The sequence below is a fragment of the Peromyscus californicus genome, unplaced genomic scaffold, assembly GCF_007827085.1.
Source record: "Peromyscus californicus insignis strain IS unplaced genomic scaffold, ASM782708v3 Scaffold_7__1_contigs__length_154581171, whole genome shotgun sequence".
In the NCBI taxonomy this organism is placed as follows: domain Eukaryota; kingdom Metazoa; phylum Chordata; class Mammalia; order Rodentia; family Cricetidae; genus Peromyscus; species Peromyscus californicus.
Genome location: NW_026294595.1, coordinates 134,683,794 through 134,972,151, shown reverse-complemented (window position 1 = coordinate 134,972,151; position 288,358 = coordinate 134,683,794). Strand labels below are relative to the sequence as shown.

Genomic DNA, 288,358 nt, shown 5'->3' with positions numbered 1-288,358 from the left:
GAGAAACTGCAGACAGACGTACTGTTGTCACATCTGGCTAGCTGGAGACACAGCTGCAGTTGGCCACCCACTCTTTTTGCACCTGTGGGGGAAGGGATCACTTCCTTTATGGTGCGAACATTTTTGTCTGTAGTGGGGAAGAAGACATTTAGGTCATGTTCTCAGAGATGGCAGGCAGGGCTGTAGAAAAGGGGGAAGATAGCTTCTTAAATCTGGATAGGTTAACACAGAGGTGGAAGGGATCTCATTCCAGCTCCTCACACTAGCCTTGGTTCATGAGCCAAAGCCCAAATCCCTCTCAATCCCAGTTGCCCTACTGCTGGGGTTAGGGAACCCAATTCCCCAGATGGCACTGAGCCAGAAAATTAGCAATGATCAATGAAAGGGGAAGGCTGATGAAATACAAGCAGAGTCTCAATTATGCTCTAAATGAGCAAGGCAATGTTAAGGTTCCCGTAGAGGAGGGGCTGGGGTCTGGAGGAAGGGAAAAAAAACGATTACGTGGAAGGATTCAGTGCCCCAGTCTGGACTTAGGCATTGATTTCCTATTCCAGCTTCATGGATGAACCATAAAACCCTGTAGAGGGTGTATCCTCCACCGCACCCCCCCATGCTGCTTCATCATCTGCATAGTGAGAATGTAAGTTCCCCTACTCTCCTTTTTCTGTCCAGCAATAATATCAGTTCCTGGGTGGGTTGGAGGGAACAAAATCTGTGTGTCTGGTATTGCACTGGGGACCCCAACTTGCCAGTTTCTGGTTTCAGGGCACAGGGTGAGACTGTGAGAACTATGGTCAAGCTCTTAGAAAATTACAAGAGTAATTTGTTTTGCTGAAAAGAAGGGATTAAAAAAATGTTTCTGTGAGATCTCAGGGAATTTTTTTTTAAAGAAAAGCAAACTTTTTTAAACTGCTAAAAAGCAAAGTAATTGATGCTCAATTTTGTGATTTGCCCTAAAAAATGCAATCATTGAGACAGCCTGTATCAGTCATTTAGAATAGAAACCAAATGTTTTCTTCCATATATATCCATAACGTTAAGACTTATCTCCCATCTGGCAAAACCTCTCTATGTAGAAATGCTCAGAGTGGAACTGCATTCATAAGTAGCCATCAAGTGAAATTTACTATTTATGTGCTTTCGATGGTCTGTGGAAACCCAGTTGCATGCCAGCCTGTATCAATACACGTCTCTACCTGCAGTGTTTTAGGGCAGATTAGCTGAGGAGAGCCATTATAGGATGAAAGAAGAGGGCATGCTGGGAGGAAAATGAAATCAAACATTCACCCATGCAAACACTTCCTTCCTGGATACTATTTAGATTTTAATTTCTCCTTCCACCTCCCTCCCCAATATAAAACAAAATACAGACATTGGTGTTGTTTGGAGATAGCCCACATCTGCATGGCAAGGAGACAATTCTCTAAAGTGCAGCTCTCAGTGGGGTATTTATTTAATTCTTATTGGTTTTGGACCACAGACTATAATGAGTAGAGATATGGAAAGGTGCAGGAGATGCCAGTTGGAAGTCTTTACCTTTTTGAACATGAAAATACAAAAAGGTCATGCATGTATTTAGGTTTTAGTGAAAATTCAATAACTCCAGCTTCAGACACCTTGCTGCAGAACACTAATAAAAGCGGAAAGCTAATAAAGGGTCCCAATTTGAGCTTCCTAGAGCTGAAAGCTGACGACATCGTTCCAGGCTCAACTGTCCCTGTGTTGCTGAATGCTCTGGTATGTTTTAGCATATGAGCCAATAGAGGATGAAGTTGATTCCAGTGAATCTTCTGTAGCATGTGAGTCCCTGAGCCTATAAATATTAAACAGGCCTTGCTTAAATGGAATTCAATGAAGGGACCGTGGGGATGCTTGGAGTCCCTGCTAGCAAATGGCCTGATATTGTCAGAGTCAAATACAAGAAGGACCTTCCCCAGTGCAGACCATCTTTTGTTGGGCATTTTTGTCATTCATCAGGGCAGGGTCAATGGGGATCCCTTCAAAGAGCCAGCTGGTGAGTCAAAGGGCCAACAGTCTCTAGGGCCAATGGGTGGCGAGAAGATATAGGATGAAGGAGGGGGCTTGGTGTCAACTTAGAGATTCCTCGGGTTATCTAACGGCATCTTATCTTCAGCAGACCCTGGTACACCCTCCCACATTCCTACCCTCTCTTATTGACAAGTGTACTGTTTTCATCTAACTGGTAAATCTAAGATCAAAATCAGAGACATGCATGGACTTGCTGGCCTTAGTCCAGCTGGATTGTATGTGACCGATGGCCCCAGCTCCAGGAGGACACCAGAATCTGAAGATAGAAGTCGAGGATGGGGCTCGGTCGAGTGACTTGCTTTGTTCCTGGACTTGACCACATTTGCAGAAAGCTACTGTGAATCTTCTTCAAATCACCACTTGGCCTCTCTGCTGAGAGAGACCTGATGCTGTAAGGATGAGCTAGCTGCATCTGCAGAAGGCGGCCTGAAGGCCATCAGTGACAGAAGGTCAGTCTGGTCATCTTTGGGTAAGAGATTCTCACTGTACCAGCCCTGCCTGAGGTCAGAAATTTCATCAGAGCACCTGAAATTATGACTTAGTGCTGCCATGATTCTAGACCTGGTGTGTGGCATATTACATGCCATGTCACTGGTTAGCATGTCAATTCCAAGAAAGGGTGCATTTTATTCCTATTTCACAAATGAAAAGAGAAGCTACCCCTGAAGTGTGTAATTCCAAGTCTCCCCGAATTTAAGTGTATTGCTTGTGTGTGTGTGTGTGTGTGTGTGTGTGTGTGTGTGTGTGTGTGTGTGTGTGTGTGTTTGATACATGTGTGGAGCTCAGAGGATGACACTTGGGAGTTGGTTCTCTCCTGCCACCTTGTGTGACCCAAGGCTCAAATTCAGGTCCTTAGGCCTATGCACAAGTGCTGCTACTCACTAAACTATCTCACTGACCCGAGAGATATTCTCTCTCTCTTTTCTTTCTTCTTGCTTTCTCTTTCTTCGGGGTCTCACGAAGCCCAGGCTGGTCTCACACTTACTAGGTAGCCAAGGAAAGTCTTGAACTTTGAATCCTCTAGCTTCTACCTATCAAGTGCTTATGTACCCATTGAGATGTACACAGGTAGGGTCAGGCAGCCTGATCCTAGGAGGGGTCTCTGCACTCACCTCTTCCTTCCAGCGCACTCATGGGACCCCAGGCTCTGCTCTGGGCCACGTTTGCCTGGCTGAGTCCCTTCTCCTGTCTGTGGACTCCTAGACCTCTCACCCAGCAGAGCTGGCCTGCCAATGATAAATACCATTTAATTACAGAACAAGCTTCTCTGCCATTTCTCTCAGCATGGCTTCTATTGGTGAAGATTAAACTTCGTTCCGATACCACTGAATTACCTTTTTAAACCTATTATTTCAATGTGATTAACTTCACTTCCTTTCATTTAGCTGTAAGCAAAATCTTGTTTACAAGGCAAAAATAGTCTCTGCCTTAATATCGGCAATAATAATACAAACGAACATTGCAAGAAAATAATTTATGTGAAAAACAGGGGGAAATGGCATTGATACATGAGGCTCCTCTTCAATTAATAAAAAGGAGGAAATATTTAAAAACAATTTATCAAAGAAATATATACAGTTCATACATCATACATTTGCAAAGAATGTAGGAATATTCATTCCACAAATAGCCACATGACCCTAGGATTTGAATTCTTTTGTGTGTGATGGAATCCAAGTTGTGGTTAAAATCTGAAGCCGAGTTCGGTTAATGAAGTGCCAGGGCAGATGAAGCTCCTGACAGAAAAAGAGGCTTGGGTTGCAAGGTACCAGTGGCCTGCCCTTCTTTTTAAACCTGGCCAAAATGCACCTGAGGTTTGTAGAGAAATTTTGTGTTACTGAGAGTCTGACTGAACAGTAAACAGTGTAGAATAATCTTATGTGTATGGCGTGCATGTGTGTGTGTGCTGTGTATATGTGTGTTGTGTGTGTGTGTTTGTATATGCGTGCATGAATATGTTGTGTGTTTGTATGTGTGTATGTGCATGTTTGTATGTATGTATATATGTGTGTATGCTGCATGTGTGTATGTGTTGTGTATGTATGTATGTGTGTATGTGGTGTGTGTGTGTGTGTATGGTGTATGTGGTGTGTGTGGGGGGGCACACATGCATATGGAAGTCAGAGGGCAACAGGTATTCCTCATTCCTCAGGGGCCATCTGCTTTGTTTCGTTATTGGTGCAGGACCTTTCACGGGTCTGGGTCTTGCCAATAAAGGCTAGGCTGGCTGGTCCAAGGGCCCCAGAAATCTCCTTGTCTCCACTTTCCCAGTATTAGGCTTCCTAGCACCCACCACCATGCTGGGCTTTTTCTGTGTGGATTCTGAGGACTGAACTCAGGTCCTTATATTTGCGAAGCAAGTGCTTTACTGACTGAGCTACCCAGCTCACAGAGTTTTTTTTAAAGGCACACTTCTACCATTTCTTTCACTTCTCTTCTTTTCAAGATTAATTCCAAGGTATAAAAAAAAATACAAGAGAAAAAAATGCTTGGTGATTTTTTTTTTTTAAAGTGTGTGTATGTGTGCGAGTGTGTTTAAGCAAACTCTGGCATATTGTTTCCTGTAAGTTGTCAAAGCCGGGTGGCCGCTGGGAAGTGGTGGCATCTGTCATGCAGTTATGCAGATCCCCTCCTGTTGGGGCTAGGGTTTGGAGAGGGGACACATGGCTGTGTGTTGGCAAAATACACACCGTATGCTGCCATCCGCATTTCTCCCTAATTTATTTTTACCATTTTCTTTTATGGCCTTCCTTGAGATGCACTTCCCGGAGAGTTCCTTTCCAGGGCATTGCAGAGAAATTAGCATTTGCATCATATTTAACAGTTTACAGAGAGTTTCTCCACCCACACAGAAAACAATGTGCTTTTACAAGGAAAACATCAATATCAAGTGAATATTTCCACATATGGTGTCCGTGTTTCGCTGATGTCTAAGCTCTTTGATGGCTTAAGAGGAAAAATGGAGCGTTAGCAAAAGGCTTTTCCAGCCCAAGTCCCCCGATACCTTGTCCAGCCCACGGTGCTGGGGACACTGCAGGAAGGAGCTAGCCAGATGGACAGATCCAGGGCCACAGCTTTCTCCTCATCTGCTCTGACTTCTTGTTGCTTGCCCTCAGCCCTCATTACTTTATCAGCTTCTCCTTTCTCTGCCTGTTTGATTGACTGTACTTATTCAGTAGCCCCTTTAATAGTGGCCCATGGTCTGACCTAGGCAATGGCTTGAAGAAGCAGGAGAATACCATGTAGTTGTTCAGGGCATATAGAAAGCACCCATATATGCACAACCTCCTTAATTCATATAGGTTGTGGACATGGGGCATCATGCTGAACCCCCAGTTATGGGGGCCCATAGGAGCCAAGGGAATTGGCAGTGGACTTCCATGTGGAGGCTAGCCTCACCCTCTCTGTGCTGATGGAGCCTCTCTTCCCCCCATCTGATTCTACCCAGAAGCGGTCAAGCCCTGCTTGTCAGGAACACCTGTATTCTCTCTCAGTCTATCCTCAAGACATGTGCTGTAGAAGAGTAAAAGGAGCCAGAAGCAAGTTTGCCATTTGACATAGAAATTTGCTTGACTATAGTTTGGGTGCCCTCAGAGAGGGCAGGGCACTGCCAAGAACTGCACCCCACTTCCTACTACAGAAGAAGGCTTTGTCAGAGGGTGGTTGAGGGATGGGGGGATGAGGACAGGGGTGAGGGGTGGGAGGAGATGAGGAGCAGCATAGCAGCAGTGGACAGAGTAATCATTCCCTGAGGACAGGAGTCCACCTTCTGTTACAGCTACCGCTGGGGATGTGCCAGGATGCCCTCCAGTGGGCACCAGGAATTGTAACCCCAGAGAGTACAGTCTTCTTCCAGGGTGGGGGCAGAGGCTCCGCCAGGCAGGGGAAGTGCCAGAAAGCATCGGAGCAGGTTGACAGATGTGTTTCCAGCATCTGCCTCGCTCCTGGTGCTCGGCAGATGGGGTGCGGAGACCAGGCATCTGAAAAATCTGGATCCATTTCAAACCGTTCCGTTTTCCGGGCTCTAAACACAGCATTTCCGGAGGGCAGCCACGAAGCCAGCAGCTCCAGGGTCCTCCCAGCTGGAGAATGTTCTACCAAGCCTTACTTTGTTGATGGGGAGGTGTGGAGGCAAGCAACTACCCCTGGCCTGTGAAATTCCTCTCCCCTGCACCTGACCTTCATTTCCCCTCTGATGCCTTTAGCTACACCACTTGTCAGGCGGGGCTGTCAACCTGCAGGCTGACTTGGCCTTCTAGAACAACATGATGCAATACAGTAGACACCAGCCAGAGGTACAGAGCAAGTGTGAGGATTTTACAATGTGGTTAACTCCAACTATAGATATGATATACTATATTTTTTAAAATGTGAAATACTTGAATTATATGTTTATATTGATTATGTAGTGAAATGATATTCTGGATTTATTGGGTTAAATTAAATATATTATCAAGTTAAGTTTTGCTTTTTAAAAAAAATGTGGTTACTAGAAAATTTTAAATTGATATACAGGGCTTGCATTCCATTGCTTGTCTGTGTGTGTGTGTGTGTGTGTGTGTGTGTGTGTGTGTGTGTGTATGCTGTATACATAAGTCTGCAGGTATGTGCTCCTATGTATATTCATTCAGAGGCCTTTGGGTGTCTTCCCCTATCACTCTCTGCTTTATTGTCTTGAGACAGGATCTCTCACTGACCTGGAAGCTCACTGTTTGGTAGCTGGTCAGCTCTTAGAATCTCCCTGCCCCTGCCCACTCCCCAATGTTAGGGTTAAAAGCATATACAGCCATACTCAGCTTTTACATGAATGCTCGGAATCTGACCTCAGTCCCATGCTTGCAAAGCAAATGCTCTTGTCCGTTGACCCAGCTCCCAGGCTTTCATCCCATTTCTTTCTTTTTAATTTTTACAAGTTATATATCTACATATTTAAAGATTTACTTATTTTTATTATATGTGTATGAGTGTTTGCCTGCACTTACATGTGTGTATGGTGTCCACAGAGGCCAGAGCAGGACACTGGATCCCCTGGAGCTGTAGTTACAGGGGGCTGTGGGCCACCTGATATGGGTGCTGGGATAGAATGTGGTCCCCTGAAAGAGCAGAATGTACTCTTAACCTCTGAGCCATCCCCTCAGCCCCTGGGGTTTGTGTATGTGAGCATTTGATGCTATGCCTGCCTCAGCTACCAGCCTGCTTTCTCTGGGTCCTTCCCACTGCTGCGCCTCCTCAACCATGGAGGGCTGAAATCCTCCAAAACTGTGAGCTCAAATAATCGTTTCCTCCTATAAGTTTTTCTTCCAGGTATTTTTGCTGCACGGTGGAGAAAAGCAGCCATTTCACTTCTCTATCTAGATGGGTTTCCAGGTTCTAAGCAGGAGCCCCACAAGTTGGAGAAACATTGGGAAGCAGGCTAGGCAGAGGAGCATTTGGCGGCAGTCAGCTCCAACCCAAGTCATCTTCAGCCTGCTACCAAATTTTTAGCTGTGGGCAGTGGGAGATCTCTCTTGAGCTAGTGGGGCAGTATGAATGGAAAGCTGTCTTTTTTGTTGTTTATTTTTGAGATTGTACTCAGATTACACCATTTATCCCTTCCCTTTCCTCACTCTAAGCCTTCCCATGTACCCCTCCCTGCTCTCCTTCCAATTCACAGCCTCTTTTTTTAAAATCAATTGTTACTACCTACATTTGTATATTTGTATATGCACATATATTCCTAAATATAACCTGTTGTGTAAGGCTATCTTTAGCCTAAACCCATCCTGGAAGATGGACCTATGCTTTTACTTCCAGGTGCATTTGGATTCCCTAAGAGCTCCCAGCCCATCTTCCATGGTGGGATCCACCTCGGGGCAGGGTATAGATGAGGATGCACTAAGAATATATTCTTCCCTGCATTGACTTGCTATGTATTGTGCACCTGCCACATGTCAGGTATCGTGCTGAGCACTGGCAGCACAGTCACAGAGGCCAAGTCAGAGCTCCTTCTAGCAAGAGAGAGACATGCCGATCAAGGTCTCCTTGCAAGCTTTAGGAGCTACTTGATCAAGAATGTCAGCAGCTGATCACATGTCTGGTGGAGGAGGATCAAGGGTCAGGGAAGGGGCATCGGTTACTTTTGAATGGCTGTGACCAAATACCCAACAGATACAACTTAAGAGGGGAAAGGTTTGTTTGGGTTCATGGTTTTGGTTCTAGTCTGTTGTGGTGAGAAAGGCATGGCATTGAAATCATAAAGCTGCAGTGCTCGCACTATGAAGCAGAACTAGGCACAAGCCTAACATTTTTAAAAATTTTATTTTATTTTACATGCACTGGTGATTTGCTTGCATTCATGTCTGTGTGAGGGCGTCAGATCCCCTGGAACTGGAGTCATGGGCAGTTGTGTGCTGCCATGTGGGTACCGGGAATTGAACCTGGGTCCTGGGCAGCCAATGCTCTTAACCACTGGGCCATCCCTCTAGGCACATGGCATAACTTTTAAAGACCTACTCCTAGCCACCTGCTCCAGCCAGCCAGGACCTACAAGCTGAAAGAAAGCTAGCCTTCTGAAACAGTGTCACCATCTGGAGACCTAGTGTTCAAAACGTGTGGTTATAGGGGACATTTCAGATTCAATTCAGACTAGCAGAGGCTTTTCTACAGAATGGAACTTGATGCGGGTATTGCCATAGTTCTGAAAGATTTGCTTGTCTTCCTGTCCTGTGCTCTTTAAAGAATGGGGTCAAAGTCCTTAGGAGAGGGTCTTGAGGGTCAGGTGAGACCAGAAACCATTTATGAGCGTGGCCTTTGGCAGAATGGTCTGGAAAGAAATTGTAATGAGAAAAGGGAATTCAGAAAAGCATCACATTTCTGGCATTACGTCTCAGTAGTAAGACTAGGCCCCAGCTGGAGCAGGTACTGGGGTGGAATTTACAGTGGGTTGAGGTGAGAGGTTCAGGACTGAGGTGATGAGGAGTGATAACATCTGGTTCTTGGGAAAGGCTCTTCCTGTGGCATAGCAACCTCACGGATCTTTGCAGAGACATAGATTGCACACTTGGTATTTTGACGGTTCTCATGTTTTATTGGATCTCAAAAAAAAAAATTCCAACAAGAGTTATGCCTGATGGGGTGCTCAGTGTCAGAAAGATTTCTGAGCCAAGAGACCCAGTTCCAGCCCTGACTTTACCCTGTGGCTTACTGTGTGACCTCAGAGGGACTCCCATCCCTCCTTGGAATGTAACCTCCTCATCTGTAAAATAAGGGGCCGGACTGTGTGACCTCTAAGTCCATGTGCACATCTTGGGGTCCTGGACTCCAGTAGTCAATGATGTGCTTGGCTGAGCTGTTCCTAGCTGGAGCTGAGAGGTTGGGGTTCAAGCCTGTTATGGAACTGCCACTCAGCGGTGCCACTGATGGCATTCATTTCTTCTCTCCCCACGAGGCACAAAGAACTTAATGAATGACTCTGACAATGGCCTCTGGCCCCGGGGGTAGAAGTTGGGCCTGGACACAAATGGAGCTCACTCTTTAGAGCTCTGGACCACAGACTTTCAATGACTCCATCCTAACACTTTCTCTCCTGGGCATGCTTTGGCCGAGCACACTAGAACAGTGGGCTGACAGAGTGAGTTCGTTATTTTCAAAGTGGTGCAAATACAGATTCTGGGGTGCTCAGTGGTGAGTGAGAATCCTGTAACCACTTGAGCAACTCTGAGTAGAACTATGAACCTCAGTTTCTTCATCCATAAAATGGAGAATAGTGTGTGTGTGTGTGTGTGTGTGTGTGTGTGTGTGTGTGTGTGTGTGTGTATGTGTGTGTGTATGTAGTCAATATCTCCCTCTAACCTGCTCTACTTTGTTGCCATTATTTCTTGAGACAGGGTGTCTATTTGAACCTGTAGCTCACTATTCTGCCCAGGCTGACTGGCCAATAAATCCCTGGGATCCACCTTTTCCACCCCTTAGCACAGGCATTACAGATGTGTGCCACTAGGCATAGCACTTTTACATGGGTGCTGGGGATCTGAACTCCGTCCTCACGTTTTCACAGCAATCATTTTACCCATTGAGCTGTCTCCTTAGCCCAGAAATGGGGAAATTAAAGTCACCCTCACCAGATTATTAAGAGAGGAAAATGTTATATTGTAGCTGGAGAGTTTTCTCTCTGGGTTCCATCAAACCCTGGCAGTCCAACAGCCCACTTATAAAATAAACACAGACACTTATATTATTTAAACTGTTTGGCCTAATGGCTCAGGCTTCTAGCTATCTAGTTCTTACATCTTAAATTAATCCATTTCTATAAATCTATACCTTGCCACGTGGCTCGTGGCTTACCGGCGTCTTCACATGCTGCTTGTCATGGCAGCGGCTGGCAGTGTCTCTCTGACTCAGCCTTCCACTTCCCAGAATTCTCCTCTCTCCTTGTCCCACATATACTTCCTGCCTGGCCACTGGCCAATCAGTGTTTTATTTATTGACCAATCAGAGCAATTTGACATACAGACCATCCCACAGCATTATATTTTATGTAAGTATTTAAAATTTAAAGCTATTATCTACATTATTGTAAAATAAAAATAGATATCCCTACATATAAAAATTATCTCATATGCTAATATTAATCAATGCACCCTTTATTTGCTGACCCCTTTAACTTACAAAACATCTTTGTGTGCTCATGGCCTCATTTTATTCTCATGGGGATCTGCGAGGAAGATATGGTTATGGCTGTGTTCCATCTGCCAATGACACAGAAAGAGGAACTGGAATGGAATGCTTAGAGTCACAGTCACCCAGAGGGACTTCATTCCTGATCTACAGCCTGTAAGTGGGAGTTTCCTACTGTCTTACGCTTTCAGCTGGGCACAGAGCTCTAGCACCATGTCTGTTGGGCAGCTCTTGGGATAGCTGGTGTCCCTTCACTGATACATGTTAGCCAGCTGGACCTATGGCCCTTTTGGGAGAAGTTTGGAAGTCGGTGTGTACCCATTTCTTTTTACGTGACCAGGAGATTTAGTTGAGAGTAACTCCACGAGAGTCTCCCTAGCCAGGCTACTAGAGGCCCTTGTAGAGCTCTGTGCCCAGCTGAGATAGCCTAAGACAGTGGGAAACTCCCACTTACAGGCTGTAGATCAGGGATGAAGTTCCTCTGGGTGACTGTGACTCGAGCATTCCCTTCTAGTCCCCCCTTCTGTGCCATTGCCAGATGGAACACGACCATAACCACACCTTCCTAGTAGGTCCCCATGAGAATAAGAAAGGTAGTAGGTGGACCTGGAGTGAATTCTCCCATGGCATGGGCTGCTAAGGGGTCTGGGGTGGGATAGATAAACTGCAAGGTGAGCCATGAGGTAAAGAGGCTGGTCCTTGGCTGAGCTCTCTGTGAAAATCCCCTACTAGCCCTCATTCCATTCCACACACTTGCTTGAGTTCCTTTCTTGACACACCCAGACCAGGAGCCACACACTAATTCCTCTTCCAGCTTTGTTCCTGCCCTTAATAAGGTCAACAGTGACAGCTCAGCAAAGCCATCTGGGTAGCTACCAGATATTAGCTAGCACAAGGGTGTCTGCTTCCTTTCCAGGTAAACATGAAAATGTCTTTGGAAGGGGAAGGGCCATAAATAAATAAATAAATAAATAAATAAATAAATAAATAAATAAATAAATAAATAAAATACCAAGCCCTCAGAAACAACACCTTATCAGAATAATAAAATTAAATTATAACAGGGCTGTCAATGCCACAATATCTGAAGGTGACAAGATGTAATCTCAGTGAAAACATGGGATCTGTCTGTTTATAGATCTAATAAATTATGTTAGAATTGCACTCTTATAAATCCAGGCTGTCGAGGAAACCCAACAACTAATTCATCAGTTGCTCACCGAGAGGACTCCTTCTCCGTTCCAATTGCTCACCATGTAGATAACAAGGAGCCTTACAGGCCGACTGGTTAAATGTCATTTGTTTCAGAGCAGTAACACGGCACGGATCATTGCTCACACATAGACACCCAATTATATTAACCTGTGCAGCAATACAGTGTAATGACATGACATTAACGCAGCCACTTCAGAGAGGCGACAACTTCCCTCCTCACAGAGGACCAACCATGGCTTCTCCCCAGTAATCCCCGTGTCATTTAAATGCAAAACACAAGCTGAGTGGAAGGAACCAAGAGAGGAGCCTCTCTCCCGACTGCCTCATGGTGCTTCATCCTGGGTCAGCTCTGGAGACTGAGTTTTTCACTCTGCTCAGGTTTTCCAAGGGACAGAACCATTACCCCAATTCCAAAATCCAAAATTTCTTGCCTTCGGGAGTAGGTCTAGGGTTGCCCACAGAATATGGAACAATGTCATGACTGCCTTGGGGTGAAAGGCACACAGAGACAGCCCTGCATGCAAAAGTCAGTGTTGAGGCACAGGGTCCTCAGGCTTTGTGAGTGTCTGGTTTCTGTAGTCCATCAAAGACGTAAGAAGACAAGCAGCCCTACTTGACTTTGAAGGCTTGCCTCTTTCAACTCAACCCCATTGGCAGACAGGACTGGTTAATTCTGTACTGTGGAAGATCCGTCTTGTAGGGCATATAGCAGAATCCCTGCTCTCTATGCACTAGATGCCAGTAACAGTCCCCCATCACATGTATGACCTAGCACACCTCCAGACACTACCCAGTGTTTCCTTGACCATCACACCTAGCTGAGCACCATTGATCCAGGCACAGGTTTTCACTTTGTAAATTTTCAGCACAGATTTGTAAACATCTGTGCTGTTCTAGGCCATTTAGATTGTTCTAGAACTTATTCACGGAGTAAAGACCTCTCTGGATTCCTAGTATCTCATGTCTTCATGAAAAAAAAAAGTTGTGCACTTGCTTCTCAGGCTTTTCAGTTGGAATTCTAGCCCTGTGACTCAATGGAAGAGACCACTAGGCCTTAGTAGGTTTACCTGTGCAGAGCGATACTAACAACAGTGAGCTTGCTGTACTGTTGTGAGGACTAGTATTAGTGCAGGCAAATGACTGAAAGCCTGGTGCACAGGCAGGAAGCCTTTGACATTTTGTGTTATTATTTCCTGGGCAGACCCATGAAGGGTCCTGGAGTCCCAGTGATAAGATGACCACTCAGACCTCAAAACTAGAGCCTGGCCAGAGGTCAAGGTGAGTCAAAGTAGGGCTCGAGCAGAGATTAAATCCTAGCAGAAGTCATTGATGCAGCCAGTGAGGGTGGACTATGTATAACCAGAGAAGCTCAAGGGTTATGAGTACTGGCCACATGAATCACCATCCATCAGTCAATCAATCATCAGCATTGTATGTTAAACGTAATGGTAGGTACTTTCCAAATATTACACTATTTCTTCACTAAAATAACCTTATGAGCAGTGTTCGGTCATCTCCATTCTACAGAGAAACTGAAGTGGTACAGCTGGGACTTGAACCCAGGCATCCAGTTTTCGTCATCTATATCCTCAGCCATTACATTCTGTGGCTAACTCCAGCACATGTCTTTTGTAGGAATAAAGACTCCAAGCTCTGTCAGGGTTGACTTAATTATAAGGCAAAGCCAGAGGTCTAGGGAGACCGAGGCCGAGAGCTGCCCACCTCCTTTGTGACCTTGCTTCTCTGTTTCCATTTAAGTTGGTCTTTCCCTTTTCATCTTCCCCATCTTTCCACTTAAAGGGACAACACACAAATATTGCCATGTTCGGCTGCACAAGGAATATGGAATATTAATCATGGGTGTGTATGAAATTTCCTCCACCAAATTTGGGTGAAGTCTTGAGGCATATCGTGGGGCTAGGAGTGGGGAGAGGCAATGACAAGAGGCAGTATCTGCCTCCCCATACCTTCTCTGTTATCTACCCCTCCAAATGAAGCCTTCACCAGAGTGGGCAGAGCCTTCTCACTCCTGCACAGGGGGACTCCTGAGGAGGCCTGTGTTCTAGACCCTGGCCACCCTAGAAATGCTCTTTTGCCAGCACAGCTGCACACCTGGGATGCACACCTGGGATGCACACCTGGGATGCAGGGCTGGCTTTGGGAAGTGGTGGATCGTGGGACACATGTGGGCACTCAGGGATTGAGCATGAATTTACTGTTCATATAGAGTCTTCGGGAAAGTGGGATTGTCCCAGTACTGTACTGGGTGGCTTCACTTCTCATGAGCCATCAGCCATAGAGTAGATAGAAAAAGTACTGGGGAGTTGGGAAGAGGGTTAGAGTGTGTACTGTTAGCTTTGTGGCCTAAGTTAGGGCTTCGAATAGGAGCCAGATGGGCAGCAAAGAGCAGCCAAAGAAAATTCCACTTTGTTTACCAGAAAAGTGCTACTACTGTCAAGGTTTTCTCCTTCCTCCCTCCCTCCCTCCCTCCCTCCCTCCCTCCCTCCCTCCCTTCTTCCCTGCCTCCCTCCCTCTCTCCCTCCCTTCTTCCCTGCCTCCCTCCCTCCCTCCCTCCCTCCCTCTCTCCCTCCCTTCCCCCTTCCTTGGAGGAGATTAGATAAACATGGAGAAGGGAAGTGCCTGGCCTCTGAGAAACTCCACATCATAAATAGGGAGCACAGTACTCACAGTGTAGAAGAATTGACTTTGAAACAGACTTTAGTAACCCAAAGAATGTTTGAGAACACCTCAGACTTACCAACCCCTTCAGCAAAACCAGGGACATTTGCAGTTCATGAAACAAGATGTGAAACAGGAAGTGACATACCGACATATGACATGAAGTCAACAGTTGAGGGTCAGAAATTTTAGAAAGACAGATAAAATTTTAAAACATGAACTACAAAAAGCAGCATTAAAATCCACACCAGAAGCCAGGCATGGTGACACCTGCTTTTAGCTCCAATATGAAAGAGGCAGAGGCAGGTGGATCTCTGTGAGTTCGAGGCCAGCCTGGTCTATAGAGCGAGATCCAGGACAGGCTCCAAAACTACACAGAGAAACCTTGTCTCCCCCCGCACCCCCCAAAAAAGAAAGAAAACAGTCAAAGATCTCTTATGCCTCAGCGTTTACATCGGCTCAATGGAGGTCACACCACAGATGAAATAAAGCCTGTGATGCTCTTAGCAGAGAACCTGGGTGAGGCTTACTTTGAAGATATCAGCTATTATTTCTGTAATTAAAAACTCAGTGTAAGGGCTGGAGAGATGGCTCAGTGGTTAAGAGTACTTGCTATTCTTCCAGAGGACCTGGGTTTAGGTCCCATCACCCACATCTGGCGGCTCACAATTGCTTGTAGCTCCAGTTTTGGGGATCTGATGCCCTCTTCTGGTCTCCACATATACTGCATTCACATGGAGCTCATAGATACCTCCAGTACACACACACACACACACACACACACACACACACACACACACACACACACACAGACACGACCAAAACCAATCAAAGATAACAAAATGACAAAATTGTCAAACTTAATATGTATATAACCTAGTATATCATACATATATATTTATATAAATAGGTCCGGATGATACCCTGTCTTAAAATATCCTGTCATTTGTCGAAACATGGACGAGCCTGGAGGACACTATGTGAAGTAAGCCAGGCACAGAAGGACAAGTTCTCTCTTGTAGACATGGAGAGAATAGTGCCTAGCAGAAGCTGGGAAGGGAGGGAAGAGGAGAGTTGGAAAAGGTTGCCTGCAAGTGTGAGACGGGGGTTAGGGACAGGAAGGAAGGGCTGCTGAGAAGGCTCAGCAGGCAAAGGTGCTTGTGGCCAAATCAGATGACCTGAGTTCAATTCCCAGAAGCCACATGGTAGGAGAACACTGTCTCTGCCCTCCTCACATGTACCATGGCATGCACAGTAAATAAATGACTGTGTAAAAAGGTAGGGGAAATATGTCCTACTCTCCCGTACGCAGTGTCTACCATTAGTAACTCTGGAGTTTTTGGAACAATCAATGAAATGTTGAGAGGAAAAAAACATGGTTCAAAAAAAGCAAAATTATTTGTGATCAAGTTGTTCAACTGTAAAGATCAAAGCCTGTGCTACACACCAAGGGACACATCCTAAAATATAAAAAGCATGCAAATAAGATTTTTTTGTTTTGTTTTGTTTTGTTTTTTTGAGACAGGGTTTCTCTGTGCAGCTTTGCACCTTTCCTGGATTTCACTCCATAGGTCAGGCTGGCCTCGAACTTACAAAGATCTGCCTGCCTCTGCCTCCGGAGTGCTGGGATTCTTAAAAGATTTTTTTGGATTTATTTATTTTATGTGTATGAGTATTTGAGTGCTTTGCCTGCATGTATGTCTGTGTACCAAGTGTTTGCCTCGTGCCAGTGGAGACACTAGATCTCCTTAAACTGGAGTTACGGATGGTTATGAGCTACTGTGTGGGTTCTGGGAATCAAACGTGGGTTTGCCGTAAAAGCAGCTAGTGCTCTTGACCTCCGAGCCATCTCTCCAGCCCTGCAATAAAATTCTTGAGGGTAGATTCCACATGAATGCTATAAACGAAGTTGAGAATGCAGGAATTGGTAAATTAAGATATAAATTAGAGGTGTGGACGTCAAAGCCATTTAGCTATGAGGCCAGAGCTACAGGTGCGAACTTGTCATCCTTGAAGGAGGAGAGCTTCGGCAAGAGGAGTGCAAGTTCAAAGGCAGCCTGAGCTACACGGAGAGAAAGAAAGAACGAAACAAGAGGACACAAACACCAGATCACCACAGACCTGGTTACTCTATTTTAGTAATCATAAATGTGGTTGCCTATCAATGCAATGACCTTAAAAGGTTCTGAGACATGCAAACCTAAAACTAGACAGTAATCTGGACCTATAAAATCTAGATCAACGAAAACTTGGAAGCAGATGAGGAAGACACTGGATTAAGTTAAAACATTGTTGTGTCCCTATTAGAGGCACTAACTGAAATGATTTAACTCATTACACTGGCGAGCAGATACAAGTTCAGGTACAGTTTCTCCCAAGGACAGTGGCCCCCTAGAGGACATGAGAAAGAGTGCTGTCCCCTCAGCCTGAGAAACGAAGTGAACAGGACAATCCGTGCAAGTATTTCTGGATACTCTTCCTTGTGCTTTTTTAAGTTTCAAATATTTTCTTAATTGAAAACAAGCCTAGTGGTGATGGAAAATAAAACTAAGAGTAAAAACCCAAAGAATAAGATAAAATAGCGATGTAGTCAGATGGACAATTTTGTGTCTTTAATCGAAATAAACTTTAGTAAAAAACACAGACTTCTAGATTAGATTCAAGCAAGCAAACAGACAGAAACTACCTACAAACTTCATACAAGATTTGAACTCAAAGTGGCCCAGAAAGACAAGATAGACTCGACAAAGAAGACACTAAAACAGTGGTTCTCAATCTGTGGGTCACAACCCTCTTACAGAGGTTGAATATCATATACTGTGCATATCAGATATTTACATTACAATTCATAATAGTAGGAAAACTACAGTTATGAAGTAGCAATGAAAATAATTTTATGGGTTTTTTTTTTTTTTTTGTGTGTGTGTGGGGGGGGGGTATCACCACAACATGAGGAACTGTATTAAAGAGTCGCAGCCTTAGGAAGTTTGAAACATTGCTCTAAGGGAAGGTAATACAGTTTGTTAAGTTTTCTCTGTAATGAGAAAAATCATAGTCATGAATCTTGATGTATTAAATAGCATAATATTCAAACTTATAAAATGAACACTGTTAACAAGGCAAGGGGAAGTGAAAAAGAGACAGAGGAGTTTACTATAGATTATATAGATAGATATATAGATTATATAGAAATAATTATGAATTAAGCAATATAAACTTTTTTTAACCTATGTATCACATTGAGGGCTTCCTTGGCGCCCAAGATTTAGGTAAAATTTTCCAACCTTTTCCCACTGTTAGTGCCAGGGTCGTGAAACACTCGAGACTTGCAATCTCACCTCTTTCTGCTCCTTCTGGTTTCCTTCTCGTGGGTCTATGTGATTTGTTTTAAAAAAATGCAGTTTCCATAAAAATGCACCTAAGCCAAATATTTGTGGATTTATTAACTAAATGAAAGGCTAGGGGGTGTGTCCTAGGGAAGGGTCCTCCCATTCATTGTTCCCTACTCTGTCCATCTCCCCAATTGTTATTTCCATTTTTTCCTTCCATGGGCCCTGCTCCCCTGAGACCTGATGACCTTGGAAGGTGGGGTGAGATGTACTGCTTTGGGTGATATTTTTTTCCGACTAGCAGTCCCTATGAATCTCAGTTTCTTTCTCTACTGTTTTCCTTTGAATTACGTAATGTCGCACCTCTTCAGAAATTGATTACTACCCATAGTGTCACTGTCCACAAAGTTAAAAATGTGAAAACTGTTTGTGGGGCATTTTGAGCACACAGTTTCACTATGCTATCTTTGGTTGATTACACAGACACATCACTGTACTCAAATACTGAACTTCTGCTCTTCCCAGACAGATCCTTTGTAGTCTTTTTGCTATGCCTTTTAAGTTTAAAATCTTTTCAAGTAGCTTTCCAAATATGTGAATATAATTAATAACAACCTTCTATGGTACTGTACAAGACTCATGGAACATATGCAAAATAGATGTTAGAAAAAAATTAAAACAAAATATTAAACATAGATTCTAACTTTTTTCTGTACCAATCAGAAAATATTGTACAAAGAGGAAATATTAAAAACAAATTATTTTATATAGTTGGGTATAAGTGGCACACATCTTTAATCCAGCACTTAGGAGGCAGAAACAAACAGATCTGTGTGAGTTCAAGTTCATCCTGGCTTACATAGTGAGTGCCTTGACTACATGGTAAGACTTGTTCTCAAAAAAAAAAAATTGTTCTTATATTAGCCATAAAGAAACCTAAATTAAAGTTTTATGTCAAATTCTATGAATACAGTGGATAATAAAAGTAGGAAACTGTAAGATAACTGAAGGGAAAATATTTAATTAGTGGAAAGGAAACCAATACTTTTGGGTTAAGGAGAACCTAAATGAGCAATCAAGATAGTTCAGTAAGCAGAATGAGAATAGTTATCAACCCACAGAACGTGGCCAGAACAGTAATCAAAGGCAAACACATTTCCTTAAGTAAATCAATTGCTAAAACAACAGCAGAAAGAAAAATCAAAGGAGTATCTCACTCTTGAAATGATGGGTAAATACTTAGTTTTGAAAATAGATGATAAATGCTATTTGATGACAGAAGCAGTAAGGAATAACTGATTAGGACAACAGTAAAGTTGACAACTGAATCCAAGAGGAGTTCCGACATGTCAATAAAAGTCTTTTGCATAACTAATAAGATGGTCAAAATGTGGCTACAATCATTAGTTGTGGAAAAGGCCTTATAGAGCTAGCATTTAAGTAAGGACAGTAAGTCAGTAACCATGTCCAAGGTTCTATGTGTATTTGAGACTCTCTCCACCAATATTGTCCATCTCTCTGTGTTATATAAAAAACTTGTTTTGTAGCCTTAGAATCCTGCCTGGTCTCCAGGAGGTCAGAAGCCATCCTTCAGGGCAGCGGACGACTGTAGGGGTTCATGCTCTCCATGTTTAGTCTGAATAACTCAGAGGAAAGCAACGGTGGCTTCGTGTATGAGTCCCTGTTGAAAGTCACAAGGGCAGACTTTCCAAATTGCTGGCATTGATTTGTAATCAAGATGCTTCTCACATGGGCAGTTCCTTATAGTGAGCTGCCGCAGAGGAAACAGGAGGGATATGCTTACTTAACAGTGGTCAATAGCTTTCTAAGGTAAAGTCAGTGGAATCAAGAAGTCAATTGCCATGATGGAAGAACAGGGCAAACACAACTGTTATGATGTGAGGATAAGACAGGTAGGGAAAATAGAAACAGCAATACTATTATCAGGATGAAGACTGTGGAAGAATTTGACAAGATTCTGTAACTATTTCTAATTCTTAAGAAAAATCTAAGTTAATATGGAATTAAATATTCTCTATTCTTCAAAACTTCTACCTTAAACTAATAGCCAATTCATACACAATGGTGGACCATAAAAGGCATTTTCATTGAAATCAATAGCAGGATAAGAACACCCCTCTACCTACTAGATCAGTGGTTCTCAACCTTCCTAATGCTGCGATACTTTAATATAGTTCCTCATGTTGTAGTGATCCCCCAACCATAACATTATTTTCATTGCTACTTCATAACTGTAATTTTCCTACTGTTATAAATCATAATGTAAATATCTGATATCCAGGATATCTGATATGTGACCCCTTCAAAAGGTCATTTGACCCCACAGGGGTCATGACCCTCAGGTTAAGAGCCACTGTACTAGACGTGGTCAGTCACACTCCTCTCATTGTGATAATTAGAAATGTCTTCAGACATTGCTGGATGGACTTTATGGACTGAGAACCACCATCCTAGAAGGTCTAGTAAATGGAAAGGAAAAAATTACTAATTGTTAGGTATCAAAAGAGAAAGTGGCCATTATTTGCAGAAGATGTATTCATCATTCTAGAAAACTTAAAAGAATTGATGGACTTATTCAGAATTGTTCTGGGGGTTCATTCAAGTGCCTGACTATGGAATAAATGTACAAAAAAACTATGTAAAATTTCAACAACTAGTTACAAAATATGACAGAAAAGCCATTTTATTGGAATAGCAACAGAACAGAAAATCTTGAGTAATAAAATTACCAAGATATGAACTGAAATACATAGGAAGAAAACATACAACCAATAAAGGTGACATTCTTTAGGCGCAAATCCAGAGTAACCTTTTTAAAAAGTGGACATGTGTCCTAATTACTTCCTATTGCCTTCGAGTCAATCTACAGCCTTCTGTCTCTGGTTTGTGTTGACCCACATTGTTCTTTGATTGTACCTTGCTCACTTCCTGGGTTCCATCGGGACCTGGGTTCTTGACTATGCTACCCCATGCCATTTCAACCTGGTGTACACTCCCCAGAATGCTTATCTTACCTAGTGTCATTTCAGCATGATCCCTACAATGTAACTCTCCTCCACTCACATTTCATTAGACTGTCTAAGGCTTTCTAATTAACAGGTACATATTGAGTGTGATGCCCTGCGTGAGGTCTGGCAGGAGGAAAGTTTTATTATCTCCCTTCCCTTAGTATCTTATTTATCTATTTTTAGCACGGAAACACAGGCAGACTCGTAACTTAATCTTTGAATGTGAGCAAGTGAACAAGGTTCATTTTAGCAATAAAAAGATATTTAAGAAGTAAGACAGTGAAGCAGACAGAAGGAAGACCATGCCAAGTGACAACAGCCTGTCCCATTTATTATTATGACAGAATCTCTTTGAGCCTCAATTTTCCCTTCAAAAGGATGGGGAGAAGAGTGCTTTCTCATAGGGCTGTGCTATTAGCTACTATGTAGCTAATTCTTTCCTCTTCTGTGTCCCAGTCAATCACAGGCGGAGTCTCCTACCATCTTTCTCTTTTACTCAGCACTGTCTGTGCCAACAGAACAGTTTGTCTAGACTACTGCTGAAGCTTATTGGTCGGATTCTCTGTTCCCACTGTTTTCTTAACACTTTTGTGAATAGCTCCCCTCTCAATACCTTGATGATTCCCCACCGCCTGCCCCAATTTAAACTTCCTCTCTGCAGCTGCCGCACACTCCCCTTTCTGCCCTCATCTTCTGCTCCCCGCCTCTGCACATCCCATGTCCAGTCTATCTCAGCAACACCTTGGCTTACAAAGCCATGGTCAGAGAAAGAGTATTTCACCTTGATGTTCAGCTGCTGTCCCCTGCAAGGATTCCCAGCTAAGGGAAAGATCCAGCAGAATGCATTCAAGTGTGTCTCACCAGGGAGAAGCACCAGTAAAAAAAAAGAGAGAGAGAGAGAGAGAGAGAGAGAGAGAGAGAGAGAGAGAGAGAGAGAGAGAGAGAGAGAGAGAAAAAAGGTTGTAGACTGCCTGGGGCCAGCAAGAAGGATACTAGGTGGGTTTCTCTCTCAAAGCCAGAGAACTAGCCCTGGGGCTCTGAAGGCCCCATTTCTGAGCACAGCAGCCTCCCCCTACCCAACACCTCATTGGTCACCGACAGTTCTATTTCACGGTCAATTGGCCATAATTTCAATTATGTAGGAAGCTTTTATTTCACATGCAAATTCCAAAACATCTCAGAAATCTGTGAAAAGGCCTAGGTATGAAAGACTAGGAATTTAAGTCTGAGGTGAGAATTATGCCTCATTCTCCATCACTATGGTTAGAGGTCCTAGCCTGCTCAGGGTGTTGTAAGGATGATGGTTGAGAAGGACTCAGCAGAAACATGTATGGCACATAGTGGGTAACAGACATTGATTTGTCTGGGGGCATTTATTTTTAGCAAAGTCATTTGGCTAAATGCAACACCTTGTACACTGATACACACAAAATTTTTAAGAAGTTACACAAACTATCTTGAAGGTTAATCTTTCCCTCTCGTGTGATAAGAACACAGTCTGGAACCTATCTTTTTAACAAATTACCAAGGGTTGTTAACTAACAGGGACACTATCCTACAGCAGACCTTCTCCCTTGTACACTCTTTGAGGCTTCAGATGGTTCTCCTTGGTGTGTATTCACTATATACTCTATACTCTATGCTACCAGATTTCATAAGGCAGTGGGGGTGGGGTGAAAGCATGCCATTTTCTTTTCTTTTCCTTTCTGTTTGATTTTTTGAAACAGGGTCTCTCTATATAGCCCTGCTATCCTGGAACTCACTGTGTAGACCAAGCTGGCCTCAAACTCACAGAGATCTGCTTGTCTCTACCTCCCAAGTGCTGGGATTAAAGGTGTGCGCCACAACATCCAGCACATAGGCAGTTTCATACAAGCATATAATATATTTTGAGTGTGTCCCCCCCACCCTGTGCCCACCCACCCCTACCTATCCTCTTCTTCCTCCCTCCTGTTAGTCTCCTTAGTTCTTCTAGAAAGTTCAGCTTCTACTTTCATGTCACATATACATAATTTTATATATCTAAGAACTACAAATGAGAGAAAACATGAGATATTTGCCTAAGACTGACTTAACTTGGTTCCAACCATTGCATCCATTTCCTGTAAGTGATGTAGCTTTATTGTTGTTTATGGCTGAATAAAGTTCCCTTATGGCTGGGCATGTTGGCATATGCCTTTAATTCCAGCACTTGGAAGTTGGTCTACATGGCAAGTTCCAAGCCAGCCAGGGCTAAATAGTGAGGCACTGCCTCAAAAAAAAGCAACAGAAATAATAATAAAATAAAATTCCATTGTGTCCATGCACCACATTTTCTTTGGCCCTCTCAGTTGATAGACACCTGGGTTGGCTCTATAACTTAGCTATTGTCGACAGTGGATGCTGACATAAGAGACGTGCAAGTGTCTCTGTGATATTGCTGGCTCAGTCCTTCAGGTAAACCCAGGAGTGGTATATCTGGTCACATAGTAGATCTACTTTCAATATTTCTTCTTTTGAAATCTCCCTACTGATCTCCATAGTGGCTCAATTTATTTACATGTCCACCAGCAGTCTATAGGAGTTCCCTTTTATCCTCATCAGCATTTGCTGTTCTTTGTTTTAATAAAGAGTGTAGACTAGAGAAAGATGGAATCTATCATCTATCTATCTATCATGTGTGTACGTGCATGCTATAGTGTGTGCATGCAGGCCAGAGAACATGCCAGAGCCTGTTATCTCTTTCTACTGCGTGGGTTCTGGAGATCAAACTCAGGGCATCAAGCTTGGTGGCAGGTGCCTTTACCCTCCGGACTCCTGATTGGTTTAACTTGCATTTCTCTGATAGCTATCTGATAGCTACTGAGCAACAGAAAGCCAGGTGCCGTCTTGGAAGTGGAGAGATGCCCTCACCAAACAATTGAACTCACTGGAGCCTTGAGCACTGCTTTTCCTATTTTCAGGACTGTGTGAAATATATATATATATATTAAAAATGTTTGGGTGTTAAGTATTTCTTACAGTGGCATGGCGCAGGCTTCGACAACCGTTGTGGTGTGAGGAGAGAGGAGAACACGGCACATCGAGAAGTCTTAGCATCTCCATTTCTAGGTTAAGCATCAACCTCTGAGCAGAGCAAAGGGGCTGCCCCAACATCACTTAAACCTGTGTATGTGTATGTTGCAGGGGTAGGGGGGTCTAGAAATGAATCAGGTCTGCTGGCCTCCAAGGTCCAGTTCAGTTTCCTCAAAGCATCGTGCTTAAAGCTGAATGAAACAATGCTTATGTCCTTCTCTGACCCCAGAGGACAAGCAGGAGATACAGGGAGTGTCATGCATTGTCATTCTTGACCTTCCTGACGTGTGACCCCTGCCTCCCGGGTCACTCACATACGTGCACAAACACTGTCACACCAGGAACACATATACACATATTTGCATTTGATGAAGTTTTTATGGAAACAAAATGCTGTACCAGGCACTGGATGATCATGTACTCTGACCACACAGAGAAGGGTAGTTAATTGAAGGGGTTAATTGCATAATCTCCAATGCCACACAGTGTGGATCTTGAGCCCATTTCCCAGCTATGTCAACTCAGCCAGTCCCTTAACTTGAGACTTTTTTTCCTTGCTGTGATTGTTATCTGTGAGATCTATATCCACATCTCTCTGGATGAGGTGTCAGAGGAAGAAGCTGGAAGACAGCACTCAGGACAGTGACCTCAGAGTTTTTCTCTGAAGTTAGGCTGAGGTTCAAGTGGCAGCTGCAATGTCTGCCCTGATCTCTCTCGTGCTGAGGTGTCAGTTTCCACGGAGATCAGGTATCAAGCCAGGAGTGGTCAAGGCCAGCTAGAGGAGACCTGGAGGCTGGGGGTGTTGGTGTTGCTGTGGGCTTGCACTTGGGTGCGGGTATGACTTTGCTTTTGCATTGAGTAATGGGGACAGGCATGGGCAATCATTTTTCTCCCTTGGAATTTGTCTGGCTGATCCCAGGACTGAGGTCTTACCTGAAGCCTCTCAGACTGACAAATAGACAGTAGGTAGACATTCCCAGAGGTAACCTAGTGCTGTGATTAAGAAAACAGTCTGTGCCTTTGAACTTATCTGGATGGATCTAACCCCTGTTTTCAGTTTACAGCTTTGTAAATATCTACGGAACTCTTATGTGACCTATATTCTATCTCTCTCATATCATTATGCATAACAATAATCTAGCCATGAGGTCATTGGACAAACACAAGTGACGTTACCTTCTACAAAACAGCTGGCTTAAATTCTTCAACTATATCTAGGTTATTGCTACGGTTTGGATCTAGAATGGCAGTAAGTGTTGAAAGCTTGGTCCCTACTGGTGGTACTGTTGAGCAGTGCTGGGATCATGAGAATGCTGACTTCATTTGTATGAAGTTCAAGCTGAATGGGATATCAGGAGAAGGGGCCTCCCTGGGGAAGTAGGTTTCCAGAGCTGTGCCTTTGAATGGTGTATCTTGTCTTTGGCTACTTAGTGCTACCGTTCTCACAGCTTCCTGGCTGCCGTGCCGTGAACAGCTTGGGTATGCTCTGCCCTCTCTCCCGTGATGCTCTCTCCCTTACCATAGAACCACAGCAAAGTGACCAAATAACCATGAACTGAAACCAATCAAACCAGGAGCCAAAATAGGCCTTGCCTGCTTTGAGGTGTTTTGCTCAGAAATCGTGTTACGCGCGCGTGCGCGCACGCGCACACACACACACACACACACACACACACACACAAAGTGACATAGACAGGATAGAAACAGCTCCAGGTGGAAGGAACCTGAAGAGACATGCCATGCAAAGTCTGTCCTAAATTGGACCTTGAACTGAAGAGAGTAATGGCTATTAGGAGTATCACTGAGAGAAATTGCAAATTTTGGAAATGGATGATGAACTAGATTCTATCACATCCGTGTTAATTTCCTAATCTTTTTTGTTTGTTTTTGTTTTTGTTTTTTCAAGACAGGGCTTCTCTGTGTAGCCCTGGCTGTCCTGGAACTACTTTGTAGACCAGGCTGGTCTTGAACTCACAAAGATCTGCCTGCCTCTGCCTCCCAAGTCCTGGCATTAAAGGCGTGTGCCACCACCATCAGGCCTCCTAATCTTAACCACTGAACTGAAGTATGTAAGAATGTGTTGCTCTTAGGACCTGAAGTCTTTAGGGACTAAGGGTGAAATGAGACAATACAAAGGAGAGCTTGGCTCCAGACATGACCAAAGACTCCCGGACATTTCCACAAAAGGATTATCTGTTCTTAGATGGAGAAACTCAGCCATCTGAGATAAGATGAGGTGTTGCCGTGGCCCAAGGAGAGACTGACCAGAAGAGATCCTCAGAGCTGTGTCACCAGTTAGGCTTGCTAGGAAGTGGGACTTCTCACTCACAATCACCTCCAACTCCCTCCTGCTCCATCAACTTCCCAGTCGTCAGAGACGTACGTTCTGCTGTTTATGTATTAACTATGCTCCAAGTCAGAACCCTCTAGAAAATACACCGGAACAAAATTAACTTGACAGGGAAATGGATATTTGGATGAAGCTTCAGCTTAAGGCAGTAATTTATCATGTTTCATTGTACATCTCTACAAAACCAGGACCATGGGTGGTTTAGCTGAAATGAGGGTATTCATTACTCTTGAAACATCCCTAGCACAGAGGCTGCGAGTTGTGAGGAATGAATGGGGAGCAGACACTGAACTGGTCCCCTACGTGTGCCAGACACTTGGTGAGTCCTTTCATGCACAGCTTCAGTCCAATGTTGATAGTGACTTTAGAGATAATTATCGACGCCCAGCTTTACAAACGAGGAAACTGAGATTCTTTGGAGCCTTAGTGCTGAGATCACCCAGCTGGGACATGGTGGGCCAATATTTAGAGGAGAGAAGTATCCATCTTTTCCTGTAAAGGCCCAGATGGGCTGCCTGGTTCCATGACATCATAGGTGGGGAAGACCTGTTTCTGAGGGTAGAGACAGCTATAGCAGCACTGTCCTACCCCTAGATGCACATTCCTCATGGGTGTTCTTGCTGATGTCTGACAGGTGCTGTGAGACCACAGACAGGAATGAGGACTCTTAGGAGACCAGGAAGCCAGTCTGCATAACTTACACCATCGTTTGCTCATTCATTCATTCTGCAAACACAAATGGAACTCCCACTATGTATTAGACACTTGGGGGTATAGCATGGAGCTTAGAGTGTAGACTTTCAAAAGCCCGTCTCCAGACTACCTGCAGAAAGGTCTCACCCAGACTTTACACATCAGAAATTCTGGGAGGCGAGGTCTAGCCATGTGGGCACCAGTGAGCTTTCCTGGTTGTTCTGATGCATGCTAAAGTTTGAGAATGACTACCCATGAGGGCACATAAAATAATGACAGGGTGTGATAATAGTCAGAGACCAAGGTGCTTGACAACAGAGGCTATGGCAATGGCAAACAGTCCAAGACTGCATGGTGATGCCCTTGTCCCTTCCATTCTGGGAGTCTGCTGTGTTTTTTGTCTTCACACTGAGAAGTTTTATAGGGCATTTAGTGAGCAACCCCTAGCCTAGCTCTATGGCGGTGCCTTGGTCTTACTGAAAACCCAGAGGTACCATGGGGGCCTTGAGGGTGAGGGCAGCTGACAAGGAGTTAACTGGGTCTCAAGAGAGCAAATGTCACCTTTGATTTGTCTTCTCTTCATGAGGTGAGACATGCCAGTGAGTCAACCAGGGCTTGCAGTAAACAGTGATTCAGTCTTGTGGTTTCAAACTGGGTAGGGAGTATGAGAACAGTTTGGCACAATAGTTCACAAATTTTAATGCGCAAAGAAACATCACAGAGGGAGCTTATCAGATATCCATATGCCCACGAATGATTCTTCGGCAGGTGTAGGGGAGGCCCAGGATTTGCATAGTGTACCAATCCCAGGAGGATCTCATTGCTGGCAGCTCTGATGAGTACCCTTTAAAAAATGCTATCTTGCAAGGTGTGCTCCAAGGGTCCTGGCCCAGGCGTATTCCCTGACCATCCCTGGCTGTAGGGCACCTGAAGAAAAGCCTGTGGCTCAGTTTTCTCGGAAGAGGCTGAGTAGTTCTCCCTGCCTGATGGGTGGCTATGGGGATTAAAAGGGACCTGTAGTCTGGCTGTGGAACGGTTAATGGCCCTCAATGCAGCAGTGACATAATGAAGGTTTTTCTCATTTCATAAAAGTTGCTTTGAAATTGAATTAGAACATGAAAGTTGAGACCTCTGTCTATTTTTACACAAAGCATGAATTCAGGGGGAATAATCAATACTGGAGTATGGGCTGTCCGTCAGTTTTTCGTGGGGCTGAGGATGACCTGTTTCTTTGGGAAGGAGCTCTTTGGACAAGAGGGTGGAGTGGACCAGGTCTGAGGTAGACTAGGCTTTAAATGTGAGAACAGGAAAGGGCGGGTTTCAACATCTTCACATTCAACATTTGAATTCTTGCAAATGCCTCATGGGGCATACCTGAGGGCAAAGAGTGGGTGGCTGAAGCGTGTGGTGTGTGGTACCCTGTGTCAGATTAGAAGAAGCAATGACACTCTCTTTTGATCAATTGCTCTGAGGCCAATTTAGTGAAAAAGAGCATGAGAAGTTTAAAACGAGAGTCTAAGTGGGAGTTCAGCCTCACTCACCCACTCGCTGCGTGATTTGAGAGCCCTTTGCCACCTTACCAAAACTTGGTGTTTCCGCCGGGCGGTGGTGGCGCACGCCTTTAATCCCAGCACTCGGGAGGCAGAGCCAGGCGGATCTCTGTGAGTTCGAGGCCAGCCTGGTCTCCAAAGCGAGTTCCAGGAAAGGCGCAAAGCTACACAGAGAAACCCTGTCTCGAAAAACCAAAAAAAAAAAAAAAAAAAAAAAAAAAACTTGGTGTTTCCATTTGTCAGATGGTATCAACAGTATATTGAGCTCGGGGATAACTATAACAGTGATGATGGCTCAAATGTATTGAGCATCTACTGTGCACTTTGCATACGTTAGTGTTTTTTCTGATGTTCGCATCTGGCTTAGGAGTTTCAGGGAGACGCATGTGCTTGCCTACCAATGGGAGGAAGGCATCCAGGACAGTGTCTGATCCAAGACAGCTGCTAGTTAATGTTGGTTCCCTCCCGCTTCCCGGGAGGTGCACCATCAGAGAACTAACAGTTCTCATCTGTTGCGCATCTCTCTGCTAGGCAGTGACAGCTGATGGCTTAAGTCTCCAGAGCCAGAGTGAAAATTCCAGAACCACTGGGCAGGGTATTTGTGCTTCTGGGACTGTCAGAGCAAAACCAGGCAGATCTAGTAGAGCTTGTATGAGCCAGCACGTACTAAACCCAAAGGCACCCACGTGACCGCCATGGGGCTGCTTCCTAGGAACACACCACCCGGATTTGTCTTCTTCAGAGAAAAGTAATGCAAAAGGCCATTTTTCACTTTTAAATAGCTTTCATTCTATGTCTTAATAAATGCACATTTGTTGATTTGTGTAAGCGTGATGTGGGAAGTCTGTAAATGGATGTAATCTGCACCGAGGGCACATGTAAGCACCAGCGAACACTTTTGAATAATGACTCCCGCCCGTAAAAGACGGACGCTATTCATAATAATTCCTTGCTTTTCTCATTTTGCCGCGTACAGTAGCGATTAATCAATTTGCAATGTTATGTCACCCGCAACAAATTGCTAGCACGAAGACAAATTTATTGCTTTATGATAAAAGAACTAGTTTAGGTAGAAATAAATTAAATTTGGGGGGCTGTGATTTGGGTTTGATGTTTACATAGGTGACCCATAGAGTGTGGGCTGTGGAGGTGAGGGGTCCAGGTGATTCCTGTTCTGACTTGGTATCTCAGGGTGAAGTACAAACAGGAGTAGGTATTGGCTCAGCCTCTGACCCCGACACTGTGAATCTCTGATGGGAGAGAGGAACTGGGGAGGAGCATGGTGGTTCTTGGGAATCCTCTGCTAGGCTCTCTGTATCAGTAACTATAGTGTAAAGCCTTCCACAGAGGGGATTGGACAATCAACAGTGTGTGGGGGGAACCTCTTCTGCTTCCTTATCTCATCTGAATCCTAGATATCAATTTACCTCCATTGAGAGGAACCTACGTGATGGGAACTGGGATTGAAATCCAGAGATCAGAGAGTCAGGGAAGTCCCAATGACTTTATTTACTGAGGATCTTCCAAAATATGGAAGAATAAAAAGATTAAAATGAGATTACCAAGACTGTGTTAAAATAAATATTGTACTCAGCAAGTGAAAGCTTTAATACATGCAAAGTGGAGTTCTATACAATTGTACTATTAACACTGGCAGTGTCAAAGCTTCCATAGAAGGCTTTTCATAGAGCAAAAGCTGCATGGTAAGGGGGAGCTAGTGACCCCAGACCCGTTCTTTTATATTCAGTTCATAGCACAGCAGTTCAGGGAAGCACTTTGCCTAGGGACCCAGAGTCAGGGGCACTGGAGATGCACTGGGCTTTTCCAGGACACCATACACATTTCACTTGTCATTAATTTATACTCCATTAATTTGGAATCTGCAGTAGAATCAGGAGCTGATGTACTAATTCTGCCCTCCCCCAACACATACGCATGCCCTCAAGCATATGCAAACACACACACACACACACACACATACACACACACACACACACACACACACACACACACACACACACACACACACACTCAGAACCAGGGCTGCTTCTTAAGAGGGGCTAAATGATTTGTTATAGGCAGGCATCAGGTAAGAAGTTTATCAATTCCACAGCCCCTGTAAATGGATACCCCTCTCCAAGCTCATCAAAATCCATTCACCCAGCAGGTCCTGAGACCACCTCTAGGAACATCTTGATACACCCTGTGCAATTTCCTGGGCAAGAGCCCAGGCAAATTCCCCAGTCATAGTGTCTGTCATCCTTGCCTCACTTCAGCCTTGAAGGGAGGTGTGGAGCCCTCCTGCCTGCTGAGCAGCCTCTCTGCAGTAGCTGAGCAGCCTCTTGGCCTCCCCCCAGCCCTGGGGCCCACATCCAGAGCCCTGTGGACAATGCAGAGCAGAGAACTGACGCCCTTCCTAGCTCCCTTTCCACTGCTTCGTGACTGGAGGGGCTCAAGGGATACACGGCAGGGGTGCTGAACTCACCTGGAGATGGCTTCTTTTCCATCTTCCATTCTGTCTGCTCACCAGGCTCCAGGGGGCCCAGGTTTCCTTGTCCTCCTGGCCTGGCCTGCCAGCTTCCTAGCCACCTCCCTAGCCTGGGGTCCTGGAGGGGATTTGGGCCCTCTGCAAGCTGTGTTGCCCCAGCTCCTGCTGCCCGCCCGCTGGCTAATTCTGATTATTTCTCCTTCTCCGTGCTCTCTTGGGTGCCTTTATTCCTGACCGTGCATTTTCTCTGGACTCAGGACTAAAAAAAAACCAAACCCACATTGCTAATATCCTTGTCAGCCTTTTCCTGAATCATTGCTGCACAGCTCCAGGGAGCCACGGGCCAATGCTTACTGACCGGCAGTCTCTGTCCCCGGGCCTTCCTATCCTGTGGGTCCTGGAACTCCTTGCCTGACTTTCTTTGTGCCCCCTCCCCCAATCCCCTCTACCCGGAAGCCAAGACTCAAGTTTCCTAAGAAAGGTCCAGCCAGAAGATGCAGATGGGGCTAAGAACTGAGGATCTAACTGAGGCCTTTGAGTTCCCAGGTGACTGTTGTCGAATGCTCCCAATTTTTAAAACTTTCAAGTGCGACCTTCTGTATTAGCTCATTTGCTCTTATTGTTCCTCCTTCGCAGACGAGTGAACCAGACAGCGGAAGACCCGGTGGTTGGCTTGAGGGAGCATGGCCGCCAAAGGTCAGTGCTCCAGTCTCCTCATGTAACCAAGGTATGGGAGAGATGAGCCCCTTTATCTGACAGATGAGGAAACTGGACTCCAGCTGCTGCAAAGCCTTCTTCCAAACTGTACAGCCGTGAGTGGGATTCAGCTATTGTACTGGCCAGGCCAGAGATATAAAGCTGAACTTATTGGCCCTCAGCGGCCCTGGTGATGAATAGTGCTCAGCTACAGACGGGAGGTTGTCCTGGGTCTGAAAAGTCAGATTAGTCTGGGGGGACAGAAAGTACTGAAGGGCCCCAAAATCTAAAATTCAGAGGTGGCCCAGGAATGTCCTGGCTGCATTCAGCTGCATGAGCACTGGTAGGAAACTCATAATTATATTTCAGAGGAGAAGCTGGTTAACTCTCTTAGCCTAGCCTGTACTTTGGCTCACTTCAGATATCTCTGAGGATGTCAAACCAAATATGATTGATTGGTACCCAAATTCTATTTCAGGCCTATCCTGTTATAAACTAAAGAAGGTCTCATTTTTGTAAATGTCCACTCCTCCAGGTGGGCTTCCCTGCCTTTGGATGGCAAAGCAGGTCCTATTTTCTTGGGCTATGGATTGCATCTCTGTTGATTAGACCTACTGTTGCTCCAGCATCCCTCAGCTCAGCAGAGTTGTGAGTAGAAAACGCTTATAGAGGCAGAATACTTACACCTGCGTGTAGATGCATGGACAGTCATATGCCTAGGTACTGTCACTTACAGATTGCCCATCCACCCTCATCATCAGACAGACCCAAGCCACATAGAGATCTGTGCCAGGCACTACACACACACACACACACACACACACACACACACACACACACACACACACACACACACACACAGCCTGCAGATACATGCAGATCCTTTAGAGACAATAAGAAAGTGTGCTCATGTCTGTGAACATACAGGCAGTTTCTTTAAGGATGAATGCTTCACACACCTCAGACACTCTGTGTGTCCTCTAAACCTGTAGAGTCTGGGAACATGGGCTGCTTAGGCCTGAAGTTTGTTGGTACCAACACGTCTTTTTGTGTGAATAGCTACTCTGCCTGGAGTCCTTCTTTTTCATCTTCACACCGCCCAGCTGTGACTATCATGAGGAAGAATCTGCCCACCTTGCATTCTCCATCAGATAGGAATTCCTCCTGTGGGTCCTGGGGCCCCTGTCACACCACACCATGCCACCTCGGCACTTTCTCAATGACTTCTTAAGGTCAACTGTTGCCCACTCAGCATTTTCCCTCTTTTACCCATAATGCTCCACTTCCCCCTGACAGATACATCCTTATCCTTGTCTGCCCCAGAGCTGATGGTCCTGTGGATTAGCAGGCTGAAAGGGAAAGAAGAGCCCAGGATTCCTGATGAATTTTGGCTTGTCTCCTGCCACAGAAATACCAAGAGTCTTAGGAAGGGTCACAGTGATGAACATGTATCTTGGGGTTTTCAGGGGCTCAGATTTAAAGCTCAGTTCAGCCCTTTCCCAGATTTGTCGGTTTGGTCCATACCGGCCTCTTCAGGCTTCAGTTTCTGTTTCTGTGAAGTGGAAATAGCCACTTGAACTTATTGTATTGTTGGAGGATTCAATGGGGTTAAACAGATGTATAAAAGTTTAAAAGGAATATTCATGAATAGGATCATCATTATGGAAACAGCTCTTTAATACATGTGGCCTCTTAGGCCATTCCTGCTAGGACTCTGACACTCAGGTAGGGTCTGAGTAGAGATTCAAAGGTGGGTCAGCCAGGAGGGAATGGAGAGAATGGACAGGAGGGGCTTCTTCTGCAAAACAGGGAGAGCTGCGTATAAGGCATCTCAAGGGCTCCTTTGTGGGCTATCCTAGGTTACCTGATAGTAGTCAGTTATTACCTGTAGGTGCCTGGGGATATCCCTTTCATTGTGAACCTAGAAGGGAGAGCCTGGATAGAGAGCCTAACATGGGCAAAGGCTACATTCATGCTGGTTATTGTCACATATATCATCTCACGTAATGTCAAGACAATAAATGGAAGATGAAAGATAACCCTACCTCTGAGCTACTGAACAGGGACTTAAACCCTCAGTCTCATGTGCCCCAGCCTCCTGGCTACCTAGACTGTGAATAGGAGGAAAAAAAGAGAAAAAAAAAAAGAAATGATTTGGAATGATGAAGCCAGTCCCTGGTCCTCAGAGGCAAGACACTGAACAAATCATCCTACAAGCAATGCTTACAGTGTCTCTTACTTCACAGAACACTTTAGACAAAGACCTAGGTTTTGTAGCTGAATAAGAAATATGACTTGTGTCTCAAGACATTTGTATAAAAGACTATTTTTTTTTTAACTGTCACAGCTGCACAGACACCTCTGTTGGAGTCTTGCCTTTTTCCCCAGGATGAGACATGAGGCTGAGCAGGAAGGCAGACTGGCGAGTTTTCCATGAGCTCCTTTCCACACGCTCCCTGGGTGGGTGGGTAGATGGGGTTTTCTGGTAAGTTCTACTTGCACTCAGAGCCCCAGTGTCCCCATCTGTAAGGGGACACTCTCTATTGGGATGATTGCTGGGTGGCTTAGGGTGACTAAGCGTAACTTCTAACTCTCACGGGACTGTGGCTACATTCTCTGATGCAAAACTGCTTGAGAGATCAATAATGAATTTCCTCAGCAGAAAATCCTAACAAAGCTGACTCCACAGGCAGCATTTGGTGAGTGTGTTGAGACCACGTAGGGATACATTCACCTGGGTGTACAAGCCTGGGTAGGAATGCTACCCTAGCCTGATGTTTTTGACAGTTCAGATTTTTTTTTTTTTTTTGGTTTCTAAGTTCTGTGTCATTGTTACTGACTTAAGTCCTGTTGTTTTTTTCTTTACTTAGAGGAAGTAGTAAGGTTCCTGGTCCAAGGTACACACACTATCTACTTTTGTTGTTTCCTGAAGGACAGAAAACTTTTGCAGGATGCAGAGGTTGAGGGTGGGGAGGACTCTTCGCCTCTTGCTGAGGAAGACCCCTCCCTCTCCAGTGCATCTTCAGAGTGGCTTCTTTGGAGTAGGAAGAACATCAGATCTGGTTTCTGCTGCCAAGGAATCAATATGTTGACAGAGTCGTTCTCTGCGTGTGTCCATTTAAACACCCATCCCTGTGTGGATTCGAGCTGACCGATTCCGTTTGCCAAATGCAAATGCATTAACCTTCCAATTGGGTAATCTAATAAAAAGGATCAATGGTCTGATTCGGTGCTTATGGAGTCATTTACTGCAAGTGAGAGCAATTTAGCCAGGACCCAGATGGGCAGCTTAGGGGAGTCCAGGGAATGAGCAGGCTTCAGCCAGCCATCCTTACTGACTTCCCAAGGCATGGCCAGTGCTATCATGCCTGGAGGGGCTGTGCAGAGCAGGCCGGAATGAGGAGGGTGTTCTTCATTCATTTCTGCCACTTTAATCACTTAGGAGTTCAATTAAGTATAAATCATTACTGGTATTTCAAGTTACTTTATCCAGGCCTGTGCATAACACACTTGACTGGTGGTGGGGAGCTTTCTGTGACTCGATTTAGCGTGCGACTGAACAAGGCAGTCATATGGGTTTTTCAGCGATGAAATTGATAAATGAAGCGGGCATTCGAGGTACAGCAGTAATTTCTGTGGCGCAGTCAAGTGCTCGCTCCCCTGTCTCCTCTAGCAATGAGGGCATGGGCCCCTTTAATATGGCGGCTTTCCCTCGGGGGCTCAAAGGACAGGCTGGGCCTCAGGCGTAGGGTTGATTCCTTATACAAGTTCCCAGAGCTGGGCTTGGTTCGTTAGTGGGAACGTATCTAGGGAGGGGCAGAAAAACGGAGAAAGGGAAAAGGAAAGCTCTTTCTCCTTCATTTGCCAGTGGTGTTGCTGATATGGGTTGAGCAGAGCAGAGGGCAGGTACTTCAGGAAGGACACTGGTTGACCTGCTCTGCAGCTCTGGTCCATGTTCACAGGGATATAGTTGTCTCCAGTGGCCAGCATCCCTGTCTGGAAAGCATATTTTCTCCTAATCGGTTTTACAGCTCTTTTAAAGTAATATGTCAGATCATTTTCCCCATATACATAGTTAATGAAAGTAACCCTACAAATTCATTTTAAATAGATGGAAGTTGTTACAACCCTGATCCAGAATTTATTACGTTCATTACAATCTTGCTGAAGTAGGTAATGTAATGGACTATTACTTTTATTATCTTTTTAATCCCTCAAAATTATTAGGAACTGACTAATATTTGGCATCACCCTGTTAATGTTTAAACAGAAATTGATACTTTAATTCGTCTAATAAATGACAGGGGGCACTTCGAGTGGAAACAAAAGCCTGCCGGGATTTATCTCGATCAGTCCCAAAGACTTTTAAGTGCGACTCAGGGGTCTGAACGCAATTACTTCCAGGCAGGGTGTCTTCATCAAGTACTCAGAGGGGACAGGAGAGTAGAGATGGAGCTAGTGACAGAGAGACCCAGATGAGGACAATGACAACAAGGCAGAAAAGTGAGGAGAGGAAGTCAGCTTCTGTAACCAACTTCTAGTTCTGATGCACAAAAGCCTCCCATCTCTAGGCACCACTGCTCATCTCTTCCTTCTTGCGCTTCCTCATGGCCCCTCCCCTCTTCAGGTGAAAAAGATTTTCCTCTCCCCCTATTCCTGTTCGTAATCAGCTTTATGGCTGAGACTTATCAAGGACTTTGGAGTTTGTGTGTCAGTAGAGACAAATGATTGGGCTTCGGTCTCGTAGCCAGGAGTGGGGACCCTGCTTGCACCTTAGATCTGCTTAGATTCGCTTGATTTATAATTACCAAATTTTACCATGCTACGGGAGGGGAGTTGGGAGGGGCATGCTGTCTGGTCTCTTCCTAAGAGGCTGTGTTTACCCTCCACAGCTCTGCTTCCTGTCAGGCTGGTGACAGGTAGGATTTAGGAGAAATTCATCTCTTGTGTTTTCTGGGTCTTACAAATAAAATGCAATGCTAATCAATTAAAGTTAAAAAAACAAAACAAAAATCTAGTCATTCAAGCAGAGCAAGAGGAAGGAAGTCCTTTCCTTGCAGGCTGCAAGAGAAGAGAAGAGATGAAAGGAGACACAGAGGGGAAGGGGAAGCCGGCGCTTTCCAAGGCCAGGGTGTGTTGTCTAACAAAGAACACTTCCAGTTAGCAAAGTCACTAATTAGCTCAGAGAACGCTCATTAGAATTGAGAGCTCCTTTACTGTGTAGTGTGGCTCTGCTTTCTGTAAACGTCCCAAGTTTCCAAAGCAAAGAAAATATTGATTAAATTGACTTGACATGAGATGTGTCCATCTGTGCACTTCCCAGGTTAAAGATTCTGCCTGGTGCCTGGTGAGTTGAACCCAGGCAGGCCGTTTTGGGGGCGGTTTCCTGTTAAGGCACATCTTAGCCTCCGCAGGATCGAGGAGGCTTCTGGCTGCCCATCAATTCAGCAAAAGCTGTTTTGATCAATGGAGAGGAAACCCGCCCTACACCAAGTTTATTCCCCATGTCTCGCAAATTGTGCTGGCTGCTTTAGTCAACGCTGATTTGACAAGGGCTACATGTCATTTGAGGCTTGATAAAGAGCTAAAAGGCAGCTTCTCAGCATGTTTATTTTTAATAGACATAAAAAATGAAAACAAAAACAGGGGCTTTCTAACTCCTTAGAACCCTTGTTGACAGAAAAGTATTGAGTATACAGAAGTGGAGATATAAAATGGAGATGGTAGTAGCCACGTTTTTTTTTTTTTTAAACCACAATATCCTTATAAACGAAGGAAGAGCGGTTTCAGAAGGCTTCATGGTTTTCTTGCCCAACACAAAGTGCCATATGCTGTGTTTAGTGTCTCAGCCATGGCTATACTGCCTGTGTCCCATGAAGGCTTCCTCAGCTGTTCCTACCTCACTTACAAGACAGGCACCATTGTGGGTGGAAGGCATGTATAGTGTGACATCACTGGGAGTCACAATACTTTGCTTCTCCTAAATCTGCCTATAGACGTCGCTCCTCCCTGGACCTTACCAGCCAGGGTGGCTCCAAGCTAATCTCCCAGGACCATCAGAGAGAAATGTAGTTTTAAAAGCCAACTGAAAACTTCACAAGTGACAGGTGATATTGTCTTTCATAGAAGAACTCTTTCAAATTAATAAGGAAGTGATTAAAATCCCAACAGGAAGGGCTGGAGATGTCGTCCAGTGGTAGAGCACTTGCCTAGCATGTGGGAGGCCCTGGGTTCGATCTCCAATACGGATGTAAAACAAACAGACAACAAAAACTTTTCAGGATCTCAATAGAAAAGTGAGGAACATAGGAAAGAGAATTTACAAAGGAGAAAATCAAGTAGCTAATATTCACTGAACTTTGCTATAGGCAATATTATTTCCCTAAGATCTGTCATATTCTTTACAGAGACACTATTGCTATTTGTCTCATCTCTATTAAAATATGAGGAAAAGTGAGTCTTTGAGAAGTGGGGAGGGTGATTGCTTCTGTCTCAGGATGATTATAGCATATACACATAGACATATACATAACATATACACATATATAACATACACATAGACATATACATAACACACATATATATATATACATATATATGTATATATATAAATAAAACATACACATAGACATATACAAGTGGGGGGCCAGGAGTCAAAGCAAGGTAGCTTGCTTAAGCAGGGACTCTCTTTTTATGTTTTTAGTTATTCTTTGAGAATTTCCTATAATATTTTCTGATTGTATTCTTCCTCTTTCCCTGACTCCTCCCAGATTCTCCCCCACATCACTACCCAGCCAACTTATTTCTTTCTCTTAAAAAACAAAACAAAACAGCACACACAAAAACAAAAACTCCATGGAGTCTATTTTGTGTTGGCTGGCTGCTGCTTAGCATGTAGCCTGGCCTGGAGTATGGTTGATATACCCAGTGACACTCCATTGAAGAAAACAAAACAAAACTGACTAGTTGCAAATAGCTTCTTGGTTAAGAGTGTGCCCACTTCCCTTTCTCATGTTGGGATTTTGCCTGGCTTCAGCTTGTGCGGGTCTTGTGCATGCTTCTGTGAGTCCAGTCACAGTTTCGGTGAGTCAGTTTGTAAACCCGCCCTCCTGGGTCTGGAAGAGGCTGTTTTCTTGAAGTCATCCACTACCTCTGGTTCTTACCATCTTTCACTTCCTACACCCCCATGGGACCCTGAACCTTGAGGGTAGGGGTGAGATAAAGAAATCCTCTTTATCTGAAGTCTCACTGTTTAGCAGGAACTCTTAACTATATTGCTATTGTCTTAAGACTTACACATAAAATTATGGAATAAGGTTGGAAGAAACCCAGGCTGACTAGTAAACAAAGCTTTGCTAATAATCATAAAAATTTCACTTAATTAATTTATAGAAAAAAATTTAAAAGTTAACACTCAATGTTGGGAAGGATAGATTCAAATGTTCTTAAATATAAATTGCAATTTAATAACAACAGAGTCTTGAAAATGTACAAGTCATTTGACTCAGTAATGCTACTGTAAATAATTTATCTCAAGGGAATACAAATATAAGCAAAGTTTTAGGCACACATGTCTCCACCAGGACATTGGAAACAGCTAGGCCCACATTTAGGAGAATATTTGGTCCATTATGATCCACTCATTTAATAATAAAATGAGCAACAATAAAAATGAAGCTGTCAAGGAGTTCCTAATATGGAGAAATGCTTGTGCTAAGCAAAAAAAGAAATAAAACCATCAAGATATTCATGAATTGCATGAATCAACTGTGTAAAATGTGGACAAGAATAAGAATTCTTAAAATGTGGAAAGAAACAAAAAAAAAAGAAATGAAGGAGATGTATTAATCTGCTTTTGTTGTTATAACAAAAAGCCAAAAGCATTACTTTACAAAGAAAAGAGGTTTATCAGCTCCTAGTTTGGGAGGACATGGTGCTGGATCCAGTGAGGATCTCATGGCAGTGCTATCTATTATAAGGGCTGGAATACACGCAACAGGAATCTTCCAACAGGCTGGAGTCCTATATTCCCTTCCAAAGCCACACCCTCAATTGTCTTAAGGACATCTCACTAATGCCCATCTCTTTAAGGCTCCACGCCATCATCACCACAGTGTGGATCAAGCATCCTGCATTAAACTTTTTGGGGCATGCATTTTAAACCATATCCAACCCATATCAACAGGGTTATATGTGACTAAGTCTTTTTAATATTCTTCCAATTTTCTACAGTAAACATGTTTTATTTATCACTAAGGTGGGCACTTAAAAATTAGCTTTTCCAGGCTCAAACTGAGTAGGAATTCACCAGTCACCTCCTCCAATAAACAATATTAAATTAACTTAAAGCACTGAGCCTATTTGTTCTCTGGGTGGGCCCATGCCACGTCAAGGCAATCTCATATCTGCTCAACTCTACTGGTCTTCTTCAGATGTAAATAGTATAATAGTAACAGCATCAGGTCCCTTTATAGTTGCTATTACTGTGGCTTCTGTTTTGTTAGTGGGAAGGAAGGCTGAGTGTTTATCAGGAATGGGGCCATGGTGTATATAGAACTGGCTTGTTCCAAGTCAGGACTGAAAGCATCTTATTCTACTGTATACCAATGCCAGCTCAGGGCTCTTGGTGCCATCCAAGTCTTTCATTAATTAGTACTGAGGCAAAGAGGGTGTGCCATAGATACACTGTAGGCATCTTGGGGCCTTTTGGGGGCCTCCTTCCTTGTTGATCCTCTTCATATATGGACTTTCTTACCCATAACTTTGAGAAGCATGTTTTCATAGCATCTCTGTGTTATGAGTACAAGACTAGAAGTCACTGTCCTGGGTCACAAAGCACTCAGTGACAAAACTGGCATTGGAGCCTCCATTGGTCTGACTCCAGAGATGCCAAAGAAGAATAACACAAATGGTCAAGAGTGTGAGGTCTGGAGTCAGAAAGACCTGGGGCTTTGGATGTCTATGTGGCTTTGAGAGAGCAATGGAGGCACCTGGATTTGTTCATCTAGAGCAGTGGTTCTCAGTCCGTGGGTTGCGACCCCTTTGGAGACTGAACAACCTTTTCACAGGGGTCACTTATCAGATACCCTGAATATCAGATATTCACATCATGATTCATAATGGTAGCAGTTATGAAGTATTAACTAAAATAATTTTATGGTTGGGGGTCACCACAACACGAGGAACTGTATTAAAGGTCGCAGCATTAGGAAGTGGAGAACAACTGGTCTAGAGGATGGGACCTATGTGCTTTATATGCTGCGTCATGATTTCACGAGATGCTATGGAAAACAGAAACTTTGTCAATGAAACTGTCATATAATGCTCGCTTCCCACTTGCAATTTTAATTGTATCCTTATAGAAAAACCCTTGGGTTTATTTAGCTTTTTAATCACATGCCTTTGTAACTCCATTTACAAAGGGGAATGCAAGCAAAATATTTTGCTTAAGATAGTCCTAAAACTACCTAATTAGAGACCAACTCAACGTTGTTGATGTCCATATTCTTCAACACTCCTCTACCATCCTGAGGATTTTAAGCCAAAAATCCCCATTCTAAGGTTGTGATGTATATTCCCAGATATGACAATGATACCTAGACCACTCACTGCTCCATCACAATGACGGCAACAGAGATGTTAAAACAGGCAAAGGAAAGTGTATATCTTCAAACAGATGAAGCGTAGTAACTACCTTATAGAGTGCATAGGAGAGTAAATAGTTGTGACTGAAAGGAGTGTCGACCGTCAGGCTGGACCTGTAGGTCTCACACCACCACCACCACTGCTAGTCTAGCCCATTCTTTGTGATATGTAGCATCCATCTGTGACTCTATGGGATCTGTCTTCAGATTTTGAGCCAATATGCATCACTGATGAGCGAACCTCTGTGCCCTGGAGGAAAGTCTGTCCCATGTCTTCTCGGCTTCCCCTCTCTCCTTGTGTCCTGGAGCTCCTCCCCTCCCCTCCCCTCCCCTCCCCTCCCCTCCCCTCCCCTCCCCTCCCCTGTTGTACCTATCTCCTTTCTCTTCCTGTCTCTCTGCATCTCCTTTGTGCTCCCTCCCCAGCTCTTCTGCAAGCAAAGGGCTCTGTCACTCCTGCTCTCTTGTAGGTTTAGAGTGAATGGAAGTGTCCTTTTGAAAACCTTGCTCTGTCTGAGGCTCCTGAGCATCTCAGAGAGGCAGGCTCCTTTGCACCCCTCTCTGTTTAAGACATGCTCATTTGGTTAATGATTAGCAGGGTTGCCCCTGTGTGATCCACCCCACAGCAGAGGTAGTGGGGGCTGTGCCTTCCCCAGAGGCCTGTGACAGGACTGTGTGCTGGTCCTTCCTCTGGTGATTAGAAAGATCGGCTTAGGACTTGTCTAAAAAGACCCCATTTGTTCCATTGGTGATTTTTTTTAACTCCGCAGTTTTTATGATAAGTCTTATACATGCATTTAATAACACTAAAGTGTTTGATTATGTGCATTAAGAAGAAGTCTGTGAGCTTGCCGGTGCCTTTAGTTTTAAGTGTGTTTTAACTGCCTACAATGAAAGGCACAGGACCAAAAAAAAAAAAAAAAAAAAAAATGAACTGTGGCAGCAATCCTCATAAATTATGGGCTGTAACTGACACACCTGTGCTAGCACTAGGTGTGGTCCTGGGCTTGGGGCAGAGGAACAGTGGAGCCTCCTTTCTCACAGGGCCTGAGCAGCAACATCAGCCACCTCTGCCATCCTCCCTCTTCAGTCTGAATCCAAGCGCAGATACTCAGGGATCAGGACCACTACAGGCAAAGATCTGCTTGTGCTTGTGCTGTGGTGGGTGTTCTTTACCCACAACACTGCATTTGATACACACAGGGAAGTGTTGTAGCCCCATTTTACAGATTCTGAGACAAAGGCAAATATTTTTTAATTGATAAACATCAGGAGCCATTCTCTGAAGATACGGTTTTCTGATTTTAAAGCTGAAGCTATCTGCCTGAGACTGGGTGCTGAATTCAGAATGACACCCATTTGGGGGCTGGTGAATGGAGAAGGAGGAAGGAGTAGATGCTGAGGCCAAAGGAGCAGAGACCTTCAGAAGGAAGCATCTTCCTCCTTCCCACTGCGCTGCAGCCCATTTGAGGCGTGCATCATGCTGGAAACAGAATCAGGACAGAAAAAGCCACTTGAAATGAACGGCGCCTAGACAGGCCGCCATAGTGGCGTGATTGATACCGGAGCACGTAGGTGTAATGAAACTGATGCTGGCTTCTCTGCACCTGTGATTTATTGAGGACAAATTTAAGATGAGAAAGGGCCCCATACCAGGAGCTGCATCTTCCCCTTCAAGGGAGGGTGGTCATCCATCACAAGCCATTGCAAGGGCCCATTGCAGGCGGCTCATCAGATGAGCCAATAGTCTCTTTGTTGGGGTTCCTAACAAGTGTTGGATCAGCAAAAGTCTATTTATGCTGGTGGACCTTTCAGGACCAATTTGTAGTGGGTCACTGATTCTGCTGGGGTATTATCTTCTTTACTGCTCGGGCCAGTTGGGGAACGCGGCAAAGATTAATGGTTTTGGCTGCCGGCTTGCCGCCGCAATCTACTGCTTCTGGACCAAAGATTAAGTTTTTTTGTGTTTTACCAGAAAAGGCCCACCTTGTGTATGAGATGGGCTTTGATTTACTGACTTGTGATGGAGAAAGAGTCATGGAAATGTACTTGGTGATGCCGGGGATTTGGCAGATGGCTCTTAGGCCTGGCATCCGCTCTCTGCATCCTGGATAGAGAACAGGCTGGAGGCTTCTGGTGTGAATCCTGGGGTCTGCAGACTCATGGCTGCTCCTCCATGCTCACAGAATGTCAGGGCCCTGGCTGGCACTCGCAGCTGTCTCTGGGTTCAGGAAAGCAGGCAATACTCCAAACCAAACTTGAATATTTATTCAAAACAGTTATCAAATAATATAGTGATGGACTTTTCCCATTTGTTGGAATTCCATATGCTCTTTTTAATACACTTTAGAGGAAAAAATTCAAAAAATAAGTAACAGCACAGAAATATGACGGCTAACACTTGGCTTACATTTTTTGTCTAGAACCTTTGCTGCTGTCATGCATTTGCTTGCTCTCTTACACGATTAAATGAATACTGCGTTTACATGGATTTTTAAAATATGACTTTGTAGCCTGCTTTTGACAGTGAATATTATCCCTTAGGTCTTTCCTCGCCTTTTCATTTTCCTTCTCAAGATGGGTTTATTGTACCACCTCCAGTGCCAAAGGCCTGTCCTGCTCTTCAGCAGATATCCATTGTCTCTTTCTCAGTCAGCCTGAGAGGACCACAGAGTTGAGAAAGGCATGCTGCTCCTGAAGACAAGGACCAAGGTCCTCTTGGGGGACACACATGAGCTGTAGAGTGCTACCTCACACGAATCTCTTGCAGAGGCCCAGAATGCTTTGCATGGTTTGGAGGCTGGGGCTTGTCCTTCCTGACCTCTTGTAGGTCTCTGTAGAGTCATTGTTCCAGACAAAGATGCAAGCACTTGGTTCTGAGGGGAAAGAGCTGCAGTTGGACATGGCAGCTCGGGGTTGGAAGCCACTCTGCTCATCCTACAGGGTTGGAAGACTAGAGAAAGAGCCCTAAGGAACCAACCAACCATACCAGGCAGCTGCAGAGTGTTCCAGGGAGCCACTCACATACAGCACAGAGGCACCCAGCCTTAGGGCTTGAACAGATGTGAGGTGGACTCTCCCAGCTGCTGACCATTAATGAGTCTTTCTCAATACCTCATTTTCCTCATCTGAAAAATGGGGCTTCTCTCCCCAGCTCCTGGTCTTCTGTGCCCATTGGCCATGAATGAAGATGTGTGTGAAGGCATGTTCAGCTCATGCCAGCATGGTCCATTTTCCAGATGCTGAGCTGACTCAGATGAGTGGGCGCTAGTTGTTGAAACAACAGGTCTGACTTGTGCAGGGCCTTTTCCTTGGGAGCCTTTGTCTTTGGGGCCATAAATCACTGGTCAAGGGGCCCTGCAGTCGCCTAGGATGTCTTGTCCTTGACTGTGGCTGGATGCAAAATGGAACATGAAAGGAGTCTGGGCCTGCTTTCGCCCAGATCTTAAAATCCTAATGAGGAATATTACTTCCTTGGTAGTCCCAGTGGTCCTCTTTGCCATGACCTTATCTCTGCTCTGGTGAGCAGGCTTCCTCTTTATCCTGCTCCTCAACAAAAATTCCAAAAGGAAGTGGGCATTTTCTCTAGACAGCATGTGCACATGCCCTCACAGCTCTTGTCTTGACCCATCACAGGAGCATCTGTTAGCAGGCCCAATGCCTCTGTCCCTGTCTCTGTCTCTGTGTGCCATGGTATTTAGGGAAGAGAGCTTTTTTTTTTTTTTTTCCAGATCAAGAGCAGTGATTCTCAGCCTCAGGTGCTCCTTAATTGGCTTGTCCTTTCTATCACTCTGTCCTAGTTACTCCTTTATGGTCTGCTGTGGGATGTTCTCTATGCTGTGAATGTGTTGCTCTGATTGGTTAATAAATAAAGTGCTGATTGGCCAGTAACCAGGCAGGAAGTATAGGCAGGACAAAGAGAGAGGAGAATTCTGGGAACAGAAAGGCTGAGTCAGGAGTCACCAGCCAGATACAGAGGAAGCGAGATGTAAAAGTACTGGTAGGCCACGAGCCATGTGGCAAGGTATAGATTAATAGAAATGGGTTAATTAAGATATAAGAACAGATAGCAAGAAGCCTGCCATGGCCATACAATTTATAAGTAATAAAAGCTTCTGAGTGATTATTATAAGCAGTTGTGGGGTCCATGGGATTGGGCAGGACTAGAAAAAACTCCAGCTACAATGGTCTCCCCAATTCCTTGCTCCTCGCTGCCCCAGGACATTTGCTCTTACTGTTCTTTTCGCCTCAGTGCACTCCCTGGGCTCCTCACATAACCTAACCCTAACCCTAACCCTAACCCCAACCCTAACCCTAACCCTAACCCTAACCCTAACCATGCCCATCATATCCTTCAAGTCTCTGCTTAAGTGTTACAGAGAGAGTGTCCCTGAGCATCCCTCAGGCCAGACCAAGTCATGTCCTCCATGTGAAATGCCAACATGGCCCGTAACTATCCTTGTGTAGACTTCTCATGCTTTGCAGAGATGTGTTTTCACAATGGCAGATGCAGCAAGCATGGGACTCTCCCTTCCACGCTAGCAGTGCCACTGCGTTAGGATGACCAGTTCCGCACTTCCCACATAGAATGCTTTCAACACGCAGGCGTGTTGTCTGAACGAATAGATGATAGATGGCTAGATGAATTGAGCGGGGAGAGAGCAAAAGAATGGCTGAGTTTCTGAGTGGTATGCAAAAGTTCTCTTTCCCCAGGGCCTGAGAATGGGTAAGGGACATGCTGCTTCCTGGATGGCCAATGGCTTGAGAGGCCTTCCAGTCCCTTCTATCTCAAGGGGCCAAGTCGTGCTCACTCCTAATGCCTCTGATCCCTGCATCTGTAGCTCCTCCTACTTGGTGATCTGCCTTCACCAGCTGCCCTTCTGTCTCCCTTCTTCTTGTTGGAGTATTTGAAAGAAATATTAGGTACCAGCTCATTTTATACCTAAATAGTTTAGAAGCTATGACTAACTAATCATGACTTAGACTTTCTTTTAACATGATCATGCATAATATCAACATGACATTTATCAAAGTAGAAATAACAGTTCTTTTCATAGCCAATACTTGCTTGATAGTCAAATCTTCCAAATTTTCTCAAAAATACATTTTTACATGTGTGTGTTTGGGCCATGCTATCAGTAATTGCATTTTATTGGTATGCTTCTTAAGCGTCTTCCTGATAGTCCACATTGAGAATAAGAGAAATGTCATTTATTTCTCTTTTTTAGAATGCTGTGAGTTTCTGTTGGAACTTCTGCTTATCTCTGGGTAGCTCTAGGTCTTGCACTCATCAGACTATCTCTCCTTGTGAGTGTGGCTGATGGCCCCCTCCCGGTGCTGTTCAGTGGGCTCCTCCATTCATTCCCAGTGCTTCCCAGAAGCCGATAGTTACGGTGTTGTCATATTCGATCTTTGGCTGGAAGCCTTTGTAGCTAGTGTTGCATTCTCCGTGTTGAATCACATCCTAAAGTCTGGTTGTCTCTCTTTTAACGATGTTAGAATCGATGTGTGGTTCACCCTGCCCTTAATTAACTCCTACTCCTGTCTCTGTTTCCATTGCTATATGAACTTGTTTTGCAAAACAAGTCAGTTGAGAACATCGATCATATTGAGCAGAAGTGGGGATGGGCAGGGGCTGGTGGCAAGTGCCCTGTCTTTGAGCAGCAGGCCCAGGTGAGAGGATTCAGCTCTATCTTTCAGCATTCTGGAGTGTTACTGTGATGGCATTGAGAAGTAGCAGATAGGGAAGTGCTTGGTGCACAGTCAGTATACAGGGCGCCCTTCTTCACTAGTCTGACAAGGCTCACTAGTCCGACAAGGCTATTGCTGTTCGTTCCCTTAGATATGGCAGAGTAGGCAACTTGCTCAAAGGCCACCCAGCTCGTCCAGGCAGACCCAGGATTTGAACCCTGACACCAGGCTCAGAGCCTGTGTTTTTAGACTCAGTGCTGTGCAACCCATGGCCTATCAAAGGAGGAGTTCCCTGCTCTTTTCCACACTGGGGCTTTTTTAAAGTGTTGCTAGGAAGGAACCTTCACCTGGTGGCTTAAAGATGTGTACAGGGTGGAGTAAGTCAGCCCCCAGTGGCCGGAGCAGGTACTGCACTCTTCTCCCACCTTTCCAAGCCACCCTTTCTCCCTTCACTACTGGTAGACTCTCCAGGGCTGATAAGTTTGCCTGTGGGAGGTATGGCTGGAGAACATAAACTCCAATCTTTATTTGGGTGAGGTTTTGCCTGCCTAGAAAAAGGAACAAAATCCCAGAGATGCTAGGTGACTTGCTGAAGATCACATAGTAAATGTCCCACTGAGTTAGGATGAGAACCCCAGACTCTCCCCAGCTTTGGGCACTTGTGTCTGGACCTTTCGATCCTTCTCTGCTCCCTTCCCTGCTGAGTTAGGTTTATTCTGACCAGGATTCTTTACAGGTTGAGAGGGTGGGGGCGCTGGAGTAGGGTGGACAACCATGCCTGCCCGAGTGGCTTCAGCCATTCAGGGCCTGTCGGCCTGTCATATAGCCAGTTCCCTTCTTGTCAACCACTATAGGTGTCTCAGCCTGCTAACCTCACCTCCCAGGGCCTCAAACTTGAAGCAAAAACCACGTAAAAGATGCGGAGCCTGTCTGGGAGCCCAGTTCTTCCGACTGTAGCACGCAGCCCCGGTTATCAGAGCCCGAGTGTCTCCTCTTGCTATAGCCCCATCTTCCAGAGGAGATAAGAGCATCTCAGAGAAGGATAGCAACTGAGAAACCCACACTGCCTCAGAGGCAGGGTGGGATGCTGCAAAGGGCCAGGCCTCCCATGGGGACTGTGTACCCATATCCAACACTGAGGGTTAGTTTGTGAGCTCAGAGTAGCTGGGGTGGAAGCTGGAGGGGTTGCTCACCTAGGAAACGGCCTATAGTCCGTGGTCCAGTTTGTCTGATGACAGAAGCCAAGATAATGATTGAAGGTGGCTTTGGGTTCCCTGGGCAGCCTCTGGCGCCAATGCGTGGGGGGCTGTGTTGGCGCCTTGCACCGGGGCATTCACTAATGGACTATGGCTGATCCCAGGTCTGATTGGCAGCCAGCCCTGAGGTCCTCAGGGAGATCCTGGAAACTGTGGTCTCCAATCTGGAGACACTGTCCCTTCTGGGAGGCCCCTGTGGGGGATGGGGTGGGGTACTCAATTTGGTCCCGAGAAAGGAGTGTTTCTGAGCCCCTGGGTGAGACAGAGGGAACATGAATTGAATCTCCCTGTTCCCCGACTGCCTGGATGGAATACAAGCTGAACTTCCAGACAGCAAAATGCAGCAAACTGTCAGGATACGAGCTCTTAGTCCTCTCCTCCTCCTGCCTCTCTGTCCAGCTCCTCTGCGTTGGCTGGTACAATACCCACCTCCATGCCAGGGTGTAGTGGGGCCAGTGTCAGCGCTCAGATGGATTTTTAAATAATACCTTGGGTTATGGTGACCGCCCCCCCCCCCCCCCCCAAGACAAGCTAGAACCAGCTTCTCCAGTACAGAGGGGAAGAATGAACTCTTCCAGAGGGCTCCGAGAAGTAAGGGCTCTCATATGTCTGAGAAAGATATTCCAGGCCTGGGGGTGGGGGTGGGGGGGACATCACAAACAATGACACAGAGAAACAAATGAAGATTCAGGGAGCGGCTGGGAAGTGAGGCAAGAGGGCAGACCCTCGGAGCAATGCAGAAGTCCCGCGCTCATCTGCTTGGCAACTGGGACCCACTCAAGGTTTTGAAGAGAGGACAGAGAAGAAGTACCTGGGGTACTGGAGTCTGCCCAGAGTCATGACTGACTCCTAAGGGCATGAGGCAAGGTGACAGAAAAATGAGAAACTGATGTGGTTGACCTTGTTCTAGGACAGTGAGTAGGCAGCCGCTTTGTGCGTTACCCAAATGTTCCTCGCAGTGCCCAAATTTTACTCGTTTACTAAAAGAGTGAGAAAAAGGCGCGCTGGGAAACTGCTGTAAACCCCGTGCAAATCACCATGGTAACCTGATTAGCAGCTAAATTAAGTTCATGATTAAGAAGAAATAAATAAAAATAACTCTCCTCCTTAGCTGGGGCTACCCGCTGGGCCACTGGCGGCTGAGCAGGCTGCTGAGGCCTGGGCTGGCCCCTGCAGGAAAGTTGGGGTGCCACAGGGAAGAGAACGGTCCACCTTAGCACTGCCTGGGGGTGATGAGGCCCCTGGCGGTCAGGCCCTAGATTGCAGGCTGTGTTTCCACAGGTCAAGGCCATGGTTTTCTCTGCAAGGGTCCCATATCTTCCAAAGACGCCCTTTTGTTATCCTGTACCAGTCTTCCCTCTCTGAGCACCCACACTCGATCCAGAGTTACTTTTGCTTCTAGAAAGGCTGAGTGCAGCATTGGACACAGATGTAACAGGAGTTTCATGCACTGTGTGTATAAGAGGTTATGGAAACATAGACAAGCCAGGGAGGGCTTCCTGGAGGAGGGGTGTTTAGGAAAAAGACAGATATGTGGATGCTGGACAGTGCTTACTTCTGGTGAATATTTTGTGTCTCTTGCTTGGGGTGGACTAGCAGGCCAACCTGGAAATGGGTGGTCATGGACCCTAAGGAGCTCAGAAGAGAGTAAGTAACAGGAGAAGTGCACCGAGGGAGAGGAGCTTCTCATATTCTCTTTATGGACTTTTTCCCGGCCAAAGCTATTTAGAGCTATGGCTAGAGTCAAAGGGACTTTGAATCTATGCTGCATCGCTTGGTAGCTGTGGCTTCTGGCAAGTGATTCGGTTGATGTGAGCTTCCTTGTCTATGAAATGGAGGCAACCACGATCATAATGCCTATCTCCACGGTTAGTGAGGAGGACTGAATGAAATGAGAAATGCTAATTGTATCTCATCCCTTGCATGTAAACAATCCCCAGTAAGATGCTCACTGATGTTAAGGTAAGTACTTGGGAAAATCTGCCTTGAGCTGGTGGAAGATAGAGAGTGGGATGGCCAGGAAGGGCCTGGCTGAGGTCTCCTTCCTGAGTAATTGTTGTAGGCATACACTGGGTGGATAGCCCCTGCCCTGGCACCCCCGTGTGTGTTTGGCCCTTGGCTGTACTTCTGGCTGCTTCCAGCCCATAATTCAGCACCAGTGCTGGAGCTGGTTCATTCCCATGAGATGGGGACCCTCAACAGCCCCAGGAACTTGTAACTTCTCTAGCTCAGGCTGAAGCTTCTGCCTCTTCCTTCTTGCTCTTTTCACAGGTGTCTGTGGCCTCCCTGCCCATCCTTCTCCTTCCTCATTCCTCCTTCCCAGTGGTACCCTAGTAAATCTTTTTCTTGCTTCCAAGTTGACACAGAAGGTCTCGGAGGGAGAATCCTGCACGTGGGTGGTTGAAGTGGGAGAAATGAAACCCAGTAGCTATACAGATGGGGATGTTGATGGGATGCTGATGGGATGTCAGTGACAGGAAATGCTGTTTTTTTCTTGAGTCCTGTCCTCAAATGTGGGTCTGTGGGTTCCCCTGTGTGCACAGCTCCTCCCGCCCCCACCGAATGTGCATCACTTGCTGCTTTTTAAGTTTTCTTCTTTTCGCACTAACAGAATGCTAGTTCCTGATGGAGGAACAAGAAGTATTTAGTCCATTCTTACACCTAATCTCACAGAAGTCCTTGGGCCCAGTAGAAGTTCCATCAAAGTCGCACAAAACCGAGTGCCCTCAGGACCCAGGTCAATTTTGGTTTTGCCTCCTGGTGTTTGAAGTTGCACCATGCTAGCTTATTTGAGCTTTTTGTTTATGTCACAGGGACATCTGTGTCCCCCTTCCCAGTCACACGGTGGGTAGTGGCAGCCTTGCTTCAGACTTTCTTTGCTTGCCCCCTGTCTTTGCTAAGCTCTCTGTGTGGATTTGCTCTGCCAGGGTCCCCAGGGTCCTGGCTCTTTCCCCTCCTGTTCTCAGCCTCCTTCTTCCCTCAGCCCCTCCTCCCCCCTGTGTGCCTGTCGAGATCAGGGAAGCTGAAAACCCAACCCTTACATCAAAAGGGAGCTTGAAAAATACTTGGAGCAAAATCTGCTAACTGTGCATCCTCGCTCTGTGCTGGGACCGATATTAAATCAGGAAATGGCACTGAACAGCCGCGCTAAACACAGAAACAAGGGTTGTCAACACAGAAACCAAAAGCAATCTCTAACAGGCAGAGGTGAAAGAATCTGGCACAAGGCCGGATGGGGGCTGAGACCCAGGAGAGGGTTCCTAGGCTGGATTTGTCTCTACTGTCTCTCCAGCATTTAGAAGGCAAGCGGCTTCCCAGTTCTGTCGCCCAGAGACGAAAGAGAATGAAGCATGCTGTTGAAATACTGTTGAGGCCCTTCTTTGTCTTTCCATAAACGTCTATTTAGCACCTACTATGTGCCTCCTTACAGTGACTGAAAAAGGTGCTTGCCCGTGTGGAGATGATTTGCTGGCTCCTGGGACAGAGCTCCAGTTCTTTGGCTGCTGGAGTGCTGGCTCTTGCTGGGCTCTGCAGTTCTCCAGCCTCTCTGAAACAGCTGCCCCCAGGGGCCCAGGAGACAGGGCCCTTACTTGGAGGCCTCTTCCAGACAATTCTTGCTTTTGTGTTTGATAAATTTCTGCTTAGCCTCCAAAGCTGCAGGCAAATCTCCCCTCCTCTCTGCCGCCTTCTCTGCCACTACCTCTCCTCCCGCAGTCATTTGCTTGAGCCCTGATGGCACTGTGAATGTACTGTCACCACAACACCTTCCCAGATGCAATGGCAAGGCCTGCAATTTCCTGGATGAAGGAGCCCTCATCTCCCAGCAATGCTTGCAGAATTGACATAAAAATGAAAAACCTTGATAAAAATCCATTGTTGATGGATTGCCGTCCTAGCTTCTCGATGGGAAATTAAATAGGTACAATCTTGTTGGAGGCTAATTTGACAATATTAACATTGATAATACACCTATCTTTCAATCTAGCAATCCCTTTCCTTGCTTTGAAGAGAAATGCTTGCACATGTGTTAAAAGGAACACATATAAAAGCTGTTGGTTGCAGCATCATTTGCAACAGGGAAGCTTAGGAATGCCTTAAATGCCCCTCAGTATAAGACTTGCTTTTTTAAAAAGAGAAGAAGAAAAAGAAAAATGACAGCGCATCCATTGGGCAGAATGCTACACATGCAGGTATATTGACACCGAGGTTACTGAGTAAAATAATCTAGCTGAGGCTGGAGACATAGATGTTACAAACAACATTGTTGCATATTTTACTCCAGGAAACTGGTCTTGCGCATCTATCTTGTATATTTCACCTTAAAATGAAGAGAGGGAAAGAGAGCTAGAGTGGCCACAGCAGTTCCTGCCCAACCGGAGCCTAGGCTTCATCACAGTCCAGCATCAGCATCATTTTGTCAGCTTTTTACAATCAGAGGGTGCTGCTCACTTCCTCAGCAGCTAGAAATCGGCTCCCTAGCTGGGAGAGCATCCAGGCAAAGAAGGGGAAATCAAGAAGGCCAGTGGGTTCGGGGAGCCAGATCGCCCCGTTTCTTGGATTAGCCTTTGGATGTTAGGAGGAAGGAATGAGGCTTGATTCTGGAATGAATGCTAACAAGGGGGAGGAAGGTATTGGGGCATGCAGGGGAGGTCTGAAGGTTCAGAGATATTGAACAGTAAGCAAGTCTCTGGGTTTGCCCCGTTTTTTTTTTTTCACTTCATTCATTCATTCTCCTACTCACTTATTCATTTATTCCATAATTACAATTGAATCCCTCCTGCCATGAGTATTATGTTGGCTACTGGGAACACAGGAACAGCCTCCAGGAGCTCCAGGTCATTTCGTGTTGTTTCACCAAGTGTGTTTCAATAATCTGTGTGGTTCAACAATCTGGGTTTTTAGCACATTTTCTCAAGTGAAAATAATTTGGACTGACTGATAAACCACACTTGACCTCCCCCATATTGTTTCCTGAGACCTCTCCTGAAGTTGAGGTCACCCTGATCCACCTGGCAGAAGTGGGGGCGGGTAAGAGAGGCCTGAGCCTTGCTGTCTGACACCGTGGTATGTGGCTTTCCTAGAATGCTGTGGATCTCTTCTGACCCCCACCCCCAGCTACAATCCAAGTCCTCCTGAGGCCTGGGAAGATCCACATCCTACCTTTTCTAAGTCCTTCAGAGGCAAGCAGCCAAGTCATTCTGGGTAGAGGGTGCTGTCATATGCAAAGACCCATGGCAGAAAACATCTTAGTCGGTGGAGGAACTTAAAGGAACTGCCATGCCTGGAGCATTAGTGGAGGAAATAAGTACAATTAGAGTCTGGTGGGAGAAGTCACATGCAGCTCGAGAGAGTAGAGCAGTGGAGATTGAATGACCAGTTTCACAGATTAGGACTAGCTTAACTAGCTCTGTTGCCCATGGAAAAGCAAAAGTCAATCGGCCCACAGCCCAAAGCTCTGTTGTCTTTTAAGCCGTGGATGAGGGTGGCTTGGACGAGGGGAGGTGCCAGATGGAGAACTAGAGGGCTGGCACCTGAGGTGGAGGGAGACAGCTATTCTGGTCAGGCTAGGAGAGGTGAAAGGCAGGATGTGGTTTCAGATTCTGTAATGGTGGCCTTGGGTCATGCTCAGGTGTGGTGAGAAGGGAGTGGCACTGGTGGGCCTTCACCCAGCTGTGGCTTTGAGCAGCGTCAGCCCCTTCTCATGACCACAAGCCACATCCCCCTTCTTTTCACCCCTTTCTTCTTTCTCCCCCGCCTTAGCTTTCTCTGCCCCCTCCTTCTCTTCTCCTCCCCGCCTTTCCTTCTATCTTCCAAGCCTCTCCCTTCTTATTCTCCCTCTCCTTTTTCTCTCAGATATTTAAGAGATTAATTGGTACTAAAGGTCAAACTCAGGACACAGGCAGGACCATCAAAGCCAAGGCTGAGATTCAGAGCCAACATCAGTGGTCCAGAGGCCAAGGGTAAGGGACAGAGTGGGAAGGCTGCAAACCTTCCCTTTGCTTACAGTTTGCCTTGGTTTCTTGCTGTCCCCACACAATCAGGGAAGAGAAGGAACCCAGGGATTCTTGTGGCATCCACAAAAAGGCAGCCAAACATTTCCCTTAGACTTGGGAAGAGGCTCAGCAGCGACAAGAGCAGCCACTGGTCTCTCAGAGAGGTGGAGATCTCCAAGAGACAGCATCTGGAGAAGACCTGTACAGGCACCTAGATCCCTGGGGGTGCTGCCCACTCAGGGTAGAGGACCCCATCCCCCACTGCACAGGATTCTGAAGAAGTTCTGGTTTATTACCTCTGTGTAAATTGAAATGGATCACTTAACCTCTGAGAGCCTCCCTCTGTCTTTGGGTGAGCTAGTGATGACCTTGCCCTCTGCAGGGACCTCTGTGGGTGGGATGATCCAGGAATAGGAAACTCTTAGGACTCTGATGTGTATCCCCAGCTACCCGCCTGCCAATCTGTGCAAAGCAGAATTGTACTAATAGCTGCTGCCCATGAGAGATGTGAAAATCAGAATCCAACAGCAAAGTGGCATTTCAAATTCCAGTGTGGGCGGAAGTGAATGTTACGAGAAACATCTCTTTCAGGCCATACTGCCCAGTGGGTTATGGAATGTGAGCCTGGTATGTATCCTAAAATTTTCTCTCAGACACACTAAAATAAAGTGAAAGGAAATTGACATTTCTGTTGTAGTGCAGATCCCCGCCCCTCTGCTGTGCGCGGTAGGGGTTCTCCATCTTCGATGGGCAGATATTATAACTATGGTTGCTACAGGGCCTGAGTACCAGGACATAGCATAGTACAAAACCTTTTTGGAAGTGCTGGTTTGGATTCTGATGGCGGTTGTACGAGGCCGGACTAAGTGGAAGTGGTAGCTACTGTCCTGAGGGAGGAAGAGGTAGGGCAGAACGACCTCAATGCCCTTGCCCCCTCGCTTCTTGGAAGCCACAGACTTCCGGAGATTTGCAGGGAGCGTTGGCAACAAGAAGTCTTCCCTTGGGGTATTGTGAAGGTAACTTCAGGGCTTCTTGTAAGAGAAGTGTGGAGAGAAAACATCCGAAGGCAGGCTTCTGTAGGTTTTCTTTCCAAACGCTAGTCCCTCCCCAGTAGAACTCAGGTCCCGGGGCCCTCGAATCCACGGGCTTCTGCTTGGCAACCTCCGATAGTAGCAGGGCCGCTGCTATCTAGGTGGGCTGAGAGGCTGAGAGTCTCCAACCACTACACATAAAGAAAGAGCTGCGGTTCACCACTCAGTACACACACTGCACACACACGCACACTTCTCCCGTGTGCCATAAATCTCACTCTTATACTCGCAGATCCGCCTACTCGTTCACTAAGCACCTGCAGCCCTCCGGGAAACCTGGATGAACCGCACACCTCCCCGCTGAACGCAGGTGCCAGGGCGTCGCCCAAGTCTGGAAGCACCGGCTGGAAGGCACGCCACTGGGTATCTATCAGGTTACCCTGATGGCGTGGCAGAGATGCCACGAGGGCAGCGCCGAGGAGAGAACGTCCTGTTCCGCCTGCCTCTCGCTCTTCAATGCCTTGGAGAGTAATTTCTTCCCCTAGGACAGGAGTGCCTCGAGGCCCTGTGCCTAGGACCCCTCAGACTCCCTGTATCACTTGCGGTGCAGTTAAAGAATTCCAAGATGATGCAGCCGGATTCGCTTTAGAGTAAAACAATCTCAAAGACGAATTGAGGCGCTAGAAAGAAACTGTTCAGTACAGGGACTCTAGCCGCTGGCAATGCCGGCTTTCCTTAGGCTCACAGGAGGCTGCCTGGGCCTCCTGCCTCTTTCCCCTTGCTTCCCCGACTCTCTCCACTTCCAACATTCCATCAAACTCTCAGTTAAAATGCTGTCACAGCCCCCTCTCTATCTCCCCTGTCTTTCAGGGTTGGGGAGCCGTCCTTTGTCCCGTGCTGCAGTGATACCCAGGACCGGGAAGAATCGGCATATGGATATCCAGACTGCGGTGACAGTCTGGAGAGAAAGGTCATTAGCCCAGCAGTTCCAGTTCCAAGATCCTGCAGCAGAGCACATCAGGAATTAGAATAGAGGCTGGACTATGAAATGGAATAGGCTGTGAGCAAAGGCCTTCGCTTGGGGCAACCTTCCTGTCCTACCCTTTCACCCTCAGGATCTCTCTCTCTCTCTCTCTCTCTCTCTCTCTCTCTCTCTCTCTCTCTCTCTCTCTCTCTCTCTCTCTCTCTCTCTCTCTCTCTCTCTCTCTCTGGAAGGAGGGGCTACCCCGGGACACAAGCAAAGAAACGGGTTGGGGGAGGGGGAGTGAACGTAGGAGCCGCGGAGATATCTCCGCTAAAGCCCAGAGGAACAGAGTGGCTGCAACAGAGATAGTCTGGGGACAAAGAGGAGCAAAACTGTCAGGACAAAGGCCGAGTAATCCAAACCCTGGGAGGGCAGCGCTTCTACTACGGTTCTGTGGCCGCAAGAGTCTTCTCCAAGGGCCACCTTCTTGAGAAGTGGGTTTCCGTCCTCGGTGGTGACCGAGACACTCGGGGAAGCAAGCCCAGCTCTGCTGTCCTCCGAGGTGCTCCCGGGAGGGTGTACAGTGAGGCGCGCACTCGGGAAGCGCTGGGTCTGATAACTCAGAGGGAGGGAGCTAACGCTGGAGCCCCGTGGGTGTTAAGACAGTCGAGGGATAATGGTCGAGGCTGGAACCGCGATTTACAGAGACCTGGAACCCTTAAAGCCGAAATGGCCTCAAAACGTCCCATTGCCGAGCTGAGGTCCCAGCGTGCGCTCTCCTCGTGCGACCGCAGCTGGGACTCTTACAAGGCGAGCGGGTATCCCTAGAGCCCATCTTCATCTGCGGGAGGTTGAGGCGAACGGCCCAGGCTCTCTGTCTAGGCGGCCGAATCATTTCTTTCGAGAGCTCACACTTCTCCAAAGGGTTTGAGAAGATTTTCTCAGCAGTTTACTGATCTAAACATTTTAGGTCAAAATTTGGTTCAAATACATTCATTTTGTTAAAAATAGGCTCCTGAGACTATGGTCTGCCCCGTCTTTCCTAAGGACTCTAGAGAAAAGGTTTTTTTCTTATTTACCGGAGGCAAATTTTCCTTCTAACTGTTAGAGGGGGAAAAAATTCTGGTCTGGTTGTCATTGATGCGGGCCACTGGACCCCGGTGCCAGTTGTTGGCCGGCTGGTCCTCCGTGGCCCGCAGCCAGGACACACTCACCTAGCATGCTTTCGGCTGCTTTTCTTTCCGCGTCTTGAGATGGGAAGCAGAAAGCGACGCGGGAGGCGGGTCGGGTCTCCGGATCCAGCGAATTCGACATCTACTTGCTTTTGGTACCGATCCAGGTCGGGGTCTCAGGAAAGTCCGATATTTCCTGCCCTTCTGGCCCAGGGTAGGGAGGCTCCGTCTGCGCTCTACAGCCCGGTCTGAAAGCCTAATGTGCTGCGTTCCCGCCTCCCGGTCTGCGCTCGGGAAAGGTTTTTCACCCGGTAGCCCTGGACCCTCTCCATCTGGCGTTTTCATTTTAGGACACTGATCTTTCCAGCTCAGGACCTTCCTGAGGGGAAGTAGCCCACAAGAACACCCCGAAGGCTTGGGTATGGAATTTCAGAGACAGCAACCGGGGAGAACTCTTGGTTGAGTTCGAAGATGGGATCGGGCGACCTATGCCTAGTTCCAGGGGAGTCTGTCCTGGGTTCCAGGAGCACACAGCCTGCTTTCAGGCCTGTCTTGGTCGGGTGAATTAGTAAGACCAGCATCGGTCCGAGGCGCCGTCCAAGCCTCGCCGCACCGAACCAACCAGTTCAGGGCGCCGTTGCGCACTGTGGCCACTTGGGGTCGCACTTTATGCCTGTTTGAACCTCCGTGCAGCCTTCAGAAGCTTGGATCTGCTTAATCCTTACAAAACGTTCAGACAAAAACAGGGCCGGTTCCTGAACCAGCAGCTCAGAGCAACTCGGTGCACCGACCAGTGTCGGTCTCGGCTCCGAGCCTCGCAGTTCTCAGGTTTCCATATGACTGGCCAGTGAAAGGTATTCAGAGCCTTTGGGCAGACTCTTTCTTGTTTACCTTCTTTAGGAACATTTTGGGGGTGGGGTGGGGGTTAATGAACTGAACGGCGAGACCACTGGAGCTCTGTCTGTCTCAGAGCGCAGTCACCGAACCCGCCAGGAGAGGAACGGCGCCTCTTGTCCAGAGGAACCTTCCTAGAGGTTAAGAGTTAGGTCTGAACAGAACTCTTGGAGCCCCAGCCCCGCCCTCCCCCACCACATACATTTGCGCAGACCGCCAGAAACACAGGCTCGCACGACACACATTCACTCGGCCCGCGGCGCCGAGGACATAAGGAGCGTCGCCCACTGGGCGGGGGCCGCTTGGGAACAAAGGGCCGGGGAAGCGTCATCCCGGCGCTTATTCTGAGCCTACTTGAGGGTGACACGGGCCGAGGTGGGAGTGCAAAGAGTATCTAGGGAGGTGTGAGTGCAGGCAGGGCGGGTGGGAACAGCGGCTTGGTCCAGAAGTGGGGCGCGCACGGAAGGCGAGTGTGCGGGGACCTCAACTCAGAGGGGGTTGGGGGTTGGGCCCAGGCCGGCCGTCCCACTCGGCTCCAGCCCTCCTCCGGGCCTCAGCGGCTTCGGGGATCCTCCGGCCTCCAGTCAGCTGACGCGGGGGGCGGGGGAGCTGTCAGGCACGCCCCGCCCATCGTCGCTGGGCCGCGGGGGCCGTGCAGCCATTGGCCAACACGCCGGGCCGCTCGGGCCCCCGCGCTCCAGTGACATCAGGAAGCGATAAAAGGCGGCGGCGGCGCCAGCTCCTGCACAGCTGCACCGCCGTGCTGCGAGCGGCTGCAAGCAAGAAAGCCCTAGAGCCAAAGAGCCGGAGAGCGAGCGGCGGGCGCTTTGCCCCGCGCCTCCCCTCTGCCCCAACGCGCACCTCGCCTGCTTCTCCACCCCGCCCCAGCTCGACCCGACTCGGTCCCGGCGCGGCCGCAGCCCCGAGCTCCGGGGCAGCTCAGGCAGCCTCGGGAGGACTCTCCGGCGCGCCGCCGCGTCCCCAGACAAAGGCTTGGCCGGCGGCCCCGGCCCGCAGCGCCCTCGGCTCCCCGCCTCCCCGGCTTGCCGCTCTTCGCCCCCGCGTTTGGCTCGGCGCGTCCCGGCCGGCCGCAAAGTTTCCCCCGCGGCAGCGGCGGCTGAGCCTCGCTTTAGCGATGGCCGCGGAGCTGAGCATGGGGCCAGAGCTGCCCACCAGCCCGCTGGCCATGGAGTACGTCAACGACTTCGACCTTCTCAAGTTCGACGTGAAGAAGGAGCCGCTGGGGCGTGCGGAGCGTCCCGGCCGGCCCTGCACACGCCTGCAGCCGGCTGGCTCGGTGTCGTCCACCCCGCTCAGCACACCGTGCAGCTCGGTGCCTTCTTCCCCCAGCTTCAGTCCGACTGAACAGAAGACTCATCTCGAGGACCTGTACTGGATGGCGAGCAACTACCAGCAGATGAACCCCGAGGCGCTCAACCTGACACCCGAGGACGCCGTGGAGGCGCTCATCGGTTCGCACCCAGTGCCACAGCCGCTGCAGAGCTTCGACGGCTTCCGTAGTGCGCACCACCACCACCACCACCACCACCCTCACCCTCACCACGGGTACCCAGGAGCCGGTGTGGCTCACGATGAGCTGGGCCCGCACGCTCACCCGCACCATCACCACCATCACCAAGCGTCGCCGCCGCCGTCCAGCGCTGCCAGTCCGGCGCAACAGCTGCCCACCAGCCACCCCGGGCCGGGACCGCACGCAGCGGCCGCAGCGACGGCTGCAGGTGGCAACGGGAGCGTGGAGGACCGCTTCTCAGACGACCAGCTGGTGTCCATGTCCGTGCGTGAGCTGAACCGCCACCTGCGGGGCTTCACCAAGGACGAGGTGATCCGCCTGAAGCAGAAGCGGCGGACCCTGAAGAACCGGGGCTACGCCCAGTCGTGCAGGTATAAACGCGTCCAGCAGAAACATCACCTGGAGAACGAAAAGACGCAGCTCATTCAGCAGGTGGAGCAGCTTAAGCAGGAGGTGTCCCGGCTGGCCCGAGAGAGAGACGCCTACAAGGTCAAGTGCGAGAAACTCGCCAACTCCGGCTTCAGGGAGGCGGGCTCCACCAGCGACAGCCCCTCCTCTCCCGAGTTCTTTCTGTGAGTCGTGGCGGGTCCCGGCCCCCGCCCTTACCCTGGCCCAGACTCCCTGTCCTGTGTCCCTAACCCTGGACTCCCTGTCCCTGCCATGGCCCCGGCCTTGACCTGTTTGACTCGAGAGAGAGGGAGAGAAAGAGGGAGGAAGGACGCGCGGGCCGCGGGCGACGGGCGGGAGCGCGGGTGGGTAGGGAACCTTGGCTCAGAAGAGAGCGGCGCAGGCCAGCGCAGCCTGCTAGACTTGGGCAGAGTCAGAGAGACCCGGGCGGGTGGGAGGTCCCGGAGTTAACTTTTCTCCAGTCTGGAAGGCAGCGAGGCATTTTCCAAGGAGTCGCCAAGGCCGTCTGGACACTTATGGCTCTGGGAACTTTGTGAGTGCCAGGGCGGCCGATTCGCAGTCCAGAGCTCAGTTCGCCCCAGGAAGAGCAGAGGAGGGGAGCGGAGAGGAGAGGGACTCTGGAGTCCCCGAGGGCGAGAGGCAAGGCTGAGCTAAGGAAGGAAGAACAGACAGATCTGTCTGTCCAGAGTCCGGAGAACACTGGCTCTCAGCCGGAGACGCGGGCCTTAGGACATTCGGCGCGCAAGGAAAAAAAAAAAAATCTCATCAGTTTTATTGCCTGCTCGATTATATAGAAAAATACGAAAATCTGCATTAAAAATATTAATCCTGCATGCTGGACATGTATGGTAATAATTTCTATTTTGTACCATTTTCTTGTTTAACTTTAGCATGTTGTTGATCATGGATCATAACTCCCTTGTTTCTTTGAGTGAGAAGGGATGCAGTTCCAAAACTCCTGCAGCTGCGAGAGAGCGGAGTTTCAGTCGCCGGCCGGCTTGTAAATTACCCGCCCGGCCAAACCACACTGAGAACGTAGCAGCAAGCTGAGTCTTTGTTTGGGTTCATTATTATGGCATTTTGTTTGTAAGTGAAAATAAAAGAAAGATAGAAAAACAGCCAACTCTGTCCTGGGGAACCTTTGGAATTTGTCCCCTTTTCCTTCCCACTTTAGTTTTCTGTTTCGTTGGAGTTGAGGGAAAGATTGGAAGGGAGAGACAACTGTGGACGTCCACACCTTGGGTGCAGGAGCGTGTCCTCTACCCTGTCTTCTGGCCAAATTGCCCCCCCCCCAACCCCCAAGAAGAACAGAAAAGAGACCCGCTCCTCGGCTTTGCATCCTGAGGAGTCAACCCAGGGCTGGCTTGGAATCCTCCAGGAAGGCGCTAATTGCAAGTCCCCTCCCCGAGAGCTTAGGGTGAAAGGATTCCCCCCCACCTCTTGCTACTTGTCGATGAAGACTTGCGCTCTCATCGAACCAAATGCCATTCTCAGAATGTACCAGAAACCCACACATTGGCAAGCAATGTTGCAACTTTCAAGTGCGTTCTTCAGACCGATGCATTCTGTGTCTCCCTGCTGTCGGGATAGCAGGGAGAGTTTCTGGTGGTGTCCCACTCCCTTCGGTTGTACAGTAGTTATAGGGGAGGCCTGGGTGTTTTTCTTTATTGTTACTTTCATTTCTGCGGGTCAGTAAAAGGATTTAAGTTGCACTGACACAAATACCAAAATGAAAGCGTACTTTTTAAAGTTCCCATCTGAATTTGCTGGCGCTGCTGGCTGGATGCTTTTTTTGTTTGTTTGTTTTTGAGTTTGTATTAGTTGATAAATTTACAGTAATAACAAGATTGTATGAACCGCATGGTGCTTGCAGTTTTAAATATTGTGGATATTCGTCCTGCATCGGAAACGAGCTTTGGTTTTTACTGATTCAACTGTGTTGAAATCAAACTTGCAGCAACGCAACAGAAATTGTTTTTAATTTCATGTAAAATAAGGGATCAATTTCAACCCCTGCTTATGATATGAAAATATTAAAATCTAGTCTTATTGTAGTTTTAATTCAGACTGGTTTCTGTTTTTTGATTATTAAAATGGTTTCCTATTTTGCTTATTAAAACCATGGAAATGGTGTTTATTTAGAGGACTCTGTGTTTGCATGACTTTCACTCTCTCATTTCTTCAAAAATTTCTCTTGTATATCAAGTTTGGGGCATTTTCCGGCAATGGACCTCAAACCACGGGCGGGCAGCTCATCCTTTCCAGTGTGTGGCTGAGTGTGCTGTATACGAGCCTCAAATGTGTTTTCTGCTTTCCACCCAGGTTCAGACCCCAGCCGAGAGAGTCCGTCTGTATGCTGAGAGGGGACATATGTGAAAGAGACACTCGACAGTGCTTTCAGGCTTGGTGGTCAGGATCAGGAGTGGGCTGCTAGCCGGCCTGTGGCTGGGGTAGTGAATCACAGGAGCCTGGAAGCCAAGCGTTGCCACCTGGATAGAGGAAGCCAAGTCTTTTTTTTTTTGGAGTCCAGGGCCAGTTAAACTGCAACTCTTGCTTTCCTGCCTGAGTGTTTAGGTCTCAACTTCCTTTAGCCAGGCACGGGGCAGCTTAGAACTAGACAGCCAGCTCTGAACTGAGGCTTGCCCTCCTTTCCCCAAGGTTGACCACGCAGGTGACACCTGACACTAGATCTTGGGATGCAGGACCCTCTTGGTAGGAAGCCCCTCCTTGGGTTCTTCTTCCCCGGTTAGTATGTTCAGGGTGCACAGGGTCATCAGCTCTCGAAAAATGGCACAGTGTAGAGGAGCTTGGCTGTCAGTGTCTCCTCAAACTGGAGGATGGAAGGGTTTAGGTGACTCCGTGTAGCAGCTCTAGCAGTAGCCTGAAGATTCCTGACATGGCAGTGGCCCTAGACCTCTTCCCTGTCCCTGGTCCTTTGCAGGTCAGTACCTACCTTGTGGCCCACATGTTCCTGGCAGCCTCCATGGAATCCTGTCTGTGATTTAGACTGTCTTTAGACTAACCTCTCTCTGGCATTGGAGCAGAACACCCAGACCTTAGAGGAGGTCTGCCTTTTGGTGTGGCTAGATCTCTGTGGAACTTCCAGCTTCCAGAGTAGACTCTACTCTGCATTGAAATTCTTGGTGCTGGAGTTCCTAACGTGGAATTTCAGGATCCAGATGGGGAGGTTATAGGCTCAAGCAGGGAGACCTGAGTAGGGAGCAGCCTGGAAAAGAAGAGGGGAGTGAAACACAGAGGGAACAAACAGATTTTGGCCAGGATCCCTGGAGATTGGGCTCTTGGCATCTGAGGACGAAGTTTGGGGGACCTTAAAATACAAAAACAACCAAATGACAACAACAACAACAACAACAAACCAGAGCAAAATAACAGTAACCACGATACACACCTATAGTGCATTGGTGGGTGATTTCAGCTTGAAGTGATTTCCCAAACCCATTCCGTTTTCCCAGTGGAAACACAGTTTGGCAAGGAAGGCTTTGGCCTCCATTTGGGAAAAGGCAGCAGAGCCCATTTCTCCCACGTAGGAGGGTGTGATCTATCTGCAATTTCATATGCAAGTGCCACTACAGGTACAGATTTGTCACCTTTAGGGAAACAGGCCTCTGTTAGAGTTAGGGGAGTATCTGAAGAGACTCCGCTGTGCAGGTAGGTCCCTGCAGTGGTAAAAGGAGATCGGGGACTTCTGGTGGCAGAGGCCTTAAATCTGGTCTGATTCTGTCTAGAATCATTCTAAACAGACTAGCGTAGTCCACTTCAGGCATTGCCTGGATTTTAGGAAAGGTTGTAAATTCCAAAGAATTGTCTTTATTCTGCATACAGAGACCCTTAGACACACCCAGTGAGGTCCCTATCACTGTGCATCCAAAAAAGGACAAGGAGTGCCACCCGTTTAGAGTGACCAACTGTGTTTGGCGATGAGTTTCAAGGCATAGCCCTAGTGACACGTTGACGCACCAAGACACGGGGACCCACACCCTGCACTCACACTGGTGACCATGCTGCTTCCAAGTCACCCATTGAATACTAACTCGCCCCAGGCCACAAACGGGGACAAGCTGGGTAGAGTCAGCAGCTCTTTGGAGAACCAGGGCTTGTGAAGTCTCCAGAGAGTGGAGGGCTCTTGAGCGCGGGTTCCTACAGCAGGCAAGTCCTCTACTAGCAGCTGGCCATGCGGACCGGCCAGGATGCCACAAGCCGGGGGAAATGGGAACTGGATACCCAAGACCTCCACGGTGCCCCGGCGGTACTCAGCAACCTTTATCCTTCTTTTCGGTTTCCATTTCTCCCTACTGTTAGACGGCAGCTCGGGATCCTCCACTCCCCACCACCCCTGGAAAGTCCTCCCTGCACCAAAATCTTCCAGGCTTCCACTGATCCCCGTAGACAAGTTGGTGCCTGCAGACGACAGAGACGCACCCGGAGACTGAAACGCATAGACACCAACACCGGGAAGCACTCTGTGGCCACTCTGTAGGCTCTGAGAATTGGGCTCTATCTTGGGTCGCCTTCTTTGCTGGGGCGAACGCGGCCCTACAACTGGCTGGGCGCAGTCGGGTTTCTGCGTCCCGGATCTCACCAGCTTGAAGAACCTGGGGCAGCCGCCGCTGTCACGTCCTTCAGTTCGGCGAGAAGGCGCTCAGGTGCCTGAGGTTCAAGCAAATCGGCTACCTTCTCTACGTCTCTGTTTCTCTGCGTGTGTGTCTCAGTCTCCCCACTCCTCTCTCTTCCCCTCTCCCCTTTCTTTCTGTCCCTCTAACCCTCCTCCCCACCCCGTCCTCATTTTCCATTTCTTTAGCCTTTCTTTCCTAATCTTCTCTTTTGTTTACTCCCCTGCCTTTTATTCCAGGGCAGCCTGAAAGGCTACCCAGAGCTGGTCCTGCAGCGGTCCTAGCCAGGCGGGAGGAATGAGGGATGGAGAGGCGGGTCTGCAGTCTGGGAGTCACCACATAGTGTTCTGCACCTGCGCTGTTTAGGGTCTGGACTTCACTCTGCCCACCCTCCAGTTTCATTCCATCCAGTGTCCCTCGCTGTGGTTGGCTGGGGCCTTCAGGCTGCCACACAGTTGGCCTGCGGCTGTTCAAATCTCGGTGAAAGTGATCTCTGGGGAGGCTGAAGCTGGTTACAGATACAGTCACTGTCTCTGGGCATTTCTGTGGCAGGACAGCCCCCTTGCCCCTGCCAGTTTAGAGGTTCCCATTTCCTTCTTATGCTGTTCAGGGGCCTCTGCACCAAATATCACAGTGGAAGCTGTCAAGAGCACACCACGCACGACGGTAGGCTGACCACACTGTGACCTGGAGGCTCAGTTTCTGCCAGGGGGCCAAAGGCCTACTCAGGCACCCTCCCACTCCACCAGTCTTCAGTTCATCCTTGGTATGGAGGGAGCCAGGAAACGCTGGATTAGAGTTTGGAGATTCTCTTGCATGCTTTCAGATGCAAAACTCCATTGTCTTCTGGGCCCTTTGATTTCCCCAAAGGAAGACTCTGAACCAGGGTTTTGAATAACTGTTACCATCACCATCTATCTGCACTCTGAAGGCTGGGCCCCTCAGCACAGAGATAGTGGTTCTGGGGTTCAGATTTATAATGCAAGGAACTCTTCTCCCCTGACCAAAATAAAATTCTGCCATCGCACATTCCTGTAGGCAGCATTTGTCCAGCCCCTCGGAGAGAGTCAGTTCAACGGGACTAGCTCCTTTGAGCTGCTGCCCAGCATAGCATCCTGGGAAGACAGTCCTGATGGAGTGCAGGGATGGTCCTGTGGCTTGGGTGGGTTGAGTGTCACCCGTATGTCAGGAGCAGGCACCTCAGGGCTTGCCTTTGAAGGCTTCTCTGGTTTAGAAGATAGGGTCTTTCTTTTGTGAGAAGGCTGCTAGTGGAATTTCTTCTTTCCCACAGTTCCTGGCCAGTAAGCGCTTCTTTCAGTGGGGAGAGTATATATTTATCAAGACACCACCCCATCAGTTCCTCAGCATCCTATGTAGCCCCTCCTACCCATCTGAACTCCTTCATTTGTCCTGTACAAATTTCCATGCCTCCCATTTTTAAATTCCTTTTTCCATTGTCCCACACATGTTATCTTAACTGGTACATTTAGATAATATCAGAGCTAACTGTTCTCACTTGGAAGAAATTAAATATGTGAGAAAACTCTCGGCTCCAACACAAAAAATCACCTAAATTAATAATAAGGATTTGTTCCGGAGCAGAATTCAGTTGCAGCAGCCTCTTGGCGTTCTTTGTGAGTGAAGCTACTTTTAAGTAAAACGGCAGCTATTCATTACATATTCTGTTTTATTTTATTTTTTATATAAAAAAATGGATGCTGTCTTTGGGTTGGAAGGGGCATCTGTAGAGGTGGTGGGGGGAGGCCTGGAACTTTCTGGAGGAAGCAATCTATTTTTTTTACACGAGACAGCCGATAAAGTCCTCACATCTGTATTGTGGTGCTTTCATTTTGGAGCTCTATGCATTTTACCTGGGTTGAGACTTCCTCCCGTGAATGGATAGGGATGGGTACTTGAGGGGGCCTGTTTGAATAATCCTCTTGAGGGGTGGGCATTGTTCCTGGCTTTATGGTTCCATCAGGTCCTGCAGCCCAGGCTGTGCATGGCTCTCACTCAGGTTCCCTTGTCTCTTCTGGTCTGTCACCCTCACTCCCTTGACTCTGCCAGTTATAGTTCTGCCATTGAGTTCTACCCAGAAGGGGCATGGGAGCACCACGCTGCCTTGGAGTCAGCTCCACCTGCTCAGAGTGAGTGGAGCAAGGCTGTATTTCTCAACATGGGGTGGGCCCTCCTCCTGCCTTCCTTCGAACCTGGTACACGGGTTCCTTTCAATGGATGCAGGACAGGTAGGTCACAGAGATGTGATCCAACCATTGGTTTCATCTCTGGGCAATTCACTTAACTTTGTAGTATAAGCTGCTGTTATTTAAGGGCTAGAGGTGGAGGGGACAAGGTCCTGTAGTCATTTCTTGCTTAGAGTCACCAGGGGTGAGTCTAGAACAGAAATCCATACCTACCTAGTGATGAAATTTATTTTTTTTTTATCATCAAACCTTATAAGTTCTTATATAAATTCTTCATCAAAGACATTCAATGCCGTATAGGTGAGGGAGTCGGAAAGAGTTTCCTCCCTAAGCCTGTACGCACAGGGTGGTGGTCGATTTTCTTGCTGGATACTCCATGTTCTTCAGTCACAAGGTTTCCTGCCCAGGTGACAATGTGAACCACTGACACAGGACAGCACCTTGAAGATAAGGGTGTCAGTGGAAGCTGCAGCTGTCGCTCATTCTGCTTTTTGATAGAGGAGAATGATGGCATGGAGTCTGTGAGTGTAGAAGCCGGCGTTCTTGTCTTGGAACATCGGTACTGTTTATAATTAACCAAGAGTTCTCTTACTCTTCATCTGCTCCTGACTGAACTTTCCAATAAACGGATCCTAGTGACGGAGCAAGTGTTCCTAGCAGAAGCAGCCTCTAGGTGAGGTGATTGGGGGAGGCTGTCTGGGGTATGATACTGAAGCATGGGATCTCACATAGATATATTTCTGCTCCCTAATAAATGCACACATGCACACTCATATTTACATATGCAGAGGCAGAATTTGCATGTATTCATCTGTTCTCTCTCTCTCTCTCTCTCTCTCTCTCTCTCTCTATATATATATATATATATATGTATATATATGCTGTCTTATATTTACAACTCATTACACAGTGTACCCAAATGCATGTATCCATGCTAGATGCATACATGTCTAAATGCTCATGTGCATGTATTTATAGTGTGCTTGGCATATACAGTTATGCATACAGCTGTATGTCTCTATTCTCACATCAAAGTGTGATTGATTACACATGCACGTAGGCCCTTGCAAAATGTATAGGGCTCCTGTACATCCTCGGAGACTCACACAGACTCACACTCATGTGTGTGTAAGTGAACACTAGCCTTTAGGCTCATTCACACACAGGCATTATGTAACAAGGAAACAGCAGCACCAGTGGGGTTAATGGAGGCCCCAGACTCCCATAAATATTTATAGGAAGCACTCAGGCTCTCAAAGTGGGAGACGAAGCCTCTCCTCTCGAGCCCCTGTAAATCACACAGGCTGCTGTGTGTTACCTGTCAGATCCGGGCTGTGCTCGGCAAAGGCGACACATATGTGCTAGAGCTGCTGTATCCAAGGGTCAGAGGCAAAGGGGACAAGGCCTTATGGTCATCTTTTCGTAAGAGTCACCAGGAAAAGGGCTAGAATGGAAATCCATACCTACCTAGTGCTGAAATTTAATTTTTGTCACCAAGCCTTATAAACTTTCTATAAATCCCTCATCAAACACATTCAATCCTGTGTAGGTGAGGGGGTCAGAAAGAGCCCTTTTTGGGGGCCAGCTTCCTCTCTAAGTCTCTTTGCACAGGATGGTCATCCCAGTGTCTCCCCAGGCATCCAACAAACATGTCAGGGTCACTGCTCAATCCTAGGACACTTCTTCAAGAGTCAAGTGAAGCAGCTTAGTGCTGCTGCTGCTGCTGCTGAGTGGAGAGGCATTTTGTGACTATTGCAAGACTTCACTGCCTAGTGCAGCATCTTAGGCTGACTGAGGTGGTATGGTCTTGGTAGAAGCTAGATTTGATGCAGTGTGTGGCGACAGTGCTCCAGATTCAAGATTCAAGAGTCACCGACCAGTTTTGTGTCGTAAAGGCCTGCTGGGTGTCAGGATCCCAAGCTGCTGCGACTGCATTCAATGCAAATTCTGTGCTTGGTTTTGTCACCTGAAACTGATCATTTGCATGCTGGACAGTATTCTAGGATTAGGATTAGATAAAGCAATGAGTAGAAGGCATCAAATGCCCCCCCCCCCCCCAGTTTCCAGTCTGATAGGAGAGCAGAGGTGCCCTTCAGGTAGCACATGGAATGCCCACATGCAGGAAAGCAGCCTGCCCCTTGAAGGCATTCACATAGCAGAGAAAGGGCAGAGAAAGGGCAGTCAAGGAGGGCTTCCTGGAGTTGTTGATGCATGAACGGAGCTCTGAAATCTGAATAGAAGTTATTCAAGTCACATGGGTAGGAGAATACTCTGGATTAGTTATCCTATGGTAACAGAAAAGTTTTCTATATTTGTGCCGTCTAATAAAGTAGCCACTAGTTACAGGTGGTGATTGAGACTTTGAATGAGAATCTGAATATTTCTTTGTGTAGTATATGTGTATGCATGTGTTCACGAATGCTGTGTATGTGTGGCTAGCTAGCCTTGGGACCACTTCTATATGTCTCAGCCTTCTCAGCATTGGGATCACAGAGGCATGCCTCCATGTCCAGCTTTTATGTGGCCACTGGGGATCAAACTCCGGTCCTGATACTTTTGTAACACGCACTTTATCATCTGAGTCTCCTCTCAACCTGCCCGTCTGTCTGTCTTTCTGTCTGTCATCTATCTTCACTACCATCATTTGTCTATTATCCAATCCATGTTCTTTTTCTTTGTTTTCTGAAATACTAAAAAAATACATGGCACTAAAATTTCTTAAATAATGTGTTTGTGTATCATTCTCCTAAATCTCGGCGTACACCATCAGAGGGTGTACTTTCAATACATTCTGGCTTCTGTGTAGAAAAAGGAAAGGGATGGCATCTGATATTTGAAAGCACAGGGTGATCACAGAAGGGTTTTTGAGCTGCATCTTGGGTGTCTTCTGTTCTTTCCCCATCTCTAGCCTGATGGAAAAAAATCTTCTCAAATAAACTGTTCCCCCCATTTTTTTCCTAAGCTGAGAAGAAAGCCTCTCGGACTCTAATTCCTCTGACAATTCTCTTCAAAAGAAAATAACGTCTAAATTTAAGACTTGTGATAGTATTTCTCCTAAAAGAGGACCCAAGCCAAAGCAGCAACTCTCCTGTTTTAAGTAATTGCTGGATTGGGGGAGCAGCTCTGTGTTCTACACACTCTGTGAACCTCAGAAAAGAGTCTTCGATGTCCTCCATCAGAGGTGGAAAGGAGCCTTCCACAGCCCCACCTTCTGCTTCATAGTCAAGGAGGATGTTTTCAGAAAGCAGGACCTGGGTGAAGGGGCGGGGCACAATTGCAGAAGGACATTTCCTGTGGCCAATAGGACTGGAAATCAGTGAGGCCGGGAGGATGTGGCCAAGCACTATCGCTTTTCAGTGCCCTCGTTTCTGTAAGTATTTGTTCTTTCCCGTTCATGGGAAGGGATAAGATGTAATTTTGCTGTGTCTGCTTCCCAGCTGGATGGATAGTCGGGGGACTCTTGTCTGCCAGCAGAGCTGGAGAAAATGGCTCTCTAGCACCTGCTATTGCCACAGAGCCATGGGAATGTCTGCAGGTCCTTGTTGCCCCAGATCAGGAGGACAAGCTGATTTCTTTGGGACAAATCTCCTCTCAGATACACCAGCCTGGAAGGTCCTTGTTCTGTTGGTCAGTTCGTAAGAGTTTTATAACTCATCTTGTGGGCTCGACCTATCCCTCTGAGACTGCCCAAGTTCTTTAAAAAACAAACAAACAAACAAACAAACACACACACACAAACAAACAACAAAACAAAACAAAACAAAAAACCCAACTTACTCCTGAGCCCATCACTTGCTTGCTTATGCACTCAACAGTGGATTGGTCTGACCTTGCTCCAGAGGGGAGCTGTGCTCCAAATTTTACTTCCCCACCCCAGATTGTGCCTTTCTCACTCTTGAGTTACTAAGCACAGATTCTAATGACATTTGGAGGTGACAAGGGACAGAGGCTAGGTGGACTGGCCCCGAGCCCCCTGCTGCTTGTACTCTCAGATGACTCCCCGAGGGGACCCACCTCTGCCTTTCTTTTGGCCTGTCCAAAATCTCTGTCTCCTTCAAGGTCATGACCTTGAAGTTTATAGTTTCCTGTAGTACAAAAGTTAGGTGCCATTTGGATCGTAGGTACCATGCATCCAAGTCTTTCTTTGGCTTCTAGTCTCTAAGAAGGAGGTCCTGCTGTGTCTTCAGGGGTCACTCCCCACTTCTCTGATGGCATAAAGAAGGGGAGTTCACCAGAGTTCCAGTTTTCAAAAAGTAGGGTAGTTCTCCCTGGTGGTCCCTTTCAGCCTTTCATTCTGTCCCATCTCCAGTCCTTTGTGACTCTGTTGACTTACAGAACCTCTCTCTACCAGGAATACACAGCTGCCACACTATGCTGGGACTCAGGTAGGGGACCTTCACCCTTTATTCTGGTCTCTCCAGACTTACCCTTCATTAAAAAAGTCAAATCACTGGGTCAAAGCCGATACAGTTATTGATATATGATAGTTTATTCTGTGGGTTATGTGCACATGTATGTAAAAGTTCCACTTACATTATTAAAAGGATGGTGTAGGCAGCAAAGACATTGATAACTTTTTTTTTCCCAGACAGGGTTTCTCTGTGTGGCCCTGGCTGTCCTGGAACTTGCTCTTTAGACCAGGCTGGCCTCCAACTCAGAGACCCACATGCCTCTGTCTCCCGAGTTCTGGGATAAAAGGCATGCACCACCACCACATAGCAACATTGGTAACTATTAATGGAACCTAGAAAAGGATCATGATAAACCCATCCCATAAGACTCATCCTATTTTAGTCTTTGAAAGATGAGGACCTGTGAACTCAAAGGTCTGGATCTAACAGATGCCTTCCATGTGCCTGGTATTGTCAAATGGTTTGTATCTCTCCAGTCACTCACATAACTCTCCCAATAACTCTAAGAGCTGGGAAGATATTATCCCACGTTCTGGATGAGGAAATAGAATTACAGAGGTTAAGCAATTTGCCCAAAGACAAACAACTAGTTAGTTGCAGTGATGGTGTTCAAACCTTGACAGACTGAATCTGGAGTCTGTATCTTCAACTACAATTCCTTTGAAGGCCAAGGGTTGGGTGATGGGTGACTTTGTAACCAGCTAGAAAATGTTTGGAGGTTCTAATCAATGAGGCCTGACTTTGAGAAGAGCGCCCCCTTCAGGCCACAATGCATCCTCTTCTTAAAATGCATGTACTTAGGGGACACTGTTTTAAAATATTTATTGACATATTATCAATTAGTCGTGCTTTGAAACCATCTATGACTCCCATTACTTTTAGAGTTTTGTACACTAGCCTTCAAGACTCTTCAGTCCTGGATCTCCATTCTTCTTCACTCCTCATCTGATGCTCTGGGCAGAATGACTCCAGACCTGTCTGAGTGTGGCTTCCATACTTTCTCCTGAGCTGGTTTTTTTTTTTTTAAATCTACAAAGTTCCCTAACATTCACTTTTCTTGGTCTTTGAGGTCACTGTCCTAAGCAAGCAGTCTAGGAGGAGGACATCTTCCCTTCCTTCTCATCCTGGGTCGTAACAGGACCTTGGAGGAACTCATCTGGTGGAAACAGGTAAGGCAGACCAGCTTTAATCTAGCCCCTCCACTTGCTGGCTGTGGGGACCTGGGCAGGTTATGCCACCTCTTTGAACTTCAGTTGCCTCTTAAGGCAAATGGGGAACATCTTGCCCACATCTGGTTTCTTGAGGGATCTTTTGAGCCACAGCTTTTTAAAAATACCTGGTGTGGGTGCATGTAAGCGAGGGGGTGGGATGAGACTGCTAATGTAGTGTGTGGTGGCTGCTGCGGTCACGGCTGGCACAGCCGTGTCAATTCTTGCATCATCCAAGCCATCTCTGCTCTCTTACAATGTCCAGAGCCAGCCCTGCTGGAGGAGCAGGAGTAGGGAAATGCTGCTAGAAGCAGCTGCAGAGACTGTCCAGCAGGTTTAACTAGTTTGCCTCTGGCTGATCTTGGGTTCAAATAGCTCTGAATTTGATTGTGAAGGAAAGCCTGGAAGGCAGTGTGCTACCCCAGCAGGAGTGCTGGAGAAGTGATTACAGACACAGAGCATAAAAAGAGCCAAGAGTTCCAGGCCTGAGAGTGAATATGCTCACCCAAAAGGACTTTGTCCAGATGCTCAAACCAGGAGTCTAGACTGAGGGCTTGCCAGTTTTCTCAAATAGGGACACCCACTTGGCCTTCTTGCAAACTTGCCTTTCACCTTGGGAATCATGTTTTAGAGAAAACATCAGGGTTCTTAGATCTTGGGCTGGGGGTTCCTAACTTGAATACAGTGTAGCTTGTTTTGGGTGTTCGTGTTTCTGTGAATTGCTGCGTGAATGTAGATGTGTGAATGTGCACAGCAACTCATGGAGACAGTACACATTTGTTCAGAGCCACAGAAAACAGTGCTCTTCAGTGATGAAGGTGCCAGGTGAGGTGGTGGGTTGTGTGCAAGTGGGATTCATGGGAACCTTTCTCTCTATCCTTGAAAACCAAAAGGGATGTCAGTAGGTGTCTGCTGGCTCGTCTTACATTAACTTGACACAAACTAGAGTCATTGGAGAAGAGGGGCCTGTAGATGTAACCAACCGTCTTCTTAAATAAGAAACACAGAGCCGATTCAGAGAAGAAAGCCAAGAGGTCAGAGCTAAGAGCCTCAACCTTCCTGATTCAGCGATCCTCTTCAGCCAAGAGAGCTCTCCGAAAGGGACCTACTTCCTGTGTGTATGTCTTTATATAGTCTAGCTCTTCTGCCTTCTCATTGGTATTAAGAAAATTCAAAGTTTGTAAGCAAAAAAAAAAAAAAAAAAAAAAAACGGGTCTGAGCTGCTGTACAGTTACTGGACAAACTAAGGGTGACTGTGTGAAAACAGGCTTTCTTTCTGTAACCCTATGATCCAATCTTGAAGCAACTTCACTGTTAGTTTCTTCTGTCTGAGTTTTTACAGGTTTAACAAGTTTTTCTAAAGCTGTCACCCTGGCACTTAAATTGACTATCTTTTTAAATAGTAAAATGAGGATCAGCTTAGTAATAAAATGCATAATTCGATCAACATTAATCTTCTCATATAGCTGTTCCATTGTCAGACTACCTAAAATTGCAAACAAAGCCCAATTTTCTTTCAATGAACACAGAAAACCCATTTTTTTTAATGTGGAAAAAAATTTCTCTTTTAAATAGTTTCCTTTAAAATATTTGATATGTTAAGTGACTTACCAAGTCCTCGTAGAACAGTACAAATCTGAGGGAATTTCAAAACAGCCACCTAGTGTCCGAGGTGTGAATCCAGAGAGAGAGAGAGAGAGAGAGAGAGAGAGAGAGAGAGAGAGAAACACACAAGAACCATAGCCGCAAGTTCTGCCTAAGAGCTTGAATCCAGCCACGTGTTCCCGCTTGAGTCTACTCAAGCCTTGGCTCTGGCTACCTTAAGCTCCAACCATGTGCATTGGCTTTACAGGCAGGGGCCCTGTTCGGCAGGGCAGGCCTAAGTTGTTTGTAGCACCAGCTTTAAGCAAGTAGCTCAAGGTTAGTCTGGCCTGAGGCCAAGCTGACCTGGGCCTGGGCTAGGGAGCCAGCGCCCTGGCGGGAAACCGGACCTGCCGCCAAGGCAAGTTAAGCGGTTTTTAATGGATTCTTGTCACGTTGGGCGCCAAATGTAGATGTAACCAACCATCTTCTTAAATAAGAAACACAGAGCCGATTCAGAGAAGAAAGCCAAGAGGTCAGAGCTAAGAGCCTCACCCTTCCTGATTCAGCGATCCTCTTCAGTCAAGAGGGGCCCTCAATTGAGAAAATGCCTCCATATGGTTGGGTTGTAGGCAGACCTGCAGGGCATTTTCTTAATTAGTGATTGATGTGAGAGGACCTAGCCCATTGTGGGTAGGGCCACCAATGGACAGGTGGTCCTGGATTCTATAAGAAAGCAGGCTGAGCAAACTATGGGAAGCAAGTCAGCAAGCCACTCCTCCATGGCTTCTGCATCAGCTCCTGCCTTCAGGTTCCTGCCCTGTTTGACTTCTTGCCTTGGCTTCACTCAATGAACTGTGAGTCTGGACATGTAAGCCAAATAATTTTTTTCCTCCTCATGTTGCTTTTGGTTGTGGTGTTTCATCACAGGAGTAGAAACCCTGACTAGGACAGAAATTGATGCCAGGGTAGTGGGGTGTTGCTGTGACAGACCTGACCACGTGTTTTGGGGAAGATTGTAGAAGGACTTTGGAAATTTAGGTGAGAAAAGCCATTGAGTGTTCAAAGCTTGGTGAATTGTTCTGTGAGAGCTTGGATAAAAATGTTGAGAACAGTGAGGACTATGGGGGTCTGGCTTGTGAAGTTTCAGAGGGACATTTGAGAGTGCCTTAATTACTCTATCAGGGCCATTTGATATTTTGAGTTAAGATTTTGTGGTTCTGGTCAGCTGGGGCTGAAGAATCAGCTGTGATTAACATGACACCAGAACCACTAATGTGAAACCTTTGTTTTACTGGGCCAATGGATACTGGTTACCTGGAACTGAGAAATTAGTAATAATTAAGAAGAGACTAGCATCGCTGAGGAGAACTCTTCTGGGAAGTGTTTCTTCAGACTCATTACATGCAAGTTATGTCCCAGAGGCCACCAGAGTTGTACCTCATGCTGGCAGTGGAGCTTGGTAGTGTTAAGAGGCACCTAGGGGATGCTGGTTTTGAAGTCATGGAGAACAGCTGAGGCTTGACATTGTGTGTCAGGGTTGGAGTCCCTGGAGAGAGCCCAGGAGAGGCTATTGGTGAAAGTGCAGTCCAGTTGCAGCAAGAGACCCCAGAATTTTGGAGATGACTGCCAAAGACAACAGCAGGTATGGAGCAGAGATGGCTTGAGCCTAGGAGACAAGCTGCATGTGCTGCCTAGGACGGAGCCAGATAAAGGACTCAAGAACTTTGGAGGATCCCAAAAGATATGAGTGAATCCCAGATAGTGAACATTGAGTTATTTACTCTTTGAGTCTGGTTTTGCTTTATTCAGATTGTGACTGTGCCCTGGTTCTTTCCTCCTGAAGTAAGAAAGTATTTAATTTGATCTTTACAGGAGCCTACAGTTGAGAGATTTTTTTAACTTCTAAAAGAGATTTTGGGTCTTTAAAGAGACTGAACTGTTAATGTGTTCAAATTTGTAAAGACTGTGGGACTTTTAAAGTTATTAATATTTTTAAGGTGAGATATTGGGGATGATAAGAAAGGGAAGGTTGTGGATTAATAGTGATGTGTTTGTGTGTCAAGTTGATAAGGGGTCAGTTGGGCTGGCTAGTTTTATCAACTGGACACAAAATAGAGTCATTGGAGAAGAGGGCGCCTCAATTGAGAAAATGTCTCCATAAGATCGGGCTGTAGGCAGGCCTGTAGGGCATTTTCTTAATTAGTGATTGATGTGGGAAGACCCAACCCATTGTAGATGGGGCCGCCTGTGGGCCGGTGGTCCTGGGTTCTATAAGAAAGCAGGCTGAGCAAGCCACGGGAAGCAAGTCAGTAAGCTACTTCTCCATGGTCTCTGCATGAGCCCCTGCATCAGCCTCCAGGTTCAAGTAGGACAGCAGGTATATGGCCCACTCTCCAGCAACCCAGAGTGGAGTGTATGTGTGAGCTAATGAGAATGTATGAATTAGCAAGCTCAGGGAAGGTGGCAGCTTTTCTTCTGGTCATGTTCTAAGACACAGAGAATGGGAGGAGATGTGCTCAGGGGAGTAATGAGCCTGAGTGAGCCTGGATGGTGCTCCCAGCACAGTGAGTGGGCCAGCCAAGTGTTCTTGGGGTGCAGGAGGACCACTAGGACTAGAAAGAGGAGACCACGTATGGTTCTCGGGGGTCTTGAATTCAGAGTCAAGTTTGACATTACCCTGAACTGGTGGAATCTGCTGTCACACTTGTGCTGTGTGACCACACACATCACAGGGCTGCTTGGACCAAGTGGACCAGCCGTTGATTTCCTGAGAGATTTGGATTTGGATTCTACAGAGGAGACAAGATGGTGGTGTAATGGAGAGCCAGGGATACGTCACTTAGATTTTGTGAGTCTAAGAGGAGCCAGAGAAAGGATGGAGTAGATATATGGAGGATGCTGAAGAGGTTTAGGACGACCGGATGAAGCCAGATATGGATAGAGTGAGTCAGATCATCCCATAAATGACTAAGAACAGAAGAAACAAAAGAAAACCCCAACCAAAAAAGTGGGAAGGGGGAAATAAAAGCAAAAGCAGGGTCTACAAGTAAGGCTGAACTGAAAGTACCATGCTGATATGAAGTCTGTATTGAGGTGGGCCAGGAACTGACTGTGAGCCCCCAATAGCCAACGGGAAAGGGGCAAAAAGATCAACTTTTAGGTTCAGAAAGTCAACTCCACGGTGGTCAGGAGAGTCATAAGATTTCTGGTTTGGGGACAGGATTTTTTTGGGGGTGGGTGGGTAAGATTTTGGGTCAATTTTAAGTCAGATGGGGTGAGACAAGGGAGTAGTTTACCTGGGAATCAGGAGACTGGATCCAACTTCACATGTGACCTTGGAAGGTTGTTTAACCTGTCTGAGTTTTATTTCAGTCTACTTATAAGGAGGGTGCACTTGCCATCAAGGGCCCTGATGGTGACCCAACAGAGCCTGTGGAAGGACTGGGCACACACAGCTAGCTGGTCAGTAAGGCTAGCTAGCTTGCTTTGCTCTTGTCCTCCCAAAGCTGCCTCACTTTAACTATTATTATTGTTGTTATTATTATTATTATTATTATTATTATTATTATTATTATTATTTCTCATTTGCCCTCTCCTGCCTTAGGCCAGCTCCTCCTACTGCCCCTGAGACCAGGGCACAGCTGGGCTGCTGGCAGGGTGCCTGGTGAACTCAGTGGGGACCAGAATGCCCTGAAGTGCCTGTGTATGCAGATGACCTGTCTGCCCCTGACTCCAACAGCCCTCATTCAGGCCATGGCCTTCTCTGTTCCTAGCCCCAGAGTGGCTGAGAACCCTGTTCCCTGGCCCAGTCTGGCCTCAGCGTGTGCTCCCTTAGCACTCTATGTGCCTTCCCACCCCCAAATCCCAGGAATAGATAAATAATTGTCCGTGCAATCCGTTGTTCTAACCTCCATCTCTTGGCTAGAACTGGTGTCCCAAGGGCACAGAGTGTTGTGCCCGTCCCTGTGGCGTTGGTCTAGAGGTCCAAGTGTATCAGGATCAATGAAGGAATGGCATGAACGAATGAACTGAACAAAGGTTTGTCTAGGGCTGGGGAGATGGTCCAGTAGGTAAAGTGCTTTCTGTGAAAGCATGAAGAACTTGAGTTCTGATCTCAAGCAGCATCCATGTAAAGAGCCAGGACTGGCAGCAGGTACCTGTAACCTTAGTGCTGGAGAATGGAGACAGGTGAATCCTGGGACTAACTAGTTGACTAACTAGTCTAGCTGAAATGGCCAGTACCAGGTTCAGTGAGAGACCCTGTTGCATATTTTGGGTCAATTTTAAGTCAGATGGAGTGAGGCAAGGGAGTAGTTTACCCTGGGAGTCAGGAGACTGGATCCAACTTCACATGTGACCTTGGAAGGTTGTTTAACCTGTCTGAGTTTTAGTTCAGTCTACTATAAAGAGGGTGCACTTGTCATCAAGGGCCCTGATGGTGACCCAACAGAGCCTGTGGAAGGACTGGGCACACACAGCTGATCAGTAAGGCTCATATATATATGAGAGCAAGTGAAGAGGACATTTCAGTATTAATCTCTGCTCTCTACACAACTTATTCACACAGTGGATTTTACCCTTTACTACCGTACACAGGAGTGTACATACTTGAGGGCACACACACACATTTGTGTGAAGTTGGAATTCATCTCCGTCTTATAGTAAAGGAAAGTCAAGGGTTATGTTGTTTTTGGACAGTCTCTGGTAGTCCCTGTTGGCCAGGAGCTGGCCAGGTAGCCATGGATCTTGAGCGCCTGACTCTTCTGCTCCTGCTTCCCTCTCAAGGGGATTACAAACATATATGACCCTGCCTGGTGTTGTATGGTGATTGGGATCAAACCCAGAGCTTCTTCCATGCTAGGCAGGCTCTCTGTCATCTGCCCCATATCCCCACCCTGACATTCAATTTAAATTTAAAAAAGCATATATGTGTACCTGTTTACACCATCTTCTCTCCCTTCCCCCAGACTCCCACTGCCCCTTACCCCCTCTCTCAAACTCATGGCCACTCTTTCTGTAATTTTTATTTCATCTTTTTAAAAATCTCTTTTCCAAGTCAGTCCTCAGGCTTCAGCCACAATACAACTTCCTTAGCAAGTTGGTATCTAAAGTTCTGGATGGGACCAGGCACCCTGGCTCCCACCATCATCATTGCTCATCATTAGCTCCATTTCTCTAAGGTCTGCTCAGATTTCTTCTCCCCCATATTCATTCACGGGGATGCATTTATTTTCTTTCATGGTCCCCATAACCATAAATGTCACTAGTTATATAATTTGAGAACAGTGCAAAATGAAAATAAATAGCTTCTTACTACAAAATTAACGAGGTCTGGGTCTGGCAGTGCAAATTTGTAATTCTAGCACCCAGGAGGTTGAGGAGGAACACAGAGAGTTCAAGGCTACTTTGGGCTAAATCGTGAGTTTGAGGCCAAGCTAAGCTAGACAGTAAGACACTGTTATAAAAAAAAAAAAAAAGTTGTATTAAATTATCAAAAAAATGCTTTTGTATTAACTTAAGACATCCAAGATGGCAGTCGCAGACATTAAATCTGGCACTGCATTTTAAACCAAGGGGCACTGTGTGGCATCAGGGGCACAGTAGACCTGGTTCTCATTAGCATATTACTTAAATATCAAATGAATGAATGACAGTAGATATACCAGTAGAAGTTACATAGCTTTTCTGAGTTCTAGTTTTCTCCTCTTCAAGGTAGGAACATCTTGCTTGCTGCCCAGGCAGGCAATGAGGAGCCTTTGAGCCTGGGGCCACTAGATAAACCATGGGGACATGGCCTGGAACTAGTCAGATCCAGATGGCCAGAGGCCAGAGGCCAGCTTTGTATAGGGCAGAGTGAGGCTGGCCTGATAAGGTAGGTGGACTCTGCTCCTTGCAGGCAGCCAGAACACCTCTGACGACATATATCTTCCTGGCCAGAACCAGGGACTGTGGAGAGTCTGTACCTCCTCTTCCTTCTAAGCCTGCCCTGTCAAGCACCAACATGGATCCAGCACCATGTTAGGAACTCTGCATGTTTTATCTGCCTTGTCTTTGACTTTTATGTCAGAAAAATAATAGCTTTTAAAACTTAAAATGCACTAAGGTATTTATGAGTTTGCTTTATAAAATGAAGGAATCGTACTTTATAAACAGAAAGGTGAAAGAAATCAGGAACCTCGAAACACTTTCACTGCAAAACATCACAAATGTCCCCCAATTCACGCACCATGTGCCTCCATACATACAACACATATAGACAACAATTACACAGTGTGTCTCATGACAAACCCCCCTTCCCCCCAATTCTTTCACTTTCCTTTTGAAGAATCGAGGTCAAAGGCCAACTGTCCACTCTGAGCCCAGGGATTTGAATGTTTTTGCAGGGAGTTTAAATTGTGTAGTTTGACAAGGCCTAAAGTCACTCTGGAGTCTTACAGCCATCAAAGTTCTCATTATTTTTTGCCTTGAAAGCATCTGTGTTTTGAAACCTGTGGTCAGATGGACACACACACACACACACACACACACACACACACACACAATGGGCAAAACTTACATCTGGTGTTATGAAATTCATTTTATGCTTCTCCTTAAACTACGTGGTTTTTGAACATCTTGCCTGCACATCTCCTGACCTCCACTTTTGAATGACTGCTAGGTGTTCTGGGCCTTTTCTGATAGTTTAGCAGCAGATGTGCCATGCATGAGACTTCAAAGAAATAGAACATTACTTTGAAGTCTCATGGTAGCTCATGGTGTCCAGGATCCAAGAACTGTAGAGTCTGTAGCTGGTTGTGGCCTTCAGGAAGGATAAAGTGGAGGAGATTCTGAGCTGTGAAAAGAGCTCAGAACTACATTTTCCATCCTGGAAGCACTCTTACACTGACTTTCCTATTGCTGCTCATATCTGCACACTCCTCCTAACACACACACACACAGAGACATACACTCCAGAACCTCAGAATCCCAGAGTTCCTAATACCAGGAGAGTCTTTCTTGCCACATACCCCACCTATTGTGAATGTGAACCTGACCTCCAGGTTGTGGAGTGGGCAGGCTGAGACACTCCTCAGCATGTCCAGTGCTGCCACAGAAGCCTCACATGTTGATACCTGTGGCTGTCTGAGCCCTTCATAGATGAGGAAATTTTGAGGCTCAGACAAGAGCTTCTTCCTTGCAGATACAGAGAGCCAGGAGCCAAGTCTGCACTATACCTCACTGCATCTGTGGATCTCTGTGGGTGATTCTCCAACTATGGCCAGTTGTGGGATCTAGAACCCTTTACTAGGATTCTCTGGGCTATAAAGATTGTTGGCCTAGCTGCTTCCACTTTTCCAGCATCCATAGCCCCTGCACAAACACTTTCTGGTACAATTCAACAGCCCCAACCATAAAATCAACAGAGCCTTTTCTCATCATCCCCAGGGGCCAGGGAATCAATAATGGCTTCAGAAAGATGTCCATGTCATAATCCCAAGAACCTAGAAATGTTTTCTTATTTTGGCTAAAAGGACTTTGTAGCTAGCTTCAAAGTTAATGACCTTGAGGAGGAGCAAATGTCATGCCATCACCAGGGATCTTTCAACTTAAAGCTTTCCCAGCTGTGGTCAGGGCAGGTATAATTAGACAAGCCCTGTTTGAAAGCACAACACTGCTAACTTTGAAGGTAGAAAGAGGTGGTAGATACCAAGGGGGTACCCCTCCCAAGCTGGGAGAGGCAAGGAACCCCCAGAATGGTGCATGGTGACACCTCAAGATTAGCTAGCTGTAAGAGATCCCCATGGACTTTCAACACGCAAGTGTGACTGAAATTATAACGCAGATCTGTGGTTTCTCCAGGAAGCTCCATTTATCCACCCACAGGTCCTTCCCCAATTGTGCATACATGTGCATGCACATACAATTATGCTGCTCCTCAGCTCAGAGGAGTACCGGCAAGGCTAGGCATAGTCCTGAGGAGGAAGAAGAAGAATGATAATGTTAGTTCTATAAATGTTAGTCTACTAATTCTGATACTAATGATAGCAACGCCCCTGCCCTTGGGCATTCTGCTAAGTGCTTCACAGTTAGATGTCTCAGTTCAGTCATCCGAACAATGCTAAGAGGCAGGTTAGTCTCACTTCACCCATGTTCCATTTACCCATTTTATAGGTGAGGAAGCTAAGACACAGAGAGGTTAAATAATTTGCCCAGGGTCTCACAACTAAGAAGCAGAGCTAGGATTGGACCTAGGCTATCTGGGTCACATTTATCATTTTGGATACTTTGAGATGCATGAGCATACACACACAGACGCACACAGACACAGACACAGACACAGACACAGACACAGACACAGACACAGACACACACACACACACACACACACACACATACACACACACACACACACACACACACACATACACACACCACCCAGTTCTAACCTAACTAGCCTTCCTCCTTCAGAGTCTTCTTCCTTCTCTTCCCCTCCTACATCCTATTATTATTGTTTAAGGGGTATAAGAGGACCCATGGGTGCAGCTCCCTAGGGGTTTCCATTGTTGGGTCTTGTCAAAGCTTTTGGTAATGGAATGCATCAAGAAAAAAAAAGTTGCTAATGTTTTTCACTGAATTTTACATTTTCTGAAACTTCACGCACTTCAGCCGGATGATTGGATCGATGTGATGTGTTATTAATTGCACATGGTAAGTCAATGTGTCGGGCTTGGTACAAGGCTTCAGGCTGGTCAGCTCACAGAAGTGAGGACATCCTGGCTTGGTATGAACATGGACTGCCTCAGGTTCTTGCAGGTGGTCCTACTCTTGGGGGGTGTCCCACTAGGTTGGGTAGGCTAGTAACAGACTGCAGAGCATTCCCTGTTTTCTGGGAGCTAGCAGCTGGTGTTTCATACCCATGTCCCTACTTGCCTAAGGGGAAGGCTGGGCTGGGCCTCAGGAACCTGTTAGTCTGGTTTGGAAGCTCATTACCAGGCTCTCAGGGAAGGATGGAGACCCAGGGGGGAGGAAAGAAGAAGGGGGAGGGGAAATGAAGGAGATGGAGGAAGGGTCAATAGGGATGGGGATGAAGAGAGCTGTGAGGGCAAAGCAGGGGACTAGTGCTGGAGGACGTGGAACAGCAGGGTCCCTGTCCATGCTCACTCTAGACTCACCAAGCTCCTTCCACTCTTCCTTACCCCTCCCCTCCAGCCTCCAGGGGAAGAATTTAGGACTTAATTTGACTGGAGGGCTTGAAGGGGGAAGGAGCAGACTTTGAGAAGCTCCCCTTAATGGCTGGCTAAATCTGCTTCCAAAGACTCTTTTCTGGCTTTAGTGAGGGGTGTTGGGGTTCCCATCAAAGTGCCTTAGAAAGAGATAACAAGATGGGAGGTGTGCTATGGAACCCACTCCATGGGCATCCTGAGAAGTGATGGGTATGCCTACACAGCTGGGTTACCTAGACAGTCTGTCTTCCTATGCACAGGTACTTTGAGGTCAATGGTCAAAACAATTAAAAATACAAGTCCTTTCCTAGTGTCACTCTGTACTGTCCAACTCAGGCACCACCTCCATCTGCCTTCTGACCCACATGACTCTTTCCCCTCTCCCCCATTTCTTCCTTTCCATAGCTACTTGGAGGCCAGCTCTGTGCTGTGGATGGGGCTTAGGAGAGACCCTGGCCCTCTGCACTTATAGTCCAGGGTCTCATAGACCATATCTCTGAATGGCAGCTGAGCCATTTGAAGGTTGAGCAGGTGGGACCAGCAGAGAATCTCCATCCAGTTTCCCAAGCCTGATGCATCTCATCTCAGCCAACTGCTGACAGAGCAGGCTAGTGGCCCCAGCTGCTTGGTTGAAACACTCAAGGCTCAGAATGAGCAGATGATTTGTTCAAAGACCACATGTCAGACCTAGGGCAGTGGTGGGATGGAGACTCAGGCCAGTTTGACTTAAAACTCCATAGTCATCTGCTAGAGCACTTGGGAAGGTATTCCAGGCCAATGAAGGGCGGTGGTGGTGGTGGTGGTGAAAAGGTGTGGGCACTTCACAGCTGGGGCCTAGCATTTGGGGGGGGGGGTGCTAAGTGTGCACATGTATGAGTGCAGGCTCCTGATAGGGTTTCCTAAGAGTTTGATCAAGACATAGGAGATCAGTCGATAGGCAAAGAAGATGCTGGAAGATTTCCTTTGCAAAATGGTAGGACCTGAGAGGCAATGTGGCCTGGTGCTTGGAGCAGTGCTATGGAAGGCTGGGTTCGAATCCTGACATAACCACTTGCTTCTGCATGACTGGGGGCAAGTCTTTTGACCCCCTCCCCATGGCTGCATTGTGAGCCATAAAAAAGATTTGTTTGTGGAGCTGTTATAAGCACTGAGTAAGTGCAGTAATTTGTCCAGAGCTGAGCATATGGTAAAGACTGACAATGTCCACGTTTTCTTTCCTACTGACATCAGGGCTAGTGTGGAGTGTATCAGGAAGCCCCAGGAAAAGGCGCTCTCAGACCAGGCAGGGCCTAGCAGTTCTGGGAGCTTGAGCTGGGCAACCTTCCCCTCCCCCAGTACCCATTGTCTTTGCCCTAAGCTCCTGAGTGGTGGGAGGAGGGGTGGGGAGGAAAGAGAGGTTCCAAAGGTCACTCATGGGGCCTGACTCTCCCAGGAAGCAAGAGAGGCTGCTGGGCCAACAGCTCCAGGCAGGGAGGGAGGCCTCTGTCTACCAGCAGGGTCCAGTAAGTAAGCTGGCCCTGGGCAGGCTGAAGTTTTTTGCTGCTCTTTGGTGGGCATGAAGTTGGCCTGGGTTGAGTCTCAAGACAGCTGGGCCTTTCCTCCTCCTGCCCATGCAGCTGCCCAGTTGAAAAGATCAAAGGGTTTCAGGAGAAGCACCATGGGCCTCCTCCGAGATGACTTGATGGGGTGCTGACAGGTACTGTGGTGTCCTCACTCACAGGCAGTTCACCCCCGAAGTGTGGCTTTGGTTAGTTGTGAAGGAACTAATTGTGTTAGACACAGAGACTCACTGTGGCTGACATCCCTAGCAGGCACAGGCTATGGGAAATAGAGCCCAGAATACTGTAGAGGCTGAAGAAGATGCCTTAATGCTTTGAAACCAGAAGCAAGAAACTGGAAGAAAGAAGCGGTTGTGTCAATAGACACTGGGTGGAAGTTTAACCTTTTTATGGAGAAAGGGCCTCATGAATACCAAAGTTCCTCAGGTCCAAGAAAACCACACACAGCCCAGTCTTTGCATTCCCTTCCCTCGAGAGTTGAGATCTCAAGAAACAAAGGAGGACGTAGGAGCTGGGTTCACATGGAATTGGGTTTGGGTCTTGGTTGTATTACTAGCTCTGTAATCTTGGCCAAGTGGCATAAGCTCCCCAAACTCCAGTTTCTTCATTTGTAAAAATGGCTGAAAAGCCTTCACAAGGAGACCTCTGAACAAATGAAAAGAATCCAATATAGCAAAGTGATCAAGGAATTCAACAAAATAAAGATGCGAGTGTGGCATTCAAAACTGTTCACTTTCTAGGCTCCTCTGAGCACCTGCTTTGGGCCATGCTTTATGTTAGGTATCTTATCATTTGGCCTCTGTCTATTCTCGGGTCTTATTCACAAATCTTGGTCCCCAACCCCCGTGCCTGTATCCTCATCACCGTTCTCCCTACTCCTGGCTTACAGAGACCCGAGGGTCCCTTCCTTCACTTTCATATCCTTAACTGCCACTGGATCTTTAGACTCTGCTTCCTAGCTGGCCAGGCAGCTGGACCTAGACCCAGTAGAGTGCAGTTCTCATGGCCTCACTACTGGCTTTTGAAATCAAGCTTCCTATCTTCAGTTTCCAAGCAGCCCCATGTCCCAGTGGGTCCTACTTGAACCTAAGACCCATAGTCCCTCCTCATCTGCAGAGTCACACCCAAACTCAGTCTAGAACTGGCTACTTTTACATTCCCCAGCAATCTGCAGAAACTTGGGTCAGGCAACTTCCCACTTGAAATGTTGACAAGTGCTGCCTCCTAATAAAATAAAAGCCTGTTTTCTATCTTTCTTCCTGCCAAAGGCATCAGGGATGATTGACTGATTTAGAGAAATTAAAACATGTCACATATTTTATAAGCAACTTAACCACCCGTGCAGGAGCCTGAATACCTGGCATAAAGATGCTGACTTTAAATGTGGAAATAAATATTTTTCAATACTCAAATCAGTATCAGATATGAAAAAAATGAATAAGGAGCAAAAATCATTCCTTTTCTCTTAAGTGGCACTCAGTGCATACTTCTGCAGCTCCAGATCTTTCAGGGTTGTAGCTGTGATTTAAGACTGGATAAAGACAGAAATATAAAAACATAACCACAAATACAGTCAAAGACACTCAGTTAAGGGGCTCAACAGTCATCATGTCTTGAGATACAACACCAAATCTTGCCACTACTCAGAACCTTCTAGATCTTGCTCACTTCTTCACCCCTATCTTATCCAATGAGCTCCATATTCTTTATCTCTGAACATACCTTATTCATTCTGTGCTTGGAATACCATTTCCTCTGGGGTCTTCTTGAATGCATGTTCTAGGAGGGTAGAAATCCTTCACTGGTAGATCTCGAGTTCCTAGCCTGATGTCTCACATTCAGTAGGTACTTAAACATTTGGAAAACGAGTGATCAGTTTGTGAGACTTCTACTTAACCTTCAAAACCTCTGTCAAATATCTGCTTCCCTTCACCACCCCCTTTTTTGTGTGTGTGTTTGTGCTGTATAGGGTCTGGCACTGTGGTCTCTGCTTCCTTGCTGCTTTATGTTGACTTAATTCACCTTAAAAAAATTATCGTGTGTGTGTGTGTGTGTGTGTGTGTGTGTGTGTGTGTGTGTACACGCATGCGCGCATTGTGCTTGAGTGTACAGGTGCCCATGAAGGCCAGAAGAGGGTGCTTGATTCCCTGAACTGGAATTATAGATAATTGTGGGGTTCCATGTGGGAGCTGGGAATTGAACCTGGGTCTTCTGGAAGAGTAACCAGTGCTCTTAACTGTAGGGTCCATTTCTCCAGTTCTCTTTGGTTCACTTTTTACACATCTGCAAAACAAGGGTCATTCTAGACTTTGGAGTCATCAGCTCTGGGATATAATCTTTTTTTCTGACCATTCATTCATTCATTCATTCGTTCATTCATGTATTCATTTACATATTCAGCAGAGAGTTATTGGATCTCTGGCTCCTACGTGCCAATCACTGGGAATTAAGTGGTGAGTAAAGGCAGAGTGGCACCTGCTTCTCATGAAATTTCTCACAGGTATGCCACTGCCTTCCTGTGCTTTGAATTCCTTAGCTGTAATTTCCTTGGGAGCTGATTAAGTCAGGAGGTACTGTGAGGCACCTAGTGCTTGGGAGGTGCTCAGTGGTAGACTTTGCCCAGTCCTCAGCTTCTTCTGTGAACTATGAGCTTTGTCTGGGGCTGGGGGAGGTGTCTGTTTCCTTTCTCTTCCTTTGGACACAGGAGAGACAGCAGTGTCAGCTGCCACTGAGGGTGCCAGAAGGGCTCTTTGTGCCTGATTTCTTGTGGCTTTTTCTGACACACACACATACACACACACACACACACACACACACCAAATATGGTGTGGTCAGATGTGGCCTGGCTTGACTACACAGGCGGTTCTATCATGCTTTCCTTCTGCATAGGCCAGCTGTAGAACAATCAGGGTGCCAGAACTCTTAAGTCCACAGGGCAGTCCCGGGGAAGAGTGCTCAGTATACGACCCAAGATGGCTGAGGCCCAGAGATGGCATACTTTACTTAGTCTTTTTAAAAAAATTTTTTTTTAAAAAAATTTACGTGCATTGATGTTTTGTCTGCATGTATGTCTGTGTGAGGGTGTTGGATCCCCTGGAACTGGGCTTATAAGCAGTTGTAAGCTGCCATGTGGGTGTTGGGAATTGAACTCTGGTCCTTTGGAAAAGCATTCATTGTTCTTAACCACTGAGCCATTTCTACTTTAGCCAGTTTTGTGAGGAAGTTTGAAGAGATGAGATGGAGTCAGAACTCCAGGATGAAAATGACATAATGAGGCCCAGATCTAAGACTAGGTAAGAGATGGGGTTTGGGTATGCTGGAATTCAAACTGCCTGTTTGAAATTATTAAGGCTTTCATAATAATTTAGAGTGGCAAAGCTCAAAAAACAGTGAGTATGCTTTGTTTTAAAGGTTGGGACTTCACCAAGGGAACAGCTTAAAATTAAGTAGAACAATTGAAATTAATTTTTAAAAAAGAGATCAAATACGAACTTATCTTGTGACCTCAGGTTCCCACTCACTATTTTGGGGTCTTCTAAAACAATGTGTAGGCAGCTGGGAAGTATTACTGACTTGTGAGGAGGGAAGGCCCCCTTTATGGTAACGACTGGGCAAAGGGGTGGTGGCCCCGAAGTGGAGAAGGAAGTCAGAGAGGGGAAGCCAGGGGACAGCTCCAGGAAGGAGGGAAGAAAAAAGTCCACAGGTCACAGATTGGGACTTAAAGCTGGAGGAAGTCACACACTGGGATGACCCACCACTGAGCTCCTTCTCAGTGTGTCTGCTCCCCCCCTGCCCTGGGGCTTTTCTCCAGTTGCACTGTCTACCTGTTGTGCCCTGGAAAAACCCTCAGCTCTCCTGACTGAGCCTTTTTCAGACTCTTCCCTCTGCTGGCAGTCCTCAGCCATCGTCCCTGTCAGATGTGCAGATGCGTACTCACTCCGAGGGTCTTACGTCGTCTACCCTCCTCGTTTACTGGATACAGTTCGCTGCCCCTGAGTTTGTGTTTCCACTTTTGACTTAAAATGTTTGCTTAGCAGGACCAAGTGCTGAGGGCAGCCCTGTCTCTGCTCTGGCTGTCACTGTCCCCTGTCCCTGGCATAAGGACAGACACAGGTATAGCAACCCAATAACTACCAAGGAATGAATGGATGGCTGCCAGGGGTTGATGCCTTTACCAAGCCTGGCTTCTTACTCAGCCAAAAACCTGGGCCAGATGAGAACCTTCCAGTGGTCCACAGGAGCTCCTGACTTTGGAATCAATGTGCATTTCCACGGTCAAGTCCAGAGCATTGGGAAATAAGGGCCTGTGTCGTCAGAAGGTGTCCTGGTGACGTGGGTATTGCTGCACAACAAACCTCCCACAGCTTGCTGCTGTCCGACTGCATCCCTTTCCAGTTTGCTCCCAGGCTCCAGGGGCAGAGATTAGTGAAGGACGCAAGGGACAGTTCCTTTCTGCTCTGCAATGTGTGGGGACCTCAGCTGGCACCACCGCAATGCTTGGAACGGAGATCCACTTCAAGACACTTATTTGCTCCTTTGTCTGGGGTCTGGGCCGGGTTGGCTCAAGGCTGGGCTTGCTGGATTGTCATTTGAAGTACCACATGTAGCCTCAAGTATCGTGGTTCCAGGGAAGTAGGGATTCTCTCTCTCTCTCTCTCTCTCTCTCTCTCTCTCTCTCTCTCTCTCTCTCTCTTTCTCTCTCTCTCTCTCCCTCTCCCTCCTTTGCTTCTTTCCTCTCTCCCTTCCTCCCTTCCCTTTTTTTCTTTCTTTTTATTGACTTTTTAGGTAGAATTTATTTAAAAGCCTGATTCAACTTATAAAAATATTTTTTTTTCATTTTAAATAACTTTGGGAAAATATCTTTTCAGGTCTCTCCATGTTTTTATTTCTGGCACATTAAATTCCTCTCAGATAGTTAAATTTAAAAAGGCATCTTTTCATAGAACAAAAGCAAAAGCTGGATGAAAGTAGCAACATATGTCAATTTAGAAAATGCTTTGTTTTTTCCCCCTCAACATAATTTTTATTAATTATTTGGGAATTTCATACAATGCACCCTGGTCACACTTGCTTCGCATTCCTTCCAAGTCCATCCTCCCACTCCCCCCCCCCCCAAAAAAAAAGAAAAAACACCAAGTCCAATTTGTGTTGCCTATATACTCACTGGAGCATGGTCACACCCCCAGTGTCCAGCCCCTTAAAGAAAACTGAGCCCTTTCCACTTGTACCCCTGCCAGGAGCCATCGACTGTGAAGAGCTACACTTCAGCATCCCAATCACAATTTTTAAGGATTCTCTTCAATAGCTTCCTGCCTGGACTGTTCCTTTTTTTGGTGGGAGGGTGGGGAGAGGTCGCCACAGAAGCCTTCAATGTGCCTCATTTTCTCAGGTGTCAATACCACTGCAAAAAAAGTTTCTTTGCCCGTAGCAGCCAGTGGCAACAAGGATCATGGAATCCCACATGAGGAAGGAGGATTTCTTAGTGGGAGCTTATACCCCTGAGGGCTGGCTCTAGTCTGTAAAGCGGAGGCTGTATGACATGAAGTATCACTTCTGTATTCTGGTGCTCAGAGATGGCCCAGCTCAGGGGGAAGGACCACAGACCCCAAAGCTCATGGAAGCACAGTTGGAGGACATCAGAACTGCTACCAATGATTTATGCGTGGTCGATCTCTGGGATCAGGCTGGCCCACGATCATGCAGTGAACAGATGAACAGATCCACTTTCCATTCAACTTTTCCCATTGGTCAAGAACATTCCAATTATCTATGCAGAAAAGAAAAGAAGAGTGGCACTTCACAGGCCTGGGTTCGAATCCTAGTTTTATGACTATATCCATGGGATCTTGGGTAAGTCACTCAACTCATTTGAATCACAGTTTCTTCCCTCCATAGTAGAGGCAGGAGCATAATGGCTGCCTGAAACTGTAGTGAGGTTTAGTGAGCTACTGGAGGAAGGCTTGTGGCCTGATGAGAGCCCAGTGGTGGCCCTTGTTTGTACTCATCCATGCAGAGAGAGTCAGAGTAAATGCCTCTCAAATTTACAGATTTAGGCCAGTCATGGCTAGAAGGGACTAAGTTTGTGCCCTTGGGTCAGTTGCTAAGTAAGGAGATGGAGATACTGAGAGAACCTATGGTCAGTCCTTAGGGAGTCTACATCCAGTGGGCAAGGGAGGTGGAAGGAGGCAGCTGGGGGCAGATTATGCTTCTGGAGTAGTGCTTGGCGGGCCACAGATGTCAGTCTCTAGTAAGCTTCTGGTCTGTTCTTAGTTATTTATATAGATTCGGTTAAAATATGACAGCTTGTTTATTGACTTCAGAAGAACTAAAGATAGGAAGAGTCATGTGAGCAGGGCAGAATCAAGCTTTTAGCTGCCTCCTAATATGACCTGATGCTTATTCAGTACTGTGTTAAGTACTTTCATGCATAAATTTCATTTAACCACACCAATATCTTTGTGATGTAGGTCTTTGCATTGCTGCCCCTTAATGGCCAGACACCAAAACTGAGAGAAACAAAATGACTTGACCAGGACCTCATGGTGTGTTAGCTGCCAGAATATTGATATAGCACCCAACCATTTACAATGAAGCAAAATGTCCCAAGGCGGTAGGGAGGCACATGGTGTTCTGTGTGTCTGGAACATCTTAATGGAGTTCTCACTTACTTCAGACATTAGACGCCTTCCAGGAGAGGGGAGGAACAAGACCTTGAAGACATAGGCCCTTAAAACGGTGTTCTCTGGGAGGATGCTGCCTTGGGACGGGAGAGAAAAAGTTGGTGATGGGACCAAGGGCATCTCAGGCTTGCTGAGTGGCAACCCATGGTGGTGTTAGCCAGTTATGTCTGTCTAACGGTTCTCTTTAAATGTGGTGCACTTCTTCCCACTAGTGGGGTTGAGACCACAGTGGGCCAGGAGTGCTGCTGCAGGCAGGCTTGCAGAAGGTGCACCCTTTAGCACAAAGTCTGGCCTCAAACAGAGAGCTCATACCAGGTAATTCTTAAGCTTTAGGAGTAGGGCTTTCTTGACTGTTCAGTCAAAATGATTTTCTTGGTTCAGGGGTCTCTCTGCACGCTAAGGAGTTAGGGGTTATTGTCTTGACCATGCAACTTATATTCATGTTTTTGTTTGAAAATTTTAAGAGTGCCCATCATCATGCATAGCTTATAGGATTACTGCAGTTGAATGACGTAGCATGGAGAAGTTGAGCAAGTAGCTCCAGGCCATGCGGTAGTGGATGGAGCTGGGATTTGAACCCAGACCTCTGGCTGTGATGCTGCTGTCATTGCCCATGGCTCTTCCTGAGGAGGACAGCCCTTGGAATGTCTGGCTCACACACATCAGTAACGGTGTTTCTGGTTTCCCCCTGCAGTTCTGCCTCCTCCATCTTTTCCCAGTTGGAAACGAGAAGATGGGATTTCTGGATCGCTGGTGGGCTTGGGGAGCCACCTCACACAGGACATCAATTTGATTAACCACATGCTCCTCTGTGCCAAGAATTAGGCGAGGCCCTGGGAATATAACTATAAACAAGGCAGGGCAGATGCAGGGAGAGGCCACGGTAGTGCGGAGTGCTGGGCTGTGATAGTCATAGAGAATGTGGGTGACCTGTTTGTCTTCCCCCACTTCCAATTGCCCAAGTCTACAGTGTCTGGGCTGATGACGGGCTAAAGATTGATATTCACCAGGAATGGCCCCCAGCTAGTGAGTGACAGCCTGGTGGATTTATACCCAGGGGACTCAGGTGCATGTTTTGCCTCAAATCTCAGTAGAGTAGACTTCTGGTTGCCCGTAGTGGGAACTTGGCTGGCACCCTGAACTTGGGCCTTCTCTGTGCAGTCTACCGGAGCAGAGGGGGAGGGATTCAGAGATGGAAGGCAAACTGGAGGTGCGTCTTAGTTAGGGTTTCTATTGCTGTGACAAAACACCATGACCAAAAGCAACTTGGGGAGGAAAGGACTTAGTTTAGCTTATAACTCCACATCACAGTCCATCACTGAAGGAAGTGAGGACAGGTCCTTAAACAGGGCAGGGACCTCGAAGAGGAGCTGAGGCAGAGGCCATGGGGGAGTGCTGCTTACTGACTTGCTCCTTCTGGCTCACTTAGCTTGTTTTCTTGTATATCCCAGGACCACCTGCCCAGGGGTGGCGCTGCCCACAATGGGCTACCTTCCCACATCAATCATTAATCAAGAAAATGCCCTGCAGACATACCTGTAGGTCCATCCTATGGAGGCATTTTCTTAATTAAGATTCCTTCTTCCCGGATGACCCTACTTTGTGTCAAGTTGACACAAAACAAGCCACACGGGGTCTGTGAGTCAGATATGGGGTCAGATCCTCAGAGAACCTGAAGTAGGTGCTCAGAGTAAGTGGGAGTTAGCCTGCTGCAGGGGAGAGGAGGGTAGAGTGTTCAGGGGATAAGTAAGATCTGGAGCCATCCAGAGATATTTTAGGGCTCGGTGCAGGTGCGTATGGTGGGGTGGGACGGAACTGTCACAATAGGTAGACCGTGGAGGCCACAGAGAACGACTTGTACTCTACCCCAGCATCTTGAGCAGCAACAGGAGAATTGTAGGTGGGGAAGTTTGAGAATGATTTAGAAGGCAAGCTGGTGTCTGCTAGGTTCAGCTGGGCATGCTCTCGGAGCTCCTCCAGGTTCAGCTGGGCATGCTCTCGGAGCTCCTCCAGGTTCAGCTGGGCATGCTCTCGGAGCTCCTCCTGGGGAGGAAGAGAATGTGCTGGGCTGATTCCCCTTCAAGGAACTTCTTGCTGTCAATCTCCCTCTTGGGAACTATGAAGTTGGGCACTGTGGGTAATTATAGGCTGAAAGAGGCCTAGGGCAGGGAGACTGGGGACGTGTGGGGGGTGGGTGGGGTGCCATGAGCAGGAGCCATCATGCTGGCCTGGCACACGTAGACACCCAAGGTCCCCATAAAGTGGCTCAGAGCAGGCCCTTTTACAGGCATTCAGGGATGGAGCATGACATCACCACAAGCCAATCAGAGCCTCCCAGGTCCTATTTTTCTTCTCCAGGGCTTGTTTCTGTGGTTGCTGAGGTAGATTCTCGGTAAAGTGGATGCTTTCTTTTGGAGTTCTTGGACTCAGTGGGTTCTGCAGTCTCTGCACAGTGAACCAGGTTCTGAGGCTGCTGATGCTCTTCCAAGACAGAAGCGCCTCCCAGGCATTTCAAACAGGCTGCCTGGGGCCCCCTTCCAACCACATCCTCTACCATCTTCCAATGAATCAACTTTTCACACAGACCCATTTGAGAAAAACAATCCACATATTTGAAAACTTCATGAACAACAGAGGCTGGAGCTGAAGAGATGTGGATTTAAATTCTCATTCTTCTTCTCACTGTGTCTTTCTTGGACAAATCCATTTGCTCAGGAGCCTCAGTTTTCCCATCTCTGCAATGGGCCAACAGTACCCACTTTGCAGGTTAGTTGGGAACACCAGGCTTCATTGCTGGGTACTAATACTTGACAGTCATGAAGTCAGTATTTTGACTAAGCCATTCCTCCTTACCCCCAATTTAAAGATGTACAAAGACACACAAAGCCTTCCCAGAACTACTTCCCACACTCTATTTATGGGGTAGATGATCTTAGAGACGGAAATGAGGCCCAGACAGACAGACAGAGGGTCTTGTGAAAGCCGCTCCGGCTAATTAAACTCTGTTTGTAGTTCTTTGGCGAAGCACAATCATTTGTTAGCTCTAATTAAAAGAAACTATAAAACCAATACAGAACCCAACTGAATGTTTGGAAAACAGGGGGTGGGGGATAAGCCCTTCCTCATGAGGCTGGCAGCCTAGCAAGTGCAGTGAGGACCCAGTTCTACATGCTGGCCTTGACCATGCACTCCACAGTGCCTTGCTCCCCATTCCAGGTGAGCCATCACCATGCTGATGTTTCCTGTGACTTCATCAAACTGATACTGAATTTTACTTTCATTTCCCCCCAGTTTGAGTAAGACTCCAATGGACACCTCTTTGGGCCCACAGAATATGCCTCTTATTTGTCGAATTGCCTTCAGATACATTCACAGCAGCAGGATTGGTAGGTCTCAGGACAGGAACATTTTTGTGGTCTCTGATACATATTTTCCAATTTACGTTCCATAAAAGCCCTTGCTTACTTTGCCTCCAGCAGAGTTTTATCTGTCTAGAAATTTCTGTGCAGCCTTACCAGCATTGAGTATCACTGTTGCCTAGCTTGCTACATGGTATGTTGCTATTACTTTTTAAATTTTAACTCACTTTATTTGTTAATTAAAATATGTACCTGTATATGTACATATGTATGTATCTCTCATGCGTTTCAGTGAGTTCATACTCTGATTTTAACAGTATTTGATATTTTGGGTGGTATTGAATAAAGCAAGTCTTTTGCTACAAAATGCTAAAAGAACCATTGTTTCGCGTTTGCAAAAGGCAAGCGCGTTGTCTGCCCTACCAGACAGTAATGACTGCCGTAAAGTGGGGCTGCCTCCAAAGCTGAAATAAACAAATGATTACAAACGCACAATAGAAGCCCAGACTGACCCTGATGAATGAAGTTGCTAATGCGACTTCCTGGGGTGGATGTCGGCCAAGGGCTTCCCCCGTGGCTTAACAGTAGGTCCCAATGACAGCTGTAAATGTGGAGGCCAAGGGATGAGGGCAAGGCTGGAGAAGAGCAGCCTATGGGTGTATGCACTCGGGCGTGGGTGGGGAGTGACTTCTGTAGCAGCCACACTGACTCTGAGCATTTAGGGAGAGGGGTTGGCATGGGTTCAGGCAAGAACACTGAGACCATCTGAGGTGGGGCGGTGCGGTGAGTTGTTTTTCATCCCTAGCAGAAGCCCAGAACACCTCTTGTGGATCTGACAGCGTCTCAGGGTTGGGAACAGCCAGACCCAGGTTCCCAACTTGGCTCAAGCTACTGAGATTTATGGAAGCCGTCCTTGTGGGCTAAAGGTTAGCCAGGAGCCTGGACATGCTGTCTGTCCCCTTTGCTTGGCCCTCAGTGGCCTCTCCAGGCTGGGGTCCTTCAGCATGGCTCCCTCCTGGTGCTCACAAGGCCTCTTAGATGGCCTTTCCACCTTACTTCTCAGGCTGACCTTGAGGCCAGTGGCTTCTAGGCTGCCCTCATTTCTGACCTCAGAGCTCCTGGAACACGTGGGTCTGGATCCTAGGTGAGTAACAGGGAAACTGCTGGTGGCCTCTCTTCTTGTGACATTGAAGGCATCTCTCACTAGAGAATAAGTTCCTTGCTCAGCCACAGGGCTTCCTCATGCTTACAGTACTAGGCTAACTCCCACTCCTCCTCCAGGAAGCCTTCCTTGACCTCTCCAATTGGCTAATGATTCCCTCCTTTGCTTTCCTCCATGCTAGCTTTTTTTTTTTTTAAAAAAAAAAAAAACCTGTTCTTATAGCACTTGGCTGGTGCTTGGTCTGTTTTCAGGGTGACTCCCTCCCCAGATACCCAACTCTAGGGCCACGTTTGTGTCTCCCTCACCTGACCCTCTTGTGGGATAACCGTATCCTTTGCACTGGCCTGGGCACTTTGAGGACTCTCAAGGAACATCTGCTGAGTGAGTGAGTAAGTGATGAAATATTTCCTTCAACATCCCTGAAAGGCTCCTGATGCAGGTTCTCTTGCTTGGCACAGGCTTCCTGTCAAGGCTCGATAGGCAGAATGTCATCATATACATTTGAATAATGACACTGGCTGATATTCATTGCAAGCTTTGGGGTACCAGCCCTGATGGTCAGAGCTTTACAAGCAGTACTGCACATGATCTCCCCAGCAACACAAGGAGATTGGTACCCCCCTTTACCCTCATTTCACCAGGACAAGTTTGAGGTTTGCTGAGGACAAGTGACTTGCCAAGGTTAAATCGTGAGGAGGAACAAAGCTGGAATCTGACCCCAGTTCTGTGTGCTGCCAAAGAAAGTTCCCGCCTGGCCACACCGCCCCTCCTCATGGTATCACATCTCCTGTGTTGCCCTCTGGACCTTGAGTTCTAAGGAGAAGGGCCAGTGTCTTATGTGTCCTGGCATCTCCAGGGGACAAGCACAGGGCTGGGTACAGGTAGGTGTCAATGAACGCTGATGAAAGAGATGGCTGGATGGACAGACTGCTGGTGTCTGTCCCAGCTCTGTTGCAAGTGGGGAGTTTCTGCAGTCCTATAGGACATTGGGAGATGGGGGGTGGGGTTTAACTTGGGGCTGATCTTGTACCCAAGTTGTTCTGGTCATAAAACACAAGGTGTGTCATCGTGGGGACACAGTGAGCAATGTGCCTGCCTGCCAGTGCATCAGATATGTCTTGCCAAACACAGGCAAAATGAAATGTTCTGGGAAGGCAAACAGCCTCCTCCCTCCTGTGCCAGAGAGCAGGATCACTGCGCTCTGTCTACACACAGGTTCCTCCAGTGTCCCTGCTGATGGCCTTGAGAGATAATGTGTCTTGTGTGTGTCCCTGTGAGTGAAGAGCAGTCGTTGTGGATGCGTACGTGCTGTAGGGTACCTAGCATCTAGGTGGATTGGCTCATCTGTCCAGGGAGCAAGCTCTTAAGAGGAGTGAGATCCCCAGCTCGGGGCTGTAGTGTTTGTGTTCCACCTAACATTAGAGACTGTGATCTGGGGTTGGTCCTTCTGCTCTAAGCTCAGCGTGCGGGACCATCTGACTGCGCTGTGCGTTGGAGCTTAGCTATTGATTGTTACCAAAGTCCAGATGCAAAATGTGGGAGCACTCATTTTCACACATATACCATCCGGTTTCCAGAGTGCCATTTGGCTTTGCTTACAGCGCCACCTTCAATAGATTCAGAGATTCAGTGACAGTCAGAGGCTCTGTGCACTTGGATTGGCTTTTGCCCTGTGTTCAGCCTTTTGTGTGGAGCAGTTCATCTAGGCTGTTGATATCCCAAATGGTTAGTGGCATGGAGTGAGTGTTAGTGACATCTGGCTTGATATTCTGACTTCTGCTAATCACTGTGCCTGGGGCAGGTCACTTCACCTGGCTGAACTTCTGCCTCTTTACCTATAGAGTGTCCTGGTGCCTCCCAGGTCAACAGAGAGCAGCATGCATGTGGTGTTGCTTAGGGCAGCACATTGCTGAAGTCCCTCGGGGGAGGGTGGAGATGCCTCTAGACCCGCCATCTGTTCTGTCCCCCCCCCCCCCATACTTTGGCTGGCTTGCATCCTTTGACCTTCCACCACTGGTTTTCTCAGCCTCTGGTCCAGGAGCCCTTTCCACAGTGGTAGCTCACTTTCTTCTTGGACCTCCTTGTTAGGTGCTCAGGAACTTCCTTATTGTGTGCCTTCTCTGCCACCTGCTCAACTCCCCACCTGTCTGTGACACAGCATCCCTATGGACATTTGATTCCCTTCCTGGGCCTTCATGGGGCCTGTGCTTTTTTTTTCTTCCTGTATCTTTTCTTCCCTGTAAGTGTGTGTGGCATGTATTTCTTCAGTGGTAGTAAGTGTATGTGATTATGTGTGTGGTTTATATGTGTGGTATGTATGGGGTATGTATGGTATATGGGTATATAATGGTGATGTATGTGATCTGTACATGGTAGATATGGTGTGTGTCTATGGTATGTAAGCTATATATGTTGTATATGGTATGTGTAATATGTGTGTTTATAATGGAGGTGTGTTTTGTATATACAGTTAGTCTGGTGTGTCTGGACTATGTAGTGTACATGGTATTTATGTTGCATGTCGTATATGAGGTGGGTTTGTTTACAATGGTGGTGTGTGGTGTATATGTTGTGTGTACGCTTGTGTAGTGATATGTGTGGTGTATGTAGTGTGTACATGGTGTGCGTAATATATGTATTCAGCATGTGTGGTATGTATATTGTATGTAGTGTATGGGGTATGTGCTTGCAGTGGTGGTGTGTATGATGTGTGGTAAGTATATGGTATATTGTGGAATATTACTTTTACCTATGTAAAGATGTGTTACATTTGTTCATGTTGCAGAATATCACTTTAACTATGTAAAGGTATATTGCATTTGTTTAACTATGTGAAGACTTGTTATGCTTGTTTATGCTGCATTTGTTTAATTATGTAAAGACGTGTTACATTTGTTCATGTTGCGGAATAACACTTTAACTATGTAAAGGTATATTGCATTTGTTTAACTATGTGAAGATGTGTTATATGCTTGTTTATGCTGCATTTGTTTAATTATGTAAAGATGTGTTGTATTTGTTTCACCTTGCCTGCCTAAGGCATCTGATTGGTCTAATAAAAAAGCTGAATAGCTAGGCAGTGGAGGGCTAAGTGAGGCTGGAGGGCAGAGAGAATAAGTAGGAGGAGGAATCTAGATTCAAAAAGACAACTAGAGAGAGGAGAGAATGAGAGAGAAAGAAAGGAGACGCCCGGGACCAGCCCGTCAGGCAGCTGCCAGCCTGCCAGACATGGAGTAGGACATACAGAATGAAAGAAAGGGAAAAAGCCCTGAGGCAAAATGTAGATTAAGAGAAACAGGTTAATTTAAGTTACAAGAGCTAGTGGGACAAGCCTAAGGTAAGGCCGACCATTCATAACTAATACTAAGTCTCTGTGTCGTGACTTGGGAGCTGACTGGCAGCCTAAAGAAAGACTTCTACAATGGTGTACGCATCTGATGTGTGGTATGTGTAATATATGGTCTGTGTATTTGGAATGTGTGTGCTGTATGCAGTGTGTGTGGTGTGTAGTGTGTAATCTGGTGTGTGCAGTACATGTGGTGTGTGTGTGTGTTTAATATGTATGGTGTGTTTGTGGTGTGTGTGTGCTGGCTCTATGAAGGGAAGTATGAGTATGGGGGCTGCATCTGCTGTGTGCAGTGGGAGTGCCAGCTATCTGTGGCTGACATCTGACTGTGTGTCTGCAAACGAGAGCTATCTGGCTGTTTGAGAGTGATGGAGTGGGAGGACAGGGAGTGTGAAGTTTTGTATCTGATTATCTATGAGAGAGAGAGAATGTGTATGTTGTCTTGATCATGAGACTGTGTGGTAGGGTTTGAGAAACTCATATGAGCCCGTGAGTGGGAAGGCCAGCATCAAGGTGTTGTGTACAAATGTGTGCATGATACTCTATGTGTATATGAAGAGGTGCTTAGTGTCTATGGTGATGAATGTGCAGGTGTTTCTCCCTAGTACCCGTGGTAGTGACACAGGAGCCTCCCTTGGTGGCATCCAACCTGTGTGTGTCAGTCTGTGTGTGAGCAGGCCATGATGGAATGTGATGGTAAGTGTGTGTGTGTGTGTGTGTGTGTGTGTACAGCAGCACTGGTGAGAAGTGCCTGGGGCTAAGGGCCAGGGATCAGCTACAGGTCCTCATTTTGTGCAGCTGGGGCCTCATTTAACTCTGTTCGGAACCTGTCTAGGGCAGGGGTGAGTTTCCTTTGTGTAGATCCCTGACAAGTGGCTACCCATTCTCTGTCCTACATGGCTGGTAGCAGATAATCTCCACAATCTCTGAGCAAGAGTTATGCTCAGGGCCTGGGAGAGGTGGTCAGAGGGAGAGGGCTGGGCTGGAGCAGGCAGAGAAGGGAAGCGTCCCCACCCCAAGCTTGGGATATGAACTGGACTCAGCTGTTCTGAGCCAGGCTCTCTCCAGTTCTCTCTGCTGCTTCCCAAATGAGGTTGGGAGACACTAAGCAGATGACAATGGTCTCTCTGTCATATTCTGAAATCTGTGGCTATCTTTGTCTTCATCACCGGTGTCCTAATGAATTTTCTTTCTCAAGAAAAAAAATGTTTGTTGAATGAATTAATGACAGGCGAGGCTGTCTATGGCTGCCTGGTGGGGGAAGGTAAGAATATCTAAACGTTCTTATTCTACAACATGTGAGACCAGGCATGTGGCCGCACTGGGGAGAGTGTGCATACATGAGTGTGTATATCCACGGGTGTGAAATGTACAAGGCAGAGACAGGTAGCCCTGCTCCTCTAGCTATGGCTACCCCTGGAGCTGAGGTTTCCCAGGCTGGTCATAACCGCTATGGTTTACTCTTCCAGCTGTTCGGGAGGTGGGGTGGGGTCCCTGGGTATTGGTCTAGGGTTTCTGTTTTCCTGGGAGGGGTACCTCTCCTTTTGGGGGATTTGTACCCGCAGCTAAGCAGATAATTGCTTGTCAGGTTGATTGAAGGCTTTTCAAAACGTCTTCCATGAAACACCCTCCCATCCCCCCAAAGAGCAGATTAGCTGAGGTGGAAATGTTTCTCCCTCAGCTTTTTTTCTCCCTTTCTCAAAGTAGTAATTACGGCCCGAGTAGCCCTCCACGGCGTTTCCTGTCGTTTGGAGGCTGAAGCCAGCGGCTTTTCCTCTACTGGGTGAACGACAAGCAGGCCAATTAGGGGAACACCCCACCCCCAGCTTGGCCCTGAGCCCCAAGGGCTCCTGGTGGCCTCCATGGGAGCTGAAGGGCTGGGGAGGCCTGGCTTCTCCTGTGGGGATGACGGGTAAGGAAGAAACCGGGTGGCTGACCATTATTAGTAGCCTCTGGCTCTCTTCCAAGTCCTGAGGCTTCACTAGCCCTCCGGTCCTCACACCCTCTTCACTTCTGAGGGAGCTTGGCCCTTCCTCAGCTGTGGCCACACGCTGTAGAGCACTTCCAGGTTAGCTGCATGGACAGCTTGGAGACAAAGCAAGGATCATGAAATGCTAATCCCCAAAGTGATGGGCTGAGGGCTGTGTGTGCTCACAACACAGTGCTTTTCACTTGTCCAAGTTTCTAATGTATTCTTTATAACACCGAGTATAAACTTGGCAGAGTCATGCTACCATCCCACCCTACCCATGCTCGGATGCATAACCTCCAATAACCTTGTGGTTTTAAAGTCCCCACCCCTTTCTTCTTCCTCTGCCTCCCTCACCCACCTCATTCACTGCCTCTGTCTTCACATCTGCCTTCCCATAAGCATCCTCTCAGTCATAGAGGCCAAACCTGAGCGGGGTATAGTCTAAAGTGAAGGAAGAGCTCAGGTTTACGAGTTGAGATAGCTTGGCTTTGGGTGAATGACCTGAAACCACTCTGTGCCTCAGTTTACCCACCTGTGAAATAAGGTTAATAACAGCAGGATCTTCCTAAGGGTGGGATGAGAGAATGCACATACAGACTTAGCCCAAGGCTCAGACTCTAGCCTGTGCTTAACACAAGTTTAGTGAACAGATGATAACAGACCTCAGAATGGGGGATGGACGAGGTGACTGAGGCAGGATTGTGTGTTTGGGAGTTTCTGGGGACCCAGTATGGCTAGAATCAATTCAGTGGTGAAGTGTGGAAGGGTGCCAATGGGCAGGAGGCTGAGACCGCAGTGCTGTGATTAAGACCACTGTCCCTGGATGGGATAGCCAAGTTCCAATCTCAGCCACTTACCAAGTGTATGACATTGGACGAGGGACTGCTTTAGTTTTCTCAAATGTAACAAGGCAGGTCCCCATACTTCCTGCTTTAGGAGACAGAATACTTAGTAAGGAAGTAAGAGAACTTCTCCATGAGAAAGTGGGCTAAACATGTTCACTACTATTATCCCATGTGGACATGTTCTGCATGTAGTTGCACATGTATGGATGGGTGACCCACATGCCCACCTGCAGCCAGCAATTGTTCACATGGCATGCTTGCATATATATATATAGGTGTGTGATAGAGCCAGGGCACAGGGAATCTATTGAGGCTTTGGGGAAAAACTGATCTATTCTGGTCAAAGAAGCCCTTCACTGAAACAGTATACTACCACTGCCACCACCCTAGACGGTGGGAAGCAGCATTTATAAGCAAACCCGTGTCATTTCCCCCATGGAAACACCTTTAGAAAAGCCCCTCCCCCATTCTCCCATTTGTACGATGTTGGTGGAGAACCTATTTATTTCAGGTTGATGGGCTTCTTCATTCCTATCCTCGTCCTGTCCATGTCTCTATCAGGAAGGCAGATGGCTAAGTAAGAGTTAAAGGGGCGGTGGGTGGTGGCTGCTGGCAGCAGTGAGCAGGTCAAGCCTGCTAGAAGTGTTGGAAGCAGAGGGAAGCAGGGCAGGGAAGTTGTCAGTGGCCTTCAGATAAGAGGACATTCGACCTTGACTGAGACCAAGGTCCTCCTCTGGAGGCCCCCAGCGTGCCAACACAGCCCCACGGGAGGACAAGGAAGTCTCCTTGACTGCAGCAGCCCTGCTCAGCTCGGGCTGGACATGGAGTCTCTCGTTATCTGCTCATGCCACATGCAGGCAAGGCAAGCTGGGCACATAAGACTTGGCTGGCCTGCAGGAAGCTGGAAGAGCTTCTGTCCCTCTGGGGTCAGAGGTGACTGGAATTTGGCAGTCCAGGGACATGGGAGCTTCCTGTGACTCTCCCAGAGCTGAGACTGGCAGCAGGAACCAGACAGAGCTGGTGGTCCAGAAATGACAGAAAGATGATTTGCATCGCCACTTCCTTATAACAAGGCGTGTGGCAAGCCTGGGTTTTGTAGTCTATGTGCACAAAAGGTGCATTCGCCCATACACAGGCATGTGTGTGTGTATGACTGTATTAAGTGTGAAGAGGCAAGAATTCAGTTTGTGAGTTGCTCAACTTCAGCTGCCTGGGTGAAGATGCTCTCGGCACATACGTGAAACGGGGATGTGTGTGTTGTGCAGCCATATGCGCTTGTGTATGTAAACATGCATTTGGGTGGCTTTTATGTGAGCCTGTGTGCAGAATACTTGTATTAATTTGTAGGCAGGTGTATGGAACACATGTGTATGAATACATAAGGGACACAATTTCAGTGTGTGTGTGTGTGTGTGTGTGTGTGTGTGTGTTACACGTCCTGAAAATCTATTTTAGAATCCAGCAGAATGAACACTGAGGGAATGGATGAAAGGCCATGACACTGGGAACACCTGGTCCTTCATACATCCTTGGAGTCTTCAGAGGGGGCTTTGTGTTTCTTCCTTGCTAACGAATGTGCTACCTCTCACTCAGATATACAAGCTCTATACACTCTGTTAGAAGTGAGTCCAAGCTCAGCTGGGACTATTAATCCAAGTGGGAACTTGCAAGGAGTAGCAGTGAGACCATCATTAGGTGAGAGGGGTGGGCAGAGCTTCCCCTCTGCTTGGACAGGTTCCAGGCCTGGCAGCAAGCTGATGCCCACTGCAGCCCAGCCCATTGAGTCCTGGCATGGTCGGGGAGGGGAGGCTGCAGGTCAAGTGCAGGGGCCTCTGGTAGAGAAACAGTCTCTGCCTTGAATGTGAGTTGGAAATCCAGGGGCTTTCAGGGGAGGCATGGGCCACAGACCCAGGCCCCTCAGCAGGAGGACTTGGAGCAGACTATTCACCCTCATTCCGTTTAAGAAAGAGTCTGGACTGAAGATGCGGCTCAGCAAAGTCCTTGCCTAGCGTGTGCTAGCTCTAAGTTCAAAGTGAAAGAGTTTGTTATTTATCTTTTTTTTTCTTTTCATCAGTGTGCTCTTTGTTCAATCTGTTTCTAACAATAGACTAGGAGTGTGGCCTACTGCGTGCTTGTATAAAGTTTTATTGGTACATAGCCTCAAATACACCCATGTGTTTATACACTTTCTGTGGCTTCTTTCATGCTACAGTGATAGAGGTGAGTAGGTGTGACACAGAGTCTAAGGCCTCTTAAGGCCCCAAATATTTACCCTTGGTGCTTTGGAGCAAAACTTTGCTGACTGGAACTATAAGGTCATTTCATTAGAATGAGGATGATAAGTATGATGAAAAGTAAATGCTTAATAATTAGTGAATGAATGAATGAATGAATGACGGTTAATTATGGAAGATGATTCTGTTGGAATTTCAGACAGAGGGACTAGTGTATGCTAAGTCATGGGACCAAGAATCAGTACCAGGTATTCTGGTAATGGAAGACAGAGTACAGAACACACACGCAGGCACACACACACACACACACACACACACACACACACACACACACACACACGAGATTGGCAGCCCAGCAGAGGCAGTGTTTAGGGACAGAAGACTTCTCTGTAGAGGTGGACTTTAGCCTTCAGACTCACTAGGCATCTGGTGATTAAAGATGGGGAACTGCACTCCAGGTGGAGGGATTAGCATATGTAGAGATGGGGAGGCCTGGGTGAAGGAAGTGGGTTGGGTGAGCACAACCAACTGCACTGAGACTCAATGTGTACTTGGGGTCAGTGGGCAGACAGGAAGATGGAGATGTTTGAGATCCGCTTTTGTGAGGCCTGGAAGGGATATTATCAAGGAGGTGGGACTTTGTCCTGTGAGTGCTGGGGAGTTGCAGAGGGTATCAATGGAGGATCCAGGGGGACCCAGAAAGACCAGAAAGGCAGGATCCTGGGCAGGCCACTGACTGTAGTCCCCGTGGCAAATGGGACATGTGGTGCCCACCTCCCAGGGCTAGGCTAAGGTGACTTCAGAGTGGGCTGTGAGCAAGCTCCATTATGTAAAGCCTGATCAGTCAGGTATCTGAAAGAAACATAGGACGTGTGGTTAAATCTGAACTTCAAAAAACCCATGCTTAACATTAAATATAGTCCAAATATGCATGGTAGATACTTCAAAGACGATCTGCTATTTTTCTGAAACCCAGCTCTTACTGCCTGCCTACTCTTTTCATTTGGTAAGTCTAGCAATCCATTTGTTTAGGGATGCTGGCTGAGCCTGGCTCTTGCTTGGTGACTTCAAGGCCCTAAATGTGTGCCTGTGAAGCAAGAATGACAAGGTGTATGGCTGGATACCAGCAGTGTGAGGACCATGGGACCCAATTTTTTTTTGGTTTATAGGAAAAGAAATGAAGGCTCAGAGAATGGAAGGGCCTAGCTCTAGGCAATCAGCCCGGCAGGGGCCCGGAATTCTGCTTTTCCAGTGGCTACTTTGATTGGGCATTTTGGCTCTTGAGGGTGATAGAGCCCTGAGAAGCAGGCCACAGGAGAGCCTCCAAGGCTCCAGAGCAGCTTCTGGAACTTTTGGAGCCACTCAGGTCCCAGCAGGAGATGTTATGTGTCTTTTCTTTACCACATCCCTTGCTCCTTCCTTCTGTGCCTCAGTTCACCCAGCCATAAAGTGGGGCTAATTACACCCACCTCACAGCTGAGTTGTGAGGATTAATTAATGTTTGTAAAGGCTTTGTGATCCTTGGATGAAAGACACTCCTTTACATATAAAGGGTCATTATTTTTATTATTATTATACAAGTGCCAAGTATTATTACCTTAATTAGCTTTTCTAGATATCAAAAGCAATTAGACAGATCACTTGCTGAGTGCCACTCTAGAAACCTAAGTCATAGAAACTCGTATGATTGTTCGTCAGCTCATTTTCTGGCTGGGTGCTGGCACAGGTCACAAGAAAGGGCTGAGATTTGTAGGAGAAATTTGATTTTGGCTCTAGTCAAGATTTATTCTCTGTCAAACATTTGCAGGCATTTAAAGTTCCTTGAAAACAGAGTTTTGTTTTGTTTTTTTTTTTTTAAATGGAGAAATGTCCTTTCAAGCAGGTGTGTGTGTGTGTGTGTGTGTGTGTGTGTGTGTGTGTGTGTGTGTGTGTGTGTGGTTGTGGAAGTCATAGGAAATTAGCTTTGTAGACCAACTAGCTTGGGCTAGGGTAGAAATATGCCCTGTGTTCTTTATATGCAGAGAAGATTAGGTTTTAGCCTCTGTCCACACTTGATGGTGTCTTCCATGGGTTAGGCCCTCCACTCACTGGCCTATTGTTCCCACAATCCCATGCAATAGACAAGCACTTTTTGATTCTTATTTTATAAACGAGGGTACCATAGCACACAGAGACAAGATGAAAGCTAGGAAGGGCAAGTAGAGAATACAAATGCAAGTCTAGATTTGATGCCGTTCCTCAATTTGGGTTTAACCTGGCCCTTAAGAAGTCAAGAGAGCTGGGCAGTGGTGGCGCATGCCTTTAATCTCAGCACTCAGGAGGCAGAGGCAGGTGGATCTCAATGAGTTCAAGGCCAGCCTGGTCTACAGAGTGAGTTCCATGACAGCTAGGACTACACAGAGAGACCCTGTCTTGAAAACCCAAAGTGGGTTAGGAGGGGCAAGAGACTTGTTATTGAAGAGAAGGGATGGTACTACACAGGCCCTACTGGCTCTTGTAGCGCTTGAAGCTGCTAAACCTTCTCAGTCTTTGATTCAACATGGCTTTGCCTCTAGAGGGTCTTTAGAGCTGTCTTAGAACCTTAGGGAGCAAGTAGAGGAGGGAACTGTGTCCTGGATATGCCTATTAAGGCAGGTAGGACAGGCCAGGGCAGAATCAGCGGGGTGAGGCTTCCTCTGCGCTGTCCAGTTAGCTGGGAGGGTGCAGAGCTGGCTGTAATTAACTTTACCAGCGTCCTTAGCAGAGGTGAGAGGACCTTTCCCCCACTTCCCTTTCTACTCTGTCCAGCTTCCTTTGTGGCTACATGGACCCTCCCAAAGCTGTGACCAGGCCAGGGAGCACTAGATTGATTTCCATTTCTAGTGTGTTCTGAATTGGGCTTATATCTCAGCTCTATGCATAACCCCTTTTCTTTGTATGGAACCTCCCTTGGGGGCTGGTTGAGGACAGTGTTGAAGTCAGTGGGTACATTAATTAACAGCTGGAATGTTGAAGACTATGTGGACAGGGGGTACAGATTTTAACAGTGTAAGGAAAGGTTCTTGAATGGATAGGTGAGGTAGTGGATGTGGGTAGATGTTCAGAGATGAGACATGGATGCATGGTTGTATGCATGTACAGATTGGGGTGGGGTATAGACCACTGAGTAGAAGCGTTGGTATATGGATTTTAGTGGTTGCTGGGAGTGGTAGAAAATACACAGAAATGTTGGAAATTTGGGTGAATGGGTGGCAAATTTGGAGAAGGATAGAAGAGATTTGTTAAATGTCTGAAGAAGTTGGTGGATGGATGGAGACATTTGGAAGATAAGTGGAACATGAGAGGTTGTCCAATGGAGAAGAGGTTTCAAAATACAGGCACTGATTGATGGACGAGGGGACTGGGGGAAACATGAAGGAAAAAGCAGTGGTTGAAGGTTCTGAGGAAGCCGAAGGACTTGGTTATAAGGGTGGGAAAATCTGGAAATGAGAGAGTTGGATGGCTAGAAGTGGGGTTGGCAGCTGGGAGAGGGGCTGTAGACAGAGGAAGCATGAGATAAATCATGGCCATTTGATGGACAGATACTTTGATGGATGAGTGGAGGTAGTGAACGGATGTCGACAGGCAGGTCAATGGAGGAGGCAGCAGATCGGAGAAAGTATTGGCAGATGTAGAGAGCAGCTGGCAAGAGTTGAAGAGATGCAGAGAGGTGGATGAAGGCAGCTAGCAGGAGGATAGACAGCTCGAGTGAATGATAGAAAGGTTGGCATTGTGGCCTGGCCAACAGCTTGGACAGGGAAGAGCACATGCCCCATGGGTTGTTGTGACCAGCCTCTCCTCACATCTTCCCTCCCACTCCAGAGTCAGGCTCTCCCTAGGCCCATAAATCCCCCGTCCGGCAGGCTTTCTATAATTATCCCAGAACAGTAGCTCAAGAGGTGGGGCAGGCAGGGTCTGAAGAAAGGAGCTGACTCATAGGCAGACGTCTGTCTTTCAGTGGTGTGTGAAATGTGGCCAGTGGCCAGCAAGCCAGGGCCAGCATCCAAGGCTCTTCCTTTCCCACTGGCTGTCTGGAACCCCACTTTGGATGCTCCCAAAGAATGTGAGACCCTTCTCTTCCTCCTGTTTCTGTCCAACTCTTCTTTGTTTTGTTTTGTCTTGTTTGGTGCGTTGCTCATTTTCTCTCCCTCTTGTATCTCTGGGTTACCTTTCTTTTGCTGTCCGCTTCCTCCTTTTCTTTTCTCCACTGTTCTCTGCAGTCTGATCAGTTTTCTTTTCTGCCCCTTCCCCTCTGCCCCTTGCAGTGGGAGCGTATCCCTCTGCAACGATCTCTTCTGTCACCGGTGTCTTCACACAAAAGCAGCCTAGTTATGATGGGGGTTTTCTCTTGGGCTTTGAATTAAGGGCAGACACTTCCAAGGAAACTTGCCCCGTCTCTTATTGATTCACAAATGAAAGCCCATTGAAAACCTCTAGCACAGCGGTTCTCAACCTTCCTAATGCTGCCCTCTAATAAGGTTCCTCGTGTTGTGGTGACCCCAACCCTAAAATTATTTTGTTGCTACTTCATAACTGTAATTTTGCTACTGTTATGAATCATAATGTAAATATCTGATATGCAGGATATCTGATATGCGATCCCCCAAAGGGGTCATGACTCACTGGTTGAGAACTGCTGTTCTAGCAAGATCTGGAGGGTCATATATAAAGAGCACCACCCTTCTCTGCAAATGACAGTCACTGGGGGGGGGGAGAAGGCCCTTTTCCTGAAGTGGGAGAATTGGGAGGGGTAGGTATCAGGGCCAGGAGCCTGGCACAGACATAGGTGTTAACCTGGCTTTGAGTAAACCATCTCACCTAGCCCAGTTTCCTTCTTAAAATACCATGATAGGTAAGAGGACTTTGGAGTCTGAGAGGGCCCAGCATCCAATTCCAGTGGTAGCACCACCCACTAGCTGTGGTACAAGTGACTTAGCCCCTCTCACCCTTCCTCTGCTCATCTGTAAAGTAGGCCTTTATAGAAGACCTACCCTGTGGGGTAGTTGGGGAAATTAAGTAAGGACACTGGACCAAAGTCCTTGTAGCCACCAAGAACTGACCCAGAACAGATGCAAAACACTCAAAATAACGTAAAATAAAGGCTTTATTGGGAGGGTTTGGTCCTATGTAATGTGGGGACTGATCAAACAGTCTGTGGGAGTCTGTTGCTTCCATGTTTGGGGCTAAAGCCACCAGAGCATCTGGGAAGGAAAGAAAACCCGGAGCTAGAGAGGAAAGACAATGGGAATCTGGGGTGGAACGTGCAAGGTCATGGAGTACATACATGTTGGTCTCCCATTCTGCTTAGTTGTAGTGGGTAGCTGTTCCAGCTTTGACCTTGAAGCACTGCCCCTAGTGAGGCAGCAGGTAACTGCCACACCTGCTTATGACCTGCCCCTGGAGCATGGCTGAGACAAGACCCTTTAAGACCCGAGATGCGTATGTGCTGGCTCTCTCTTGGCTCCTCGTGATCCTGGATGCTGGACTGCAGACCAAGTCAGAGTTCTCCAAAGAGCCACGCTGGACTGCACCTCACCTCTTCCGGACCCTGCCCCTTTGTTTGCTAAATTTTTCTCACAACTTGTAGAGATGTCATATTGGTGGAGGAGCTTTTACTTCTCATCAAGGGATTTCTCCTGTTCGAATCAAGTTTTTATTAATTTTGTTGGTATCCATAGCTTCCCTTCTCCTGCAGAAACAAAAGCACCAGTACCAGGAAGCTTGCAGGCCTGAGGCCCACAGGGAACCTCCTAGACAAGCAGGGAGCATATCCCCACAGCACAATAGTCCATGTTCATGACTGTGTCATGTGTGTGCATGCGCATGTGTGTGTGAGTGCATGCATCCCCATCCCTGTCTACCCCAGAGTGTGAAAGAAGTCCAGCTATGCTCTGTCAGACATGTGTCTCTGGGGTCTAAGCTGACTCTTTGCTGAACTAAGTTGGCTGAATACAAAAGCCACCACAACATCCCCATTGGCCAAAGGCCAGAGGCTGTTTGGGCCTTCACTTTATTTTCACCTGTACTGCTCCTGATATGTTTTATGAAGGACATTACAGATATATGCATCATGTTTTAAAAATTTTTTAAAAACACTTCATTTGCTTAAGTTAACAAACATCATATATATTTATTGCACCCAATGTGCTGTTTTGATGGATGTAAATATCCTGGATTGGCTAAATTGAGGTAATTAACATATGCATTATATCATATACTTGCTTTTTGTGGTAAGAACTCTTAACCTATATTCTCCTATCAATTTTCAAGAATGAAATATTTTGTTATTAATCATAGTCACACATGAGCTTCCTTGAACTTAACTGTTCTCATTTTAATGGCTCAGTATGAATTCTGGACTGAAGTTAGCCTGCTTTTTTCTTATGTACTTTAGAGCTAAATTTAGGCTAAACATTGTATCACTAAATAAATACTCCATTGTGTCTTTTGAGTTCACCAAGTGACTCTAATGCACAGGTGGGCATGGCAGCTACTTGTCCATGTTGACAGTGACTAGGCATGGTGGCTTTACACTGGGCTCACATGAAATAGGTACTTAACAAATCTCAGGGTCAGAGAAGATCAAGGCCATGTGACTGGTAAATGATGGCTCCTCTATCTGGCCCAAGTACTGTAATTCTGTCACATGGCTCCTGCAGAGGACAGGGCAGGGAGTAGGTACAATGGCCAATTTCTTTTGCCTGTGTGTTTGAGTGTGTGTATGTGCGTGTGCGTGTGCGTGTGCGTGTGTGTGTGCGTGTGCGTGTGCATGTGCGTGTGTGTGTGTGTGTGTCTGTAGAGGTATATTTGCATGTATGTGTATACATGTGGAGCTAAGGGACAATCTTGGACATCATTCTTCAGGGGCCATTGATCTAGTCTTTTTGAGACAGGAGCATTAGGCTAGGCTGGTTAGGTCCAAAGGATGTGCTTGATTTCACCCCCTCTCTAGTGCTGGGATTCTAAACATAAACCTGGCTTTTTTTGTATGAATTCAGAGCTTCGTGTTTTCAAGGCAAATACTTTACATTGTGCCATCTCCTCAATCCAGAGATAGATGAACTTTAACCTGTGTCACAAGAAGAAGGAGTCTAAGGGAGAGCTGGGCTTGAGCAGCCTCTTCACAGAGTCTGGACCCCTTCTTCTGTTCTGTCTATAGTATGCTCTGTAGACAGCACATTTTACCTCTAGGAGTGTGCCTGGGCCTGGGGTTGGCCTAACCCACCTCCCAGCGGCCAGGTTGTATTACAGATGGAGATGGGGGAAGACTTGTCTTGTGTAGTAGTTGGCCTAACATTAAAAATCTGCGTTCCCTTTGTGTGTCTAGGAAGAGCTTCCCGTGGGGCGGGAATTTCCCATTTAAGGACTGTACTTCCTTCTGTATGAGGTGGGACCATGTAGGCAAGTGGAAGTGATTCATCATTTTCTGATCCAGGAGTTTAAGGGGGAAATAGAGCAATAGATCTTAACTTGTGGGTCATAACCCCTTTGGGGGTTGCATATCAGATATCCTGCATATCAGATATTTACATTATGATTCACAACAGTAGCAAAATTACAGTTACGAAGTAGCAATGGAATAATTTTATGGTTGGGGTCATCACAACATGAGGAACTGTATTAAAGGGTTGCAGCATTAGGAAGGTTGAGAACCACTGTTACAGAGCTTCCTGACTTGTCTGCTCCTCTGCTGAGGGGATGCCAACAGTCAGTGTATCCCTGAAGTCTCATCTTGTCTGTGGTAGGGTCTGTACTAGCCTGGGCCCCAGGGGCTGAGTGCGTTAGAGCTCCCCCCCTCACCAGCCAGGTCATCTTGGATTAGACAGTTACTTGAGAGGAAATAAAATTACACAGCAAGAAACCATCAGAGTTTGCATTACGGTGCCTGGCAATACCCCAACCCGACAGAACTCAAATAGTGGGACCTGCAATAATACCTGGAACTTGCTAGCAGTGAGTATTCTTCGGGACCACTCTCTAAGACAGTCTGAAAACTCAGACTAAGCCCCGACCACGGGACTTTGACCAACTCCCAAGCCCTAACTCAAATTAGAAATCCCTGTCTCAGCCTAGTCACAGTTTCATTCATAGCTCCTGAATGGAAATCCAGCCTTGGGCCTTTCATCTGGCTTCCACCGTCTCTCAAAACCACTCTCATGTCCAGTACCACCTTTGCCTCTGAGGCACCTTCTGTAGAAGACAATGGTAATACTTTCTCTAATCTTTTTTTCATTAAAAAAATTAGTGTAGAGGTTGGAGAGATGGCTCAGTGCTTAAGAGCACTTGTTGCTCTTCCAGAGGACTGGGATCCCAGCACACACACGGCAGTTCACAACTGTCTGTAACTCCTCTCCAGGATGTCTAACACCCTCTTTTGGCTTCCTTTGGATACCAGGCACACACATATGCTGCACAGACACATTGGCAGACAAAGCACCCATATACAAATACGTAAACATACAGACAAATAAATAAATAAAATTTTAATTTGATCTTATGTGTATGAGTATTTCATTTGCATGCATGTCTGTGCACCAGTTGGGTGTCTTGTACCCACAGAGGTCACAGGAGGGCACCGGATTCCCCAGAATTGGAGTTACAGATGGTTTGTGAGCCATCATGTGAGTGCTGGGAATAGAACCCAAGTCCTCTGGAAGAACAGCTGGCGCTCCTGTCTGCTGAGCCATCTCTGCAGTCCCAACCACTCGAATTCTTGACATGAAGGCAGCCTGAGATGGTTCACTAATTCTACCCCTCCTCGTTTCCCTTTCTCTTGACAGCTACAGAGAAGCATCGACAATAGGCTGACTCATAAAAAGCCCCAAGAAGCTGTAAAATATGGTTTGGACCAACTACCCTATGGGTGGGGTTTATTGTCAGCACTGGTTTTTAAATGCATTAATTGAGACTCAGAGGGCAGATAAGATGGGGAGGAGGTCTAGGGTTCAAGCCTGCTTCTTCCTACTGCCATCCTTTACATTTTTTCTGCAATCTTCTCACCGCCATCCCTGAGTGTCCTGGTGATTGGTCTTTTGAAGACAGAACTTTGAATTGCAGCCTCGTTGCCCCCGTGATAGAATCACACAGGTGTCCAGCCATCCAGGGATACTTTGCTTGCCATTTTCCTAAATATACCAAACAGATACATACATTTGATTTATGTCTGTGACTATGAACTCAAGACATCCTACTGAGAGTGAATGAATGAACTAACTAATAAAGCTATGCAGCTCACTGAAATTCTTTAGTGTGACTTTATATGTCTAGAAATGGCTTGGATTTCTACCAAGGGAGAAAACATTTTCTGCAAAGGAGCTGGCACCCTGCTGCAATTTCTGCAGTTGTTTGTAGTGGGTAAACAAATGGCCATGGTGCTCGTGGGCTGTGAGGGCATGGTGTGAGTTAGGGCAGTGGTTCTCAAACTGGAATTTGTGTTAGAATCTCTGGTAAGGCTTGTTACTGCAACTCACCCCCAGAGTTCTGATTTGGTAAGTTTGGAATTGGACTAAACTATTGTCTTTATAGCAGTTTCCTGCCTGATTCTAATATGGCTGCTCTAGGAACCACTGTAAGCAACACTGGATTAGGGTGACACTAGGTACTATAACAACCCCCGTCTGTCAATGGCCTAAGTCTGTGAGAGTGTATTCTCATTCATTAACAGGGGAATGGCTGAATACATGGTGAAACACTGTATGATACTGTATGATACAACAATTGTGAAGAATCAGATGTGAATGGATCGATTCCAAGTATCAATGGAGAAAGGTAATTTGTCAAATAATTTATACAGCATGATCCCATTTTCGCAAAACAAACCCCAAATCAACAACACATTTCTTCAAACCCTGAATCCTATGATGAGGGGAACTTGAACGAAGAGTGTAGACCACACTTGGAATAAAGATACCTTTGGGAGTTAAGGGAGAGCAGCTTGTTAACAGTACTCCTGCAATGCTTAAGAGGATGAGAGTGATTTTAAAATGCAAGAACTAAGGAAAAGTACTTCAGCATGCCACAAAGGGACAGTCTTCAGCCTGCTTCGTTTCTCCCCTACAGGAGATGGGTAACATTTTTTTCTCTCTCTATAGGTGAAATAATGTTGGAGGTTAGTAGTTTTGATGAATGAATGAATGAATGAATGAATGAACGAATGACCATGTATGCAACTATATCTCTTGTTTCTTGGCACCTGGGCAAGACCAGATGAACAAATCACGTAGGAGATTCTACCCGGTGATGCATTGAGTGCCCAGCCAGTCACTCCATGCTGCTTCATGATGCTTCTGGCTGTACGTGTGTATTACACAGTTCAACCTTGTCTTTGTGGGTCCAGGACAGGTGGATCATTCCTGAAACTGGGTGGTCAATGATTTCAGCACTGATGGACAAGGAAGTGTTACTCTCAGGGGACAGAAGTAAGTAAGACCCAAAGAAACCAAACCAGAACTCAAGTCTCCACATTCACAGGCAGCAAGGGGCGCTGGTTCGAGCCTGGGCACTGGAGATATGGTGCCTTCAGGTTGGAGATGAGGACAGCTGACTGCAGGTAGGCAAGAATGACTTTAGACTCCATTTAATTGTACTTTTGGGCTGTTACAAGTGGCTTCTGGGTACGAGGGCTTTGGGCTGTGCTGGGGTCTCTGCCAATCCTACATAGTGCCAGAAGTCAGGAAGCCCTGGTTACATTTTACAACAATGCCTGATGTCTACTCCATTATGGTAACTGAAAAGGGAAAACCAGTTTGAGATCCAGCAGCACTCACCCAGGATGGGGTGGGATGGTGGCGGGGGGGGGGCAGGTTTTTACTGGGAGAGACAATGGAGGGAGAAGAGATAGTTTCTAGGTGGGGGGAACTCCCCAAGGAAAAAAATCTAGTCCACAGTGCTGGGGTAGGAAACCTCTTTGTAGGAAACTAATTCAAGAACAATTTGATTTACTACCCCACAGGGGATTGAAAGCATTGGATTGAAAATTCAGATCTTATTTCTATTAAATATGACCATAGGAAGGCTTCTTGCTTAGTTGAAATATTGACTGATTTTCTCCTTATAACTATTCTATGAAATAGATATTGCTAACATCTATGTTGCCAGTGGGGAAACTGAGGTTCAGAATATTCCATAGCTAGCAAGTATCATCCAGGCTCTGTGCTGGTATTTTCTTTGCTAGCATTTTCATACTTTTCTTCCTTAATGGCTCTAAACTCACCAATCAGTGGATTGATATTAGTCAACTTCCAGCCAAGGAATGGGAATTTTTCTAGGAATTTAAAGAGTGATGATTTGATACAGAAAATGAGTTAGATAAGTTGGATTTTGGCAAGAGGAGCAGCTGTTACTATCTTTCATCTATTACTTGCTCCCATCTCAGGAGTCCAGCCTGTTCCCAGAAAGCTAAATCATGATGATTTGTAACTAGTGTGAGAAGACACCATGCAAGGGACAGAACCACTGTCAGAGATGCCATGGAGGACCAGAAGAAGGAGGAAGCATGGGGAGTTCTCCCCTCTAATGGTTCTCATTGGTTGACACTACTCTTTCCTCTTCTCCTCTCTTCTGCCCCCTCTCTCCATCCCCTCTTCCTTCTTTCTACATGTATCACTTGAGTTTGAATGAGAAATATCCCTCATTAGCTGGCACATTTGAACACTTGGTACCCAGTTGGCATTGCTGTTTGGGGAGGTTGCAGAAACTTCAGAAGGTGCAGTCTTGCTGGAGGAATGAGCCACTGGAGGCGGGCTTGAGATTTTGTAGTTCTACCTTACTTCTTATTCTCTGGCTCATCTTAGTGTTCGCAGTGGAACATGTGATCTCACGGCTTCCTGCTCCAGTCTTCAGCTGCAATACCACTCTTGCCAATATGGACTCTCTCTCTCTGGAGCCATAAGTCAAAATAAACTCTCCTACAAGTAACTTTTGGTCATGATGTTTTATCGTAGCAGCAGAAAATAACTAATTCAGCAGCCCATGCTGAATTGTCACTCACTATGTAGACTAGTCTGACCTTGAACTCACAGCAATCTCCCTGCCTTTTGGGAACACAGGTGTGCGCTACTATGCTCAATGCTTTCTTCATTTTTTGATGGTTATCTCCTTTGCTTTATCATTCTCTCCTTTCTGCCTCTGTCGCTCTCCTTTTCCTTATCCCTACACATTTTTCAGTAAATTTCAATCATTTACTAGGTTTCATGTATTCTACTACGTGAAAAATAGGAATTCAGTGGTGAATAAAACAGTTTTAATAAACACACACAGTTCTGAACCTTAAGGACTCACTAGTAAGTAGCTCATGGCTCGAAAGAAAAGCCATGAAGTGTGTCTATAGGAAAGATCTATAACAAAATAGCAGTGAAAAATTTCATACCACTGAAGTGGTATTTACAGTGAACTGAAGATGATAGGAAAAGAAAAATAAACATTCTAAAGTTCAGTAGCTCAGGAAGGGAATCATCAGAGAAGCAAAATGTAGCAACAAACGTGAGTGTGTTAAGGACAATCAACCAACTGAGAGCACACGGTCCAAAAATGCAAGGAAAGAAAAGGGGGTCTGAGGGCTAATGCCACAGGCTGTGGAAGGATAGCTGAGTCCTTTTAACCTGACTTCCTCGGAACAGTTTTGAAAAGTATACTTTTATGCAAATCACAACTTACCAAAACCGACTTAAGAAAAAGAAACAACACCAACTAGATTTATAAGTATCTTCTTGTCATTTCAGATCAATTTTACAATTATGAATAAGGAACCAGAGGCTCAGAGACAGAAAGCACACTGCTTGGAGTCTGCAGCTGGGAAGGGGTGGAGGCAAAGCCAGGTATGTCTGACTGCGAGGATTCTTCTTCCCTTGTGGGGTGGGAGCTGATGAGGCCTCTGCTGGGAATTTCCCAGCAGAGACGCCTGCTATTGGGTTGCTCAATTAGCAGCACGTTCAATGAACCTCTAGAAGAGGCATTTGGCACCTGAATTTCCCCTGAACATTTCACCATCACCCTTTCCAATTACTGCACATGTGGACAGCCTCAAGCTGCCGGGAGATCTTCCAGTGCCGCCCAGAAGAGAGGGGCAGGGTGAGCAGCTGAGCCTCAGCCTGGGGCTCTTTGACTCAGCAGCCTTCCAGCACAGGACTACCCAGTGTATGCCTCTGTCTGTGCATGCAGCCTAGGCCTCCGAGACAGGCCTCCAAGAAGCCCTGTGTTTGGATAAGTTTTTCTCCCAAAGCTAGTGTGTTAAATAGCTTGAGCCCTAGGGTAGCATTATTGGAGGAGGTATGGCCTTTAGGAGATGGTCTTGTCACAGGCCTAAAACAAACAGGGTCAAGCAACCATGGACTAGGACTTCCTTAAACTATAAACCAAAGTGAATTTTTTCTCTTTATAAACTTATTATGCTAGGTATTTTGTTATAGTGACAGAAAGCTGACTCACATGATTGGCAACCCAGTGGCTAACCTTAACCCAAACAACCTCATGAAGGGGTATCTATCACTTGTGTCTTGCTTGCATCCCTATGACCTTTCTCTTGAGACCCTTACCCCCCTTTCCTTCCCTTTTGGGGTTATTTTGGGGTTGCCAAAGACAGAATCCTATCCTACGTGGCTAGGGGGACACAAGCCAATGAGAGCCCTTGCTTCATTTGTGATGCATGGAGCATCCCTTTCTTTTGGATTGGCCAAATAGGAACGAAGAAATCCTGGGGTTTGGGGAGGCCTGCTTATCTCCCTCTGCATCATGACAGCTCAGGAAAGTGGGGGGGGGGGAGGTGGACACACAGAGGCAGGTGAAGCTAAAAGTTGAGACCCCTGAGCACCTCACTTGAGCTTCTCAGTGCAGCTATGTCTGAGCATGCTCCCTGCTTTCCTTCAGGAAAGCCAGTATCATCCCTTTGTTCTTAGCTAGGTTTTGAACTGGGGTTTTTGTGTCTTGAAGCCCAGAGTCCTGACTAAGGCTTCCATTTGTCTCTGCTTCCCTCTTTCCTTGTCCCTTAGGAGTGACTCCTCCCCCTGAATGTTCAGCTTGGCTCTGGATATTTTAATGACTAACATAATGAGAAGGGGCCATGAAAGAGACTCCACCAAGGTGAGGATTCAATAAAACCTTTCTGCTTGGGGAAGAGACTGGGGAACATTAATGACCACAGCTAACTTTGAGTCAGGAGCCAGTCCGTGTGTTTGAGGAACATGAGGCTATCCCATTCTCACAGCCATTCCCCCCACACAGCTTCTATTATGGCTCCCATTTTACAGATGGGGAGACTGAGGTCATGGAGCTTAAATAAACTGCCTAGGGTCACAGAGTCAGGGAGTAATAAAACCAAGTTACGGACTTAAGAGTTTTATGTTGCGGTCCTGTTTACTGCAGTTTACTGACTTGAATCAATCAGTGACTTCAGTCGATGTGGAAGTGTTGCTTGGAGAGAGGTGATTTTGGTCCCTTTCCCAAGTTACCTTCAGTATTCTTTATATAGTTTCTTCAACTTAAAGAACCTAGCATAACAAAAAAGTAAGTTTATGCTTTGATGGGGAGAGAAATGCTTTGAGTTAATAGAAGAAACTGAAACCAAACCAAACCAAACCAAACCAAACCAAACCAAACCAAACCAAACCAAACCAAACCCAACCCAACCCAACCCAACCCAACCCAAATAGCTATTTCTGCAAGAATTATGCCCCACAACAGAACAGTGCTGCTCTCTCCACAAGAGGGAGGGCTGTCTGTCGTAGCTCACCTCTTTTTGGAAGCTTAGAGCTAGCTCTCCATCCTTAGGTCTCAGCGCTTTCTCAAGGTTCCCCCTGCACCTCTTTCTCCCGGCAGCCTCGCTGTGCAGCGTCTGAGACGTCAGCGTGGAGTCATCACAGTCTCTGAGACATTGAAGCTCACAAGGTGAGGCCACTCTCTCACTCTTTCCTCCATCCTTACCCCCCACTCCAGCTTTTCTGTTCCGAAGTGACAGCCTCAGAGACTTCGGTGATCTGGATAAAAGGTAACGCGGGAGACACTTCGTTTAGGTTTATAGTCATGTGGTTTGCTGTTGCCTCTGTGGGTTCTCTGAAGACTGCTAGTCATCTCTGTGTGGAAATTGCTTCCAAGAACATTGGTAGCACCTACTGTGCCGACTCATGGGTGACAAGGTATGTTGTGACACAAAGGCTCCAGGCCAGAGACTGTGTCATGACATGAACATGCTCTGTTGTGCCCTCATGATGGCAGAGAAACCAAGTTTGAAACAGACGTAGACAAGTCTCTCTCTCTCTCTCTCTCTCTCTCTCTCTCTCTCTCTCTCTGTCTCTCTGTCTCTCTCCTCCCTCTCTCCCTCCCTCTTTCCCTCTCTCCCTTCCTCTTTCTCTCTCTTGCATTTTGAATCCGGAATGTAGGTATTTTCATTAGAGAATGATAAACCATAGCCCCTAGTAGACTATGATAAATTAAAACAAACAAACAAACAAACAAACAAACTCTTTAGTATCATTTCAAGCTCTGTTTAGTTCTGATTACAGAAAGACTGCAAGTGTTTTGAATAGAAATGTGGAGAAGCCCACAATAACAGACACAAAATTTTAGCATTTAGAAATAACTGCTGATGACACTTCACAGCCAGACTTTTCTCTCTACACCTGTTCCCATCAGTGGACTAATGTGTCTTTAACCATTCTACTCTAAGAACACATTGAGTCATTTCTAGAATGTTCACGATTACAGACAATGTCGTAACAAATAATTTGGTATACATATTAATTTATGTCTGTCCTTAGCATAAATTAGAAGATATGGAATTAATTGGTTAAAGGATAAGTAAGTACTTTTGAAGATTTTTGCATACCTGTTAAGAAATTCAGGGGCTGGTGAGATGGCTCAGTGGGCAAAAGTGCTTGCTGCTAAGTCTCATGACCTGAGTTCAAGCCCCAGGACCCACATGGTAGAGAGAAAGAACTGACTCCTAGAGGTTGTCCTCTGACTTCCATATACATGATATGGTATATGGAATCACACACACAGAGATATACACAGAGACACAGACAGAGACATATGCATGCATGCATGCACACATGGGCATGCACACACAAAAAACAAGGAAATGTAATAAAAATATAATACAAAATAAATTCAGAATCTGGAAATACTCAGCACAAGTAGTCAAAATTAAGTATTTTTTCATCCTATCAAGAACTAGGTATTACTCTTTATTGTATTTGTCAATCTGATCGGTAAAGATGAATCCAGTTGTGGTAGACTAATTCCAGCACTTGGGAGGCTGATATAGAAGGGTCAAGAGTTTGAGGCCATGTGTGAGCAAGGCAGTCAACATCCCAGCATGGAAGAAGGATAAGCCCTCATAAGCCCCCACTCCTGGCTAAGGAGCCAGTGACCGTTGATAACTGCTGTGGGTGTGTGTGTGTGTCAATTTTCTTTAAGGGTGTGGCCACCAGTAGGTAGACCATGCTCCAAAGGATAACCCTATACCTTGAGTACATGGGCGGCACCAATTGGAATCGGTGGACTATAAAAAAGTCAACAAGAGGCCGGGCGGTGGTGGCGCACGCCTTTAATCCCAGCACTCGGGAGGCAGAGGCAGGCGGATCTCTGTGAGTTCGAGGTCAGCCTGGTCTCCAAAGCGAGTACCAGGAAAGGCGCAAAGCTACACAGAGAAACCCTGTCTCGAAAAACCAAAAAAAAAAAAAAAAAAAAAAGTCAACAAGAAGACACAAAGTCGGGGGGGCTAGAGGATGAAGGGTGGATCTGGGAGGAGTTATGGGGAAGAATAGACGGTGAATATGATCAAAATATTGTACACATGTATAAAGTTCTTCAAAAGTAATATAAATTATATATAATGTGAATTATATATAGCAGGTGCAGCCTGCTATCCGGATAGCTTGAAGGGTCCCCAAATCTTTCTGGGTTCTGATCCTTCATGCCAACCCTGCAATCCATAGACTTCTCCTATCATATTGCAGCTTGTTCGTTAACTTCCTGCAGCTGGTGTGCTCAGGCTGCATTCACATGCCCAGTGCCATCTCCCTCACCTAGGAGGAGCTCAAAGAATTTTTGTGGAAAGACCGAACAATCTCTGCATTAAAGCAATGAAATTTCAGGATGAGAGAGGGGAGCGCATGACTTGGATGGACGTTTAGGTCTTTCATTTGGCTCGCTGTCTTGACTCTGAACCTGTAAGCACTGGCTTCAGAATATTCCCATGCCGGGTGGGAGAGCCTTCCATTCCTCCTCAGCCCAGTCACACACCTCTCTCCACTCACTTACAAGTCTAGAGGCAAAGACATGAAGCTACATGCCTCCATCCACTTAGTCTTTACAAAAGCTGTGTATAAAGTCTCTTGGGTGACTGTCACTGCCAAATGCATCTGTTGCTCAGGGCTAAGCTGGTCACCCCAGTCCTTTCCCCACAGCTTATTCCTGGAAAATGGTGGGGTGGGCTCCTGCAGCCCTGCAGGGCTACCCTGAGCGGTGGCCCCTTCATAATACCTGCACCCTCCCCTCAGGCAGGTTTCTTGTGCTGACTTGATGAACCTCACCATTGTTCTGGGAGCAGAAATCTCACCCAGAGAGGGTGTTCAGCACCTGGAAAAAGCAGACACACTACCAAGAAATTATCCACAACAGAGAAGCTGCTCCATCCAGCACCTTTCCTAGATGATACCATGAATATGCTGTGGCTAAGCAGTTGGGAGGAGATTTCACAAATCGAACAGATTTGGTTTAAATCCTGAGTCACACCTGGTGTTACTTGTATCATTGTGGATGCTACCCTCACCCCCGAGCCTCATCTATGTGCTATGGACAGCAACAATGCCACTTAATTAGATTTTGCAGTGTGGTTCTGATTTAGTTCGCAGCTCCTGAGTGCTTCTGTATCGCGCAGCGATTAGCATACTGCCTGGCACACAGAGCGTTCTCAGCCAGTGATGGGAAATGAATCAGGCATGCCAGTCCAGGCTGGATCCCACGAGACTGTTCCATCGCTGTTTAAGTTCTTAAGTTGTAAATGACAGAAACCTGCTTGTACGAGCTTAAGCTGTCACGTCTGGAAGACTGATTGCAAGTGCTCAGGGCTGTTTCACAGGCTAGAGCAGGACTCCAGGAAGGGACTGGAAAGCAGTGTGGGAATTCTGGGACCCCAGTAACACTCTCTGCTTTCTCTCCCCCAAATCTGCTTCAATGTATGCACCTCTACCCTCTCCCTTCCTGCAGATCAGCACTCTCAGCTCCTCTGGTCAATGTAGGGTGACTCCATGTTCCTCAAGCTCATTGCCATTCTAGTGGCCACATTAAAGGGAACTGGAATATTCCTCCTTCCTAGAAGAGATGCAGTTGACCTGTTTTGAGGTAGGAGGTGACTTCTGATCCAGCCAGCTGAAACTGAATGGATAGAGTTATACAATAAAATTATCACTAGCCCTTGGGATTTGGGCTGCCAGGAAGTGAGTGGTGTCAGCCATTGTCAACAAGTGGTTATAGACCTAAGGACAAGGCTTTTCTTCTATCATTTCATATAATGTGATATTAATAAGGAAAGGATTTTATTATATGTCAATAGAGAGAAAATATTGAATCAGTTTTAGGAATTGGAAACAAACCTTTTTGTAAGAGATCCATAAAAGGGCATGCATGTATGGGGTAATTTTTAAAAAAAATTTATAATTAATTTAATTTTACATATCAGCCATGGATTCCCCTGTCCTCCCTCCCCCCTGCCCCCCATCCCCAATCCACCCCCCATTCCCACCTTCTTTTATATGCTGCATTTATTCAGAAGACACAGTGTTAGTAAGGTCGAAGAACTAGATGAGTTCAGTTTAGTGACTGAGATGACTACACTGTGTTTGATAAAGTAAACAGGTAGGTAAATATATTTGACAAAGAACAGGAAATGGTCCAGGCTGTACACAGGAGGGAAAAAAGTGGGGCATGGAAATATGTGACTTAGAGTTTAAGAACTAAGACCTTGTAGAAGGTGTTTCCAGTTTTGGGTTATTCAGTAAGCCATCAAACATGGATCTTGGGCACTCCTACCTCTGACATTCTTTCATTTATTGGTTCAGTCAGTTAACATCTATTTTTGATTGCACCAGGGTTACAGTAGTGAACTTGCTTCTATAGGCCTTGTATTATTTTTTCCTTTTGGTGTGGTTTTGCAAGAGAAAATAAATGAAATGTTCTTAGAGTCCCACTTAGTCTCAATTTTCCTACAAGCAAGTATCATTTTAGGAAAATAACCAGGACTTGAAGAAGGTAGAGTCATTTTCTTGGAAGTTTTGGAGAGCAGACATGGGTTTCAATCAACTGGAGGTCATGCTTGACTTGACTCTACTCCCCAGCACTGTTGGTGTTTACCAGGCAATTACCCTCCCTAGAAGGAGCAGGAAAGGAGTTGGGAGGGTCAGCAGTATTTGAACCTCTTTACTTGTTGGTCCCAATCAATACAGTCACTATTTGGAGGTTGAGAATAGACCAAACCAAGTGTGTTCTTCCATTTATTGGTGATAAATAATAAATAATCCCAACAACTGATGACTCCTTAGTTTTTGATAGTTATGATTGCAAATGTATATCTTCCAGAAAAATTGATATTTATTTCTTTGGTTGGTATATCTGAATTAGCAGAGCAGATATGACTCTCAATTAGTGGCTGCCAACCATCTCTTATTTGGGAGTTCAATTTAAACAGTCAGTTTGCTTATCCACAAATACCATCTTTCTTTCATTCATTGAGTAGTTTCATTTAAAATGTTATAAAGATTTTATTTTGATTTTATATGCCTAAGTGTTTTGCTTGCACGTATTCATGTGTACCACATGTGTGCCTGGTATCCATGGAGGCCAGATGAAGGTGTCAGATCCTCTGGAACTGAAGTTATAGATGGTTGTGAGCCACCATATGGATGCTGGGACTTGAAACTTACTCTGCAAAAACAGCATGTGCTCCTAACCACAGAATCATCTCGACAGCCAGTTTAAATACTTTAAAATCCTCTTTATTTAAATATTTAAGTTTTAAAAAATGTATAAACTTTATTATAAAAATATTGCAAATAAATGAAAACATCATAGATCAAAATTAACCAGACCCAAATTCTATACTACTTACTGAACGTCTATATACTCAGAATGGGCATTTGGAATGGAAGTTGTAAAGCTTCACTTTCAGTATCAAATATATTTTATGTATTTTATGTATTTACCCCACCATCCAAGTTAAAAAAAATCTATGAAAGAATTAGAACTAGAAAAACAATGAACTTCAAATCTTCTTTCATAAATAAATAAATACTGTACTTACACATGCCACAGCATATGTGTGGAAGTCAGTAGAGTTGGTTCTCTCCTTCTACCATGTATGCCCTGGGGATTAAACTCAGGTCGTCAGACTTGGTGGCAAGTACCTTTGCCTGCCGAGCCATCGTGTTGGCCTTCATTGACTGTCTTCTAAACACCAGGCTTTGATCTGTGCTCCAGGGACACCACAGTGATCAAGAGTAGTAAAGTTTATGTTCTAGTAGGTATATGTGGTATTCACTGAAGAAATGAACGGTCCAGTTGATGAAATGAGATTACCAAAGCATTTTAGCTGCCTAGACTGGTCAAAGTTGGATCTCAGAGTACCTGGGTTAGTTTTTGTTTTTCACTTGACACACATTAGGGTCATGTGGGAAGAGGAACCTAATGGAGAACATGCCTCTGTCAGATTAGCTTCTAGGCAAATCAGTGGGAATATTTTTTAAATTAATGATTGATGTGTGAGGGTCCAGCCTACTGGGGACAATGCCATCACTTGGTAGGTGGTCCTGGGAGGTATAAAAAAGGTAACTGACCATGAGCCTGGAGAGCAAAGCAGTATGTAGTGTTCCTCCTCAGTCTCTGCTTCCGTTCCTGGTTCCAGGTTTCTGCTGTGAGTTCTTGTCCTGACTTCCCTCCATGATGGACTGTGACCTGGGAAACATAAGCCAAGTAAACCCTTTCCTCCCCAACTTGTTTTGGTCAAGGTGTTTGTCACAGCAGTGAAAGCCATCACCTGATAAATGGTCTCATCAGGAAGGGCACTGATACACACATGGTATTTAAAGGTGATTTTCCTTCTTTCATAGAAAGCTCACATTCAGTACTGAATTTGGTGCTGGTTGGGGCTCATGAGCCAGAAGTGACAGAGTAGAGTCAGGTGGCCTGATACTTCTTGGATCTTATTTACACTTAGCAATAAGCCGCAATGTCATAACCAGGATTTAAGGAAGGCTTTGGAGCTCTTACATTACTACTGATGAATATTTCTTACCTCATGAAAAGAACCTCTCATTTCTGAATAGAGTTTGCCTTGAAGACATATTGACATTTATTTCAGAAACAATCACAGAGTGAAGAGACAGTCTATAGAATGGGAAAAATACTTGCCAACTACACATTAGACAGGTGATTAATACCTTGAATATAGAAAGAACTTAAGAAATTAAACACCAAAAATTAAAATGATCCAACCAGCAAATGGGCTAATGAACTGAATAGATAGTTCTCACAGGAAGAAATACAAATGACCAATAAATTCTTAAAATGTTCAACATCTTTAGCTATCAAGAAAATTCAAATAAAAACTGCTTTGAGACTCAATGTCACACTTCCTAATGGCAATCATCAAGGAAACCAATGACAGTGAGGATAAGGATGTGGGGAAAAAGGGACTTTCATACAGTAATGATGAAAATGTAAATGATGCAGCCACTATGCAAGTCAGTGTGGAACTTCTTCCAAAAACAAAAACAGAACCACTGGATGGCCCAGCTATTCCACTCCTGACTGTGTACCCCGAGGATGCTAAGTCAACAAAACAGAGATACTTGCTCATCCTTGATTGTAATGCACCATTCAAAGTAGATGCAGAACCACCCTAGATGCCACAAACAGACGAATGGATAATGAAAATGTGGTGTGTACACACAATAGGATTTTATACAGCCGTGAAGAAAAGCAGAAGCATGACATTTACAGGATGGTGGATGGAACTGGAAACGATTACTAAGTGAAAGGGGCAAGTGCAGAAAGGCAAATGCTGTGTGTTTGCTCTCTGAAATAGAAACAATTCTTAAAATAATATTTATATGTGTGTGTGGATTGTGAGGGGGAGGGGCAAACCTTAAATGGAGGGGGAAAGAAAAGGTAGAAGAATAGAAGAATATATTTTAAGGGAAAGCAGAAAGTCGGTCTGTTAGAATGAGGGTAAAGAGCCAGCTGAGGTGGAGCAGGAGTGCGGGGCAGGGCAATTGAAAGAGGAGTGAACTAGAACAGAGTGTGATGACACACACATATGAAAATGCCACAACAACACTCCACTATTTTGTACACAAATTTAAAGCAATAATAATAAGAAAAGAACGATCAGCTCAGAGGAGTCCACCTAGGGCATTACTGAGGAAGGATGTCTGTGGCAAGAAAAAGAAAAGTGGACCCCTCTCAATATGCTTTCGATTGTAAATTCTGATTTTCAGTTGAATGGATTTAGGATCCTCTACGTGCATCACTTCCCACCCCCACCTGCATGGTATGGGTGCTCCAATTTCCTGGAAGCTCTGGCCCAGACCTTTCATTGCGTCCTGACTCATTGATAACTAGGCTGTCCTTGTGGTGGGAAGAGGCATCTCCCTGTGGTTTTGACTTGCATTTCTCTGATGACTAATGCTGTTACGGATCTCTTCGTGTGTTTATTGGCCACTTGCGTATCTTTTTTGGAGAAAGGCTTATTCTGATCCTCTGTTTATTTTTAATCAAGTTATAGTCTACTGTAAGACACCTTTACAAGTTCTAGTACAGGTTTCTAATCAGGTACATCATCTGCAAACGCTTTCTCCTGTTTTCTGGTCACCTTTGCACTTTCTTGATAATGTCTTTTTAAGAATGCAAGTTTTTAATTTTGATGAGGTAAATCTATCTGTCCTTTCCTTTTGTTACTGGATTTTTTTTATGTGAATTCTAAAATGCCATTAGCATATATGAGGCAAAGAAGATTCATCTATAGTTTTTTATTTTTGTAGTTTTAATCCTTATAGTTGAGTCTTAGACCCATTTTTAATTAATGGTACCCTATACTCTTTCCCATGTGACCATGCAGATATCTTAGCATTTTGTTCAAAAGATGATTCTGATTCCATTGAACAGCCTTGCATTCCTTTCCACACGTCTACTGGCCACAGGTGCATGGGTTTAGTTCTCCACTCTAGGCTCCAACCTGTTAGTACAATCTGTTTTCCCAACATACCCTGTTTCGATTACTATTATTTTGCAGCTGGTTTTGACATTTAGAAGTATGACTCTAACTTTTCTTAAGGTCTGACTTGGTTATTCTTGGACTGTTGCAATTACATATGAGTTTTAAAAATAGTTCGGATAGAGATCGTGTTGAATTTGTAAACCAGTATTGCTGTCTCAACAAGACTGTCTCCCCATGCATAAGCACAATCCATTTCCTTCATTTTACATCTTCTTTCATTTCTTTTAGCATCTTGTAGTTTTTTTAAGAGTGTAAGTTTTGTACTTCTTTTGGTTTGATTTATTACTAAACAATTTACAGTTTTAAATTCCTTAATGTTTTGGATTCTTCCACGGAAGTGTATAGAAGTAGACTTTTGTATATGTTGATCTTGTACCCTGTTGCCTTGTTAACCAAATAGTTTGTTATAAATTATAATTTATTTTTAGTGGATTCCTGAGCATTTTCCATGCTTAAGATCATGTCATCTAACAAAAGAGGTAGTTTTGTTTCTTTCTGAGATGGGGACCTCTGTTTCTAACTTCCTTGCCTAGGACCTCCAGTACAATGAGCTGGAAAGTGAGGGGAGGCATCCCTGTGGTCCTGATCTCAGGGAGGCGTCACTGATCCTCTTTGTTCAGTGTTACATTAGGTTTGGGAGGTTAAGCGGAGGCACTTTCTTTTATCCTTACTTTTTTTTTTTTTTTTTTTTTTTAATCATGAAGGTATGTTGAATTCTGTAAAATGCTTTTCCCCCCTTGTATCTATTGATTGAGGTGACCAGTGTGGCTTTATGTCTTTTATTTTACTATATTTGCTTTCTTTCTTTTTTAATTTTTTTTTTTTTGAGACAGGGTTTCTCTGTGTAGTTTTGGTGCCCATCATGGATCAAGCTTGTACAGCCACTTTGGAAATCAATACGGCGCTTTCTTAGAAAATTGGGAATCAGTCTCCCCCAAGACCCGGATCTCGCTCTGTAGACCAGGCTGGCCTTGAACTCACAGAGATCTGCCTGGCTGTGTCTCCTGAGTCCTGGAATTAAAGGTGTACGCCACCACGGCCTGGCTTATATTTGTTTTCAGACCATGGATTATTGCATTAATTGACATTCATATGTGATTAGTACTAGTGATATGTATTAGGGTACATTTGGAGATGAACTTGGACTCACAGTGTGGGCTGGGGATACAGACTGCGGTGTGGCTCTTTCTGAGGAGGAATCCCGATCTTGGTCTCCAACTGCTCCTCTGGTTCCTTTTTCAGTGCCCACACAGTTCTTTACATCAGTCAAGTCCAAACTTACACCTCCAGTCAGGTAGACGTGTTTCAGGTTAATTAGGGGCCTCAGTCAATTTAGTTCATGGGCTGTAATTACAAGCACCTAAGACCTGCAATTTCTGTTTTAATTAAAATAAACAGTGTGGAGGGGCTGACATCACATCAGGGTAACTGGTGTGCAAGGATTGGTAATTACACTGTAGTAGGGCTTCTTGCTGTGGTCTAGTCTGTTGGGATCCATGGTGGAACCCTGGGCATGGCTGTCCTGGTGAATGCTAATTACCTTGCTGCTAGCCACAGCTCAAACCAGACAGGTTGGTTAGTAGTGGTGATGACATTAGAACATGCTCCTTTCAAGTTAGAACTGAGCTATGACCCGTGGGGCATGGCTGAATTTACATATGTGATGTCCCTCTAAATGTATTTAACTGTGACAGGCTTCCATGCACACACGCAATGATAGAAAACAATTTTCATTTTAACTGCTGCTTTTTGGACTCCTCTTAGGGAGGGTGTTACCTGTGTTTAGGTAAATACTAGTTCATTTGGGAAAGGTAACACACATCTTGACTGGTCGGCCTTAGAAATAGAAGAATGTGGGAATGCGGTGGAGCTGAGCGGAAGAAGGGGCGAAGGGAGTCAAGTGAAGCAGAGCAGAGTGGGAGGGTCAAGTCTAAGAAAAAAGTGCCATTGACACATGACACATTGGCCAAAGTGGCTAGAGGAAGTGTTAAAACAACATATTTAATGCATAGTTTAAAACTGTTTGTTTTGCATGATGTCAACACCCCCCACCCCTGGCATTGCAAACTGTCAGTTAAGTTATTAACACACACCCCATGTTCTCCGATAAGTTTTTCTTGTATGTGGGGTGCTGATCTAGGCAGGGTTGAAGTTTATATTTGAGTAGGCAGGTAGGATATCACACAGAAATGAAAAACTGAGTATAGGGAGCAGAGAACCAGAAGTGGTCCCAGATTATATGTCTCTGTGATCTTTCAGACTTCTGGAGCTGAGAGGAGGCTCACCATAGGATAGGAGAGGTAGCCCATAATATTTTAGGAAAATAAATCTTGCTATGGTACTCAGCTGCTTGGAACCTTCCATCAGCTTCCCATCGCTACTGAGGTAAAGTATATGCTAATTTAAATATTGTGATTGGCTGATATATTACCTCTAGAGACATGTGATCCTAATCTCCCCAAACCTGTAAATGTTACTTGTGTTTCTCTTTTGAATAAACAAAAAAGATAATAAAGAGTCTTTGCAGACGTGGTTAAAAATTTTGAGATGGGAGACTATCTGGATTATCTGGGTCAGTACTAAATACCATCACATGTCTTTGTGGAGAGAGATGTTACCACACAGAGAACAGACAGAAGAAGAGAAGCCATGTGGCACACCGGCAGAGATCAGAGACACACAAGGGGCAGGGGGATGGCACTACCCACATCCAAGCTCAAGGAGGCAAAGAACGGGGCTTGCTCTAGGACCCGTGGAGGACTGTGGCTCATCTAACACCATGCTGTTGGTTCAGTGAAGATGACCACGGTATTTTGTCTCTGGACTCAAGAGAACATCAGTTTCTGTTGTTTGAGAAACCAACCCAGGCAGCTTTACTAGATCTTCAGGCCTGGCCACTGTTCAGTGGACCATCATCTCCCATCCAACACATGACAGGCTTCTGGTCTCTTCCAGCCTATAGAGATACAGCCAACTAATGTCTAGACAAGGAAACTTAATGCACAGGGTAGCCATGACTCCTTGAGCCGGGCTAAGCTGGTCTCCCAGGAAATATTCTCCTTGGCATCCTTTCAGACACAGCCTCAGGCAGAGGTGCCCTGGCTAAGGCAGGGCAAGGCAGGTTTGGTCACAGGTCTCACCTGTGACCTTGCCATGTACCTTCCTGGACCCAGTGAAATAAATAGGCTTTCCTTGTAGGACATAATGGGGCCAGTCGCTTATCTTCACTACACATGTGCTGTGTGACCTTGCATATTTAACCTTTCTGAGCCACAGTTCCCTAGTCCATGAAGCGGGTCCCATGAAAGTGACTTGCAAAGGCTGTCTATGTTTTGACATGTGCACCTGTAGCTCTCCTTCTGTGTTGGAAGGCTTTGCACCTAATGTACTTTACTGTGTTTACTTAGGGAACTGAGGAGAGTCAAATGGGACCCTTGCATCCCCACACTGTTGGAGCTTTGCTTTTCTTAGGAGCTGTGTCTGGCGCATTTACACATTTTTATTCCTAAGAGAAATGTTCAAAGCGGGGAGTTTTGGATCTGTAGTTGGCCACTGGGCAGCACAAGGGGCCGAGCATGCACTCAGACTTGGACGTTAACTAGGATATTCCATGTCATGATCCATGGCTTCACAGCTGGGAGGAAACCTCATCTTTGCAGAAAACTTTGTAGGGTTTCTCAATATTGTAGCAGATGGGTAAGCTCTGGATGCCTTAGCTGGGACCACAGTTCCTATCTGGGCCTCTCAAGGGAGGAAACAGCCTTAAGTTCTACTAGATGTGTTCATGTGCAAATGCATGTTCACCCATGTGCAGGTCTGCCTTGGAGTTCTCACATTCATACATACTGAGACATACTCTTGTTTAATATTGCTATTGCTGCTATGTCCATGTATGTTCCTCTTTCTGTAATTGAATGGTTAGAAAAAACAATGAAGAAACAAAGGCTCAGAGATGTGAAATTCCCTCCTCAAAGCTACCCAGCTTTCATGTGGCAGAGATAAGCCTCAAGTCCAAGATTGATTTGTGTCTCCACCAAATTAGGCTGCCTTTCTACACACACACACATACACACTCACACTTTTACTTGATTAGTTTTACTAAGTACCACAGTGAGATTCCAATTTCATTATGGTCCGAGATGCCAGTCAAAACCTATGCCTGCCACACTTTAGTCATGTGATGGAAGTGGCCACTTCACCTTATTGGTCCTCAGTTTCTTCATTTGTGACATGGAGGAGATCAGACAGCCTTATTTCATACGTTTGTAGTAAACATTAAGTGAGCTAAAGAACAAAGACTTGGGGTGCATTATTGTCATTGTTATTACTGTAGGTGCTCAATCCATATTTACTCTTTTTCCAAAGGATGCCTTAAGCATCTCTGGAAATACCCATGATGTCTTCAACTGGAAGGCTGCAGAGATGTTGCTTCAAATGTGATTTAAGAAGGAAGGCAATAATCTGTTTAAGTTCTGGAGGAGAGACTCAGCCCAGGACAGAGGCCATCCTGTCCCTTCAGTGTCTTCCAGACTCTGCTCTTTGTCTGCTCGACCACTCCAACCTGTCAGTCTGTGCCCATCTCACTTTCTTCGACGAACGTCTGGGCAGGCCTGGAGGAAGAGCCTCTTGGCACATTGTAGGGCATCCTGCCAGCAGGAGGGACATAAAGCCCAGTCCTTGATCCTCTCATCCCAGAGAACAGCACAAGCTGCTACAAGCTCATTGAAGGCAGGAGATGGGAGCGGTCCAGACGCTTATGCGGTTTGTCTGGCCGAACATCTCTCCTGCCTGGGCTGGGCTGTCTGTTCTCTGGGACCGCCTCTGGACCTAAGGACCCAGGATTTGCCATGTTGAGTGTCTTCCCCCCCCACTCCACCCATTCTGTCCTAATTCTCCCACTCAGATTCAAGTCCTGGTGGCAAGTCCCTTCTACATGTCTGGTCTAAGAGATTTCTGATACCTCCACCTCACTGTGTCACTGTGTAGATTAAGTGAGAGAATGCTTGAAACACCCCAATTTTGGCACATGATTGGTGCCCCATAAATGTAGCAGTAATTATTGTCATTGTTATTACTGTCATCATCATCATTATCATCATTATTGGCTCCCCAAGGCAGGCTAGGATTAGAACCAGTCACTGCCTGTGTTACATCAGGCAAGCAACATCTCTATGCCTCAGTTTCCTGTTCTGCCCAGTACTGGTTACTCTTTTTGAAGTCTCCTCCCTCCAGCCTCAAAGTCTCCAAAATGCTTTCCAAACACATGCCGAGAAATTTTTATGGCTGCCTCCACTGTGGGAAGTAGTCAAGTGAGCCTTGGTGTCTTCACCAAATGAACTGAGCAAATATAATAATTTGGTAAAGGTACAATTGAGAGGTTGGGGAAAAAAGATTGCCATGCTTGGTGTCATGTCCACAGCACCAAGGCTGGTCAAGTCCAGGATTCTATGATGTGCAGAGTGGGGAAGCTGGAAGGGGTGAGCTTTGGGCCATACACTGTGGGAGTAAAATGAACTCTTGGTTCTCTTGTGTCTTGGTCCACAAAACTCAGCCCTTCAGAGTAGGTCTTCGTTTTCTTTGAACTTGGGTTTTCACCTCAGTCTTTTTTTTAGCTCCCATATCGCTCCCATTTTTATTTTTCATCAAGTCATTATACTTACTTATTCTTAGTTTTTGATAGTATTTCCCTGTACAGCCAAGGCTGGTCTTAAATTCTGGGTTCTCCCACTGCCATCTCCAGAGTGAGGGGATTATAGTGTATGCTGTCATGTCTGGCTCTCTCAAGTCACCTTAATATTTTTACATCATTTATCCATTCATCCTTCCCTCCCTCCCTCCCTCCCTCCCTCCCTCCCTCCCTCCCTCCATCCCTCCATTCATCCATCTATCGATCATCTATCTATTTACTTATCTATCTTTTGGGGTGTCTGGCACTTGCATACTGTCGTGTGTGATCGGAGGTCAGATGACAACTTGTGAAAGTTAGTTCTGTCCTTCTACTGGATGGTTCGTGGGATGGAACTCAGGTCATCTGGCTTAGTGGAAGGCACCTTTACCCACCTAGGAATTTCCCCTCCCCTCAGTCCTTCTTTTAAAGGCTGGTGTCTCCCGAAATTTCAGTCTTTGTCATCTATTATTTTCCCTAAGGAGTGTCTTCTGTTTGCAAAGCATATTTTTCCCCTTTAAAAAAATTTGAGGGCGGTGGTGGTACATGCCTTTAATTCCAGCACTCGGAAGGCAGAGCAAGGTAGATAGATCTCTGTGAGTTCGAGGCCAGCCTGGTCTACAGAGTGAGATCTAGGACAGGCACAACAACTACACGGAGAAACCCTGTCTCGAAAAAAAAAAAATTGAACATGGGGCTGGAGAGATAGCTTAGTGGTTAAGAACACTGGCTGCTCTTCCAGAGGACCTGGGTTCAATTCCCAGCCCCCACATGGCAGCTCACAACTGTCTATAACTCAAGTTCCAGTGGATCTGACTCCCTCACAAAGACATGCAGGTCAAACATATGAAAGTAAAAATTTTCAAAAAGAGAGATTCCGATGGAATAAAACTCTAAACAGTTAAAAAATAAAAAAAATTGAGATTATAATTTAATTACAACATTTCTTCCTTTTCCCTCCAAACCTTCCCATATACCCTTTCCTACTCTCAAATTTATGGCCTCTTAAAAAAAAAAACTAATTGTTATTGTCCTCTCTCTCTCTCTCTCTCTCTCTCTCTCTCTCTCTCTCCCACACACACACACACTATACATATATATTCCTAAATATAACCTGTTAATTTTGTCTAACACTCCCTGTGTGTATGCTTTCAGGGCTGATGGTTTAGTACTGGCTAACCAGTTGGTGTGCTGTTCCTTGGGGAAGGTCCCCTCTCCCACCCCAGCCTTCTTCAGCTGCTTACATTTCTTCGTATAGGATCGAGGCCTCATGGGCTCCTCTCCACCCAGTTTCTCATATTCGTTGGTGTCATCCTTGTTCGGTTGATTGCAAAGCATCCTCGCTGCTCTGCTGGCCCATTGCCAGGCCATCATCTGGAACCTTGCTTTCTCTTGGACTTCAGACCTAAGTATCTTTAACCACTGAGCCTTTGTCTTTGGATGGGCCAGAGGAAATTCCACCTCTGTGTTCTTCACCCTGACTCATCATTTTCTGTCTTCTATGACTCAGCCATTGTATCACCAATCCACCTAGGTGTCATGGAGTTCTGTGTATCACCCTATAGTCCTTCCTCTCACATTACATCTCCACCTTCCTTCCCTTTTCCCCCTCCCTCCCTCTTGAGTATTTTCAGCATTTACAAAATGCTACATGTTAGTCATTGTATTAGTTTTCAGACCACTGGGGTGTTCAATTTTCTCATCATAATCCCCAAATGTCAAAGAATTGCACCCCCCCAGTTTCACAGTTGCAAATGATCCAGTATTTACCTAGAAAAAAAAAGACACTTAGCAAAACGTATTGCATACGCCCCAGAATTAATGGATGAGACGGAGAAACTGGCTTGAGGCCAAGCTTCCAAGAACATCCCAAACCACCTGTGTATCTGATTTCTCATCTAAGCTGCAGCTGCTGTTGTTGAAGCTGCCCCTGAATAGTGATGCCAGAAACCAGCTCTATTGCAGAGCACCACTGAGATCAGTGTCACCACGGCAGCTCTGGGTTGGCAATCTGCCTCAGGAGCCACGCTCTTGGTAGCTGGAGGTCTCAGTACCTTCCTGCCCACCAACACCAAGTGAGATCCTAAAGCAGCAGTTCTTACATTAGACACTTCCGAGCTGGTCTGTCTAAGTCACGAAAGGTAGTCACAGCATGTTGGTGAGGGGGCCTGGGGAGCATTCGACCTCTGACTTCTACAGCAGAGACCGGAATGCATTATATCATACTTTGCCCAGATTTCAAGACTACTAAAAAGGTGATAAATGGCTCCCCTGAAAATGATTGATTTCTTGTATAGGATTCTAGCCTGCATCCTTCAACATTACCTCCTCATCTCAGCTTGCTCTTTGTCTAGACCAATCCCCATTCTGGCTGCTGGAGCATCTCATCTGAAGCACACTCCTGACATTAGCTGTTCAGTGTTCGTCTCTGGCACCTACTGGTCCCAGAGCTTCAGCCACCTAATGTGCCCTTAGCAATCCTCTATAGACTTTCAGTTTCTTGGTCAGCTACTATACTTTAATCCCCTTCCGATTTTCAAAAAGAAATAAAGAGACAGCTATGGGATGGTAATTTACCAGTGACCTTTTGAGAAGGACACAGTATCGTTTTTCATGGACAGAACATATAGTCTGAGCAGAGAAAAGGTAGAGCCTGTTGACTGCAGGCATTCAGAGCATAACTGTGCTTAGCTTGGGAACAATTAAAGTGTTGGATTTTGAATATTTCTTCAGCTGGATTAAAAAAAATCTCACCAGTAGGACTCGCATCTCTGGGTTCAAGTGCTTTCTCTATGACTCCCTCAAGCAGTAATCTGCTGAGAAGGGCCTTGCATGGTTGGGAGTTAGCGTTTGTCCCCTTGACTCTGTCCCTCGCCACCTTTCTTGCACTTCTTGATTTTTAAAAGATTTATTTTTATTTTAAATTCTGCGTTTGTATGCATGTGTCTGAGAATGGGTGCGTGACTTTTGGAGACTGGAAGAAGGGATCAGATCTTCTGGAGCTAGAGGTCCTCCACGTGGGTGCTGGGGCCCAAACTTGAGTCTTGCATAAAAACAGCAAGTATTCTTCGTGGCTGAGGCATCTCTCCAGTCCCTCTCTTCTACTTCTTAATTTCCAGATCCAGTCCCAGGCCTCACCCTCCACGAGGCCTCACTCCTTTAGGTTGAGGCAGTTGCTTGACAGAACCAGGAGAACATCCAGCCAGGGAGAATGAACAGGTGAGGACAGGGATTAGAGCAAAGCTCCTCGCCCAGTGAGCATGGGCCACCCATCCTCTGCAGAACACGGTAAATAATTGTCTCAGGACCAAAGTCATGATTACAGGGTGTGAGCTCTGGAACTGCAGAGTCAGAGGAGGGACGTTTCCCAAGAAAACCTCTCCTATGGATCAAAAGCAGAGAATTGGAATGCCCTGTGCAAACTTTACATCCTGACAGGAGTTACTGGTCTCTGACCAACAGGGAAAGTCACAGCCACTAACTAATCAAGCCAGGCTCTCCAGAATTTACCTCCCCAGCCAGCCCTACCCAATCTTTGATCCATGATGAACAGTGCAGAAAGTACATTGCAAACTTTAGCTCCTTCCTGGATGGGGTGGCTTTCTGTGGTACCTGGAAGTCCAAGTCAGGTGTGTGCTTCTGCAATGTTCACATAGCCTATGCTTCGGCCTGTGTGTGCTTTTCCTCCAACGTGTGTGCTCCTTTCCTCAACCAAACTTTTGCCTCAATGTCCCCATCTACCTCTTTGATGGCCTTGGACTGTGATGAAAATTTCCCCATTCAGCTGGGGTCCTGCCACTTCCTGAAGCCCTGGTTGTGCTCTCTTTCAGGTTAGAGGCACCTTGCATGCCAGATCCTTGACACTTCCAAGTGAGATTTAAGTACCACCTCTGCAAATAGCAGCCTGAGAACCTTATCAACACTGACTGTTTATTAAGTGAGATACCAGAGTGCACATAGAAGGCTTCCTCTGTGCCCTGGAGGCAGATGTTCATTGGTGGAGGTTAGCTGAGTTCAAATCTGGTATTGCTTATCAGTAGTGGCGCTTTGGCCATATTATCCCACATCCTGCCAAGAGCCTGTGTTCTGCTCTCTGAGATGTTAGTCAGAAGGGCTGCTGAGACCATTAGATGAGATGATACAGACCAAAAGCTCAGCACAGTTCTGGGAATGCAGTGATAACAGTAACACTAATAGCATTTATTATTTGTTTGTGTTTTCAAGCAGTCACTTTATTAACAATTAAGGTTTAAGTGTTATAGCTAACTATATTCATGCTAGTGGACCAATCAAATGGCTATACCCATTAACCCATTAACTATCACTAGCAACATCAAAACATTTCACCTCAATAAGCTTTCAATATATCTTCCTGATCCAGACCATCTATGTCTTTCATTTCTGGCCTCAGGGAGCTAATGGTCTGCTATCACTCTAGACTACATCTATCCTCTTTGTGGCATGAGTAAAGATGCTGCTTCTTTTTCTTGTGGATTACAGATTGTACCGCAGTTTGTGTCTGTTGCCAGCTGGTGAGGATTTCAGTTGTCTTTAGTTTTAGAGTGTTGAAAGTTTGCTTTAACTTTCACAAATATCTGTAGAAGGACATCTCTCATTTTCTCAGATAAATATCTAGAAGTGAGATTTTTTGTATTAAATATATATGTGTGTATATACTATACATATTTATATTTATATATTTTTAAGTTCCACGGATTATATTTAAGTTTATAGGAAATTACCAGACTATTTCCCAGAGTGTTATAGCATCTTACACTCCATATGAGTGCTTCCATATGAGTGCTTGTATATGAGTTCTCCATCTCTCTCAACAGTTGTCTTTTAATTTTAGTCATCCTAGCTAGCATGCCATGCTATTTCCTTTTGTTTCTAACTTGAATTCCCAGTGAATAATAATCTATCATGTGTGTATAGGCTATTTGTGCATCTTCTCTTGAGAAATGTTTTGTTCATTTCAATAAATATCAAACTGCTTTACCATTGAGTTGTAAGAGCTCTTTAATATCATGGGTCCTACTTCAAACATATGTGAACATTGTGACATTCAGACATTGTGAATGTTTTTCTAGAATGGACCTTGGTTTTTTTTTTTTTTAAAAAAAAAACAAAACAAAACAGTATTTCATTTGTTATTTATATGTGCGTGTGATGTATGTATCATATGTGTGTGTGTGTGTGTGAATGTGGTCATGTGTGTGCCACAATTTGAGTGTGGAGATCAGAGGATAACTTTTGGGAATCAGTTCTCTCCTTCCACTGTGGGTTCTGAGATTGAATGTGGTTCAGCAGGCTTGCATGGCAAATGCTTTTTCTTCTTCTTGTTGAACCATGTCTCCGGGCCTATAGTTTTTTTATTTTTTAATGATAATGGTCCCTTTCAAAGAGAGGGCATCTTTACTTCTGAGGACATCTAAGATGTCATTTTACAAAATGGACCATGTTTGAGCACCATGTAAGAATGTTCATTCACGCCGGGCGGTGGTGGCGCACGCCTTTAATCCCAGCACTCGGGAGGCAGAGGCCGGCGGATCTCTGTGAGTTCGAGGCCAGCCTGGGCTACCAAGTGAGTTCCAGGAAAGGCACAAAGCTACACAGAGAAACCCTGTCTCGAAAAAACCAAAAAAAAAAAAAAAAAAAGAATGTTCATTCACTTCAGCATCACAAAGATCTATTTCTTATGAATCCGTAGCTTCACCTTTTAACGTTAGAGCTGCGATCAATTTTTTGTATTAATTTTTAAGTGTGACATATATAAATAATATCTTGTCCTTTTTATTGTGGAAGAGGATGCTGTTGTATGGCTCATGTGTTGTATGAGCTTGTGTCTGTCATTAGGTGGTGAGGATTTGCACTGTTTCCAGTTTGGGGTTCCCAGGGAAGAGCTGAAGGGAAGAGTTGACTCCCCCGGTTGTTCTCTGACCTTCACCTGTGTGCTGCAGCTAACGCACAGATCCTCACCCGAATGAATGAGTGAATGAATAAAATGTAATAAAAGATTTTTTTTAAAAAGAGAGAGACTTATAATGGGATTTTCAGTTTCTGTTTCCGGTAGTATGTGACTAGTGTATAATGTATAGAAGTGCCGTTGATTTTTGCATTTTAATCCTGTGTCTGTTCTGTGGCAGTTTGGCAGATTCTGTAGAATCTTCCATGTCTTCATCTATGACATGAGGACAATGTGAGGGCACCTACATCAGAGGGTGCTGTGACAACAAAATAAAGTAGGACACCTAAAATGTTTGTCCTGGTTTCTGCATGTATTAACTGATCTCAACAAATAAATATTGCCATCCTTACTATAGGCAAAATGCATTGATACTGTTAGAAGACTGGATGGGATTAGTCTCTACAAAGAATAACAACAGAGATGCAGGATGGGACTTCTGGGATGCTTGAGATGGTTTGCGTCTTGAGTTGAGTGTGGATTGTACAGGTGTGTTCATCTTCTGAGAATTAGGGAGCTGTGCACTTGTGATACCTGCTTGGTTTTTTATTTTTATCTTATATTTGCAACACTCTGTTAAAAAGCAAGACATGGATGAATTAAATCAACATCCTTTGAGAGTGCCACCTTACCCATTTCATTTAACCCTCTGAGCTAGCTGGTACTCTCTCTCCCATTCTATAGAAGATGCTGCTGAAGATACTCTCCAAGAGATGGAACTACTGTCTGAGTTCCCAGAGTAAGGAAGTCATGATGGCCACTGTCAACTCGAATTCGTGTGCCCTTAGTCAACTTTGCACAGCCTGGTATTAGTTTAACTGGGAAGTGTGTGAAATTCTCAGGTTCAGGCCCCAGATGCATGCTGGGGGATTTCACCTTCCCCAGGCTTGGTGGGGCTGGTATAGAATGAATAAGCTTGTTTGTAAGTAGAAGAGGCTCAGAGAAGGGCTAGAGAGGGCATGAGAAGACCCAGCTGGGCCAGCTGTGTCTCCTCTCTGCCATCATTCCTCACTGCCATCCTCCTTACTCAGAGTGGAGCACGCCCCACACACACGTTGTATAATGACCTGATTTGGCCTGGTGAGCAGGGCATGGATACAGAGACATTTATTTTTCATTAAAAGAGCCTGATGAGCTCGTAGGAGGAGGAACTTGGGAGGCTGGGGGAGTAGCTTCGCAAAAAATGCTGACCACTTCAGCCTTACCAACCCCAAACACATGTTTCCAGTAACTTCTGCCACACATCTGAGCCTTGCTTTCTTTATCTAAAACTGATATTCTCACTAACCTTTCTGCGACTATAGAATAGATGACTTCCTGAGACAATATGGAGAAATGGGTGAATGGAAGCAGAAGACCCAGATGTAAATCCCCTGACATTTATTGCATGGATTTTGAGCTTCATACACTTGTCCTGGCCCCTGATTCAGGATCTGGAAAGTAAGCATGTATTTCCTACCCTTTAGGGTTGTTCTTTGAGGCCAGATTTGTGGAAGCTCAAGAACAGTGAGTGCCCCAAGAACATCCCACTGTTTATTGTGGCAGATGGCTTTTCTCCAATGCCATGTCTACAAGACACACATCCCTTAGGAGTTGCATCTGGGCTCTTGAGAGCAATACTTCTTCCTAAAAGTCTCTCATGCACCTGTGCAAACCCATACTACATCTTCATGTCCTTACAATATGTTAGGAAGTGTAGCTAAGGGACTCTTGGGACTACTTTGTGGCAGGGAGCATCTCTGACTGCACTGGGTGATTGTTAAATATCTTCTCCTCGCCTCCACCCCATGATCTGGTCTGTCTGAGATGTAATCAGCATTGTACTAGAAGCCACACAGGCTGAAGAAGAGGGAGGGGAGGAGAAGGGTTTCTACTGGCAGCTGGGACCTCCCTATCACTTCCTTGTGTAATGAAAGCCATGGCAGTTCTGAATGTCTGGGCTTGTGGTTTCAAGGGACACCTTGACCTGGCAGCTCTGATGAAGCTATATCTCTAAGCTTATAATTGTGAGAACCAAGTGCCAGGTGGAGGCCAATCCCAGACTCTACCTCTGATTTTCTGATCTTTTCCTTGGTATCACAGGCGGAAGGGCTGAAGCTGGCTGGGTGCACATGCAGACCCCCTCCTTCTCCCTCCACTTCTTGTTCTGGGGGCTGGACCCAGGGCGTTATGCATGTCAGGCAAACAGTCCATCACTAATCTACATCCCTCTCTCTGTCATGGTCTTCTCAGCTTTCCTATTAGGGAAGGGAGTCCTGAGTGCTCCCAAGCAGAGTCAAGTCGCCAGACACAAGCTTCTCAAAGATAATCCTCTGGCAGCTGTGAAGGGGAAGGCCTGAAGCAAGGTAAGACCAGAGGCAGAGATGTCAGGGACAGGGATGTTCGAGAGGGATGCCAGGGAGGGAAGAGTGAAGATGCTTCCCCATTTGTAAGACCTTTCTGGATTCCATTGTCACAGTCATTGAATGACCCCAAAGACCCTTCATAGGACAAACACAGATCCTGGTGGCCCCAGGGAGGAAGGCATACATGGCAGAACTAGTCTGTGAATCCTATAAACAGTGATGACATCACGCTTCTCTACCATTTCATACTTTTCCAGGATCGTGTCTTATCCCAGGAACTTCTGAATGAGCCAGAGCAGTGGCAGTCTCATTACTTTAATAAATTCTGCTCAAGGTGCCCAGTTGCATTGGCAGGAAAATGATGAAAATGTTCTACAACTTAAGATATTTTAATCAAATCCAGAAGATATACTTATGCCAATATGTCCAACTGGTTTAAACATTGACCTGTACAAAATTTTTCCAGTCTGTTGGTCTGTTTCTCTGTTTGAAACTTTGGAAGGCAGAAATGAAGCTATCCTTCTACTTTGAGCTTTGAGCTCTGAGGCTCTGGATTTGAGCTTTGAGCTCTGAGGCTCTGGATTCTTCCCGATTCATTGAGGAGCACATGCATGAATGGCTCTTGTAGTGCCTTGGTGATGGTCCACTGGAGGTATAGGATGTGTTCTTGAAGTCAGATCCCTGCAGACCCAATGGTTTTGTTCACTTTTGCTGACTCAAGAAGGCTTCCATGTCGGGATCCAGGGAAATTTGATAGTTTTCAAATGCAATGAGAATGAATATTGTGTTTTTAGTCATCATTGGAGAAGAAAAGAGGGAGTCTGGGTGTGTGTGAATAGTTGACTATGAAAACTTGGCCAAGGAGCTGGGTGTGGTTTCCAGTACTGGGAAACCAGACTTCATCCCTGGGTGTATCTTGGTTTTCATTCTGTAACTATTCATTGTGTTTCAGTTTCATGGATTCTTCTCTGAGTTTCCTCCTCCTTCCAGAATCTTCTCTGTGGGCTATATGACCCTCTCCTAGGGCCAACTTTACCTTTGACTTTTATAGTGCTCTCTATCTTTTGGGAGCCTCTTCCATGTTCTGCAGCTCCTTCAGCTTAGCAAGTCCCAGCCTGAACTGATTCTTTTCCTGCCAAACTTGCTGCTCCTCTGTTCCTGCTTTCAGGAATGACAGCATAGCTACCCAGTCACCATGGGCAGAATCTGGGAATTATGCTGGACTCCTCCCTGGCCCCCACACCTACCTAATTCAACTATGACATCTTGTTTGGCCCCTAAAGCAGGCCTAGAGTCTACCATGCTCTTCCCAATAATTCCTTGTTTAACTTCATGTCCAATTTTCCTCATCTCCTCCTAGATAATTAAAAATAACTTTCCCTATCTATTTCTCATCTACCAATCTCCTCTTCCAGTTTGAATGTCTCTCTGTTGCTACAATTACTTTGAAAATGTGTGTGTGTGTGTGTGTGTGTGTGTGTGTGTGTGTGTGTGTGTATGCATATGAGTACAACATGCAGAGGTCAGACATGTTGGATCCCCCTAAAGCTGGAGTTACAGAAGGTTATGAGCCTCCCTGTGTGGGTTCTGGGAATTGAACTCAGGTCCTCTGTAAGAATAGTACACCAATACACATTCTTACCTGCTGAATCGTCTCTCCAGTCCCAACAAGTGACTATAACAAACACCGAATCCAGACATGAAGTTATTACATGAGACTGGATGACTTGTAAAGTTCAAATTCTCTAGTTTACAAGTTCAGCCCTTGAAATCTAACTTTGCTTTTGCTCACAGGCTCTTATCCTGCCCACCACCATGAATATAGGCAACTTTTTAGCCATAGGACACAACTTGATGTTTCTTGGATGTGCCTTCTTTGATGAAAGTGCTGTGCCTTTCACTCATTCTTCCTGTGGCTTGATTTCTCCAAACTCACAACACTTTTTTGCTTGACTCTGATGACTCGTGAGTCTCATTGACTCAACCCTTCTGGCCTGTCCTTTGTCAGGCCTTTCTACAGGCACCAAATGGCCACGTCACCACTGGTTCCTCACTTAAGCATCAGATGTTCTCCAATATCCTTCATCAATAGCTAAAGCTATTACTAGGGCTGTTGAGGTGACCAATGGCCCTTTTCATGAATGCTGTTGTCTTTGTTGGCTATGTCATATACTCTCCTTAGTTGATGTAAGCCATATGCGCAAGAGGTTGACATTCTTGTAGGAGTGGAGCCCCTCTTTTTGCTATTATCATGATCCCCTTACCCGTGTTTCCTATAGACAAAAGGTGATAATATGCACAACAGTGAAAGAAGTCATGTCCTAGAATTGTAATGATCATGGCAGAAATGGTTCTAGACATGAATGGAAGATAGGTTTTTCTACATGTACTTATACTGTCCTAAATGATAATCTGATATAACCAAAAAGAACTGTCATTCACATTTTTGTACCCATCTTTGTAAGGCTTGTGCTCATGGTCTTTATCAATGACACTCAGAGAGAACCGTTGAGTGATTGACTAGGAGCTGGTATCCATAGATGACAGGTGATCCAGCCCCACAAGAATGATGCACTGGTATTAAAAAGCTGTCGTGGAACTGGATAGGCCCAGGGATCCACACCATTCCCAAATGAGCAGGTTCCAAAATGCCTGTGAGTACAAGAATTGGCCCGTATGATTCTAGAGACCAAGACAGCTGCTGTCTGTAAGCTGTAAGTCCTGAGGGAAGCCTGGTGTAAACCTTGTCAGGGACATGAGGTCTGAGGATCAGAGAGCTGAGTGGTGTAAATCCCAGTCTAAGAATTGGAGGAGTCTGACATCCCAGGCGAATCAAGTAGGCAAGGTGAATTTTTCTTTCCTCCACCTTTTTTCTCTATTCACACCTACAAAAGAATTGGCTGGTGGCCACTTCCAGTGGAGAAGATACCTAGGTATCCCACAGAATGGTTCCAGGCCATGATGGAGAGAGATAATTTCATGATACTAGGAAGACCTTGCATGTGCACTGATTGACAGTGAACTACCCTGGTCTTACTGCTTCCTGACTCATTGATACATCACTCCACCTCACATGGGCTCATGGGCTTTGCACTATATTTTAAAATTAAATTGATTATTTGACAGGATTCTACCAACACAATTTTCTCAGGTCCCCTCTACCCCAGGAACATCCCTGCCCTGGATGAGATGTTTACAGCTGTTTTGCAATGCTTCTTGGATCTCCAAAGACAGTATTACTCAGGCTACATAGCCTATATTGTATGTTGGACTACATACAAGAAAAATCTTGAAAATTTGGTGTCTGTCTGTCTGTTTTTAAAGAGCATGAAAACCAGAGTTCAAACAAACAGACAAAACTCTATGTGCTATGAAAGAAACACACATAAAAGAAACTTAATCAAAACATTCCCCCAAAAGGTGCTGCTATAAAACAATCCAGTCTTAAAGCTCTGTCACAATATGGTTATCCTAATTTTAGAGATGAAGCTTATGCTGCTGATGAGAGATGTAGGTAAGACTTAAGGTCCTGTTACTTTGGCCTCCACATCTGTGTTCTTCGAATTGTATAATCCTGATGTGGATGAATCAGAAGTCAGTGTAACTCTACAGCATCTGTGAGGAGCTTCTGTCAAAACAAGTGAGCATTAAGAAAGTATGTTCATATAAACACTTGGGGATTTGACCCATGTTAAAGATGAACTGTGTGAGAGAGACTAGGCTCACAAGGAGAGGTGGCTTCTGAAAAAAAAAAAACACTGAAAATAAAAATGAGGGTTTGGGTGTGTGCATGTGTGTGTGTGTGTGTGTGTGTGTGTGTGTGTGTGTGTGTGTGTGTGTGTGTGTGTGTGATATTGTGTGTGTTTGTTTGTATATGTGAGTATATACATGTATGTGTGGGCACATGTGCATGTGTGTGCATGTGGGGGCCAGAGGATAGTCTTTGGTATTGTTCTTCAGACACTGTCTGCCTTTTTTTTTTTTTTGAAACAGAGTCTCTCACTGGGACTCTCCAAGCACACTAGGCTGGCTGGGCAGTGAGCCCCAGATGTCTATCTGTCTGTCTCCCAAGTGCTGGGATTATAAGTGTGCACACTACTACAGTTGGCTTTTTTCCCCCTTTGAGTTCTGAGGATCACACTCAGGTCCTCATGTCTGTACAGCATACACTTTACTGACCGAGGCATCTGTCTAGTCCCCCAAACGAGGGTTTTTATTGTGCTGTTTGGAGATCAATGGTGGGGAAACTGAGAGAGTCCTCAGCAGAGTGCTTGATGATACAATGTTGACAGTTATTGTAGAGAGCACCAAGTTGTGCAATTCATCAATAGGAAAGGCCTTTAATCTGGAAAGCTGGGAACTGAAGATAGGGTACAATAGAAAGGCAGAAGGTACACCTCGATGATCCTCATTAATTCAAGTCCCTACCACACATGAGTTGTAGCCCACGGTCCTGAAGGGACTTGCACAAGTCTTTGCAGAATCTGTCGGTTTTATTTGAAACTAGACTGGGAGGGAGATGGACTCCAAAGAACTGGGGATAGGCATGTCTTATCTTGATTTTCAAACCAGGGGTTCTAGAAATTATGGGCTCAAGGCCAGTCTCTGGCAATGAACTAGAAATAGTTGTTTAAATAATGTAGGGTTATGTGCATTTAGAATGAGGGGGATTAGTTTAGAGGCACGATAGGTCTATCAAGGATGAGTAAGTAAAAAAGTTCCTTGCCCCTCTAAAAAAATAACTACTTGGACTAGTGTATGGGTATTTGCCAGTATTTAGAATCTCCCTACAATTTGTGCTGATTTGGGGGAATTCTCTCCTTTATGTCTCTTGAAAAAAAAATGCTTTCTTCTCTCACTATAAAACTAAAAATAGTACAACATTTCAGCCTTCCTTGCAAAGGGGACATTGGCGGGCATTCCATTCCATTGCAAAGAGCCACTCATGGCTTGACGTCAGGTCACATAGGCAAAGGAGTAGAGATCCCGGGTGAAGAACCAACTCTACTGAGTTTCCAGGGGTGGTGGCGACCCCGATATTCCAGAACCTTGTGTGCACAGCTGTCAAGTTGGAGTAGACAGAATAATTGTCCTTCAGAGGTGCTTACAGCCTGGAAAGTGTGAACGTGTCACGTTAGTAGATGCGACGGAGAAGAGTGACGGTGGCAGAGAGAATTAGGTTTCCAGCCATCTGTCTTTAAAGTGGAGAGTTTCTGCTGAGTGGGACCGGAACCAACCTGCAGTCTTATATGCAGGTAAGTGAGGCAGGAGAGTGGAGTGAGAGGAGGGCTTATGAGGGTGGGATCAGGGTCTAAGAGGAGTCACATCACTGACTCTGAAGGCGGAAAAGGAGCCACGAGCCAAGGAATATGCAGGGCATCTAGGATTTGGGTAAAGCCAGGAGACACATTCTCCACAAGGTCCTCCAGAAGGAGTCCATCCCTGCTGACCCCTTGGTTTTGACTGTGAAACCTGTGCTGAGAACTGGAGCTATAGCCAGAGTACAAGAAGTGTCTAGCATGTACCAAAGCCTGAATTCAACCCTCGGCATTGGTAAGGATTGAAAAATATGTGCTGAACAAAATGAATTCAACAATATTTTTTTTTGTGGGCTTTTTGTTTCATTTTGCTTTGTTTTGGCATCTTTTGTCTTATCGGTCTTTTGCTTGTTTGTATTTTTGGGTTTTTGTGTGTGTGTGAGTGTTTCTGTGTTTTTTTTTTTTTTTGAGAGAGAGAGAGAGAGAGAGAGAGAGAGAGAGGGAGAGAGAGAGAGAACAAAGTTGGGTGTGGGAGGGGGAAGGAGGTGGGAAGGAATTGGAGGAGGAGGGAAAAACATGATCAAAATACATTGGGTGAACTTCTTTTCAATAAAAAAGAAAAACATGTGTTGAAGGCTTGATCTGCAGAACTGTAAGCTAGTGCATGTGTATCTTTGAAGCCATGTTACAGTAACAAGAGGAAATGGATACATGTTTCATGTGCTTAGTGGGACAGTTCAATCATTACAGGGATTAACAGTTTTCAAAGCACACCAGGGAGAAACCTAGGAGGCCAGTGGGGTATCTCAACAGTCATCAAAAATAGCAAGAGGACTCTCTTACATCACCACTAGAACAATAAGACTTTGATCCATCTTGTTTGTTTGGTTTGGTTTTTTGAGACAGGGTTTCTCTGTATAGCCCAGGCTGACCTTGAACTCACAGAGATCTGCCTGCCTCTGCCTCCCAATTAAAGGCATGTGCCAGCACCATCTTATGATGGTTACTTTGATCCACGATGCAAGATCAGAAGAAAAACATGTGAAAGCTATTACTGCCACCATAAAGAAAGATATTAATCATTACAATAGGAAATATTAAGTATATGTGACAGACATTGTGTCTAGCAGTTCCTTTAGTCCTCCAAATAACACCAAGTAGGGGAAACTGAGGCTAAGTGAATTCTAGTGATCCAGCCAAAGCCCCACAGTGAAGATGCTATTAAAGTGCAGAGATAGTATTTTGACTTAGGCTTTCTGGTCCTAGGGCTTCAAATCTTGGACAAGGACATCAAACTTTTTGATTGGAAAGAAAGAACTGGGATTCAGAAAGCAAACATATTTATTTCGAGCATTTGAAGATATTTGGAAAAGAGGCAAAATCCTACATTTAGATTCAAACCCATAATTGTATAAAAGTACAGATATTTCTAGGGAATCGATCAGGTTATTTGTTGGCTTGTTGTAAAGAGGTATTTCCACTGCTTGAAAGATTACCATGTCCTGGGTGTGTTACAAGGCTAAGGTTCTAGAGCTCTGGGACAAGAAGCTCTTCATCTGACAGAAGCAATTGCTTCATGATATTGGGAATGCTCTGTAATTGGAGCAGTCAAGCTAAGACCTAGTTTTGGTACAGAGAAATTGATTTAAGACTCCTTGAAGATGCAAGATTCTTCTTTTTAAAATATTCATGTGCACGTGTACCTTTAAATGTGTGCACATGTGTGCATATGTGTGAAATCCATAGGACAATGTCGAGGGTCATCCTTAGGAATATTGCCACACACCTCCTTTGAGTTAGGGTCTCTCATCAGCCTCAAGCTCACCGATTAGGCTAGACCAGCTAGCTAGCAAAATCCAGGGTTCCTTCTGCCTTCACCTTCCCAGTGCTGGGATTATAAGCACACACTACCACATCTGCATTTTTATTTGAATTCTAAGGATTGAATTCAAGTCCTCATGTTTGCCAGCTAAGCAGATTACCAGCTGATCCATCTCCTGGTCCTAGATATACAAATCTAAGACCTAAGGGTTATTGAATACAATGCCAACTGGTTTCAAGCATTAGTGGTTAACTTTGAGCAGCCAACCCTAACTTTCCTGGAATCACTTGGCAGAGGAAGTCCTTGATTGATAGACTCAGTTTCCTTGTGGGAGGGATTTAGTTTTACCCTAGAGGAAATGGGATATGCAGCAGCTATTTAAGCAACAACTTTCTTGTAAGAACAAGTTTTTGAGTATTACAGAGGTGACTATGTTGGAGCACGGCTAGCAATTGTTCAAAGATCCAAGTGCAAGGGATATTGATAGGTTGGAGCAGCAGATAGAGGTGGAAAACTTGAGTGGGAGAAGAGGGTGGAGTCCAGGACAACACCCAGTTGAGGGCTGGGAGGGTGGAGCAGTCCGTAAGGGGAGTTGCTGGAGCCTGCAGGCTGCAGGAGCATCAAGGCACAAGAAGGCCCATGGGGAAGCACGTCTGGGGAGGAGCTCTGTGGGAAGTGGGTCATAGTCTTGGATGACACCACAGTTGGCTTAGTCAGAAGTGGGTCAGGAGCTGGAGGTCAGACATCAAGACAGGTGGAGTCTCGTAATCCCTATGCACCTGTGACTTAGAGACCAGATGGGGACTGATGTGAGCCTGGCCATGGCATGAGGATGGCCCCTGAGTGGAATATAGCTCTTTGGGTGGGCTAGGGATGGGAGAGAAGAAGAGAAAGGGGAGAGGAAAGAGAAAGGGATGGAGAAAGGGAAGACAAAAGGGAAGAGTAGAGGAAGAGGGAGGAGTGAAAAGATTAAACTTATTTATGAATTCTGCCAGGAGACCCAACACTCCTGCCATCCAGTTCTAGCTGTTTGATTCCATATTCACCAGATACAAATGGAAAAGGACAATTCTGGGCGATTATCTCTCTGTTCAGTAAGCTTTCATGAGCCACCATCTCCCACCTCTTAATCTGTCTCGTCTTTTAATTCCATCTCATTAATACCATAGTTCTTCTTTCCCATAGAGGAAGCTGTATGAGCCTCAGTTTTATTATCTGGAAAATGAGGTAAATAGAAATGATCATTAGTGTTCGGACAGAGAATGCATATGAAGTCCTTCATTCAAAGTAAGTGCTTAATAGAAGTTCTTATCAAAGGAGGCGATGCTAAGCCAAACAATGGGGAGTCAGATACTTTTGTGGGATCAGAAGGCATTGGATAGTACTGATAAAGCATGGCCAGACTTTGTGGGGAAGAAGGGATGGGGAAGAGAAAAGCTTAAAAAAATGAGCCCAGGGTGTTAGAGCCAATAGGGGATAGGATGATAGTTTGAAATATGACAATACCAGAGGGTACAAGATAACCCAAACCCACATTACTTAGATATATATGTTTATGATTTTACTCAGTCTCTGAGTTCTACCCATAGGGTGACCTAAAAACGCTGGGCTCAGGATAGAGTAATTTCTTATGTGGACATTTATGCATATTGCAATCACTCATAGAGTCTGGTAAAATGAATTCCATTTCTAGGTTTTTTTTTCCATTTTTTGCAAGGGGGAGTTTTGTATGGTCTGCTTCCTTTCTCCCTGTATAGCGTCTTTAGATATAAAATAAATAGGTGGGCCACTCACCGATGATGCCACTAGTAAATCATCATCTTTTCATGTCTTATTACATTGGTTGAACGTTGTGTTTCTAGTGCCCTCGAATCTTTTCAACACTGATTTTTATTCTTTCTAAGCTCCAAATTGAATTGCCTTTAGAGACTCTTCCTAATTTGCTACACCCTTACAACTCGGTTTTTTATGACATTCCCAGGGGACAGATACCACCTGTTTGATATGGTAGAGGAGATACCTGTCTAGGCATTGTTAACCAAGCCATTAGTTGAACTATAACTCCAGATAACTTGAAGAATGGTTCTGATGGTGCAGAGAAAGTTGGAATTAGAGATAAACCTTTGGACACTAAACTGAAAAGATTTGGCCATGGCCAGATACCTCTAGGTAGTCTGGTTCCCAGTGGCCAGTGCTGCTGATAGCTAATACTAACTAAACACATATTATTTTCCTGGTACTGTGTTTAACAACTCATTGGCAAACAGGAGACTTGTAAAAATGCGTGAAAATTCTTATTTGTCACAACCAGGGCAGTTTTGCTACTGACCCATAGAAAGTAGAGGTCAGAGTTCCTACTAAATATCTTATAATGCACAGGATGGCCCACAGAATATTTTTTCCTGAACTGAAATATCAATAGTACTAAGGTTGAGAAAATGTGGGTTAATCTGTGTGTGTTCTCTCATTTACTCATCAAGCCAATGCTATTAAGCAGGTGTTACTACAACTAAACCCATTTTATAAACAGGAGACTGAGGATTAGACATGTACAATACGGTTTGGTCATGATTACTAGGCTAGAAGATGAAAGAATGCAACTTTGAATGCAAGTTTTGTCAACTCTAAAGCCTATATGCTTTGTCTCTTTATTGGAGGCTGAAAGGTCAGCTGAGCACATGGGACAGGATGAGGAATATGACCTAGGAACTGCATCTCAGAGAAATCTGAGGGGCTCAGGGCTCCCAATACCTCAGTAACTTCTAAATCTTGCTACCATAGCAAATGAATAGGCAAGCTTAGGTCCTAATCATTGGAGTCAGGGTCTGGGGGTGGGACATGCCATTTTATTGAGTTGGGATCTGGTCATGACTGTTATCCTTAGCTGAGCTGAGCTGGGCAAGCAGGGCCCTGTTCCAGTGACTTTAGCATCAGGGCCATGACTTTGCCCTTTGGAGGGAGGAGCAGGTTGATGGCTTGCAGTACATGCCTACAGTCAAGTGGCTGATGCACACTTGGCCAGCAGTCACATCTCCTTCTTTGATTCTACCTGTAGTTGTGTTCAGAATGCCAGTATAGTAGAGAACTATTAATCACATGACACAGGCCTGGCCCCAAAAATGAGTGAATGAATAAATCAAATGGCTGAGTAAATGCATCTTTCATGAGACTAAGCCTTGGAATACAGTAAAAGAGCTGGGTGTGGGTCAGAGGGGAAGGCAGGGCTGGGCCAGTGGGTGATGCATTGAAGAGGTGAGACAGAATGAGTCCTAAGGATGGACCAGCAGGGTGGCAGATGGAGCTGCATCTCACAACACAAGTCTCAGAGGATGCAGGGGGGTCCGGCTGTGAGCACCTTGGAAGCTGGACTGATTATTAGATGGCATCATTGTAATGCATTGGCAGCTGGCTTTTAAACTCAGTGACCTCCAGTCCTAGGGACAGCAGAGCTGGAACTCCTTCCATGGCATCTTCCCTTGGTGGGGTCAAGGCTGTAAACGGACTTGGGGATTCAGTTTATTGTTCTTGAGGTGGGAAAAGTACTCCACAGCTTGGTTTCCTTTTCTAGGTCCCTTCATAGACTAGACTTATTCAGGAAAATTGGCCCCATGAAATCCAGAGAAATCAGCGAAAGTCATATGACTCTGGGATCTATGCTGATTTTACTCCTTTAGGGAGGAAAGTGGAGAGGGGGGTGAGGGCAGAAAGGAAACTGAAACCCACTGATGGTTTATTTAGGGCTGAGAGACTTTCATGGTCAAAGTGTGGAGGTGTCAGAGTGCCCTGCCTCCCAGCATGGTGTCAGAAAGACAGGTCACCAGTGACAGGACATGTGTCCTCTAATTCCTTAAACATTAGGTTACTCATTTGTAACATAGGTATATTTATATATACTTTCTAGATTTGTGATATAGATTTAATGAGACAACATTCAGATGCTTCATCTGGCAGCTGGCACAAAGTAAGTGCTCACTAAGAGTCTGCTAGCTTACTCTGGGAGGTGGGACTCATGGTCTCCAGTTAAGTATGAGGAACTTGAGGTGCGGAGGGGTCATTGTGAAGCAGCCTTGCTCTCAGTTCCTCTGGCAAGTCTCTGCTGACTTCCAGGCCGGGTCAGGTGCCCTTCTCTCTGTGGCCTTGGCCCTGTACTTCCCTCTCAGCTTGGACTGTAACAGTCCGAGTGCCCACTCAGAGGCTCAGAATACACCACACTGGAACAAGGCTCTGGATCCCGAGAATCAAATGTGCTACTCCCAGCACCAAGCTGCATCCCCACCACATCAGCATGTGAAAGAAAGCTGATCATGTCACTAGTGGAGATGTCATCCAGAACCATCTGATCTATGTGTCTGAGTGGGTTTATTTCTTTTGTGAAATCTCTCTCTCTCTCTCTCTCTCTCTCTCTCTCTCTCTCTCTCTCTCTGCCCCTATACATGCTTCTGTTTTCTTTCTTGGAGAAGTGACCACAGCAAACCCAGCCTCTCTTCCCTCTCCTTGATTTCCACTCTCTTCCCTTTTCTGAGGAATCCAGAGCACTATCTAAGATTCTCAAAGAGAAGGTGAATGTGTTGTGCCATTGGTTTAGAAGGGAATAGGAGTCACCTATATACTTCTTTGGTACAGAAATAACTAAATGACAATAGGTCCTTGCAAGTTACAGGGAAACAATGGCATGTCTCAGCATAGGGTTCTTAATCTTTCAACAACTGTTCCTTCCAGTTTTCATTCCTAGCTCATCCAGTTCTCCCATCTCTCTCTAGAAGATTGCTAAATAAGGGAGCTCTGCCAACCCCCATATATGAGCTGATCCTCATCCACTGATGCATTGATTTATTGACTCATCTCTTCATTCAATGCTTTGAGCTACTCTGCACCAGGTCCTGGTCTTGCAAGATTACACAAAAGGAGACATGTCTCTTCCCTTTGGAGGTAGCAGTTTGGAAAAAGTAGTCATATAGTCATATCAGTGAATTCACAATGGTAAATTGATATAAATGTTTGGAAATAAAAAAAGGTTCTGGAGGACTTTATCTAGACTGGATGATCAGGAAGCACATTCCAGCAGAGCCCTGATGTAGGGCTCTGAAGAATGAACAGGAGGTGGGTAGTGGCCTTTAGTGAAAGAATGCTCTGGACAGAGACCAGCAAGTGTAAATACTTGGTGGAGAATTAGAACTCAAAGAAGGCTATGAACATAGATATTGGAGGCCTACTGGATGTTATAGGGGATGGATAGATAGGCTGTGGTGGACTGTATGGGACCTTGTAGGCTCTTATAAGGATCTGGTTTCTACCTTAAGAAAGAGTGAAAGAGTCTGGATAAGCTGTGGTATGTATACAGTTTACTTTGAAAGTATCATTCTGGTTGCTTTAGAGAGAAAGACTTAGTGTGTGGGGAAGGCCAGTAATGAGACATGTGGATATCTAGGAAGTTATACTGATGATTTGGAATCAATGAGACAGTGGAGATGAGGACATGGCTCGGAGGAAGCCTCAGAAGGAAGTGGAGATTGAGGCAAGAACCACTGTTAATGGAAACTTCTGGAAAGAGGATGACTCCCTAAGAAACATGAAGGATGTTGACAAAGGCTGAAGATGAATTGGTAGAGGGAGGCAGATGATGACCATGGCCTTGGGCCTGGTGAACTACCAGACCTGTAGGATACCCACTGCAGAAACTGGTGGGCAGTTAGATATGTGTGTACTCCTGCTCTGAAGGCTCTAGAGAACCAGTTCTGGACTCATTTGATGTTTTCTAGTTTAATTAATTAATTTTCAAATTTCCTTCAGCCATAGTTGAACATCATTTTCCCTTTCTTCTACACTAAATTTCTTGAGTGGAAAATGTGTCTTGCCAATAAGAGGTGAAAATGGTTCTATTTATCATCACTTTTGAGGAGATTTAATGAGATGCTAACTTAAAATTAGAGCAAATATACATTCCATAGTTTTCTTTAATAATTCTTAATACTGCTACTCATTTGTTTATTGACTTATTTGAACAACTTTTATTGGTGATACTGTTTTGGATGCTGAAGACACCCAGAGATTAAGATTGATGGAGTATTAGCTTTCATGAAGATTGCATTGTATTTGGACAAACAATGAAATGACTTTGTAAACACAGTAATTCTTGATGATACTAGGGAAGTCCTCTCCGAGGAATGACATTTGAGGGGGACTTGATAGATAAGCCAGCCATGCAGAGATATGATGGAGAATGGAGCCAGCTGTAGGATCGGGCACATGTATTCTCGGGGATGTATTTTGAGGAGTAGAGAAAAGACCAGGATGATGGCTCAGAAAGCCAAGGTAAGAATGATAGGAGTGATAGGCTGTGGAAGACACATGGGCTGAATCAAGTAGGACTTTCTAGATGGTTGAAGATTTTGTTCTACATATAAGGAAGTGAATGATCTGCCCTTATATTGTCCTGAGGAAGCTTACTTTCACTGTTGAGTGGAAAGCAAATTGTTAGAAGTTGAGGAGAAGCAGTAAGTGCAGTGTGGAGGATGTTGCAGGTGCCCATGGAAGGAGATCTGAGGGCCACAGTGATTGTGGTCATCGATGGCTTTCAGGTCTTTTTTCTTTGCTCTTGCAAAGGACCTAAGTTTGGCTCCCAGAACTACAATGGGTAGATCACAACCACTTGTAGCTCCAGCTTCAGGGGATTGAATTCCTTCTTCTTGCTTCTATAAACACACACACACACACACACACACACACACACACACACACACACACACACATACACACACACCATACACAATCTTAAATAAAAAGAAATTATCCATTAATAGTGTTATAAAATTCTCAGACTCTTTTGTTTTATGAATTCATCAGTGTATATGTATTTTTTGGAATATGCATCTCACTCCTTTGATGACATTAGTCCCCTAGCCTTTATCCCTGTCATGATGGAGTTATGCTGGGTTTGGAAAACATAAGGTAATTAGCACTTCTGCTTGACACAAAACTCTCTTAAAAGTCCCACATTCTGGGAAAAGTGGTCACCTTGCAACTCCAGCACTTTGCTGTTTGTACCCACACTCACAAGCTGGCACCAGAAACAAGGGAGGCTTTAGAATGGCCTGTTTGTTTGGACTGTAAACTCGAGGTGCAGCAGGCTTGATGTTCCAGCCTGGATCCCCAGCTAGCAGGCATAGAAGGGAGACACTGAACTCAGGTCAGCATGATGCTCATACCGAGGCTGTTCCTCAACATCTGAAGCTGCTGAGGTGGCTGAAGTGTGTGCACTGCTGCGCTGGGAGGGGAACGCTGCCTCGAGATGCCCTCCCTAGCAAAGCAGAGCAGACCTCTCCATCCCAACAACTTACAAAAGTGGGTTTACACACAAGGACAGGGAAATGGCAGGGGTCAATTACCACATCCTTCTGCACAGAGTGGACCTTGGAGTTGCTAGTGTCCATAGTGGCAGGACTTAGCTCCAGAAGTCAGCCTCCAGAAAGGGATGAACCATGGGAGGGGAAAAGGACAGGAATAGAGGACTGACTTCATCTCTTTCAGGAATCTTGTTGATCCTTTGTTGAGAACTCTTTGTTTTTTAAAAAAATCCATTTTTCATACATTCAGAATCCCAAGCTGCTGAAAATTCCCTCCTGTGATGAGAAGCATTCACAACAAAACGTGCGAACTGATTTGTCTTTCCCCCAAATCAAAGGCAGTATTCTAAAGAGACTGCGCTTGCCACACAAAGGTGGCAGATGTTTGCCAAGATTATAGCTGCACAAGCATTCTGCACATTCAATCTTGGGAGCATTTCAGTTTTTGAAAAGAGAAACTGTTTTGTGTCATTTCTGGATGCCTGGGAAGCTTCTGGTACCATCAATGTGGATCCATGGCTCAGGAAGGGTGTGGATGAGGGTGGGTATGCTCACTTGGCCCTCCACACTTTCGATATTCTATAGGGCATTTTCTGAATAGGGTTGGATATTCTCTCCAGCAGGGTTCATGCATATCAAGCTCATGGATTACCAACAGGTTAACTATACCCAGCAAGTTTCTGAGTAACACTGGGCTGAAGTACACTGTGGGTAGGACAACTGGCAGAGTCTTCTTTAGCATCCAGGGGTATGAAAAAAACTCATAACATGGTATACCTACCACCTTATGCATGTTCACGCTCTTATGTAAGAGACGAGCCGAGATTTTCATTTTTGCAAAACTGAAACTCTGTATTCATCAAACAACTTCCTGCTCTGCCCTCCCCCAGTGCCTTGGTAACCACTTTTCTATTCTCAGTATATGAATTTGTCTACCATAGATTATCTCATGTAAGTAAACACATAGAACTTGTTCCATTGTGACTGGCTTATGTCACTTAGCATGATGTTCTCAATGTTCATCCATAGTGTAACCTGTATCAGAATTCCCTTCCTTCTTTAAGGCTGAGGGATATTCCATTTTATATACAGACTATCCATTTGTCAGTTGATGGGTACTTGGGTTGCATATGCTTTTTGGCACACATAATGTTGCTTTAAACATCAATGTGCAAACATTTTCCTTAAGTTCTTGCTTTCAATTTTGGCTATATCTCTATCTATATAATCTCACCAATAGTTGCTATTATATTTTAATTCTTTTGAAGAAAACAACCATTTTTATGAAGTTATACCTAATTTTACATTCCCACCGACTGCAAAAGGGTCCTCAAAGCTTCATGTGTTCATGAACACTTGTTAATTTGTCTTTTGCATCCTTGGGTGGGCTCATCCAGTTGGGAGTGGAGTTCACTGTACTTTTGATTTGCATTCTCCTAATGACTCTTGTTCAACATCTTCTCATCTCTTGTCAGTCTTTTTCTTACAGTCATTGTGGAAATGTCTACAGTTTTTCTATCTAAAATGTTTGTTCAGTTGTGGAAATTCTTCATACGTTCTGGATATTATCCACATGTGATTTTGAACTATTTTGTCCTGCTCTGTAGGTTATCTTTCATTTTTGTTAATAATCTTTTTGTTCACTGTATATGATGTTATATTGTTGCTGGAGTTTTCCTGCCTGACCCATAGTCAGGACAAATCTCTGTCACCCGCCAGTCCCACAGCCACTCAGACCCGACCAAGTAAACACAGAGACTTATACTGGTTACAAACTGTATGGCCGTGGCAGGCTTCTTGCTAACTGTTCTTACAGCTTAAATTAATCCATTTCCATTAATCTATACCTTGCCACATGGCTCGTGGCTTACCGGTATCTTCACATTCTGTTTCTCATCGTGGCGGCTGGCAGCGTCTCTCTGACTCAGCCTTCCACTTCCCAGCTTTATTCTCCTCCTTGTTCCGCCTACACTTCCTGCCTAGCCAATGGCCAATCAGTGTTTTATTTATTAACTAATTAGCAACACATTTGCCATACAGAACATTCCACAGCATTATATTATCATAAACTTAAAAAGGTATTTTAATTTAAAAAAATTATTTTAATTTTTGAGTGACAAATGATTGTACATGTTTATGTTCAATTATATACATTTATGGGGTCCAGTGTGTTTCTTCAACTGATGTATCCATGTAATGATCAAATGTGTTCACCCCTGTCACCTTAAATTTTGTGCCCTTTGACTCAGTTTTAAATTTTGATTAATCCCATTTATTTCTTTTTCTTTATTTTTCATATGCTTTTTTTTTGTGTTATATCCAGGAAGTCACTGCCAAGCCCAATATTATGAAGCCCCTTCTACCTGTTTCCCTTCTAAAAGCCTCTGCTCCTATGTGTGCATGTCTTCAGCCCATTTTTGTGTTGAATTTTGTATATGGTGTTCAGTACCATCCCAACTTTACTTTTTCCCAAGTGTATATCCAGTTTTCTCAATGCCAAAGGGGAAGGGCTTGTCCTTTCATGTGTGCCTTTGCCTTTTTTTGTCAAAGACAATTCGATCACACACAGAAGAGTTGACTTTGGTGTTTATTTGACTCCATTGGTTCATATATCTGCCTTTATGCTGACATCAGAAATCAGGAAATGTTAGGCACCCAAACTTTGCTTTTTAATGATATTTTGGACTATTCAGTGCCACTTGAGTTACTGTATGAATTAGAATGAAATAATGATGATAACAATAATAATTATCACTATTATTACATTATCGTGTGTACACTATAAGGAAGGAGGCTGTGCTTGCCCCAGTGAGTATGTGGAAGTCAGACGACAACTTTTAGGAGTTGGTTCTTGCCTTCCACTGTGGGATCCTGAGATAGAACTCAGGGTGTCAGGTTTTCAAGGCAAACACCTGGCCCTGCTGAGCCATCCCACTGGCCTTAGGATGACTTTTTCTGCGTGTGCAAAAATGCCATTGGGATTTTTGGTAGGAACTGACTGGACCGGTTGGTGACTTTGGAAGCTGCTGGTATTTAATCATGTTAGGCCTTCTGTTCATGTATGTCTCCTTTAATGTGTTCCCCCAGTGTTCTGTGGCCTTTGGTATTATAAAGCTTCTCTCCTCTTTGGCTTCTTCCTGAACATTTTGCTCTATTTAAGTGGAATCATTTTCCTAATTACTTTCTAGATCATTCATTATTAGCATATGGAAATGCGGCTGCCTTTTGCTTGTTGATTTTGTATGCTGCAACTTTGCTGAATTTGTTTATTTGGCAATTTAAATGTTTTACTTCTATTATCTCTTCTAATCTTCATAGCCGCCCAGTAAAGGAGGTACCATTATCATTCTCAAAGACGAGGAAAGTGAGCCTCAGAGAGGTTGGGTAGCAAGTCCAAGGCTACCTGATTGGAAAGACTTCTCGTCTGGACAGAGTGTCAGCAGGCTTACCCCACATCCATTCTGGCTATGATACACAGTCATCATTTTCAGATAAGAAGTTTTGTAAGTTTCAAATGAGGTAATCTTGAAAGATGCATAGCAGAAGGGAGGTAGCTGCTCAAAAAGTTAGGGATAGTTTTGTTTTTAAATATATATTTGAGGAAAATGTTACTGAGCATACACAAATAAAAAGATACACAGCATTCCCAGTAAAAGGAAAACATTAAGGGGACTTTCATTTAAGGTATATTCTAGAAACATCCTAATTTTAGGGGTTATTATTTACTTGTTTGTATATAGTACTGAGGTTTGAACTTTGGGGCTCATTCATGTCAGGCAAGTGCTCTACCCCTGAGCTACCTCCACAGCCCTTATTTTATTATTTCACTTTATTTTGAGACAGGTTCTTTCTAAGCCCCCAAGGCTGGCTTAATCTGTTTTTATGTTGTTACTATCAAGGAGGGATACCAAGAGATCCCTTTTAAAGAGATAATCTTTGTATGGAATTAAATGAACTGCCTACAGACATTTCCTTTGCTCTCCTAAATGGAAGAGCCTTCTGTAGGGCTTTGAGGGTTCTTGGTGAGAGTAAGAAGCAGGCATCCTTGGAGATCCCAGGAATCAAAAGAGGAAAACTTGGGAAGAGTATGAACTGGTATTAAGAATATGAAAATAGGGTGTGCAGGTCTTTACTAAGGAAACTTAGACCTGAGACTCAGAAATCAACCAGGGATTGTGTAATCTGCTAGTGCCACACCCACCCTTGGGCACCATACCCATTGCTTTCCATAGCAAACCTTCTGTAACTCCGTGGAACCTAGAAATACATTTCCCTATCTTCACATGCTCCCTAATGGAGGATATTTCACTTAATTGAGGAAAACACGGATCAACAGCTACAGAGTGGGTAACACAGACTCTGGAGTGAGGTCCTTGCTGAATTCACACAGACACAAGCATTGCCCTAGGCCACAGCAATAGGAGTCAGACTAGGAGAGGCCTCCAGATCTAAGCTGTGTGTCCCTTCCCTGCTGGATTTTTCCGTGGTGTCTCCAGCTTGCCTCTTTTTTGGCAGAGCCAGGGTGAAGCTGAGCCTCTCTCGATGGTCTCTGCAAGGCTGTACTAGAGAGCAGGGGCCTGCTCTTTCTGGGTCAGGCTTGGCCCCAGACTCTTGCACTTGGTGCTTTCTTTAAGGAAGTCCCTCAGATCCCTGGCTAGAAACCAAGAGGGCGGGAGTCTTCCTCTTTCGAGATAACCATCTCTATTAGTCCAAAGACCCAGGCAACGGGAAAGGCTGTGACAGAAAGCCTTGACATGCCACACTCATGTTCTGTTCTTGCTTTTTTTTTTCTCCTTTTTTTTTTTTTTTTAAAAAAAAAAAGAAAAGACTGCTTTCCCATGGTTAGGGGAGAAGTCAGACTTTCCTGTTCCTCTTGGGCCAAGCATGAAGCAATTTTCGGCTCTGATGTTGACACTGGGTCAAAGCCTCAGACTGTCTCCCTGGGCAAGGCTCCTTGGACTTCTGAGCGCTGACCTGTCTAATTCGAGTATGACCAATGTTCTGCAGCAGCCAGAAGCATGCATGGACTCAGTGGAGGGGGAGCGACAGTGGAGGGGATTAGAGGCGAGGGCTGAGACGCTGGATTCACCTGAATGGGTTTGACCACCAGCTTCATGGCTTCAGGGGTGAGGAACACTGAATAAGTTACTTAACCCTTGAGTCTTGGTATCCACCAGGAAAGTGGGGGATAAAGGATAGGAAAGGCTAAGAAAACCTATGTGGAGAGTTGAGCATAAGGCATGGAGCATGGCTAGAACTCCACAGGCATGAGTCCTTGAGGTTATTAAAGGTTGTTGCTCAGTCTTCAGCGATAGGGGGTACTAGGCACGTGCTCTGCCGTTGAGTTACATTCTCTGCTCTCTTTTCCCTTTTTATTCTGAGACAAGGTTTCACTAAGTTACTCAGGCCAACCTTGGCTCACAGGCTAGCCTTGGCTCATTGTGTAATACAAGCAGGCTTGCTCAGCCTCCTCAATAGCTGAGATTAAGACCCACACCACCAGGCTCAGCTTGACCCTTTCATTAGAAGAGTCATGCTAATGCACGGTGCCCATGAGGCAGGACTGGGCAGCTGGAGAGGAGGGCTACAGGTTCAAGTCTTAGCTCCACCCGTGACCAGGGAACAGAATGAGCTCTGAAGAATTCACATTCTTCTTGGATCTTGATTGCTTATCTTGTGCTTTGCTTGTATGGTTCTTGGTGGTGGGGAGACGTATTGGTTACTCTGGTACTGCTATAACAAAATATTTAACAGAAACACATTATGTGAGGAAAGATTTATTAGGGGCTTGTGTTGTCAATGGGTCCATCATGGCAGGGAAGTATATTATTTACTAATGTCCTTGCTGCAACCAAATATCTGACAAAACAGCTGGAGGGTAGTTCCAGGGTGCAGTCCATCTTGGAAGAAAAGTCATGGTGGCAGGAGCCAGAGGTTCCTGGTCCAATAACATCTGCAGTCATGGAGCAGAGAGTGAGGAAGGCTTAGTCATTCCAGGACCCCAACCCTGTGGAGCAGCACTGCTCATAGGTTAGGTGGGTCTTCCCACTTTTCTTAACCTAATCTAGATAACCTCTCAGACATGCCCAGACAGTTCTATGGTGCTTCCAAATCCCACCACATTGATAATGAAGATTGACTATCACAGAAGGCATGGCAGAGTCACAGTGATGGGAGAATGTGGTCATGATGCACAGTTTGTAGCCAGGATACTAGAACCAGGGGCTAGGCTGTAACCTGCAAAGGTTCTTCCTTGTACCCTACGTCTGCCAGCTCGGCCACGTCACAGAAAGACTCCGCATCCTCCCCAGACAGTGCCACCAGCTTTGGAAACAAGCATTGAAGCCACCAGCCTTCAGAGTCATTTCAGATTCTAGTCCTAACAGGAGGTTTAGTGAAATAACGTATGCATGTATGTGTCAGCAGCATGGGGGACCTGCGAGAACTGGTCCCTTTATTACAAAGGAACTGAGTTAAGCTACTCAGTGGAAGGTCTGAACCCTCGTGAGTCTGACTACCAGGAAATATGTGAGGGTGGCCAGTCCTCTGGCCTTCTATGTGTTTAGAGAATCAAAAGGAAAATTAAGGTCAGTCTGGCCTTTGTAGTTGGGTCCCTCATTTTTTCACTGGCACAGTGCCAAGCTTATTCTAGGCCTCCAATACATGCTTGTCAAATTCGAGAAAGCCTTGTTAAAGCCAATGCAGATTTGTATGAGCAGGCCTTGCTTTGTGGGCAGGACCCCATGCTTGGAAAAGCCCCAGGCCATCTTGAAACTTTTACTAGTGTCATTTCCATTTTGCACCATGCCCTACAAATTATGTAAAAAGGGTCTTGTGTACAGCAAATAAATGATGGTTGGAAGTTAAGAGGGCCATAATTTCTCTCTTAAAATTCTCCGGTGTTTCCCCATCACACCCAGGAGAAAGCCCAGGCCCCTTCATGTGATTCACTGGTGCCACCTGATCCACCCCAGGCTATTCTGCTGATCTTGGGGGCAGTGCATCACTGTCTTCTAGACCTTCAATCATCCAGACCAGTACCTTTAACAGGACCTTCTACTCACTTCCCGAGTCATGGCTGGCTCTGTCTGCATTCCTAAGTAAGCTCCTCCTGACCACTGCCCATCCACTCTGTCTTCTTAGCCTACTTTATGCTCTTTACAGTGTTTTCTGACAGGAGCTTGTTAGCTTATCTTTTAGCTTGTTTATTTTCCATTCACCAATAGGCTAGAATGGATGAAGCCAAGTCTCCTTCCTTGCTTTCTTCCCAAAGCATCATACAACCCTTGGCATATACTAGGTGCTCAATAAATATTTGTTGAGTGAAGAATAGATTTGTCAGTACTAGGGATTTGATCTCTCAGGACCCTCTCCAGTAGTTCTTGCACAATTGGTCCCATGCATCAGGTGAAGATGAGGAAGCTCATGCAATTCAGAGCCCTGCAGGTGAACAAGGTGTCTACCATTCTTACAATTTCTTAGTGACAAATACTATAGGGGCCCAGAGTCCAGTGTTAGGTCTTTGCATTGGAACCCATTCTGCAGCTGGAAATATAGAGGTCTAGAAGTATGGTATGACTCAAGAGATAAGAAAAAAAAGAAAGAAAGAAAAGAAAAAAGAAAAGAGATCCACAGTAATAGAAGGGATGGATTGATTAGAGGCCACGTATCTCAATGTTCCACTTTATAGGAAAGCAAGAGAGAGAGAGAGAGAGAGAGAGAGAGAGAGAGAGAGAGAGAGACTCATTCTGTATCAAAAACCAAAACCAAGTTGAACCAATGAAATAAAAAGAAAAAAAATGATATAGCAAGGATCAGAGCTAAATATAAATATGGTATTAAATGTATTTATATGTTTTAATATTTATAAAGTATTTGGGACATGAAGACATTGCTATATAAACATTCAAACATTAGGAAAGAACATCTCAAGCTCTTTTGCCATTTCAGGAAATGTACAAGTCCCTGATCCTTTCATCTGCTCTTCTCAGCCTGTTGGTGAGGGAGTGATGATTTATCCCCATTTTACAGATGAGAAAATTGAGGCCCAAGCTGGAGACTGGCAATGCTGGAATGTGGCTCCAGTCTGACTGACTTGGGCTAGGTTCTTGGCTGCTGTCCTGGGTGACAGTTAGGGGCAGAGATGGCCTGGCATCTCTGGGCTCTTGCTGAGTGCCAGGCCCTGGCCTGGTCTGAGTGGGAAAGGTGGGTTGACTCATATTTACTCTTCTGGGAAGGTGCCTTACTCATGGCTCCTTCATGCTGCAAGCATCCTCTCCATCCCCTCCTCCCTCTAGGCTCTGTGCTGTTACAGACAGGCAGACGAAGTGAGGTGTTTCCTGGGTGTTAGGGCAACAGGGTCCCTGGTTGAAAGGGTTGTTGGAGGATGACACACACACTCAAGAGCCTGTAAGCCCCCTTTCTCCTGTGTGCTGGCCATCCCTGTCTAGATGGGTACAGCTTGCCTGGGGGTCTTAAGTGACTGAGATCTTAGATGTACGAGAAAAGACTGAATAATCCTAGCAACTGGGTAGCCTGCTTGGCTGGTCCATCAAGGCCTCCAAAAAGACGGCTATGACAGAGAACTATGTGACCTTGTTGTGTCTGAGAGCCCAGCTACCAGTGGATCGGCTGACCTACAAGGAGACTCTGCAGATGCTGTCTCTGGTTCCGTAAGAACTTTCTACAACTGTTTCAGATCCAGCTCTGCTGCCACTGCTGGCTTGACTGACCTGAAACCTCCCAGTCTGTCTGCTCCTGGCAACTCCTCCCCACACGCAGTGGGTAGCACCCAAACAAGCCTCTTGGGATTTAAGGTGGGTTGATCAAGGTGAGTGTTTCCTCTTCAGTTCTTAGCAGATGCCCAACCCTAATGACACCCATTGACCTCACTCACCTATGCACATCCACTTTTCTTTTGTGGGTAGGTACACTCATCTAGCAAATATTCAATGAATTCCTACTGTGGGATAGGCGCTGCACTGGGCTCTAAGAATATAGTTATAAATAAATCAGTCATGGCTTCCACCACCAATGTGCCCACACTAGAGAGGCCAGCATAAAGAAAGCAATGAGGAAAAATAATTACATATTTTAAAAAGTGCACAGAGGGAAAGAACCCGGTGATAGGAAATCGGAGCTTACTCACGTTGGCTCATTATTTGAGGGATTTTGTGAGGCTGTTGTCCAATATAGACATTATGAAAAAACTAAGTAGTATAGATTTATCATTAAATACATTCTATTAAAATTGAAATGTATCACTGTTTGTTTTATGACTACTTTTACATTTGAGGTTCTGTACCATGGATATAACATAATAGTGGGTAGCTATGTTACACTTTGTGGGTTCATATTGTGAGCTTGGCGTTGACCATGATGGGAACATTATTCTGTGAGAATTGACAAACACAACAGATCGGGGCTTTTATTTTCCTGAGAACTGGCTGGTAACATTTACCAGCTCACGACTGTGATATGAAAGAGGACACTGAGGATTTGCCTTCAGGTAGATTAGTCATGGAGAACTCTCTAAGTGCGTGGTGGGGGATACGTTTGCCAAGGCTATGATGGGAAGGAGGTATCATGTAACCATGACTGTGGAGTTTCTGGCAGAGACGACAAATGGGAGCCAAATCTCTATCCAAATGGAAAGGGAAACAATATGGCTACTTGTGGGTACCTGGGGCTATGGCATCGTGAGTGAAGGAATGTGCTAAAGCTGGGAAAGCAGGTAGAGGGCAGATCATGCGGTGACATTTGGGCTGGATGAAGGAAGTTGCACAGTACTGAGTTAAAGCTGGAAGCCGCAGAGGATGGAGCTGGTCCCTCTAGGACTTGCCATAGGTTCCTGCTGCAGCAAGTAGTAGTGTCCCCCCGTAGAAGGACCACACTATCTGACTATGTGCATTCCACATCTGTTTTCATTGTGCCCATAGCTTTCTCTAGAACTGCATGGGAGATGGGAAGCAGGAAATTAATTCCCAGGGAAACCTTCAGCCATGAGGCCACAGAACTGGTGGAAAGTTCCAGCCTCCTTCTCTTCAGATGGAATATTCTGGGCTGCCCCTGTATCCTTCCTAGAGGGAAGTCCTGGTGTGCTCAAACCTACTTTGCTTATAGTCATGACCTTGGCAATGTCTTTGTATGTTAGCATGTTAGCTATTCTGTCTTCCTGCTCTCTCCTGCTCCTTCACTTATGCTTCCTGGGGTCCCCTCCCAAACCATCTGCTTCCACCCAAGTCTTAGCTCAGGATCTGTTCTTGAAGGAACTCATATTAAGACTAGGGTCAAGGCAAGGGTAAAGCAAACACAGTGAGCGGGAAACTGGAGATGAGGGGTAGGCTCAGTGGGGTCGTCTCTCTGTCTCTGTCCCTCTGTCTATCGGTCTCTCTCTCTCTCTCTCTCTCTCTCTCTCTCTCTCTCACACACACACACACACACACACACACACACACAGACACACACACACACAGACACACACACACACAGAGAGAGAGAGGAAGAGAGAGACAGAGACAGAGAGAGAGAGACAGAGAGAGAAAGAGAAGTGGGGGGAGGGAGAGGGAGAGAGAGAGAGAGAGAGAGGATGCTTTTGGTTCTGTCTTCAGGGATTCCTTACTCGATATCCTGCAATCTTTATTGGTTGTGGACAGCCTAGTTTCTTTCCTGAGGTCTATGTGCCAGCCAGGAGGAAAATCATGCCCAGAATCTCTGTGGGGACCTCTCTAGAGGCCTCACTCTGTTGAGATGTTTGGTTGCCACCCTACCTTGGTGACCTGGCCCAGGCTCTGGATGCTCATTTTCCTATGTTGGCCCCTCCCCTGGCCTGTCTCCTCCTGTCCTATTATCATGTTTTGTTGAAGTCAGACACCTAAGTCTGGTGGTCCGGTGAGCTCTTCTGAGCTCTGAGTGTCCTACATGGTGACATAGCTGTTCCCCAGCACTGGTCATGTGTCTACACAGATTTACACTCAGAAGGCTGCTGTCATGGAAACTGACTCCACCTGTCCCATCCTGGTCAAATAGGATACTTAGCATGGTCTTTCCCTCAGTGTTTCCAGTTAAGCCCAGTATCTGGCAGGCTCAGCTACTGCAGTGAGAGAGATGAGGCTGAGTCTCTACATAGGGCAGCCAGCCAAGGGCACCTGTGTGTTCGTGGAGGCAGGTCCACGTACCCTGGCTCAATTCTTACTTACCTGCTTGCTTCCAACTTTGGGTCCCTTTCTTAATTCCCTTCCACTTTGCATACCCCAGTCTGGGCTGCCCTTGGGGAAACTGTTGGAGGGGCAGTGGGCTCTCTTCCTTTCAGGACAGTCGTCCCTCACTCCTTGCATGTGGGACTGCCTGCCCTTCCTCCCTCTCCCCCGGGGGCCTGGCTCCCTTCCTCACCCTCAGCCCCTCCTGCTCTTCCCTTCTGAAGCTCCTCAGAACATTCAACATTCTGACTCATCCTCTGACTCAGGTGGAGTCTATTTCTGTTCCCACGTACTGCTCCCGGGTGGGCTGGAGATCACAGCTGTCACCTTTACTCGTGTGTGGGAGTGTGGTATATATATGTGCCTATGTGCATATGTGTGCATGTGCATGAACGGATGCTTGTGTATGCTTAGGCATGCATGCATATGCACATGCCTATACATGTGTGTGTCTGAGCATTCCTCCCCCAGGCAGCTGGGAAGGAGAATTCTCCTGCCCCTTTCCCATCCTGAATGTCACCCCCCAATCCCTCAGAAGCAGACATGCATCCTTCAAGGTCCTTGGTGACTTAGGCTCTGGGGAAACTCCATCCTGATCTCCCCAAGATGATTGTTTTATCCAAGGTAACTTTTTGAAAAAAAAAAAAAAAAAAGTCCAACTTGATAGTCTATTCTGTAAACCCTTACTCCAGAATCTCCTCACTGTAGACCTGGAGGCAACCAAGGGGCTAAGGCCAATTCTTCATTTCATGCTTTGGGTTGGAGAGCGATCTGAATTTGTTAATAACCAGACTCGAAATCATCCAGCAAGGAAGCAGCCATGTTAGATTTGAGTAATTGTTTCGTGTCCCCAGCCAAAATGCTACCAGCCTTCTCTATTCTCCCTCTCCTTGCCCTCTCCAGCAGGACCCTCAGGGCCTGTGCTGTTCAGCTTGGTGGCCACCAGCCACATGAGGCTACTGAGTCCTTGAACTGTGGCTGCTGTGCTGAGTGTGAAACACACTGGATTTTAAAGACTTAGTACAATGCAATGTAAAGCAAATTATTAGCAACTGCTTGAAATTTGTTATATGTGCTGGTCATTTTTGTTGTTTCTGTTTTTTGTAAATATGACACAAACCAGAGTTATCTAGGAAGAGAAAACCTCACCTGAGGAATGTATCCATCAGATTGGCTTGTGGGTATGTCTAGGGGGACATTTTTAAAATTAATGATTGATGTGGGAAGGCCCAGCCCACTGTGGATGGTGCCAGCCCTAGGCATGTGGGCCTGAGGTCTATAAGAAAGCAGGCCAGAAATACATGCAAACAGAACATTGTATACATAATAAATAAATAAATCTTTAAAAAAAAAACCGAAAGCAGGCCACTAAACAGCTTTCCTCCATGGCTCCAGCCCTGACTCCTCTCAGGAATGGACCATGACGTGGAAGTGTAAGCCAAAAAAACCCCGTTCCTCCCCAAACTGCTTTTGGTCAGTGTTTTATCACAGCATCAAAATAGTCATTATATATTTAAGTGATTTATCAATGCATTTAAAATTTAGATATATTGCATTAAATAAAATATATTTAAAAATCAGATTCACCCATTTCTCTTTATTTCTTATAGTATGGCTACCAAAAAAAAATTTAAATCATATAAGAGGCCTTGTGTTTTGAAAATTTTCACTGGCAGTGACTAGGCAATGCCTACCCTCTCCGTCTAAGGACCCAATAACAAACCAAAGTTTGATTCCACTAAAGCTCCTTCTGGGGAACCACTGAGTTTATTGAGGTAACTCATGGAGCATGGGGGAGGGGTTCCTGATAGGAGTATGGGTGACTCCAAAGCAGCCCTACATGGATGATAGCTTTCTCACAGATACATTGACAGAGCCCCCTCCCCTAGCCCATATACTCTAGGCCCTCCCTGAGACCCTGAGGCCACATGCAATTAGGGTAAAGCTGAATTCCAATGATTGGGAGGTTTGGCTGGATACCCAGGTGAGGGTCCAAGGACCCTCCTCACAGAATCCCAATCAACAAACCAAGCTGGGATGATCTTTTACAAACGGGCACAGCTGCATACATGAAGATGGCGGCTGTTTGCCTCAGAGGACAGTCTTGTATGACACTCTCCTTGTTTTCTCTCTCTGTCCATTCTCTTCCTCTCCCCTCCTTTCCTTTCTCCAGTCCTTCCTTCTCTTCTCCTTCTCTGCCCTCTCTTCCCTCCCATCTCCTCTTCTTCACCCCCCTTTCATCTCCCCTCTCCCACTCTGTTTTCTTTTCTCTTATTGCTCATATAGGGGATCAAAACTAAATGCCAGGCCTTCCTCTACAATGGAGACATGCCCTCAGCTCTCACCGCTTGTTTTCACAAATGAAGTTCTTGAAACATAAATTTCCTCGATTGTATGATGTGTATGGGTGATTTTGCTCTGTAGCAGCAGCATCGTGCTGGAGACTCTAGGATCCCCAGAGTCTAAAATTTGCATTTCCTTGTGCTTTACAAGCAGTATTTGTTGACCCTCTGCCAGACCATCAGTTACACTGAACTTCAGAATAAAATGGCCTTACCCTAGAATACATGTTTAAGATTTCTCAAGCCAGACGAATGACTTGATAACAGTTTGGAAGTTAATTGGATTTCTAGGCAGAAGGACCAATGTATAATTGTGTGGTCAAGGCACAACAGTCATTGCTCTGGATGGTCCTAGACACGCCATGCCATCCTCTTTCTTGGTACCTGGTTTCCTTGTCTTCTTCAGGCCTCCTACAGCTCCTCCATTCTGCCACTGTCAAACATAACAAAGCATTGACCACCCCTGATATCTTCAGCAGCCTGGCCGTTGTCACTAGGAGGAAGACACAGTGGAGCACAGCCTTCTTTCCTTCTGGCACTACCTCACATGGCCCGCACGGGCTTCCCTTGCCAGCACAGTGGGCCCGCTCCCATGGCACCACTCACTCTGTTCATCATGCCTCTCCCCACACCTTTTCTGCAGGTCAAATGTCCACCTTCTAGGCTTTACTCCAACGTTTTCTTCTTGAGAGACACACCATGGTGCGTTGCCAGTTTAAGAGTTTCTTTTCAATAACTGCTACCATAAGATAAGTGACTGGAGGTAGCAGGTTCCCACAACACGTGTGTCTTTCTTCACTGTGGTGCTAATGATTTAAAGCTAATCCCCACCCTAAGGGGGAAAAAACCTCTCCCTCTCTGTCTCCCCCTCCCTTTTTTTTTTTTTTGAGACAGGATTTCACTATGTAGTCTTGGCTGGCCTGGGGGTGGATATGTAGACCAGGCTGGCCTTAAACTTAGAGATACCGAGTGCTGGGATTATCTCGTACTTACTATGGCCATCCCCGAAAGTTTTTTACGTGTGCTGTCTTTGTAATGTTTTCACAGAAGCTTCACACCCATTTGACAGACGAGGATGCTAAGACTCAGAGGTGTGCTGTGGAAATGAGAAGTGGTCCAGAACTTCACATTCAGGGTGGTGGGATGCTATGGTCCAAAGTCTTCGTGGAGCTCTCCTTGAGGAGACACATCCTGTCCTCTAACATCTAGGTTTTCCAGATCCATTCTAGGTCCTAGAATTTTCTTGCCCAGTCTTATTGAGACCTCAGTGTATCCATAGCAAAGGGAGTCAAGACCACTTCAGAGGCCTCTCTGTGGCTGCTCATCAAGTCCCCATCTCTGAAGGCCCAAGGCACCAAGTCCTATATAAGTCAGTGGCTCTCAGCCTGTGGGTTTCAACCCCTTTGGGGTCCAAACTGCCCTTTCACAGGGGTCACATATCAGATATTTACATTACATAACATTATCAAAATTATGTAACAATGGCAAAATTATAGTTATAAAATAACTGCAGAAATAATTTTGTGGTTGGGGGAGGTCACCACAACATGAGGAACTGTATTAAAGGGTTGTGGCATTAGGAAGGTTGAGAACCACTGGTGTAAGTGAACTCTGCTCAGATTTAGGTCTCACCATATTTTTTAAAGGGAAGTCCTCCACAGTTACTCAGGCTGGGGTAGATCCTGGCAGTATAGAACCCCGTCTTCACCTTCTGTTACTTTTAACACCGTAAACAAACTGAGCCCTGTGTCATTTGTTTCCCTTGCCAGGCCACAAACATCACGAGGGCAGGAACTTCGTTTGCTGTATTTTCTAAGTTTTTCCTCAATGCCTGGTACTTACTAGATGCTTGATGACGTTCTGAATGGGTGAGTGAGACTTGGCTCGACATCTTTATCTGGAGGATGGCAAGGACGTAGAAAGCTGTGTGGACTTCTGTCCTTGAGCTCGCCTCTCCCCGTGTGACTTAGTATTGAGGACGCTAGTGTGTGTTAAATAAGAGACAATGAGGGGCTGGAGAGATGGCTCAATGGTTAAGAGAATGGGCTGCTCTTGCACAGGACCTGAGTTAAGTTTCTAGTACCCATGTGAGGTAGTGTGAATCACCTGAAACTTCAGGGGGAATCTGATGTCTCTGGCCTCGTTAGGTACCCGCATCCATATGCATACATCCCCTCTCCCCACACATATGCATAGACACACACACACACATAATAAGATAAATTTTGCTGGGCACACCTTTAAGCCCATCACTTGGGAGGAATAGGCAGGCAGATCTCTGTGTGAATTCCAGGCTAGCCAGCAATACATAGAGAGATTCTATCTCAAAAACCAACAAAAATAAAGGCCATGAGAAATTGATAATCTCTGTCTGGTCTGGGTCTGGGGAGATGGCTCAGAGGTAAGAGCACTTGCTAAGCAAGTATAAAGCCTGAGTTCAAATCCCTAGAACTCATGTGAAAACCTGACTGTAGTCACACCTATAACCCCAGTGCTAAGGGTGGAGGGGGTGAAAGGGGTGGAGGCAGAGTCATGAGGATTGCTAGGGATGTGCTGGCTACCAGTGTAACTCCAGATTTAGTGAGAGACCCTGCCTGAAGTAAACAAGATGGGGGAGTGATAGAGCAGGTCACCTGGCATTGTTCTATCGTCTCCACAAATGCTCTCTCTTTCTCTCTCTCTCTCTCTCTCTCTCTCTCTCTCTCTCTCTCTCTCTCTCTCTCACACACACACACACACACACACACACACACACACACACACACACACACACACTCACACCCCTCTTTCCCTGCTTCTGTCCTATGGGGCTTGTAGCCGATGACAGCTGATAGACAGGTCCTCTGTCTGAGTACAAGCAGACAGGCTTGTGGTCTGGACAGGGAGTGGCACAGACTCCCCACCCTGACCCCACCCCAGGGAGTGAGGGAAGTGGGCCAATCAGTCATATGCAGGACAGTTCTTTGGAGTCTGATCACTAATCAGAGCCCAAGGGCTCCCCCAGGCTCTTTCTCCTGCTACCTCCATGGGTGTAGCTTGAGAATTTCAGTTTCTATCTGCTTCAAGGAAGGCAGTGGCAGGTGAGGCCTGCAGCGATTAGATGTCTTACGTCTGCCCTGCCCATCCTCTACACATCTTAGGGCTTGGCTGTTGGGTGGGAGGGTCCACCTGCTATAGGACCCCTGGGAATCAGCCCTAAGGGTATACCTGGGTACACGGTGAGCAACTCCTGTTTTGCCTGGGCCTGTCTGGCTTTAAAAACTCAAAGTCCCACTTCCCAGAAACTCCCTTAAACAGTCCCAGGCAAGCCGGGATGGCTGGTCCCTTTACCTGGCTTGCACCTGAGTGATTACTTTTAGTACTAAATGCAGCTTCTTTGGCTGCTGGCCACCCTCATCAGCATTTCAGCATGAGGCTGCTGCTCCCCGCCCACCCCCCTTCCCTTGCATGTGTATGTGCGATATGCATGCATGCTCCCTTGTGTGTGTGTGCGCGTGTGCATGCAGAGAGTGATGTCGGATGTCTTCTTTGATTGCTTTCCACTTTATTAACCAGGCAGAGCCACTTGCTGAACTAGGAGATCGCTGACTTGGTTAGTCTAACTAGCTAGCTTGCCCTGGAGGATTCCTTGGCTCTGCCTCCAAAGGGCGAGGATTGCAGGCAGACCACCACCATACCTCTCTGGCTTTTATGTGGATGCCGGGGATTCAGACCCGGTGCTTCAGGCTTGTACAGCAAATAGTTGCTTTATACACTGCGCCATCTCTCCTGCCCCTGCAGCTTCTTTTTATGGTCTGGGCTTGTGATGGGCAGCAGCCATCTCAGTGGGTTGAATTTGACCTGACCATAGGGGACTTGTAGTTAACTCTTTAAGGCCCAGTGTTAAAGATGATGGAGGTTCTGTGAAGATCTGTGAGGTGGGAGGATCCTTCTGATCTACATCCACTGCGATGATGCTGTGTTGAGTTAGCCGGGACCTGGCGATGTGTCCATATACAGTGTCATATACATATGAGCTAGACCAGAGCGTATAAGTGGAAACAGAATGTAAGGCATGTTTGTAATTTAAGATTCCTCATAGATCGATTAACAGAGAAATGGGTGCAGTTAATCTTAATAATATATTTAGAGGCTAGGGAGATGGCTCAGTTGGTAAAATGCTTGCCATGTAAGTGTGAGAACTTGAGTTTGCATCCCCAGCACCCACATAAAAAGCTGGGCACAGGTTGGAGAGATGGCTCAGCTACTTGCTTCTCAAGCCTGAGGACCTGAGTTTGGATCCCCCAGAACCTGCAGCACAAGTACCCAGAGCCCCTGCATAAGACAGGAGGCTCGCTGGCCAGCTAGCAAGCACGTGCAGGGGCAAAGACACACACACACACACACACACACACACACACACACACACACACACACACACACACTCAGATGCACAGACACACACAAACACACAGGCACAAACACACAGACATACAGACACATGCACTCAGACACACACACATACACACACACATAGAGTGCGTGCATCAGGTGCAGTTGTGTGTTCCTATAATCTCGATGGGGAAGTGGAGACAGGAGATCTCTGCAGTTCACTGGCCAGCTCATCAGTGGGCCGAGTAGTTGCACTACTAAGCTAGTGACAGGCTAGTGATGCTGCATCGGACGGCAAGGGTGACAGGTCTGTTCCTTGACAGGCGTATAAAGTCTCAGCTGGTCTGTTCCAATGGGATGCTTGGAGTTCTTGCAGGTGAAGAAGAAGATACACTTGTGTATTGCCATGTCAGGTGTTGGCCTTATGTGATGCCAGAGCCATGTGAAAATGGTGTATCATTTGAGGAACAGGTAATAGTGTCACATCCTTCTGTTGCAAGGTTTTCTTCCTTCCTTCCCTTGGACAACCCCTCCACCTCACCTGCTTTTGTATTACCTGTCCAATGCTTCTCAAGGATTGACTTGGTTCTGGGTGTGGTCGTCCACGCCTATAATCCGTACACTCCCGGAGGTGGTGGCGGCAGGGTCATTGAGTTTGAAGCCAGCTTAGGCTAAGTAGTGAGAGTCTGCCTCGAGAAACAACATCAAGTTGTCTTTGGATGCCCACAAGTACGGGTTTTGTCTTTCGTTTGGTTGAGACGGGGTCTTCTGTAGCCTCAAATTCCTACATAGCTAAGGATGACTTTGAACTCCTGATCCTCTTATCTCCTCCTCTGGGGTTCTGAGATTACAGGTATGTAGAACCAAAGCTGTCTTATGCAGCACTGGGGATAGAACTCAGGGCCTGTATGTGCTGGGCAAGTGCTCTATCATCCGAGTTACCTTATCAGTCCGTGTGTGCTTGTAAGTACAATTCTTCAGAGGTTCCCTGAAAAAATTCTTTGCACTTCATATAAAACAACTTCGTGAACAACAATAGTTTTGATGGGGCATTGTGGCCCATCCTATAATCCCAGCACTCAGAGGAAGCTAAGGCAAGATGATCATAAGTTTAACTTGAATCCTGGGGTATATCGTGAAGCCTCAGCCAAACAAAATAGGCCAGATTGCTCAATCTGGTAGTGTACCAGTTTAGCATGCTAGTACCCTAAGGTTTGGGGATTGTCTTCCAGGACTGTGGGGAGAAATCACAAACCTGAGTCCCAATCTGTGTTTCAGAATGTCTTCAACAATGATGAAAAAGAAGCTATTCAATATCACAAGGACTTACAGCATCTGGAACGAGTGGTGGGGTGTAAGAGGTACAGAGACTTTGGAAAATGCTGGGGAAGTTCCTTAAAGAGTTAAATATGTAGCCAGTCTATGATCCAGTGTTTCTATTTCTTGATATTTATCTGAGCGAAATGAAAACACACATCTACAAGAAAATCTTCTACAAAAATATTCATACCAGTTTTAATCACAATAGCCTAAAACTGGATACAGCTAAAACATTCATTAACAAGAGAATGGGTAAAATTCTATGGTCTATTTATACAGTGGGATACATCACTGCAATAAAAATAAACAGGTTAGTGATGCACACAATGTGAGCAAAACTAAAAGAAAATCATGCTGGGCCAAAGAAACCAGATGCAAAAGTTTTCATTGGTTTGCTTCCAGCCACACCAAGTCCTAGGACAGGTAAAAGTGAGGAGCCAGGGCAGGGGCTGCTTCCTGGTGTGTGTGTGTGTGTGTGTGTGTGTGTGTGTGTGTGTGTGTGTGTGTGTGTAGTTGCTGGGCAAGGGTGTAAGAAAATGTTCTGGGTGATAGGAAAGTTCTACCTTCCTGCCAAAGATTTCTCTTTAAAACCTGTGATTTTTATGGTATATAAATTATATGAAAAATGGAGAGAAGCCAGACAAAGGAACAAATAGTTCTCGAGACACTGAAAGATCTGGTGAAGATTCACTCAGCTTCAGTGGTGGTAGGGCCCAGGCAATGAGCCAGCCTCTGTTTCTCATGCAAAGGTGGTACCTGTAAACTCATGTATGAAATGAGGTAGACTGGGAGACTCCTGAGGGTGGGGACAGGGGCTTATTCATCACAGTGCTCCTGAAGCCCAGGGTGGGGATGGGCCCTAAGCAGATGCAAGGGAATTATTCATTCTATAAACAAATGATGACTCTTGACTGAGTTACCCATGGGTGGTCTTGAACCATGTTCACAGCACTGAAAGAGAAAGCAGATGATAGTATTTTCATAGTAGAGAATGTTAAGGGTTAGGGTTAGGCCCCTCTCCCTCCCTTCTCCCATCCCTTCCCTTATTTCTTTTTTATTCATTTTCTTCCTTTCTTCTTTCTCCTCCCACTTATCTTTCTTTTTCTCCTTCCTTCCTCCCCTCCCTCCTTCCCTCCTTCCCTCCTTCCTCCTTTTCTTCCTTCCCTCCCTCCTTCCCTCCCTCCCTCCCTCCCTCCCCCCCTCTCCTTCCCCACATCACAGGAATAACTTCAGGTGGGGCCTTCTGATTACCCAGTCCTTAGGACACGGTGTCTATGGACCTATGAGTTTTTCAGAAATCTATGACCAAGATCAGATCTGAAGAAGTAAAGAAAACTGCAAAGTGTAAGAAAGAACTTTAGTCAAATGTATGTGGGACATGATATTTTGTCAAGTTCAATTCAACCACCATTACACAGGAGTCATGCGAGGTGTGGGCTGAAGGCTTATTTAAATGTGATCTAGTGATGCTATGCTGAGGGGACACTCCCAAAGGGAAAGGGGCAGAGGATTCTTAAGAAAGTGGGAGGAAGCACAGGAAGAGAATAGTATGAAGTTATGAGGACCCATATTTCTTGTGTCATACATGAAAAGAATCACTGTGGTAATATGTAGGTGACTGTATACATTGTGATAGGCAGAAAAATGGTGCTTTAAAGACATCCATGCACTAATTTTGTGAACTTGACATACTGAAAACCCTTTGCAGGCATGACTAAGGTTACAAACATTGAGATGAGAAAATTAGCTTGAATTGTTTAGGAGGGCTCACTCTGATCACAGAAGTCGTTAAAATTGGAGAACAGCAATGGTCTGAACATCTTTGACCAGAGTAGTAGGAGGGATGCTTAGAAGGTGGAGGAAGTGGCCATGAGCCAAATAATGTGGTGACTCTTTTATTTTTAAAAGATATATTTATTTTTATTTAATGCATATGAGTTTTGCTTGCATGTAGACATGTGCACCTTGTGTGTGCTGTACCCAAGGAGCCTCTAGAACTGGAGATACAAATGGTTGTGAGCTGCCATGTGGGCACTGAGAACGAAACCCAGGTCCTCTGGAAGAGCAGTATGTGCTTTTAAGTGTTAGTCATCTCTCCAGATCCCATCCATGTAGTAATTCTTGGAAGCTGGAAAAATCAAGAATGAGAATGGTTTCCTCCCCAGAGCTTCTGGGCTGGAGGTCAGCCCTACAGACACATTGGTGACAGACTCAGGAGACACGTGGGACTCACACCAAACTTCTAACTTGGAGCTATGAGAAATCCGTGTTACTTTATCCCCTATCCAAACAGTTCTTTGTATTCCAGCAATAGCAAATTAGCATACCTTGGGTGGATCCACACAGTAGTCAGAGTTTTTGAAAAGCTTGCTCTGCTGTGCAGTGCACACTACAGTGTCCTTTGCTTGCATGACTTTCACTTTTATTTTATTTTATTTTTTTAGTGTGTGTGGTGTATTCATGTGTATGTGTTTGCATGTGTGCATATGCTCTCTCTCTCTCTCTCTCTGTGTGTGTGTGTGTGTGTGTGTGTGTGTGTGTGTGTGTGTGTGTGTGTGCAAGTCACATGCATGCACATGCACGTGGAAGTCAGAAGTTGATGTTGGGTGTCTTCCTGTATTGCTTTCCTTATTGTTTTGAAACAGTATCTCTCACTGAGCCGGGAATACACTGGTACAGCAAAACTAGCTGATCAGTAAGCTCCAATGATCCTCCTGTCTCTGCCTCCACAGTGCTGGGATTATAGGAGCATGCCTCCATACCTGACATTTCATGTGCTTGTTGGGTATCTGAACTCAGGGCATCATGCTCGCAGAACAAGCCCTTCACCCCCTGAGCCATCCCTCCAGCCTCTGACTTGCTAAATTTTTATAACTCCACAAAGTGGGCACTGTCATCATCCCTGTTTTATAGTATGAATCTGAGAGAGGTTGAGAGAAAGACCAGAGACGACAGAGCTGATGAGAAACAGATGAGAGGTCTGAATTAATTTCGCCTATTATGATATATGGAGAGATACTCATATCTAGAGTAGAAATTGTTTATTTTGTGTGTGTGCATGTGTGCATGTGTGTGTGTGTGTTTGTGTGTGTGTATGAATTCTCATGGGTGAGTACAAGTGTTCATGTGCCTCAGTGTGTATGTGGATGTCAGAGGACAATTTTGGGTATCGTTTTTCACATTTCTACCTTGTTTGAGGCAGGGTATCTTTGTTGTTTTTCTGATGTAAGTGCCAATGCCAAGCTGGATAGCCTGTGAGCTTCTAGGATTCTTCAGTCCCCTTCCCTCATTTTGTTGTAGAAGTACTGTGGTTATAGGCACAAGCAGCCACACCCAGATTTATGTGAGTTCTGTGGATTCGAACTCAGGTCCTCCTGCTTGTCTGAGAAATACTTTAAGCACTAAGCCATCTCCCCAGCCCTGGAGTCAAAATCTTTACTTTCCTGTCTCAGATCCAGGGATGACTATGGATAAAGTCTACGTCTATGAAACTCATATGGAAGTGATGCCTGTGAGAGACTGGACTATGCCAGCTTTTTAGGGCAGCATGCTTTAGGACTCGAGACATCTTCCCTCTCCTCATAAATTGTCTAAAGGACATAGGTTTTAGAGCTTAGAGCAGCATCTCTCCGCACATAACCAATTACAGAACTAATTGGGAACTGTTTTTATCTGTTCATTAAGGTAGATATAATTAAAGCAACATTCTGTTCAGCTGCTTGGAGTGTGGGCTTTAAAGTAATAATTACTACTTTTATTTCTCTGAGACTCTTTCTAATTTGTCTTGGCTCCACCACAACCTCTCTCAAACCCTTTTGTTCTCCATCAGAAAGGCTTCCACTCCTTGGTCCAGCATCCTTACCTTTCTAGGCATCCCCCAACTGTCCTCTTAAGGATCCCTTCCTCAGAGTGGCCCCTTGGATTGGCCAGACTGGATGAAGCCCCTGGTGTCCATTCCCACATGCTGAGGGTTGAACTTCAAATGCCCCTTACAGGCTCCCGTCAGGAGGCACTGTTTGGGGGCGGGGGTTGCTGAACTTTTCAGAGTCCGGTTCTTGCTGGAAGAAGTGTGTTTCTGGGAGTGGCTCTGGAAAAATGATATCCATCTCTGCTTCCTGCCATGTTTTCTGCTTCCAGACAGTCTCGCCACTTCCTGTTCGTCTTCCGGAAGTGACTAGCCACCACAAGCTCCTGCTCCTACTTTAGCCAGCTGTACCTTTCCCATCATGGTGAACTGTGCCTTCTACCACCCCCAATAAACATCCCCAAGTTGCTTCCGTTAGGGATACTAGCACAGTGAGGACAATAAATGAGTGACACAGCCTGGTCCCTTTCTTTTGTGTGTCTCATCGCACTCACTCTCAGTAGTGAGTTTCCCACGGAAGTCATGGCCTCTTGCCTGAGCCTTTTCCTCATGTTGCCCGAGTGCCCCAAACAACGTCTGCACACGAACATCAACGGACTGATGAGTGGTACTGCTGGGCTTTGGTCCGTGCTGACACTGTTGGATTCTGCACCTGCGCTCATGTGCAGAACGCTTCCTTTGACCCCCACTTTCTACTTGCTTCTCCCATTCTGGATCTGTTCACAAGCACACAGGTACACCGAGGCATGGGCACCAGTGTCCACGTGTGCCCATGCACACAGACTGAGTGACATCTTCTCCAGTGTCCTTCTGTTCTTGAAGCTGCTTCCCCTAGGCCCTCATTGCACAACTTCTGCATTGGTCTATAGAGTGGGGAAAGGGGTTTCCATGCTGCCTCTGAACAAAGGTGCAATGCCCTTTGGATCAGCCCACTTCTCAGGGTTCCTGTGCTGCACCTAGATTATGCCAATGACCAGCACCTGGAGGGACATTTCCTTTGCACAGAAACTCACTCTCTGGAGCTCTGTTCTTACCCACCCCCCCCCCCCCCCCCCGGGGCTTGGGCCAAGACTTTTTCTTCCCCTCTCTGTCTCACTTCTTTTATTGCACCCCCAAACACACATTGGAGGTGCTCTCTGTCCAGGCTGAGGACTACTGTGCAGTCAGCACAAGGCTGTTAGCCTGAGGCTGGGGCTCAGTTCTAAAGGGGGACCTTGTCTCTGGCCCATGGCCTTCTGGAGCAACCCCAGGTGGCTCATTGCACAACAAGCTGTGAAATCTATGAGTTGGAGTGGAAAACCTTTGACCTTGGAATCTGGGCTTTTGGAATCAGAGTTAGCCAGTGGTGGTTTGCTCTGGTGTCTCTGTTCCCAGCCTGTCTCTGCTCCTCCTCCTCCTCCTCCTACTGGTTCATGTCCTCTATCAACTTTTGCCCTGAACCCTGCCCCTTCCCAGTTTCTATGGTCTGCTCCACCTACTGCCCAGACCAATGGAAGAGCAGAAGAGGCCTGTGTGAGGGAGGGGATGGGGTGGAAAAGCCTTCACACCTCAGGGCAGCATTGCAGCAATCTGGAGCTCCAGGCAGCAGCTCCCCAAACGTCAGTTGATCACTTGGCTTTCTGTCTCCTTGAGATGTTAGGGTGTTCAGAGAGTATCCAGGTCTTTCTGTCTGCTGACCCTCCAGCTTGCCTCCTTATATTTACCCCATTTCTTCCAAGCCCTTTTGTCCATACCGCCACTATCCCCTGCTCCAGCCCAGCAGCTCTGTGCCTCTATTCTCCTACCAACAGAATTTGGAGTCTACAGACCATGGTTTAGTACTTGGTTCTTTGACCTCCAACCTATGACTTTACCTCTTTATACTTCCATTTCCTCTTCTCTAAAATGGGCTTCCTAGTCCTTTCTCCCAAAGTGGTAAGGAGAGCAAAATAAGGCATGGCCCTCACTTGTACACATTTTCTGAGCACAAACAGTCTGATGGGAACTGAGCTAGATTCTGGGATGACAGTAATGATTAACCACTCCTTTACAGACCCTCACAGCCACCCAGCGACCCTTTGAGGTATGGATTATTGGACCCATTGTACAGTTGGGAAACATGGGCAGAGGCTGCACAGAGCTATGGAAGGGAACAGTTGCTGCTGGGCCTGGATTTGAACCCTGGGTACATGTTTCCTTCTTCATTATACTTACTGCCCTGAAGCTCCAGGTGATACAACAGCTGTAAATGGAAGATGTGGATCCTTTGCAAAGGAGTTCTACAGGATCATGGCATCTGACGCTTAGTAGGTATTCATTTAGAAGTCATCCAGGAGACTGTGAGGTGCAAGAAGGCATGGGAGAAGAAAAAGCCATCACGAGCATTGCAGATAAGGGTCCTGTATGTACCTGGGGGCAGGGGACTGGATCAGTTGGCAAAGTGCCTGCTGAATAAATAAGCAGAAGGACTGAGCTTGAGCTGCAGCGTCCACATAAAAAAGCTGGCAGTGACAGCCTGTGTTTATAATCCCAGAGCTGAGAAGATGGAGTCGGGGGAACTGTTGGAGCCTGGGGGTCAGACAGTCTAGCCAACTTGGAGAGCTCCTTGTCTAATGAGAGACCCTGTCTCAAAAAAAAAAAAAAAAAAAAAAAAGAGGTGTGGCTTAATTGAGGAAAACACTGGATGCTGACCTCTGGCTTCCACAGTCATGTGTACCCTTACATATACCGCCCCCCATGCCTATGGACACACCCTGAGTCCAGCTGGAAGGAGCCACATACTCAAGTGGAGACATTTTCATAGAATACACTGAGATACCCCAACACATACACAGAGCCAGGAATTCTACCAGCACTGTAAGGTCCTGGAAAGCAAGCAGATAGGGTACGGTGGTGGCCACTAAAGGCACTGGGCTGGGGTGAGGATCTCCTCAGTGAAACAGACAACAAAGGACTTTTTCAGATTGTACCACCCAGAATTCCAGAGGATGAACCTTTCTGACCTCTGTTTGTAATGACCAGGCCTGTCACCAGTCCCCATACTGAGCAATAGCAAGGAACCCTCTGGATGCCATGGGCACTGACCATTCCAGCTCCTTGCAAGCCCCAGAATTCAATGAATCTTGATCTGTGACTTGAACTGGGGCACAGAGGCCATTTCCCTGCAGCTGGTGGAGGGATGAAAAACATACAGTGTGTTCTCCCTCTCCGAGCATTTAAAAAGCAGTAATAAATAGATGAGAGCCTGGGAGGTGTGATTGATTTGTTTTATGAATCACAGAAGAGGCCATAACTCATGGGAGATTAAGGTTGAAGTAAGTTGTACTGCTCTTGCATTACATGTGGAGATTAATGACTTATCACATAAGGCCCCACCGTTAACCTGGCTCACCCACAGGGAGTTTAATAGCAGGGCCATCCAGGCTGGCTTGTAATAGGTGAGCCAATGCTGTCTGTATGTATGTGCTCCTCATTCTTACCAAAGGGGCCTGTTTGGAGTTATAAGGACTTGGGAAGCTGGAATGGGGTCTCTTGGGAGAGGGAATGGAAATTTTCAAGTATTCCAATGGACTTTTCAATGGGGGCAAAAGGATGATTCTGCTTCTGTAATGAACTCAGTACTTCCTGAATGTGCCAAGTCCTGTGCCCGTGGCTCCAAGTGGTTCTCAACCATCCTAAAGCTTCGACCCTTTAATTCAGCTCCTCATGTTGTGATGATCCCCAACCATAAAATTATTTTTGTTGATACTTCATAACTGTAATTTTGCTACTGTTATGAATCATAATGTAAATATCTGATATGCAGGGTATCTGATATGTGACCTCTGTGAAAGGGTCATTTGACCCCTAAAGGAGTCATGACCCATAGGTTGAGAACCACTTCTTTATAGCCTCTCACTGAACTCTCACAGTGACCCTTTGAGGTATGGATTATTGAACCCATTGTACAGTTGGGAAACATGGGCAGAGGCTGCACAGAGTTATGGAAGGGAACAGTTGCTGCTGAGTTTGAACCCTGGGTACATGTTTCCTTTTTCATTATATTTACTGCCCTGAAGTTCTAGGTGATGTGACAGCTGTAAACGGAAGATGTGGATTCTTTGCAAAGGTATTCTATAGGATCATGGCATTTGGCACTTAGTAGGTATTCATTTAGAAGTCATCCAGGAGACTGTGAGGTGCAAGAAGGCATGGGAGAAGAAAAAGCCAACACGAGCATTGCAGACAAGGGTCCTGTATGTACCTGCAGAGCCATCCCTAGGGTTTGAATGGGTTGGTTAGGAGGAATATATTCAGGCTGGGGAAGGAGTTAGACTCTAGACTTAGCCATGGTGCAAAGTCTCAGACTGAGAGTGCCAGATGATATGATGATGAGGGATTCAGAAGTAATCAAGGGAATTCAGGCTAACAACTATAGCTGCAGACTCAATCCCTTCTCCCCTGGTGTCCATCCTGACCATGGTGGCAGCTGGTTCTGAGTGCGTCTGAAGTTACTTGTGTTGCTGGTAGACTTAGCACCCAGTGGGGCCACAGGAAGCCCTTGACATTCCTTGCCTTAGCCCACTTACCAAACTTTACATCTCAGATTCTGTTCCTGCTCCCATGGCCCTCATTTTGTCTGAATTGTTAGAGTCTGGAGTCACAGTCCCTGCTGCTGGCACATGTCCAGGTAGAACCCTGAACTTGATGTCCACCTGCTTTCTGGTTTTTGCATCCACAGAGAAGACCTTAGCTTTTTATGACTCCTCACCTGTACCAGAGTCCTTTATGCTGGTTGAAAACCTGCCTTCTGGAATCAACCTAGATGGATACCCTGAAGCTGGAGTCCTTGGACCCTAGCAGGAAAGATAGGAACCCCCTTACAGTTTGACAGCTTGACCTCAGGAACAGTTAAGATTTCGTCACCTTCTTACAGTGAGAGCCAGACGCTTTACATTTATTGCGTGAACACTACATACTGGGCCACATTCTTCTCGCTTCCCACATGAGGGGGTCCTCCCATCAACTATACTAATCCCTCAGCTCGCACTCGGGGTTCCTCTCTCTTCCTTGCTTGCTTTATTTCTGCAGAACACTGACATGGTCCCTGCCCCCTCCACTACCACACACGGCCTTTGTTGACACAGACTCTTGCTATGTAGTTTCTGCTCAGACTCCTGAGCACTGCTCTACACTACTATACCTTGTTTGTAGTATCCTTATTCATTCTGTCTGCTTCTCTCTCTCCTCTTAGTAAAAACAAACACATAGGGCAAGGATTTTTTTTCCTGATGTATTTACTGTTCTGTCTTTGGCCCTAAATAGCACCTGACACACAGTAGGTGCTTAGTAACAGCAGTGGAGTTGATCTGTGAGTTCATATGAGCCTTCGGAGATCTGGGCCTTCTACCCTGGAGCTCCTGCTCTGTCCTAGTCTGACCCATGGACTCTGATCCCCGGGCAACTCACCAGGGGCTCATTGGCCCCTGACTTGGCTGCTCAACTTTGCCCCCTGGATTCTGTCTTGGCCTCTGGCCCAGACTTTCCAGGAAATCTAAACCCAGCTATCCCTGGTCTTGACTTTGTTGCTCCCAACTTATCTTTGAAACCTCACGGGGCTCTTCTCCTTGGTGGGCCCCAGACATACTGAATGCCTAGTCTTAGTGGACCTGAAGTCAATCCTGAGACCATTCACAGGTCTTCTGTTAGACAGTCAGTCAACAAATACATGACTACAGAGTCAGATTATCTAGGCTTCTGATAGACTTTAGTTCTCCAGGGAAGTGATGGGCTGTGGGTAATGGCCTGGGAGCTTGATAGAATCCTGTCTCTAACAGTTAGAAGCTGTGTGATGCTAGCTGGGTGTGGCAAACTCTTTAGAGTTAACAGGGTCAGCACTCAAACTTTATTCCTCAGATCCATCACCTCTTCTGGGTGCAGGAGCCCCTGTGACTGTGGTACCTGTGTAGGGAATTCTGACCTGAAAGCAAGGACTGGAAACAGGGTTTACATTCCTCATTTCTGCTGTTCTCCAATTGGGATACCTCTGAGATGTGACTGACACTGGGGGACACATCCAGATCCTCTAATTGTGGGTCTTCCCTTGGCTGGGTTCCCTAGCAGGCCACCACTCAGCACAAACCCATCACTTCTTCCTGGAATGTTTTCAAGAGGTAGTAGTGTTGTTGTTCTCTCTCTCTCTCTCTGTGTGTGTGTGTGTGTGTGTGTGTGTGTGAGAGAGAGAGAGAGAGAGAGAGAGAGAGAGAGAGAGAGAGAGAGAGAGAGAGAGAGAAACCATATTTGATGTACATGATGCAAATTTCCTGGCCAATAGTCTTAAAATATACCAAAGTCAAGGAAGGCTGAATATAAGCATTAGTCCAAAGGAGTTTAAAGAAAGAGACAAAATTGTTAAATACAATGCATGGCCCAGGATGGGACCTTGAACCAGGAAGAACAAAGTTTATAAAAGACTTTAATTAATGCAATTGACAAAACTTGAGTATGTGCTTTGTGTAGGTGGAGTGGCATTGTAACAGCATTAGATATACTGATTTTGATAATTATGCTGTGACTGTATTAAAAAAGGTCCCTGTTCCTAGGACATGAACATCGAAACGTTTAGTGGTAAAGATGTGTGATGTCTCTTACTTTCTTTCTCATTTCTTTATAATCATCAGAGTCTGGCGTGAAGGGAGCAGGGGAATGATAAAGTCAAACAAACTGGGCAAAATGTAGCAACGGGGGAGCCTGGATAAACATATATAGAAGCAGCTTGCATTGTGGTTGCCATAACTCTTCCAATTCAAAATTACCTAAGAATGAACTTTGGTCTTGGGGCCTGCTTGGAGGAACCCAGCCTAAGAGGCCCCTGAGACTCAGTTTCCTCTGTTGTTAAAAGCAGATCATGTTTTTACTCTGCCAGGCTGCCGTGAAGATTAAGGCTCCAAACATCTGAGCCAAGCTTGGCGGGCTTGCAAGTCCCGAATTCTGGGACACAGGCTCTGGGATGCCCCAGATTGCTAGCCACACACTGCAGGGCCCCAGAGGAGCACGTTGCAGACTCCGTGTTATCTCTCTCCCAGCCAATGCCCTGCTCTCTCCCTCCCTGGCTCTGCTTTTTCTTTTTACGGAATCCTTCCCAGTCTGCAGCTGTGGTCAGTGATTTTTGTAGATTAAAAGAAAACCCGGGGGCGGGGGAGAGTTTCCTGGGGAGATCAAAGAGTCAGCCTAACATAAAAGAAATCTTATAAAACTATATATATTAGGAACAAAACAAAACAAAAACCCCCAGCCCGGGAGCATGACCCATATGTCAGAGCCAATAAGTCCAAGTGCCTGCGATCTGCTCTATAGAGTTGCCAACCCGGGCAGGAATGCTGCTCTGTCCACACAGCCAGCTGCATAAAAGGGAGATTTTTATGGAGTTTGGCATAAGGATGAGGCAGGATTCCTATGTCCAAGGTTTTCTAGGAACTTATGTGCTTTCTTTCACCCCCCACTTAAAAAAAAGTGGTTTATGGAGCTCTAATTTATATGAAAAAGTACACAGATTTAATGTATAGAATTTGATGAGTTTGCACAGAGGATCGAGCCCAGGATCCCATCACCCAATTGAGGTAATGCATACACCCGCCATCTCCAAAATTTTCTTGTATTTTGTCATGCCCTCCCCATTTCTTTGTGTGATAGGAACAATTAAGATGAGATTTTTCCTCTAAAATGTTTAAGTGCAGAGTACTGTATTGTTGTTTTGTTTTGTTTTAGTTTTTTTGTTTTTTCGAGACAGGGTTTCTCTGTGTAGCTTTGGAGCCTGTCCTGGAACTTGCTCTGTAGACCAGGCTAGCCTCGAACTCAACAGAGAGCCCCCCACCTCTGCCTCCTGAGTGTTGGGATTAAAGGTGTGGGCTACCACTGCCAGGCTCAGAGTACTGTATTGTTAACCACAGAAGCAGTGCTGTGCCCCCCCCCCCCCCATTCACTAGAGATGGGTCTGTCGTTTTGCATATCTGAAACCTTTAACCCTGTTCTCCCCTCCCCTCCCCAACCTCTGGCAACCACCATTCTCCTTTCTGCATCTTTAAGTCTGACTATTTTAAATCTATCATGTAAGTGGAACTAGGCACATACATCTGTTCTGTGACTCTCTTGTTTCACTCAGCGTAGTACTTCGGTCAGTCTTAGGTTACTCCAAATAGTAGGTTTCCCTCCCCTTTTAAAGACAGAGTAAGACTCCACTGTATAGATGATGGCTCTCTCGAGACTGCATGCAAAGATCCTTTCTAATTTGTATGAGACTTGGAGGGGCTAACAGACAAGCAGTGGTCCTACATCCTAGATTTTTCTATGTAAGCATCAAATACTGTTACCAGCCTGTTTGGTTTAGGTTTCTATAGATTAGAAAATAACTCTTAATGCCCTTCTTCCTGCACCTCATAGGCCAGCTTTCAGATGCCTGGGCTGGACATCTGTGGGAGGGGACAGTGTTTGCTGTCCTTTGACTGTCAGCCCACCGTTTAACCTCCTAATAGTCTATGCCTAGGTCTAAGACCCCAGGTAGAACAGAACTTGGGAGGCTGAGGCAGGAGGATACAGAGGTGGGGTGTTGTGTTGAGTCTTGGATAGGGTGAGATTGTCTTAAAAAAAAAAACCCAACAAACAAATATGACCCTAAGTAGATGCTATTAGACTCTCCCCTGTGCTGTGGGATGGTCTGTATGGCAAATGTGTTGCTGATTAGTCAATAAATAAAACACTGATTGGCCATTGGCTAGGCAGGAAGTGTAGGCGGGACAAGGAGGAGAATAAAGCTGAGAAGTAGAAGGCTGAGTCAGAGAGACACTGCCAGCCGCCATGATGAGAAACAGCATGTGAAGATGCCGGTAAGCCACGAGCCACGTGGCAAGGTATAGATTAATGGAAATGGTTTAATTTAAGCTATAAGAACAGTTAGCAAGAAGCCTGCTATGGCCATACAGTTTGTAACCAATATAAGTCTCTGTGTTTATTTGGTCAGGTCTGAGTGGCTGTGGGACTGGCAGGTGAGAGAGATTTGTCCTGACTGTGGGCCAGGCAGGAAAACTCAAGCTACACCCCTGAGTGAGGACAACTTGTTTGAAGGGACACCCAAGAGTGAGTGCTTTTGGTGAGGACAGAATCTTCTTTAACCCATGGAAAATACCAGGGTTAAATAAGAGCCCAATATCACCTACCATGGCAGAGTGCAAAGGCGGGGAGGCTAAAATGAGAGACACTTAAAAGCTGGCATCATCATTAGTCTCCATCCCACGTGGGTAGAGTCTTCTTCATGGGGTTAACATCCTTCTAAGAAGACCCAGGAGGGCATTGTCCATCTCTGTCAGTCACATGAGTACAACCGGAAGATGACTTCCAGTAACCAAGAAGCATAGGCCATCAGACACCAGATCCACGGGGTCCTCGATGTTGGACTTCTCAGGCTCCAGAACTGAGAGAAGTGAATGTATTTGCTTAAGTCACCCAGTCTAGGGGGCTTTGGTACAGCGGTGTAGACTAAGCGAGCTAACCATTCTAGTAGGAGTTGAAACATGGTCATCCCGAGGAGGCAAAGAGATTTCCAAAGCTTTGTAAGTCCCACTTCTTATTTCGTTAGCGGCCTCTGAGTCAATAGCTAGCTGTCCTCCCATTGCAGTTGTGACTGGTCTGTCCTGGGCTTCCCTGATTTCTTGGCCTTCTTTTCATCTATCCTGGCACCGTCCTTCTGGGATCTGCACTCAATGGCTTCTCTAGCCTGGGTGTTTCCCAAGGGTGGGGACTGTCTCAGTCATCCATGTCATCCTGACCTCCAGCACTGGGTGTGACATATCATTGGTACCCAGTGAATATCTGATGAATGAAAATGAGGCAGCGATCACAGACAAGACGTGATTGCTTCATCCATATAGACAAGACGATGGGCTGGGACCTGCTATAATTTCACTGAAGTGCCGATACAGCTAAATGTCCCACAGGCAGTGAGGACATCTAGCATGATTTAGTTAATTTTATTTGTGGTGGCAATTATAATAATGATAATAGTAAAATTTCTCATTCCCCAAATATTCTGAATTGGTTTGCCAGAAGAGTTGGATATTTGCCAGTTTCCTGTTTTACTTCAGATAAAGTATTGATCCCCCAACGTGCTGGTTCAGAGGGAGCTTGGGGGTTCATACCAGTCAGGAGGCAAATCTCTTCTTCATTTGGATGGTGGATTAGCTGGGGGATTGTAAGAGGGACATGAAACTGAGTTCTTTTTATCATCCAGGCATCTGCTGTTTATGTAGTTTTGCCTAACTCTCTAATCTCAGGGTTCACACCTGTGAAATGGGAATAACTACCTACCACATCACATCGCTCACACTGTTAAGGAATTACAGGGAAGATTCAGAGTCAGGAAGCTCAGGCAGATGGGAGAGAGGGATAATTCAGCGAACACTTTGCTCCACAATGCCTGTATCTGGGCAGGACTCAGCTCAAGGCCTGCCTTACAGACAGAACATCCACCCTGCACATGGGTAACACAGTGTACTCTTGGCTCCTACAGCCCCTGGCCTGTGCAGGTCCTGGCATAGTCTCTGGAGCCCTGTCGGTAGTCCATGACGAAATGGCTCTTTGGATGTAGTGTCCTGCCACAAGTAAATGAAGCTGCCAGTGCATGTTAGTCACAGGAAATAGAAAATGATAGCTTTTGGGAGGCGGCAGCGAAATGGTAGATGCAAAGTGCGCAGACTTCGGACACTTGATGGAAACATGTACTTTTCTTGTAAGAATCCAAACTTGTGGCTCCACTAAACCACAAGAAAAAGGAGTATACTTGCTGACCATGTTCCAGGTAGGGAATGCACAGAGTGGCAGGGGCCCAGGTCAGGGCTAGCAAGGGATCTGTGCATCTTCCCTATTGGGACCAAGGACCTTTCCAGCAGGGGACATTCCAATACATTCCTAAGAATGGGTAGGGCTGGGGATGGGGCAGCCCTTCATCCCATAGAGAAACAGTGGGGAGTGGAGATTAAGGCATCTGTGAAGCACCACATGATCTAAACCAGTTCAACTGGGCCTCAGTCTCTCTACTTTGCCACAGGATACTTAGCTGCATTCCCTGTAAAGTGGAAGGGGGAAAAAAAAAACCAAACAAACAACCCAGAAAGTAGAGGTTATAAGGTTCCTTGGTTACACAAATCACCAAATGATAGCATTTAATTATTTATAATATGTTTTGAGATCTTGGGATGAAAGCTGTGCAGGGCCACCACAGCTTATTAACAGGTTGTCAGGGACCTTTGTTCACTTAATAATGGTAATTACTACATTAATTTGATACAATGGTGAGAGGACTAGAGGCCTTCCTCCCCTGCTTCCTCTTCACCTACTTCCTAGATAGAGCTCCTCAACTTCACACCAGGGTGGAAATGTGTGCTCACCTCTTCCTTGCCCTGGTTTTATGCCCTGTGTGCCAGAGGCTGTGACAACGCATTGTGGGTGAAGGTTTCCCAGGCTTTTAGGGGCAGATGAGGCTGATCTCTGCAGTCCCTGTGTATCAATCATCAGTTCTAATTAGACTGTAAATGTCCCTTTATCCCTCTCCTCTCCAAGCTTGTTGCAGGTCACATGGCTTGTATGTAAATCTCAGTCTCTGGAGCAGTTTGATGGCTGTGGTGACCGTAGGTAGTAACTCAGACTCCCCATAAATGGAAAATAAAAACAACAACCCATTACTGATGATGGTAGGTCTGCAACCTGCACACAGTGCCTCGTAAACATGAGTGATGGCTCTTGTGCTTGGCTGAGGACAGGACTAGGGACGGGGCACCAGGTGGAGGGGAGGGAGGGGAGATTTGCGACCTGCAATTTCCAAGTTGTGTCTCTGCTCTCTGTCCTAGCCCAGCCCTGCCACAGGTGTCAGAGAACTTCAACCTGTTCTGCCCAGGCAAACAGGAAGTGGCTTGTCCCAGCCTCTATCTCCACCCATGGGCAGGACTTCATGCTGCTGCCCTCTGGAAAGCTGGCATGTATGCTAGTGATTATTGGGCTGCTGTGTTCTGGTGCCCCTCTAGTGTTGGAGGGTCACCAGTATTGAAGGGGGTGATATGAAAGAGCAGAAATGGCAGGACTATGTATGAAAGAGGAGATGTTGAATTGCTTGCCTTAACTATGGCTGCATCTAGGACCTGGCTTGTTTTCTTAGTTCATCTCAACATCTAGAGCTGGGGTATGCATATAGTAGGTTTTCAAGAAAGAATTTTGGTTTTGAATGGGGAACTGGATTCAAATTAAAATGGAACAAAATCTTGGTTTGGGGTCTGCTCTAGATCCCAGGTCTACTGTTGATGGGCTATGGCAAAGAGAGCTCAGACTGGCCTGGAATCATAATCCTTCTCCCCGGCTTCCCGAGTACTGGGATTATCAGGAGGTTCTACCATGGAAGGCTTGGAAGATGCTATTTATTGTTTTTTTTTTTTGTGTGTGTGTGTGAACATGATCATATATGTGTGTATGTTTGTGTGTGTGTGTGCACATGCATGTGGAGGCCAGAGGGTAATGTTAGATGTCTTCCTCAAACATCCTTCACCTCATTTTTTGAGGTAAGGTCTCTCACTGAACCTAGAGCTAATTTGGCTAGACTGGCTGGCCAGTAAGTCCTATGGATTTTGTCTCTGCCTCCTCCTAGGATGACAGGAACGTGTTGGGTTTGTCTTTTTTGCATAGGTTCTGAGGATTGAAACCAGGTACCTCTCTTCCAAGACAAGCACTTTCACAAACAAGATATGTTCCTAGCTCAAAAGATGCTAATTTTAAAGGAAAATGGTTTGAGTAGAAATGAAGGAAGTACCTCCAAGTGGTTTTCATGGGGTGTGAGGGTCTCCCAAAGCTTTGTGAATTGCTATTTAACTCCCATTTGCTGAATTATGAGGCATTAAGAGTATGGGTACTTAATCTAACTATGGTATTTAGAGGTGGGCCTTGGAGTGTGGTTAAAATTAAGCCAAGCAATTTAGCAGGATCCCTCATGGCAGGATCCCTCATGACAGAATCCTGTTGGCTTTATAAAAAAGGGGACAGAGACCAGATAGACACATGTACATGGGTGTGCCTCCTGTCATCTGCCAGATGATGTTATGCACTACTTCAAAGTTGGCAAGAAGGCCTTACCCCTCCAGAATTGTGACTCCAGTCCAACCTCTTTTCTGTATAAATCACCTGGCTATAGCATTATATATTAGGGACAGAGTACAGGTAAATTTATACCTGCCTACTAAGTACTGGGCCTGGGTTCAAGTCAGGTTGCTGTACCACCAAACTCTCCTTCTTCATTTCATGGAGGAGTTTGTGATCAGCCCAGTTAACTGGAGGATTGGTACTTTGTGGGCTCTAGTGGTGAAAAAGAGGCAGGTTGTCTTTGGGAAGACTCACAGTAGATGCAGGAAACTGAAGCCCAGTAGGATCTAGGTCATCAACTGGAGAGACAGTGGGGTAGGGTCAGCTCTCTTTTCTCCCCATCTCCCATGTGACTCATGCTCACTACTGTGAGTCCCCAGTACCTGGAAAATTCCAATGATCATGTTGTATCTTCTTTAGTTCTTCCCATTTCATTCCAAATATCAGGCAAGAATTAGAAACACTGACCAATTTGTGAGAGTATCTCTTGGTCCTGTACACACGGGTTTCTCTGACTCACACAGCTCCTATGACCCATGTTCACCAAAGCAGTAACTTCTTGTCTGTCCAGTTCCTTGCACAAGTAGGGGATTCAGACATGATCAGTCCCACAGTGAACCAGGCTTTCACCACAGCAAGACCCCAGCAGATGACTCCCACACACCTCTGTAGGAGAAGGTGGATTGTACCTGGAAAGCTAACTCAAATAGTTTTTTTTTTTAAATTATATTCATTTAATATTTATTATTATTATCATCATCATCATCATCATCATCATCATCTATTGGGGGACTTGCAATAGCACATATGTGGCAGTCACAATTTTGAGAGCATTTAAGCTCCCCAGAAGACCCATTCTTGTCCACACATCTATGGTGGTCCGCACACAAACACATTTTTTTTTCCATTTTAGGATTAGAAAGAAACAGAGGTCCCACCTCTCCACTTGCTCTGATCAATTGTCAAAGATAGGGATATAGTTAGGGCTAATCTGTGGGTCCACATTCATTTGCTTCTTTATCCTTATGGGAGGTTCATCATGTAATTAAGAATATGATTTTGAAGTCAGCCAACCTCTGTGTTCCAGTCACAGCTCTGCCATTATAAAGTGGGTTTCTGGTCAAGTGATTTACACTCTGTGAACTTCAGGATCAGTTGGTAGTAATGCCACCTTTAACAGTGGAACCATTGTCAGGAGTGAATAAGAGTGATGTGCTCAAGGTTGTCAAGTTTATATGTTTACTCTGTTGATGCCAATGTATTGTTCATCCAATGATGGTTTGGTAATATCCAAATCAAAAGAAAAAAACAAATTGTAGAAGTCCTCAGATTTACCACAAACAATAGTAAGTAAGAGACGAGGTAGTCAGTGCTTAACTTCTTGAAGATTTCAAGGCATAGTGCGCTCTGGCTCTTTTCATTCTCATACCCCAGGGACATGAAGTAGAGCTGTGAGCTATGGGTCCAGCAGAAGGGTTGGACAAAGCAGAGGATTATTTGAGGAGGTAAGAGCAGCAGAGGGTGGTAACATTAACATGGACATGGGCAGAAATTTCAGAGAGCAGAAACTGAGGTGGTAGTGTGCAGATAAAGTTGAGAGTATCTTCTGGGAGCTTGCAATGATTCTTAGCTTCTGGCATGAATGTGGTCTGTGACCCATTCACAAGACTCACAGACCATGAGGAAGATAAACAAGGTGACCAGGAAGTACAGATGCACAGAAAGGGAAGTTCAGTAGCTGCAGAATGAAGGCAAAGAAACCTAGCACAGTCTGGTACCACTCCCCTTAGCAATTATGAAGAACTCCCTATTACCAAGCAAAATGTAGGTGTGAGCTCATCAAGTCCCCAGAGCAAGACACTGAAATAGATATTTTTAAAGAAGTTGTGGCTCTTGGAGGTGAGGTAATGCCTGGTCACCAATTGGTGAAGTCTGAGCTGGGCACAAGACCCGGTAGCTACGTGGTTCTCAGACACAGGGAACTCTGGGTTTCAATTCACCTTGCCTAGAGATTGGCCAAAGAGCAACCTCCAGGATTCCCCTACATTCTACTCCCCAAGGGCACACCTCACTTCTCTTAAGGTGGGAGGTGAGAGCCCAAAGTAGCCACCCTTAAAGGAAAGACAGGAATTTAAAAAGGAAGTGAAAGAAGACCATTTATGTCTCTTCCCTTTGGAGTGACTTTATTGTCTCTTTTAGTGTTGTACAAAGTTGGCCATCCATTCAGACTTCTTGGGCATGCATTTCCCTAAAAGACTCATACCACCTATAGTATTATGTCTCCTCTAGGTGTGTTTTTAATGTTCTCTTTTCGCATAGCATCAGTCGAGGCTCAGAAGATGTCTGGGGTCTATTCTTCTGAAAACTGAGGGATGAAAGAGTTTGCCTGATTTTCAGCTCTCTGAGCTGCTTCTTAGACAACATGGAATATTCTAAGGACTAGTTCTCTAGTTCAGTAAATCAATGAGGAAGGACCATAATCTTGAGACTGTTCCAACAATGAAATAAAGCCACGGGCCCAGGAGGAAGAAGGAGTAGTATTCTAGTATTCAACCTTCCCGAGCTTAGGGATGCAAAAGCCCTGCCAATTAGATGGGTGCTTGGTTTTGAAAGTTACTTTTTTATGCAGGTCTTTGAAGGCACTTTAATGGATGACTTTGGTGAAGGAGTCCTTCTTGTAGTCCCTCCTCCAGACAAGATGAAGGCTAAGCAAGTTCTCACTGAGCAATGAGGAGAAGGGCAAAGACATATTTTTAGAACCAACTTGGACAACTTCCCCTCTTTGCTGTTTTGAATGTTCAGACACTTCTTCCTCTACCCTTTAAACTTCTGTTTTCCATCTTCATCTGGAAGTGGTGGGGCCCCAAACTGAAAGCGGTGGTACTGAGGAGTGAGGCTGACATGTTTTCAATGGAAACTTCAATCTTAAAGTAACCAGGGGGAGGCCAATATCCAGTCACATATTCAACAACAGTGGATCGCTGCTTTGTTTTAAATGCCAGGACTTGTTGGTGAAGATCAGCTGTCTCTGATCGCTCAGGATGGCAATGACCGATGATGGAGAGAATGTGCAGTCAAAATATCCCAAAGTGAAGACTTAAAATCAGGGATTATGAACTGTTACAGTTACACTGAAATGAAGAACCAATCCAACTGGGAAGGTGGCTAAGTCAGCTTCATGAATTCAGCGTAAATGCCAATGACTGTGTAGTCTGGAGGTCCCATATGATTCAGCCCAGTTTTCGTAGTGTAGCATAAGTTTAGTTACTGAAGGAAGTTTTCCATGAAAAGGGCTACTCTATAAGCTTCCATATTCAGATCCTCCCCTATAGGCTCCCCAAAGTTCCTTCTATTTCTCAGTTTCAACTATCAATGCCACACATGTCCCTTGCTCTCAGGTTTCTCTCTCTCCCTCCAACCCCACCCCCCACTTCCCAAATATCACCAGCATTTCAGTCTTTGTTAAACAGATTAGACAGATAAATTGATCTTTGCATCTCCTTATTTCCTGGATGTTGCCTGCTAGAGAAGTGAGGAGAGATGTGATGCTCAATCTTGATTGTATTGAGAAATACCTGGGAGATTAGGAAAGCACAGCTTTGGGAGTGTTTGTGAGGGCATTTCCAGAGGATCAACTAAGGCAGAAAGACCTGTCTGGCATGTGGGAATCCCCATAGGCTGGGGGTTGGGGTGGGGAGGCTGCAGTGGAATAAAAAGGAATCAAAGCTGAAGCTCAACCTTGCAGGCATTCCCCCTCTCTGCTTGCTGGTTGCCATGAAGAGAGCTGGTTGATCACCCCCTCCCACTGCAATGGCCTGCAACCATGATCCAAAATATATCTTTCTTCCACTAAGTTGTTTTACTCAAGTATTTTGTCACCACACACATATACAAAATGAAGCACAAGAGAAGATCCTGAAATATCATATCCTAATGATTTTTTAAAGTTCCTATGGCAGTAAAATGGGGCCAATGACTAGTATTCTGTATATGATTCAGAGAATAAAGGCATCTATTGAATGTGGTGATATTGTGTCCCCCAATATATTGTATACCTTAATAAACTTTATTCATGCTAGAATTGAAGGTTTGTTGTTTGAGGATATTTTTGTAAGATTTATTTTTATTAATGTACATGTGTGTGTGTAAATACATGTACATGTGCCATCTGTGTGTGAGCACTCATGGAGTTCAGAAGAGGCCATTGGTCCTCTCGAACTGGAGTTACAGGTTGGTTGTAAGCTTCTTAACTTGGATGCTGGGAACCAAATTCAGATCCTATGGGAGAGCAGCAAGAGCTATCAACCACTGAGCCTTCACTCTAGACTGCAGATTTTCACTGGGACATGAAACTAAGACAGAATCAGATTTGTGTTTTAAGAGAATGGCTCTGATGACTTGTAGGGAGGGTGAGTTAGATGAAGTGAGAGATTGGTAGCTAGAAAACCAGATAGGAAACTGTTGCAAAAGCCTTGGCCGTAAGAGCTGCATTGGTGTAATGATGGACATGAGAAAGAGGGGAAAACTCTCACAGCTACTCCAAGTGGATCAGGCAAGGAAAGGGCTTCACATACTTGCCAGCGTCCTCCTCTTTGTCACAGTGGTGTGAAAGAAGGCACCAGGCCCACATTTCCAGACACCTTATGCCTCAGTTCCTGGTCTGTGTGCATAGAAGGTTGATTGCACCTGTAATTAATGTCACAGACATGGACCTATGGACTCACAGCAGGCATCTGGGTGGGGCTTCCCATTTCCAGCTTTCTTGTCTACATAGATCTCATCTCCCAGGACCAAGCTGGCAGCACTGACCTCTTTCTCAACCAGTGCCTCCTCCCTGTATGGTTTGAAATCTAGGTGGAGGCAGTGGGGACATCTTTCCCAAGCTGCATCCCACATTCTGTGCTGAACAGAACAGCATTCTGAGAAGGAGACTTGGGCTCAAGGGTAAATCTCATGAGGCTTGATAGGCTTTATTCCCTATGGAGCTTGTTTCCTCATTACCAAGTGGGAAAGTGTTTTCACTAAGAGGCTCTGGGATTATAGACTGGTCCATATAGAATGCTCACTCAATGCTTGGTTCATGGCGTGTGCTACTTTTACCCTCATTTGCTTCCATTGAAGTTTGATGTATTGGGAACTGATGGGACCATTATTTTTTAGTTGAGGACACTGATGCTCAGACAGGTTGACCTCTACTGTTCATGCATATGTGCACACATGTTCAAGCACATGTGCACACACACATGCACACACACACACTCTACATATAACAGCACACAAACAGACACATATATAGGCAGCAGATCTTTTGGAAAGCAAAGCCAGTGTGGTCTCTCTTAATTACATCACCTGTGCCTGCATCTCCAGCAGTAGGTCCCTTTCCATCCGAGAGCGCTAAGAAGCTGGGAGTTCAGAGTGGGACATCTCCACCTCATGCCAGCCAGTCCCAGCCGTGTGCCAAGCCTTGGAGCACCTCTACACTCCCTCCTACACTAATGGTATTTATTCTCACCACCTGGCAGGGTGTTCCATGGCCTAATTACTGTTTAGAAACTTCTGAAGGTGGAAAACATGATGCTAAGTGTTTAATGGTTAAAAGATTCACGTCAAGTCCAGAGAGGAGGGGGATCCTGGGGTGTTGTTGGAGCTGGGCAGGGTGAAGAAACGAAGGAATCAGACCGCAGCAGGTGTATTGTGTCACAGGAGGGCAGGGCTGAGGCACAGGCTCTGGTAGTGCCTGCTCAGGCTGAAGTCAAGACTCTTAGATCCACCTGGGTCATCCAGCTGTTGTCATCTGCAGAATCCTTTGGAACAAGATCCTAGTTCCCCATTATAGTATAATACACAAATACAGCCCTCTATTTATTGTGTCCTTATGAGTGACAGGAACATGGGTCACGGATTTTTTTTCTCACTGAGATAGGTTCTTGGCCCTCTTTCGTGTCTCAGGCTTACAAAGGATAATGTAAGGATGCACAGCTCTGAAGAGCAGGCTGGAACCAGCTCTGGCTCCTTGTCTTGGGTTCTTCAACTTCCAGAGATCACCACTTGTGTTTTCATTCACTTTGAATGAAATTCAGAAGATCAAAAACAACCATATTTGTTTGTGGTCATTTGCTGTGACCATATTTAGAGTCACAGCAAAATGATTTTTAGAACCCCAAGCCTTATATCTATTCCTTCTAACTTATCTGAACCATGACACACACTTTACTAAGGGAGAAATTGTGGGCATACCTAGAAAATATTAAGACGTTAGTGTCCTTCTGGAAGATTCTTCAGTCTTAGTTTAGAAGGCACTTTAGTGATGATTTTCTTTCCTCTAGACTTAGGAATTAATCACTCTGTTAACTGTTTTACCAGATGGGGTGCTCACCACCTACTGAGGTTCTAGGTAGCATAGTATTGTGTCTCAGAAAATTCCACCTGAGCAAAGGAGCAGGCATTGCATAGCCTCTACCCTCAAGCTATGTGGGGAGAGTAGGAGGCAAGAAAGAGTACCAGCATTTAATGGCAGCGTCCTGGTGGGTGTCCACGGGGGCACACCTGTGATGCTGATGACTCGACAGTGATAATGGGCCATTTCTCTAATTGGCAGTAATGATACCATTTGGCCTGAGTAGCCACCTCCTGCTTTCTCTGCTGCCACACCTCACTGGATCTTGGCTCTGAATGGCGACATCTGACAGGCCGATATCCCAGCCCGTGATACCAACGCTGGTTGGTTCTGGGAGCTGGAGCAGAGGGTATGCCTGGGTTCCAGGTCCTTCCAGACAGCAATTCTGGTCTGCTTGGCCTTAGTTACCAAAAGAGTCTGTCTTCTTTCAAAATGGAGCTGCTACTTTCTGTGGGCAGAGGCTTCCCCTGATCCATTTGGGATTAGAAATTGCTTCTCGCTGGGATTTGAAATGACTTCCAAGAGCCAGCAGCTGACTGCCAGCCAAGCCATAGGACAGAAGAGGGGACATCCCCCTTCAAGGGGACAGAGATGTACAGAGCCGTAGACAGAGGGAGTCGCAGAGAGCCAGACTGAAATGTGGAAGAAAGAATAAGAAAATAAAGACAGGAAAGAGAGAGAAAGAATCAGGAAAACAGTGTGGGGAGTGGCCCAGCTGGTGAGATGTGTGCTGTGCAAGCTTGGGAACCTGACTAATCTGTCTAAGAAGCTGGTCAATGGCAGTGCTGGGAGCTGGGTAGCAGGGAGGGGGAATCAGACAGAAGCCTGGAGCTCACTGTTCGGCTAGCCAAGCTGAACTGATAAGCTTTTGGATTCAGTGAGACACATTTTCTGAAAACTTAGGTGGATAGTAATGGAGGAAGATACCCCAAGTGGACCTCTGACTTCCACATGTACACTCATATACCTACATGCCACATGTACATACATCCACACACAAGCACATACATATGTCACACACACATACACACACATGCATGCACATATGTACACACACACACACACATACACACACACACACACACACACACGCACACACACTTGGCTGTAAGTTGTAGATGCTCCTAGTTGGTCAATGGAGCTGCTCTGGGTTGTGGGTTGGCAAGTTCCTTAGACACTCTGCAGGACACTCAAAAGAATGCCAGGGTCACCTTTCCCAGAGTGCGGTCTCTAGGGCTGAAGCTGGGCCCCTCACACTGTGTGTAGTTATGCATGATCAAAGGCTGTCAATGCCCAAGAGCTTGGCACTGTCTGAGTGAGACTGCTGGCCATGGTAAGACTTGGTGCCTCTGCAGGCTCCCAGAGGGGTAGGGGGCAGAGAAAGGAGCAGCGTGCTGGATGTGGATGTGTGCTGACATGGGAAAATACTGTTGGTGAGCATAGCATTTTCTGAACACTCTGTGCTCTGCTTCTGACTGCTACTTCATTTCTTAACTCCAAATGACTTTTATCAAGCCCATTTTACAGATGAGTAAATTGAAGGCCACCTACAGTCATGCTGATGTGTGTGGGGTGGGACAGGTGGGTGTGTGGTGAAGTTGCCACCTTTTTGAGACACAAAATCAGGGAAATGGTTTCTCCTTTGCTGGGGGCTCAACACTCTGAACCCACTAGCCTAGCAGATTTAGGTCTGCTGTGTGGCCCTGGAAGTCTGGTGGAAGGGGTAAGATGGGAAGGGGATGAATACCTGCAGCCTGCTATGGGGACCAGAGGACAGTTGGCACAAAGCCCCTGTCCTCCTCCTGCTGCTCACTGTCCTTTTACAAGGGCTGAGCATGAGGTAGATGCAAGGCCATGGGAGCACATACACGGCCCTGCCTTTCCTCAGATGACTGGATGCATTGACAAATGCCTTAAAGAAAGTAAAGTAGGATTATAAGACAGAAAAAATAGTGGCTGAGTGGGTGGGGACATGGAGGTGGGCTAGGGAATGTGTCTCTAAGTAGGTAGCCTTTGATAGGGAAGTTGACAGACAGAAGGCAGGCCTGCTTACACTGGTGGGGGGGGGATGCAGGTACAGAAGGCACCAAGTGCAAAGGGCCTCTGGCAGGAAGGAGCTGGGTGCTCATAGACTAGGAGGGAGGCTGTGGCTTCCGCCAGCTGTTCACATTCCCTGGGACCTAGCAGGACACAACATGTGCACCAGAGGCTGCTTGCCTTGGGAGCCTGGCTGAAAGTGGGGGCAGCCCCCCGGCCTTGTTTCTAGTTTCCCAATGTCTGCTTCTGTCCACGCCTTTCACATGTCTCCCTTCACCACTGCATTCCCAGCATGCCCTACAGCTGAACTCAAGGAGCCGAAGGCCTCTTTCCGGACATGAGTTGTTACTCAACCTTGAGGTCAAATCTTTCCCCAGACAGAGGTCTATTGGTCTCTAATGTGGTATGCCCAGGGACCCATGGCACCTTTGACCCAAGCTCACAGATTGGGCAAGGCCAAATTGGGGTTGAGCAAATATATCCATTCATTCATTCATTCATTCATCCTTTGATAGCTGTGTCACCATATATAGAAGAAAGAATAACAAGAAGGAAACAGTCATGTTATTTCTTTTTATTTTTGGTGCTGGATGTTGAACTCAGGGCCTTGTTCATATTAAGCAGGGACTCTACTATAGAGCTGTATTACCCAGGCCAGGAAGGGTTGCTCTTTGGGATGGCACTTCATGGGTTCCTATGGCAGAGGTAAGATTTCTTTGGAGGAATTCATCCAGGAGTTAACTAATGGAAAGGCTCCTGGAACAAAAGAGAACTCCAGGTTCTGCTTGTGCAAAGACCCTATGTTGAGAGGGAATATGGGATATTTGTTGAATAGTTCGTATATATGAACTTAGGGGTGTTAGTATGTGTAGATGTAACCAACCTTCTTATTAAATAAGAAACACAGAACCAATGCAAAGAAGAAAGCCAAGAGGTCAGAGCTAAGAGCTAAAACCTTACCCTTCCTCCTGCGGTGGTCCTACCTCTCCGAACCAAAGCTACCCCTGTGTTAAAGTCTTTATATAGAGTTCCTGTTCTGCCTTCTCATTGGTTGTAAACCCAACCACATGACTGCCTCCTCACGGCCTGTCTGTATAGGCCTCCAGGTTTTCCATGATTGGTATTGATTAAAGGCATGTGTATCCAATAATAGCTGTATCCCTGAACACACAGAGACTTACCCAGCTCTGCCTACCAAGTGCTGAGATTACAAGAGTACGCCACCACTGCCCTGCTTTCCTATGGCTTGCTAATAGCTCTGACCCCCAGGCAACTTTATTTATTAACCTACAAATAACATTTTAATACAAATAAAATATCACCATAAGTATGTTGAAGAATCTGGCTAGGATGTCCTCAAGCCTGAAGGGTCCAGAATCTGTGATAATAACCACAAAGTCTTTGTGTCTCAGGGTTTCTATTGCTGTGAAGAGACACCATGACCATGGCAACTCTTATAAGGAAAACATTGGATTGAGGATGGCTCACTTACAGTTCAGAGGTTCAGTCCATTATCTTCATGGCAGGGAACACGGTAGCATGCAGGCAGACACGGTGCTGAAGAAGTAGCTGAGAGTCCTACATCTTGTAGGCAACAGGAAGTGGTCTGTATCAATGGGAGTAGCTTCAGCATAGGAGACCCCAAAGCCCACCCCCACAGTAACACACTTCCTCCAACAAGGTCACACCTACTCCAACAAAGTCACAACTCCTAATAGTGCCACTATTGGGGGCCATTTTATTTCAAACCACCAAAGGGGTGTTAGTAAAGACAGGTGTATGTTGGAGAATCTAGCTAGGATGTCCCCAAGCCTGAAGAGTCCAGCCTCTGTGATAATAACCACAAAGTTCTTGTTAGAGAGTCAGGTGTCTCTGAGGTTAAACTGTGGTGAGAGAGGAAAGAAGCTGGAAGAGATGTGACTAACTTTGACTGTCACTTGAGGAAGAAGTCTTGGGGCTCCAAACAGGAGTGCTGGCAGAGCCAGTGCACAAAGTCACTCTCAGGAAGTCTTCCGAACTGTTTGTATGTGTCTTAGATGAACCTAAGGATGAAGGAAGAAACACAAGAGGCAAGGCCGGGTGGAGAGCTAGAATCCATTGAACATGGAACCACAAGTTTCATGACTTTGAGTCAGACCTTAACCCCTGTGACCTTTATTTCTGCCTCTGTCAAGAGGGGGTGTAATGCCTACTTCACAGGTTGTCTGTAAGCAGCAAGTGTCGGCAACTCTGTGACTGTGGGTTAAATCCATTTCAGTGGCTGCTTTCAATAAACACAGGGCCATGGCAGATTCTGAGAGGAACATCTGGCTGGAGATGGACACTATAGAGGAACACCAGGCTGGATAAGGAGACAAGAGAGGAGTACCTGGCTAGAGATGGAAACTGGAGAGAAACATCTGGCTGGAGATGGAGACTAGAGAGAAACATCTGGCTGGAGATGGAGACTAGAGAGGAACACCTGGCTGGAGATGGAGACTATAGAGGAACACCTGGTTGGAGATGGAGACTAGAGAGAAACACCTGGTTGGAGATGGAGACTAGGTGTAAATTTATTTTCCTGGTTGTTGTTGCTGCCCACAGGGTAAATATTAGTAAGTTTAATGTGGGGCATTTGAGATAATCACCTCTTCCCTAGAAGCTTCAGATGTGTTGGAGGAATTCACACCCAGATAATTATGGCAAACAGAGCCCCTCCACTCATTAGAGCTAGCTACCTTGGGGACCAGTTGTCTGTATTTACTTTGAGTTATGGTATGTGTTCTGAGCATTAAGCTGTAGTCCACTTGGTTTTTTGTTTTGTATTGTTTTTTCCTCTATATAACAGTCCTAGATGTCCTGGAACTCACTCTGTAGCCCAGGCTGGCCTCAAACTCACAGAGATCAGCCTGCCTCTGTCTCCCAAGTGCTGGGATTAAAAGCATGTGCTACCACGGCCTGGCCTATAGTCCACTTGTTAATGTGATTTGCTTTCTCCTAATCAGGTGAGTCTTCCCTCCCCTTAGCCTGTGTTAAGAAAATGTCTAGAATCATTTTGAACTCATATTTTCTCTCTCTCTCTGCAGACAGTCTTATTTTGTAACCCATGGTGGCCTAAATTTGCTAGGTAGTCCAGGCTGGCTTCAAACTCCTGGTAATGTCCTCCCTCAGCTCCTGAGTGCTATGCTACAAGTGGGAACTACCACATGTGGCTGCTACTTTCACCTGGGCTCTCAATGGCAGGTGGTCCTGATGTGAGGCTCATATGGAAGTATGTGCTCAACTGGTCCAGGTAGCCTGGGATGTGGTTAAGATGACTGATGTGTGCTTTCTTCCAAGTGGCTTTGGTTTCTATACTTTCCCATCCAGGTAGTCTAGTTGAACTAAAACAAATTAGAAAGTGTAATAACAGAAAGAGAGCCAGTAGAGCAAGAATGTGCAACATGGCCAAATTAGCTGTCTGTTGCCATGGGCAACAGCAGCCCAAGCATTAGCGCCTTTGGCCATCTTCTTTGGCCTGGAAGATTTCCTGCTGGTCTCCCTTGGCCTCTGATGCTCAGTTCCATTCAGTTTTGAACTGGACTTGATGGTGACATCTGGGTTGCCGGGTCCCTCTCTAAGGCATGGGTCATTTTGAACCTCCTCTAGGCCAAATAGCTCTAATATGGGTGTTTCATTGGCTTAAACAAGTCATGTGACCAAAGCCCAGGGTTTTGGATGAGGGGACCACACAATGGTTTATTTTCCGAGTAGGGCATTCTTGAGGGCCACTGCTCAGGCAATCCATCCTAACAGCTAATCCGAAGATGTGTGACTTTAGGTCTGTCAGTTCATACATGGCCGGGATGAGGATTCTGGCAATGACATGAACATAGAATGGGAAGCCTTAAGCATGGCTTCAATCTTTCTGTCACAGCTGAGAGATCTTTGGATGAACTGACACCAAAACTGGTTCTTAGATTCACTGGCATGGAAGCTGCTTTCCCAGGAAGGCAGCATGATGAAGTGAGCAGTAGTGAATCACAGACACGAGGGTGCTGTTTGTCTTCATCCGCACAGGGGTTTGGCTCTTTCCAAGTTCCCTTGGCAAGCAGGACTCTGGCTCAGCCAAAACCTGGGGCTCTGGCACAAGAGTGCTGGCCTTCGGGTCAGGCCAGGCCTCCTACTCTTCTGTCCAAATCAGAGTCCCAGCCCAGTGTGGGCCCCCTGCTGTTTCTCTCGGCCTTTGCAGAAAGGACCGAACTGATGAGAAGCGTCTCTACGACAGTCACAAATGGAAGCAAGATGGCCCAGGGCATGGCTTCCTGGAGCTCTGTCAAAGCAGCAACTCCCTGGGTGCCAAGAAACCCAGGCCTCAGGAGCAGTGACGGCGGGGTCCATCCTCGGGCATGCTGTCCGGAAGGAGCCTTGACTGGAGAGGAGCCAGCAGGGAGATGGCCAGCCTCATTTCTTTAAGCTTTCAGAGGCTAGTCTGGGAGAGAAAAAGCAGGTTTCAGATTGACAGAGGTTGGAACAGGCTTGGGCAATTAGATTTTTTTTCTTGCAAACTTCTCTAATGTGTATTGTTTGGACATGGAACCACCAAGCCATTCAGACAAGCTGGGCTGCTGGTGTGTTTTGTTCAGAATGTGTGGTTCTCTTAGAGTACATGAAGAGAAGCCTGTGTGAAGCATCCCTGCAAGTGCCAGACCTCAAGCTCCAAGATGACTGGGACTTCACTGCCTCCTTTCTCACTTCCCTAGAGTCCAGCACATAAGAAGGAGCCAGTGCTTAGGGAGTAAAGCCCGAGTAAGAGCCAAATACTGGACATCCACACAAGTCCCTCCTTCCTGTCTCCTGGATCTTCAGTGGCCACTCACAGTCCAGGGGGTTAAAGGCTTGGTACCCAGCTTGGTGTTATTTTCAGAAGGTCGAGCCTTTAATAGGTGGAGACTAGTGTGTGTGTGTGTGTGTTTGTGTGTGTGTGTGTGTGTGTGTGTGTGTGTGTGTGTGTGTGTGTGTGTGTAGGGAGATCTTGAGGTAACAGAAGGTGTCTTAGTTACTTTTCTACTGCTATGAGAAAAGACCATGACCAACCAAGGCAGCTTGTAGAACAGTTTACTTTGGGCTTCTGGTTCCAGGAGGCTGGACTCCATAATGTGGGTCCAGCAGGTGGCTGACATGGCAACGGGAGATGGAAACTGGCAGCTGCGATCTGAAAGCTCACATCCTGAACTGCAAGCAGGGAACCGAGAATCAACAGTTTCTCTTGACAAGTTGATTTTGCTCTGCTGTTTGTGGCAGTAATGGGAAGCAAGCACATTTCCTCCCTCCTTTTCTTCCTGTAGCCATTCTTCATTTCTCTCTTTTCCTCCTTCTCTCTCTTCCCCCTTTCCTTTTTTTCTTTCTTTCCAAGTAGACATTCTGATAGGTTCTAGGGAATAGTGAAACAAAGCAGGTCTTTGGCTGCTAATAAGTGAATTGATTACATTTTTTGATTGCAAATTTGTTTCTGTCCTGCAATCTAGCCGGAGCCTAAAAAACATGGGAGTTAGGCAAGATGAAGATGAGTATGCAGAGGCAATAGGAAGGAATGTTCCAGAGAGATCCAGAAGAATATGCAAAGGCCTCAGGGCCAAAGGGGTCCTGATACTCAGGAAGCTGGAGCACAGGTAGCCAATGACATATTTTAAGCAAAGGAAGAAACATGGCCGTATTTGATTGGACAATATGGCTACTAACTTCTAGGTAGGAGGATTTGTTTTTGTAACAAACACTCAGAGCAGGTCCATCAAGAAGAGTATGGTGGTCCACTCTTGGAAAGTCAGCTCCCTTTGTCAGGCCTCAGTTTCCCCATATGAACAATTTCTGATTGACAGATGAATGTTTCCCTTCGACCTTGGATGTTCCTTTGACTCCCCTTCATTCCCTGTGCTGTCTTTCAGCTGAGCAGTTGGACTCGGAGAGAAGGAATTCTGTACATTTCAGCCTTCCTCTTAGGCACTTGACTCGAACAACTAAGAAGTGAGTCCTGACGACTCCTGGACCCCTCCCTACCTGGAAATCTCTAAAAGGGTGTGGAGACAACCCATTCTGTCGGGATGGCTGTGCAGAGTGTGTGTCACACCTAAGCCATGTGCTGCAGACTCTTCTTGGATTCAGCCAACAGGATTGCTTACAAACACTGGAAAAAATGAGAGCCAGCTTTGAAGTCCACAACTTGGCATCTATTACAGTTACAGCAATTCATAGCATTGAGGATTAAGTGGCCTTCAGGGAATAAGTGGAGCCTCGAAGAAGCAAAATGGGAAATGCCACTCTAAGACTCTCTGATAGGTGCAAAAACAAGCCCCGAAACAATCCACACAGAATGAAAACTAGTGTGGGAACCCTCGCCTTGTTTTTCTTATGAGCATTTGTGTAATCGGTACACCCATGTGATAACCCAAGATCTGGCAAAGAAATGCACATAGTTGTGGTGGTTGACTCCGGATGGGGTGACAGTTGTTGAGGAGGGGCTCCTGTCTGCTCAGTAATATCCTGATATTTTAGGAGGAAGTATGTATTTACATACTTCAAAATAAATTAAAGTGAATTAAAAATAAGTCAGATCCCTTGATGGTACTCAGGAAAATACTGCAAGATTCACTACTGTATAAGGCTCATGGAAGGGGCTTAGTGTCATTTTTCTACTGTAAGTTTCCATGCTTGATAGTCTTGGCTTTCTTTTGTTTTCCTTTGTGTTTGAGACAGGGTCTCACTCTGTAGCCCTGGCTAGCCTGGAACTCGTTGAGTTCCACCTGCATCTGCCTCCCAAGTGCTGAGATCAAAGGCATGTGGCAACAGACCTGGCTGCATATTGAGTAATGAGAATATATTTATATATTCATGGCGAGATTTGAAAGTAGTGTGTGTGTGTGTGTGTGTGTGTGTGTGTGTGTGTGTGTGTGTGTGTATAGGGGATAGTTCTTCCAATTTAGCTCTTCTCCAAAGGAGCAGAGTGGTTCAGAACCCTTCAGGAGCCCATGTGACTAAAGGGAGCTTGAGGTGAGTCACTGACCCAAGGAAGAAGAGACAGCTAGGGCTCCATCACGTGATGTCAGAACACAGCACACTGGTTTATTTTGCAACCCAGGCAGGTCCTTTAACCACAGCCTTCTGGCCTGCCCCTCAGGCTGGGGGAGTCAGTGCCAACCCCCTTTCCTTAAATGACTCATGTCCCTTCCCGCAATCACTGGGGGAGGATGTGGAGAAGTTGGTCTCCCAGGCAGAGGTGTAGCTTCTGCCCAGGGGCTCTGCCAGGCTGGTTGCTCTGAAGCCTGCAGGGCATCAAAAGTCTTCTGAGAAGTTCCCAGATGGCAGTTACTGCTGTGTGTGTAGATATTGCAACCATGGACATCTGCCCCAGACCATTGCAATAGTGACTCTGTGATGTGTGGAGATGATAAAGAGGAAGAGTTTAGGAGTGTTCCATCAAACCCGGGGTGCCAGTGTTGCCTGAGTACTTTGTTCACATGCCATAGTTGCCCCCGAGGCATGGCTTGCTGATCCCATTTCGCAGATGCTTGAAACTGAGCCTCTGCCTGGTAAGCAACTTATCCAAGTTCTCGGGCCCAGACTAACAAGTAGTAGAGGAGGCATTTCAAACCAGGTGCGGCTGAAGCCAAAGCCAAAGTGATTTTCATCATCAGCTGGTTGCTTCCATTGGTCAAAAAGCCTGTGCTCCTTGGAGGCCACTTCTTGGACATTCTTGGGTTTGCAGGCGACAGGGGAAGGCAGAGCAACATAGACAGAGAGGTCCTCTAGATTGCCACCCAGGACAACAGAGGATCTTTCCATGGTGTACCAGACTCTGAACCTTGTAGTCTAATGCTCTTCAGTCCTCACAACAACTGATGAATTGATTACCCATTTTACAGATGGTCAAACTCAAGGCTTGGAGACAAATCACAGTCAGAAAGAAGAAGAAAGAATAAAATCCACTTCTCTCTGTTTCTAAATTCTGCCCATTACATCCCCATGTGTGGAAGGCCTGACTCTTGATCCTGCCCCCCCTCCACCTTTTTGAGATGCTAGGGCCTTGCATGTGTTAAGCAAGCACTGTAACCCCAAGATATGTCACCAGCCCCCTTTCTTCTCAAGGCTGACTCTTGCATAGTAGATAAGCTCTTATTCAAGCTTCAAAACCCTATGAAGCATCAACTTCTCAATAAATTCTTCTTCAGCTCTGTGGTAAAAGCTTCTGACCAATATCTCCAGGGCTCCCTGACCACATGGAACGCTATTGAAAAATATTTCCTGCTTGTCTTCTCAGGAGACTTTGAGTATTCTGCTCATCCTCAGATACCGGAAGCTAATGCAGCAGTCACATAGCAGCTTTATAGACCCATAGATCCGGATTTCAATCCAAACAGTGTTGGGTGATGTTGGGACAATCACGTTCTCCCTTGTGGCTCCATCTGTGAAATGGAAATTCTGACAACTACTTCACAGCTCTTGTCCAGTTTAGTGAAATATTTACATGAAGTGCTCAGCACAGTGCTCAAGGCACAGGACACATCGCCACCATCAACCCTCTCCTCTAGCCTAGGCATGGATTTGTAGGTGGGTGGGTGATAAAGGATGGTTGTCCTACTCTATCAATGTGGACCTGAGGATGGACACCCCTCATGCATCAGTGGAGGTGACTACCCTGACATTTACACATGCAAAAAGACAGGGTGAGCTGAAATGAACATGTGCAGTATTGCAAAGAGACAAACATTTTTTAAAGGGTTAGTTTTAATTTTGATCAAGGTGATTCAAATGAGTTACATCAACCATGCCTCAAAGAAAGACGTGTTATCAATGCACAGTATCGATGAGGTTAGACCAAAACTCATGCACAGAAATGCTACTTAGGATTGTTGTTGAGCAAACCATTTGCTGACTTCATCACCTCAGCATGGGTCCATCAGCAGTGGACCTGCAGACTGGTGATATTCTTTTACCTTAGAGAAAAAGGGGGGAAAGACTACACAGGGCTCTAGCACTCCTCCTCGATCTTTGTATATATAATTCTGTCCTAATTGCAAACAGCCTAGCAGCCTGGGGTCTTGGGTGGTGCTATAGTATATGGACTGAGGGAGGTTAACTGAGAAAGGCTCCAGCAATATGGCTGCTGGGAAGCCATTATCCATACTGGGTGAAAACTTCCTAGTGTAATCGCTTTGGAGTCACTCACATTCTTACCAGGAACCATTTACCCGTGCTCTGTAATAAGCTCACTGCCCTCTCAGGGTGAACTTTGGTGGAACTGTACTTTGGTTTGTTGCTGGGACCTTCTGAGGAATAGGGCGGATGTTGTTTGTCTCCCCCAGGATAGGAATTCTAGCAAAAAGACCCATCCAAATTCTTACAGACTGTGGGATGATATGATAATCCGTCAAGCCATCCTGATATTCATGCTGGGAAAGTAATCTTGAAGAAGGGAGTAGCTGAAAGCAGAACAAGCAGAGGCATTAACCACATCAACATCTAGAATGACAAGAACCTGGATAATCCTGGAAGTACCGTTTATAGGGGCGGGGGAAATCAAACCGCGGGACATCAATGTAATCATGAGTGATGTCAGTCTTTTTATAGGTTATCTGGGAAGCAGACTAGGAACTGGAGTTTACTCAGTGAGTGCAAGAGTGTAAAATCTGTGCAAGGAGAAACACTGGAGTGTCAAATTTATACAAAGAGAAACACCAGTAAACACCAAAGTTCAAAGGCAAAATGGAAAGGTCGTAGGAGGTGGAGGCTGTGGGTTGCCTATGATGCTATTTGTGCTGAATCACCAAGCCATCCTATATGCGACCTGGAGTGGCCTCCAACTCTGGGATTTCATGCCTAGAGTCTTATCTACCAGGCTGTTCAGATTTTGCAACTCCTGAAGGCAGAGCTCACCAGCAATTCCCTGAACACAGCTCCCATGCTGGCTTCAAGATACAAATGCATGTAATTGCTTCTTGTCTGGCTCCAGGAAGCTGAAAGACCTGCACCAGGGGTTTTCTGGAGGCCAGAGTACTCTGATCTCCACTGGAAGGTTCCCTACAAGTGTTCTGCAGTGTTGGTCAGCAGGGGCTGATCCTCTCAGGCGCTCGCTCCGGAGAGTACTTTCCACAAAGGCAAAGAGCCCTGCACCTGAGGGAAGCTGCATTAGGCTTAATGGGGCTGACGGGAGCCCCGTTAAGTTAGGAAATTTGACTTCACAAGGGAATCAAGCACTTTGGCCCATAGGATCTTTTCTAACTTGGGAGAAGATGAAGTTGTAGATGGAACAATTTCTCTTCAGCGGGCCCCTTAAAGTAGGGCAGAAAAGTTATGGCTCTCCAGTCACTTTCTCAGAAATCCTGTGAGTGTAGCTGAAGCCTGACCCTCAGCATAGGCTCCTGCTCTCTGCCTCCACTCTGCCCCCCCCCCCCCCCCAAGTATCCCTGCTTCTGTCTGGCTGTTGTGGACAGGCGTGGAGACTTGCTAGTCAACACCCAAGCTGGCTTCAGAATCACACTCTTACAGCCTGGATAATGTGAGTCACCAAGGATTTGGCTCTCATGATTTTGGCTTATCGCCATTTATTCATTCATTTATTCATCTGGTCCTCGGTTTTTTAGCACCACCCTTTTCTCTGCCAGACATTGTTTTAGGTGCTGGCAGTCTGACAGAACCATGGGGGCCTTAAGCGAATAGTAAAAAGTTGAGAAAAATAGCATTTTCATCAGCTCTGTAGAAGCAGTTGACTGGGTGTTCTTTTGAGATCCAGGACAATGAGTGGGGCCCATCTTTGTGCCATTGGGGTGGCCGTTAGCAGCGACTTCCTAAGAAGTCTCAGGTCAGCAAAGTTGGGGATGAGGAGAGAAAGCTAGTGACACAGAGGGCTGGGGAATGTTCTAGGCAGAGCAACTGGCTGAGCAGAGAGGCCCAGATAGCAGCGGCTGGCCTTGTTCTTGAGTCCCCGACACCTTGTATCTTCTCCCACTTTCTCCCCATTTCTATTCCCTGGAACCCCTGCCCCCTCCTCTCTCTCTCTCTCTCTCTCTCTCTCTCTCTCTCTCTCTCTCTCTCTCTCTCTCTCCCAATCTTCACCTTAATGATTGAGACAGGGTCCCTCACTAAGCCCAGAACTCACCATTTTGGCTAGACTGACTGGTCACTGTCCCCTTAGCATTTACCTGTCTCTGTCCCTCAGTGCTGGGCTTACAGGTGCCTGCTGCTGTACCCAGATTTTTATGTGAGTGTTGGAGATTCAAACTCAGGACTTCACGTTTGTCCAGCAGACACTTTAAGTACTAAGCCATCTGCCCATGCCTGTTTTATCCCTCTGTTTCTTCTACCTGCTTTAGCTGGTCAGTGCTCATTGTGTTTTGGTTTCTGATTTCCTTGATTTGTGTTTGGCCCCATCTCTCCCCTTCCCTCCTCTTCTTCATCGTTTTAGCTCCTTCATCATGTCTCATTCTGAATCATCTTTTCTCAGTCTTGGTCCCCCAGTGACTCTTTGCCCCACCCCCTTTCTCTCTCTCTGCTCCACCTAATTTTTGCCCTAGCTCCTTCTTTTCACTCCTTTGCCTCATGGCTCTTCTATTCCCAAGCAGAGGCCCCCTGGATGCTCATCTGATCGATGTGAATCCTGACAGCCAGTGCCTTTAACTCACTCCCACAGCACATCTCTGGGAGTGGTGAGCTGGTGGTGTTTTGTCTGAATTCAAGAAAGGCAGGGGTTCTTAAACAAACATGCTTTCTCGGGAACCTTAGCGATTGTACTTCTCCATTGATCCATCCCGATTGTGAGCATGTGCAAAGCTCCCCAAAGCCTTCTGGGGGAATCAGAGTGAGCTGGCTAAGCTGGGTGTGGAGGGAGGAGGGAGAAGGGAGTGGAGATTGGCTCAGGCAGGGCCTGGCCAGAGCCTGTGCTCCAAGGACCTGAATAAAGTAGATTATTTGTAGGAGGCAGAAAGAACATTTCCTGTTGGGTGAATCAGAACAAGCTTCCTGATGCCAGGTGTCACCTTTGCAAAGCCTTTCTGGCCACCATTCTATCCCGAAAGAGGAGGGGCAGGTCATCCCTTCTGTCCATCTTGCCGTGAATAGGTATCTGGCCCAGAACCTGGGACTCTTTAGTTCTTCCTCACAGGATTATGTGTTGAGACACAGCCATCCAGGGGTTTTCACTGTGGTGCCCATCCATACTTCTATCCTGTCTGGTCTTGCCAGTTTCCAGTTCCATCAGCGGTTCTCAACTTTCCTAACACTGGGACCCTTTAATACAGTTCCTCATGTTGTGGTGACTCCCAACCATAAAAGTATTTTCGTTGCTACTTCATAACTGTAATTTTGCTACTGTTATGAATTGTAGTTTAAATATCTGTGTTTTTAATGGTCTTAGGCAACCCCCATGAAAAGGTGGTTCATTGCCAAAGGGATTGTGAATTATTGAATTATTAGGAATTATTGAGTTAGTGGCTCATAATTGGGAGTCATATAAATAGTCACTTAGTAGGTAAGGGGCTTTGATAGCGTGACCCAGTTTCCTCGTTCTCAAAATCAAGGCGTCTACAGATATTGGTGAGGATCTGGGGAAAGCAGACCGTATTTCCTGTTGGATGGAGTGTAAACTTATGGAGACACTATGGAAATCAATATGGAAAGTTTCTCAAAAGAACTAAGAATAAAAATGTCATATGACCCAACTATACCACTCCTGGGCATTTACACTCAGGACAGTAAGCCTCACTACAGAGATATCCACACGCAAACTTATTGGTGTATTATTAATGGTAGCTAGGAAATAGAGCCAGCCTAGACGTCCATCAACCAATAAATGGATAAGTAGAGTGTGGTACATATACACAATGGTATTTTTTTTCAGTCATAAGAAAGGAAACCATGACATTTTCAGAAAAATTATGGGACTGGCCTTTTTTTTTCTTTCTTTTTTTGAGACAGTGTCTCTGTAGCTGTAGGTGGCCTGGACCTCTTTCTGTAGACCAGGCTGGTCTTGAACTCATAGAGATCTATCTCCTTTGCCTCCCAGGATCACAGACATGCACCACCACATATGGTAAAATTGAAAATTTTTTATTAAGCAAAATACTCAGATTCAGAAATGTCGTATTTTCCTCCATAGGCAGATCCTAGACTGTGTGTGTGTGTGTGTGTGTGTGTGTGTGTGTGTGTGTGTGTGAATGACATTAAACTAGAAAGGAGACTACGAGACATGAAAAATGAGTATTTATGTGGGGCTAGGAAAGGAGAAAAAGGAAAAGGAGAGAGAGTGACAGAGTATGTGTGACATGAAAGCAGAAACAGGAAGACCAGTAAGAGAGGTCAGGGGCAGTGCAGGGGTCGATAACCAACAAGAACAAATTATGTATGGCCATTCCATAATGAAATTCATTACTTTGTCAATTAAAAAACCCAATACTTAGCCGGGCGGTGATGGCGCACGCCTTTAATCCCAGCACTCGGGAGGCAGAGGCAGGCGGATCTCTGTGAGTTCGAGGCCAGCCTGGTCTCCAAAGCGAGTTCCAGGAAAGGCGCAAAGCTACACAGAGAAACCCTGTCTCGAAAAACCAAAAAAAAAACCAAAAACCCCAATACTTTAAAAATAGTTAAATAGAATAAAATAAAGGTGTCTGAACTGATGTACATAAAGTTCTTGGAACACTGCAGTGAATACTCAGTCATGTATTACTATTGCTACCATCTGTAATTGTTATTAATGTTTGTCACTGTTATTATCATGGTCATTACCTTTATCCTCCTGGAAATCTTCGGGCTTGGGAACCTTCTTGGTCATAGAATCTTAGCTGTTTTAGGGTTCTGTTGCTGTGATAAAACACCATGATCAAAAGCAACCTGGGAAGGAAAGGCTCATTTCATCTTATACTTCCAGGTTATGTTCGTTCCATCACTGAGGGAAGCCAAGGCAGGAACTTAATCAGGGCAGGAACCAGGAGCCAGAAGCTGAGGCAGAGCTGGTGGGGGAACACTGCTTACTGGCTTGCTCCTCACGACTTACTCAGCCTGCTTTGTTAGTCAGGCTCATCTGCCCAGGGCTGGCACCACCCATAGCGGGCTGGGCCTTCTTACAGTAATCAATCAAGAAAGGGCCCTATAGACTTGCCTACAGGCAATCTGATGGAGGCATTTTCTCAATCGAGGTTTTTCTTCCCAGGTTAACGGTAGGCTTGTGTTAAGTCAACAGAAACCCACTGGCACAGCAGCTTTCTGAATTATGCAGGGATTGGAGATGACAGTATCTGGTGCAAAGGGTTATCTGTAATGTATAGAGACTTAAAGGAAATCTCCTCAAAGTCTCCTTTCTCAGCCTCAGCTTTTGTGTAAAGATGTTTGAAGGAATCAGGGATGGCTTGACTGTCATGATGATCAAGAAAAATGGCGGCTACACCTCTCGTCTGCTTTGCCCGAAGAGCCCTTCTGGTATGAGGCCGCTTTCCTGCCTTCAGGCTGCCTTAGTAGTTTCTCCTGCCTGGTGCTTTCATGCCTGACTCCTGGGCCCCAAAGGCCCCTGGGAAGGTCAGGTAGCCCCTCTTTTTTGCTGTCACTCTCCTGTAGCGCTGGCTCAGCCCTAGCATTTCTCACAGGGGTTCAGGACATTTAATTGCCTCGATTCTGGAATATTTTTCCACTTTGTTCTGAGCGTTAGCCTCTTCAGTGCAAATCGAGAGTTCTTACCACATACTTAATGCTTGCTATGGCTTGAACATCCCCCACCAAAATTTGTGTTGAAATTTAATCCCTTTTATTGTGAGGTATTAAGAGGGTGGGAACTTAATCTCACTATGGGATTTGGAGGTGGAACCTTCGGGAGGTAATTAAGGTTAAATGAAGCCTCAAGGGTGAGACCTAATCCAATGAGACCACGGCTTTTTAGAAGAGAGACCTGAGCTAGGGTGGTCTGCCTTGAGTGTGACACTGTTGTGCTGCCTTGGGACTGCTGAGTTCCCACCAGAAAGAAGGGTTGCTGCCATCTGATCTTAATCTTTAACTTCCCACCGTTAAAAGCATGAGCTGAGCAAATCTTTATTCTTTATAAATTACTCAGTCAGTGTTATTCAATTATAATAAGAGAAAATGGACCAAGAGCTAAATGCAAAGAGGCAGTGAACTAATGCATGCCCGGCCTTACCCTCAGGAATGCTTCAAGGAAGATACCATGTACAGGACCACACTTTCCCATACGGTAATTGTGAGCCTTATAGAGAAGTATGGTAAAGTAGGCTTACCCTTGCTCTTGGGGAATTTATTATTTTAATTGTTAGCCTTCATCAGAGGTTATTGGAATTTTCCCCCCTTGGACAGTTTATCACTTGTAAATTATTTGTCACATCCTGCAATTCTATCCAGATCCTTAACTTTCTAATCATGCGTCTTTTATGGGGTCTCCTTTAAAGAAGCACCATAATTACGTGCCAAGGGTCCCAGTAAATTTTATCAGGTCATAAAATACATACTTTAATTATTTGGAAGGGGAAGAAAGGCAAATGTTCTCTCTGCAAGGCTCATGATCGATAACCTGGAACTCACGGTGGCCCAGGCAGGTTCTGGTGTCCCTGGTCTTGCCTCCCGCCTTGAAGTTACAGCTACCTGCTGCAGGTCCTGTCTGCACATAGGAGCTCACCCAGTATGTGGGTGCATCTCTGGACACTTCTCAGCACACATCTTTTTAAGTTGTTTTCCTTCACACAGCCAGCTCAAGAGGCCTGGTTGAGGATGCTCTCATTTTACCTTATTATGGACAAAGAAATATAGACCCCAAGAGCAGATATAGATCAATTTGCCTTAGCTTTCCTAGCTCTATGGTGAGGTGTTCTGGTTTGTTTTCCCTTCTATGCCACAACTGCTGTTATATGTGCAAACAGAGAACATTCATGACCTCAGCAGGGAGTTTTATTCTCAAAAGGCTGAAAGTGGAACCACTAAGGCATGGTATCAGAACCTTACAACTGACATTTAATTCATTTGGTTATTCATGCCACGCCCTAGTGTATGATGGCAAACAAGGCAGACACACCCTTGCTCCTCTGGGGTTCACTTTGGTCTCCTTTGGGAGACAAGTATCTGTCATATCATCAGATAGAATATAGGTAATCATATCATCAGATAGATTATAGATAATTGCTAAGAATAAGGGATCAATGCTGCAATGAATGACCCCACAATCCTTAGTATATGCACAGAATTAGACCCAGTGAGTAATAAGAAACAAAAGAAGACTCAAATTTAAGAGACAAGTGGGGGAGGTAGGGATGGATCTGGGAGGAGTCTGGGGAGAAGTGGGAGTGAATATGACCAAACCACATTAATGCACCTATGAATTCTCAAAGCACTAATAAAAATATTATATTACAAATAAGAGGTCCAGGGACTTTTAATGAGTTGAGAATGTCACAGAAGGCCGTCTTGGGGAAACATGACCTTGGAGACCCAAGATCTGAAGGATAAGCATGGCTTGTCTAGGTAAAGGAAGGGAAAGTGTGTTAGGTAGCTGGAGCAGCACATGCAGTCAGCCAGTGGGAGAAGGTGAGGAAGAAATTCTGCCTGTGGGAGGCAGGATGAATGTACCAGGCTAAGGCCTTAGCCTAGAAGTGTGGGTGCTGAAGATAGAGATCAGATAAATAAAGGACTTTTCTCAAGGCAACGCAGAGTAATGCTCAAAGCAAGAGGAGGGGGCAGCGATGGGGTTCATGAGAGCCCTATCTGTCAAGAGAGCTCTTCATCTAGGCCCAGAGAGGAAGACAGGAGAATGGCTAATGCCCACTCACTCCTGTTCTTAGCTTCTATGTCATTTCCTCGGAGACTCCTTCTTTGACCCCCAGCTGGACTAACTACCCCACCAATGGCTCCCCACCCTCCACTTCCTTTTTCGCAATAGACAGCACTATTTCTGCCTTGTCTTACTTCATGTCTCTTCCCCCTGCTGGCAGTCGGTGACCGCCATGTGGACAAAGGCTCCATGCCTGACCTAAGCACAACCTGGCACGTGGTTGGCAAATGAGATGTAGAGCTGAATGAGCAATGAAAGATCCAACCTGCAGGTCCCGGATGAGATGACATGTGGGGGGCATCTTTCCTCCAGGTTCTTTTCCTTATTGTCCCCACTCAGGCCTTCCTCTCACCCACTTACTCACTTCCTCTTTTTTTTTTTTTTTTTTTTTGCCCTAGAGCTGAACTCTTCTGGACTCCTTGCTTGGGGGCCTCTTAATCTGAAAGAATTGATGGACAGATGAGGACACCACTAAGCTCAGGATCCAATGCACAGATGTCCCTGGAAAGGGTTGTGGTGTCCATGGTTGTTACATAGATGTGCTGCTGTGCTTCGAGAGGAAAAAGACTCAGTCCTGATTGAGTATTAGGAAGATGACGAAGAGCCCTCCATGTCACCTTCTCAGAGTGACTCATCGTGTTACAAGGCTTGCTTCTGATTGTCTCAGGGGGAACACTTTTTAGTGAACCCTGTGGTCACTAAGTTGGTGAAATCCCCAGCAACATTTTCTGAAAATTATATTTATGCCATGAACTTTCAAGTTGATATTAATGGCAACTGGCATTTACTCTAGGAACTTTCCTGAATCTTTATATCAGGGTCCTGCTACTCCAAAGCCTGTTCTGTAAAGAAAGCTTTATTGAAACACACATGAGACAATTAGATTGTGTGGGGCCTTGCTGACTTTCTTGCTATCGTAGATGGCAGAGTTGAGCAGCAGTGACTGAAATGTTATGGTCTTGAAAGCCTAAGATATTTATTATTATCTAACCCCTTAGAAGTAAGACTTCCTCATGTCCCCTTTATGTTCATGACATGCATACAATGGCTGAAGGAAAATGATCCCCCGTTTACAGATAATTAAACTGGGCTGAGTGAGAAGGAGTTTTCTTACAGTGTCATGGATGGATTCAAAGTCAGAGAGTAGATCTACACTTTTGATCTTGCATTGTGTGCTCTTGAAGGCATCACTGTCAGTCTGAGATCCAGACAGGATCCAGCATGCAGGAAGCAGAAGGCTCTGGCAATGTCCCTTGAGGTAAGTATTGTCATTGCATGAAGACGTTCATGAGGGGGTACCCGAAAACCAACCCCATCATTTGCTCTACTTCCAAGTCTTGGAGCAGGGCTCAAAAGGGGCTTCCAAGCTGGTGGAGTTCACACAGGGCTGATGACACTCTACCAAGAGGGTTCACCATATGCATGGCTAGTTGCACTTGGTTCCCCATCATAGGACTGTCTCCACTCTGTGTTTGTCCTTCCTCACACATGGTGGCTAAGTTTCAAGAGTAAGCATCTTAAGAGACAGGATGTACAACTTGAATTTAAGACCTGGGACTTGCAAACTTGCACAAGGATACTTTTGCTGTGTGCAAAAGAAGTCATAAAGCTGTTGCGATCCAAAGGAGGAGACAGCAATTACATCTTTCAATGGAAGAATAGCCAAGAATCGGGCTATGAGTTTAGCAGTCAACAGTCACTATTCACCATCATCTCAGGGGTCCCTCGAGCCAACATTCTGATATGGTATCTGTGATAATTTACTGTCAAACTAGCAGTCACTAGAAGATTGGAAATGATGATAGACACCAGACAATGAATGCAAACAACAATTCCATCCAAACCAAGTGTATAATCACTCTGGCCCTGGGGCAATGATTAGTACTTCTCTAATATCCTAAGTCCACCTGAAAGGTTACATTAAGATCATTATATTCTATTGAAATATGGAAAGTACTTGGGAAACTCTTGAAAAATTGTTTACAAATAAAGAATATCTTTTTCTTAGATGTGAAATTTCCATTGCCCCCACATGGAAATTAATTTAAATGAAACCTTTGCTCTCCCTAGTCTTCTAGTTTTCTGTACAGCACCTGTGTGCTCTGACACAGAGTACCTCTGTGGGCTACTAGCTGTGGCCCACTCTGGTTCCATCTTTGTTGAAGCTTTGCTCCATGCCTGGCACTGTTCTAGACTCATGGTCTGGACCTCCAGGTGCTTGTGACTGATTATGCAAGTTGGTCAGCCCAATTGGTCAGCTGAGTGATAAATGCCACAGTGTAAAAGGCAGGCAATGCAGGATGCCCCGAAAGTAAGAAAGTGGGGGAAATTAAGGGATGATTTCACAAGGGGAGGTGACATTGATTCATTCTTTTATTTCCTGGTATGTCTTAGTCACGTTAGTAACATCTTCTCTGTATTACCTCTTTAGGAAATACAGAGGTTATTAGAAATACAGAGGTGGTTAGGAAATCTGCTGCTAGGTAAGCTTGGTGTCTGTCCCTACACAGATGTTGAAACATGGACTAAGAGAGATGAAGTGACTCATGTGACCAGCTCACATGACCAGCATCAGCAGGAACAGAGTAGGTTCCATGGGCAGTGTGGGGAAGGCTGAGTAGAAACCGTTAAATCTCAAAAGACTCGAAGATGTGGGAGTAAGGGCAAGGAGATGGAACGGGCCCGGATGAGCCTGGGATGCAGCTGACTACCTGGGGTGCAGTGCGGTCATTGCTGAAAGGGAACCACACAGGGCACAGAGTTTGGGCATGGGGGATTTGAGTGCTGAAGCAAGGAAGAGGGCAGAATCTTAGATTCTAACACAAGCCACTTGGAGCCTGGACTGCTTCTATTTGGGGAGAGATCCAGGGGCCATGACTTCAACCCAGAAGTTGTCCAGGATTGCCTCATCAGGCTCCACTTCACACCCATGGAATCGGAACCCATGTCTTAACTGCTCCAAAACTTCCTCTGCATATGCAAGTTTGGGAATTTCTCTCTCAATATACTGCAGTTCACAGAGGATAATGTTCTATTTTTTCAAATTTAAAGCTTTCCACTGATACTTCCCAGGTTTCCAAACCTGAGATAGCCTACAAAGGATGTGAGGGAAGATCAGGGGTCACTAACATCAACAACTGAACCCCATCTATTAGATTTCACTTTTCAACTTGTTCCAGTAACTATATTAGACTTATTCCTATGCTATGGAACCAGACTCAACCCTGGTTTCCCCTCATCTTCCTTCACAAATTCGAAGCCAATCAGGTATGAGCTTGTGGGCCAGTGGACAGCACCATAGATCACTGTGGCCTCATACAATGAAGCCTCTGTGTAAGTACAAGCATGCAAGAGAAGAGGTGAATAGATTACTACCCTATCTAGTTCATAGAGTCCCTGTGCCTGAATGAGAGGGTGACATTCATAGAGCCTTCCTCTGTCGCGCTGGAGATGCCTTGTGGTGGGAATGGGACAGATAGTGGGAATGTAGAGGTTCCAGTTGCAGAGATGTTGGATTTTGTAATTTTCTCCTGGACCTCAGTTAAAGGAGTCCTCAGTGAGCTCCAGAAGTCAGAAATCCCTCTGGCTAGAGTCACGATTGCTTGGACATGTCTCTCTGTCTGTCTTTATTCCCTTTGGGAGATATTACACAGCTATCTTATCTTCATGCCAGTCTGTGCTTGCCTCTAGAAGGAGGTGGGCAGGGCTGCTACCTGACCTACAGAAGCATTCTGCCTGGGGGTGGGAGATGAGCCATGAGTGCTTTAGAATTAGAATAAAGGGAACCAGTTGGGTCTGGGGATACAGGCGACAGGGAAAGCAACACAGCTTGCCAGCTTTTTCCTTGACCAAATACACCTGGGTGTAACTGGGACCCTCTTGAATTCTCAAATTTTACCTCTGCCAGGGTTGTGCTGTTTTTCCCTTTCAGGACTGGGTGAGGACTGGATGAGGTCTGGAGAAACTGCTGGATGCAAGGAAGCAGCTCAGGGCAGCTGACCCACAGAGCCCTGATCCCTAACTCAGACTTTACACTGGGCCAGCTGCCCTGCCTCACTGGAGGCTGTCATCTGGAGGGACTGGTTTCAGTTCACAAGTCACCCTTGCGCGGACTCCTCCCCATCATGTAGGGAAGTGACCATCCTCACGTGCCTGACAAGATGCGTGTGATGATGGCGTGCCTCAGGCAACCAGACAGTTCTTGCAAAACATTGGATGCCCACATCACTGCAGAGGGGTGGAAGACAGGGAAGAAGCAGGCGGCTCCTGTCTGGAATGGACTATATAAGGCTAGGCTTCTTTTGTGCCTGTGACCATTTAGATGAAGATGAGCTCTGGCTGATTCTAGGACTTTGCCCTGAACACCGTCCTTATTTTCCTTTTGTAGCTCTCCTTCACATCCATTCATTTCTGCTGTTTCCTTGCTTTTCTTGTAATAATGAACTTCTGTGTATCCTTTCTTGAGCTTTCTCCCACAGATGGTACCTTCAGAGGACAGGGTGGGTCTAAATGCCAGTAGGCTTAGGAGGTGGACAAGTTTGTTCAGGGCAGCTAAGGATGCTGGCAGTTTCCCCAAGATAGCTACATGGGGTCAGACTGGGTCCTAGAGGTCCCTAAACCTCTAGAAACCAGGAATAGACAGGCAGTGGCTTTTGTGGAAGGTTCAGGAGCAGAAGAGTGAGCCCCACTCCACCTTCCCTTGGCCAGACAGACACCCTCTAGTTTTGCTGCTTAGCTCAGAGGTGTTTCCCCTGAGAATCTGAGTTTCTTGATATCCCAAGGCCTTTGGTCTTAGCAGTAGTGATGAGTAACTTTTTCCCATTGGCAGCAAGGACTCTGCTGTCCTTTGAAAGGAGCATGAGTAATGGGTGCACTTCTGCTTTGTGGTCCTGCCTTGCCTCTCAGTCACACCCAGGATGTCACCACATTTCTCATGGTGCCCGTATGTGTGTGTGTGCACTCTCGTGCACACCCACCAATGTGTACATATTTATTTTCTCTCATACCCACACTTACAGGCTCCAGGTGTTCCTGGCTCCACACTCCAGAGGACAACACATCACAGTGTGGTTCATGCTTCTCTCTGTTAGGGCATTTTATTGCCTGAGCTCCCAGGTGTTTGCAGACTTAATACTGGCAATGACTGAGTGGGCTTTTTGGTGACATGTCCATAAAATCTCATAAATCGTCTCTATGCAATGTTGCATGCACATTTTTATTTCCCTCAATAAATACACACATTCTTACTTCCTAATGGCTCTAGTGCTGGCTGGGTGCCCAGCAAAGGGGTCCACTTACTATGCATTTGTCCAGGATGCATAGTGGCATAGGATAGGAACGTGGGATTCTCTGTTGGTTGATTGAGCACCTAAGACATCTTTGGGGACCTGTGATAATAAAAACTTGATTTGGGTGAGACACTGGGGGTCATCTTGTTCAGCTACAAATTATGCCTCCCCCTTGGTGAACCACTTAGCAGTTTATTTGTTCAATTATTGGAGTTGGATTTTTACTTACCTCTTAGGCAAGGGACTACTATTCAGTTCCTCGCTTTTGGCTTTGAAAAGTGAAGCTCAGAAAAATTAAATGATGTTAAAGGGAAGGTCTGGGTCTCTGCATTTAGACAATGCCTGGGGTCATCTTGATGCAGGTGGTTAAGGCCACACTTTGACAATGAATGTCATCTGTGGTTATGATTTGGACCACAGGGCACAAATTTTATTTCCCCCTTGCTTAAAAACACCTTGGGAGTGATGACTCCGAGGAAGGGAGGAGCAATCAGAAGAGTGAACATGTGGTGCTGCCAGGGTTGGTGGAATTTAGAGCTATCAGCTTTGGAGCTGAGCCTCCAGAAAGGGTGCCTGGGCTTGGCTCATCTGCTTTCCTCAAAGCCAGCGCAGTCTCCCCTACTCCTGGCACTGCTATACTTTGGATGCATCTCCACCTGTTCCTCTTTTAAGATGGCCATCCTTCGCATATGCATACAGATTTACCCCTTACAAATCCTTTCACAACATCACCAAGGCCCCCAATGGTGCCAGGTGTAGGAGGTTCTCATCTCACACTGCAGAGGGAAAGCAGTGCTGTTAAGGTGAAGCGTTGCTACTACTAAGTGGCCGCCTCCAGACTGTGAGCCCAGCTCTCCACTGTGGAGTCTCTACTCTCAGTGCTGTCTGAACACTCCTGCCTGCTGGCAAAGAGGTGCTGGGCTGGGAGCTTCCCCAGGGGCCCGGTGCCATACATGTTAGGAACCCCAGGACTGTAGCAAGTATCTCCTTGTAAGAGAGGCCACTGAATGGAGAGGGAAACAGGGAAGTGAGGGTTTCAAGTGGGGATGGAAGGGTCCCTCCTCCAGCATTCTGTGCTATTAATGAATGCTGATTGCATAACATGTCAGAAGTGGAAGGGTGAAATGTAAAACAAGCTCCCCGCCCCCACTGTGCAGCATAGTTTTATGTCAACTTGACACAAGCTAGTGTCACTGGAGGGGAGGGCGCCTCAATGGAGAAAATGTTTCCATAAGATCAGGCTGTAGGCAAGCCTGTAAGGACATTTTCTTAATTAGTGATTGATGGGGGAGGGCCCAGGCCATTGTGTGGAGGGACACCCCTGAGTTAGTGGTCCTGGATTCATAAGAAAGCAGGCTGAGCAAGCCAATGGGGGCAAGCCTATAAGCAGCACCCCTCCATGGCCTCTGCATCAGCTTCTTCCTCCAGGTTCCTGCCCTGCTTGAATTCCTGTCCTGACTTTCTTCAGTGATGGACTGTGATGTGGAAGTGTAAGCCAAACACACCCTTTCCTCCCCAACTTGTTTTTGGTCATGGCCTTTTATAGCCATAATAACTTTAACTAAGACATACCCTGGGGACTTTTAAAGTTAAAAATTCAAATAAAATAGAATACAAGGAGGTATACAGTGTTCATCTTTGCTTTGGTATGATTTTCTGGGATGCCCCATAAGAAGGAGCTATCAATGTATTTTATGAAGGTTGCGGAGAAGTGAGGAGAATGGATGATTGTACAGCTTCATATATTCCCATACCTTGCCTCTCTGGCTCTCTCCAAAACTCATGCCACCAGTGAGGGGAGATGGGGTGAAGAATGGCCACAAAGTTAGATGACAGTGCAGGTGTGCACAGCTAACCACACACAAATTCTGCATTCATCTGTGATGCTATCAGTATCTAGGGACAAATACTGATGCTGTCTGGGTTCTGCTGACCCTCCCAGGCACAGCCTTGAACTCTTTCCTCCTGAGACTTCCTGTTTCCTGTTAGCCTTGGTCCCTACTTCCGTGCTTGTACTTTCAGGGGAAGGAGATAGAACCCTGAAGTCTCTTAGAGTCTGGTCTGTCACCTGCAGGTCTGCATCATATCAACCAAGCGGCCATCGGTGGCAGCAAAGGAGGCTTTATATGGGCTGAGTAATGCGTGCAATGACTTTCTGAGCATGAGCTGCCCACAGTGACTGCTCGGTGCTCTGTCTGTCAAGAGGAGTGATCAGCACTGAGTCTCACCATGGCATTATTCCACCTCAGCATTTCACAAGAGAAACTGTTCTTTTTGCTCACTGTAGAAGATACTTATTATGGATGTAGATTTGTCTTCTAGGCCAGATCCATCATGAGTTCCCCAAAGTCCTTATTCACTGTTAGCATTCTGCACAGCATCTCTTCTGAGTAAGGAAGTCATTTGGTGGCAAATGAAGATCAGCAGTGGGCTCATCAGCCCTCAGTATTTCCTATTGCCTTAAAGCAGATGGCCTGGAGGAATTCTAGAAAAGACCTTTGAAGACCTTATGCCGCCAGCTGCACTATATGGGGCTACAGGTTTCCCTCATGACATAGAAAATGCATTAACTAAATCAGCAATGTTTTTCGTCACATCCAGGTTGCTCAGATCCATTTACAACTGCTTCAATTATCTGAAATTAAAAAAAATATTCCCCCCCACTAATAACTTTATGTTCTCTGCTCTAGAACATTTAGACCTTATGGTTTGAGCAAGTAATATTCCTCCAACAAGCTCATGTTTTTGAACACTTGGTCCCTAGCTGGTGGACATAGGGCATCATAGTGTGAAACTTGAGGGTCATAGCTAGGCCTTCTTTCTGATCCCCCCACCTCCCTGCTTCTGGCTGATGCTATGTGAAAAGCTGCTGCTGTAAGTTCTTGCCACCAAGGACAAGCATCCTCCAACAATGTTGCTTTCTCTATCATGATAGGTTGGAATCCCTTTGTACTAGACCTCTCTAGGACAATAGAACTGATAGAATCAATATATATATATATATATATATATATATACATATATATATATATGTATATATATATTACATAGGAAATTTATTGGATTGGTTTTCACAATATAGGCTTATCCAAAATGGCTGTCTATACATTGGAGAGATTGAGAATTTGGTAGCTTATGAGTCCATGAGGCTACATGCCCCAGACATCCTAAGTTGGCACCAAAGTCCTAGAGAGCCATTGGTCTTCAGTCCACCTTAGAAGGTTGAAGCAACAGTAGCAACAGAAGAGTAGATGCACTTGCAAGCATGGAGTGAAGACAGGTAGGCAAAAGCAACAGGGATTTACCTTGAACCTCCTTGTATCTGTGCTGCTCTGGGAAGGTGTTACCTATTCTGAGGGAGACTCTTCTCATCTCAGTTAATCCTTCCCCACAGTCCCCCCTGGGGGTGTGTCTTTTACTCCCACGCCCACTCAAGATGACAGCCAACATTAATCATCAGACCCCTGAACCTTGAGTCAAATTAAACCTTTTTACTCTTAAGTTGTTTCTGTGAGGTGTTTTGTCACAGTGACAATAAAAGTAATGAATATGAAGCTTAATGGAGATGTGTTCCCCACAAAAAGCACAGCGTTGGGTCAGTCAGGTGGAGTCTGGGACTAACTCAGCCTCTCTGGCTTCTGTATGCACTCATAATCCGACAAAGCAGTTAGCTGTGCTGGCTGAGGTGAGTTAGCCAGAATACCCAGGAGAAATGGAGGTGCTACTACAGCTGGGGATAAAGTGAATGATGCCTGGAATATGGTCTTTCTTGGGGGCTGATCCCAGTACTCCCAAGTCCTAAGATAAAAGATGGAAAATTTCAATCACTCATTACAGGTAGGACAGCTAATGGGCCAGGCCCCCTAGGGATGATGCTTTGTCATTAGGTGAGAGACAATGATGAACCAGGCTGCTCAAGGTGCTCATGGCAAAAGGAGCATTGCAAGGATAGTGGACATGATTATAACCACCAGTCACAGCCACGTGACCAGTGGCAGAAGTGAGTATTATAAATACCATGAGTATTTCTTCTTTAGTTTCACATATTATATTTGTGTTAATGAAGACTTTCCCCCTACTCCTATTATAAATCTGGATTAAGTTATGGGCGAGCAACAGTGTGACTTAGTGAGAACACCAGATGTCACCCAGATATGACAAGAGTAATTTTTAGGACTATGTCCTTTTGAGGTGGTAGATGGTAAGCCTGCTTTTTAATTGCATGAGAGGAAGTGACATTAACTGTGACTTCATTATTGCCAATATTAGAATGTGGTTTAAAAAGTTGTTTCTATGACAGCACTGTTCATATGGCCAGAGTAAGGAAACAGTCTTGATGCTCATCAGCAGATGAGTGGATAGGGATGACATGGTGCATGTGACATGGTGCTCCTCAAGTTTTGTTCAGTCATAAAGAGGAATGAAGTTATATCTCTTGCAGGAAATTGGTAAAACTGAAAACCATCATGATAAGTGAAATAAGCCAGACTCAGACACATCACATTTTCTCTTATATGCAGAATTTAGATTTAAATATGGACTATTTATGAAATGAAAGGAGAAAGAGGATTATGGGGCCTGAGGAACTTAATGAGAAGAAGAAGAGTGGGAAAAGAAGATAAAGGATAGGAATAAAGAAAGACAAGTATTGGAACTGGAGAGATGACTCAGAGGTTAAGAGCATTTGCTGCTCTTACAGAAGACCTGGGTTTGATTCCTAGCACCAATATGATGGCTCACAACTGCCTATAACTCTAGTTCCAAAGGATTCTGTACGCTCTACTGTACTCCAGGGCACCTAAATGCACCCAGTACATATATAGACAAGCAGGTATGTACACATAAGATAAAACAAATAAGCCTAAAATAAAGAGAAAGTATTCCATGTTCCCTCTGATCTGTGGAATCAAGACTTTAAAAAATTGACATTAAAGTAGAAGGTGGACTATCTAAGGGGATGAGGGAAGCAGGGGACCAGCAGGGTGAAGGATGGTAGGCATGGAAACAGGATGGAGGATGGAAAACAAGGGAGGATGATAGTGTGAATATCAGCAAAGTACAATAATATGCATATATGAACAACCATATAAAGAAAATTATTATTTTATATCATGACTTTAAAATTAGTAAAATATGAGGAAACTGAAAACAAGATTGTGTGTGAATGTTAAGCTGAGCCAGTGGTGGGTCATGTTTTGAACCATGACAATTTACCTAAGCTAGAACTCTGTTACCAAATTCTCTTGCTTGATGGTTCTAGGTTAGGTTGGCCATAATGGAAATTTGTCTAAGATGTGTAATGTGGAAGTGAAGTAGCTTCCATGCCACTCTGATGGTCAGTGGCTCATCATAGAGCCAGGAGGGTCCCAGGTCCTGCTGGGGCCCGTGTAAGTCCTGATGAGCAGATGCGCTCTTCCAAATCCTGTTCACTTTCTCCGAGTTGTGGTCATGTGTACGTGGAGGTCTGTGACAAAGAGTGTCAACTTCTGATGTTGCTTGATGATGAAGTGGATGATGGGTAGAAGACATGAGTAATTAAATTCCTTCTTATTCCCCTACTTAGCGTCCATTTTGACGTTTCTACTGCTAACCTTACTGCCTTCAGATCCCGACACAGATATAGAGTAAAAAACCTTCCGTACATTTCCCTCCAACTCCCACAATTGTATAAGTTCCAATGTTTTACTTAATTTGAGGGCCACAACCTGTGCCCCAAGCCGTGTTAGGCCATCCGTCCTCAATAAGCCAATCAAGAGACAAAATTAATAGTAGAAAGCAGAATAAAAGAAGACTTACTTCCATGTGGCTACACTGGGGTGAGGGAGAGAGAGCAGTGACTTCTCCAAGTTAGTCTTCTGGATCCAGAAGAGAGAGTAAAGTTTAAACAGAGAACTAGCATAAGCACACCTAAGCAGTCCTGGTCGAAGTGTGGTCCCGCCCACCATTGACCCATCCCCGTCAGGGCTTTCGTCTTACCTTAGATGGTGGCCTAACATGTTAGAACTTTGTGAAATCTCATGCTGGCTGATATCTTTTCCTTCTCCTAGCATGAGATTCCTGGGGGAAATTCCCATTTCTGTGGGGTCCATTGTTTTGCTAGTTTGGTACATCGAGAGACACAAGTGTTTCTGTAGAATATCTTAATTTCTTCCAAGCCAGTCCCGTAATCACTGGAATAACCCCCTCATCCCAACTATTATAGGGTTCTGCTTAATTGACTGGTAATACATCCAGAAATTAGTTTATGATAGAGAAATGATGGATTTATTAATGACATGCAAAGTGTCTTCTAGGGGTTTAGAATACGTTAGTGGATGGGAGAAAACTGCACATTTATTTTAAATTCATTTACTAAAATAATACTTATTGATTATTTGATGCTAATGCCAAGCATAATGAAGATTAATTTACTACACCTGGCAATCCTACCCATTGTGGACAGTAAGGGACTGGTTTGGAGACCAGCCCTTGATCATCACGTTGCTCCAGGGATCTCCCAGTTCTCTGACCTTTCTACCTTTGAAGTGACTCATGGCTTTGCAGATTCTCCAACAACAACCCCTTTCTTAGGGACCCATGCTCCTCAGCCCTTCCTCTCAGAAGTAAAGTCAAATTGCCTCCTTTGAAATATGGTGCAATGTGATTCCTTTGGCTTTCCCACCAGCCTGTGAGGTACAGCTCATTATTCTCATTTTACCAGTGCAGAAAGTGAAGTCCTCAGGGGCCTAGTAATTTACTCAAAGTCCCAGAGTTGGGAAGTAGAAGTGAGATTTAAATTCAGCCCACCTGATTTTCAGTAGGCTTCATTTGCCTTTTTCGTGTTGTGGGTCAATCAATTCTTCAGCAAAGGGAAAGAGACCTTTATAGAATCCTTGAAAGTCATCTATAGGAACAGGCCCAATTGCAGCCTGTGGTCCCCTGAGATTAACAGTCATTAATGTCTTAATCAGAGCAAGCACAATTACCTCTCAGAGACCTCTCAGAGGTCTTTTGATAACCCTTCACAGAAGGAAGGGTTGGGGAGGGTCATTAGATCTTCACTCAAGATTCCAACCACTGACTATCTCCCATTCATTCTCTCCTAGCTGTATGTAATTCTTTCCCCAGCTCCATGTGGACTCTCACTGCTAGAGTACAGAGAAGGTAGAAGGTTAACTGAGAAGTAGTTCCCATTTTTGTGGCTCTGGGGACGTTGTTATTCACACTGGGGTGAGACTTGGTGCTGATGAGGGTGTTTGGAGATGACCTATGTTCCTACAAGTAACCCCTCACCCACGCCTCTGCTGGACTTGGGTGGAACCCTTTCTCTGGTGTGTCAATGACCTATCTGGGGTGGGTAGATGTTTGTATTCTCTTCCCAGGAGAAAGTCAATTTGATAGCCCTCTGCCTGGGTACATATAATACTAAAGATCATGTTGGGAGCCCAACCCATGTTGCTGGCCATGGGTGATAGCAATGATGGAATGCCAATAATGATGGTGCTCAAGCATGAGGAAGGCTGCAGAGCAGGACAAAGGTTCTTGCCCATGTGTGATGGTGGACACTGTCAGCAGAGTTGACCCCTGGAAGACCTGGTTGTCCCAGTGTCCTTCTGTTGTATAAGGATTCTAGCTGTGGAAGGCATTTTGCCCACTGTTTGGGTTCGGGCTGTTTCTCTGCTAAAGAGGAGGAGATATACACCACACACCAGACTGGATTCTGAAATCTTGGTTGAAATGATGGAGCTAGAGTCTCAGGTTTTCTCTATGTTCTTCGGGAACACATAGATCCTGTTATGGAAGGACATCTGAGATGATGTTGCATAAAATAGTCTGTACCATGAACTTTTTAAACATTTTCATTTTTAATCTTCCAATTTTTCTATAAAACCTTTAAGGATTTTTTTTAAAAAATGTGATCTTTATTGACTGAATACTTAGTGGATAAATATCTAATGGCTAAATAGTATACTTATGGACATTAAGAAATTAACCCTTTTGTCATCAATTGTGAAGGCTTATTCTGTTTGTTTTATTAATAACAACAGTATTTTTTTGATGCCTTTCCTGGAACTCACTCGGTAGCCCAGAGTGACCTCAAACTCGCAGAGATCTGCCTGCCTCTACCTCCCAAGTTCTGGTATTAAAGGTGTGTGCCACCACCGCCCAGCCCACAGTATTTTTAAAGATTTATTTTATTTTATATTTATGTACATGGGTATATAAGGTTGTATGCATGTATGCCACGTAAGTGCAAGTGTCTCTGGAACTGGTGTTACAGACAGTCGTGAGCTGCCATGTGGATACAGGTACTCAAACTAAGGTCCTCTGTAGGAGCAATGGGTTCTCTTACCTGCTGAGTCAATCCAGCGCCTTAAACAAAATATATAACCATTTTGTTCTGCTGGATTTTGAAGGGAATATTAATTATTATTTTAAATGTATAATATATTTTGTAATTCTATATATTTATATACATTATAATTTTGTATGGTATTTTTGAAGCTGAAATGCATACAATTCAAATACACTCATATTCATGTGTATTATGTTACTAACGACATTCAGGGAGGTCTTTGAATGGAAGAATTACAGGCAGGGCAATTCACATCACCACGTAGTGAAGAGGTGGCAATGCCGGGCGGTGGTGGCGCACGCCTTTAATCCCAGCACTCGGGAGGCAGAGCCAGGCGGATCTCTGTGAGTTCGAGGCCAGCCTGGGCTACCAAGTGAGTTCCAGGAATAGGCGCAAAGCTACACAGAGAAACCCTGTCTCGAAAAACCAAAAAAAAAAAAAAAAAAAAAAGAAGAGGTGGCACGTTCATTATATCATCTTCATCTGGTAGAAAAGGGTTATAGTTTGTTAGTGTGTATCCTTCACATTTATTGACAGGTTACAAACAGATGTTTTCTGTCTGAAAAATAGATACAGGAGGAGCTGCAGAGACAGCTCAGCATTAAGAGAATATAATGCTTTTCCAGGGGACCTGAGTTTGATTCTCAGCACTCACAAGGGGTGGCTCACAGTCACCTGTAACTACAGTTATAGGGAAATCTTAGGCCCTCAGGCCCCTGCTGTCACCTGCCTTCACATGCACAGAACCAACCCCTATAATTAAAAATAATAATAAGAAATATATTAAAAATAGATATAGGAAAGATTCTAATGTACATTTTGCAGTTGTAAAAATTATAGCTTTCCACCCAGTCTTTTAAATATGCTATTATTGAAAACCATATTTTTTTATTGAGCCTAGTAATATTTAGTATATTTTTAGTTGATTGTTTTGGGGGTGTTTAAGGTAAGTGATACATTGCAAATAAATATTTGTAACTTGGTTTTCTCTTTTTTAACAATTTCACCTCATATTCTTATTTTATTGCTTTGATGGAAGCTTCCAGAGCAACCATTATTTGTAAGTGTACAGGACATTCCTGCCTTCCCCTGCTTTCAGCAGCATGATGCTTATATATTGCCATTAAGCATAAAACTGCCTCTCAGTTTTGAGACAGTTTAATCATGTTGGATTAGATCAGAACTTTCCATTCTTCACATCCTATAATTTTTAGAGGAATGAATGTCAAACTTAGCAATTAATTCTTCATATTTACCAAGATGATTGTATTTAATTGAACTGATACATATAATATACTTCCTAGCATTAATTTCTTTATTAATTGTTGTAAATAAACTGTGCTTTTGGTGTTTTGTTGAATCAAAATTTCTCATGTGCTTCTAGAGTTTCTGCAGCAATCTAATGAAGCAAGATTAGTTTATAGTTCTGGTATTAATATTGTACATGCATACTGGTACAAAGGAAAGGAAACAAACTGTTTGTAGTGATCTTGTGTGTGTTGTAGGGCATAGTAATGGGTTCCTTTCACTGTTCTTTCCTAAAATTTTATATGCATTTTTAAATTGCAGGAGTGAACATTTCATCAGTTGTCTACTGCTCTGCCTTTTGCACAAAAGCACCGCAGCTAAAATAACCATCCTATTCACCCATGATTCTGAAGGGCACAGATTTAGGTTGGCCTTAGCAGCGTGTTTCTTCTGTTGGTCTTGACCAAAGGTACTCATTCTAACATAGTCAGTTATGGGTTCACAGGGGACTAGATGATCTGGGGGACCTCAGATGAGATGAGATGACTGTTTTAGTCATTGTTTTTGTTTTTTGTTTTTGTTTTTTAAACGGAAGAAGCAGGGAAGTCCTATTGCAAAAAACACACATAGGGCTGGGGAAAACTGTTGCAGACTTTACAATCATCTACAAATATGTGTTACAATTAAAAGTAGAAAATGCATTGTAAAAAGAAAAAAGAGTGGGGTTGGGGTTGGAGACATCAATGGTTTAGTGGTTAAGAGCACTTGCTACTTTTTTAGAGGACATGATTTCCCAGCACCCACATCAAGTGGTTCAGTTACCCATAACTCCAGTTCTAGAGAATCTAAACTCTCTTCTGGCCGTCACAGATATCTACACACACATGGTGCATATACATATATTTAGACACACAGACATACACATAAATCATAAATAAGTCTTAAAAGTAGATAATACCAAGTGTTGAAAGACTATGGCAATATACTCTTTTATGTATTACTGAGAGACTTATACTTTTATTATAAGTATAATAAAAGTGATTTAATATTATATTTGGCAAGTGGTGAAACATGAATAAACTTTGACCTAATTTTCCATAAGTTGGCACTTATACTAAGGAAATATGAATTATGTGGGAGGATTTTTATGCATGCAATTATTTGTACATGAAAAACTAGATCACAGTCTGAATGTCAACTATTAGAAAAATTAATGTCAGCAGATAGCATCTCCATAGGATAAAATGTTTTTATCTTAAATTATGAAATTAAGCCTTAAAAGTTGATTCATTATGATCACAGTTTAAAAAGAAATCAATTTGTGTGTGTGTGTGTGCATGTGTGTATGTGTGTATGTGTGTGTGTGTGTGTGTGTGTGTGTGTGATGGTACATGTATGGAGGTCAGAGGACAACTTGCAGGAGCCAGTTCTCTCCTTCTGCCGTGTGAGTCCTGGGAATAAACTCAGGTTATCAGGTTTGTTGGCAATCCCCTTCCCTCTGCCCTGTGAGTCATCTTGCTGCCTCCATTGGCCTACCTTTGGACAATAATATATGAATTATTATGCAGGTTCATATAATATGTGCATATTCAGCCTTTATATATAAAAACTAGAAAAATATATTGACATAGTACTGTCAATTGTTTCTGAGTGGTGATTGGGTTACTGGCTAGTTTCATGCTATTGTGGTTACTAGGGTCGTGTACATCATATAGGACCCCTGAACAATTATGCACAAGACAGGGTAGACCTTAACTCCTGTCTCATGTTCTATGAGAGTCCATATCTTTTCCATGAGTTCTGTGCGTGGTTTCTTGAGGGCTTTTATTATCATTGTAGCATCAGATGATGACATCTTGCTTCTAGAATTCTATGGCCTATCTTGTCTGTTTACTTTTTTTGCATCTCAGTCCTGCATTCTGGCTGATGTATGATTACAGTCCATTATCCTTTATTTCTACCACCAACCCTTCCCCCTGTTAATGTGGAACATGAACCTGTTGTTTATAACAGATTTCTACTAAGTGTCTATAGATCATAGAGATAGGATGTTGTTATAAACAATAGACAATAAAGACATCCTACATCAGACCAAAGATATTGAATATTTTATTGTTTTAGTCATGGTTCCCATTGATAGTCTTGTGAAGACTCCAGACCATTTCCAATAATGATGCATACAATGAGACACATGGGATTACAATGAGAATTAATTATGCTGAAAAAAGATGAAATACTTAAAAACAATAACATTTTTAGTGACACATATGATACATTGTTAATAATGCCTTGAATAACTTGACAGAGTGGCTTCCCAGAAAGTGAATGTGATATCCAAATAGCAACAAGTACAGATGTTTTGTGATCTATGTAGCTACTGTAATATGGCCTGAAAGTTTCTGTGATTGATTACTAAGTTGTAAAACTTGTCATGGATTATTACATTCATAGTTGGAGAAAATGCTCATATTTTCTTTGTGGTTGATGAAGACAAGCATGTGATTGTTTTCCAAATCACAGTAAAGAACCTCCTGAGTTCTGTCTATGGGTCACTAAAACCAGTGGGATTGTGTTGTGGAATATTAGTTTAAGATGTGTTACATTTGTTTATGCTGTGAAAAAATTTTGGTTAATGATGCAAAAATGTGTTACATTCTTTTATGTTGCATTTATTTAACTCTGTGAAGCTGTGTTACTTTGCCTGCCTAAAACACCTGATTGATCTAATAAAGAGCGGAACAGCCAATAGATAGGCAGGAGAGAGAAATAGGTGGGACTGGTGGGCAGAGAGAATAAATAGGAGGAGAAATGTAGGGAAGGGGGAAGATGTCAAGGGCTAGCCACCCAGTCACACAGCTAACCACAGAGTAAGAAGGAAAGAAAGACATATAGAATAAAGAAGAGTAAAAAACCCTGAGGCAAAATGTAGTTAAAGAGAAACTGGGTAATTTAGTTAGAAAAGCTGGCTTAGAAACAAGCCAATCTAAGGCTGGGGTTCATAAGTAAGAATAAGTTTCAATGTATTTATTTGGAAATAAATACAAAGAGTAACAAACAAACAAACACCCAACTACAGGCTTGGACCAAGAACCCTTAGCTATAGCAGCATTCCTTTCTTCTAGGTCCACTTGGGTTTTCTGCCTCTGGGTATCACTCATGGGCAATGTCATGCCACATTGAGCCCCACTCTCTTACTTTACACCTTTCTCCTTTGCCTTTCCCACCTCTCCCCATTTGTTCTGGGAAAGTTAATTTGTCTCACCTTGTTTGTTTGAATGATTTTGCAATCTCTGGTTCCTAATTTTAAAGTTAGTTCCCTTCTTATCTTTACCACATTCCCAACAGTGTGGTTCTATTCCAAAGGACTACTCATCTATTCCTCTTGAATTTTAATAGCCAACATCTAACATCCCCTGAGTATTTCCCATTTACCAGGCATTATTTTGAGAAGGGCATTATGGTTCCCTAAGTCACATAGCTAGAAGGCTATAGAACCCAGCCTCTCAACCAATTCGCACTTTGAAACATGCAGGAGAAATGAAACTAAGATTGGTCTTTTTATGGCATTAATCAGATTATTTGTTATTTTTATTACCATAACCAAAATACCTGCCAGAAACCATCTAAATGGGGAAGGGTTCATTTCTGCTGATGATTTCAGAGAGGTTTCAGTTGATCATGACAGGGAAGGTATGGTCATGAACACAACATGGTCTATGGTATTCTGAGCTTTGATGAACAGCTGTTCATGTGGTGGAAGACAGGAAACTGAGAGGATGGACAGGGAGTAGGAACAAATCTAGTCTTCAAAGTCCTGTACTTAGTAATTGGCTTCTGATAGTCCAGTCTTATCCCCTAAAGCTTCCCCAGTTTTCAAAACCACACCACAAGCTAGGGACTGAGCACACAACCATCTTTAGATGGTAATTTTTTCTGAATATTTGTTTGCTTGGCTAATGGACAAATATTCCATGGAGCTTGCTGGTTTTCACTATCTTTTCTGCCCAGTCTCTTGATCATTGGGGGAACCTCTAGGAGAAAGCCAATGTATAAGGCAAGAAAGACAGGGACACAGATTTCGAGAGACAGAGAAGGAACATGTCTGAACAGATCCTGGGTCTTAGCTGTTCTAAACCTGGGTGGAGCCTGCACTGGCACTCTGCTTCACTGAACACCATGCTCTCCTCCCACAGGCACTTTTAGGCTGAAGCTGGCTTCATTTGGTTTTGCATTCCATTTAAGGAAGGGAGGCACACATCATTAGTAAAGCATTGTCAGTATTGGGAAGGACTCACCATCCTCCCTAGCCCTTTTTCAAGAGCTATCCCATTCTGTTGCTAGAAGTGATGAGAATGGAGGCAGAAGTGGTTTTAGGGAATGCCTGAAGGTGATTACTGTAATTCACACCTCCTCTGTGCTTTGGGTCACCCAATAACACACACCTTCCCTTGTGTTTCTGGGGTAGTCAGATGCATACATACTTCCTATCTTAGCCACATGTTTTAGAACAAATCTTTTGTTGCCCATGAAAGCTTATTTGTAGAATGCGTCTCTGTATTTCCAAGATTTGCATGCCTGAAGGCAGAGGTCTTCCGTGGATCTTCTGGAACTGTACCAGGAGAGGCCAGATGCCTTATGACCATCCCTAGACTTTCAATACTTGGTGGATCGTGATACTGGAAGGGAGGGGCCTTTCATCTTAATTTGCATTAATATTTTTATGCTTGTTCATTTACCATGTATGTTATGTGTTGTTGTAGAATACTGATTTAAGATGTGTTACATTTGTCTATGCTGTGGAACATTTGTTTAATGATGCAAAGATGTGTTGCATTCTTTTTTATGTTGCATTTGTTTAACTCTGTGAAGCTGTGTTACTTTGCCTGTCTAAAACACCTGATTGGTCTAATAAAGAGTTGAATGTCCAATAGCAAGACAGGAGAAAGGACGGGTGGGGCTGGCAGGCAGAGAGAATAAATAGGAGGAGAGAAGGAGGAGGACTCAAGGAGTCAGCCACACAGCCAGCCACAGAGGAAGAGTGAAAGTAAGACACACAGAAGTAAGAAAAGGAAAAAGCCCAGAGGCAAAAGGTAGATGGGACAATTTAAGTTAAGGAAAGCTGGCTAGAAATAAGCCAAGTTAAGGTCGGAGATTTATAAGTAATAATAAGCCACTGTGTGTGTGATTGGGGGGGGGCAGCTCCCCCCTCAAATGAGTAAACAGTCAAAAAGTAAAAAACAAACCAACAACAGTGTGTATTATGTTGGTATGGTGCAAGCACAGTAGTATGCATGCATGGGCAGATGTGTATGCCAGTGAGCATGCATGCAGAAGCCAGAAGAGGACACTGTCTTCCTCCATCATTCTGTGCCTTATTGTTTTCAGACAAAGGGTCTCATGGAACAGGAAGCTTCCTGTTTCATATAGGTTGGCTGGCCAGTGGGTCTCCAGGATCCTCCTATCTTCACTCTACAATTCTGAGGTTTTCAGGCACCTGTAGTCACACCCCACTTTTTACTTGAGTATTGGAGGTTCAAGCTCAGATCTTCATGCTTGTAAAGCAAGTGATTATTTTCCTCCATGGAGCCATCTTTCTAACCTTCCTTGTTTTACATTTTAAAGTCAGCCTCTTATTCCTACACCCAAAATGCTGGCCATAACTTACTTTACTTTATTAGCAATTGTCTCCCATCTTTTGCTGTAAAATGCATTTTGTACTAATCCTTTCAGTCTTGAAGTTAGTCTCCTTGTCAACAAATGCTGTTTTCCTCTAAGGAGCCTGACTTCATCTTATTTATCTTGGGTCACCTGCATAGGAGACCACAGTCATGTGTAAACTCAACCCCAGACTGTGGCTTACCACTGACAGTGGGATATGAAACATCAAACTTGAGTGTATTTGGGAAGTGGTGGGTAATACAAAGTGGAGGGCAAGGGTGGTTACTTTATTCAGTATTCTCCCTCAAAATGAAAGAAATTTGACTCAATCCATCAAAGCAAGACAGGCAACATTTGGCTTCGATAACAGAACATTCAGGTCTGGTTGGATCTAGGTAGTCCAATAATTTGATCAGCGCCCCGCCCCCCTCCTGATCCATTGCCATCAGGGTGAACTCATTTTACTTGGTGGCAATAAATGATGCCTCGCAGTTCTAGGCTTGCTCAGTCCAGCATTGTGACCCCAGTAAGACAAAAGATAAAAGCAAAACAAAAGACACTTCCTTTTCTCCCAAATGATCATCTTTTCCAGCATCTGTAGAACAGATGGACTCAAGTCTTGGGCTTAAATTTTGGATCAGTGATGAAATGCTATAGGATAGGAAATGGAGGTAAAGACTTATTTAGGGAAGTTCAAGGTAGTAAGTGGTTCAAGGCAGTGTGGATAGCCAGGATGCTTAGGTGGGGCCGTAAGATGAGCAAAGAATCAGTGAGGGTGAGACTGAGGCAGTGGTGATGCCAGCGAGAAGTGGCGGGGGCTGGTGACTGTCAAAGACAGGGTCACATCCTATATTTTGCTTCAGATTGTCCTGATTCCAAGACCACAAATCCAGCTCTTTTGGGAGAGATGCATGATTTCCTGTGGTTCTTGCTTTTCAGGGCAGAGCAGACTACAAATTTGTCTCAGAAGAGGTTCATCCACTAGTGCCTGAGTCAGCAAGCTCCCCACGCCTGTGGAGGCAGATCACATGGCAGCTTGGAAACGAACCTATGCATGTTAGAAAAAAAATCAGAGCAAAACAAGTGTCCACCGCCCGGATGGCAGGAAGTGTGGTCAGCTTCCTCCGAGCACCAGGGAGGTGAAAGCAGGATGAAGGGTCATTGGCTTTCACTAATGAACAGGCACAAAAACTGCTGATTTAAAGGAGAATAATAATAATAAAAAAAAGCACCCCAGGGGACATTTTATTGCACTTAGAGAATGTCCAATTTCATCCTTCATATAAAAAAGGAGAAAAAAGGGAACGTTTTGCTTTTCATAAAAGTCAATAGATTAATATGAAAAGAAAAAGTTCCCAGCCAAGGATGAAGCCACTGTTGTGTGGATGTGGATGTCTGAGCTGACTCCTCCAGCTTCATGTGAGCACTTGTGTTTGGCTTGCAGATCCCTTGTTCTGTAAAACCTATTTCAGGAACACTTTGAAATGACTGCCCAGTGATGGCAGCCTCATTTGGGATGTATTATAATGTCATTAGGAGGGGCTATATCACTTGGTATAATGTCAGACACATTGTAGCCTGTGGTTTTATGATGTGGACAAATATCACACTCAGGAATAAGATGGCTTTGAACAAATCAATTCCATCTGGGTTCTGCCGTAACTACAGTTTTCCCTTCTGCTGTGTTTGTATGGGGGTGGTGGGGTGTATCACCCTCATACAGCCCCGTGGCTTTCTATACTGCAGGATCTTTCTCTTCTGCATCTATTTCTTCTTCAGCTCCCACCCTGCCTTGGGGGAGACAAGGGGTTGGTGGAGGGAGAAATGAAGAGGAGGAAGAGGAGGAGCAGAGGAGAGGAGAAAGACTCTGATAGTTTAATAAGAACTTCACCAAACAAAACAAAACAAAACAAAAACAAAAACAAAAAAATTTGTAGAAAGTAGAAGGCAAGCAGGGAGGGGGCGGTACTGGCTTATCACTCACTTACCATGTGGTGGATGTTTTCACATCTTGCCTCTACCATTGTAACAAGACTGTGTAGTGTATGGGCATCACACAGCTATTTACAAAGAAATGCAAAGATGTGACATGGTCCATGACCAGATCTTGCTGGAAACTGATCAGTTTCTAAGGAGTGGGTTGGGTTCTGTGGTTTATTTCAAGTATATTTTGAACTCTATGCTCTCTCATACCACTGTCCTTTGGTATCTGTCTGTCTATAAATGAATTATGCACAGAAGAGGAGAGAGTGGGAAATGGGCATATCAGCTGTGTTTGGTTGAAAACATGGTCATTGTTTTTAAGTCAGATAGAAACATAATGTAACCCTTTTGGAGAAGGATTTGACAATTTCTTTTTCTTTTCTTTTCTTTTTTTTTTTTTTGGTTTTTCGAGACAGGGTTTCTCTGTGTAGCTTTGCGCCTTTCCTGGAACTCACTTGGTAGCCCAGGCTGGCCTTGAACTCACGGAGATCCGCCTGGCTCTGCCTCCCGAGTGCTGGGATTAAAGGCATGCGCCACCACTGCCCGGTGACAATTTCTTAATGAAGTTGAATATCTGCTTACTTTATGACCCTTTGATATCATAAAAAGACTGTAGCAACAATGTTCACAGTAGCTTCTGTATAATAGGCAAAAACCAGGAGAAAATTCAAATGCTCATTTACAGATGAAGAAAATGAATGAATTATGTGCATAATATTGAATACTATACAACAGTGAAAAAAGTAAGCCAATCAACATGCCATGACCTGGATAAAGTTTTAAAATACTGTATTTATTAAAGACTAATAACAGAAAATTATAATGTACAATTCCAGTTATATGCATTTCAAAAAGAGAGGAAAATAAAATAAAGATGAAATCACTTATTATTAAAGTTTACCCCTGGGACAGGAGGTGAATTATTTCCATGAAGGATCTGGACCAGGAAATGCAGTAATCATTTGCACCTAAATAAGAATTCATTTTGTTATGCATTAAGAGTCTTCTGTTTATAGACTAAAGCAGATAACAGGGAAAAATTCAACAGAAAGAAAGAAGCAATCCAATATGTTGCTTCCAACACTTAGAAAATTGGTTTGTGTATTTATTTCCATCCTATGGAAAGGACAGTAAGTCAGTACACAAAGGTAGGTGGTGCACTCTGACGGTAGACACTAGGTTTTCGGAGACAATAACCAGATGGAAATTTGACTGGTATATCTCCAGTTCTTAATATAGAAAATGAAGTGCCATTATCTTCCCTTGGTAAGCCATAAAATGCATCTCCTACAAGCTCCCTGCCCATTTCTTCATCCTTCTCTTCTTCCAAAATGAATGCTCATGGTGCATTTGTATTTTACTAAGTGTGAAGGCAGTGTGTGGATTTTGGGTGACTAGAAAGAAGAAGGCCTGCCTCTCTTGTGGTATCAGAGTACAATGAACTATATTGCATGTCATTTACTGTATTCTTTTCAGAAGGGATCTTGTGAATCAACCCATAAATTGGCGTGACAACCTGTTTAGTTCTGCAAAAAACAGTCAAAATGAGTATTTGTTTATTTGAATGAGATATGTATCAAAGCCACACAAACAATGCTAGGATGCCACCCTGGAGGGATACTGTCAAGGAGTTGATTTCATTACCTGGAATGGCTCTTCTAAGTGCTGTATAGATTGGATGGGTTTCTGTGGAATTTTCCCACCCACGTTATTTTCTCCCATGATTTTAGTATAGCCTAAGAGAACAGTTCTCAAGTCGTTTGAGACTGTACAGAGAGAAAACCTAAGTAGGTGAAATATTTACTGTCCATGTTTGCTTTCTATGGCTGTGACAAAATGCCCGAGGCAAGCAACTTTAAGAGGATTTGTTTCGGTTGGTGGTTTCTGCTCATGTCTGGCTAGTTCCAAGGCTTTGAAGCCTCAGTTGAGACTGAACATCATCACAGCAAGAACAAGTGGTAGAGGAGGCTGCTGAAAGGAAGGAGAGAGGGAGAGAAGGGGCAAACTATCTCGGAGGGGATACCCTAGTGATTACACTGCTTTCAATGAGGCCCAACCTCCTAAAGTTTCCACTCACTTCCAAACGACCATTATTAAGCTATGAATCTATCAGTTCATTAATGAGGGCAGAGCTCTTGTGATCTAGTCATCTCCCAAAGCCCCACCTCTGAGCGCTGCCACACTGGGGACCAGCCTTCAGCATGTGAACTTTTGGGAAGCAGTTAAGATCCAGACCATAATGATGCCTTGCTTTCTCCTTGATTCTTGTTGCTCTTAATCCCCAAGGACTTTGCTTTTCCTTTGGTGTGATGTCTGAAGGCCTCCTGTGCCTTCCTGCTTTCCCTGTGGATGGAACGAGTGACCCTGATGTTTAGCTAATGGCTTCTTATTTTATCCTGGAGGTTGCTTCCAATAGTTAATGGGAGCATGTTGCCTGGGTCAGGGTGAGTAGAACAGTCATAGCCTGATGGCAAAAATGCAGACAAGTCTCGGATTAAACTCCAGTCTAGTCCTCCGCCCTATGGACCAAATGCCATGTTTCCACTTAAGTAGTTGAAGACAAGTGAGTATGCAGTGGATATCATTCTCTGGTGGAATGGAAGCTGTCTGGGCTGACAGAAGGCAGCAGACAGAAGAGCCAGCACTCACTTCAGGAACACAGCCTGATTACTGGTGCAGGGCTTGGGCCTAGTAATAGGACTTTGGTTGGAATTACTCACGGGTACTCATGGTTACCTGGATCAAAATTCATACCTCTGTCTGCATGACAGGAAGTCATATGCAGTGGGTCATAGAAACCCTTCTTTGTACCAAGTCTGCAATTGCTACTAATTAATTCACGAAATGTGAGGATGGTAGAGCTACTAAAAATGGAAGCCCTCAGACCAACCCACAGTGTTCCTTATAAAATAGGTTGTTTTCCTCACTTAAAACTGTAATTTGCTGAGCTTTAAACAGTGTCTAAACATTATTTTCCATGTACTCTGGTCATTCTTTGCTTACTTAGTGAATTCGAAGAATATTTATTCAGCAACTACCATGTGCCAGGCAATAGGAACAAAGAAGTGGAGAAACTTCCTATCGATACAGGACTTAGAGTACACAGGCTGAGACATCTGGCAAAGAAATGGTATACAGTGTCAGTGATGAGCTGTATTACTAATGAGAAATAAGACATGTCTATTAGGTAGTGGAGAAAATGAGAATGTAGTGTGGTTATAGTTAGAAGATAGGGGATGAACTTTTAAAACAGGAAATATTGGATCTGAGATGTTAATAAAGTAAGGGAGGAGGCTGCATGACTTTCTGGAGGAAGAGCAGTGTTCTAGTGTATTTGTCCATTGGTGTGATAAATACCTATTAGCAACTAATAGCAAGGCTGTTAGCAACTTACAGGAGGGAAGGTGTCTCAGTTAGGGTTTCTATTGCTGTGACGAAACACCATGACCAAAAGCAACTTGGGGAGAAAAGAGTTTATTTGGCTTTCACTTCCGTATTCCTGTTCATTGTTGAAGGAAGTCAGGACAGGAAATCAAACAGGGCAGGGACCTGAAGGTGGGAGCTGATGTAGAGGACATGGAGGAGTGCTGCTTACTGGCTTGCTTCCCCTGACTTGTTCAGCATGTTTTTTTTTTTTTATAGAATCTGGACCACCAGCCCAGGGATGGCACCAGCCACTATGGGCTGGGCCCTCTTCCATTGGCCATTAATTGAGAAAATGCCTCATAGCTGGATCTCATGGAGACATTTCCTAAACTGAGGCTCCATCCTCTCTGATGATTCTAGCTTGTGTCAAGTTAACACAGAAAATCAGCCAGTACAAAGGGTTTATTTGTGCTAAACTCCCAGGTCACAGTCCATCACTGAAGGAAGTCAGGACAGGAACTCAAGCAGGAACTCAAGCAGAAACCAGGGAGGAACATACTGCTTACTGGCTTTCTCTCTGCTAGCATTTTTATACAGCCCAGGCCTATCTGCCCAGGGATGGTGCTGTTCACAGGTGGCTGAACCTTCTCACACCGATCATCAATCAGGACAATTTACTACAGACATGGTCACAAGACAATCTGTTCTGGGTAATTCCTCAGCTGAGGTTTTTTTCTTCCCAGATGACTTTAGCTTGTGTCAAATTAATAATAAAAACCAATTGATGTAAGTCACATGTGAGGACCTTGTCAAGTCCTTGATCAGTGTGGTATGTTTTAGCAGTGGCTTGGTTGTAGGGGTAACAAGATGGGTGCTGACATCAGACATTACCTTCTGTGTAAGAGAACCCTTTGTGTAGAAGGCCCTTGGGTCCAGAACATTGCAAGAAGCCTCAGGGCCTGTTCAACAGCCCACACAACCCCTATTTTATGGTTCTTTTATTTCTTTCCCAGTCTCAACTGTCTGTCATGAAATCTCAAAATCTCACTGGCTTTATTATGTAGGAATGCAAGCTATTCCAGGTCCAACTTCATTTTGTCTAGTATGGCATATCCAAACTTACATATGTGCCCAGTAGAAACACGGCCCTTTAGTAAGGGGTACATTTTCTTTCAAAGGTAACAAGGATTAGAGAGGAAAATGTTATTAGTGAAACACCATATGTTTACATCTCATATGGATGCTGGTGTGTGTGTGTGTATGTGTGTGTGTGTGTGTGTGTGTGTGTGTGTGTGTGTGTGTGTATGTGTGTGTGTGTGTGTGTGTGTGTGTGTGTGTGTGTGTGTGCTGCTGGGATGGGCTAGTAGTTGAACCTATGATAGCATACTGGGGTAAGAGGGTGGGGAAATCAGTATCACAGACAAGAATCATCCAGGTCTGGGATGTGGCTCTATAGTAGTATGATTGCTTAGCATACATAAGCCTCTGGGTTACATCCACAGCAGCAGAGGGTAAAAATGAAATAAAAGAATCAAGTCTAGATGAGAGCAACACAACAATGGGAAAACAGGGAAGTGTAGCATAGATCTGAGGCCAGACAGAGGCCCTTTCTTCCTTCCTTCTCTAGGACTCATGTATTAAAGAGGGCCTGCAGGAGCTGAGGGTCCCATGGTGTCTCACTTGTGAGGCCCAGATGCACAGCTACGGGGGTTGGAAGACTGCAGAACTGCTTATAGAAGGGCACACGCACAGCCAAAGAGCCACAGTTATAAATACCACCGTAGGGAAGTTCTTTGTTGGTGGAGAATGACCAGCAAAAGTACCATGTCTGGGAAGGCAACCCATCACAGTATCACATAGGCACACTCTCCTTGTTCCAGCAAGTCTACCAGAAATGTTACCTAAAGAGATACTTTATGTGACATACACACAGGGATTGTTTATGATAAGAGATTACTAGAAACAACCTCGGAGCTCATAATTGGGAGCTGGTTCAACTTTCAAATATGGATACATTTACACTCAACTGTAACTGAAGCCACTGAGAAGAAAGCAGACACTGTTCAGACTGATTTGGAACAATAGCCAAGCTGCTGCTGTCCAGAGGACAGACAGAGGGCTGCAATGTGTATACAGCAGTCTTTGTCCACTGTGTTAGAACAACGTCTTCATGTAGAAGGGGAAGGCACGGTGGCTATTAGTCAGGCTGTGTCTCACCCCTGTGGCACGTCACTCCTGTCCTGGGTGTCCTGGCACCCTGGGATCTTTTGTGGGTGGTCTTTTAACACAGCAGGGCTCCATCTCTGCTCCAGCTCCTCCAGGGAGGCAGTTGCCTGGCCCTTGCCAGGCTGGGAAGTTCTTGCTCGCAGGAAGAGCTGTCTTCTAAGGAGTGTCTGTCTAACCCCAAAGGCAGCCCTGAACAGCTCTAAGCAGATTTCTCAAGTGGAGCCTAGTCAGGCCATTGCTTGGATGTGCAGATTCTCTGTTGGGTCTTTTTCCAGATTCTGATAGCTCTAAAGCTAAAAAAAAAAAAAAAAAATCTTTCCATGCTTTTAAAAGGGGTTCTGTTCAAAGAGCATGCTCAGCCAGCCAACTGAGGCACTGCTGTTAACCTTTCCCAGATCTCTGAGAGCTGAAGCCCTTCCTCCGTCTGTGACTTCTTGGCTGCATTCTTGGCTTCTGCCTGAAGTTCTGGCAAGTTAGGGGGACAGCTCTGGTTCACGGATTTTAAAGAATTGTTTCTTATTTGTGCTTATGTCTTGATTTGTTGTTATTTCGTTTGTCTTTACCACAAAGCTTAAGCTTCAGGAAACCAAGTAGGTAAATACTAATGAGCCTAGAAACAATTCTGGAGTAATCAAGACTTGCTGTGGACCTGCAGAGGCTGTGAGAGGGGAGATGGTCTAGCTGGAGCTCTTGGGGATACTGAGTGCTTTGTCCAAATGAGCGCCTACTTAGCAGTGAGGATATAAATGGAAATAACTTCTTCCAGCAACTTATTGGGTCTTTCTCCACTTAGGAATATTGATTTCTCTCCTCTTAACCTAGAATGTTTCAGAATGGATGAATTTCTCTGAGTCTGGGCAGGAGGCAGGAGGGTGTGGTGTCCCTTGGGCGGGATGGGTGACTTTGCAGGAGGGGGATTTTAGGGAACAATTGCTGTCCTCTTGGGATGGGTTGATGATGTCAAAGCTTGGAGACACCATAAAAACCTGGCCCGGTTTATCCACGGGAGGAGGGAGGTACACAACAGCCTCATCAAGCCACTTACTTTTAATGAGATACAAAATTGTGTCTGTTTCACAATTATGATGTGTATCAGATTAATTATATGTACGGTGGCATGTTCAACTGAGAACACGAAAATTGGAACGGAGGTTTTTATCCTGTGTTTTTCACCTGCTTTCTCTGACACGTTTTGTTTTCCCTGTGTATCTTTCCCACACAGAAGTTTCTAGAACTTTAGGCAGCTTATGATACTGGCAGACACTCAGCATCCCCTGGCTTTTGAAATAACTAGGGAACACTGGAACCCCATAACTTGAGGGCCACGGGGATGGCACAAATAACAAGCCCTGATAAAAATACTGTGGTGTTTGATAGCCTACACAAACACGCCTGGCTTCAATTTGCTGGGATTTTCTCATTTGTTAAATGACACACACACAAAGATCTAATAAAAATGCTGTGGTTAAAGGTCTCTAGAAAAGTACTAGAAAAGCAAGTTCAGAGTCATTGCTGCATTTGTAACTAATTATGGGGAACGATATTGACCCTGTGACTTGGAGCTGATGTGCTGATGGAGCCGGGAGGCCTTGGCGTATGTCACTTTCTGATGCCTTGGAACTTAAAAAGGGAGGGAGAACACCCCAGCAGACCACTGCACTGCTGCATGAGGAGGGACTTTGTGAGGGGTTCCAAGGCCATCCGGGTTCTTCTTCAGGAAAAAGCAGACATGTGAGAGGGCACTTTTGAGCAGGAAGGTTGGGTGTCTACCACATCCTGGGCCTTGCTCCTCTTACTGGATGGCAGATGAAGGTGATCCCTCACTTCTGGAGGCAATTTCTCACTCCTAGTACCACCCACTGACTCCCAGGACGGCCTGTAAGTCTGAATCCTAGTTGATGGTGACTGCCCTCTGTTTATGAACTGATGCATTGGGAGAAATATGATTCAAGGAAAAAGACAGACCTGTTTACTGAGATGTCATCCAGTCCTATCCAAGTCATTTTTCTTTCATTCTTTTTTTTTTTTTTTTTTTTTTTTTTTTTTTTGAGAGAGGGTCTTATGAAGTCCAGGGTGGCCTTGAAACTAAGTAGCCAAGTATGTCCTTGAACTTGCGATCCTCCTGCTTCCACCTCCTTAGTGGCAGGATTCCAGGCATGTAACACCAAATCCAGTTTTATGTGGTGCTGAGGAGAGAGTCCAGAGTTTCATGCATGCCAGGCAAGGAAGCACTCTACCAGCTGAGCTAAGTCTCCCAGCCCTTCTCCGGTCGTTCTTCAAGGGAGCTTCTGTATGCCTTTCAAAGCACTGAGGCCCTAGGAAACATAGTCAGACCTAATCATACCCCTGGAAGCTTGGCAGCTTAGTGAGTTAGGCAAGCAAAACAGCATAGAACACAATGGCAGAGGGCCCTCAGGGGCACATGGAGCAAATGCTGTCTTTGGTAGTCCTGATTTTGTCCGTGTAATGATGGTTGAAATATCAAGGGAAAGGCACCAGGTGGACATGATAGAGAGGAAGGGAGGACGGAGATAATGATTTTTTGTTAAGGGCTTGGGTGACAAAAGGCAAGGAGACTTGAAATTGCAAACAGGTCTGGGGGCCCTGAAGACTCATCTCACAGAAATAGGCTTCTGATGATGTATCTGAATCATTCTATCTAATCTAATTTAATTTAGTAAATGCCTTTTGAGTCACATCCAGAGCTCTGTCCAGGAACCTGGTGTTCTCCATGAGGATGAGAGCAAATGGAGACCAATGTGCAAGGCTTGGGCTTTGTCCAGGTGAAGTTTCGAGCCTAGGAGAGGTAAAGACGTGCAGATACTTGTCTGAGACACAGGGCGGTGGTGTGACAGGGAGACATGGGAAGCTATTGTTGGAAATGGAGGCGAGACCATACACTGGACTGGCCACCCAGGAAGGCTTCACATTGAAAGTTGAATTAGAACTGACCCTAGAGGGCTAGAAGGTGGAAGGGGGCCTCATAAGTGGACAGAGCAAAGGCAGGGAAAGCTAGATACATGAGATGATTCAACCACAGATGTGTTTGCCATTCAAAATAGGAGTGAACAAATCAGATCATGAACCAGTTCCCCAGTGTGGTTGCGGAGAGGTAGACAGAAATGTCTGGGGATCCTATTCTCCCCCTGGAATGCAGACACCATTTCAGTTCTCCCGTTCTCCCCAGAGGATTCTGGTGTCTTGTACAGAGGTGGGACAGTGTACCTGTGCCTGGCAGGAGGCGATGGCAGGCTTTGGGTGTGGGCATGCGTGCTTTTGAATCATGCATGTGTCTCTGTGCTGCTCTGCCTCCTCAGGGAACATGCTTTCTTGCTCTTGGCTTCCTGCTACTTTTCTTCTTCCAGAAGGGCAGTTGTGAGAATAAACAAGATATTATTTGTCACGTGGATAACATCATTTCTGGCAAGAAGTAGGTAGAGGCTAAATCTGTGTTTTCTTCCTCTCTTTGGTTTAGGAAACCAAAGTGTCTGAACATACAGTTCCTCATCCCAAGAAGGCATGGCATGGGAGGCCCTTTGTTGTCCTGGAGTGAATTGTCAAATACAAGGAGGACCTTAGATTGTGTCGCCCTCCTCCCATCTTAGACAGAACCCAGATGTCTCCTAAACTACCCCTTACACTTGGGCTTTGAAACCTTTTGTGTCCAGTAGCGTCTCCTTCATAGCATAAAATATGAACTTGGTCTGCTAAGGCTGTGCGGTATATGACCTGCACAGCTGTCTAGGGCAGACCTAAGGATTGCCATGCAGTTGTTTTAAGCTGCGGGGTCACTCTAATGGATGCTGGTGGACAAAGCTCTCAGGAACTCACACCTAGTAAGTGAAATACCAGCCAAGGAAGAACCGCATGGGAGCAGTGTCAGCTCTCAGAACTCGAAAGGTGTGGATCCGCTCCAGGGAGTTTTCAGTTCTGCTCTGTGAAGCCCAAGGAACCAGGCCACCGTGCTTGGCCATGCCTTGGCCAGCTGTGTGTAGGGTGTCACCTTCATACTGTACAGTGTGAACTTGGCCTTTGAAGGCTGTGCAGTATGTGAGCTGTACAGTTGTCTAGTAAGAGGCCTAAGGATCTCCATGGAGCTATTTAAAGTAAAAAAAAAAAAAAGAAAGAAACGGGATGCTGGCAGACAGATGATGCAGTTAGATACAAGGCCTGTGATATAAAGTAAAGTTACTTTTGGGAATTTCTCTTTAAAGACTGAGAAAGCAAGGGCTCTGTTTGACCACCCCTTTTTACAGTGGGGAGTCCTGGTTGCATTGTAAGAATATGGCAGAGTTGGCATTGTGCCCCAAGGTCATTGAGCTGAGTGAGAAGACATGGGGTACCCCCTCCAGAAGTAGGGCAGGGTTGACAGAGGGGGTTCTGGCTAGCCCAGTGTTTTTGAAAGGACATCCTTAAAGAAATTTGTCTTCTGGTACAGGCAGAGCCTGAGGCCTGCCTCCAGAGGTACTTAGGGACCCTGCTAAGTCAAGGAAGGCATCAGGAGCAGCAGATGTATTTAGGGCTACCTGGCATTTATCCTGAGAGATACCAGTGGAGGCCAGCCTAGCCTGGAGTGCAAGCCTAGGGCCCTGGTTTGTTCTCCAAGGCCAAGGGGAGGCTTTGAAGTGTCCACTTCCCCCTTTTTTTCTGCTGAGTTATAGGAAACGGAGAGAGGAGCCCCTGGGACCAGGAAGGCAGAGAATGAAATCGCCCCTGAGGAAAAAGAAAGCAAAGGATGGCACAGGAACCGCCCTCACCTCTTCCTGGAGTGTCCTGCTGGGGGTGCCTCTTAGGAGCCCACAGGAGCCTAGTCTGTTCTCAGCCAGGCCTGTGATCAGTCTACCAGCTGGGGTGCCTTAAGGCCTGCCCAGAAGTTTGCTTCCCTTATCCCAGGATTCCCCCCGGGAAGGCAGAGGTGAGGCAGCCCTGCCTGGAACACTTTTAGGCAGTCATGACTTCAGTGCCTGTCCCTAAAATAAATGTACCACAGACAAGACAATGTGGTCAGGGGCTGGGGAGTTACTGTAAACACCAGCCAGTCAGGGCTTCCTATTTCTGTGCCTGTGCCTCCCTGGGGACAGACACTGGCCAGCCCCTTCCCAGCTTGCTCTTGTCTCTCCACCCCTTCCCAGGAAAAGTCTGGGCCTGGATAGTCCTCATCTAGTGACCCAGTGTTTCCAGAGGTCCCACATATTTTGGAGGGAGTGTCATGAAGGACCTCATTTCTAACTCCAAGCTGGACTCAGATGAGGTTCTGACTGTCTCTAGGGAAGGGAGTATTCACATATTCTTTGGATGCACAGTGAAGCCTCAAAGATGGGAAATACCAGAATAGTGTCTTTGTGCACTTCCTATAGAGTGGGCACGGTTCTAGCCTTCCCATGTTAATCCCGTATCACCCTTCCCATAGAAAGGTTACAGAACTTACCCCTCTACACATTCTAGAAATGAGAACAGCAAAACCACAACAAAAAGATACACCTATCAGTAAGTCACAAGTCAAACCCAACAGCAGACCTGTGTTCCCAACCCTTCGTCCCCAGTGGGAAGATGGCACCAACCCATTTCCATGTTGTGTGACACAAGGATATGCATGTGGAAAGATTCAAGATCAAGGGCTAGTGAGGTAGATGGGTGATTGTGACGATCCATCAAGGGCTCCTGTGGTGGTTTGAATGAAAATGACCCCAATAGGCTCACAGGGAGCGGCACTATTAGGATTTGTGGCCTTGTTGGAGTAGGTGTGGCCTTGTTGGAGGAAATGTGTCACTAGGGGTGGGCTTTGAGGGTTCAGAAGTTTAAGCCAGGATGATTCTCTCTCTCTTCCTGCTGCTTGTTGATCCAGATGTAGAACTCTGGGCTCCTTCTCCAGCACCGTGTCTGCCTATGTGCTGACATGATGACAATGGACTAAATCTCTAAGCTGTAAGCCAGTCCCAAATAAATGTTTTCCTTTATAAGAGTTGCTGTGGTCATGGTGTCTCTTCATAGCAATAGAAATTGTAACTAAGATACTTTCTTAGCTTCTCTTTCTGCCCTGGGGTTCCCCAACACCCACCCAAGAGGCACTATGGTGGTGCATCCTTAGAGCTTTGGTTCTGAACCGTCTTTTAACTCCCACCCACACTTACCAGGTACTGCAATATCACCCCACCCATAACTGTGTCCTAGGAGAGCAAGCCATGTATCCGGAGGTCCCTGGGTATAGGGTTCCCTGCAAGTCAGTTCCCAAAGGCTCCCAGTGTCTCTCCCTCAAAGTCTGTGAGCTCTGGAATGGGAATGTGGGTAAACACGTAGAGAGTTCTGGTCCACCCAGGAGATGAATTTGTATTCCATCATATTCAATAGGTCTTTGGTAGAAGGGAAAATTATGGGAGTCAGGCATTTCCCTATGAAGACAGAGTAGCAGATAGGGTGACAGATAAAGAGAGAAAAGATGGTGGTCTGAATAGGCCACACAGGAAAAAGCTGAATATTGTGTCATTTCTTTCAAATCACTGGACTGTGGTTAAGTTAGACTCATTGCTCCTTTCTGCTCTCCTGAGGTGGTCAAAAAGACAGTGTTGGGTGGAAGACTGCTGCTTTCTGTAGGAAAGTGGATTTTGGTAGCTCATTTAGTTTACCTTTTGGCCTTGGCTACTAAGATATTCAAAACTTAAACATATGCTGATTATAAAACCTGTCTCAAAGATATTTCTACTCTGTCCCTCCTCCGCACAGCAGTTCATGACTTTATTAGGGTTAGCCTACAATTTTTATCTAACACTTATTATAGGGCACCTGGGTTAAAAGGCAGATAACACAAATTTTATGAGTAATTACCTGTGCCTGGCGTGTGTCAAGTACCACAGTATTTAAGCTCCTCATCACTACTCACCATTATTTATGTCTAAAGTTTGGTGAGCACTTCCAAATACTAAGGTACCATCCTTAGTGTAGGAACCGTGGTGGGAAGGGTAGGAATGAATAGTGGGGGAGCGCGGAATTAAACAACTGTGAATGTGTGTACAGCTCTACATAGTATGCACCACACATGCTAACCTCATACAGCCCTCAAACAAGTTGCGCATTACCACACACACTCACATGGTGGGGCCAGATCATGCTATGACAAACAGGGACAGTGACGTGGGATAAGGAGTGAGAGAGTGTTTTGGTGGGGTCAGGGAGGTGGAGCTGGCTTTTCTATACGGCTACCAGGTGTTAGTGACTTTCCAGTTGCTATGACGAACTCACATCGGTGACTTCCAGGAAGAAAGATTTGTTTGGACTCATGGTTTTGGAGAGTTTGGTCCACACTCTCTTGGCTCTGTGCACATGGCTGATCATCGTGGAGGAAATGTATGCAGAAGAAAGAGGCTATTCACATCACAGCAGACAGGAAGCAGAGAGTCAGCAAGCCTCAGAGGACTGTATCGCTGAATTCAATGCCCTGCCTCTAGGGATCTGCTCCCTCAGGTAGGCTCCACCTCCTGCAGTTTCCATAATCTCCCCAAATAGTGCCACCAGCTGGAGACCAAGCATTCAACATATGAGCCCGTATTTATTCATGTTTAAACCCATGATACTAGGGATGTCTGTTGAGTGAGCTGGTGCGAGCTGAGTCACAAGCAAAGAACACAGTCTGAGAGGAAAGGCAGGCCATGCTCCAGACCTTGACAGCAGCATGTGGAGCAGGATTCCCAGCATCAGGGGCTTTGCTAAAATCAAGTTTTTAATAGAGGAGGAGTTTGGAGTTCAGTCCTAGGCCCATGTGTTGTCCTTTGAGGGAGATGCCACTGTGATTATGTATGAAGAGTTCAGACATGCCTGACTTTGCATTCTGGCTCCTTCCCTGACAGTTCCAGTTCCCAGGGTGGACCTGAATACATTGCTACCTCTGTGTTCATTGATAGCTCATCTGTAAAATGGGGTAAAACTGTCCCTGGTCTTCCTGGGTTATTTTGAGGTCAGAGGTGTTTCATCCCACATTTGAGTAACTCTAAGCTGTTCTTCTTGCCCACTGCTTCCACTCTTCCTTCCGAGGAGACAAGATACAGGACTTCTGGGTAGGCAGTAGATAGGAGAGACCATGTGGATGTCTGTGGTCTGTGCTGTTGCCAGAAACCATGTGGAAGTCCATAACCTATGTTCCTGACTGTAAAGGGCAAGGAAGTCTCTTTGGCAGTGGTATTGATGAATGTAGACTCACAGTTGAGAAAAAAGAATGTGAATGGCTTCTGTGACAACCCTACTCCCACCCTACCCCACCCCACCCCCAAAAGTAAAAGTATTCTGCCTAGACAGAAAGTCATCGAAAAAACCCTTAAAAATTGTGATAAAAATGATGAAGTGTAGCTCTCCACAATTGATGGCTTCTGGTGTGGGTGTGGGTGAGGAAAGACTCAGTTTTCTTTAACGAGCTGGCCACAGGAAATTTGACCATGTTCCAGTGAGTCTATGGGAAACAAAAATTGGATTTCCCCCCCTTTTTCCTTTTTTTGCGGGGGGGGGGGGGCATAATAAGGGTATGGGGCAGGCCTGGAAAGACTGGGAAGTGAGTGTGTCCAGATTCACAATGTAAACTTCCCAAATAACCAATAAAAATACATGTAAAAACAAACAAGAGTTCAAGTTCCTCAAGGCTTTGTCCCTTTTGGGCTTCAGGGAGACATACTCTGCAGCAGCCAAGGGTGACTTGGCATGCTGGGACCGGCAGCTTTGCTCTGTCTTTGGGAGCTCTCTGCTACCGGAGCTTGATAGCACTCAGAGGTGGTGTGAGGGGCCACAAAGCAGGCCTTTGCTCTAAAAATGACACTAGCGAAAACCCAAGCCCCATTCTGCACCCCCCAGTGCCCGCTGTCAAGGCTCCAGGAGAAGCATAGAATACACCCAGAGCTGGGGCTCTGTCCCAGAGTTGCAGTGTGGGTCCCTGTGTGAGGCTGTCTGCACTGAAACAGAGGATGCTTTTCTTTAGAACAAAGGCTGCGGTGGCTTCCTCGCTGGCTGCAGCGCTGGCTCACTCACAGATGTCTTTGGTATACCAAGAGACCCAGGAAAGATGGCGTAGAGATTTCACTTTGCACCCCAAGGTTGAAGGGAGGACGAAGTATCACTCTCTGAGAGTTATCTGTCTTCCTTCTACACTGTGGCTACTCCCTCCAGCTGTTTGGCTCTGCTCCCCCGCTCTGATGCAAAAGAGGTAAATGCTCTTTGGTATTCCTCTCCTCCGATTACTGCATCACCTTGGGGGTCCCCTCAAATTTTTATAAATGCCCCACTCCTAGTAAATTATCCTCTGTTATCTCCATCGCTTGGACCATCGGATTCCTTCTAGGGTCCTCACTGAGAAAACCTGGGACCCAGCTGCCTTCTAGAACCCTCACTGATACGACCATATTTCCCATCTGCCTTGTAGGAGATGAGTGTTCAGTTCTCCAGACCCCTGTGCTGAGGGAGCACCAAGTCTACCCGTGTCAGCCTTGAGTTACAGAAGAACAGCAAGTGGATGGAGTAAGTGATAAAAATGGCTAAGAAGCCAGAAAATGCTCCAAATGAATACTATAAGATCATTAGCATGGTCACGCAGAGCTGTAATCCCAGCAATTTAGGAGGCTGTGGCGGGGGGTGGGGGGAGTTCCAATTTTAAGACCAGTTTGGGCCACACAGTGAGTATGAAGTAAGCCCTGGCAATTTGGTGAGACCCTGACCCAGTATCAAAAGTGAAAAGAGGGGTGGAGTGATAACTCAAAGGGAAGATGATTGCCTAGCATGCCTAAGGCCCTAGATTCAGTTTTTAATACCACTCAAAACAAGCATCAAATGAAACAAAAATGTTGGAGATATTGAGTCCCATGGAATACCATCAATAACCTAAGAAAATTCTATTCTTAGGAGCCAAACAATTCCTTCTTTTGTTTTTGTTTTTGTTTTTGTTTTTTGAGACAGGGTTTCTCTGTGTAATAAACAGTCCTAGCTGTCCTGGAACTAGCTCTGTAGACCAGGCTGGCCTCAAACTCACAGAGATATGTCTGCCTCTACCTCCCGAGTGCTGGAATTAAAGGTGTGTGCCATCACTGCCCAGCTTCAAACAATTCGTTCATAAAGAATATTCAGAGCCATAAAGATTTATTGATAAAGATGCTCACTGTAGGATTAGTTAAAAGTGACGGAGTGATAGTGACAGAAACAAAGACAGCTGGTCAAAGAAATCCTGCCAGACTATAGTGAAGTAGGTAAGCACAGGTTCTCTGGTTTCATCGATTTGCAGGATCCACCACACTGCTCAGACCTGCGTTGTCTTAGGGACCAGCTCTCCCCACAGATACTGCGTAGACAGGAATATTGAGAAAGCACTCATGCGCATGAACTTCTGTAGGTTGATCGCTTCCTCAAAATTCCTATGCAGAACTTTGGGTGACATGCGAAAGTACTCATGGTGGAGGATGTGGTGTCAAATGCTTTTAATCCCTGCACTCAGAAGACGAAGGTAGGAGGGTCTCTGTGAGATCTGTGAGATCAAGGCCATCTTGCTCTACATAGTGAGTTTCAGGCCATCCAGGGCTGCTTAGTGAGACCCTTTCCCCAAAACAAAACAAGGACAAAAACAATTTGCATATGTAATAATTTCATGATTTAAATATGAAAGACACTTGCTCAATGAAGTCTTCCTTTCTAGATGGTGTAGGGTCTATTCTTTTTTCTTTCTTGTTTTCCAATTGTGTAGAGCTGATCATTAACAAACTCCACCCCCCAAGTAGACAAAAATCAGTAACAAGACAGTGTCCCCTCAGTCTCACATCCAGATATCTTTTTTGAAACAAACATAGACTATCAGTCACCTGAGCTCAGTGCTCAACCTAAAATAATACAGAGGAGGCATGAACCCCAAACCAAGAGTCTCTTCTTGTGCTCCATCCTCCCAATGAAACAGCAGTAAGCATTCTGAGTTACTGCAGAACTACGTGCATATACCAGCAGATCCAAGCTCCTCTCAAATAACCCAATACTGATTTTATAATCAGAAAATTAAAACATGCATGTATTAAGATGCAGGCAGTTTCACTGTCAGTCTTTTGAGGGGCAGGCTTGCTTGGGTCACACTCATGGCCATCCTCATCCACCTTAGAAGGTTAGGGAGCTTAGATCACTACTGGGAGGGGGGACTTACAGCTGTTGGCCTGTGATGTCAGTTTGGGGATGGGTCCTGCGATATTGCATTTCTCACTCTTCCCCAGGCTTCCATCCAGATACCTCCGCTTCCTCGACTCTTTGGCAAAACGCATTTAGTTTCCTTTTGCTCCCTCTCCACCTCCTTCTTGCCTCACTCCCAACTTCTTTAGAATTTAGGTCAATTGCACAAAAAACAGGGAACCATGGGGCTCAACACTCATATTGGGTAATAACATAGAAGATTCATAAAATTAACTGGAAGCTGCGTCTGTCAGTGTAGTTTCCTATTTACTGAACTCATGTGACTTTTGGATAAATCGTTTTTTTTTTTTTCTCATGTGAATGGACACTGTGTGTGCCAGAAAAGAATTCTACCACTTAGCTGAACCCCACCCCAATACTGCTCTTGAGTTTCCATTTGCTCTAGGCACAAAAAAGAGAGAATACGGTGTTGTATTTGGTTCAAAGTGCTCAAGGACATGTCCTAGATAGACTCTTCTATTCCTGAAAACAGAGTAGAGACATAACAGGGACTTTCTATTGGCATTAAGAACCAGCAATCATGGACTGGCATGGAGGGCTGAGGAATGCCAGGGATGCACAGGGTGGGATGGCAGCACCGACCTGGTCTGCACTCCTGTGCTGGACACAATGTCAAGAGTCATCTTCTGACTCATGCCACCCATGTTTTTCTTTGGAGCACATGCGTGGCACAGGTTCAAGGACAGCAGGACTGGGTGGGAACTCCCAGTTTTATCGAACAGCTGGGTGAGCTGGAGAATGCCCTTGTTTTGGTTCATTCTTCTGCTCCATGGGTCTGATCTTTCTTTCTACTGTGGATGGTGCTGCTGTGGTACTGATGTCACTTCACTAAAGCACTTTAAAGACGCCAGGAGGTTGGGGACGTGCACAGAACATTCTGAGCCCAGGGATTGTCAGGTGATCGGTGAGACTGAAGAGGTCCATGCCTTCACTTAATTATTTAATAAACAGGAAATACACATAGTCTTCATTATGTGTCACATAGTCTTCTGAGTTCTACCCGCACAGTGAGAGAGATGTAACTACTGTCTCCAATTTATAGGCGAGAAAACTACAGAAAGTGGAAGTAACTTGCCCCAGGTCATTCAAACAGTCAATGTCAAGGCCAGGATCTAGACCCAGGAAGTCTGGCTCTAGAGTCCACACACCTCACCATTATGCCACATTTCTTCTTTGTCTGTGATGTTTCACACTGTAAAGAAGAAAATGTGAGAGTTGGGACAGACTAGGTGTGACTCTTAGACCCGCCTCTTTATTATGTGGTCTTGGCGTGGTTCATCAATTCCTCTGAGCCCTGATGCCTTTATCTATAACATGGGAATAAGAAATGCCCATGTGACACTCTTCCACAGAGATTCAATGGAGGCATGCTGTGGTCTTTAGGGACACAGTGAATTGCATGGAGGATGCGAGTTAAATTTGTATGCTCGACTTTACTGAAGCTAAACCTTAGCTACTTACTTTGTTTCTGGTTGATGTCAGATGTCACCACCCTCAGCTGTCCTTTTTTTCTGAGTGACAGCTAGTAATGACACATCTTCCAAACTGGGAAGGGCTCCGCATATACCCTCTCAGAAATTGAGGTGCTTGCCTTACAGATTGGGGTCTGTAGGCTCTTGTTCACACATCCTGGCTGATTCAACAATTAGTTTTTCAGTCCCAAGGCGTTAGTTCTCAGACTCACATTTCCTTTTGGCTCCAAACAGCAAATGTGATCCCACACTTTTCTATTTCCCAAACCTTGCTAGCTAATTTTAGGGTTGAGGAAAGTTTCTGATGAGCCTCCTGCCCACGTAGGGTTAAAGTTACCAGTGGCCTCTGCCTCTGGGAACAGTAGCAATCACTTCCCGAAGCTTGGTGTGGGCAGGAGCTGGGCCAGGCCAGCGGGCAGCAGCTGGGCATAACATTTCCAAGACGATGGGAGCCTCGCCTCAATAGCCCAGACCCACAGCCCATGTTTTCACAGAAAGGGCATTGCCTCTAATTCAGCGTGGCCTGATGCTATTCAGCTTCTCATGTCATTTTGGCTCCAGAAAGGCCCAACATTTACTACTGCAAGAAAAACTCTGACCATAGGGTCTGTCTTACCAGAGGCCCCTTTCAAGGATAAATGCTGACAGATGATTTCGACAATAAGGAAAGAGGCCAGCCACAGTTCTTTACTCTCTACTAAAGACATCACAAACCACATATTGATTTTTTGAAAGAAAAGAACTAGGAAGAAGCATGGGCCAATTAAGAATAAAACTAATAGTTTATTACCCTCTGATCTTTCAAGCAAGTAGCAGTAGAAACACACTTGCCTCCCCTACCCCTGTAGAGACATAATAACCAGGCAACTATGTACATAACCTCCTATTAACACCAAAGCAAGAACCATTTGCTCAGGTTTCTTCACTGGATTGTAAAGACTGGCCCCTCCTTACAGCTCTCTGATTTTGCAAACATTTCTTCCCTTTTCTGAATGGTTGTTAGACTAAAAATGGTTCCTGTCTCCTCTCTTGCTTACTAGAGGCCCCAAGAAAGGCCACACTCCTTCTCACTTGTTGGCATGTGGGTGAATGAGATCTTGACAGTCAATTCATTCATCAGCATTCTCCAGCCACTTCCATGGAGCAAACTGTGTCTGCTACTTTTTGTAATAGATAGTGAACAGTGTTAGAGAGAATATTGAGCAGAAAAGGGGGCATGGAGGAATTGCTAGGACAGTCACTCTAAAACACTGAGGGTTTGTATGGTGTGTTGGGACCTGGAGAGGTTTATAAACCCATTAAAATAACTCCTCATCTTACTTTGAAGGTGTCCTAGTTAGGGTTTCTATTGCTGTGAAGAGACACCATGACATGGTCTGTCTCACTGGATATGGCTTGAGCATCTATGAGACCTCAGAGCCCACCTCCACAGTGATATACTTCCTCCAACAAGGCCACATCCACTCCAACAAGGCCACACCCCCTAATAGTGCCACTTCCTTTGGAAGCCATTTTTTTTTCTAACCACCACAGAAAGCACACTGATGGCAGAGAGGTGGAAATGTGATCTCAAAGTTGTCTTGACTTGAATGTATATCAACACTGGGGACACCTGCATGGAGTGGAGTCGTGGGTGTGCAAACTGATTGTATTTTGTTAGAATTCGAGAACTTTTGTCCAACTGAGCTTATAATACTGGAGGTGGGGGAACCTAACAATGTTCTTTTGAGTAGTATTTTCTGCTATGGATATCTTTCTTTGTCTGGTGGCTGAGAGAACCAATGAGAAAGGAGTTGGGCTCATCATAATTTCGATGCATTGAACTTCTGCCTGCTTACCAGATCTTGAAATCTCATCACAGCCTTTTAAAATACAATGCTATGAAGAATACAGTATCAGCCAAGTAATAACTTAACACGCAAAACTTGACCATCTGTCTACCCAGCCACACACCATCAAGTGCTTTTCAGCTGTGCTTAAAATTTCTGATGCACTCTCCCTTCCATGTGCCCAGATGTTCGTACTTTTAAAATTCCTAAGTAGCTCTAATGCACACCAAGAACTGAGACTCAAGGCTCCAGAAGAGAAGGGCCAATATCTCTTTTATTTGTGTCCCATTTCCAGTGTCTGGGGTAGGTCTGGCCATGAAGGAGTGCTCAGTAAATGTTGACAGACTTTTAATTATACACATATCAAACATTTAGTACACATTGTCAGGTTTTTTCAACTGCCAGTTAACATTGATGTGTGCTTTCTGCAAATAACCACTGGGTACTGTATTTCAGAATATTATTTATCACTAGACTATAGACTGAAATGAGGCTAGGATATGTCTTACTTTATCTTTCTAAGCATGTTCTCTTCAAGAACTATATCCTATCTGTTGCCACCTAAGGCCTCTGGGAGGCTCCCAACTAGGAACAGATTCTTGACCATACAGAAAGAAAACATGGTGTTCCTTAATTAGGGAAGATGTAAGTAATTACAAGGAGACTCCATGTAACCCGTCATGTACCACATCGGGCTCTCTATCACTTAGTACTAAAGCTTGGGACATTGCTTTCAGACTCTGACCAGTGACTGGCAGACCCATCTCCCTGTGCTGTTTCCTCTTGTCCTCCTGCCTCTGCAACCCCTTGTCTATACTGTGTCTAGTCTGTACTAACACCTCTCCTCCTCTTGCTGTGACCGTGAACTCAGAACACTTGGAGGTTCAACCTTCCCATGTTATGGGCCCAGCTGCCACAGTTCCCCTAGATCCACAAGATCGCCTAGCTGATGTGGTAGGGGTTTATGTCAGTTGACTCCAATTTAACTGTCCTAAGCCCCTTCCTTATATTGCCAAGAGAATTCCTAACAGATATGTAACCCAGTGATTCAGGCAATTATTCACGTATTCCCCCACATCATTAGTTTTATGGAACACTGCCAGGGGGCATATTTTTCTTCCCTAGGACTCTTGAGAATAAAGGAAATAGAACTCCTACCATGAAGTCATATTAAGGAGTTTATTTCTCAGAAAATACCCCAATAGCACTTTTATAAAAACCTTTCTTGGACTACATTTAGGGAAGGAATTATTTATATTGCACCTGCTGCCATGGGGATCACTGTATAGACCTCCTGTCTTCTGGAACATGGATTAAAAATATTTTTGATATCATCTCCTGACCACAAAGGAGTGCCTATTGTCACTACAACAAAGACATGGTCCATGCTGGAGCTTGGCTTTAGGTAGGATGAATATAATTCAATCACCCAAGTTATGATGCCTCTGGGGGAAAGGGTGTTGTTATTAGTTGTATTGGGTAACAGATGTAATCCAGGACAACCTCAGTTTGGACTTAGTGTTCTAAGACCCACATAATGAAATTTCCCTGCATGCATCAGAGTAGAACCAGAAATAATTTAGTTAAATTGGGTAAAATATAAACATTATATTGAAAACGATAGCTTCCTCTACTGAGCTGAAGAACAAAGGATAAGGAGGTGTATCAGGTAGTTCCTGATATAATAAGACTGTGTAACAACCATTCCCAAACTCAGTATGTTAAAATGAAACTACCTTGCTTATCCATCTGTAAAACAGGTAGTCTAGGCTGGGTTTGAATCCAAACTAAAGGTTAGGTATAATTCTAGGTCATGTATCATCTCTTTCTCCACGGACCAGTGGGGAAAACAGGAGGTGCTTTTCTCATGGCGATAGCATGAGCAGAAACACGAGTAGAAACACATGAATGGAAACAAGGGTTGTTTCCTAACATCAAGGCTTGGATCTGGCCTGCATTCCTTCTACCTGTATTCTCTAGGTAAGGGAAAATCCTCTGGACAAGCCTAAATTGTGCTTTGGCTACAGAGGGATATAAGCCCAAGGCACACAGACAGAGGGTATATTCATAGATGAAGGGGCAAGACTTGGTAATAATAATAATAATAATAATGTGAATGATGGCAGGGAACATTGGGCCAAAGAGGTTTGCTCTTTCTCACTCCAGCCCTCTAGGGTGAGGCAGCACTGGCCAAACTTATTCAACCATTTACAGCCAAGGTAGTGAAGCAGAGACCCGGGGGCTTCTCTGTCTGGAGGAGGCAGATTGCTGTTCTCATGATCTCACCACATAGCGGGTGATGAGAAGTGAGCTTACTCTGATGGAGATGTAACGTCCAAAGGGGAAAGGAGAGGAGAGGAAGATACTGACAGATTCGGGGTAGTCACCCCACACTTGTAAACAGGTGCACAGATGGGGAACTCTCTCAATTGACAATCAGATTCATTATGTATCGTCCCCACAGGATGGGGAAGTAAGGGAATGGACAGAGGAACTGCAAGTTCATAAGCCTATTCTGATCCCATCTGAGGAGAGAAAACAGAAACCCTTTTCCTGTGGGGTCAAGAGGAATTTCAATGTGTCACGCATGGGTCTGCAGAGCGCCACCCGGTGGACATCTTGAATATTGCTGTTAAGAACTAACCCAGTGGTTCCCTTTGTCCTTCCCTTTAGACAAGGGATGCTGTGGGCTTAGTGGCCACCTTCATTCAGTCTCTCCCTGCAAGTGTACCCCTCCTCTGCCCACGGTGTTAGGCCTTCATCCTTTTCTACCTGCTGTCAGAACCCGGCATGGCTTCCTCTCAGGTAGGTGCCTGTGTGCAGAGAGCTTGCTAATCAGACACACTAATCATGCTGATTATGTCTAGTTCAATAATGGATCACCCCTCCCCGGGAATCTCCTGTTTAACATTTAAACCAATTATAAGGCTCTGGGGAAATGGCTTAGATTGGGGTGGAGGATCAGAGAAAGGCGGGCTAAAGAGAAACACTTGGGGCAAGGAGTTTCTGAGCCAAGCCTATTTCACCCTAGGATGAGGGGCTCTGTTTTCTGCTCAAGAGTAGCTTTGGTTCATGGAGCCAATCACACAAATGAATGGCTTAAAGTTTGCAGAGGAGCCTGAGGAATGACCCAGGGTCACCAGAACCTGTAGATTCTTCATCATCCACTACAGCATTGGTCTAAAATATCTCCCAAAGGCTTGTGTATTGAAGATTTAATCCCCAGGATGGCACTAATTGAAGATGGTACAATGTTTAAGGGACAGACCCTAACAGGAGTTCTTCAGGTCATTGGCAGTGAGGCCTTGAAAGAGATTGTGGGACCCTACTCTTTTTTTCTTCTTTGTTTCTTGACCATGGGATGAGACATTCTGGGCCACCACATCCCCTCACTACGATGTACTATTAGACCACAAACCTGAAACAAGGGAGCCAGTTTGTCATGAATTGAAATCTACAAACTGTAAGCCAAAATAGAACTTTTATTTGTAGAAGTTGATTTTCTCGGGTATTTCTTAAAGGAACAGAAAGCTAACTAACAAACATCTCTATCTCTCCTTCCTTGCCTTCATTCTTCAAATTTAAACCCCATCTTCTCTAATGTGGGCTCTTTTCCTAGCTGGCCTGCCTGACTGTAGTGTCTAGCCCACACAGAGGGCAGAAGAGTTGCATTTTCTGTTTTTTTTTATTATTTATATAACTGAAAAAATGTTAAACAGTGTACAAAAGTAGAAAGATATGATAGCTAACACCCATGTTTTTGTCATCTCAAATCAATGAGTGCTAACTTTCTTTTATCTGTCCATCCTTTGATAACATAAAATAGAGAAAAAAGCATACATAATTGTACAGTTCTTAGACTTTCACCAAATGATCCCATTCACATGACTGACACTACAAAAAGAAACAGAACCTTACCAACCCCTCTTTGCCCCCTTCCTGTTTTCAGTTTATTCTGTCATTTCATGCAAATGCATTCATTCAATGTGTGCTTTATTTGAGTCTTTTAAGAAAAACAATCTAAAATATAAATGCAGTATGCCTATGTTCTAATTTTTCAAATCCCTTTCCTTTGTTAAAGGAAGCCACACATCCACAGTGTGAAAGCACACACGGTTCATGTCATGACAGGCATATGTGAGCAGCTTTGTTTTGAACGTGTTTCTTTTTATCTACGCAAACGTTTTTTACAACCCAAGGTTCTGCCACTTGCTTATTTCACAGACTGAGTACTCTAAGCCACACAGACAACTTATTGACTTATTTTCCTCCTCCTTTTTCCCAAATGCTGTTTCCTGGAGTAGGGACAATGGTTGGGCATGTTTCTGCATCCAGTGAATCTGACACAATGACCAATTTTTTTAAAAGATGTTTAAGAAATAAATGAATGGATCAGTGGACAAAGTCCTTTTTGTTGTGAAGAACCATAGTCTCCCTTTTGGGAAGAGATGCTCCACTTTGCTTTTTATCTTCCTAACTGCTTTATCAATCCATCTATAAAGCCCTCCAGAGTCTATACATCCATCATCAACAAGCCCAGTGTGGGAATCTGACAGAAAGAAGTGTCTCTTCAGAAGTCACTGTCCCTGATCTTTGTGGCTTAGCTCCCGATGGGCTTTTTTTGGAAAGGAGGAGGGGCAGTAGCATTTCTCCTAGAGTTTTCTTTATTGCCTACTGAGACTTACCTAGTGATCTCAGGCTGGAGGTCACAACATCAAATTCCCATCTCAACAAATAAGTAAGCCAGTTAACCTGCAAGTTTGCCGTCCCCAGGGTTCAGTTCTTCTAGTTCCCCGGGTGTGAGATGAGGACCAGAAGGAGGGAAGTTGCTATTGTCACTGTGAAGTAACATGTCATGCTGTATTGGCTGGAAAAAAAGCAGTCTGAACCAGTCTCTAGCCTTACTAATGACAATTCAAAGATTCTGCAGCCTTATCTTCCCTCAAAATTTAGGTTCTGTGGTCCGTGTTTGTCTCTCTCTCTCTCTCTCTCTCTCTCTCTCTCTCTCTCTCTCTCTCTCTCTCTCTCTCTCTGTGTGTGTGTGTGTGTGTGTGTGTGTGTAGAAAACAGAGATCAACTTTGGTGGTCCTTTCTCAGGAGCCATTCACCTTGTGTTTGGAGTCAGGGTCCCTAATTGGCTTGGAGTTTGCTGAGGAGGACAGCATGACTGGCCATCAAGCCAAGGGATTCACTTGTCTCTTCCTCCCTAGTGCTGAGGTTACAATGAGACATGATATTTGCATGGGTGCTGGGACCGGAACTCAGATCTTCCTACTTGCATGGGATACTTTACCGTACGAACCATCTTCTTGTTGTCAGGCTTCACCAAGTGTTGTCCCCATTCCCATGTCATATAATGAGCTAATACTTACTTTAGATTTTGGTAGGGATCTTGGCTATGTCACTGACTAACTAGATGACCTAGAGTTTGAATTACTCTAGTTCCAGGATCCTTAAAAGCACTGTGGATAGAATGCTTATGGATTTGTTGGCAGAATTAAACAATCAGTGGTAAAAGATATGTAAACAGCACTCATGACCTTTCCTACTTGTGCATACAGGTGGACAGAGGGCCAGAAAGAAATACAATAGATGCGCAAGGCACATAGATGCGTGCACGCATGTGCGCATGTAGCTAAAAGAGTTTTCCTGCCTGGCCCACAGTCAGGACAAATCTCTCTCACCCGCCAGTCCCACAGCCACTCAGACCCAACCAAGTAAACAGAGAGACTTATATTACTTACAAACTGTATGACCATGGCAGGCTTCTTGCTAACTGTTCTTATATCTTAAATTAATCCATTTCTATAAATCTATACCTTGCTACGTGGTTCGTGGCTTATCGGCATCTTCACATGCTGCTTGTCATGGCGGCGGCTGGCAGTATCTCTCTCCCACCTTCCTGTTCTCTCAATTCTCCTGTTAGTCCTGCCTATACTTCTTGCCTGGCCACTGGCCAATCAGTGTTTTATTTATTGGCCAATCAGAGCAACAGATTTGACATATAGACCATCCCACAGCATGCGCGCATGCATGCACGTACACACACACACACACACACACACACACACACACACACACACACACAATCTATGTTTTTTAGTATCTAGCGTTCTTTATGAACATATTTATTTATTACTTATGAATTTTGAGACATGATCTCACTATAATTAGAAAAGAGCATATTGTTTCTCTGCCTTCTTTAGTTCTCAGCTCAGCTTTGCTTCACCTTAAACTAAATTTCACTTTAACATCCTACTAATTTTTCACCTTTTTTCTCTCTCTGAAGCCACGCCTTCTTTCAGTTTACTAAGAAACATTTACATGCATATATAAATTTAATAATTTATGAACTTAATTAAGGGACTGTATCCCAAGGCATGCATCATCAAATGACTTTATCATTGTGTACATATCACTGAGTGCACTTAAGCAGGTGATATAATCTTACAGGGCCACCAACACTTATGTGGTCAGTCACTAACTGAACTGTCATTGCCAGACACATGACATTGTATGCACATGTCTACTTTCTTCTAGCTCTTAAAAAAGTACATTCAGAGGGTTTCCTTTTTCTTTGTATTTTAAGCAAAGTGTAGTCAGACTAAACGTGGCCCTTTCATTAATATAATAGTAAATAATGTTTACTCTAACAGGGTCACATTCATTTATGTGTAGTCTATGGTAACTTGCTTTTACATTGCACAGACTGTATGACCTGCAAAACCTAAATATTACTACCTGGACTTTTATGGAAAATCATTGTCTCCCTTCCTGTATTCTCCTATGTTTGGTTGTTAAATGAAGGAAAACACCAGACCAAATCCCAGCATAGAAAGGACAGGTGGGCAGGAAGTCCCACCTCTAGCTGAGGAACTATTTGGTGACTGATAGCTGTGGGGAGAAGGAGAGTTACTCTTAAATAGTGTGGCTCCTGGTAGGGCCGCACTCCAGGTGAGGGCCACACACCAAGGAGAATATAGATAGCATGAGTTGGATTCAATGACAAGAGAAAAAAAAAGGAGTAACAAAGTTGGGTGTGTGGAATGGGAGAGGGTAGATCTGGGAGGATTTGGAGAGGGGGTGAGCATGATCAAACTATAATGGATATAATTCTCAAAGAATTAATAAAAATGTCAAAAAGAATTTCCAAACCCCTTGTTTGACACCGCAGGGCCACAGAGTCCACTGCCTCTGTAGGTATTGCTCAATCCACACCTCCCCTCCCCTTACATCAGAACAGGAGCTAATGTGTTTGGGTACTCATGGGAAACACCGACCATGTTTGTGCTGGGTGATCAAGGAAAGGTTTATTAAGAAATTATCTTGAGGAACTCCAAAAAGGGGTGGTACAATACCCCAAGTATCCCATAAAGAACTTTCATCTGCCCTCAACCTGAAGGATGTAGTGAGGGGATGAGTTATTAGACCCCAGATGGAATCAGTTCATGAAGAGTGCCTTACAAGAGCTCTGGCTTTTAATGGAGGGATTTCACTGAATTACAATGACCAGGAGGGAGGAAGTCAGAATAACACACGCCTCTGTTAACACATCTCTGCTGTCCTGGAATGTCTTCCTGTGTCTTCCCCTCCCCCCCAGCTGCTGAGTTATGCCAGAACTAGAGGGCAAGGATCTCTTACGGTACCCTACACAAGCCTGTCTCCTTTACTGTCCCCAATACAAGCTGTGAGTGGGACAGGATGGGTAAAAGAAAAAAGGCACCTAATACTTGGAGTTCATGATGGCAGGTTCTTGTTCAGAATTGTTCCACAGAACTAAGATTGTGGAAATGTCCCCTGTCTACTGTCCAATATGCCACAGGTGGCTGCTGAGTCCTGGAAATGTGGCTTTGGACCTAGGAACTGAGTCTTTAATTTTATCCCATTTTAATTGAATGTTAAATGCGCACATATAGGCAGTGCCTACCATATTGGAAATATGACTATGTGTGGATTTCCATCTTCCTTCATGTATTGACTATTGTGTATTTTGCTGGGTGGTCTTCTTTTCTGTGTGAGATCTTTTGTTTCACATTTTGTTGCATATGACACACATGATCCATTCTGGACATCTGAGATAGTTCCTCTTGCCCCCTTTTGTAGAATGACTTTCTGAAACCTTATAGCCTCTAAGAGCATAGCTTCCAAGCTTCCTTTTATGACTTTGTCTGCCTAGTTACAGCTTCATATCTCTCTTGGATCTCTTCTGCTTTCTTGCACTATGAATTTGTAGTCTTGCAATTTGAAGTAGAAGAACATTCCTGGTGTTCTTCATTCAGGAAGAATGACTTCAGAAAGTTCATGGAATTTTCAATTTCATAAAACAGATGTGCTGTTTTAATCAGCAAAGATCTAGGGTCTCTTTTGGGGTCGAAGGTTCAGTCATACCTGCTAGCTTTGACACTTGGCTTCAAAACAAAGATATCATTAGGAGTGATTTTTGTTTTGAGCTGGGAAGATGGCTTAGTTGGTAAAGAACTTGCCATGCAAGTTTGAGGACCAGAGTATTTGTAATTCTAACACTGCGGAGGTGGAGACAGAAAGATCCCTGGGGATCACTGACCAGCCAGTCAGACTGAATCTGTGTGCTCCAGGTTCAGTGAAAGACCTTGCATCAAAAAATAATGTGAAGAGACATAGTAGAAGACACCTGGTATGGACTTCTGGTCTCTACACACACCTGCACACACAGAGGACATAAATATATACATGCACATAAAAAGAGTTGATTGTGTTTCTTAAAGCATGTCTGGCTTGTGCATGTATTTTGTGAAGCTGGGGCAGATCCTTTTAGAATGGCTGTGTGGACTCTGCGAACCTCAGAATCCTCTTGTTAGCCTTTCTTTTTGACAGCCACTGTTGCTTCTGAGCTCAGGTCATGATTTTGAATATGCATAATCTCAGGGCTGACACAGAATTAATACCTATTGCTTGATTTTCACACTGAGACATTAATTACTATTTGTTTTACATTTGCATTCACAGGTATCTGTGGAGAAAAATTAGCATACTTTGTTGTTAGGCTATTATTAAAATGACAGTTGGGAAAATATTTGAAAAATATTGTCTTTCTCCCTGTTTCCCTTTTCGGCATTGCCATTATTATTTTTCCTATCTCCTTACATTTGTTGCACAATTTTGAAATTCTGAAGAAGAGCATTTTGGAACATGGATACTGAGGACAAAATCAAAACTGTTAGAGCCGGGGTTTCCTAATGGCTTTGCATTTGTGTATAAACAAGCTAAACTGGTCCAGTCATTCCAGCTGGTGAATCAGAGGTGCTACAACCTACGAAAAAAATCTTTTGTGGCTTTAACCCCTGTGTGTGTGGAGTTTATATGCACGTACTATATTTAGTTGGGTTCTCTCTTCAGTTGAGATCTGCTTGCTCATGCCTGTGCTGAGAAGATGAAGGAAAAGGAAAATTATCATCTTTTCTGGCCCTCAAAGTGGAGTCAGACACCCGGTATTCATTGGCACCACTGAGTATCTGAAGGAGCTGAAATGGGTCACTTTATTCCCTTGGTCAAGAAGATGGGATTCATGCTATTGTGTCTTGTTCAGTTGGAGAATCATTCAGACTTGATAGGTAGTCACAGTTACAAGCCTTCTTTTGTAATCTCCTTCCCTGGCTCACAGATCAGGTGAGATGTGACTACATTGTCATGCTACTGTACTCTCACAGTCCAGCCCTGGATGGGCAGAATCCTGGAGTCCAAATAGTCACCAGCCTTGCCAAGTGACTTCCTGGCTTCTGAGTGTCCATGAACTGGTTAAGAAAAGCAGTCTTTCTGAAAAAGGAGGAACTTCCTTTGTCATTAATATTAGTAACATTTGTGTCGATCACACCTCTGTCCCATTAGTGCCCTTTGTTCTTAGGGGGACTCATATTCTGGGTTGGTAGAATATATGGAGTGCTTTATTGACTGACTCATTATTCATTCAACAACCATTTGTTAGACCTTCTATGTGCAAGGCTCCAAGTCAGGTATTTGAAGCAGAACAAGTAAGCTCCTGATTCTTGAAATGACCAAATTCTTCCTCCACTGTTCATGAATCTCGGGCTAGGTTTACTGCTTTCAGAGTTGAGGATGTCTATCTTCCTGCCTCCCAGGAGGTTCAGACTGGACATCTGGATTTTGAATCTGCATTTTGTACAATCCACAGGTGGTGGAGAAAAGTCTGGGAAATATGAAGCAGGGAACACACATACACAGACACAGACAGACACACACACACAGAGACACAGACACAGACATAGACACACACAGAGGCACACAGACACACATATACAGACACACACAAGACACACACAGACATATCAGACACACACACACACCACACACACAGACACACACATACCACACACAGACACACACACACAGACACATCCACACTACTAGACAATTAGAAGGTACTCTTCAGTAGGGAACATCCTTATTTACTCTAGTTCTACCTAGCTCCTGGGCCTCTCCTGTATTTCATTAAGATTTTCCTATCAAGTGAGGCATATGCCTATGCTTCCAGAATTCAGGAGGCCAAGGCAGGAAGATTGTGAGTTCAAGGCAGTCTGGGCTGCATAGCAAAATGAACAAAGCAAACCAAAACTTCTGATTTTTCCCATCTCCAACCATGAGCTTGATCATAGATTGGCTCTTTACAAACCTGAAGTTTATGTAAGAAAATACACATATTTTATATGTAAGCAGACATACCCATAATTATGAATTAAACTTTTAAGTTTTACCTTCTTATCAGAAAAAATCTTTTTGGAAAGAAACCAGCTTCAAATGGCTGTGCAAATTCATATTTTTGGGGGGCATTTTTACTTGTGTAACAGTATATTATCTTTGGCTATAATGAGCAAAATGAGGCTCAGTGGGTAAGTGTGCTTGCTACCAAGCCTGATGACCTGAGTTCAATCCCCAGAGCCTAAGTGGTGGAGGGAGAGAATCAACTCCAGCAAGCTGTCTTCTCACCTTCATGAGTATCCTGTGGCCCATATGTGCACATGCACATATCACATACATGAAATAAATGTACAAAATTTAAAATAAAACAAAAGCAGCATTAACAGTCACTATTGATTGAAGCTTTACTTTACAAATTTGTGCAAAGAGTTTTTATGTTTTATTTCATTTAATATTTGTGGAAAGTTCTAGAAGATACTCTTCTTTCCATTTTTCCAGTTGATTTGACAGAAGCTTAGATACTTAAATGACGACATTTCTAATTTTCAAAATGCCCATTCATTTTGGACTGTGAACTCCACTGTGAACTACAGCTGATTTCTGAAAGGGGACTGTCCGTATAACTTCAGGCTCCTTCCTGGACAATGCTGTTCCCTGGCCTTTTCTCATATCTCAGTCATCCTTGTTGTCACAATACCCATGATTTTAGTGTTCTACAGATGCCCAACCCCCCACTGCCTGCTTTTCTGGGATAACCTTCCTGCTGATGTGCAGGGAGTGAATCTGACCTCTAGGGACCAGTCCCTTCTCAGCCACCAATGTCTCCTGATGTGTCTTTGGGCAGCAACATGTAAAGGGCAATAAGATCAGGTTGTGGTGACAATGTGACAAGGTGTCAGCACCTATGGCCATACCTGGGTTGTGACAAGCACCTGGGCAAACGTTCCTAGTGACCCCTGGCTGGTGACTGACAAACAGCATCAGTCATCAGAACAGCAGGCCCAAACCCAGGAGGAAATGTTAAAGTCAGCTGTAAGAAAGGCCCCCAGGGTGTCCTGTCATGGTGGGCCCCAGGGACCCTGTCAGAGGGGAAACTTTCTTAGGCAGAAGCAGTGAAAAGCAGGGTTGTCCTTACAGGGTAAGAGTTGAGGGAATGCTAATGCTGTCCTGCCCTCCTGGGGCCAAGACCTCTCTGGACACTTTGAGATTGGTGGGCAGTATGTTTCTAATTTTTGAAGGTCCAGTCCCACGTCATCAAAAGTGTTTTACAATACACGCACACCTCTAATTACATATGCATCATGTAGAGTTACACTCGATAGCCACCCTGTGCACTTTTTGCAGATATTTAATGACCACATTTATTTCCACTGTACATTTGTTTTCTAAAAGTCTCCTGAGCCCATCCATTTAAAAGACATAATATTTTGGGAGGATCTTATTGAAGTTTTAAGCACTGGGTCTGTGGTGCCTCATGGCACACAGCATTGCCTCCTCACGAGCCATCAAGAAAAGGGTCTGTAGCGACATCTCTATAACAACGTATGTTCTCTGCTCAGCCCCTGGCTCACCTTACCTGCCCCCTCTTCTCAGTGCATCAGTGGCATTAGAGTCCCCTGAAGCTATGATTTAGACTCCATTGCTGTCACATGTGCCCTGCTCCATTCCACTGTAACATGAGCTGGAATTCCTTCTTAGGTTTGTATCCACAAGGGCTCATCTGTCATAGGGAAAAGCTCGGCCAGTCCTCAACAGATGCCCATTAAATATAAGAGAGCATAAATACTTCAAGGTCTTCGAGATGTTCCTAGACTAGAGATACTTCAAGTGCAAATTCTTGAGCTCCCAACATCCATCTAAAGAGTCAGAAACGCTTACTTCCAGGCAAACCTGATGTACTCTGAAGACAGAGAGCCTCCACTCCAGAGCAGAACATCTTAGACCACAAATATGCTAAGGACTTCTTAAAAACGAGGATTCTAGATCAGTGGGTCTTCAGTGGGACCTGAGATTCTGCATTTCTAACAAACTTCCAGAGGATGCCAGTGCTCATGGACCACACTTCCAGTAGCAAGACACTAGGCTACCCCAGTTTATTCATCACTGAGCAGAAAGAAAGAAACCAATGCCTGGTGAATGATGTCAGTTCCACGATTCTCAGCTTCTTTGTATGTCACATGAGGAGTATAACACTTTACGAAGTTGTCATGGGTAAATGAAACAGTATATGCAAAGCACAGTACTTACAGGATAATGGATGATCAGTAGGTTTCCTTCACTCCTCACCCTCTCCGTATGACTCATGAAATTTTCTGCTCTCCAATTCAGGTGTGAAGTTTTTTAATTCTAAAGTAGCCAGTGAAGATGATATTTAAAGGAAATTAAACAATGAGACAAGCTTTTCATATGTCCCTTACCTTTCGTGTACCTGTCTAGGATGTGAAACAAAGAATAATAAAGGGTGGGGTAGATTCACAACAGGTCGGCGCTAGAGATGACAGGAAAAGTTCCTTCAAGTAAGTGGGGCTCAGGCAAGCAGACCTAAAAGGATGCTTGTGTTTGGGAGCGGACAGGCGTTTATTTAGTACTTGATGCCTGCTACTGTCCCTGGCATTTGGGTCTAGCACTGTGAGGGAGGGATGGAATGTGCCCACCTCTGGACCACTTGGCCATTTGTCATCCCCCAAGTCTCAGTCCCTCATCTGCACTGGTTGGGGACTGGGCAGGAAGGAGAGAGACCTAAGTGTGTGTGTAGGGGTGACAGTCAGGGTGAAATTAATTTTCTGCCTCTCCTTTCAGGAATGTCAATTATGTGCTGAGAACAGTGTGGTGCAGCTGGCCGCTTGCTTTCTCCTCATCTTTGTTCAGACTCTCTGAGCTTCCTGGGAGCTCAAGGGTCTTCTGGGTGCTCAGCCGCGTGATATCTTGTCTCTTGGATGCCACTTTCTTTTAGAGAATCTGTTCAATTTTCCTGCTTCCCTCATCTGTCAGGAAGAGGCCTGATGTACCTGCTACTAGAACTTCCCTCCCTAAGGATCAACTCACATGCTATAGGAAGCCCCAGCAGCCATCTGTGACGGAGTCCAGCTGGGCCAGTCTGGAGGCCAGAAACATGGACACCTGCTCACAGCTCACTAATGTCATATCACTGACGATTTTGTGCCAGCCTGAACCTCTCACTATTTCTCCGGTTGTCCAGATAGGTGGGCCTGAGTTTATCATGCACCTTAACACTCTTCATCTATATTCCATGTTCACATTTATTTTAATTCCATCAGAGCTTGTGTTCATATAGTCTATGGGCAGAAAAAGGGCCCTATTGGGTGCCATTGAGACATTCTTATTTTATGAGCAAGATAACAGTGATATGTAGAGTCTGGTGACTCCCCGAGATGGATCAAAGTTAGGTGGCCAGTTAGGCTTGAACCTCAACTTCATCATTAGCTCCAATGTTTGGAAAACTCTGTTGACTTTATTTTCCTTGAAATAAGTAAAGCCAGGTTCTGGCTCTACAGACAAATAACCACAGATGATTCCTCATTGGCTAACACTGAGACAGAAAAATACACAACACATGGGATGTGGCTCCCTGTGAGGAAGAATGTTCTAATGCTTTGCTCCAGGCACTTCAGTATGGACAATCCAGCAAGAGATAGGCTCATGAGAATGAGGGGGCCCTCCTGGAATGGTGGGAACCACAGATGGGATGGCAAGTTGAAAATGAATAGGGATTTTCCATAAGAACCCTAGTCAAGGCTCTGGACCATCACTCAATCCATACATACATACATACACACACACACACACACACACACACACACACACACACACACACACACACATATGAGTGTGTTTTCATACTTCTATTAAAAAATAACCCATATTGGCAAAATGAAGAGAGTGGGAGAGGGACACCATACATTAGACACAGATAAATTAACATTTCTATCCTGAGAGGTTCATATGCAGGGTATTTGTCACACTGGAGGTTCACCCAGGAGGTTCACCATGAGTCTATTTTTCCGTATCTTGCTTATTTCCAGGCATAAGTGAATTTTCCATGTTATGACAAATTCCTTACTTACTGTTCTGTGTTGGCAGCTGAGACAATTTCACCACTGCCTATTTAATCATTTGAAGAGTATTCCCTACATTAGGGTTGTTTCACTACCCACCTCCCCATGGTAATGTGGTAATAAAAGCCATCCCTATATGTAAGTATTTTATTTATCAATATCTAAGCCAATGGCACGCTTTAGTAGCTATCAAATATGTAATGGCCTTTCCCCTCGCAGAAGAGATTCCTACAAACACAGGATAAAGTGATGGGCATTTGATCATGGTTTTAATGTGTTGTCAAATTATTTGAAAACATTGTCTCCAGTTTTCCATCCATTGCCCTGTTTGAGAGATATGGGGAGGAGGGTACTGAGCAGCTGATGAAGAGGTGGTAAAGCCCAGAGCTCAGGATGGAAGCTTGGTGACTAGACTGTTTGGGTTTGGACTCAACACTTCCGCCTTAGCAGTTGCAAGCCCAAGGCAGGCCTTTTAACCTTTTTGTCCCTTCATCTTCTCTTTTATTTAATGGGGTGTTCAAGCCCCCTCTTACGGTTGCTTTGTGAGTCAAATGAGTGGTTGCATGTAAATGCTTAGAATGCTCCACACAGGGAATGCTCAGAACCAAAAATGAATGGGCATTAAGGTTTCAAGAAACCATGTTTTTGGTTCATGCTCCTGACAGCCATGTGGAAGAGGGCTGACCCTGGGCTCAGACAGAGTCGGAGTACACACCCTCTCCTTGTACATCCTGCTGAGCAAATTCTTATAATTTAATCATGACTTTTAATGTTTGAAATGGTGCCTTTTACATTTTACTGAAGCACCGTTGCCGGCTGCTCTGTATTATACCCCCTGTTTATATTGCAATGCAAATTATTCCTGGTGGAGAGTTTACAAACTGCACTTCCATTATTAATAGGGTTATGATTTTCCCCATTCCGCTCTTATCTCTGTTGCCTGCGTGATGCATAATTCATGCTTACTACCCTTTGCTGGTCTCAGTGCCAGGGCACAGCAGTCTCCCTCTCTTTCTTTCTTCCTGATGACAGTAATTGGTATTCAGTGAGAGTAAAGTGACCATGTCCCCAGCTTCTGCCTCTCTCTAAAGGCGGTCTCTCGGAAGGCTCACACTCAGGGATAATAGAAGCTCGAGGCCATTTATTGCCAAGGCTTGAGTTCCAGTTTGGTTTCAGCTCTGGATCACAGGCAGGCACACACAGGCTTTCCAGGGTCCTGAAACATTTGTCAGTCAGGAGGAAATGTTATCGCCATTGGTGGGGCAAAGGACCACAAGGAGGGTTGAAATAAGAGGGGAGGGACCATCCCAGGCTGTATCAGTGGGCTTCCCACTAGTGTGACTCAAGGGGGCTTGTGGAGATGGCAGGACCTGTACACTCACCTCTTACCTCTAGATGAGAAACACGTCACAAAGCACCTTGAAGGTCGAGCCTCTGCTCTTGCCTTTCCCACCAATGCAGAGTCTCACAAGAAACTTCCAGATGGCATCTGGCAGCCCTTGTCTTAGAATGTGGTGTTCTCAGTCGATGTTTGAACGTGAGGGCTAAAGGCTGGGACACCTCTGCCTTTGGGAGCTCTGTTTGCGTGCTGGGGTGGGATTGGTGGGGAGACGATGTCCCCTCAGGCTCAGGAAGGTCTCAGAAGAAAGTAGCACAGGAAATAGAGGTCACAGCACAGGACTGCTCTGTCCTTAGATGGAAGCAACTGGTGTCCAGGGTACTGTCCTTAGGAACTGTTTTGCCAGGCTGTCCCAGCTAGGGAGACAAGTTCAAGACAACTGTAGCAGCTATTGAAGTGGAAATAAAATATTCTTTGATCTAATTTGTGTGAACCTTGGAAGCCATTTCCTTGGAGAGGATTGTCCTGTGGAGTTTGCACACTGGCTTGGTTAATGTTCTTTCTCATGCCCTTGTACTCTTGGCACTGGCCATACACTGCCTTGTCACCATCCTCAGACAATCTCATGCCATTGTTCTCAAGAGGCAGTCTGTTCAAGTAGCCTTGTTTCCTTCACCGAGGTTGGCTCCTCCAGCCAGTGTTTCATTCCTGTGTGTGAATACATCATTCTTTTGTGTCAAGTCTGGGCCTGGCTCCCTGGGGTGGGTGGGAGGGTACCAACAGGCAGATACAAAGCATCATCCATAAAGCTCTCCTTGCTGAGAAGGAACTGTTGGTTTGCCTAGGGATGTCTTACAGATTCTCACTTTTCTTTAGGGCCATCCCCTGGAAATCTGAATTCCCCAGTCAGGAGCTGTCAAGTGTTTATAAGTCCCCTTTGTGTTTTTCCCCTTACTGTTCATCCCCCAAGTACAGGAGTGGGGGGCTAGCTCAGAGTAGGGCTGCAGTAGAACCCCTGAGGTCTTGGTGGATCTGAGTATGTCCACAGAGCCTGCCTGATTCCCTGAGGTCAGAATGACCTGGAGAGGTAATTTCTGAAGGTCAAAGTCAACCGCTCTTGGTATACTTCCTTGCCACATCCCTGATAGGAACTTGCAATATCTCTGCTTAACACCTGCCTCCTTTTTTCTCTCTTCAAGAAGGTTCTTTTCCTCTCCTGGATCAGGGCTTCTCCTTATTGTATCTACTTTCCATCTCCTCTCCTGCTCACCAAGCAGGGGTGCCAAGTTACCCAAACACACTTACACTGACACACGCAAGTAAAGGAGCACAAGCCTCCCTTCCTCTGAGGAATGACTTAGAAACCCATATCTTCAGCCATACACACAGAGACATATAGTCCCAGATGCACAGGGGACACACATACACATATAAACTCATGTGCACATGCATACACAAATACACAGAGGAACATGTAAACATGCACAGATACCAGGGATCTGGGTGTAAACACCACACACACACACACACACACACACACACACACACACACACACACACTGTAGGCATACTTTTTCTGTCCTACCAGCAAGCTCCCAAATCATGACATGAGGACTTATTATTAATTATGAAAGCTCGGCTGATAGCTTAAGCTTGTTCCTAACTAGCTCTTATAACTTATATTAACCTGTATCTATCAATATACATGTTGCTCGTGGCTTTTACCTGTCCCCTAACATGTCTTGCTCCCTCTGCATCTACTGGTTACTCTGCCATTCTTCTTCCCAGCATCCTTTGTGCCTGGAAACCTGCTTACCTATTGGCCATTCAGCTCTTTATTAAACTAAACTAACTTTGTCACAGTGTACAAACAGATTATTCCACAACATTTACCCCTTTTGTCTAAATAAAAAGGAAAGGTTTTAACTCTAACACAGTAAAACTACATACAATAAGAACAATTATCAGAGAAGAACTACATTCACAATTTAGTCCATTTATATCTGGCAATTTTGGAGAAAATACTTTATTATTTATTTTATCTTGGTGAGTTCAAAGTTCTGTACTTAATTTATCTTCTATCATAACCAAGGAAAACTATAACTATGACTGTCTAGTCTTCAACTCTATCAAAGACCCCAGAAGGATATAATATGACCTTAGTAAACAGGAAGTGCAGAGCAAGCAACTTCTAAAACTAAAAGAAATGACAGAAACAGCTGGCTACCTGGACAGTCACCCAAGATTCCTCTGCAATGTTGAGGAATCCATCTTTGGCCTACAGGCCTAGAATACCTGACAGACATTTCTGTGAAGTAGGAATTTTTGAAGGACTGTCCTACCCTGTCTTGGCAAAGTTCAGCAGTTGCTTTTCTTTGTGTTTTGCTGGTCCAGTTTGGACAGCATACTGTCAGCAGCTGAGGCAAAGACAGTTTCTTGCCCAAATGGCTAGCTTTTGCCATAAAGAAAGCAAACTCCATATGGAGGTTCTTCAATGCCCATCATCCTTATTTGAAGTAAATTGGTGCTGCCAGGAGCAGATGTGTCTCACTGTTATGAAAAGCCTTATGTTATTAAAACATTTTAAATGTCATATTCTGTAGGTCTTTGACGTGTTTGAAGATCACCTATCTATTTAAAATATATCTCTGTTTGATCTTGAAAACATACCTAACATGACTACAAGTTAGATTGTTACAGGTGACTAACTATTAACCTGCATTTCTTTATTATCCTAAATAGTTTGTAATAGTAACTTTCAAGGATTAGAACTTTATATTACATTTTAAAATGTGCTGCATAGGTACAATATCTTAAATAAGACTAGAAACATATATACCATATAACAAAAACAACCTTAAATTTGTATCAGTGTACAATAATCCATACCCAATGTAAAATATTTGAGACCAGTGGTTGTTTAAAGTAGACTCATCAATCCACTCTTTTATCTCACCATTTCTATACTATATCCCCCTTTCTTCCTTCAGAAAGAGATCCTTGAATCTAACTCCTTTGTTTAGCTTTTTTCCTGACCATGAGCAATGACAACTTGTAACTGACCCTCCTAAATGATGACAAACATCTATAACCCATCAAATTGCTAAAAATCATCCACCCCACCTCTTGGGGATGTGGATGTGGTATTCTCTAGACTATTTCCTGTTGTCTGACAGTGCTGAAATCTTTGGGAGACTTTGGAAAATTTGAGATAATGGCCAAGTCCTGCAAGAGTTAGCTGTATTTTTTGTTGTCCAGTCTTTGTACAATGGGAAAGTGCAAGGCTTGTCTTGGCTGGAGTAGTCTGTGAAGCTGGACCATCTCAACTAGTAGCTTTAAATCTGTTCTGGATGCAGAACTCTGAGGAAACTGCAACAGAGGCAGTCAGAGAGGCTGGATCACCTGGGCCACCTGTTTTCATTGGTGTCTGGTCCCCTTGCCCTGAAAACATATAAACTTTCAAAGGTGACATACATACCTGCATTAACACAAGTATGGAATGTGTGGTGTACACAAGTTAGTTAAAGATGATTTTTTTTTGTCCTATGTTTGAGCAGGTAAAAGGCATCTGTCAACTTTATGAGTCCATTTGGACTGTATAATCAAACTGTAACATAAATCTCTATCCATGCCAAATGAAAAGATGGCATGTAATAATAAGTCATGAGGACTCTGTGGCCAACAAGATTTACTATGTCTCATTTCACCTCAGAGCTGTTTCCATGTCAAGGGATCAACTTACATGTCACCTGCCCTGTAGTCTCTTTTGGCTTCCTCACTCATGTCTGTACCCAAGGTACTCAGGAGGTCTCCCACAGTTAAATCCAATCTCTATTAATCTGGAAGGAACCCATAGCCTTTTGTTTCCTGTGGAAACAAAAGCATAACTTCTCCCGCAATGTGACACATTGTCCAACATCCATTTTGAAGTCAAGACATTTTAAAAATATATAGGTTGGTTTAATTTAGCAGTCTCCATAATCAAATGCCTCTCAGCAGCTATTGTTTTTTGTACATTAGCATTTAAAAATTCAAAGTTAACAAGACACCATAAGGATTCAGGCTTATTATGTATTTTCCATCCTTATATGGCTTATTTTTTATTACTTTAATCTCTCTTTAAAGACTTTATTAAAACTATTTTTTTTCTGTGACTTTCTATACCCATTTTTTCTTAAGCGTACACACATGATTTAATACACTGTAACCTGTTAGAGGTTTTTCCATCTGAACCTGCTTTACTGCATGTCTGTAACCTTTTCTGTCTGCATGAGCAAAACCTTAAACCCACCACGTGGTTTAGCTCATGGCGCACTGCTGGCTCAAGCACATAGGCAGCTGCTGGGAGACTTGTCTCTCTACCATGGACGCATGAGAGACACAAGACTAGGAAGCCTCATCTGACTCCATTTTTGTGTGTTTAAAACCTTTTTTAAAGCTTTCTCAGGTCTTATGTGGATGTATGTGCCCTGACTTTGAGCACTATTTGTAGGCAGACCTTTTCTGTTCTGCCAGCCATCTCCCAAATCATGACATGGAGACTCATTATTAATTATGAAAGCTCGGCTGATAGCTTAGGCTTGTTCCTAACTAGCTCTTATAACTTAAATTAACCTGTATCTGTCAATCTACATGTTGCCACATGGCTTGTGGCTTTTACCTGTCCTCTACTATGTCTTGCTCCCTTTGTGTCTGCTAGCGACTCTGCCCTTCTTCTTCCCAACATCCTCTGTGCCAGGAAATCCTGCCTAGCTATTGGCTATCCAACTCTTTATTAAACCAACCAGTATGATACTTCTTCACAGTGTACAAAAAAATTATTCCACAAATAACACACACCACACACGCACGCACGTGCACACACACCAGAAGCCACGTTCACTTTCAGGAAACCTGACTTCTTCCATATGCTCAGGACACAAGGAAAGGAAAGCCGCTGCTTATATATTCTGACCCACTCAAGGGCCCTATGTTGCCCACTGAATCATGAAGTGCTTTCCTGCTTAAGTTTGTTTTCTTCTGGCCGAAGAGAGCCACTTATTTCCAAGAAACAGTGCCTGTGGATTCTGCTGAGCCCACACTGTGGTTGGAGACACACATTTTGGCATCCAGTCCTGTCCTCCCACGGATCTTTGTTTACACAGCTCCTGTTTCTCTGGTCTTCAAGACCTTCAGAGGAACTGCCACTGTGCCCTACCACAGTGACCTGTGCAGATTGCAGCTGCAAATGATGGGGCCTTATGTACCATGGGACATCTACTATTCATGTGCTCTTGCTGCCTTTTTGAGGGGTCTTTCTAGTGAAATCCAGGTCTCTCCTTAGAGCCTCCTTCAACCAACTGGAACAATGGCTTTGTGCTCTGGACTCTACTTTCTGTGAATTAGCACCCCCAGGACAGGTCTTTCTCCCACCCCAAACAGTGCTGTCACACACAAGAAGGTCCTGAATATTTACTGAGTGGATTGCTTAACCTAATACACAGAATCTGTGAGCTAGGTGCTATTGTTTTTCTCCATTTACAGATGCAGCCACTGAAGCTCACAGGAGTGACAACTCCCAACCACAACAAACACCCCAACAAGCTGAATCCAGGTCTCGGCTGGTACTGCACTGCATAGTTGTAAAACCTCTTCTATACTGCTGGGGTTTTTTGAACTTCTGGGCCTTAGGAGTCCTTGATCTTGGGAACCATAGGGCTTACGATTTATGCCATGGCTCCTTTAAGGTTAATGGAAAGAGCTCCAGCTCACGGAAAACAAACTGCATAATCTGGGTTACTGGGTCACTCCTTCTCCAGCGGGTTCCACTAGCTTTTGGGTTTTCCCTATTGTCTGGCCAAGCCTGGCTCATCTCCACTCAAAGCTGCCTGGGATCCTAAGCTTAAGCTCCTCAGAGTGGTACAAATGCGCCTGAATCAGGTCCAGCTATGTGTCTGCAAATGGGCCCACCATAGAAATCTCATTCTTGGTAACCTAAGAGCCCTGTGATGATTGAGATTCATTCATTCACACATTCATCTAACACATCTATTGGACATCTGATGTCACCAGTCCTATGTTGAACTGGAAACAGCCAGTGACCTTCAGGGGCTTGTAGTGGAGGGGACAAACATAAAATCAAATAATCCCCCACAGGATAAACAGGTAAAGGAGGCCAGGGTGCTTAAAAGAGAGAGAGAGAGAGAGAGAGAGAGAGAGAGAGGGAGAGGGAGAGGGAGAGGGAGAGGGAGAGGGAGAGGGAGAGGGAGAGGGAGAGGGAGAGGGAGAGGGAGAGGGAGAGGGAGAGGGAGAGGGAGAGGGAGAGAGAGAGAGAGAGAGAGAGAGAGAGAGAGAGAGAGAGAGAGAGAGAGAGAGAGAGAGATGTTCACCATTGTGTCTGAAACAGATCCAGCTATAAAGAGCAATACAGACTCATGCAGACTCATAGATTCTAGATACTACACTTCAGCAAGTCTGAGGAAGGGTCTGAGAATGAAGACAATCACCTCCCCAAGTGATTCTGGGACCACGCCATCTGGAGGAAATCTGTAGAAAGAGGCCAGAGAAACTGTTGCAAGTTTTTTTAAAGTCATTACTTTAAAGAATTTTAAGGAGTTGTCAGCAAGCAAGAGAATTGAAAGCACTTTAGAACTTATAATTTAAAAATGTTGGTTGTGGAAATGATCAAATGTCAAAGAAATAAATAAACCAAAAAGCAAAAATGACTCACCCAGGGTAACCGTGACATTTAGTTTTATGTGCATCTTGTCGGAAAGTTCTCTGTCAACATCAAATAAATATCCAAAATTCCCAGGATACGAATTTTCTTTACCTGTATACACAGTCTACACACAACTACCTGGTATTTAAGTAGTGACTCATGGGCAACATCATTGCCATGGCCTCCTCTGATGCTGGGATGTATTCTGTGATCCTCCAGGATACCTACGTGATGTCCATTTTGTTCAAAGGATTCTCCCTCCTTATACTAATACTTTTAAAGCTGATATACATCTTTACATTTTATTTTATAAATAATTTTTATTGGGTGATGTAGATGTGTATGTACCCATCTTCAATGTATAGCTGCTGGTGGATCTTCTCAAACTGAATTCACTTTTGGGACCAGCACCCAGAATCAAAATAAAGAATGTGACCAGCACCCCATACTTTCTCATACCTCACTTTCTCTTCCCAATAGTCAGTCATGAGAATCAGGGGTGGAATTAAGGATACAGTTTAGGTCTCATATTTGACTTTCAGTTCTTTCCTGAGACCTTTGCCCTATGCAAACTTATGGTGGATGCTCCCACTGAGTCACCCAAGCAGGGCTTTGTTTTGGCAGGATCCTAGAGGTACCAGGCTGATGCTCTCAGTGACAGCCAGACGGTGGGTGTCAGGAGACCAGTGGTCCTGAGGAACCCTGATAGAGACTTACAGTCTGTTCACATTTTGGTCTCAGTTCTCAGAAAGAGTTCCCTTACTAATTCCTCGTGCAAACACGTTCCTGGAAGGCACACTATACAGACTCTATTGAGTTTGGGGTCTGGTGTCAGGGCTTCCCGTTCCCTCCCATTTTCTATTCTGACCCGAATCATCCTGTCTTAGAACTTGGTGATCACTTTTCCATGTTCTTTGAGGCTGGATTTTTCTTGAACTATTAGCAGCAATAACCCCTGCTAACTCTTTGCCCCGAGGCCTTTCAAAATTTTTTTTGATATAAGTTTTTATTATGTATGACTTCTTTGAATTTCGAGAAGAGCATATTTTCACAGAAAATACATGAATCATATAGTCACATACTTCGTAAAAAGCGAAAGTCTTTTGTATCATCTGAGGTTCTTCCTCCCACTGCAGGGATGGTGGTGGGGGAAAACCACCCTGAGCAGAAAAGATGAGTGTGTCAGATTTCTCTCTATATGACTCTCTGGATTTTTGCCAAAACTGGGATCATATTATCCCGTTTTACAACTTTATCTTGGCCTTAACAACATAGCGCACACATCTTAACAAATCAGCCTCTGCAACTCCACTTCACCGTAGCAGCTTCAAAGAAGTGTTGTAATGCGCTGTAAATGACTTAGCTGCATAATTTTTTAGGGGTAGTGGTGAAACGGGTGCATAGCATTTAGATTATCCCCCCGTTTTGCTGTGACAAATAAGTGTGCTGTAAACGTGTTTTCCTTTTCTTTTTTCTCTTATATCCTGGCTGGACTGGAATTCTCTCTGAAGCCTGAGGCTGACCTTGAACTTCTAATCCTCCTCCCTCAGCCTCCCTGGTGCCAAGATTACAGCTGAGTGCCACCATGCCCAGTTTGGGGACTGACATGTTTTATATATAGATTTGTCCAGCTACTTAGGTGAGAAGGAATCCTGGAGGTTTTCTGACAAGAGGTAAAGAACATTAGCCTTTAAATGTTGGTGTGTCACTGCTTACACTTTGGCCAACAGACTAAGGTATAGCCTTTTCTAATCTAAGCATTGGAAACCATTAATCTTGAAAAAAAAAAGACACATATGAAGTGGAAAAGAACATTTTATTCCCCTGAACGCTGATTGATATGTCTTAGCATCCCCATGTGTCTTCCTTTTAAATAGGAACTGGCCCTATCAGGCAGAGAGTCAAGGGATGACGAAGTTGTGGGCCTGGTGTGTGTGGTGGCAGTGGAGGTTTGTCACAGAAGAAGCTGTGTGAGAACAATCATTTGGTGAAGGTGGTATGAGATCCGTCACCATAATTATATGATGTGCTCTCCTGGATCTGGTCATCTAGATGAAGGAAATGGTGGCTCTGAGCTGGTGGCTGCAACAAGGTGGGAGGTTGGACATTCTCCTCTCCTGTCAATGGCTGGGCCCGGGTTGACTCCAATCTGAGCTCACATAACTGATATTCTGAACTCCCTGGAGCAAAGTCTGTCCTGAGCCATCAATTTAGCTGCATACCCCTTTGGGAAGCAATGGTTCTGGAGGCTAACTAATTAATCTCTTCCTTTCAAGAGCTGGCAGTCAAACCCGGGAGAGGACTTTGCCCATGAAATAGAGAGCTTCTGACTCCATAGCTGCAAAAAGACAATACCCATAAATCCCTATGCATGAGTGATGTGGTTTGGGCCTATGAGCAAATGCATGGAGACAGATATTTCACAGCCCACTAACTATTCTCTCCAGGCTGGTTCTGGTTTGATGTTTCCCACTTCTTAGACATCTACAACTTAATATGATTAAGACAAGACCATGACCTCAGCTTATGCCTGCCTAGGCTTACCTACTTTGGTGCCTAGCATCACCTATTTGGCTCAAGCAGAAAGCCAATAGTCTTGTGACCATTTTTTATTATCATCCCTATCCATGCTTGTACTTAAAGCACAGAGCAGTCTTCTACCTCTGGCTTCCATTTCTGGCCCCTAAAATTCACTTCCATACAGCAGCTGTGTGACTGGAGGAAAAAAAAGTATAATGTATCATGCCTCTCATGTGCTCAGCCCCTTCAATGGCTTCCCATTTCAATGAGAAAAATAACTCAAACCTCTTGCCCAAGAGGCTTTGTTTGATCTGGCCCCTGATAACCTTCCCAACTCCTCTGAGGCCAGTCCCCATAGCTTGCTGTTTTCACTTCCCCAAATAAGTCAGGGTCCTTCCCTGTCCCTGGACTGTTCTTCCTTGCGTCTGTGACTGAAGCCTTCCTCCACGTGTTTGGCTCCTGCGTGGGAGCTCCATTTCATCTTTAGATTTCAAGGAAGCATTGCAAGACTGCCAAAAGAATGGAATCCTAGCATCCCGAAATCTTAGCTTCATGTTTTCCTTCATATTGTTTTGTTTTCAGTTTTACTGAGGTATAGCATATATGCAGTGAAGTATTTTAAGTATGCTAATTTTAAAAGTATGGCTCAGCGGTTTTTTACACACACACACACACACACACACACACACACACACACACACACACACACACCTATCAAACCACCTGATCTTTCATGACATTGTATGTTTATTGTTACTTGTCTGACTTACAAAGATAAGAAACTCGATAATATCATCACAGCCAACAGGGCCTGACTGCTGGCTGGGGGATACATTCCTACAAGCTCTGTGCAGGCCATTTCATAGCTGAAAACAATTTAGACTGCAGGTACTCCGAGAAGCATGAGATCCTCCTCCAGGACTGACTTTTATGGACACCCTTTACATGTATTCACTGTAAGGGTACAGCATACCAATTGTAAACTGGTTTTAGCAAGAAAGTTTTAGAAACATCCCAATGGTTACTCTGCGGAGGCCTAGCTAGAGATGTGCACTTAGCACATGTGGAAAGAGACTTTATTTTGCTTTCTGTTTTTCAAGACAGAGTTTCTTTGGCAGCCTTGGCTGTCCTGGAACTCACTCTGCAGACCAGGCTGGCCTGGAATTCGTAGAGATCTGCCTGCCTTTGCCTCCCAAGTGCTGGGATTAAAGGTCGTGTGCCACCACTGCCTGGCATGGAAAGATAATTTGGAAGCTGTCATAAACATGAACACTGTTAAGACAAAATTCTTAAGCTGCATCAAATAGAAAAAAGATACAGAATGAATCCTAGGGGGCATCGTTCTTGCTTGTATGGAAAAATGTGTTTATTTGGTGCTACGCTCTTATATCCGAACCCCTCAGAAGGAAACTCAAAGTTATTGCTCTCCAGGTGTTCTGGACTCCAGTAGGAGAATGCTTCTATTTTTTTCAATTGAATATATGTCACATGTAAAACAAACAAACAAACAAACAAATCATCACAATAGACTCTTTAGGCTCTAGAGGGAGAATGCACAACAGGAGCAGGCTCCAACAGGCCAGGCGAGAACTGTGTAGGTAGCTTGGCCTGCCTTGGGCTTCAAAGGTGTGGAGGGAACTGGCTGGCTTAGAATTTTGTTTTCAGGGCTCTTTCTGAAACTTCCGGGAAAGGGCAGCTGTCCACTCATGCAGCAGAAGCCAGTGGATATTCCATTGTTAGTTCAGGAAAGCACAGACTCAACACTGTACCCTAGGGCTTGGATTTGTGGGGTGCTGATACACTCCTTCCAATTCACCTCACTCTTGTTTCACGTAGAGATGCAAGGAAATGAGAAGCTCGCCAGGGAACAGTCCTTTCCCAGCTCCTGTTCTGTAGCTTGAGTTTTCCTGCTTGGCCCACAGTCAGGGCAAATCTCTCTCACCCGCCAGTCCCAAGCCGCTCAAACCCGATCAAGTAAACACAGACACTTATACCGGTTACAAACTGTATGGCCGTGGCAGGCTTCTTGCTAACTGTTCTTACAGCTTAAATTAATCCATTTCTATTAATCTATACCTTGCCACGTGGCTTGTGGCTTACCGGTACTTTACATCTTCCTTGTCCTGATGGCGGCTGGCAGTGTCTCCCCCTCCAGCTTCCTATTCTCTCAATTTTCCTCTGTTAGTCCCGCCTATACTTCCTGCCTGGCCACTGCCAATCAGTGATTTATTCATTGACCAATCAGCAACACATTTGACATACAGACCATCCCACAGCACTGTTCTCTGTTGTCTTCCTTGTCTTCGTCTAAATAGAGAGGTTAGAACTGAGGAATAAACACCTGCCCCAACAGGCAATCAGTTGTCCCTTTCCTCAGGCTTCCGTGATGCTAGTAAGGCTCACAGGCTTGGGGATGAGCCAAAGACAGGCTTGAGTCATCCCTTCACCATTTCTGAGCTTGCATCCTTGGGCAAGTCAAGGGACTGCATTGTGTCTAAGTTTCCATGTGGGTAAGGTAGCACCAGCTCATGTGCCCCAACTCCTAAGGTCCTGAG

At 45.3% G+C, this 288,358-nt stretch overlaps 1 protein-coding gene across 1 annotated transcript; it reads left to right on the top strand.

The window, feature by feature from the left end:
- The first annotated feature begins 56,601 nt into the window (after positions 1-56,601).
- Mafb (MAF bZIP transcription factor B) lies at positions 56,602-62,514 on the top strand. The gene has a single exon (XM_052725291.1). It carries the CDS (start codon positions 59,565-59,567, stop codon positions 60,534-60,536), a length of 972 nt encoding a protein of 323 aa, XP_052581251.1. The 5' UTR covers positions 56,602-59,564; the 3' UTR covers positions 60,537-62,514.
- The last annotated feature ends 225,844 nt before the right edge of the window (positions 62,515-288,358 follow it).

Excerpts from the sequence above, each read along its gene's own strand:
- Mafb (XM_052725291.1), top strand. The coding sequence starts at position 59,565 with ATGGCCGCGGAGCTGAGCATGGGGCCAGAGCTGCCCACCAGCCCGCTG.